Below are 281,328 nucleotides of genomic sequence, written 5' to 3' on the forward strand. Positions count from 1 at the left end.
AGCCCGTGGGCATGTGTGCTGAGGGTACAGGAGAGAGGAGAGAGGGGATCCCTGCAGCGGGGCCCGAAGCACGCAACACTCCTTTGTCACCCAGCTTTGAGGAAGGGAAGGCCAGTCTAGATCAGGAGAATGGTCACAAGGGCAGGGTCTAGGAGGTGGTCAGTTAGTGAGGAGGAGGGAAAGCAACAGTGGCGTGGGACAGGCTGGGTCCCTGTGGGAACGGGCGTGATGTGAGACACAGCACAGAGGGCTGGAACAGCAAGGGGACAAAGCACATTCAGGACGCAGGGACTTTGTGGGCGCCAGGGCTTTCCCGTGAAACCTGGGAAGTTGAGGGGGTGTCATCAAGGATCACCAGGACCCTTCTCCAACTTTAATTACTGAGGACTTTCCCACGGTTAGCAAGAAAGCTAGGTGATGCTGCTGGGGACAGCCATCTTGCTTCTCCAACAGATGCAGCGAACAGCTCTGACTTATCTCCGCTCCCGAGCAGACACATAGTGGGAGAAAGGGGGAGAACACATGGCAAAGGGAGAATTTCAGAGCAGGATGCATCCCTAAGCCCCAGCTGCCGGGACAGCGACCAGGAGTCCCCAAGGACTGCAGCCGTGACTCATCCAGGCCTCAGTACCCTCCCATCTCTGAGGTTTTCTGCTGTGGCTCTGGGGCTCTTGTGCCCAGTGTCGCTTTGGGGCTTTCTCCTGGTGGAGACTTGGGACACTCAGTGTCGGAGCCTCCCAGCAGCATGAGGAACGGGGTGCAAAAAATGCAGACGACCCAGCTCCCCAAGAGGGATCTGACTCCTGCATCCAGTGAGGGCTGAGTCAGAGCCAAGCGGAGCCTATCAGTGCACAATCCAAACACCAGCCAAGGCCCCGTGGCCAGGCCAGTCATAAACCCACGGCCACAAAAACAGGCCAGAGAGCCCAGGAATACAGCCCTGCCCGGGTAATGATTAACTGGCATCCAGGGGTCCTGGAGGTCAGAGCGATAATGAGAAAGTTTCCCTGAACTCTCTCAAGTGCAGAGGGCCTGGGGAGGGGCCCTGCTGGCGCCGATTCCTGGGCAAACACTTCCTGCCCCTCTCTTTTCAACGACCAAACAGCCTCAGCCCCTCTCACCTCCTTCCTGAGAACTGGGGAACTGACATCACAAACGCAGGGCCTCAGGGCCCTGGTAAAATCCACTGGGAATAGCCAACAAGGGCATCTTCCCAGGAGGCTGAATTTCCTCAAACACGAGGCTGATAAGCCCTTCCAAGAAGACAGGGCTTCATGCTTATCTTTATTGTCTGGCATGTCGTGAGACATGGGAGCCACTCTGTTTGAGTGAAACTAGAATATTATGTTCAGCGAGACTTTCTGCTTTCTGATTTTTCTAGTGCTTTTGTATCTTGCAGTGGAATTCTCCAGCAACTTTCTTCTGAAATTCCCAAACAACTTCCAGTGCAGAACTCCTGCCTCAGTTTAAGTTAAGGAGGTTTGCTAAGGCCCCGCTGTGTGTCTAGTTGGGGTGTTTTGCACAGAGTGAAAAATAATTCCCTCACCGGGAAGGCAAAGCTAACCTAGAGGAAAACATAATAATGGAAAAATCTTTAAGGTGAAGGGTCTCTGAAGTTTCTCTGTGTTCTAGGAAATCATAATGTCAGCTAAGGATTAAAGAGGTCTGTCCCCTCAACTTGCAGAGATAATTGAAGGAATAAATGACTGGACAGGGCTCGGTGGCTCATGCTTGTAATCTCAGCACTTTGGGAGGCCAAGGCAGGAAGATCACTCAGACCAGCCTGAGCAACATAGGTAGACCTCGTCTCTACAAAAGAAACAAATGAACAAAACATTAGCCAAGTGTGGTGGCACATGCCTGTGGTCCCAGTTACTCAGGAGGCTGAGGTGGGAGGATCACTTGAGCCCAAAAAGTCAAGGCTGCAATGAGCCATGATCACGCCACTGTACTCCTGCCTGAGTGACAGAACAAAAACCCTGTCTCAAAAAATAAAATAAAATAAATGTAAAAAAATTAAAAATAAATGATTCACTTGAGGATATGTGGTTGTCAGTGATCAAGATGGCGCCATGTTAAGGCTGGGCACAGTGGCTCACACCTGTGATCCTAGCAGTTTGGGAGGCCAAGGAGGGCGAATCGCTTGAGTCTAAGAGTTCAAGACCAGCCTTGGCAAAGTGGCTAAACCCCATTGCTACAAAAAATATATATATACAAAAAATTAGCTGGGAGCGGTTGGTGCATGCTTGTAGTCCCAACTACTCAGGAAGCCGAGGTGGGAGAATTGTTTGAGTCTGAGGAGCAGAGGTTGCAGTGAGCTGAGGTCATGCCACTGTACTCCAGCCTGACAGAGCAAGACCCTGTCCCCCCACAAAAAAAAGCATCATGAGCAACTCTCCCAAGGCCGGCTCCTGCACATGTCTTCCCATCCACCAATAGAGTCCCAGTTCATAGCCATTGTCACACCATCTGTCACTCCATTGTCCTGTCTTCCTCTCAACTGAGGGTGATGTTTAGAGGCATGATTTCTATCTAATATTGAAGCCAGAGGCTCTTCCAACACTTTCCAGAGTCTTCTTGTAGAAAAGGAGCTATGGATGTTTCCTTGAAAACAGGCCCCGATTCCTGTGACACACCCATCACATGTTGCTCAAAGCTATCCCAGGATATTACCAAATATTGACATCCTGTCCTGGGTGAGCAGGTAGCAGTGCTAAGGTAAGACAAGTTCCCAGTTCTGGAGTCTTCCTACTCCAGGAGGCCAATCCTGAGCAGTGTGATTCCTGTGTTATCTAATTCATCAACTAACTTCCATTAAGACCCCACCCCGGACTAAGCCATTTTCATTTCCAGTGTCTATTGGGTGAGTCGGCTTTCACATTGTTCAGACGTGTGTGACAACACTGATCTACTTTTAACTATGTTAAACATTAAAGTGTCCATAACATTGTGTGCTCCTGATGGAAATAACACCACCACCTGTAAAGTAAGTATTCTTGACAAGAAAAAAAAATCAAACCCAATCCAGCTTCTAGATCTAACTACTAGTTTACAGGAAATATAAGACTAGGGACAAAATGTTAAAGGACACCCAGGGCTGCAATCAGCAGAATCCAGAATGTGGAAACTGCCCATCAGCTGACACCTGTCATAGCTGGATGATAGTACATGGGGGGGGTTGTTGTATCATTTGCTCTACTTTTGTGAAATGTTTTATAATAATGGGTTAAAAATACTTACAAGTGTTTACATACACTCGGCCACAAATCCAAAATAACATCCAATCAGACACCTCTCCATAACCCACTGTGATGGGAGACAGTGACAATAGATACCTGAAAAAGGGATCAAAATCTCTGCCTAGCTCTTTATCCTGCCTCACCTCCCTGCTGACCTTAAGCTGATGCAGACCCGGGTGAACTGATCAGGGGCCATCGGCAAGCCCTTCTTTCCCCAAGGGTCATGAACTAGCACATTTCCTGGGGTGGGGGATGAGGAGTGTGCGGAGACTCTGCCATGCTCGCACAGGCCCCTTGGACTCTGAATCAAGAGTCAGTACCACTGATCCAGGGACACCATATGTGGGTGTGGAGGGTGATGCTGGCCTGAGTTCTCAGGCCTGGGCTCCAGATCTGACTCTGCTGCTCACCACCTGAGTGACTTCAGGTAAATCACTTAACCTCTCTGAGGGCCAATGTTTTCCTCTATCAAAAAAGGAGAATCAGGCCAGGCAAGGTGGCTCACACCTGTAATCCCAGCACTTTGGGAGGCCAAGGCAGGCAGATCACTTGAGCTCACGAGCTCGAGACCAGCCTGGGCAAGGTGGCAAAACCCCATCTCTACAAAAAATACAAAAATTTGCCAAGCACGGTAAGTGCGTGCCTATAGTCCCAGCTACTCTGGAGGCTGAGGTGGGAGGATGGCTTGAGCCCAGGAGGCAGAGGTTGCAGTGAGTCAAGATCGCACCACTACACTCCAGCTTGGGTAGTAGAGCCAGACTTTGTCTCAAAAAAAAAAGAGAGAGAGACTCATTCGCTCAATAAACACTTGTGCAGGATGTGTAAATGAGGTAGACAACAATCCCTGCAGTCAGGGAGCAAGGATCATGCACACAGAATACTGTTACACAGGGCTGGATGGGAGAAGGGCCATTGGGGAGGTAAACACCACTGAGGGGTCTGAGCGGAAGAGTTTCACTTCTCTCTGCATATCAGGGAAGGCTCCCTGGAGCAGGTGGCATTTGAGCTGGACCCTGACAGATGGCTCTCAGCAGGTGGATGTGGAAGAGGAGGGCATGCCGGTAGAGGGAGTGCTGAGCCCACGGCAGGTTCGGGGTTTTGCTGGAGCCCAGAGTTTAAGAAGGAAGCAGTGAAAGATCAGGCAGGTGAGGCCAGCGGCGGAGGCCCTGAATGCTGCCCAGGGTCCAGGGATTTGGAAGGCCATGGGAGGCCATTTGGAAACTTTTGAAAAGGGTGCTTTAACCAGGACTGTTCTTCAAAAGTATTATAAAGAGGATGGACTGGAGAGAAAGACTTCATCGTATTTACACTCTAGGAAGAGAAGAGGCCCACTCAGCTTCTCCATCAACTGTTTCTGATAGAATCGAGACAGACGCCTCAGACTGTGCAGCAGGGCGCCCTTCTCCAGGAGAAAGACTGCACACACACATACACACACACACACGACATACACCACACACAACACATACACCACACAAACACAACACACATACACTACACACCACACACACACAAACACACCACACACATAACACACACACCACACACACACCTCACACCACACACACACATCACACCACACACACACATCACACACACATGACACATACACAACACACAAACACAACACATATACAACACACACCACACACACACACCACACACAAACACACCACACACACCTCACACCACACATACACACCACACACACGACATACACAACATACACACCGCACACACCACACACACCACACAAACACAACACACATACACCACACACCACACACATACACCACACACCACACAATACACACAAACACACCACACACACAACACAAACACACCACACACACTGCACACCACACACACACCACACACGACACATACACAACACACACACACAACACACATGACACACACAACACAAACATACCACACACATCACACACCACAGACAACACAAACACACCACACGCACCACACACATGCCCCCACACACCACACACACGACACATATACAACACACGACACACACACAACACAAACATACCACACACATCACACACCACACATACAACATGAACACACCACACACAACACACATACACAACACACACCCCACACCCACACCACACATGACACACACACAAAACACACCACACACACAATACCAACACACCACACACACATCACATACCACAGACAACACAAACACACCACACGCACCACACACATGCCCCCACACACCACACACACGACACATATACAACACACACGACACACACACAACACAAACATACCACACACATCACACACCACACACAACATGAACACACCACACACAACACACAACACACATACACAACACACACCCCACACCCACACCACACATGACACACACAAAACACACCACACACACAATACCAACACACCACACACACATCACACACCACACACATCACACACACCACACATCACACACACACAACACATACCACACACACAACACAAACACCACACACAACACACACAGCACACACAACAGAAACACACCACACACACGACACACACACCACATGCACCTCACATACCACATACACAACACACACAACACACATGACACACACACACCACACACCACACGCACATCATACACTGCACACAACACACATGCACACCACACACACACCACACATGCATGTCACACACACCACACACCACACGCACATCAGATACCACACACACAACACATGCACACCACACTCACACCACACACAACATACACACCACCCACAACACACAACACACTCATAACACACAATACATGCACACCACATATACACCACACACATCACACACAACACACAACACACACACACCATTCCACACACACAGAACACACACAAACACAGTTTTGTGAATGAGGAGGTGTTGGGCAGGAGTCTATAGGACATAGGACAGAAAGCACAGCTGGAAAATGGAAATATGTCAACCTCTAAAATGCAGACACAGTTAAGGGTGAAACCATGAGACATGGGGAAAATGATGCCTCCTCTTTTCTCCTGTTTCGGAGAGGAGCCTCCTCTTTGCATCTTGCTTTGGTTCATTCTGGAACCAAATTCTCCAGGACTCAGAGGATGGGAGCATACAGGGGATAGGGGGCTGGCCCTTTCTATCCTCTCTACAGAAGAAGACAACACTACAAAGGCAAAATGCATGCAAGTAAAAAAAAAAGTTTCATAGAGGTGTGTTGGAGAGTTGATTCATAACCATGTTCATTTTCTATTTGTGTTATTTGTCCGCTTTCTAAAATTTGTAATTTAAAATTGTACAGGAGGATCACTTGGGATCACAAGTTCAAGATCAGCCTGGGCAACATAAGACCCTGTCTCTACAAAAGAAACCATCAAACAATACATCACACGCAACACACACAATACACATGCACACCACACACACACACGACACATGCATGCCACACACACCACACACCACACATGCATGCCACACACACCACACACCACATACTGCACACCACACGCACATCACATACCATACACACAACACATGCACACCACACTCACACCACACACAACATACACACCACACACAACACACACAACACACACTATCTGGGCATGGTGGTGCCCTCCTGCAGTCCTGCTACTCGGAAGTCTGAGGTGGGAGGATCGCTTGACCCAGAAGTTCAAGGTGCAGTGATGGTGCCACTGCACTCCAGCCTGAGTGACAGAGCAAGACCCTGTCTCAAAAAATAATAATAAAGAAATTAAATTTAAAACAATAAAAAAGAAATGACTCACTGGAGGACATGTGGTTGTCATCTATCAAATCCTATGATCCCCATTATGAGAGGCATTGTGATGAGATTTTCCTCTTCTCATTCTTGCAACAATTAACTTTAGTAACTTTTGTGTTCTTTCTCTTAAAGAGACCCCACAAATCGTATAAATTTTTGACCCCCCCACCAAATTCTGATCTCAAGACCTCAGAATAGAGAGTACCCCTGAATTCACACTTCCCTTTTGCTGGTGGGGAAGGGCTGAGTGGGGGAAATAGCCCCTTAAATGGGTAGGCGTCTGCTTCTCAGTCCTTTTGATAAAAGTGTGGATTCAGCTTATCTGACCAGCTAGGCAGGATTAGTATGTCCCTCTCATAGATGGAAAGTTAAGTGATTTGTCCACAGTCACACCCTGACAACCTAGCTAAGACCCCAGGCCCCAGGCTCCAGGCCGCTGCAGTATCAGCTGGCTCACTGTTCCAGGACACGGAGAAACCGGGAATGCACCTGCCATCCATAGCATCCTCCCTTCCTGGTTTTGATAAATCAGACTAATCCCTCTCCATTTGTCCACTTCTCACTTCACCCCCTTCATGGTCCCAGTGAGAGATCAGACAACATATTTCATTCGTTGCAAAACCTTGCAATCACTTGGGCCGGGAACTGGCAAAATCAGGTCAGGATGGCAATCCTTGCTGGGGATCCTGAGGCCAAGGAAGCAGGAAAGACCCAGGAGTGCAGGGACTCGACCCTGCGGGGATCCCGTGCCTGGAGATGCCAAATCACCATGTTCTGCCTGAGCCCGGAGGCTACCTGCTGAGCCTCCAGGGAGGCAGTAGGACTTAGGATCATGGAGGGCTTTTTTCACTTTGTTGAGAGCTAGACTTGATATTGATGGGGAGTATTTAGAAATAGCATAAAGAAGTTTGGGATTATGGCTGAATCTAATGTTCTTGAGAAGCATTTCTTTTTTTTTAATTTTAAAATTTTTTTATATTACCATACATTATTGGGGAGCAGGTGGTGTTTGGTTCCATGTGTAAGTTCTTTAGTGGTGATTTCTGAGATTTTGGTGCACCCATCACCCGAGAAGTACACACTGTACACAATTTGTGGTCTTTTATCCCTTATCCCCTTCCCTCCTTTTCCCTCTGAGTCCCCAAAGTCCACTCTGCCTTTTTTTTTTTTTTTTTTTGAGACAAAGTCTCACTCTGTTGCCCAGGCTGGAGTACAGTGGTGCAATCTCAGCTCACAACAACCTCCGCCTCCCAGGTTCAAGTGATTCTCGTGCCTCAGCCTCCTGAGAAGCTAGGATTACAGGCGCCAGCCACCACACCCAGCTAATTTTTGTATTTTAGTAGAGATGAGTTTTTACCATGTTGGCGAGGCTGGTCTCAAACGCCTGACCGCAGGTGATCCACCCTCCTCGGCCTCCCAAAGTGCTGGGATTACAGGCATGAGCCACCATGCCCGGCCCACTGTGTCATTCTTTTGCTTTTGCATCCTCATAGCTTAGCTCTGACATATGAATGAGAACATACAATGTTTGGTTTTCTATTCCTGAGTTACTTCACTTACAATAATAGTCTCCACACCCAGTTAATTTTTGTACTTTTTGTAGAGATGGGGTTTCACCATGTTGCCCAGTCTGGTCTCGAACTCCTGAGCTCAAGCGATCCGCCCACCTCGGCCTCCCAAAGTGCTGGGGTTACAGGCTCATGCCCCCGCGCCTGGCCTCACTATTTATTTAGACAAATATTCCACATCCATGATTCTCTCCAGTCAAAAGTTCTTTTTGAGGTGATGCTGTTGGCTTTGGCCAATCAGAGAATGAAATACCCCGCCCGACACCCACCCCCACACACACCTACACACACTTGCTGGCTGATACCTGAGATCCCTGCGGCAGGGACAGAGCTTTGATCCCCACCCTTAAATGGAGGCTTGAGACCAACACTCCCCACCCTACCCGCTGATAGAAGGAGCCAGTGAATCCCTACTTGGTTATGGTTGGGTCCTATCCCTCATCCTTCAAATTCATTCACCCTCAAGTTAAAAGAACCAGGTGGGATACCAAAATGCGGGGAGTTTTGAGCCACTGGAGTGAGCCTGCTTCTTCCATTGTAGGGGGTGGACAATGGGGCAGGGGCTGCAGGGTCACCCCAGGTCGGCCTTCCCCGCTCCCTGGCCATTTGCTGGAGTCTATACCCGGAGCTGGAGTCACTGCCCCTCTGCACTGCTGCATCATCTGTGACACTGAAGAGCCCCGTTCAATTGGTCAGCTGGTCACCACTCTGCCAACCAAACTGGAGGCCTCTGGCAAGAAAACGAAGCAGTTGGTACCCATGCCCATTTGCTGGGTTAAGCCTGTCTACCAGGGAGCTCAGGGAGCTACATTCTGTCACAGTACCGAAGTGACACATTGCCTTGGTCATACAGTTAAAGGAGATGATGGTAATGACTGCAGCCATGAGGATGGCAATCATAAACCACAGCCCTCGGCAGTGCTCTCTGCTCTTCCACACCCATCCCCTCATTCCATCTGTACCAGCAGGACTGAGAGCGCACATTTCACACACAGGGACATTGAGGCTCTGCAACATGAAGGTCACAGAGCTCTTCTTCCTCCTATATGATGCCATCCCTCAAATCCTGCCTCTAGGTAAGCCAGAAGAGCTCCAGCACCAGCACTTTGTCCTCCTCAGAAGCCAGACACACTTCAGAGCTTTTAATGAAATCTACAGTTTTCCAGCACACAAGGATACCACTTCTGGTTTAAGATGATAAACTCAACACATGTTTATCTCTACTCCTTCCCCAACCCTCACTAAAATGACAACAAAGGGATAAATCCAGACATGCATGTGCAGAGGAGGCCATAGAAGGGCCCAAGCACAACATGCTGGAAGACACAGAGCACAAGGTCACGGACGTCACCCAGGGAGAGTGGACACCTGACTGCCTGCAGGAAGCAGATCTACTCACAATGAACATCTCAGGAAGGCTCAGGAATGGAAGGCCCCCAGGGTCAGCGAAGGTGGGAGTACAAAACAGAGCTAAGAGCAGGACTGTTTGAATTTTGCATAAGGAGCAGCTAGATGACCCTCCTTCCAATGCCCCACACATTCCCACGCCAGGTCCTCTTCCCAAGCCCAAGCAGCCTGGCCACTCCACCTGCCCACCTCACACATGTCAGGAGGTTGCTTTCAGGGGAAATGGACCCAGAGAAGTTCTGCACTGTTTTCCTCATACCAGAGACTCCGCACTGAAAACAGCGGGTGTGTCTGAAAGTCTACTTACTGAGTGCACCTGGCTTCTGAATGCTGGAGCCACACACTCTGCCTTCCAAGTTTGGTGAGGGATGGGTTTCTCAGGATGGAAACTGATCCACTCAAAAGAAACAGATATGAAGGACAGGACTGGTGCCCACGTGATCACCCCAGGGCAGGCTTTCTCAGTCTGGCACTATGCATCTGGGGCTGGCTACTTCTTTGTTGTGGGACTGTCCTGTGCATTCTAGGATGCTGAGCAACATCCCTGGTCTCTACCACTGGATGCCAGCAGCACTTTGATTGTTGGGACAATCAAAAATGTCTCCAGACATTGCCAAATGCCTCCTGGGGGCAAAATCACCCCAGTTGAGAACAACAGTCTACAACAACGCACAGAGCTTCCAAGAAACCTTCTAGTGACTGTCTGGCCCTTAAATATAAACAGGCTGTTAGAGACCACCAACATGTGAAGAAAGTTTTAACAGTCAGAGAACAAAACAAAACAAAACAGTTTTCTCTGCTCGTGCCTAGTGTGGCCTCACTACACAGAACAATGCCAGTGAGTTTGTGGACCTGTACATCCCACGGAAATGCTCCACCAGCCATCACGTCATTGGTGCCAAAGACCACACGTCCATGCAGATGAACATGGCGAGGTTGACCAGGTTACGGGCAGGTTTAATGACCCATTTAAAACTTGTGTTATCCACAGGGCCGTTCGTGGGATGGGTGAGTCAGAGAAGCATTTCTGAGTTTGCTTGTTTCAAAATCAGGTTCATGCATTAATACCCAGGAAGCTTCGCTGGCAGCTCACTTCCTGCTGTCCCACACTTTGGCTCCCCGGCCGCTGCTATTGGGGACGACCCCTTTCTCCCCTGGCATCTCCCTGAAGGCTTCCTTCTGCTCCCTGTTTCTGGGCCTCTGGACCAGACCTGAGCCAGTAAAAGGCGGTCGGGTGGCAGAGTCCTGCCAATTGTTGAATCTGGGTGACGGGTGTAAGGGTATTCCTTGTACTCATCTCGCTACATCTGTGAGTGCTTGATTTTTTTTTTTTTTTTTTTTTACTGATAAGGTCTCACTCTGTCGCCCAAGCTGGAGTGCATTGGTGTGATCCCAGCCCACTGCAGCCTTGAACTTCTGGGCTCAAGCAATGCTCCCACCTCAGTCTCTGCAGCAGCTAAGACTACAGGCGTACACCACCATACCTGGCTAATTAAAAAATTTATTGTAGAGACAGGGGCGTGGCTGCTTTCCAACTCCTGACGTCAAGCAATCCTCACACCTCAGCTTCTAAAAGTGCTGGGATTACAGGCATGAGCCACTGTGCTCAGCCAATGCTTGAATTTTTAACGATGAAAAAAATCCAAAAGATAAAACGGGTGTTGGTGGATCCAGGAGCTGACAGGATTTGTTTGCTGGTCACATAATATGGGTGAAGATTATACCTGGCATTTTACACGCCTTATTTAATTACCACCAGGGACCCAGTGACCACGACCTCAGAGGGCTCCCTGCCCTGCACAATTACCTGGAACATTCTTTCCCTTCTCATCCTGACAGACTCTTCATTGAAGGCCCAGCTGGAGCGTGATCTAAGGTCAAAGCCTCCTCAGGAAGCCACAGTGCCTGAGCCCGGAAGGTGCGAGTGGTTTTCTGAGGAGTCTGGACTGGATGGGCCGGCCTGTCTCTCTCAGCATCTCTCTCAGCACCCAGGGAATGTGGAATTCCTGAGGGTCGGGTCTGGGAATGTGTTTTACAAGCTCTCCAGGTGATGCTTATGAGCACTAAAGTTTGCGAACCATGCCTAGTTGTTTAAATTGCATTTCTGAATGGCCTGGGAGGCCACCTCTCCCTGGTTCTTTACTTGCTGTCAAAATACAAAAGTGTGTGTGCACAGGAAAAAGACTCGGGGGGATAGACACTGAAAATATGAGCAGTGGTTATCTCTGGAAGACAAGGTGAGAGGTGACTGTTATTTATTTTCACATTATTGTCTGTTTCATCTACAGTGGTGTTTGGCGCTTGAATTAACTCCGAAAGACCCTGAGTCTTTATGGTCTTTAGCTTGCAGAGGAGGAAGGAAGCAAAAGAAGTAAAAGGAAGACCACACTGGAAGGACCTTCATTAAATAGGGCATGACAGTGGGGACAGTGACTGTTGTCACTGGACGATTTCTGGGTTCAGAGGGCCCCATGGACGTGCCAGGGAAAGAACTCTAGCCTCATTTATTCAGGACCATGCAAAACAATTTTGCAGGTGCAGAGCCAGGTTTGAGCACATTGGTGGATGCCTGAAGTTTCTAACAATAGATTTTAAAATAGAAGATTGTTGGTGGTTTCTGCTGCCTGCAGAGGGCTGGGTTCTAATCAAGAGGGACTGAGCTTTGTGACAACGTGTCCATGCTCCTTCTTCCCTTTCCCATGACCCATGCCACCAATGTGGTGGAGCCCCGAGTGTCTCCCCATGCTGCTACCGCCTTCTGCCAGTGGAAGCTCCCCACAGGTGGGCTGTTGGCTATGGGCCGGGTCAACGTCCACACTGATCAGGCTGTCATAAAGTGCAGTTGCCTGACACCGGCTCTCTGCAGAGGGCACGTCGTGGCCACTGCGCCATCCTCTGACCTGGCACTGGGAAGACTGTGCCAGTCTCCGAGCTACACTAGCACTAAGTCTCCCTTTCAGGATCCCATAACTGTGATCGAATCCCTATGACATGGGAGTGGCAGAGGCTGAAGAAACAGAGCTCTCTCCAAGACTTGGGGCTGAACTCCTGCCGACCAGAAGCAGTGGATGTTCGCTTACCGTGGGATGAGCAGAGCCAGCCCAACATCCAGGAAGGCCCTGTCCCCAGCCAGGCGACAGCCAGCAGTCCCTGCAGGGCTCTGTCACAGTTGGGAGCAGCTTTCTGAGTGTGCTCTGCAGAGGATGCCACAACCCATTCACCCATCTCCCAGACTGCCTGGCTTGCTGATTTTTCCTACCAGCAGCCACGTTCCTGTTAGGAAGGCAGCCTTCTAGAACTTTCTCCTTCTCTTCCATGTCTAGTCCCTCCCCCATGCTCACCCCAGGCACTTGGGAAAGGGGAGAAAACAAAGACAGAGGCAGGCGATTCCGGTCCCCTCATCAGCCTTCTTATTTTCTCTCTAGAAGTCATCAGTAGCATCCTTTCTTGAGAAATCAGAAGTGGGGGCAGGCGATGAACTGGGAAGAGGTGACCAGCAGGGCGGTGAGACAGGAGAGATCAGAACTCAGATGTCTGAGTCCTGGGCCCACCCCCTGCGTGTTTGGTGCTCCCTCTCTGTTGCTCTCAGCTGCTCCAGCTGCTGCTGCCAGCCATCCCCAGTGTCTGGAAGGCAGCATGCCGAGGGATGTTGCAGAGCCCTTTCCAGGAGGGAGTCCACACAGGCCACCTCTGGGACAGGAATGACAAATCCTGAAGCAGTGGTGGTCGGCACTCAATTTATAAGCGTAATGTTTTCTGCAAAGATCTCCTCCCCTCCCAGCTTATAATTTAAATTGTGTTCAAGGAAAACAAGCTGAGTGTTCTAAAACCCAAAGATAGTCATAACATTGAGCGTGATAAAAGTCTGGAGGAAAAGTGGTTTACTCTGATGTGTTTTTCACCTCACAAACTGCTAAATAAACAGAACACACACAGCCCCAGAAGTGTTTTATTGCACCTCCTGTGTGTATTTCCTGAAGATGTTTCTCTGCATATCTCAGCCTCCATAATTTAGCTAAAGCTGCAGAGGTGGAAAGCCGCTCAGCCATCTGTCCCTGCATCAACCTGGGAGTCGCGTGGCTGTGTTACCTGTGCTTCTGGGATTCGTAGCCCTTCAGGGGTGGCAAGGGGACTCTGGGGCCAGCAGGTGGTCATGTCACAAGCAGCTCTCCTCCCTGGCTGGTAGGGCGCTGCTTGGCCTTGTTCCGGCAACTTAGAGTGCGTTGTTTACATTTTATATCTGTTGGTTTGCACAAAACACACTCACACTCCATCCAGCCAGTGTTGTTGTTGTTGTTGTTGTTGTTGTTGTTGAGACAGGGTCTTGCTCTGTCACCCAGGCTGGAGTGCAGTGGTGTGATCATAGTTCACTGCAGCCTCGACCTCCTGGCCTCAAGTGATCCTCCCACCCCAGCCTCCTGAGTAGCTGGGACAACAGGCATGCACCACCATAACATGCCTGCCTAATTTTTGTATTTTTTATAGGGACAGGGTTTTGCCATGCTGCCCAGGCTGGTCTCGAACTCCTGGGCTCAAGGGATCCACCCACCTTAGCCTCCCAAAATGCTGGGATTACAAACATGAGCCACAGTGCCTGGCCCCCTCCGCCATCTTAAGTAAAATGAAGGAACCCAAAAGTGTCCAACTATGCAGACCTTCAACAATGCTTGGAAGTCTGCTGTGGAATCTGGTTTTCAGGGAGATTCCTAAAGAAGCAGAAATGCCGTCAGGAAATGGCCTAGCGGTGGAGGTACAAAGGAAGCGAGAGTAGGTAGGTTTTATCCCCCACCCCTACACTTGCTGGCTGAGGTGGTCTATGATAGGAGCCAACCAGGCTCTGTGCCTGGTATTTGATGGGGAAGGGGACAGAGGTTTTCACATAAGAAAAGGATACTGACTGTCTGCAGAGCTCTAATCAGTCCTGTTGGCGGCATCAAAAAATGTAAAGTTTCCAAAAGTCTCGTTAGTAGCCTACATTCAAAGCCCTCCCTTTGTGGTGACATCATGCATGCAGTTCACCTATGGAGGACTGAAGTTCTCTCTCCTCACAACAACAAATCTATTACCAGGTGTTAAAGTTATAGAAGTTGGCCAGGCACGGTGGCTCATGCCTGTAATCCCAGCATTTTGGGAGGCTGAGGCAGGCGGATCACCTGATGTTTGGATACTGAAAAAAAAAAATACAAAAAGTAGCCGGGTGTGGTGGCGCACACTTGTAATCCCAGCTACTCAAGAGGGGGAGGCAGGAGAATCGTTTGAATCCAGGAGGCGGAGGTTGCAGTGAGCCAAGATTATGCCACTGCATTCCGGCCTGGGCAACAGAGCAAGAACATGTCTAAAATAAATAAATAAGTTAATAAAGTTACAGAAGTTGACTCTTATAAGATGGGGAGGTCTCTACTGGCAAAAAGGGATAGTTTAGAATTCTTTGCCTCCCTCCTATGCACAACTAGAGATTGACAGTTTTCTTATATAAGGCCCCAATATCACCATACAAAATATCTTTCCATTAGAGTTCAGTGGTTCTCAATCTTACATATACAGAATCATTCTGCAGAATTGTTTACCCAAAACCATCTCACTGCGCTTTATGGGGGATTTTTTTTTTTTTTTTTTTTTTTTTTGAGACGGAGTCTCACTCTGTCGCCCAGCCTGGAGTGCAGTGGCGCGATATCGGCTCACGACAAGCTCTGCCACCCGGGTTCACGCCACTCTCCTGCCTCAGCCTCCCCAGTAGCTGGGTTTACAGGCACCCGCCACCACGCCCGGCTAAATTTTTTTGTATTTTTAGTAGAGACGGGGTTTCACTGTGTTAGCCAGGATGGTCTCGATCTTCTGACCTCGTGATCCACCAGCCTCGGCCTCCCAAAGTGCTGGTATGGGAGATTTAAGGGAATTTTAGAGGTAATTGAAATGTGGACATGATTTTTGCCTTTCACACTGATGTCAGAGCCTATCCTGTGTGTAGACGCCACGCACAGCGTCTGTGGGAAATAGATGCGCGCATGCCGACCGTACTTGGGCTGTTCTCCCAGGATTTGTCTCCCCAAAACCTGGACTGTTCCTCTTGTGACTTTTTTCTATTGTTACCACTTTGGGCCTCAAATATAGAGAAGAAAAAAGCACAAAGAAAAGAGAAAAGGGCAGCATGTCAATAGGGTTCGTTACCCTTAGATTTAGGGGATTTTTTTTTTCTGTTCCTTACATAAACATATTCAGGTCAAAAAATAATATATCATCCCACAGTTGAAAAAAAAAAAGAAAGAAAGAAAGAAAGAAAACACACAACACGTGCAATACGTCCCGGGCGCCACTCAGTCTGAAGCTGGCCCAAGTTTATCTCTGACTGTCCACTGGCAGTTTGAAACATTGCAGCTCACTGATAACCAGAAATGAGTAAGCACTATGACCGTTCAGAATGTCACACTGAAGCACCAATAAAAAGCTCATAACTTTCGCAACAGCAGAGTTATGTGGCCAGCATGCTGGGGAAGGAACGTTTACATTACCCATCTGCAGGTTACAAATGACTGTTTAATCAGCGTCCTCCTTACCTAACTTGGCCTGCTTGGCCCTCAGGCCCAGGCGGCCCGAGAGCATTCCACGGCAGCTGCAATGCTTTCCAATACCCGGAAAGCAGAACGCAGCCAACTGAAAATTCCTGGAGCCAGTTTTCTCAGAGATCCACATTAAACCAGAAGCTACGTCACTGGAGTCTGGGAGGATCTCAGGTTCTGAGCAGAGCTTTCTCGCCCCCTCCTGCTGCTAATGAGGGTCAAGGTGCTTCCTGAAAGTGAGGCCCCTCTGGAGAACTTGACTGCCATCAAGATAGAAAACCCTGGAACTGGAAGGCAGCCACATGCTGGCTGATGCGGAGATTATTGTCATTTAAAAAGTGATGACTGTGAGAAAAAAAATTATAATTGATTTAAAAGTAAAGGACTAGAATGAGATCTCTTGATAACTCTCCCCCTCCCCACCTCCCATTCACCCAAACTCGAGCCCAGCCCTCATGCATATGGGATCAGCCCAACTGGCCTTCTAATAGAGTTCAGCTTCCAGGGTGTGCCGGTCACTTTGCCCCGTGCTCCCAGCAAATGGTCAGGCAATGATGCTTTTTGGTGACGATGATAACTTTGGGTTTTGGTTTTTTCTTTTTTTAATTTTTTGGTGTAATTTATACATAATAAAGTGCATAAACCTTAAGAGAATGTTACTATCTGCACACATCAGTGTGACCAGCAACCGGGTCACAATAAAGGCATTTCCAGTACCCTAGGGGCCCCCTCATGCTCTCTCCCTGTGCCCAGTCAACCCCATCCTGCCACTTGACTGGAAGACGTAGCACCATTCTGACTCCTACCTCCATGGGTTTGTGCTGCCTGGTTTTGAACTTTATACGAATGGAATCACACACCAGTTACTCTTATGCGTCTTGCCTTTCCCACTGCACCTTTGTCGGCGACAGTCATCCATAATGGTGTGTGAAGCTATGACTTATTCTCTTCCTTGACGGCTGACGTGTTTTAATGGTGAGGGCTGGTCCTTGTGTGGCCTCAGTCTTGTCCTGTTCCCCCAACTCCTTCTCCATTCAAATCAGCATGTGAACTTGCCCTCACTCTGTGATTTGCTAAAGATGGGAATGTTGGTTCCACTCATCCACGTTGCTCTGGAGAAAATCGGTGTGCCCACCCTCCCTACGCACTGACGGTTCCTCCCACTACCCAAAGGCTCTGGTGAGGATCCCATTTAAAATAAGGCTTGGCCACCCCTCCAGGAATGTGAGACATTGCCGCAGGCTCCTGGAAGCCTTTTTGGAAATGCCCTCCCTGAAGGGGTTTCATCAATGGCAAGAAACCGAATTGGCTCTAGAGTCTGATGGAAATATTGTATTCGGGCCTTAGATGGTGTCAAGACTATGCTCTGTTCTGGGCTGGTAACCAGCATGGAGAAATGCCACCATTGGACATTGGCTAGGAAATGAGTTCAAGAGATAATAAAGTGCAAAAACAAAAAGTGAAAAGATGTATATTTTTTAAACCTTTATTTATTTATTTATCTGTAGAGATGAGGTCTCACTATATTGCCCAGGCTGGTTGCAAACTCCTGGGCCCAAGCAATCCTCCCACCTCGGCCTCCCAAAGTGCTGGGATTACAGGCATGAACCATATGCCCGGCCATATTTTTTTTTTTTTTTTTTTTTTTTTGAGATAGAGTCTGGCTCTGTCACCCAGGCTGGAATCCAGTGACTCAATCTCAGCTCACTGCAGCCTCCACTCCCAGGCTGAAGCCATCCTCCAGTAGCTGGGAGTACAGGTGTATGCCACTACACCCAGCTAATTTTTTTTTGTATTTTTCATAGTGATGGGTTTTGCCACGTTGCCCAGGCTGGTCTTGAATTCCTGAGCTCAAGCGACCCACCCACTTCAGCCTCCCAAAATGCTGGAATTACAGGCGTGAGCCACTGCACCCAACTGAAAAGATGTTTCACAGGCTGAAAAGGAAGGTCAGCGGTAAGTAAGGAGAAGAGAGGAGAGGGTGAGTCTTCCTAGTTGTCAGAAGCTAAGGAAGGGAATGCTTAGACATAAGAGTACAGTGGTAAGGTCAGGGGAGAATCCCAACTTCTAGTATTAAAAACAATTGTGGGCACTGTGGGTGTGCAAGTTAGAAAACATGTAACGAACATGTAGCTACCAGTCTGGCCAGTAGATGTCAGGCTAAGACAACCTATTCTCTGTGAGCACCACCGCCCAGCTGATGAACAGCCTCTCTGAGCCAAAATTCAATAAGAAACGTGGGACTCAGAGGAGGTGTGGCAGCATTGTCAAATTAGGCAAATCTCTGCTGTTACTCCAACAGTCTAACGAGCAAAAAGTCCTGTAGGAATCACAGCTCTTTTTCTCAACTTTTTTCTTTTTCTCTCTTAACTCCTGGCTATACTTAGATAGATAATAGAACTCAAAAAAGACAGGCTTCTTTTCTGATTTCCAGTTATTTATTTCAATATAGATACTTCTTTCTGCTAAGTTAGAAAAATTGCATAGCTTGGGATGTGATGCGTTTGAGACTTTTTAATTTTTAAAACATTTTTTCTTTTTTTTTTTAAGACAGAGTCTTGCTCTGTCACCCAGGCTGGAGTGCAGTGGTACAGTCTTGGCTCACTGCAACCTCCGCCTCCCGGGTTCAAGCGATTCTCCTGCCCCAGCCTTCCAAGTAGCTGGGATTATAGGCACCCGCCACCATGCACAGCTAATTTTTGTATTTTTAGTAGAGACAGGGTTTCGCTATGTTGACCGGGCTGGTCTCGAACCCCTGACCTCAGGTGATCCGCCCGCCTCGGCCTCCCAAAATGCTGGGATTACAGGCATGAGCCACCATGCCTGGCCACTTTTGAGGCTTTTGGCAGTGAGAGATACCCAAACTCACAGAGGCATTGTCTTCACTGTATTATCAGAAAATATTTACTGAGGTTCTATACTCAGGTCTGTGGCTTGGTGTTGGAAAGTACAAAGTGCCCCTGATTCAGGGTCTCTGCCTTCTAGCTATGAATTCCCTATTCATCTATAATTTCCTTGAGCACCAAGACCAAACCTTACAGACTCCTGCATGGATGTCTGCATATAGGTCTCCTGCATGGATGACTGTGCTTGGCACATAGAAGAATTTCAACAAATACCTGCTGCTTCTGTTGTCTTCCACATGTACCAGCAAGCTAACATGTAGGGGATACCACTCAAAATCCGACAGTACACAGTTAACTGCTAAATGGGCAGTTGAGACACCAAAGCGCTTTAGGTTTTGTTTCTCCATTTTCCCCGGCTCCTTGCACAGCCAGGACCAGGATCCTGTGATCTGTGTTTCTTTTGCTGTCATCATTGCTAGAGACCACATACTGAGCACGTCCTTGTGCCTGGCCCTGGGAGAAGTGTGGTGTGAATTCTCTCTTAATTTTCACAACTCCAAGAGGCAGGTATTACAATTATTCCCATTTTACAGATTAAAAACCTGAGGCTTAAAGAGGTTCAATTTGCTCACAGTTACAGCATATTGAGTCTGTCTAGTAACTAAGGTGATGGCAGCAGGAATTGTCGAGCAAGGCATAAGACACAGGGGTCAGTGATGGTTGGTGGCCTAAGCCCCTCACCCAGCACCATATATTTTCAATGAAGATCATGGACCTGTCTATGTTTTCAATGAAGAGCCCGTGTGGTTTCAAAGTGCACCAACTGCAAAAAGCAGACTGCATCCTGGAGGGGCAAGTCCCCACGTATAACTTGCCCAAGAGCCTGGATGTGTGGACTCACTCTTGGCATGGCCATGAAAAGCAGTCATCCACTTCTTAATTGATTGTACACTGGTTCCATCTCAAGGATTCCCAGAGAGGATTAAGAAAAAGGATGTTATTCAACCAAAACGCTGATCAAATTAAATATTCAGATCTCAGATATGTCAGTTAAGATCTCAGCTCAAGGCTGAAATATTTATAAGGAAGATCCTTTCCTCTTTTCCTCTTCAAATCTCACATGTCTGTACTCAGTCCACCTCCCGCTTCCAACCCCTTTTCCTCTCTTCCTTCACACTTTGCCTCTTCAGAGCAAATACACTTAGCAAACCCGTGGATGTCCCAAACAAGTCCAGGGACACAGCTCATCCTCAGCTTTCTAAGAACTCATGATACTGATGCCCAGGCCATGAAACCGGACCCAGAGGGCAGCAGCTTTACCCGTGCAGCTCATTCAGCACCTACCATATGCTGCGGGATAAGTCTAGGAGAACCGGCCTTCATTGTCTCTCCCTATGCATCCCGCCTGGTCCTTGAAATAAGTTTGGAGTTAGAGACTAGTTCTCGGTGGGGCTGTTGAGACCTCTAAGGCAGCAAGTTCACACTTCATTACCCGCTGCTATGACCAGGGAAACACAGATTCCAGAGATAGGCTGTCTCTCTGAGCAAAGTATTGCAGTAACGAGCAGAGACTCCAAAGCCAGAATTATGGGCTCCCTGCCCGGTTCTGTCACTTCAAGCTGTGTGGCCTTGGGCAAGTCACTCAGCCTCACTGTAGAGCTGTTTTTTCATCTGCAAAATGGGACGACAATGCTGCTACTGTTAATGATGATGAAACAGCTACTATTTGTAAATAACTTAGAACAGTGCAAAACACAATCCACTCATGATTTTTTAACCAACATCAAACATTATTAAAAACCTTATTAAAATTGTTAACCAACATCAAACCTTATTAAAACATCTCAGCCTCTGCTCTTGGTCCTGAGCTCATGAACTGTGGTTGCCACTAGAGCAACTGTTAATGGAAACACAAATTTCAGATACAGATTAAATATTGAGCTGAACCCACTTTCACTAATTCAACAAATTAGACTTTTTTTGCCTTACTCCCAAAGAAAGGTTTGATCTTCTGTCCTCTTGGGACCTTGTCAGGTCTCTGACCCTGATCCTCTCTGCTCCTCCCAACTGCTCATCAGATATCAGGGTCACTGCCTCTTTGGCCCCATTTCTGATGGCCTTTGGGTTCTAGCTGCTCTTAACTTCTGCCAGTAAACATCTTGGCTCCTATTACAACTTCAATGTAGTTCAAGTCAGTGATCATGTATTAAGCACCTATTAGCCCAAAGCACTGAAAGAGATGCGAAGATATTCCCATGCATACCCTCGGGTGAGGTGCGTGCTGGGCTCATTGAGTTATCACACAAAATGGAACAAGCCCTCTGGCTGAGACCCAAAGTGCTGCAGGCAGAGTCATGTGCAGGAGCAGAATGGGAGGCAGCCTCAGAGAAGGGGCGGCCTTTGACCTTAAAAGATGAGAGTTCAGTAAGGAGAGCATGGGTGCAGAGCTTTGAAAGCGCAAGATGTTTATTTAGTCATCCATTCATTCAACAAGCATTTACTGAGCACTTGTCATGTGCCAAGCACTGGGTTTGCATTCCTGCTCTGCCACCGTATGATCCTGGTGTATGATGTTGGATGCTGTAACCTCTCTGTGCCCCAGTTCCCTCAAGTATAAAACCATAACACTAGCTATCTCACAGATTCGAGTGCTCTTCGGACAGTGCCTGCTACATATGAAGTGCTCCATGAAGGCTTACCGATACTATTGTTGTTATAAGTCGAACAAATGGTTGCCTTAAATGCTGTATCTGCCATCGAAAAGCTCACAAACATTGCTAGAGCAGTGGATATAAAAATGAATAATAACACTTCTGTGTACTTTCCTGGGAGAGGTATCCTATGATGTTTTTGTGTGTGAACCACATCCCTTTCCAAATTCTTGCAAATGAAAATGTCTGTGTGTGTTCCTGGCTTTCTCACAAATTCCACTCATGGCATCTGTACTCTCCATTCAGAACTTCACATCAGTCTGTGCTTCATTTACTAAAACGCTCTTGCTTCCATTTCTGCCACCCTGGATTATCGTTGCCTTTGGGCTCTGCCTCTCTTGTCCTCGGTTCTCTGATATTTTTTACAAATATGGGGCGTACCGTGCTGGGAGCGGGGGCACACAGTGTGTGGAGAATGAATGAGCCAGTGGAGTAAGTGACCCAGATCTCTGAGGGGAGCACCACAGGTGGGCCACATGGCCACCCCAGAGAGCCTCCATAGGATAGTGGCCCCAACATGCCCTGAGTGGGGCTTGGTGGACTCAACGGAAGAGGAGGCGGTGCAGAGAGGAGGCGGTGCAGAGAGGAGGCGGTGCACCCGGGAGCTTGTGCTCCAGTCTGCAGACCTTGAGGAACCACAGATGATTTTGAGCGGGGGAGTAACAGGACACAAACTGTTTCCAGAAGACAGAGTGGCAGCAATAGGAGCCTGGGCGAGGAGCAGGGTCAGGAGTGGGGAAGACAGGTCATCCTCTCTCTCCACTGTATGTCAGCAGGCCTCAGCCAGGAACAATTTTCCTCCCCCTCCCCCCAAGACATTTGGCAATGTCTGGAGACATTTTTGGTTGTCACCAGTTGGGGGTGGGGGTGCTACTGGCATCAAGTGGGCCAAGGCCAGGGAGGCTGCTGAACATCCCACAGAACTCAGGACAGCCCCGCAAACAAACAATCCAGCTCCAAGAGTCAACAGTGCGAGACTGAGAGCTCTGGCCTGGAGCACCTCATCAATAACACTCCGCTCCCAGAATTGAGTCTCCAGTCTTGACAGGTGAGGCTCCTTCCACGCCCACGCTGTGAAGGGTCTGCAAACCAGGAGGACCCCGCTTTTTGCTGGGGCGGACTGTCCCCTTCCCTCTCCCTGTGCATCCCACCTTGTCTTGGAAATGAGCTTGCAATGGAAAGACTCGCTCTGTGGCAGGCTGCTGGGATCTCTAAGGCACTGGATTTACATTCATTATCAACCACTGTAACGAGGAAAGCATGGATTCGATTTGGGCAATAAGCCAGCTCAGAGGCTTCTGCACAACCCCAGAGACCCCGCCGTTACTGCTGGGAACACACATGGCAGGAGTGTCATGGCAGGGACCAGGAGAACACGGCACCGGTCCCCCACCCCAGCTGTGAGCCACCGCAGCTTCCTGCAGCCACTCCCCTCTCACCAGCCCCATGGCCACTTCTCCTCTGGAACGAATGTCAGCCCCACCTGGCTCCTCTTCTCTTGTCTTCTGCTCACCTCACCTGACCTCAACCATCCCCACATCGCTTCAATTCTCAATAACTGGAAAATTCGCATCTCCAGTCCAGACCTATCTGTTAAGCCCCTACACCCCGCAGACATCTTCGTGGGAATGTGAGGACCACCTCAGCCTCCACGCTCCCGACGAACTCACAGTGGCTCTGCGCCCAGGCTCCTGCTCTGCTGCTCCCAATTGTCCAAGCTGGAAAACCCTAAGCATCCTCCTTGTCTCCTCCAGCCCCTGCCTCTGCCAGCAGCTGACCGCCACCAATCCTCCGCACTGGCCTCCCTGTGTCCCCGTCCCTGTCCCCTCCCACCACACCCTCACACGCCCGTCACTCCACCTTCTGTGCAGGGCCATGGGCAGCACTCCTGGCCACCCTCACCACATGCCATCACATTTTCCTGCTCACATTTTCCATGACTCCAATGTTCTGTTTTGTTGTTTTTGTTTTTTTTTTTTTTTAGGACGGAGTCTCTCTCCGCCGCCCAGGCTGTAGTGCAGTGGCACAATCTCGGCTCACTGCAAGCTCCGCCTCCTGGGTTCACGCCATTCTCCTGTCTCAGCCTCCCGAGTAGCTGGGACTACAGGGGCCCGCCACCATACCCGGCTAATTTTTTTTGTGTTTTTAGTAGAGACGGGGTTTCACCGTGTTAACCAGGATGGTCTCGATCTCCTGACCTCGTGATCCACCCACCTCAGCCTCCCAAAGTGCTGGGATTACAGGCGTGAGCCACCGCGCCCGGCCAACTCCAAAGTTCTTATTTGTTTGTTTACCTTTTGGATCCTGTTTGTATTTCTGTCAGTGACTTTGGGGATGATGTAGATAAATAAATGCATCAGAGAGCACTTGTCCATTCATAATGGCCCCTGGTCTTCACCACCTGTGAGACAGTAAGACAGTTGGTAGTGGCACCATTTCACAGGTGTGGAAACTGAGGCCGGCAGGTGGAAGAACCAGACTATTGGTGCTTCAGTAACTGGGCAGAGCTCGGGGGAGAACCCAGCTACCTGGCTGGTCCCATCCTGGGGTCTCCTGGCACCCTGTCCCACTATGGTGTACCCAGCCCTTTCTGGAGAAATGTCACCTTGGAGCACAAGTTTACAATCTGTTGGGTCCAAGAGAGGAGGAGGTCACTCTGTTTTCTCCTGTAATGCAGGCAGGGCCAGAGTGGAACTGGCACAAAAGTGAATGGAAAAGGCCTGGAAACACGCCAGCCCCAGCAGCCTCCTCCCCACTCCCAGCTCCTCCACAACACTGGAGGGTTTATTTGTTCAATTACTCTCCCCAACCTTGAACCTTGTTGCTATTCTAGTTTGCACATTCCTCCAAAGTCATTCCCCTTTTTGCTAGATGACAAAGTTAGAGTGAGAGGAAAGAAACCAGGGTCAGTGGTTTTGTCAAACCAGCCTAGCTCAGCCCAGGCCATCGTCCACTGAGTTACATAAACAAGACCTCAAGCAGACGAGCAAGGGTCTCCTTCCCTTCTCCCTTACCCCAGCCCCTCTCTAGACTCCCATCCCCCAACCTCTGTCCAGTTGACCAAGATCCCTCTGGATAGCAAGGACCTAGCTCCGGAAAAGTGCTCTGAACGCAGCCATGCTGTTGAGTCAGGAGACCCGGCTGGGCTCTGGTCACGGCTCTTTGTTCATTGTGCAAGTCAAGGACAGGGCACAGGATGAGTCCCCTCCTCATCTGGTCATGGAATCTTCACTTGTACTCTGCAAGGATGGACTGATGTTTCAAGGACCAGGAGGCACGAGTGATCCTATGAAATGGGTACCCTGCCCGTAAGAGCCTGATGACACATGGGACCCCAGTTACCTCTGCACTGTGGCTCTCCTTAGGCAAGATGGGGAGCAGAGCACAGGCTAGCAGTGCCGTCCCTGGACCCTGCGTCCTTGGATGGGGCAGCAGGAACAAATGCCAGTCCTATTTCCAGTTCTCTGAGAAATCTCCATACTGTTTTCCATAAATATGGGGCCTCCGTTATTGCTCTTTCTCTGTTATATTATAATGGTTCCACAATATCTTTAAGTCCTTGTGTTTTAAGAACAGCCCAGGGTTTATCTCAGAATGCCAAAGGGGGTGCGGTGGTAACCCACACCTGCCCAGGAAAGGGTAAGTCCCTGGGTGGTGCTAGTTCATCCACTGAGGCCAGAGAGACAGGAGAGGGCCAGGCACAGCTACCTGCTTTACCCAGCATGAGGTTTCTCTCTCCTGATGGCCTCTGCTTTCGGGTCAATGGCCCAGGTAAAAAGACAGGTGGAGGTATTAACTTCGCTCTGCTCCAACCAGCCTCAGCATACTCTTTGAAAGCAACAACCAGGCCGGGTGCGGTGGAGCACCCCAAAGTGCTCATCCCAGCACTTTGGGAGGCTGAGGCGAGCGGATCACCTGAGGTCAGGAGTTTAAGACCAGCCTGACCAACATGGTGAAACCCCATCTCTACTAAAAATACAAAAATTAGCTGGGCATGGTGGCACTTGCCCGTAGTCCCAGCTACTCGGGAGGCTGGGGCAGAAGAATCACTTGAACCTGGAAGGCAGTGGTTGCAGTGAGCCAAGATCGCGCCACTGCACTCCAGCCTGGGAAAAAAAAAGAGAGAGAGAGAGAAAGCAACAACCAGTCAGAAATGTTTTCTGTCTATATTTAGACACATGACTGGCTGTCTTTAAAAAAATCAAATAGGCAAGGCAGGCTTCCTTTGGCAGAGCAAACATGTCCACAATCCCACAGACCATCCTTCAGTTGTGGAAAAACCTCCCGAGGCCAGGGCTGCCTAATGCAGCTCTTGCTAGGAGCCCTCCCAGCCACAGAGCCCTGTTGGTGATCCCAAAATGCAGGGAGGGATTGGGGGTGCAAACAACTCACATGGAGACTTCTCTGTTCCAAAGCAGCACCTACATGCTTGGGCAAGTGCCTGGGATAAGTCATTGGTCCCTTGGCAGGGACATTTTTTCCTCAGCAGACAGGGGTTCTGATGACCAGGTATGTGGGAGCAGGTGCAGGTGTGTGATTGGGGCAGGGCAGGGCAGGGACCAGGAAGGTAGGAGATCAAAATCCACCCCAGGGCTTTCCAGCCAAGACTGTCTTTAAGCTAATGGTTTTCAAAATGAGATATTCATTTTGAATCCTACTTCTTTCAAAAGCCTGCATCACCAAGCCCTGTGCCAGTGCTTGTGATTTAATAACCCAGAATGAGAGTCTCCTCTTGGGGCTGAAGGGGCAGGGCTGATTGTTAATGTTCTGAGCATGCCAGGGGATGAAGGCCTCTGTCGGAGAAGCTCAGGTAACCATTTCCCTAGTGGTCCTCTTGCACCTGCACCCCCTGGCTAAAGCTGTACCTGCAGGCCTGTTCAGTCGCCAACCTCACCTCTCTGCCCAGCTCCTCCTTCTTTTTTCCACTTAGACCAGGGGCGATGTTTGCCCACCTGCCCACCAGGTGAGGTGCCCTTACCCACCTAACACAGCACCTGGGGAGGCAGCATGGCCAAGGGGGATGACTTTGGTGCCAAAAAGACCCTGGGGCCAAATTCTGGTGCCATCATTTGCTAACTTTGGAAATATCATTTAATTTTTCCAAACCTCAGTTTCATCATCTGTAAAATGGGTACAACCAATTCAGTCACAGACTCTTGGTTAAAAGTAACAGAAACCCAGCTGGGCACAGTGGCTTATGCCTGTAATCCCAGCCCTTTGGGAGGTCAGTATGGGAAGGTCACTTGAGTTCAGGAGTTCAGGAACAGCCTGGGCAATATGACGAGACCTCATCTCTACAATTTTTTAAAAAATTAGCTGAGTGTGGTGGCGCACACCTGTTGTCCCAACTATTCAGGAGGCAGAGGCAGGAGGATCACTTGGGTCCAGGAGGTCGAGGCTGCAGTGAGCTGTGACTGCACCACTGCACTCCAGACTGGGTGGCAGAGTGAGAAGTGAGACCCTGTCTCAAAACAAACAAACAAAAGTAACAGAAACCCATTTGAACTGGCTTAAGAAAAAAAAAAAAGTGATTTATCAAGGGGAATCTGCGGTATGTCATGAAATCCAAGGAGGAGCTCAGCTGAAGAAGGCTCAGCAATCCACGACACTACCTCCTCAGAATGAGGGAAGGTAGGGGTGCTACACAGAACAGGCTTATCTCAGTGCCTGGCACACAGTCGGTCCTTACATGTTGGCTGGTATGATTTCTAAGTGACTGGCACCCTACCCCAGTGTCTCTATCTGAAAAGCAAGGTTTCAGATCTAGATACAAAGAGATTTCACCACATTTGTGAACTTTATGTCTGCTCTGTTAGCATCCTTAGCATTTCTAATTAGCCAGCGGAATTTTCCAGGCATACTTAGGGATTTGTTCTATCTCATTTGCTTAATTTTTCCAGCCAGAGCCTAATTTCTTTCTGCCTTGCTCTGCAGCAGAAGCAGAGGCACTGGGGCTGGGCTGCAGACAGGAGCCTAGGGCCGGGGGGGTCCCCTTCCGCTCCCCTCTGCGGTCATGGAGCAATGCAGATGTGAGCCCATGCTCATCATTATCACCATCTCCGTGCTCACCTCACATCTCATCATCCCCATGGTTTCTGTCAAGTTCCTCAGGCTCTTCCTGGAGGTCCCCTGCTCTCTTTCTGCATGTAGCATCACCCGTATCTGTAGGTGGCTGCTTTCCAGGGACCTCAGGGCCATGTGCCACACACACAGCCACCTCGGTGGCAAAATGTTCAATCAAGCCACCTGTGAGTCACACAAACAGACACAATGCACCGCGTGTCCAGCATAGCTTTGGAATCGGAAAAACCTGACTTTAAATCCTAACTCCATTGTTAACTAGTCCATGACAAAGCAAATCATGTACTATCCGTATTTTACCCCAACTTCTTATTTTGAAAAAAAAATTACATAAAAGTTACCGTCTTACCCACTGTTAAGTGGACAGTTCTGTGGCATTAAGTACACTCGCATTATTGTGCAACCATCAGTACCACCCATCTCCAGAACTCTCTCCACCTTGCAAAACTAAAACTCTACAGCCATTAAACCACTCCTCAGCTTCTCCTCCCTCCAGCCCCTGGCAGCCTCCATTCTATTCTCTCTTCTATGAATCTGACTACTCTAGGTTCTTCATACAAGTGGAATCATTTAGTCTTTGTCCTTTCTTGACTGGCTTATTTCACTTACCATAATGTCCTCAGGGTTCATGATGTTGTAACCCATGCCAGAATTTCTTTCCTTTTTAAGTCTGAGTAATATTTCATTGTGTGCATACACCACATTTTGAATTTTGAATGAATTTTATCCATTCATTCATTGTTGAGCACTTGGATTGTTTGCTTCCATGTTTTAGGTATTGTGAATAATGCTACTCTGAACATGGGTGTACAAATATCTCTTTAAGACCCTGCTTTGAGAATATACCCAGAAGTAGGATTTTTGAATCATATAGTGGTTCTATTTTTCATTGTTTGAGAAACCTCCATACCGTTTTCCACAGCAGCTGCACCATTTTCCATTCCCACCAACACTGTACAAAGGTTCCAAGTTCTCCAAATGATCACCAACACTTGTTATTTTCTGTTTTTTGTTTTGTTAGTAGTCATCCCAACAGGTGTGTGGTTTTATCTCATTATCATTTTTATTTGCATTCTTCTTATGATTAGAGGTATTGAACACTTTTCATGTGCTTATTGGCCATCTATATATCTTCTTTAGTGAAATATCTATTCAAGCCCTTTACACGTTTTTACATTGAGTTGTTGAATTTTTTGTTGTTGAGTTTTAGAAGTTCTCTATATATTTTGGATATTAATCCCTTATCAGGTATGTAATTTGCAAATATTTTCTCCCACTCTGTAAGTTGTCACTTTACAGTATTTATAGTATCTTTTGATGCACAAAAGTATTTAATGGTCATGAAGTCCAGTTTATTTATTTTTTTAACCTGTGCCTTTGGTGTTATACAAAGGAAATCATTAGCAAATCCAATATCATGAAGTTTTCCCTATGTTTTCTTATAAGAGTTTTATAGTAATAGCTCTTACGTTTAGGTCTTTGATTGATTTTGAGTTAATTTTTGTATATGATGTTAAGTAAGGCCGCAACATTATTCTTTTGCATGTGAATATCCAGTTTCCCTAGCACAGTTTGTTGAAAAGGCTGCCCTTTCCCCATTGAATGGTCTTGACACTCTTGTTGAAATCATTCGACCATATATGACAAATCAACCAAAAATGGTTTATTGGGCTCTCTATTTCATTCCATCTGTCTATATGTCTCTCTTTATGCCAGTGCCACACAGTTTTGATTAGTGTAGCTCTGTAATAAGTTTTGAAATCAGGGAGCATGTGTCCTCCAACTTTGTTCTTTTTCAAGATTTTCTTGGCTGTGGTATTTTTAGCTTTAATTTCACCATCTGCAAAATGGGGATGATATTTGCACCTGCCTCACTGGATCATGCGTGTGTGTGTGTGTGTGTGTGTGTGTGTATTAAATGAGGTAAGATGTGCAAAGCACTTAGCATTTTGTCTGGAATATAGTAAGTTATATATTTAAAATATTTAAAATTTCTATTAACATAAAATGATACAAAAATTCTTTAAGGATTTATTGCCTCTTCCAAACTGTGGAATTCCCACAACTGTGATGTATCTTTTGTGACACGTACATCTCTGAGAAGACTCATTTAGAATCTATTACTAAATACTAGGGTACACGTCAGCTTCCCTGTGTTTACTGGTCCCATCTCAGCATGAACAACTCTAGACTAGGGAAGTCACACCAGTGTTCAAACCAAGCTTTGCCACATCATAACCAAACCCCAGGATGAGACAGTCTCTCTGTGCTTTTGGTTTTTTAATATTTTTTAAATGGGCATAATAATACTTTCTTCAGAGTCTTTTAGGGTGGGGGCAGGTGAGGGTGAGTTTATGTAATGTGTATGGAAAGCCCTAGCTCTGCACCTTGCACAGTCAGCACAAAATAAATTCCTCCTGCCTGCCCATCTCTCCCTGTCCCCTTTCAATTCTGCTTCAGACAGCTTGTTTCATAGCTTTTCTGCATCTCCCATGAAAGAGGCACATGCCACGGTCTCTGACATGAGAGAATTCACTATCTCTTTAAGGAAACAAGAATAACCTCCTAAAACAGAAGCAAAACAACCCCACATCCTGCCCTTGAGGAAGCGCCACGTCCCTAAGGGTTTGAGGAGTTGACCACTGGTTCAGCAGTCACTAGGCCCTGCTCAGCCGGGCATCTGAAGACCATGGTGTTCTATGTTCTAAAACACGTCCCAAGGGCTCATTTACATATGCATCAGGAAGTAGCAATTGAGGGTCTGCCACCCAGATTTGGACCCACCTGTCCCCCTGTCTCATACGAAGGCAGATCAGCACAAAAATACAACCCAGAATGATGAGTGCAGTGGGGTTAGAGCTGGATCTAACACCAGCCTCCATCTGCTTCTGTTTCCTGAGCTTCTTCAAGGAAAAAAAAAAAAAAAGCTAGAAACACAGAATTTTCTCTCTCTCTCTCCTTTTTTTTTTTAGGCATCTGGTCCTGGCTGGAGTGCAGTGGCAAGATCTCGGCTCACTGCAACCTCCATCTCCTGGGTTCGAGCAATTCTCCTGCCTCAGCCTCCCTAGTAGCAGGGACTACAGGCATGCGCCACTATGCCCGGCTAATTTTTGTATTCTTGCAGAGACAGGGTTTCACCATGTTGGCGAGGCTGGTCTCAAACTCCTGACCTCAAGTGATCCACTCATCTCGGCCTCTCAAAGTGCTGGGATAACAGGCATGAGCCACCACGCCCAGCCGAAACACAGAATTTTCCTAGTGAGTTAGATCCAAGTGACAGAGCAACCCACAAGTTTTCCAGGTACCGTGTTATTATTGTGTGGATGCCCCCAGCTTGAGGTGCAGATTGTCTGGGAAAGCCCTGAACCCTCTCCCCTCAGGCACGAGCATGAGGCTACCTGAGGAGGGACCCGAGAAGTGGGTCAGCAGTTCCCTCCTCTCTGCTGCCCAGAAGTTCGACAGGAAAAACAACATCCTAAGGCACCAGCAGTCGTGCAAGAACAAAGCTTCCAGCCCAAGGTTCTTCGCACTTCCTCTTCCCTTGCTCCACCTAAGTCTTCGTCTCTGTGAAGTGATGTGCAGTTGCTGTGCTGGGAAACAAATCTCCTGACTCTGACATAAAAGGACATGTTTTGTGCCTTGCTTAGTTTCAAAGGTGAAGTCAATAAAACATCAATGATGCTGGCACCATGGACAGGAATAATGCCCCCCAGGGCCCCTTCTGATTATTGGCTGTAAAATTTTGTATTCCGCCTTGAAAGAATGTGAACAGTTACTCTGTTAAATTAATGGGAAAACTGTCCAAAGTACGAGATAATTAGTAGTTTATCTTCTATAATATTCTATAACACAAGACAATGAGATGATTTAAAAAAAACTTCAAATTTTAAAAAATAACAGCAAATGTCCTCACCATGGAGGTTCATGAACCGGGCGTCCTTGTTCACCTCCACGGCGGTGAGATTCATTATTCCCTGGGACTGTGACACAAGGTCCTCCCAAGACATGCTGGTACCAGAGAGGAAGCCAAGAAAACAGAAAGAGCAGGGAAGAGTTCATTTCGGGAGGAAAAAATACAGCCTGGAAGCATTTATTAAAACCTGGGCTTTATGTTATTCAAAATTTGAGAGGAGAAAAGATATTTACAGACTCTGCAGCAACTACTATTTTTCATCAGACACCTCAAAGTATTATTCAGATGTTTCAGATGTACTGAGGTATCAAAATTCTCAGATATAATTTTTTTACTCACCAAACATGAAACAATGTCTATTGATCATTCAGAAATTTTGAGGACACACAAGGACTATGGGTTTACAACAAAATATGGAGACTACAACTTACTAAATTGCTAGTAAAACACAGTCTCTCTGTCTCTCTCTCTCACACACACACACATATGCACAAACACACAGAACCCACAACCCATACCAACACCACTGCCCCTTAAAAGATGTTTAATCCGTGTTCTTAACCATGTTATACAGTTTCACAAACTTGGTCACAGCTCTGAATAATGGAAATAACTCCAATAACCTTTGGAAGCTTTAGATAATTCTGCAAAACATGGCGGGACTTTAACTCTAGTAAGCGCAGGACAGCTCTGGCTCTGTTCTTTTGCTACTTACATGGCAGCTTCCCCCCAACCAGGATGCCACACATGGCCCATCCAATCACCCCAGCACACGTGGTGGTGAACTCGGTCTTCCTGACAAAGAGAGGCAGCCAGCTCACAGAGCAGCAGAGAGTGTGACCCAGTCGGGGACCCAGGGCCTGCTCATTCTGCCCTTGGGAAGATGGCCAGGCCCCTTCCTGTATCTCAGCTGCTTCTCTCAGACCCTAGGTTGATGATTCTGCATCTGAGTTGCTGCTTGGGTAAAAAGAGTAGGATTGTGGGGGCATACGGACCACACCATCAGATATGGGCAACAAATATCTTAAAATGAAAAAGCAGTTTGTGACCTCATGGAGTGTGGATTCATTTCTGCATAATGCTTGTGTGTGTGTGTGTATTATACTCTAGTATATCTGTATATTTCGAATAAATATACATATCTGTACATTTCGAATAAATATACATATCTGTACATTTCGAATAAATATACATATCTGTACATTTCGAATACATATACATATCTGTACATTTCGAATACATATACATATCTTATATTTCGAATACATATACAGATCTGTATATTTCGAATACATATACAGATCTGTATATTTCGAATACATATACAGATCTGTATATTTCGAATACATATACAGATCTGTATATTTCGAATACATATACAGATCTGTATATTTCGAATACATATACAGATCTGTATATTTCGAATACATATACAGATCTGTATATTTCGAATACATATACAGATCTGTATATTTCGAATACATATACAGATCTGTATATTTCGAATACATATACAGATCTGTATATTTAGAATAAATTCTGGAGGAATATTACCAAAATGTAATTAATGGTTATGGCTTTGAGGCACAATTTTAGGATGCTTTAAGTTTTTGTTTTACTTTGATATTTAATTTTTTAATGAGCATGCATTAGTTCTGAAGAAAAAATGTTTTTAAGAAATTTTAAAGAGCAAGTATGCAACATAAGAAGTTCAAACACATCATTTTTGTATATGATCAGACGTGGTTTTATTAATGGCAAAGTGAGTTACTAAAAATAAGATTTGCCCAAAGAAGCAGAAATGAGGCCCTGTGTATTTCCTGCCATCCCATCTTTTACTCCAAAATGAATAAAGGATAGTTCATAGGATCCCAATGTTTAAGGATGCTAATTTTTCTTTAGCTTTGACATGAAGTTATTTATTTAATGAATGAGAAGAACTAATACATTTAATGTGGAAAATCTGATCACAATTTATACATGATTTTTTGTTTTTGTGAGTTCAACACTGGACTCTCATTTTTCTGTTCTTTTTTCGTGTAATATTCCATAAACGGTTGTATTCTACCATGTCATTCAATGTCAGATCATAAGCATTTTCCCACATTGTCACAAAGTCTTCAGAGACATTTTAACAGCTGTGTAATAAACAACTGTGTCTTGGGTGATTTGGCCACTTGCTTATCATTGGCCTTTTAGGTCTTTCATCAGCTATTAGAAATAATCATTTATTCCTCAACTCATTCATCCACAAATCCAATGAATACCTCTTCAGCACTCGCTCTGCCCGAGGCCCTGTGCTAAGCACTGGGGGATCATCCAACACAGTCTCCTAGCTGAGGACAAATGTTAACCAACCAGCAGCTGCACCGTCACACACCGAATTGACAGCTTTGACGAAGAAGCAGAGTTTGAGGAGAAGTTAGACCTTGAGAACCTGGCTGTTAGAGGATAAACTGTGTGCATCCTCCCAAACTCATAGGGTGAAGTCCTAACCCCCAGCACCTGACAGTGGAATTGGAATTGTAAGTAGGGTCATGGCAGATTGACTCAGTTAAATGAGGCCCTAATCCAATAAGACTGGTGTCCTTATAAAAGGGGGAAATTTGGACACACACAGATGCACACACAGAAAGAAAGCCGTGTGGACGTGAAGTTGGCCTTCTAAAAGCCCAGGAGAGTAGCTGGGAATAGATCCTCAGAGCCTCAGAAGGAACCACCACTGCTGACACCTTGACCTTGGACTTTCAGCCTCTGGAACTGGGAGAAAACTCATACCTGTTGTTGGTGCCACCCAGTCTGTGGGGCTTGGTTTTGGCAATCGTAGAATGAGGCTTCTCTGGGGAAGTGACATTAGGCTGTGATCTGGATGATGAGGGGGAGTCACTAGAAGAGAAAAGGGAGTGATGTGTGCCCAAAGGAGGCAAGAGTCTAAGTCATCGAGGGACAGTAGGCACATGAAGGATGTTGGGTATCATTCTATGGTCAATGAGCTAGAAAGTGACTTGATCAGCGTGGCCTTTTGTATTCAGAGTTCAACAAAACATGAAAGAAATCACTCTTGCTGTTTTGAGAAGAAAAGCACCTAATACAGAGAATTATCTGCTCACAAGTCATTAGATGGGCTGGAGGAGCAAGCAGGCCATGGCCTGGGTCTTGAGGAGGAATTCGCAGAGTGTCACTGCAGAGCTCACTCACCAGGGGAGCCGTTACCTCTACTTCAGTGAGGAAGCTGGGGAATCAGAAGATGAGCTGCACCTGCTGGCCTCAGAACACAACGTACAGGCAGCAGTCCAGTGTCCACAGGCCACAGCTGCAACTACAACTGCAGAGCTACACTGCACCTGCTAAACACATACCTGCTGGAGCCACACCTGTTAGACCCACACCTGCTGGAGCTACATCTGCCAGACCCACACCTGCTGAAGCCACACCTCCTAGACCCACGTCTACTGGAGCCAAACTCGTTAGACCAACACCTGCTGGAGCCACGACCCCTAGACCCACACCTGCTGGACCCAGCTGCAGACGTGAACACCTGCCCCCTGCCACCACTCTCCCTGCCTCACTCTGCACTAGCTCAGGTCACCTACATTTGACTTAAGCAGAGCCTAAGTTGGAATCTACATTTCATGGAGTCTAGGAAATACAGTCCTCACCTTTCCAGCTTCTGCAGGAGAGAAAGGCACACTGGGAGGAGGTTGGAAAAGATGTTGAATACACCAAAGTACTGCATCCTCTTCAAAAGATCACTTTGGTTTTTCTATGGAAACTGTGTCAGAGGAAGCAAAGGTGGAGCAGGGAGTCTGGGTAGAAGACAGCTGCAATAGTCCAAGTGAGAGATGGTGGTTGGTCAGGCTGAAAGGGCAGAAGGGAGATGGAGATGAGAGATTAAAGCTTACATCCTGAAAGTAACATCCAAAGTCCTTGCTCGGGTCTCCCAGGCCCTAGGAGACTCCTCTCCTACTTCCTCTGGCCTCATCTCACTCTTCCCTGTGAGCTCCAGCCACATTCACCCTCTTCCTGTTATTTGAAACACACACGCTTATTCCTATTTTAGAGCTTTTGCCCAAGCTGTTTCCCCAACCTTGGCTGCACTGCCTGGAAACTTTTGCATGACTGATTCCTTCTTATCAAATCCCAGATAAAATGTTACATCCTCAAAGAGACCTCCCCTGACCACACAATTTAAAGTAACCTCCAGCAAGTCTATACATCACACTGCCTGTTTTTTTAAGAGCACTGCATACTAAGTGATATTATCTTATTTGCCCTCCAAGCAGAGACCCCATATGTCTGTTCATCTCTTTGTCTTCTGAGCCTAGATGAGTGCCTGGCACACAGTAGACACTCAGCAAACATTCACAGATGGCTACAGGCTGTGGGAGGTGAGAGACGAGGTGCTGAAGATGACACTCAAGTTGCTGGGCTAGACAACTGTGTGGATGATGAGGCCACAGAAATTCCATGGAAAAATGGGGACAAATAGTGTTTGGAGAGGACAGGAATAAGGGATTTAAGTTTTTGACAAGTTAAGTTTGAAATACCTGTGCGATATTCAGAGAAGGACTGTGTGGTAGATAGAGCTCCCTCTCCCCTCTCCCCTCTCCCCTCTTTCTACGGTCTCCCTCTGATGCCCAGCCGAAGCTGGACGGTACTGCTGCCATCTCAGCTCACTGCAACCTCCCTGCCCGATTCTCCTACCTCAGCCTGCCGAGTGCCTGCGATTGCAGGCGTGCGCCGCCACGCCTGACTGGTTTTCGTATTTTTTTGGTGGGGACGGGGTTTCGATGTGTCGGCTGGGCTGGTCTCCAGCTCCTAACCGCGAGTGATCCGCCAGCCTCGGCCTCCCGAGGTGCCGGGATTGCAGACGGAGTCTCGTTAACTCAGTGCTCAATGGCGCCCAGGCTGGAGTGCAGTGGCGTGATCTCGGCTCGCTACAACCACCTCCCAGCCGCCTGCCTTGGCCTCCCTAAGTGCCGAGATTGCAGCCTCTGCCTGGCAGCCACCCCGTCTGGGAAGTGAGGAGCGTCTCCGCCTGACTGCCCATCGTCTGGGATGTGAGGAGCCCCTCTGCCTGGCCGCCCAGTCTGGAAAGTGAGGAGCGTCTCTGCCCGGCCGCCATCCCATCTAGGAAGTGAGGAGCGCCTCTTCCCGGCCGCCATCACATCTGGGAAGTGAGGAGCGTCTCTGCCCGGCCGCCCATCGTCTGAGATGTGGGGAGCACCTCTGCCCTGCCGCCCCGTCCGGGATGTGAGGAGTGTCTCTGCCCGGCCGCCCTGTCTGAGAAGTGAGGAGACCCTCTGCCTGGCAACCGCCCTGTCTGAGAAGTGAGGAGCCCCTCCGCCCGGCAGCCACCCCGTCTGAGAAGTGAGGAGCGTCCTCCCTCCTCGTCTGGGAGGGAGGTGGGGGGGTCAGCCCCCCGCCCGGCCAGCCGCCCCGTCCGGGAGGTGAGGGGCACCTCTGCCCGGCCGCCCCTACCGGGAAGTGAGGAGCCCCTCTGCCCGGCCAGCCGCCTCGTCCGGGAGGGAGGTGGGGGGGTCAGCCCCCCTCCCGGCCAGCCGCCCCATCCGGGAGGGAGGTGGGGGGGTCAGCCCCCCGCCCGGCCAGCCGCCCCGTCCGGGAGGGAGGTGGGGGGATCAGCCCCCCGCCTGGCCAGCCGCCCCATCCGGGAGGGAGGTGGGGGGATCAGCCCCCTGCCCGGCCAGCCGCCCTGTCCAGGAGGTGGGGGGGGCGCCTCTGCCCGGCCGCCCCTACTGGGAAGTGAGGAGCCCCTCTGCCCGGCCAGCCGCTCTGTCTGGGAGGGAGGTGGGGGGGTCAGCCCCCGGCCCGGCCAGCCGCCCCGTCCGGGAGGGAGGTGGGGGGGTTAGCCCCCCGCCTGGCCAGCCGCCCCATCCGGGAGGTGAGGGGCACCTCTGCCCGGCCGCCCATTCTGGGAAGTGAGGAGCCCCTCTGCCCGGCCAGCCGCCCCGTCCGGGAGGGAGGTGGGGGGGTCAGCCCCCCGCCCGGGCAGCCGCCCCATCCGGGAGGGAGGTGGGGGGTCAGCCCCCCGCCCGGCCAGCCGCCCCGTCCGGGAGGGAGGTGGGGGGTCAGCCCCCCGCCCGGCCAGCCGCCCCGTCCGGGAGGGAGGTGGGGGGTCAGCCCCCCGCCCGGCCAGCCGCCCCGTCCGGGAGGGAGGTGGGGGGTCAGCCCCCCGCCCGGCCAGCCGCCCCGTCCGGGAGGGAGGTGGGGGGGTCAGCCCCCCGCCCGGCCAGCCGCCCCGTCCGGGAGGGAGGTGGGGGGATCAGTCCCCCGCCCGGCCAGCCGCCCTGTCCGGGAGGTGAGGGGCGCCTCTGCCTGGCCGCCCCTACCGGGAAGTGAGGAGCCCCTCTGCCCAGCCAGCCGCCCCCTCTGGGAGGGAGGTGGGGGGGTCAGCCCCCCGCCGGGCCAGCCGCCCCGTCGGGGAAGTGAGGGGCGCCTCTGCCCGGCCGCCCCTACTGGGAAGTGAGGAGCCCCTCTGCCCGGCCAGCCGCCCTGTCCGGGAGGGAGGTGGGGGGTCAGCCCCCCGCCCGGCCAGCCGCCCCGTCCGGGAGGGAGGTGGGGGGGGTCAGCCCCCTGCCCGGCCAGCCGCCCCGTCCGGGAGGTGAGGGGCGCCTCTGCCCGGCCGCCCCTACTGGGAAGTGAGGAGCTCCTCTGCCCGGCCACCACCCCATCTGGGAGGTGTACTCAACAGCTCATTGAGAACGGGCCATGAAGACAATGGCGGTTTTGTGGAATAGAAAGGGGGGAAAGGTGGGGAAAAGATTGAGAAATCGGATGGTTGCTGTGTCTGTGTAGAAAGAGGTAGACATGGGAGACTTTTCATTTTGTTCTGTACTAAGAAAAATTCTTCTGCCTTGGGATCCTGTTGATCTGTGACCTTACCCCCAACCCTGTGCTCTCTGAAACATGTGCTGTATCCACTCAGGGTTGAATGGATTAAGGGCGGTGCAAGATGTGCTTTGTTAAACAGATGCTTGAAGGCAGCGTGTTCGTTAAGAGTCATCACCACTCCTTAATCTCAAGTACCCAGGGACACAAACACTGCGGAAGGCCGCAGGGTCCTCTGCCTAGGAAAACCAGAGAACTTTGTTCACTTGTTTATCTGCTGACCTTCCCTCCACTATTGTCCTGTGACCCTGCCAAATCCCCCTCTGCGAGAAACACCCAAGAATGATCAATAAAAAAGAAAAAAAAAAAAAAGACTACTTTAAAAAAAAAAAAAAAAAAGAAATACCTGTGCGGTAGTTGGAATAACGGCCCCCAAAGATGTCCCCGTCCTACTCTCCGGAACCTGTGAATATGTCACCTTACATGGCAAAGGGGATTCTGCAGATGTGATTGAGTTTAGGTCCTTGACATGGGGCATTATCCAGGTGAGCCCAATGTAATCACAGAGTCCTTATATGAGGAGGCAGGAAACTCAGAAATAGAGAAAAGAGACGTGATGGAAGCAGGGTTGGGAGTGATGAGAGGAAGGGGCCACAAGCCAACAAATGTGGGCAGCTGCTGTCTCCTGTGTCTTTCCCAAAGCCTCAGAATCCTCCTCAACTTAGTTGTGTCCCGGGACATGTGCCCAGGGATGCATGTCTATATCATAGCTGCAAGGGAAGCTCCATGACTTCCTGGCATTTCTCTGCCTCTATTTTGGGAGCAGCCTCTATTTTGAGAGCAGCCTCTCCCAGCCTGGAAGAGGCGTTCCCATACATCCTGTGCGCAGGTCCTGCTGTAGCCTCAGTATTTTTCTTACCTGTTCACATGAGCTTTATAGAGTAAGGATACTAACTCTTCATCTGTCATCGTGTGGCAAGTATTGTTTCATTTTTTGCTTTTTCATTTTCTTTATGCCTTTTCTGCTTTTCTGGTTTTTGCCTTTTCTGCTTTTAAGGTGTTGAATGGACTCAGTGATTCCTTAGGAGATGAAAAAAAGCTCGTCTGCTCCTCCTCCTCTCAGAAAACCCTGAGAAAAATCCACCTCAGGACAGGATGGGCACCTGTGCTGCGCTATACGGTACCATCCCATACTAGCGCACGACTCTACAGGATCCGTTACTATTCTGCAAGGTCTTAATGGCTTGAGCCCATCTGGGGCAGGAGACTTAACCTCAGCTCTTGAGACGCTACTCAGGGGGAGAAACGTGGTGTTGAGAAGGACAGGAGCTCATCAGAAGGCAGAGTACTCTGCTCTGGGGCTCAGCCCTTTCCAGTTGCCTTCTCCACACCACCCAAGGGGATCTGCCCTCACTTCACATAGCTTTGACTTTTATGGCTATGGCTTGAATCCTTCATACAGTGTTTATTCTGCCTCAGAAGTATCTGAAGGACCTTTGCATATGCCTGGTCACCTCCACAGTCTGGAAGCTCTAGGGAATAAGGATCACATCTTCTCCCTTGGGATTTCTCAACCACCTAACATCTATGAGGCTCTCCTGCAGCAGCCCTTTCGCTACTGCAGTAAAATCTCATGATCACCTCCCCTGCAACACATGCACACACACACGCACATGCAAACACACACATGCACACACACACGCGCACACACACACACACGCACATATGCATGCATGTTCTTTAATCTTTCTGTTGTCAGGACCTGGATGTGGGATCCAAGGGCTCTCCCTACACCTAACTCCCTTTCAGGGCCAGACAATTCCCACGGCCCTTTCAGAACTGGCTCAGAACATAAACCCCGCCTTTCGGGCCCACTTCTGTTCCCTGGTCCTCAACCAGCACAAGATGCTTTCTTCTGTTCATCTGTCATTTTTGGCCTGTCTGAACTTTGAATGTTTGTGATTCCAGAATATTGGATGCCTGCCCGATCAATCTCAGATTTCAAATCAAAACCCATTTTTAAATGCTTCATCACAGTTATTCCACTTCTAAACCCAAGATTTCCCAGGTCCTTTGACATGGGAGGTGGTAACTTTTCTTAAGGGACACCGAAAAACAGCATCTTTGAATTCCCTAAGGGGAGATCTTGACATATAAAAGGTGCTTGTTCTTTATCACGTGGTTGTTTGCAGTTAGGCCTTTGGTTAAATTTTTGAGGGTTGTTTAACAATAACCAATTACAAAAGATAAATGAGGTTAGCACTGTTATATAAAAGGACAAGTCTCACACAGAACTGGAATCCTCTACTGTAATCTGCTTTTCTGAGCCCTGGATTGTGGCTCCCATCATGAGAATGGGGTGTTCCAAGGCAGTCAGCCCAGCTGGTCCCATCTCAGTGAGCCGCCACCACCAATGCACTGGCTCACCAAACTCCGCCTCCTCCCCGTCACCCCACCTCCTCATTAAACCAGCATCTCACCTGCACCATCGTGTCTCCTCAAGGCAGACCTGTCTCCTCTGCCCCATTTCCACCAATCATGCCTCAGTTCCATCTCTTCTTGTCCCACTGAGATTACGATAAAGGGGCCCTGTCTCTCTTTGTCTCCCTGTCTCTGTCAATCTGTCTCTCTCTCTCTCATCTGTGTGTGTTGTTCCTGGTGGATTGCTCCATAACACAAACCTGCTTCACATCCTCAGCAGCCCCCTAAGCACCTTCAGGATGCAAGGCTGATCCGGGGACCCCACTGGCCTCTGCCCACCCTCCCAGGTCCCCACCTCACAAACAGCTCACAGGATGTACACGACTCGCTCCTGTTGCAGCCACACCAGCAACTCCCTCTGCCTGTGTTTTAAAACATAGGTCATATTATTTTTCAGGTATGGTGAAGCCAATAGATCAGGAGACAACTGCTACTGAAAAGATAGCTGTGACAGATCCCGGCGGGGTGGGGATTGGGCACGCCACGCCACACAGGAAGCACCAGGGTTGCCTGGTGGCAGAGGCAGCAGGGAATACGTGGGCCAAGAGCCTTTCCTGTGGTTTCCATGGGAAGGAATGGGTGAGGGGGAGTGAGCAGGCTCAGGATTGGCTGGCTTGAGTGATTGCAGTGAGCTCTAGGGCACAGGCGCTGTCCCCAGCTGCTCGGTGCCTGGCTCTGGGGTGATCAGGGCAGGGGACTAAGGCCCTGGAATGGGAAAGCTCACACTAGCTCCTGGCCGCATCATTTGCTTTCTCTAGGAATCAGCTAACCCTGGTAGGAGCAGTCCCTTCCAGGTCAGCAAGTCCCCAGATGTCAACGCATCCAATACAGAGATTAGAAAACATAGTTCACACAGCCTAGAGCATCTTTCCTTCGGCCCTGGCAAAAGGTGGGCAGAGTGGCACAGCGGAGGCTCGGGCGGCTCCCATGGCAGGCCAGCTAGGTACCCTCTCTGAACCTTGGTTCCCCTTCTATAGAGGAGGTCGTGAGACAAGAGGAGGGGGAAGTGCCCAGCACAGTGCTTGGCACATGGCACTGAGTGAGTGCCAGTGTCCCCCCTTCCACCTGCGTCCTTCTGAGAAACAGCTGAGCTGCTCCTTCCCTGGGGATGTGCTTCTGCCCCTCGGTCTGGGTTCTTTGCTCCCCTCAGGCCCGGCGCTTGCCTCTGTTGCAGATTGAATGTGGCTGTGTGTCTGTCTATCTCCCCTACTGGACACGGAGAGGGCAGGAACAGGTCATTCAGATCTGAATCCCAAGGGCCCATCACAGAGCCTGGCTCCTGGTTAAAGAGGCTTGCTCAGCTAACATTTGCAAATTTTCACTGTCTCCCAAAAGAATGTTACCTGTGGGCCCCCCTGGGGACAGGCCTCCTGTTTCCCCCCACCCCCACCCCCCCGGGGCCTCCCTACTTTCCTCTGCGGGAAGTCACACCAAGCCATTAGCACCCCAAGCCATTAGCACCGCGCCGCCTCCCGGGGCGGCACCAGCTGGAGAGGCCGCCTTTCAGCTCAGGAATTGATTTCCCAAGCACACCCCAGCATGTGTGCACACCAGAGACGCCTGGAGTGCTCCTGCTAATGAGGAAAGCCGCCGTGCCGCACCTGCTGGGAAACGAGGACCTTTCTTGTCACCTCTGCCTCCCCTAGCAGAATCCCAGGCGCAGACCTGGACAGCTGGCTCCCGCGCCTGCCCTGGGAGTGCTCCCGGCAGCAACGGCCCATGCTTTTCCAGGCTGAAGCCAACCAGGTTTCACTGAAGATCTCAGTGCATAGAAACGGATGGCATAGCACCTAGCAAGGAAGAACTACCCCATTTTTAATAACTGCTTAATGAGAAAGTGCCATTAACTGCACATAGTCTCCGTTGGTTTAACCAGCCGAGTGCTGAGTGCTGAGTGCCGCCCAGCCCCGCCCTCCTTAGGCTTGCTTACCACTCCTCCCTGCCCCTCACCCCATGGCCAGCGCCTGGGCTGCTCTGGGGGCATTCACAGGTGGGCTCCGGTTATGGAGAAGGCTGGTGCGGGGCTTCCAGCTCCAGGGACTTGTAGTTGTGGGGTCTTCTCTTTGCCACAGATTTCCTGCTCTGCTGTTGTGGGGCTTGTGACATTTATTCATGGGAAAGAGAGAGGAGATAGAAGGAGGTGGGGAGGGGACCGTGCAGCTGCTTCTGAAATGTGTGCTCTCTGGAGGGCGAGGAGCTGGGACGGAGGGAGAGACAGCTGCCGAGACAGCAGGCTTTCTAATTCCCTGATCCCACACCTGGCTTCCTGCCACATCAGTGCCTCCGATGCCTGGAGCCCTCGTGGGGGAGGCCAAGGCAGCAAGGAGCAGGTTGGCAAAGCGACATTCATTCTGTCTTCTAAAAACACTCGTTCAGCTCTTTACATGGGCCGGACAGTGATTAGGTGTGGAGGATACAAAGAGCAAAAATAGATTTTCCTCACTGCACTTGGGTGCTAGCTGAAGAGTCAAATAAGTAATGATGCAAATAAAATGTGACACAGCATGCCTGATTCAACCTGGAGGGGACAGGGAGGCTTCCTGATGGAGGTGATGCCTTACCTGAGTCTTGAAGGAGACATGTGTTAGCCACACGGAAAAGAGAGGAAGGAGAGAACTGACCATCCAAAGGAACAAGAAAAAAGGATACTGCATAACAAGAAAACTACTATACCTACGCCAAATATTTACAAAGCTTAGTCTGCAGATCCAAAGCAAGTCACATCAATTATATTAAGGTGCTCCCCAATGCAAAAAAACAGAACGCCCAGCTAAATGTCACTCAAACTGGTGCTTTTCAAACTTCAGTGTGCACGCGAATCACCAGGAATCTTGATGAAGTAAAGACTCCGATTGGGAAGACCAGGGGTGCGGCCTGAGATTTTGCACGAGCTTGTTAGAAATGCAGAATCTAATTAATAACATAATTGGCCAATACAACTGATGATACGACTGATGTGAGCTGTGGACCACACTTTGCGAAGCAAGGATCAAACATCAAGAAGTCTGATCTCTGGCCTGGCATGGTGGCTCACACCTGTAATCCCAGCATTTTGGGAAGCCTAGATGGGTGGATCACCTTAGATCAGGAGTTTGAGACCACCCTGGCCAACGTGGTGAAACCCCATCTCTACTAAAATACAAAAATTAGCCAGGTATGGTGGCGTGCACCTGTGATCCCAGCTACTCAGGAGGCTGAGGCAAGACAAATGCTTGAACCAGGGAAGAGGACATTGCAGTGAGCTGAGATCACACCACTGCACTCCAGCCTGGGTGACAGAGTAAGAATTTGTCTCCAAAATAAATAAATAAAGTCTGTTCGAGACCAGCCTGGCCAACATGGTGAAACCCTGTCTTGAACCCCTGACCTCAGGTGATCTGCCCACCTCGGCCTCCCAAAGTGCTGGGATTGCAGGCGTGAGCCACCACACCTGGTCTCAATAATATTATTTAAAATCTTCAGGTTAAACATGTTTAGCAAGAGTACTTCAGAGGTGATACACGGCCTCGCATCAGCAGGTACATAATATCAGGTTGCCCCTGTTTCAGTGATGCTATGTTTTGATAACTTGGTAAAGTGGTGACTGCCAAAACTTTCCATTATAAAAATGCATTTTTCCTTTTGCAATTAGTGAGCAATTTACAGGGTGATACATTGGCATCATACAAATATCCTCTCCTTTTCACCACGTGGTTTATAGCGGGGTCAGTAAAGTATTTTTGTAAAGTTCCAGATACTAGATAATTTAGGCTTTGTGGCCCATTGTCATCTCTAGCTCAGTCGCTCAAAGCTGCCATTGTAGCACAAACACAGTCATGGACAATTCATAAATGAGTGAGCATGGCTGTGTTCCAGTAAAACCTATTTATGACACTGAAATCTGAATTTTATACAAATATCACACGTCATGAAATATTGTGCTCCTTTTGATTTTTTCAAGTATTTGAAAATATTTTTAAAAATTTAGCGTATGGAATATACAAAAACAGGCAATGGGCTAGATTTGACTAGTGGGCTATAGTTTGTAACCTCCTGGTTTATAGAATCATTTATGATACTAGCCTGAATCAACTGTTTTATTGAGGTTTGCAAAATGGTAATTTTCTAATTCTACCAATCTCTCCATATATATTAGCTGACATTCTTCTGTAAAGAGTTGTTCTCATCAATTAGGAAAAAGCTGCACTTTCTCCTTAAAAGGCAAGGTAAATGTCTGATTTTTTCTCTTTAATTGCAAAATTTCAGAGACAAATTAGCATAACTCATATCTCGTTATGGTAGATGATATTTTCTGTCTTTCTCTCTCAATAAAACTATGGATCCATGGATTTTTATTTAATTATTTGTAGTCAATTATAGTCACTTTAATGCTTGAATTGTCCCAAGTATGGCCAGTAGGAGACCCGTCAAGTTGGCTCTGTGTCTTTTATTTTATTTTATTTTTTTTTGAGACAGTCACCCAGGCTGGAGTGCAGTGGCGCAATCTCAGCTCACCGCAACTTCCACCTCCCAAGTTCAAGCGATCCTCCACCTCAGCCTCCCGAGTAGCTGGAATTACAGGCATGTGCCACCAGGCCTGACTAATTTTTGTATTTTTGGTAGAGATGGGGTTTCACCATGTAGGCCAGGCTGGTCTCAAACTCCTGGCCCGTCTCAGCCTCCCAAAGTGCTGGGATTATAGGCATAAGCCACTACACTGGCTGGCTCTGTCTTTTTCATGTAGCCCATTGATCTCTGATAGCTTCCTTGCTTTTTGGCCCATGAAACCAGAATCATTTTATACTTTCTCTGGCTAGATCTGGAGACAGTCATTTCTCCAAAAGCCCTGGTTCCTAGGTGAGGAACAATATTACACTTAACTATACAAAATCGCTGACATTCAGCCATCTTTGACATACAAAAATAGTAATCTTTGTAGTAATGTTTCAACCTAAAACAAGAAACCAAGGCCCAGATTCTAAGCATGCTCCTTACCACAGTCATGTCACTATGTCTAGCTCTTTCAGTGGACAGAGCTAGGAAATACAAGTTTTCTATTTTTATTTATTTTTGAGATAGAGTCTCACTCTGTTGCGCAGGCTGGAGTGCAGTGGTGTGATCTCAGCTCACTTCAACCTCCACCTCCTGGGTTTGAGTGATTCTCATGCCTCAGTCTCCCAAGTAGCTGAGACTATAGGCCACTACACCTGGCTAATTTTTTAATTTTTTGTAGAGCCAGGATCTCACTGTGTTGTCCAGGCTGGGCTTGAACTCCTGAACTCAAGTGATCCACCAGCCTTGGTCTCCCAAAGTGCTGGGATTATAGGTATGAGCCACTGCGACCAGCTGGAAATACGTTTGTTTTTTTTTTTTTAAATCATGCTTGACATCAGTATTATCAACTCAACATGAGAGGTTTGTTTTCTTCTTTAATGTTATATTTATATCTCGCTTTTCTTACCTTGAAAATCCTGGTTCATATTATATCAACAAATTTACCTATTTATTTTATCTTACAATATACGTTCATCTCAAAATTACTATAATATTACTACAATTAATAAAACTGAACAGGCCAGGCGCGGTGGCTCACACCTGTAATGGTAATCCTAGCACTTTGGGAGGCTGAGGCGGGTGGATCATGAGGTCAGGAGATCGAGACCATCCCGGCTAACATGGTGAAACACCATCTCTACTAAAAATACAAAAAATTATCCAGGCGTGGTGGCGGACGCCTGTAGTCCCAGCTACTCGGGAGGCTGAGGCAGGAGAATGGCATGAACCCGGGAGGCAGAGCTTGCAGTAAGCCAAGATCGCGCCTCTGCACCCCAGCCTGGGCGACAGAGCAAGACTCCATCTCAAAAAAAAAAAAAAAAAAAAAAACTGAACAAGATTAAAAATTTCTTTGCTGTTATTTTTGATCTTAGGATATATCCCACAGTCGCGGTTTTTGTTTTGTTTTGTTTTGCTCAAAGTCACTTGAAATAAATCTTTTTATCTGCGCAGTTATGTTTGTAGCTGGATTTGGAGGTGGGAGAGGAATTCTACATACTCACTCTGAAATTTATATGAAAGAATAAGGGTGTGCAAGTAGCAAGTTACATTTGAAAACGAAGAGAGAGACAGAGAGCATATTAATATATCAGATTTTCCAGTTACCGTTACTGTGTAAAGAATTACCTAAAGGCTTTCCTGTGTGAAATACAAGGTGGAAAAGTTCAGTTTTATTCATCAATGGCTTATGATAAAGACACGTCTGATAGGCAGACAAGTCAGCTTGTTTGTTTCAAAGGGTAGATAGGAGATAATTATTTTATCATATGAAATGTTGGAGGGGAAGTGATAGGAAAGTTTGCCTTATCACACAATCCTCCTAACAATTTGATGAGGTAGGTACATTTATCTCTAGTTTACAGAAGGAGAAACTGGGAGAGATTAAGGACCTTGATCACAATTCAGACTCTTGGCCTGGCTGATTCCAGTGCCAAATAATGTATATTTTACCCCAAACAAGGCAATCTACATACCTGCATTGACCGTTCAACGCATTGACCTTTCAACCGGCCCCACTCTGCTGTCAGGTGCACTGGGCTGTGAGCTGAACTAGGCATGCTCAGGGGCTAGGCTGTTACCCCTCAGGGCTTCTGTGTCTCTCTAGTCATGCTGTGTACTGGGGTCCACCAGCTTGACAAGCAGCAAGCAGAAATGAATGCACCACGCAGCAAACCCACATTGGTCTCTCTGTAGTTAAAGGACCCAGGAACCCAGAGAACAACCACCTGCACTTGTGCCTGGGAGGAACGTGGCTGATGAGTGACAAGGTACAGCTGAGCCAGTTTCCCCGGTGGAGAGGAGGACAGGAGTAATCACTGCCCCATCTGGGGGAAATGCAGCATTTCCAGCCATGAGGTACCAGCCTCACTCAGACTTTAAGGCTGAAGGAGAGTGAAGTGAATGGAGGTGGAAACACACTAGAGGAAATTTTGCTTTCTGTCTTCTCTTAGCTGAGAAGGTACTAGCTGCTGGCTTTCCTACTGCAATTGATGTATGACTATACAATGCTTTGACTGAATTTTTTTAATGCACACACCAAACATGTGTTCACTCAATACACATGTATTGTGAGTCTACTCCCTGTTAGTCAAAAGAGAAAAAAACATTACCCGAAACATAGTGGTGATGAACTCCCATGTTCATTGCAACCATATTCACAATAGCCAAGATATGGAATCGGCCTGTGTTCATGAATGAGTAGGTAAAGGAATTTTTATATACATATAATAGAATACTACTCAGCCATGAAAAAGAATGGAATCCTATCATTTGTGACAAAAAAGATGAACCCAAAGGACACTATGCTAAGTGAAATAAGCCAGACATGGAAAGACAAATACTGCATAATCTCACTTATATGTGGAATCTTTTTTTTAAAAAAAAATCAAATACATAGAAGCAGAGAGTAGAATGGCGGTTACCAGGAATGGGGGAATCGGCAAGAAGTAGGTCAAAGAATCCTAAGTTATAGCTATGTAGGATGAGTCAGTCTAGAGGTCTAAAGCACAGCGTGAGGACTATGGTTAATTTGCGTTGTAGACTGAAAATTTGCAGAGAGAAGATTTTAGGTACTCTTACTACCAACAAAAAAAGGCAACTGTGATAGATATGTTAATTGCTTGACTGTAATCACTTCAATGTGCATATTAAACATCATATTGTACAACTTAAATTTATACAATAAAAAGATAGAGGGCAAAAATGGTAAATAAATAGGTGAAAGGCTCCTCAAAATCTTGAAACAGGCTCAAACTCCCCTGTTCCCATCCCTTCCCCACACCTCATGAGTCACTCAGGGCCATGTGGCAAGATTACTAAGCCTAATTAAGTAATGCAGCTGACAAACCATTTCCAAATACAAATGTGATGTATGTGTTCCTCAAAATTCCACACACCACAAAATCACTCAGTAAGCAGCATGGGGCTTCTGGGAGTAAATGGGGTTGGGGGAAAAACTCTAACCATCACCAGCAACATATTAAAAATGAATAAAGACAGTAGCACAGTTTTGCGCATGTTACGTGGTTAAGAAATACAAAAATACTACAATGCATATGGCACTGTACCTTGAAAAAGGCTGCAGTTTGCTTGTAGAGGTGGGCTGGGAAGCACTGGGGATGGTGTCCCATTGTAAACGGTGGGAGGAGCATGATCTGAAATCATACAGAAAGTTGTAATACCTGCATGGATGGATGGGGCTTATTGCTGTTGGTTTGCGTTGGTGCCGAACATCACAGGGGAGCAATCTTTTACACCCTTAAATCCTAGAGCATGCTTTCCTGCCTTTGAGATGTAGGTCCTTTGAGACATGTGTTTATTAAAAAGCTTAAAACGGCCGGGTGTGGTGGTTCACACCTGTAATCTCAGCACTTTGGGAGGCCGAGGCGGGCAGATCACTTGAGGTCAGGAGTTCAAGAGTAGCCTGGCCAACATGGTGAAACCCCATCTCTACTAAAAATACAAAAATTAGCCAGGTGTTGTGGCAGGCGCCTGTAATCCCAGCTGCTCAGGAGGCTGAGGCAGGAAAATCGCTTGAACCAGGGAGGCGGAGGTTGCAGTGAGCTGAGATTGTGCCACTGCACTCCAGCCTGGACAAGAGTGAAACTCTGTCTCAAAGAAAAAAAAAAAAAACAAAAGGAAAAGGAAAAGTTGAAAATGTGATCAAATATATAGACATCTTAATTAACTTCTGCATCACTTCTAGAAATTCATTTGGACTTTCTCATCTACACTTATGGCTTTGGAAATTGCAGCAATGCTTAGAACCACTAAACCAGTCATTCCCAGTACTGAGAGGAGTCGGTTCTGTAGGATTTGGCAGCTTCCATTTCAGGTCTTCACATAGAGATAATGCTTTCTTCATTAAACTCATCGTTTGGCATTTTGAACTAGGAGGATTAGATGTGTTTGGGATATTGAATGACTGGGTTTTTAATATAGAAAAGCTCATATTTGCAAAGGCATAGCAAAACATAGCCTTCTGGGATAATGCACGAGGTGAACCGAGGTAGCTGGTAAATGTTTGAGGTGTGCATTGTGTGCGTGTCTTAGCACATCAGAGCCTAATGCAAGGGAGTTGACAGGAGCTTGAAAAATGCTCCTTAATATAAAAAGAACACGATAAAAATATTGAAGACTGCATTACTGGTATCTGGATTCCATTCTTTTCCATGAAACTAAAGATTCTTCTAAAGTCATATTCAATTGCAGCCCTAATAGTTACCACCTCAACAATGCTAGGATGTCAAGACAAAATCGCAGTGGCTCCAGATAAAAACCACCCGCCCAGGATGGAATACAGCATTTGGGAAATGCTGTCTGGTTTGTGCGGTAGCCACACGTAGAGGCTGAGAGCTCCATCATCCACCACCACACCGCGGGCGCACAGATGGCGGCCGCGCTCCCAGCTTTTCTCTCACAGCTTTCTTGCGCCAAGGACAGCACCTGCTGCCCTCAGAGTGCACCAGGCCAGAGTGCAAGGCTGCCGACCTCTTCTTCCATGAGGAGCCTTCCTCGCTGACTCACTTCCCATAACCAGCCCCTCTCATAAGAAAGCACTTCCAAACGGCCATTTGAATTAGGGCAGTTCTACACACTGCCCATTTGAGGATAGAGAAAAAAGTCAGTGTGGATGGATTGGTCTCCAGAGTCCCATGATGGTCACAGCAGCAAGGAGGGCAACAGAGAGGAAGACAGAGCAAGAGGGAGAGTAGCACTGCCCTAGGGAGAGAGTCGGAGACATCGGGAGAGGGCAGAGAGGGAGAACCCACGTGCACCCAGTGCCCTCTGCATGCTGGCCCGCTCCCCTCCCAGCACTGGGAGCCTCCCCCACCGGCCCTGCGCCCTGGCCGGGAAAGCCTGGGAAACACAAGTGAGGGGATTGGGCAGATGAGGGACGGATTCCAGGACCTCAGCAAAGTGGGCTAGGCCCGAACTGTGTGTGGGAGTCTCCTTCCTACCCCAGGCCCCCCAGCGAGGCTCCACAGAGAGGGGACTTGAGGAGGTGGAAACAAGGTGGGCCCTTCCTCACCTCCGCCACTCTGCTCCCCATTTTCAGAATTCACAGATCTGCCGCTTTGGGCGGCCTGGGGGCCGTCACTACGAAATCCCCCTGGGTGCCCCCGCCAGCTCCAGGACCTGCTGGAAGGAGCCAGGGGGAGCCTGCGGGAAGAGGCCCAAACAGAGCAAAATCACTTGGCAATACAAGCGCCTGATGACCAGATAGGGCTGGCCACTCACCTCCACACCATGCCGCGGGGCACTAAACGGTCCTTACAGACATTATGGAGCAGGGGGAGGGTTTTGTTTTGTTTTGTTTGTTTTTGTGCTTGTTTTTTGAGACACAGTCTGCTCTGTTGGCCAGGCTGGTGTGCAGTGGCAAGATCTCAGCGCACTGCAACCTCTGTCTCCTGGGCTCAAGCAATTCTCCTGCCTCAGCCTCCCGAGTAGCTGGGATTACAGGCATGTGCCCCCACACCCAGCTAATTTTTGTATTTTTAGTAGAGACGGGTTTTCACCATGTTGGCCAGGCCAGTCTCAAACTCCTGACCTCAGGTGATTCGCCCCCCTCGGCCTCCCAAATTGCTGGGATTACAGGCGTGAGCCACCAATCCCGGCTGGGAGGTTTTATGATGTAACATTTAGAAGTCAAGATATAAAATCATATTATAGTCACATTCGCACATAAATATAAACAAGAAAAGTAGTTTTCTTTGTGTAGTGACTTTTTAAAAATGTGTATTCTATAATTTACATGTGATCTGTATGATAAATAATAAAAATTTTAATATCTATATATTACTATTAAAATATATACCTCAAAATGATTAGAAAAAAATATAAAATGTAAACAATGGCTGCCTCTGGATAGGAGAGTTAAAGGTATTTTTTATTTCTTGCTGTATAATCATTTTTCAAATTTTCTAAAGTAATATTAATAACAACAATAATATTAATAGCAACCTCCCATTCAACATTTGCTATGTGCCAACCACTATCTAAACACTTAAAATACAGTAATTAATTCTAACCAAACAATCACCCTAAAAAGTGTTCACTAAAAAAAAAAATCACAAGATTGGGGCCAGTCTCGGTGGCTCACGCTTGTAATCCCAGCACTTTAGGAGGCCGAGGCGGGCAGATTGCCTGAGTTCAGGAGTTCAAGACCAGCGTGGGCAACACAGTGAAATCCTATCTCTATTAAAATACAAAAAAGTAGCCGGGTGTGGTGGCATGCACCTGTATTCCCAGCTACTCGGGAGGCCGAGGCAGGAGAATTGCTTGAACCTGGGAGGCAGAGGTTGCAGCAAAGTCTTGTGCTCTCACAAAGTCAGCACACAAAAATCAGCTGTATTTCTATACACCATCAGTGAAAAATCAAAAAAAATTAGGAAAGCAAGTTGAATCCCATCAGCATCTAAAAGAATTAAATGGGGGCCAGGTGCAGTGGTTCATGCCTGTAATCACAGCACTTTGGGAGGCTGAGGCAGGCTGATCACTTGAGGCCAGGAGTTTGAGACCAGCCTGGCCAACATGGTGAAACCCTGTCTCTACTGAAAATACAAAAATTAGCTGGGTATGGTGGTGTGCGCCTGTAGTCCCAGCTACTTGGGTGGCTGAGGCACAAGAATCGCTTGAACCCAGGAGGTGGAGGTTGCAGTGCGCAGCCTCCCTGAACTGGCCAGAATCAGTCCACAGTCAGTGATCTTCTCAGGAGAAAGTTACAGAAGTTAGTCTCTTGTCCAATCAAAGCTGTAGTTATGGCTGGTGGCACAGGGGCTGAGGGTCAGTTTGTCAGCATCTGATGACTGGTAGGCTGAAAATTGTTTTATTATTGCTTATCTCAAGACCAGCACTTGCTTAGCTGCTAGAGAAAAATAAAACCCTTGTGGCAGCAAGGGCATAGTTTATTCCTGAAGTGCAGGCGTGTGTGACTTAACCCTTGCCTGGCATGGCTTTAGGTCTTATTTATAGTCTGGTATCTTATTGCCACCATCTGTTCTGTCAGCCTTATGATCTCTACTTTAACATGAATGCCCGTCAGTTGTGTCTAAACTGCAAAAGGGAGCAGGTATAATGAGGCATGTCTGACCTCTCATCCCATCATGACTGGGAACTCAGTTTTCAAGCTTTTTCTGGGGTCCCCTTGGCTAAGACAGGGGGTCTGTTCAGCCAGTGCGGGGGGTGATAGGGCTTAGGATTTTATGTTTGGTTTACAAAGGTAAGGATGCTCAGATCCCCATTTCAGAGTTGAGGAAACAAGAGTATGGAAAAGTGAAGTAACTTGCCCAGTGTCACAGACCAGTAAAGTGGCTGAGTCTATTCTTTTTTAAAAAACTAGTAACCAATTTATTAAAATAGTTGACTTAAGCATCTGCAATGATGGCATCCACCTCAACTCCTGGCTCAATATTAATGGAAGTAATCTGCTTAACAATCTCAGAAAGGCTCTGCAAGTCAATGAGTCGCTTGTGGATTCTCATCCGAAAACAATCCCACGTCTTAGAACCTTCATCACAAGGAGTTTTTCTTATAGTGATTCTCAAAGTCTTGGTAGGCATCCGAACCAGTCCTTTCACTTTGGGATTCTTTTCCTTTGCTCCTCTGACCAAGTCAGCACACATCTTCTCCAGGGATTTTATGTGGCGGCCCATTAGAGTGATTAGAATTCAGTGAATCACCACCTCCAGCTCCATGGGTGATTTTCTGGGTCTTTAAAAGCCATGGCTGCAGCGTGGCCCCTGATGGACTCGTTCCTTGGTGAGAGCCAACAGTGGTGAATTGGGAGCAGAAGCGGGCGGACCACAGCTCCACAGCACCTGCCACCGTGTCTTCCTCAAAAAGCTATTCTTAAGATTTTTTAGGGCTGGGTGCAGTGGCTCACGCCTGTAATCCCAGCACTTTGGGAGGCAGAGGCGGGTGGATCACGAGGTCAGGAGATCGAGAGCATCCTGGCTAACATGGTGAAACCCCGCCTCTACTAAAAATACAAAAAATTAGCTAGGCGTGGTGGCAGGCGCCTGTAGTCCCAGCTACTCGGGAGGCTGAGGCAGGAGAATGGCATGAACCCAAGAGGCAGCACTTGCAGTGAGCCGAGATCGTGCCACTGCACTCTAGCCTGGGCGACAGAGCGAAAATCTGTCTCAAAAAAAAAAAGATTTAAAAACAAATATTTAAAACAAGATGTGGGTATGAGGGTTGGTCATGATGATTAACTGTGAAGGTCAAGTCTCTGCCCACTAGGCTGTTTCCATCAACCACGCTCAGATGAGTGGCCTTGGGCAAGTTATTTAACCTCTCTGAGACCTGTTTCATAATCTGTAAAAATCACAAGAAAACCAACATTGGGTTGTTGAGGAGATTAAACGAAGTAAAGCTCTTCTCCCAGTGCCTGTTTCAAAGTGAACTCCGGGTGAATGGCAGCTACGGGGTATTACTGTTGCCCTTGTCATGCTGTGACCTCTGCTGCAGTGGTGAGGTTTGGGGAGCGTGTGGCATTCACCGGGTGAGTTGGGAACACCATTGCCTGAGCAGAAGTTGGCAAACTACTAGGTGAAACTTAGCTGTGGCTTGTTTTGCAAATAAAGTTTTCCTGGAACACAGCCAGGCCCATTGGTTTATGTATGGTCGGTCGATGGCTGCTTTTGCACCAAACAGCAGTGGAGTGGTTGTGACAGAGGCCGTATGGCCCGCAAAGCCTAAAATATTTACTATCTGTCCCTTTACTGAAAATATCTGCCAACCCTGCAAATACAGTGGCCAGACCAGGCTTCACCTGAAACACGAAGGAGACCAGGGTGGTGAGCACTCCGCAGACCATTCCAAAGAAGCACCGGTTTCCCTAGGTCCTGGAAAATTCCCCTCCCCCACGATCTCCTCCAGGATTCCTCTGGCTGCCTGGGGTACAGCAAGGCCTTTCTTTCTTTTTCTTTTCTTTTCTCCTTCTTTCTCCTTCCTTCCTTCCTTCCTTCTTTCTTTCTTTCTTCCTTTCTTTCTTTCTTTTTTGACAGAGTTCTGCTCTTGTTGCCCAGGCTGGAGAGCAATGGCGCAATCTTGGCTCACCACAACCCCTGCCTCCTGGATTAAAGCGATTCTCCTGCCTCAGCCTCCTGAGTAGCTGGGATTACAGGCATGCACCACCACGCCTGGCTAATTTTTTGTATTTTTTTTTAGTAGAGATGGGGTTTCTCCATGTTGGTCAGGCTGGTCTCGACCCCCTGACCCCAGGTGATCTGCCCACCTTGGCCTCCCAAAGTGCTGGGATTACAGGCGTGAGCCACCGCGTCCGGCCAGCAGGGCCTTCCTTTCTAACAGACTCTGGCTCAAGATTCTCTTCCTCACCAAGGTTTTCCAAACACCCCTCAAATCCCGCTACCTTCCACCTGTCCCATTCCCCAAATTCTGTAGGCACCACTTCCACCCGCACACCCAGTATCTCAAAAATACCTATAAACCTGAAAGCACAGAAGAAAACCTTCCCAGGTAAGCAGTCATGTTGCACCTGTATACACCTGTGCACAGCTGAAGGCTGAGGGAAGCGTGAGAATGTGGGTCAATTTGCCAAGCAGGAAACAACCAGAAAGCTACTATTGACAGAGTATGGCTGTCCGGGCCAAGCTTTTCTAACACAAAAGCCATCAAGCATAGCAGCAGTAAGGAAAAAAAGGCAGAGAGAAAAGAGGAAAGCTGGCCAGCCACGGTGGTTCATGCTTGTAATTCCAGCAGTTTGGGAGGCCAAGGCGGGCAGATCACCTAAGGTCAGGAGTTCGAGACCAGCCTGGCCAACATGGTGAAACCCTGTCCGTCTCTACTAAAAATACAAAAAAATTAGCAGGGCATGGGACAGGTGCCTGTAATCCCAGCTACTTGGGAGGCTGAGGCAGGAGAATCGCTCGTACCCGGGAGGCGGAGGTTGCAGTGAGCTGAGACTATGCCATAGCAAAACTCCATTAAAAAAAAGAAAGAAAGAAAAGAGGAAAGCAATAATTAAGCATGTCACGGAGAGAGGTGCCTGGCAGGTGTGGCCAGCAAGGTCAGAAGCAATGGGAGCAGCAGTGGGGGGCAGAGAGCAGGGCTGTGACAGTGCTGAGCGCGCTGAGTGAGGCCAGAGTGGAGGGAAGTGATGCAAGGGAAAGTGAGGTGGCGGAGAGGAAGGAGGGCAGCCACGGCTCAGTGCAGGGCAAGCAGCCCTCCTGAGGCCTGAAGGAATTCATGGAGAAGATGTGAGGGCACGAGGCAAAGTTGCTTTTTGTATTCTAGAATAATTCAAAGGAAATCTGAAATCTGAAATCAGTTTTAGAAAGGTGTTCATAAAAATGTTTAATGTCATCTAAAACAGGGGTCCCAGCCCCAGGGCCACAGACTGGAGCATGGCCTGTTAGGAACCGGGCTACCCAGAAAGACATGAGGGGCCTGTGAGCTAGCGAGCTAGGGAAGCTTCTTCTGTATTTACAGCGGCTCCCCATCGCTTGCATCACTGCCTGAACTCCGCCTCCTGTCAGATCAGCCACATCATTAGATTCTCACAGGAGCGTGAACCCTATTGTGGACTACACATGTGAGGGATCTAGGTTGCAAGGGATCTAGGTGTGCACTCCTTATGAGAATCTAATGCCCGATGATCTGAGGTGGAACAGTTTCATCCCCAAACCGTCTCCCACCCCTGTTCCCCAGACCCTGGAAAAAATGTCTTTCATGAAACCAGTCCCTGCTTCCAAAAAGGTTGGGGACTGCTGATCTAAAGTGAATCCAGCCGGGTGCAGTGGCTCAGGCTTATAATCCCAGCTACTAGGGAGGCTGAGGTAGGAGAATCGCTTGAACCCAGGGGGTGGAGGTTTCAGTGAGCAAATATCACGCCACTGCACTCCAGCCTGGGTGACAGAGTGAGACTCCGTCTAAAACAAAAAACAAAAACAAAAACAAAAAACAAAAGTAAACTCAATCCAGGACAGGCATTTCCTCTCCTGGGAATGATTTTTCCTTTCCTGGATCTGCCTGATGACGCTTGCGTTAAGCTCCCTCTGGAAACTTCCCTGACTCTTCTAGCGAGTGGAGTTTAACTCCATTCTAGCATGGACCACACTAGTTACAATGATGAGTTTTTGTGTTTTTCTCCTTAACTAGATCAATGCTCCCTAGCTGGAAACCAAGGGGCTGCATCCTACTCCTCATGGCCTCGCTAGGTAAGACTGTGTTGGCTGCGTGACCTGTGATGAAGCTGAGGCTCAGAGAGGTGCTTAGGTTCCCAAGAGCACCCTGCTGGGAACTAAAGGGGCCTGGAGGCAAACCCAGGATGATCCCAGGACTTGAGCTCATTCCACTCCTTTGTGCTGCTACCAAAATATGTTTAAAGAAAGTGCTTAGTATATTAAATGCTGGTGAATAAATAAATGAAGGGATGGGTGGGTGAGTGGATAAAGCCATGTCTTTGTAAAGCCATTCTTTGTTCATTGTCATCGGGCTTTATGGTTTAGTGGAAGGGACCCCACCCATTCCACCACCAATTATCTAACTAAATTTATTAATATGGCCTCTGGGCCTCAGTGCCTTCATCTTTGAGAAGAGCAATAACACCGACCTCACAGGTCAGGGGTGAAGGTCAAGTGTGATAATTTAATTGAAAGCATTCTGTAAATTGTAAGGCCAGGTGAGGTGGCTCACTCCCGTAATCCCAACACTTTGCGGGGCCGAGGTGAGCGGATCACTTGAAGTCAGGAGTTTGAGACCAGCCTGGCCAACATGGTGAAACCCCATCTCTACTAATAATACAAAAATTAGCCAGGCATGGTGGCGGGCACCTGTAATCCCAGCTACTCGGGAGGCTGAGGCAGGAGAATCGCTTGAACGTGGGAGGCAGAGGTTGCAGTGAGCCGAGATCGCAGCACTGCGCTCCAGCCTGGGTGACAGAGTGAGACTCTGTCTCCAAAAAATAAAATAAAATAATAAAATAAAATAAAATAAATAAGAACATGATCTATAAATCGTAAACTATAAAGTGCAAAATAAATACACAGTCATATTAAGGCCAATGATTATTGTGAATTCTTTTCATGACATCTGAGCCATTCATCCATTTACTCATTCTTAAACGTCTATTAGGCTTTTGGCATCAGGGACACAAGAGTGTAGTTTCTGCCCTCAAGGAGCTCGCACTCTGATGAGAGAGACAGGAAAGCTAACAGGCAATTATAACACAGCTGGCATGTGCTAACAGGAATCAGATAAGAATGAGTTCTTGCATTTTAGATGTGTGGAAACCTAAGTTCTCCCTTTTGCCAACCATAGTTCCCGGCTTTGTACTCAGTAGGTGCTCTACCCAATGGCTCTGGTCACCTCAGGCCGGGCTAAAGGTTCAGGGCATTTGGACATCTAGGAGCTGTGAGGAGGCAGCCCCCGGCCAGCTCTACAGATAGCACCTGCAGTGGTGAGTCAGTAGCTGCCACGTAGGCCTGGCCTGGCTCTATGCACAGTGCCATGGGCTCTGCCTGTCACAGCAGCATTGCTTAGGGAGGATTCATTTTGTCAGCCAGAGACACAGTTGGTGAGGGGTCTGCACGGGAAAGCAGTGAACACATCTTCTTACACCGAGGTCCTGTTTACACTTCAATCTCCACTCTCCCTTGCTGCTCTGAGCTGAGCTCTCTTGCCCTGGGCCCTGACCAGCACTTGTCAGGAGGGGAGGGAGTGTGTTTGAACATCCACAGATGTGTTTACATTTTGGAGACATTTACCAGCAGAAACAAGCCTCTGTACTCTGCCCAAGTTCCATGCGTTGACAGTAGCAACCACACAAATGTTGCTTTCAAAGGGCTTATTATTCCTGGTGATTATAATACTAACAGTGGCAGCCCTCTTGTTTGAGGCACATCCTACATGTTAGGGCCAAAGATAAGGCCACAACCCCATGAACCAAGTGTTACTATCATCCTGACTCAACAGATAAACAAACAGACTTGGAATGATTAATTACATTACTTCCCTGAAGACACACAGTAGGAGGTAGAGCTGAGGTTTTTTTAGTTTGTTTTCTTGAGACAGAGTCTTGTTCTGTCACCAGGCTAGAGTGCAGTGGCACGATCATAGCTCACTGAAGCCTCCAACTCTGGGCTCAAGCAATCCTCCCTCATTTTTAAAATTTATGTCTATTTTTTTGTAGAGATGAGGTCTTGCTCTGTTGCCCAGGCTGGTCTCTAACTCCTGGCCTCAAGTGATTCTCCCGCCTCAGCCTCCCAAAGTATTGGGATTATAGGCGAGAGCTACTCTGCCTGGCCAAAACTGGGCTTTGATGCCATAGCTGGTGGGTTTAATCCACCTTCTATGTCAACGCCAGACCTTGTCCTTTATAAGCTAATTAGTCACAGTGATGCACCTGTTGTGTGCTGCACCCTCTGTCTAGAATGCTCTCCCTCCAATATCTGCATAGCTCCCTCTGGTGCCCTACCTGAAACAGCACCTCTCGTCTAGCCTCCTTTGTCCCTTTTCATGCTTTACTTTTATTCACAGAACTTACCCTTAGCTGACATCACATTATGTATCTATTATTTGTTTATTTTCAGTCTCCCCGTTAGACTATAAAGTCCTTGGGGGTGAGGGCTTTGTTTTGTTCACTGCTGAATCTCCAGCACCTACAAAATAGGGTCTGGGGCCCAGAAGGTGCTGCAAAAAGATTGGATGACTAAAAGGATACATTTCATGCTAATGTGAATCATGCAAAGTTGAGATGGTGCCACATAAAATATGAATAAAGCCTCACTTGGTTTGCAAAATCTGATAATTCAATGTTTCCAGGTTGTAAGAATTCATCAAAATCACACCATTTCAAAGCTGGTGGGAAGGTGATTATAAGTAGTGCATATGCTGTTATCCAAGGTGGCCCCGTTTTAGCTGAAATCCCTGGGCTTATCTCACCCTGAGCCAGGCTGTGCTTGAACCTCAGAAGCCCTTAGAGCGATCTGGATGATGAGTGTGCTATTATTTTATCATTCACTAACATTATAATTTAAAGTATTTTCAGAACCTATAAAAATGTCATCCAAGTATTCACTATGTGCAAGTGGTATAAACTTTGCTTGGAATCATTAACTTTGGAGCAGAAATTAGATGTGACCAAATATGCTATAAAAGAAGAACTTGAAACCTCACCCTGTTAATTTTGGAAAGAGGACTCTGCAAACTCTAAGGCAAAATATGCAATAATGGTTAAAGATGTATGTGTTTTAAGAAATCATTGCCTTGATACTTTGTGCTTATTTCTATGTTTTAATTTACTTCGTATATAATATGAATTCTGAGAGTCAAACATCACCTCTAGAACATGACCACCTTGTACTACAGGGTTCGAGGCCCTCCCTTGTTTGCAGTTTCTGACTCTCCCCATAGCAGGTTTGCTGCTGGAGGGTAAACCCAGCCCAGACAGTCATAAGGAAGGTTCTCTGGCCAGTCAGCCCAGAGATCCAGAGGGCTGCTCCCCAATCATCCATTGCCAGCCCCTCGCCTTGTGTTTATTCTCACCTTGGCTACTGGGGCTCCCATCAGCTACCCAGGCTAAGCTCAGCAGACCTCTTGGGCAAAGACCTGCCCTTATGCAAATAAATGTCTATCCTACACAACAGAACCATACATCAGGCTGGAAGTGCTGAATAGACCACATCTTCTTCCTTTGTTCTGAAACTGCCTGCCATGGGCTTGTGCTAACCTTTAGCTACCTCTTTTAACATAGAACAAACTGCCGCCCGATATGGAACAGCAGCTGACACAAATGCTAACTTCCCCTACCATCTGGGGCCTCAGCAGAGGTCTGCATTGAAGAAACCAAAGTTAGGTTTGAAACCTCGAGACGGGTCTGTTCTGTGTTCACCAGAAGGCCACGGGTCCTGATGCCTGTTCTCCCTCCTTCTGTAAGTCCTGCGGTGGTCCTGGAAGATTTCATCTACCACTTGGGTGGCCCATCTCACAGGCTGCCCCAGAGCTCTTTACCCCCTTTCTTCTCAGCTGCAGACATCACAAGCAGACCCAGGCCCCTGGCTCATCACCCCGAGCTCTGGTAATTCTGGAACTTTAACTCTGTCATTCCAGCAACAGCCACTATACTTGCTCTTTGACAGCTCCGAGATGGCCAGTCCTTTAGTCAGTCTGGACTCCTCCCTGTATTTCCTACCGTCCTGTGCAGCCTAAACCATTGCTGTGCCATCATTTAAACCATACTTGCTCCAGCACCCTCGATCCTGCTGTATCCTCCCTGCAAACCTGCCCTGCTAAACCGGGACTCAGAATAGAGTCAGCTCTCTGCCTTATGTTCACATACACATGCACACCCAGGTTGCTTAAACTATCAGAGAATGTCTCCCTAGCATGGGTTTGGTGCCACCACCAATCCATGGCCTCCAGCTACAAGTGGCCCTCGCACTGCCTGGAAGTTCTCCTCCCCATCAACAGTCACTTCTAATTCTCTCAGAAGTTATTTCATGGCCGGGCACGGTGGCTCACGCCTGTAATCCTAGCACTTTGGGAGGCCGAGGCGGACAGATCACCTGAGGTCAGGAGTTCAAGACCAGCCTGGCCAACTTGGTGAAACCCCCATCTCTACTAAAAAAATACAAAATGTATCCGGGCACAGTGGTGCGTGCCTGTAATCCCAGCTACTCGGGAGGCTGAGGCTGGAGAATCGCTTGGACCCGGGAGGCGGAGGTTGCAGTGAGCCAAGATCTTGCCACTGCACTCCAGCCTGGGTGACAGAGCGAGACTCTGTCCAAAAAAAAAGTGATTTCGCACAGTCTTAAATCTTCTTCTGAGCCCTTTCCTACCAGTTCTCCCCACCAACTCTGCACCCCCAGCTCCTGTTCTGAACTTGTCTGCATTTCCACCCATCCTTGCAACTCCTCTTCTAACAGTGGACAGGGTCCCTCCTCCTGCCCAGCTCCACGCTTCCACCCACACGGAGGATCCCACCCCTCGCCTCCTTTCTTCACAGTGGTAACAGACCGAATAACAGCCCCCAGGACTGCAGGTCCGAATCGCGGGAAACTTTAAATGTTACCTTAGTTGGAGAAAAGTTCTTTGCAGGTGTGTGATCAAGTTAAGGACCTTGCAATAAGGAGATCATCCTGGGTTATCCAGTGGGCCCTAAATGTCATCACAAGCGTCCTTATAAGAAGGAGGTTACCAGATGTAGTGGTGCGTACCTGTAGTCCTCAGGTACCTCCACTCAGGAGGCTGCGGCAGGAGAATCGCTTGAGTCCAGGAGTTCGAGACCAGCCTGGGCAACGCAGCAAAATCCTGTCTCTAAAAAAAGAAAAAGTGAGGTACAGGGAGCGTTAACAGGAAGAGGAGAAGGTGATGTGGCCACAGAGGCAGCCCTTCAGAGGCAGTGCAGCCAACCAACACCTCGATTGCAGACTTCTGGCCTCCAGAACTGCAAGCAAAGACGTTTCTGCTGTTTTGTGGTCATTTGTTACAACAGCCACAAGAAACTAATGCAGCACATTCATTTCACCAAGAATCCACCCTCCTCTACACTTCAGTCTCCCCTACGATATCTTTTCTCTGCCACCTTTTAAATGTGGTCAAATCTCCCATTGTTAATAACAATGAAAGCAGTAACAGCTTTAATAGATCACTGCTTTTACTTCCCCTGCCTCTGGCTCCCCCGACAAGCTCTCCAATCCCTGCCTCAGTGCCAAGCTCATCAACAGCTATGCCCACCTTCACTGCCTTCATGCCCGTCTGCCCATGACTCCTGGTCCTCTGCAAGACCACCCATCCTCACCTGCCACCGGTGACCATGGTACTGCTGAAACAAGGGACACTTTCCATCCTTTTCATACTGTTTGTCTTGGCAACAAAAGAATCAAGTTTTAATCAACTCTAATCTAACAGCCCAGGAGCTCCTGAAGACAAGAATTACTTCCCATTCACAGTTGCATTCCCAGGGCCTTGCCTACTGCTGGGCATGGGGTACTTTCTGAGTGCTCACTGTCCTCAGGGTCATGGTTCTAGTAGTGGGAAATGCAGAGAAGAAATGTGGTGTTGTCTGAGCACAGTCTGCATCAGGGCACTGGAGCACAGAGGCCTTACAACCCAAATGTGTGGGACGGAGGGCAGGAGAGGCTTCAGGTGCCTTCAAAGACCTGGCAGTCAGAGACAGTGCGGAGTACTGAAGAAAGCCAGGTAGGGTACTATGAAGCATGGTCAGGAGCTGAGAGGTGGGCAGAAGGACTGTCGGGAATAGTGGGAGCTGAGGAAGGAGGGAGGCTCTGTCCATACTGAGCACTTACAGTATCCCAGCTGGGGCCCAACCCTGAATTCAAAGACAATGACATGCAGACTCTGCCAACCAGCAGAGCACAGACTAGGCCATGATGCAGGTGCAGACAGGAGGTGAGGGAGAGGTCAAAGGCACCTAAGGGGACCTTAAAGTGCAGGAATATTTGGCAGGTGTTCCAGGACTTCCAAGAAAGCAAAGTCTCCAAGCAAACGAGAGTCTCCTCTTGATAGTTTGTCTGAGAGTAACAGAGTGAAAAAGACGAAAACAGTCATGAAAAAGATGTTGGGTGGAGTTGTGGAGCAATCACCTGCCTTGAGCCAGAAATACCAGGGCTAACTGTGTAGCATGGAGCCTTGGCAGAATTCTTTAGGCTCAGATTTCCTTAGCCATAAAAAGGATCTGCTTGATTAGGAGTAAGCCTCATGTGCAAAGAGCCTGATTCTGAAAAGAAACACATTGAGGGGAGCTGTTACAAGAGTCGTGGAGACACTAGAGTTCTGCTTCTGCGTAGCTCAAAAGGGATGATGAACACTCCACGAACTCATCAACTTCAAACTTAAAAAGTATCCAATGTCAATGCCTCCTTGGCATTATTTCCAACAAAGACGTGCTCAACTTGCTTAGTCACATAGGTAAGAACTCAGAAGAAATCCCAAGCAGACAGTAGACGTTTGGACTGTGGGCATTTTCCCTTTTATCCCTAGAGTTCCTCTCAAAATTAAAGAAAGAATTTCAGTCTTATATATGCCTCATGGAGTTGTGTCACTCTGATTAGCACCAATATGCATCACAGCCATTTTTAATGTGATAATTTAGCTGTGGGCAGTGTCTTGCACTTAATAATGCTTAATAAGGGTTTTTGGGGAAAGGAGGGTATGCTCCACACACTACATTTTGGAAGTAGATGCCTACTAGAGCTGGTGCTCCTGCATTTCTGAAAAAGCAGGAACTGCTGCTGCTGATGCAGGGTTATGCCACAGACAGCCATCCTGGAGGTGAGCACTGGCACCTCCCTGGGGTCCTTCCACACCTGCCTTGTGTCCCAGGTGAAGCCCATGGCCCGTGGAGGAAAACCTAGTTCTATGTCCCTGGGAAAACAACATAAGGAATGAGAAGAAATGTTCTGCTTAATTGGCCTATGAACTCTCACAACCTGTTTTTCTGTTCTTTTCTTTTTTATAAGCGTCTGTCAAAACTGTCTCCGGCTGTCACCACCAGCAGCCGTCAGGCCTGGACATGCCTTCCAACACTCCCACTACCCTGTTTATAAACGTTCCTGCAAACTGGTCTCGGGTCACCCTAAAAGCTAAAACAGGTTGTTGTTTTATGTCAGCCTGAAGGAATTTAGAGACTTTATCTACAAATTCAAGACAGAATAAAGCCTAGGGCTAACTGTTAACCTGTCACATAAAAAGAGACATCCAGGTTTATTCTCTTCCCTAATAATTCTACCCTTCAAATATCAGTCAGTGACAGTAAGGGGAAGGATGGAGAGAGAGGGAATAAAGACACAGTGGACACAGTGAAAGGGAATCCAGGTCCTTGGATGGAGATGTGGTTTTGAAGTTGGGTCTGTAAGCTTAGGAGGAGTATCTGTTTACTCCCTTCTTTCTCAAAGTTAGTTTACTGAACCTACAAGAATTGGGACCTGAGTACAGATGACCTACTTGAAGTAGTGCATTTGAGGGGTTTAGGCTCCATACTAGATTTAAGATATGTGATGATTAAAAGCAGCCAATAACAGTAAGACAGTATTGGCTGATCTCACACTGAGCAAACATATTACCTAAGGGGCAACAATGATTCAATTGACCGGGTTTCTCACTAAAAAACCACGAGAGCAAAAAGGGGATGTGTATATCTTCAAAGCGCTGAAAGAAAAAACAGTGTCAACCTACGATTCTATATTTACTGAAAATGTCCATCAGTAAGACATTAAAATAAAGACATTCTCAGATAAAGAAAAAACAAGAGAATTCATTGCCAGCAGACATGTTCTAGAACAATTGCTAAAGGGAGTTCAGCAGACAGAAGGGAAGTGATTCCACAAGGAAGCCTGAAACATCAGGAATGAAGGGAGCAACAGAAATGGTACTATCGAGGTCAATATCAGAGACTTTGCTTTTCCTGTTGAGTTATTTAACCCATATTTGACAGTTAAAAGACAAAATTATAACATTGTCTGATGGAATTTTCAATGCATATAGATGTAAGACAAGAGTAATAAGAGGCGTGGGGTGGTAAAGATTCCAATATGGTGGTAAGATTTCCACACTCCACTTAAGTGGTAAAATACTGATTTTAAGTAAACTGTGAGAAGTTAAGCCTCTACATTGTAATCCCTAGAGCAATAAGTAAAAACTGCACAAGGAGATAAATAATAATTAAAAGGACTAAAAATAATTAAATAACCTAGCAAAAGGCAGGAATGAGGAAACAGAAGAATGAAACAAGAACGAGAAAAGAAATAGAATACAAATAATAAAATGGTAGGACTAAATCTAAAATACCACTAATTACATTAAATATAAATATTCTATATTATGATATTAGTAAAAATAAAAAGATGAAAAGAGATATGTTCTACAAACACAAACCAAAGAAAGCTAAGTGTCAATATCAGAGTAGACTTCACAGCAAAGAAAATAGTCAGAAATAAAGAAAAACTATGTAATGATAAAAGGGTCAGTTAATCAAGAAGCCAAAACAATCCTATATGTGTATGCACCTAAAAATAGAGCTTCAAAATACAAGAAGCATGCCAGGTGGGAGGACCGCTTGAGCCCAGGAGTTACAGACCAGCCTAGGCAATACAGCAAGACCCCTTCTCTGCAAAAAATTAAAAAATTAGCCAGGTATGGTGGTACACGCCTATAGCCCTCGCTACTTGGGAGGCTGAGGGAGGAGGATCCCTTGAGTCCAGCAGCTCAGGCTGCAGTGAGCTATGATTGTACCACACTGTACTCCAGCCTGGGCAACAGAGCAAGACCTCATCTCTTTAAAAAAATAAAATAAAATAAAATAATAATAAAAGCAAAAACTGGCAAAACTAAATGGAAAAATAAACCAATCTGCAAATCTAGTTAGATTTTCCACAGTCATCTCTTGTTCATAAATAGAATTAGTAGAAAACCAGCTGGGATGTAGATGAACTAAACAATCCATACATCAACTGTATCCAATTGACATTTATAAAATAGTATACAAAACGACAGCAAATTATAACTACTTTTAAAGTGCAAATGTAACATTCACCAAGATAGACTATGTACTAGATCATAAAACAAACCTTAACAAAAGTAAAAGAATTAAAATCATACCAAGTATGGAATATAATGGAATTAAACTATAAATAACAGAAAGATAAAAGAACAATCTCCAAATTCATGAAAATGAAGCAACACATTTCTAAATAATGGTTCAAAAAAGAAGTTTCAGGGGGAATTAGAAAGTATTTTGAAATGAAACAACATGAAAACACAGCATATCAAAATGGGTGGGGAGGCCAGGCGTGGTGGCTCATGCCTGTAATCCCAGTACTTTGGGAGGCCGAGGCAGGCTGATCACCTGATGTCAGGAGTTCGAGACCACCTTGGCCAACATGGTGAAACCCTGTCTCTACTAAAAATACAAAAATTAGCTGGGCATGGTGGCATGCACCTGTAATCCCAGCTACTTGGGAGGCTGAGACAGGAGGATTGCTTGAACCCAGGAGGCGGAGGTTGCAGTGAGGTGAGATCACACCACTGCACCCCAGCCTAGGTGACAGAGCAAGACTCCATCTCAAAAAAAAAAAAAAAAAAAAAAGTGTGGGATGCAGCTAAAGCAGTGTTGAGCATTGAAATGCTTAGACTAGAAGAGAAGAAAGTTCTCAACAAAATAATCTAAGCTGAACCCTTAAGAAACTAGAAAAAGAGAGGAAAATAAACCCAAAGCAAGAAGAAGGGAGGAAACAGAAAAACAATATGATTATAAATGTAGAAGAAAATCAACAATATTCAACATCCATTCATGATAACAACTCTCAACAAACTAGGAACAGAAAGAAACTAGCTCAGCCTTATACAGAGTATCTACAAAAATCCTACAACTAACATCATCTAAAGGAAAAACTGAATGCTTGCCTCCTAAGGTGGCAAATAGGCAAGGATGTCACCTTCCCCGCTCCTATTTAATATCACACTAGAAATCCTAGTCAGTGCAATAACGCAAGAACAAAAAACAGAAAGGAAGAAACAAAACAGTCATCCTTCAAAGACAACATGGAAATCCCAAGGAATTTTTAAAATAAAATAAAAAATTTAAAGCCTCCTAGAACCAATAAGTAAATTCAGAAATATCAGAGGCTACATGGTCAACACACAGAAATCAAGCATATTTCCCTATACCAATAATGGACAATGAAAAACCAAAATTATAAAAAACACCATTTGTCATAGCTTCCCCCAAAATGAAATAATTAATATTACCATATTTAGTAAATAAAAGTGTAAGATATCCCATTAAATTCAAAATTCAGATAAAGAATGACTAATTTTTTAGTGTAAGCATGTCCCAAGTATTGCATGGGACATACTTATTCTAAAAAAAATTACTCATTTTTTTTTCTTTTTAATTGAGATTGAGTCTCACCATTTTGTCCAGGCTGGGCTCAAAGAAGATCTAAGGAGATGAAAGAAAAACAGTCATGCTTATGAACTAGAAGACACAGCATAGTAGAGTTGTCATTCTCCCAAAATTGATGTATAAATTTTATACAATTCCAGTAGCTACATTCCAGCAGACTTTTAAAAATAGATATAGACAAGCTGATTTTAAAATATATCTGGGAAAGCAAGGGAACTAAAATAGCTAAAGCAATGTTGAAAAAGAAGAATGAAGTTGGAGGAATCACACTGCCTGATTCAAAGACTTATAAACCTACAGTAAACACACAATCCAGTAATGGTGAAGGGACAGACACATAGATCAATGGAACAGAAGAGAGCATTCAGAAACAGACCCACATAAATGGCCAACTGACTTTTTTAAAAGGTGCAAAAGCAATTCAGTGGAGAAGGCAATCTTTTCAGCAAACAGAACAGTAGACCATCCATATGCAAAATAAATGAACCTTGACCTACACTTCATACTTTACACAAAAATTAACTCAAAAATGATGAGGATCATTCCATGGGAACCATTCCATGGTGACTATTATGGCCTACCAATTATAACTTTATATATTCTGGTTCTTGAATTATATACATCCTAAAAGTCAACCATCAAGAAAATGGCCGAGTAACGTGAATGAAAAGATATTTACTCTGTGTGTTCAAGTTTGTAGTTTGTTCATTCATTTGTTAAAACACTTTCTGAATGCCTATTATGGGTTAGGTAGAAGAATAAGACACAATCTGTACCCCCAAATTTTCCTACAGATGTCTTGCCATGAGGCATTGCCCATCTGAACACTCAGAGAGCACAGAGGGTTTTCAAGACCAGAGGGATCACCAAGACCTTAGAGTCAGACAACCTAGAGAAATAACACAGCTCTGTCTTGTCCAGGTCAGAATATTAAATCCAGTAACAACAACAACAAATACAGAAATATTCATTTGGTGATATTTATTCAATAAATATGTATTGGGCCAAGCTGTGTCCTAGGTGCTATGGATACAGTTATGAGCAAAACAAAGTACATATCTTAAGGGTTTACATTTTGGGGCAGGGGCAGGTGGGGCAATCCAGAGAGAGACAAACATTGGCCCATAATTAATAAAGAAAACAAACGGGGAAGATAGGGAGGGACTGGGGCAGGAGACTGGAAGGAAACTAAGCAGTGTGGTAAGGTAAGGCACCTCTTATCTTACCAGTGTGTGATGGTAAAGTCCTGAGGCTCAAGGCCTGGGGTGGCCAAATGGAAAAAATGCCAAATGCAAAAAAATGATGAAAAACAAAACAAAAACCAGGCACAGATAGAAGAAATGCCAGTTCAGCCAGCTTGGAGTCAGTATAGCACGGTGGACTAAGCCCATTTCCTGCAGTGTAATGGGTAAGAAAAATTGAGCACTTGCCTTTCTGACCAGAGAGAAGAGACTCCATTTTAGCAGTGTGATGCAATGCAGAGACAAAAATGGTTGAAAGATTTTTTAAAATAACCACAGCAGTGGAGGTAAAAGCCTTAACTTTAGGGTCAGAGGAAGTCCGAGGTGCCCAGGGCACATCCCTGCTGTGATGACCCTAGGATGTGAGTAGGACTCATGGTGCTGGGTGCGGAGGACCAGAAAGGGGATCTTATTTCATTCTTATTTATTTTTTATTTTTATCTTCATTTTTTTTTAAGAGACAGGTGTTTTGCTCTGTCACCCAGGCTAGAATGCAATGGCACGATCGTAGCTCACTGGAGCCCCAAACTCTTGGGCTCAAGTAAATTATTCTGCTTCAGCCTCCCAAGTAGCTGGGACCACAGATGTGCGCCATCACAGATGGCTAATGTTTTAAAATTTTTTTGTAAAGACGAGGTCTCGCTATGTTGCCCAGGCTTGTCTTGAACTTGTGGCCTCAAATGATGCTCCCACCTCCGCCTTCCAAAGTGCTGAGATTACAGGTGTAAGCCACTGTGTCTAGCCTTCAGGGAGGGAATCTTTAGCTTTCTGCATCTGGATGGCAGTCCCCATCGATGGCATCCCCATCAGCAGGGGCTGAATGGACGGTGGATGAGAATCACTCATGCTCATATGTATTATGCTTGGTTCTCTGTGTCTTCAAGTTTGTAGTTTGTTCATTCATTTGTTCAAACGCTTGCTGAGCACCTATTATGGCTTAGGTAGATGAATAAGATGCAATCTGTGCCCTCAAGGATGTTATTAGGCTTATGACAATGTGACACAAATTCTGTTATCACAGACATGGGGTTACAGGAACAAGGAGAAGTGAAGAGTGCTCCGAGACACCAGCACTGTGGAAGGGTGCATTATTCAGGGTTATCCAGAGAAATAACCCATAGATTATATATATAAATACATATATAAAGAGATTTATTATAAGGAATTGGCTCACACAGTCGTGAAGACTGAAGTCCCAAGATCTGCCATCAGGAAGCGGGAGACCCAGTTCCAGTCTGAGTCCAAAGGCCTGAAAAGCAAGAGAGCTGATGGTGTAAGTTCTAGTCCAAGTTCGACAGCGGGAGACTGCGGTTCCAGCTCCAGAAGAGTCCGGCAGAGAGGGTGAATTGTCCCTTCCCTCGCCTTGTGTTCTATTCAGGCCGGCAGCAGATAGGCCGGCAGCAGATTGGCCGAGGCCCACACACCCACTGGGGAGGGCCATCTGCCTTGCTCCACCCACCCATTCAAATGCTCCTGGTCCAAAAGCACCCTCATAGACAAACCTAGGATATGTGGGCACTCCGCGCCCCAGTCAAGCTGACACCTAAAATTCCGCCTCACGAGTGGGCAGGAAGAGGAGCATCTGTAAAGCAAACTGGGAAGGAGCGGCTGGGGGAAGAGAGGGAGAATCAGGAGGAGGTGTCGTGAGGAAAGGGAGAGAGAGGGAGCGCTGCAGCCAGGAAGGAATGGCCGCTCTCGAATCCTCCGAGAAGGCGAGCGGGACAGGGACAGAGGCGGACGCTGGGTTCAGTTATGAGCTGATGGGTGACCGGGCCGTGCTGATGGGGGCAGAATGCAGATGGCAGCGGGCTGTGAAGTGGACGCACCCAAGTTCTTGCTAGAAATTGAGTGGCACAGGAAGGAAGCACAGAGAAGAGGGAGGAAGCCCCCCAGGAAGAGAGCTTTTGTCTGTTTCTTTCTCACGGGAGACGTGAGACAGTAAGTGCTGATGGGAGGACCCAATGGGGAATAAGAAAAGCTGGAGCAGAGAGAGGAGAAGGGCCCCTCAGTATGCCCAAGCCTGGGACAGGCAGGGCCACCTCTGCCTTCCTCACGATTTAGAAAGGGGAAAGGACAGAGAGAAACACAGGGGAAGCTGTGGGATTTGATAGTGGGAGCCCAAGGACATTCTTGTCTGGCCAATTGTCATTGTCCCTGTGTCCCACATGAACCAGGGCAGCTCCCACACTGGCGCCACTTCCCAGCAGTGCGATGTCAGGCAAGCAAGCAATTCAGCCTCTCTCTGCCTCTGTTTCTCCAGCTCAAATATGGAGCTAATGATACCAACCTCAGCAGGTCCTTGTGAGGATTGGTTGAAATGCTGAATTTAAGAATGTTTGCTACTGCATCTAGTAATTATTATCGTTAGCACTATTATTAGTTTAATTATCCTTCCTTGTTAAGAATCAATTATAAACCATTCTTTCAGTCTTCCTGTTTTTTTTCTTTTGTAGAACCAAAAAAGGCATGGAAAATCTTTCCTGGTTGTCATCGCCTCAGCCTGGAGGGTCAGCTAGTGCCTGTCCATCTCTGCAGGGCAGCTGCCTCTCACTAGGAGGAGAATGCTGGGTTTTGCACCTGGGAAGTCTCAGAAAGTGGGACATTCGTTGGCTAAGTAGAAAGCTGAGCAGATCCCAGCTCTCTCTCTGTTAAGTGCCCAAGCACACATAGAACTACACACGTGGTATCTCAGCAGTAAGGCCTGACAGCAAGGCAAGGGGGGACAGGCGGGAGGTGAGTCATGATCCTGCGTGTGCTTTGGTGCTCATTCTGACCCGCGCACAGAGATGGAAGCTGTGATACAGGAGGCTGTGTCAGCGCCATCCCAGCTCTGCAAGTACATCCAAATTCCAGGTTCCCGCCTCACCTCTCTGGTCTACCTAAGAGTTCACAGCGCAGTTGCAGTGCTCTGGGTTCCTGCCTGCTTCATGGTACCAGCCCATGCCCTTCTGTGATCCACACGCGTCCGGGACCTCATGCCCAGCCCCCAAGACATCCAGTGCAGAGGCAAAGCCAATGAATCACCCTGCTGTCATACCTGCCTTCCCATTTTCAAAGATCCTTTTCTAAAAATACTATCAATGAATGCACTGTGGCATGGAAACAGAAGACAGCCGACTTAAAAACTGAATCTCCGGGCTTGGAACTTCCCCTAAATCATATTCTGGCAAAACATCTACAAAGCCCAAACACATTCTTGACCTTTGAAGAAAATGTCAGTGTGGAGCAAAGGCCTGTGTTCTGACCCCACCCAGCTACAAGAATTTCCTCCCTCCTGCCCGCACATCTTCAAAGAGTCCCTGAGATTCCAGGCTGGTTGCTACTTCCCCAGGGGAGCATTGCATGCATCTTTTCCATGTCCTGGAGGTCCAGAGGGGCTCTATAAAGTGGCCCCAACCCAGCAGCATCTGGGGCTGTGCTCCTGTTCTGTGCTCTAGGGGAAATGGAAGCAGGAGTCAGATTTGTCTTGGAGGATTCCTATTCATCAGCAGGAGTTCTGAGTTACATGCCGAAAAGCAGACTACATTTTTTGCATTGCAGATTGCTTCTGAAAAACACCATTCTAGAAAGGGGGATCATACATCCCAGTTTGCCTAAGACAGTTCTGGTTTACAGCTATTATTCCTGTATACGTATTAATAGCACCTCTTTTACTCTCAAAAGCATCCCACTTTGGCAATAAAATTCCACTTCCCAGTCCTAGTCTTCCCATGACTGGATGGTGGCTGTTAAAGCCTTGGCCTCTAGAAGCGCCCCGGCAACTGGCACTTAGCTTATCCCTGAATTGTCTGCTGGAGTGAAGCTTAATTAAGATCTTGTTAATTTGGGGAGAAAGAATCAAGGACATTTGGCAGCACACCCCTCACTTTATGTCACCCCTAAGTGAGATCCCCAGCCAGCTTCAGGGGGGCATTTTCCTGTCACCAGCCTTCTTGGTTCTCAGGAGCAGAGTTATCCTGTAGCAAGAAATGTTCACATCAGAGGTTTCCAACTTGCAAAGAGCAGAGTCCGAGGAAGTGGGGAGACCCCCCTTGCTCACCCTCCCCTACTAACTGGCCAAAGCCTTCCTGGCCACCACAGGACCTCAGAGTGCATCTCTGGCCTTTCAAAGACAGTGTTATCTACTGTCCATAAACAGCGACCAAGAAACTCAAAAAGAAGAACCAGAACAGCCCAATGCCTGCACAGAGCAGTGCTCAATTAATACTTGTTGACTGATTGACTAATACATACATGAATGAAAGAACAACAAAATTGACAAATATCTGGCCCTCTGTGTGAGCTGAGAGGAAGCACATCATTCTAACACAGCACCTGAGAGCATTCTCACACCCAGAGCTCAAGGAAAATCAACACGCAAGGAAAAAATTCAGGGAGGGAGGCACCAGCCACCAACTCCCCTGGGGTGGCGGGTGAGCATGTGGAGAGGCCACAGCTGTGCACAGCTGGGTCTCTGTTGCTCAGCTTCTGGGAACCGGCAGGTGCACGTGGCTGTCCTCAAGGTTTTGCTCCACCTCCTGTGCCTCATTCCAGTTCCCTTGAGGGAGAGAACTGAGGACACTTCTGTATCCCTGAGCCTGGAGGAATTATAATAAGATGCCATCTCCGAAGAGAAGGGAGAGGGGCCAAGACCCTCACTGGGGAGCAACCTTGCTCCTCTCTCCAACCTTCTATGGCTCACACTTACCAACTTTGCTCTTCTGTGGTCTCTTTTTCCCAAGATCCTGTTACAAATACAACATAGGCTTAAAAGCAAAAGGCATTAGCAGAGATCATTTGGGTCACTTCTTAATGATACGAAGATACCATTTGGTGAGTTTTCTACACGGGGCTGTTGCTCAGTGTTGGCAGTGCACAGTGCTCTTAGGGACATTTTTGAATGTAAGCCAAAAGTGTTTTTGAATATGCTCAATTCACCAAAAGATATAATTTTATGTATTAATAACATAGCTTCAAATATATAAAGCAAAAAAATGACAAAACTAAAATGATAAATAGACAAACCCATGAAGATTTGGACAACCCAATTTATCCCTTTGGAAAAGAGTGGCATTATGTTTAAAATTATGGATATGGAAATCCAGAACTTCCAATTCTAGGTGCAGACTATAGAGAAACTTGAGCACGTGTGCACAGTGACTCACCCTCAGAAATATTCATCACAGCCTTGTCCACTGCTAACAACCCATTCCACAGCCAATTTTCCATTTACAGGGAAGTGAATAAGTAGTTGTGGCAGATTCATACAAGAAAATGCTATACCGCAATGAAAACTCAGTGAACTTAAGCCACACATATAGATGCATCTCAAAAAGCAATGCTGAAGGAAAGAAGCAAGATAAAAGCATCCAGGCCGGGCACGGTGGCTCACGCTTGTAATCCCAACACTTTGGGAGGCCAAGGTGGGTGGATTATTTGAGGTCAGGAGTTCGAGATCAGCCTGGCCAACATGGTGAAACCCCACCTCTACTAAAAATACAAAAATTAGCCAGGCATGGTGGCGGGCGTCTATAATCCCAGCTTCTCGGGAGTCTGAGGCAGGAGAATTGCTTGAACCCAGGAGGTGGACGTTATAATGAGCCAAGATCGCGCCACTGCACTCCAGCCTGGGAGATAGAGTGAGACTCCATCTCAAAAAAAAAAAAAAAAAAAAAAAAAAAAAGAATCCATAGAGTATGATTCCGTTTCTATAGAGCTGAAAAACAGCCAAAGCTAAAGTGCATTGTTTAAGAATACATACATAAGCGATCAGACTATAAAGGAAAGAAAAGAGATGACCATCCTAAAAGCTAGGAGGATGATGACTCTGCAAGGAGGAAGGGTTTGGCCGGGGAGACACACCCAGGGGCTTCCAGGGTGCAAGTTCTAGTCTAGTTCCTGACCTAAGGAGTATTACCCAGGTGTCCACATCATAATTCTTCATTCAACTGGACACACACTTTTACGCAAGTTTATGTATGTGAGGCGTATTTACCAATAAAAACAAAGTTATCAAAAATGTGGGAAAGGCTGGGGCTGATGGGGTCGAGTGCCCCTGGCTGGGACTGTCCTACCCAGAGAAGCTCTGCCTCTCTTCTCTCCCTCCACCTGCTGAGAGGCAAGGGAGCCTCCGGTCTCCCCATCTATGGGGGTCTCCCCTACCCCCGGGTGTTCTGGGTAGCAGCTGGTCCAGACCTGCCATGTCTCAGGTCCTGGGGTGAAGGCTCCCAGCCCCTGGCTCTTCCTGGTGGGCAGCTCCTTCCCAGATAGGCTTTTCCTCCCACGGAAAGATGTATGTGTGGGCTTGGGGGAACAGCCACGTGACTTGGTCCTGGGCCCCCAACCTGCCCAGTAAAGAGGCATTCTCAACACGGTCCACATTAGCTTATCAGGATCCAGAGCAGACATTTGCCTTGACCTCCATGTCTTGAGGACATCAAGGGGAGAGAGGGCTGTATCAGGGCAAGATTCAGACACTCAGGCTCTTCAAACCTGTGGCATCGTCTGTTCCCAAAGCCCAGTCCCAAAGGTGGAGGCAAACAGGGCAAAATATTAGAGCCAGGCCTTTGGGGTAAAATCCCCCGACCATGCTCCTTCCATTCCTCAGCCAGAACTATTTGGTCCCTAAAAGTGAGCTGGAGCTGAGGCATTTCCCGTCCACCCGGGGGTCCCAGCCATGTTCCTAGGCTTCCAGGAAACACTTTTTCTCCAGATAGATTGCTGACACCTGTACATAAAATAGACTCCCATAAACAGGCATTTTCCAAAAGCTTTTAAACCGCAGAGCGTTTACTTAAAGCCTGAGAAAATAAGCCTTAGGCTCATTTTCCTCCAACAAGGAGCTCAGCTGCTGCATTCCCCAACAGTGACTGCCAAAATTGGGCAGGAGAGCCCCAGGGCGCAGGCCCGTGCTCTCTGACGCTCTGCAGGCCCGGCCACAGGCTCCCCAGAGCTCCCTGGCCCGAGTCAGGTCTGCCCCGGAGACTAACAAAAAGCAGGCTTCGGCCAGGCGCGGTGGCTAATGCCTGTAACCCTAGCACTTTGGGAGCTACTCAGGAGGCTGAGGCAGAAAAATTGCTTGAACCCGGGAGGCGGAGCTTGCAGTGAGCCAAGATCGCACCACCGCACTCCAGCCTGGGCGACAGAGCGAGACGCCGTCTCCAAAAAAAAAAAAAAAAAAAAAAAGCAGGCTTCGCATCTCCTTACTCTGCTCTCCTCACTAGAGGGAAAAGAAAGCCACAGGGCAGAAGACAGGAAGGAGACAGCGCCCAACACTTCTCAAGTCGGGAAAATGGCTTTTAACAGTGAAATCAAGCTCTGCTTTCTCTTGTGGAAGTAAATGGAGCTAACTCCACCTTCAACTTCCGTGTAGGAGAGGTGGCCAGGCCTGTGTCCAGCGGGGTGCAGCTAGCTGGGCCCAACAGTGGGGAGGCGGGTCCCTCTCCCCAGTCACCACTAGGGCCTCCCTCCTCCCTGATAACATCCTCCCTGCGCCCCATTTCGTCCCTCCTGCCTTTCCATTCCAGCTACTGCAAAGGGCGAGGACTGTGGGTCTCACCTCCTTTCCTTCCCGCCTCCTCCAGCCCTGCAGCCCCCTTCTGTCTGCATGGTCCTTGGAAGCTTCTGTCTCCAGGGCACCTTTTGGGGTTGGATGCTCCCACCCACACTCCGCACCTGGACAGTCTCCCACTGTCCTTTCCAGGAGGTCCTGGACCCTACACTGGTCCTTCTCTGTTCCCTTTGTGACTTTTTGCTTCCACTCTTGCCCCGCTCCAGTCAGTTCTCCATACTGCATCCTGGGTGACCTTTGAAAATAAAACAGACCTGACCTGGCCAGTCTCCTCCGCAGAACACCCCAGGGTTCTCCATGGCTTTCAGGATGACAGCCAAAGTCCTCGCCAGGATCCCCAAGGCCTGAGCCATCTGCCCTGCAGTCTCCTTGCTCTCAACCCTGCTCTTGACCTCCCATCGGCCCCTCCAGGCAGGCTAACCCCTGGCTCTTCCTGAAATGCATCAGCCCAGGCCCAACTCGGGGCTTCCCCTCAGAGGTCCTTCTGCCCCATATCTCGGCCTAGCTCCCCAGCCCTCACTTGATTTCCATCTCTGCTCCAATGCTTCCTCGTTAGAGAGATGGTCACCACATCAGCCTCTTCACCCGTCACCGTCTCTCCACCTACCTGCACAGGGCATCCACGTGCATGATGCAGTGTATCACATATGACGGAGTACACATTTGTCTGCTGCGGGCTCCTTCCCTAGAATGGAAATCCTAAGAGGGCAGGGGCCTTGTTGATTTCATTCATTTCTGCATTCCCAGAACGTAGAATACCAACACATAGCAGACACCCAATAAAATAGGCATCGGATGAATGAATCAATCATAAAAAAATTATATAAATAGTTTAAACATTTTATTTTAACTTAAAACACACATATGGAAATTCACTTGCCAGTATTTTGAGTGGGGCCAAAGCCTTTCTTTGAGTGTGGTGCCTCCACTAGGGAGCTTGCCTCCTTTTTTGCATAAATTCCACCTAGAAATCATTCGCCACAATTTCAAATGTTAATGTCTTTTTTTTTTTTTTTTTTTTGAGATGGAGTCTCACTCTGTCGACCAGGCTGGAGCGCAGTGGCATGATCTTGGCTCACTGCAACTTCCACCTCCTGGGTTCAAGCGATTCTCCTGCCTCAGCCTCCCGAGTAGTTGGGATCACAGGTATGCGCCACCACACCCGGCTAATTTTTGTATTTTTAGTAGAGATGGGGTTTCACCATATTGGCCAGGCTGGTTTCGAACTCCTGATCTTGTGATCCGTCTGCCTTAGTCTCCCAAAGTGCTGGGATTACAGGCGTGAGCCACTGTGCCCAGCCCAAATGTTAATTTCTTTAAAGAAGCATCATAAGATCTTAAAGACTCATGAAAAGCAATTTCAGCACAGAGGCCTTCCTTATTTTTATTATATTCCCCTAATCTTCCGTACACTTAATTGAAAGCAAATGTTTAAGTCAATTTGCCCTTAGTGAGTCTTTCTAAATCATTCAACTTAGTTTTCAAGAAACAACTTTCTTTTTGTGCTCATTATATTGGTTTATATAATTTGCTTACATAATCTGTAATTAAATGACTGAATCACAATAACATGTATTACAGGCATAAGCTGATGTAGGGACAAACACCACTCAACTCAAAAGCGTGCAGCTGAGCAGGAAAACTGCCTGTGGTCACTGGGCCATGGGGATCTGCTGGCACATTTGCTCCATGAGTCAGCTTAGAAGAGGTTGGATGACAGAGCTGGTTCTGTAGTATGCAAATCCTGGATACAGGCACACGCTCATTCTGATGCGGACTGGTATGCCACCCACAGAAAAGAATAGGAAAAGCAAAATTAGAGCGCGAAATGCGACAAGGATCCAAACAAGAAATTTCCCTCAGCCTTTCCCAGCCAAGGAAAATTCCTGCATGAGAAGGAACTGAAGTAAATATAAGGAAGGAAGGAACTGAAGTAAATATAAGGAAGGAACTGAAGTAAATATAAGGAGGGAAGGAACTGAAGTAAATATAAGGAGGGAAGGAACTGAAGTAAATATAAGGAAGGGACTGAAGTAAATATAAGGAAGGAAGGAACTGAAGTAAATATAAGGAAGGAAGGAACTGAAGTAAATATAAGAGCCACAGTGAATGTCGGGTTTCTAGACATAGAATTGGCCTGTATCATTAGTAAGCTGAACTTGGTTTTCATTTTTTTTTTTTTTTCTGTCCCCCAGGCTGGAGTGCAGTGGCATGATCTCGGCTCACTGCAACCTCCGCCTCCTGGGTTCAAGCAATTTTCCTGCCTCAGCCTCCCAAGTAGCTGAGATTACAGGCATGCACCACCACACCCGGGTAATTTTTGTATTTTTAGTAGAGATGGGGTTTCGCCATGTTGCCGAGGCTGGGCTGGAACTGCTGACCTCAGGTGATCCGCCCACCTCGGCCTCCCAAAGTGCTGGGATTACAGGTGTGAGCCACCTCACCTGGCCTGGTTTTCATTCTTGAGTAAGAATGACTGTAATGTCATTCTCAATTTCTTTGTGGTCCTTTCAATCCTGCACAAATTAATACCTCCAGGTATTTTTACAAACAGGCTTCTGAACCCAGAGTGAGTCCTCACTTTTAATTCTTGTTTTCCTGACTTAGTAACTTTATCCAGCCCAGGTGTCACCATCATGGGTTCTTCTGTTCATTTGTCCATCAGACCCCCATGGAAAACACTGGCCCACCTGTGGATCTCAACAACGCTCCCTCCTGTCTCTCAAGGACACCCTCTTCTAAGGTCTTCACTGCTGGGGTCCTGACCTTCACACACACATTTGCCACAGGGCATTGTCATTGTCATCATCATCCTCCCTCCGTCCCTCCCAGATGCACGGGCTCCAGAAGCCCGGCAACTCCTCCCTGCTGCACCCTGGTCAGACAGGCAAGGGCGGGATCAGGTCGCAGGTGCTAAAGGCAAAGCCAAATGTTCATGATCCTGCAGACATTTTAGTTACAGCCTTCAAGGCCACAATGCCCCCTGGAACGAAACAGGTGACGGTCAAGGCCAAGTCCCTTCCTCTTGGGCATGCACATGAAAACTTGTGACACCTGCCTTTCATCCAAGCCCAGCTAAGGCTCACAGCACCCCGCTTTCTGGCACACTAGCAAGTTGTTTTGTAAGATGCAGATTTGGGCGGGGCCTATTGTTTGGACTCACAGTATGGGATCCATTTCTAAATGGCCTGATGATAGCAGAACCACAAAACCAAGAGTGAAGGGATCACTGGAAAGCGTCAATCACTCTAAGGGGGAAAAGGTTTTCCAGGCCTGAGAGTTGTGACTAACTTGAATGAAGCTCCTGACATGACATAACGTGACCGTGGTGGGCAGAAAGGGGGACGGACAGGGAGACCCGGAGCACATGGAAAGTGTTGCCCTAGCAGCAAACCCCGGATCTGCCCATGTGGACTCCGTTCGTGGGTGAGAAAGGACCCCCATGGGAGCAAAGGAGCACCCAGCCTGCCTGAAGGGCACACCCCCTTTATGGGCCGTCAAACCAGATGCCAGATAACATGCAAACCATACAACCACTTCCTCTGCTCTGTCATTGTGATCATCTTCCTTTGGAGTCTGCTTTAAGAGAATATGCTGTTCAGGCCAATGCAAATACTTAGTCTGTGGGACAGCTATATTTTTCATGATAAATTACCAAGATGACATTCACTCTCAGCATGAATTACCTCGAGGGCTCTGATGAGATGCTTTCTGGACTAGGCAGTGCAAAAGCCAGACCCCAGACCTTTGTAACCCCCACCCCCAGGGTAAATACCTCTGCGAGACTTCATGAAGGCTGGCCAGCTAGTCCCAGCTGAGGATCCGCGGCAGTGCTGCTCAGCCCTGGCTGTGCACAACATCCGTGCGTAAGAGGATGTGGACACCCAGCCTCACCCCAGCCCAGTTAAAATCAGAGTCTTTAAGAAGTGAGCCGGAACAACAGCTTTTCTTAAAAGCTTCCCAGAAGATTCTAGTGAGCAGCAAAAGTCGAGAACCATGGGCTTAGTGTACCTAACGGATGGAGCCCTCAGATGCTGGAACCTATGTGAACAGTCTTCGGTTTTGTATTAGGCTAATAAGCACTTGTAACATTATTAGTTACCATATACTGAGGGCCTAATATGTGCTAAGCACTGTTATATACTTCCACATTCAGTATGTGAAGACATAAAAACAACTCTGTACAGTGGCTATTGTTACCCCATTTCAAAATGTTTTATTTTAAGAAAACAGGCTCAGAAAGATTAAGTAACTTGAAACAAAATTTGCACAGCTGATTAAGCAGAGAAACTAGTATCTAAATCCAGCCTCCGATTCCAAAAGTCTAAACTTTTCCACTATGTGTGTTGTCTTTTAGCCTTTAATAATTGCAGAAACTATGAGTGAGATGTTGCGATCAGTACTACATCTTCCTAAACTTTCATCCGTAGGAAATCCGGATTGGGAAGCCTGCTCCTCCAGAGGCTATCAGCGTGTGGACACCTGCCTGTGCTTAAGAGGTCCAATCATTTATTATCGTAATCTAATTTTGTAGAACATCAAACTAGAGAATAATTTCGGGCTAAATTGCATTTGTGTTTTAATCAAGAGGCCGACGTTATTGATTATGTAATAAGCCATTCTCTCTGTTTGTTTTCATCCTTAAGAAAACAATAACTTCTTCATTAAACTCACTCTGACCCTATTTTGGAGACTTATTGCTGTGCCTGAATCCGACAAGACTCATGCATAGAAAAGCAGAATTAGATGCATAAAATACCAAGAGAGAGAGAGAACCTCTAATTGCAAAAGTAATTCCTGAGGTACAAAGAATCTACGGCATCACCCCGAAAGCACTTGCGGGGAGAAGCCTCCCTTCTCTCCTCACACCCCCAAGTGGATGACCCTGTGACTGAGTCATTAGAGGGCTGGCCAAGTGAGCTCCTGATTCCATCACTGCTGGAGACTGAAGAGCTTGGCTGAATTATCCAGACACGCTTCGTGTGGAACCCTGTGAAAGTCCTACATTGCTTATGAAGTTACCATCCTGTTATAAACTGAAGAAGGAGCCCTCAGCAGTCAATGACGAACAGTGTTGAGGGAAGGTGTCATCTGTCATATCAGTGCAGTGAGAGTCCTCATAAAAACACAGCTGGACATTTTCCTCAGCTTTACAAATCATCTTTCCATCTTGGTGCTCCTGGGGTTCTCCTCCACTGAACCTTGAAATGCTATTCCCTAGGAGCAATTGAGAAATCCAATGTTTAGCACTGTTTTTCAAGTGTCATAGGAGGTTCATAAAGATGTGCTGAGTTAAAGAGATGGGGGAAGGAAGTGCTATAACCTCAGCACCTCGGTAGGGATTTTTTATACCTTCAGTGCATTCATCTTACATAAATCTCACAATTCCCAAACAAGGAAATTGAGTTCCAGAGAGTACACAGCTAATAAGTGATGTGGCCAATTTTCAATTCAGCTCTAACCTCAGCCTCATATGATTTCTCTGTACCACTTAAGAGTATCCCAAGAGAGGACCTCTTGTCTCTCCATAATGACAGGCCCAACCTTCGACCACTCCTCTCCCCGTGTAAGGTCTTGGGTTTGGCCCCTCCAGAGTCAATTTGACATTCAGCAAATATCCGTTCTGTTTTAGGGCACTGTGCCACATATCTCTGGGGCTGCCAGAGATATGCCCCAGTGTGGCCTGCCCTCAAGGAGGCTGAGCTCCATAGAGCAGCCCGGCTAGCCAAGCGCCAAGCCCAGCAGATCATGGGCGAGGGAAGAAAGCAACAGCTGCATCTCTGGCATGACAGAGAGGCCTCGAAGTATGCATAGAACCTGAATACATGGAAACGAGGGCAGGGAAATGGCACGCTCTAAGGCTCGGCAAGCAGAAGAGCTTGGGCAGTCTGTGCAGGCTCTACACTCCGAGCCTGGGTTCTCCTGGGTCCAGATCCTAGCTTCACCACTTTGTTAACAAGTAAGTTAACCCCTCCACACCTCTATGGACTCATCTATGAAATAAGAACCGATTCTGTCTAACTGCAAGGTGCAGGCCCTTTCCTCTATACCACTTACGAAAGCCTGGAGTTAAGGTGTACCCGCAAGAGTGCGCACTGTTGTTGTGAGGGTAAGACGAGATCATTCACATTCAGTGACAAGCCTGATTCCTGGCACTCAGAAAGCTCTCCATCAATATGCTATTATTTTGACTATTTGGGGGTACATCAAGCAGTCCAATTTGACCGGAGGATAGAACATGTGTAGAAGTAACTGCCCATCTCCAGCATGTAGCATGTCACTTGGTACATGTTGGGTGCTCGCTGTAACACAGTCTCTTAACCTCTGGAGGAAGGGTTAAGTGAGACGATGCACTCGAAAGCATCTGGTATGATGCCTGGCACGTGGCGGGTGGTCAGTAAATGCTCTGTGAATCTGAGTTCCTCTAGGGTCAACCCCAAGCCTTCTAGTCTTTTGGAAGCAAGATGGTACAAGTTTAGTGTTTCCCAATCTGGAATCTAACAAACATGTATGTTCCCTGGGATGCTACTAGTGTTCCATAGCAATAACAACAAAAATCAGTGCCTAAATATACTCCCTTCCGAAACATAATACCAGTAATCCAAGAAAACACTCAACATGCCTACATAGTCATCCTTATTACTTTTCAATAAGGTGAGTTAAGACATGAAAGATCATAGTGGATAAAACAGTATGGTCCCAAGAACAGAATCAGACAGACCGATAAAACTGAAGAGAGGGCTGGGTGCGGTGGCTCACCCCTGTAATCCCAGCACTTTGGGAGGCCGAGGCGGGCAGATCACCTGAGGTTGGGAGTTCAAGACCAGCCTGACCAACATGGAGAAACCCCTTCTCTACTAAAAAAAAATACAAAATTAGCCGGGCGTGGTGGCACGTGCCTGTAATCAGCTACTCAGGAGGCTGAGGCAGGAGAATCACTTGAACCCGGGAGGCAAAGGTTGCGGTGAGCTGAGATCACACCATTGCACTCCAGCCTGAGCAACAAGAGCAAAACTCCATCTAAAAAAAAAATAAACAAAACAAACAAACTGAAGAGAGGGCCCCGTCGTTACAAATCATATGGGATTTCAGTACATGACAGAGATAGCATTTCACACCAGTGGGGGAGAGGTTTTATTTGATGAATAACATTGGAACAACTGGCTAGCTGTTTGATTTCCTCTTTCACTTCTTTCATCAAATTTTCTGTGATGTGCACACAAAACAGACATAATAATTTTTAAGTCACTTAAAAAACAAACCCAATGACTATTCAATTTTGCATTCAACAAAAAACTCGCGATGTTGAAGTCATAGAAGTAAAGCGACTGGTGTTTGGGATTTCCACTGAAGCAGCCCCCGCCTCATTCTCCACCTCCAACTCATTCCCACTTCAGGACTTCTCCACCTCCAACTCATTCCCACTTCAGGGCTTGTGCATTTGCACCCCTGTGCCCAGGACAATCCCCGCCTAGCTCCTGCACGCTCACGCTTTCTCATTCTTCAAGTCCCACCCAAGGATTGCCTCTTCAGAGAGGCCTTCCCTGGTCACCCAATCTATAGCAGGCCTCCCCAGCATGGCCATCCTAGCACGTGGCCTTGTTCATTCCCTTCATACCTACCACGCCACCTAGTAAATTTGTCATTTGCCCCAGTAGGTCAGTTCCACGAGGGCAGGTGTCTCATTCCCTTCCTTATTGTCTGCAATTATGCTGAGCACAAATTAGGTGCCCAATAAATATTTATTCAATGAATCAATGAATGAATGGCCTTCTTATTTTAAATATCTGCCCTGAATATGACACTCTTTTTCAAGGAAGCTGACATTTTTTTTCTTTTAACCACAATAGAAGGCTCACAGATAATTCTGTTTTATTTTCAAATATCTACCCACCTGTGCTTGGTTTCTCTCTACCTTTTTTTTTTTTTTTTTTTTTTTTTTTTTTTTTGAGACGAAGTCTAGCTCTGTCGCCCAGGCTGGAGTGCAGTGGTGCGATCTTGGCTCACTGCAACCTCCGCCTCCCGGGTTCAAGCAATTCTCCTGCTTCAGCCTCCCAAGTAGCTGGGATTACAGGCACCCGCCACTATGCCTGGCTAATTTTTGTATTTTTCATAGAGATGGGGTTTCACTGTGTTGTCCAGGCTGGTCTCAAACTCCTGACCTCGCGATCTGCCCACCTCAGCCTCCCAAAGTGCTGAGATTACAAGCGTGAGCCACCACACCCGGCCGTTTATATCTTAAGTTAAAAAAATTTTGCTGGAGCACTACATTCATGTCTCTTTGGAAATGCACTGATTTGTAACTTCAGCAACTAATATGTTGGCTGATTCTATTTAATACTTCGACACCAAGAGATGACAGAGATTGCTTCCAAACCGCACTTTCTTTACTGACTCTCATGCATCCCTAACCTGCCAGTCCCACATTCAGGAGTTCATGGTGAAAGCCACAGGCAAGGGAGCCTCCCAACCAGTGTTCTGTCTAGAAAAGTTGCAGTGCTCATGTGTGCATGCGTGCACGTGTGTGTGTGTATTGCTTACTATATGCAAGGTAAGCACCCTCTCCCTGCTTCTATTTTCTGTGCCCATTGCAGCATCAGACCCAGAGACACTTACCTGCAGGGAGAATAATGGCATATGACCGTGAAACATCCTTACACAATGTGACCAAGGCCAGCATCTAAACCTGCTCCCAACACCTTTGACTGGTGGCACCTCCACAGCCTGGAATCCCTTCCCTGGTCTTTATTTCTTTCCTCAGTGCATTCTGTCCTGGCCCTTTTTATAACAGATATGCCCGAAAAGCTTTTACTAAATAAATATCCTCACGTGCTCTTTAGATGACAGGTCTCCTCCACGAGGTCCACTAGAGAAGAAATATGGCACTGAGTGTGGCGGCAGCAATCTTTCTTCCAGGCCACCTGTTCTTGCAGTGACCCTGACATCCCTTCCACCATGTCATGGCATACTTGTCCTTGGGTCTGGGCAGACCTTTGGGGCTGCCTTGACCAACCTACTGTGACAGATGTACTGCTATGTGACTTTGGAGGGGAGATCATAAAAGCGCCTTGCGCTTCTGCCTTGCTCATGCAGGATTCCAGCCACCATACTGTGAGGAAGCCCAAGTTATCCCATGTGGACAGATCACATGGAGAGGTATGTGTGAGACCACAGGCATAGGTAGTCTAGCCAACAGCTCAGACCAGATCCCAGCTGACAACCCACATCAACCTTCAGATGACCTGGACCCTGGCTATCGGGCTGTTCCCAGCCTTCGAGTCTTCTTACTTGGGGCCATGGATATTAAGGAGCAGAGACAAGCTGTTCCTGCTGTGTCCTGAACCAGAAAATTTATGAACGTAGTAAAATGGTTATCATACACCATTAAATTTTAGTTTTTTAGGCAGCAATATTATGTGGAAAAATGATTTCAGTTCACAATCCCAGTTCCTGATTTCAAGATGCAGTCTAGATGTCCTATGAAACATCATGCTTTTATTTTTTTCTTTTAAATATTTATTTTTATTTTTCCATAAGTTATTGGGGTACAGGTGGTATTTGGTTATATAAGTTCTTCAGTGGTGATTTGTGAGATTTTGGTGTACCCATCACCCAAGCAGTATACACTGCATCATATTTGTAGTCTTTTATCCCTTGGCTTCTCCCACTCTTCCCCACAAGTCCCCAAAGTCCATTGTATCATTCTTATGCCTTTGTGTCCTCATAGCTTAGCTCCCACATATCGGTGAGAACATAGGACATTTGGTTTTCCATTCCTGAGTTACTTCACTTAGAATAATAGTCTCCAATCTCATCCAGGTCACTGCAAATGCTGTTAATTCATTCCTTTTTATGGCTGAGTACTATTCCATCATATATATGGATATATATGGATGAGATTGGAGACTATTATTCTAAGTGAAGTAACTCAGGAATGGAAAACCAAATGTCCTATATTCTCACCGATATATGGGAGCTAAGCTATGAGGACACAAAGGCATAAGAATGATACAATGGACTTTGGGGACTTGTGGGGAAGAGTGAGAGGGGGGCAAGGGATAAAAGACTACAAATATGGTGCTGTGTATACTGCTTGGGTGATGGGTACACATATATATATATATATGATGGAGATATATATATGTGTGTGTGTGTATATGATGGATATATATGTGTGTATATATGATGGATTATATATATGTATATATATGATGGATTATATATATGGAGATATATATACACACACATATATATGGATATATATACACACACACACATATATGGATATATATACACACACACATATATATATGGATATATATATACACACACATATATATATGGATATATGGAATAAACCATAGCCACGGGCTATTATACATTTTCCCCTCCAAAATTAAGGTAGCAAGTTAATCCCCAATGTGGCAGTATCGAGAGGTGGGGCCTTTTAAGAGGTGATCAGATCATAAGAGCTCTGCCCTCATGAAAGGGTTAATCCATTCATGGGTTAATGGGTTATCACAGGAGTGGGACTGGTGGCTTAATAAGAAGAGGAAGAGCGACCTGAGCTAGCATGTGAGCACCCACAGCCCCCCACCAACTAAGTGCCCCTCACTAGGTGGTGCCCTTTGCTGCCTCAGGACCTGAGTCCCTGCCAGCAAGAAGGCTCTCACCAGAGGTACCCCCTTGACCTTGGACTTCCCAGCCTCCAGCCCCGCAAGAAACAAATTTCATTTCTTACAAATTACCCCTTTCAGATATTCTATTCTAAGGAATAGAAAATGGACTCATATGTCCACCAAATAAATAACCAATGTATGGAAAATTATACATCCATTAAGATGGATTCTAATGACATGGGGATGTAGTCATGCATTTACTTAATGTATTTTCCCCGAGCAACCCTCCATGTATGAGGAAAAAAAGCACAGTGGCTTTGGGAGTCAGAGGGCTTCCTGGGGCTGATTAGGAGGGAGCAGCTCACTGCTACATGGCTGGAACACACAGGACAGATGGAGGGAATGCAAATAAGAAGGCTTGCATTTCCTCCACACAAAAGTGATTTTTAAAAGGCAGCAAATTTAGAAAATCCAAAAAAGAAAAAAAAAATGATTAGGAGGAAACCTCATCACCTCCCCAACCAGCAAGAATCCCCAGAGATAATGTGTGTGGAAGAAGGAGGTGCTGGCAGTGGGGCCAGACTTCCCACCCGAGTGGGGTGGGTTTGAGCCCTTTCTATGCATATGTCACAGGCCTGGTGCTTTCATCAGGACGGAGGGCTGGGGACACCCGGACACACACAATCGAGGGAAATTTACCAGCATGTCAGCACTGGCTGTCTGAGTTAATTACAGTTGCATTTTTTTCTTTATATCTTGTGTGTTCTAAATTATCTCTAATGAGATGCTTCTACCACACCAGGGAGAAAAAAGCAATGACAGGGACTGTAAAATAAAATTTAAATACCAGACCCTACAAACATGGAACGTGCAAAGGGCTGCAACTCCCTGCCTTCCCTCCCTTCACTTGCTCCCTGCTCCCCTTCCCAGGCAGCTCCTGGAAGGAGTGGTCAGCCCAGCTCTCCATTTCCTCTTGCCCACGCAGTCACATCTCTGCAATCTAGCTTGCGCTTCACACCCCCACCCCCAGATCAACTGTGACCTCATTGTCAAATCCAAGGGACCTGTTTTTATCGTTATCCTGCGTGGCTGTCCAGCATCTGACCCTGTGGGCCACTCTCTTCCGGGTCTCTCCCTGCTGCCTTTTCTGTCTGCCTTGTGGGTTTCCTACTTGCACCTCCTCCGTGTTCCCCAGGACACCATCAGGGCCCCCTGTACACCTTAATCTACACACACTTCCTCTTCTAAATTAATGGTTTCAAATAGCAATGCCACACTAATGACTCCCAAGCCCATGGTTAGCGCTGCCCTCCCTGAACTCTTGCTCCACGTGTCCAACCACCTGCTGGGCATCTCCAGCAGGAGATAAGCTGAAGCTTGAGACATAAGCTGAAACCTGAAGGATGGCTGGGTTTTGAAACTAAGAAGTTGGGGTGGGGTGGGAGTGCTCCAGGCAGGAGAAATGACACGTGCACATGTTCAGTGGGGAGAGGGCTCACGCACATTGCCTTCCAGGGACTCAATCCAGCAGGAGCTCACCAAGTTCAAGATCAAACATTACCATTCCCCAACAGGAATTCACCCTCCCCTGTTCTCTAGGTGTAGGTGCTATTAACTAGTCACCCAAGCCAGAAATGAGAAGTCCAGTTACCCACTCGTTCATGTATTCATTTGCTATTCCTTAGGCACATGCAGACAAGATGCACACATTGCTCACAGCCCTGCCCTCACGATGCAGAATCCACTGAGGTAGGGAGGCTGCTGCTGGTGGTGGTGTGAGGTCATGAGCTGGCAGCCGGGTCAACAGGCAGTCACATCTCAGTGTGGAGGTGCTGGGACGGAGGAAGTGCTGGGGCTGTGGAAACACTCAGGAGGGAATCAGGAAAGACTTTCTGAGGTGGTGACATAAGCTGAAACCTGAAGGATGGCTGGGTTTTCAAAGTAAGAAGTTGGGGTGGGGTGGGAGCTTTCCAGGCAGGAGAAATGACACATGCACATGGTTTAGCAGGGAGAGGGCTCATGCACAATGCATTCCAGGGACTGAGTCAGTATGGCAGACGCCCAGATTGTAGACAGGGTGAGGGTGTGTGTGCCTGAGAGAGACGAGACAGAGAGACCGAGAGACTGAGTGACAGAGGTGTTTAGGAGCTGAGCTCTCAGGGACCTGGTTAAAGAAAATGGATTTTGCTCAGAGGAACATGGAGTCACTGCAGTGTCTTAAGCCAGAGAGTTCTTTCAGCATCTATTCAATAAATGTGTACACTTTAAAAAGAGCCCTCAAATTTCACTGTGAGAATGTGTTTGTACAGGCCAAGCCTGCAGGCAGAAAGGCTGAGCAGGAGGCCCAGGTGACTAGCCTCACCAGGGCAATGGACGAGAGGTAAGACAGGTTCAGGAGAGTTTGCAGAGCCAGTCCTACTAACAGAACTTGCTCAATGTCTGAATGTCTGTGCAGGAGGAAGATGAAGGACTGAAGGAAGCTTTCCAGCCAATGACAGGTGCAATTGGGTGGATGATGGCACCGTGCAGGGTGAGGGAAGCTGCAGGAAGGTCAGTGTTGGGGCACGAAGTAGGTAGAGCAAGTTGAGTCTGGGGTGTCTGTGTCATAACTGGGTAAAACTGCACAGGAGACACAGCTGGAGACACAGGCCTGGGACCTGGGAGATCTGGGCTAGAGATAAAGGTTTGGTAGGCATTGTCATCTGATGATAACTGAAGCCATGGGAGCGGACATGGTTGTTTCAGAAGAGTCTAAACAAAGCAAACTGCCTAGAACAGAGCCCTGCAGAACATCAACTTTTGTGGTTAAGAGCAGACTCCCTCCTGCTTACTTCCATGGCAAACTCTCCACCACGCCCTAGACTGCCCTCAGTACCTGGAGTCCCGAGCCCCCACCTCCAACCCCAGTGCCTTCACCTTGTCCAGGTTCCTGTCCCTTCTCAATGGGATTCCTACTACCTTCTCAGGGGTCTTTCTCTTCCAGTCAGGCTCTCCTCTCCAATCTACCTCCTCTGCTGCCACTGAAATGACCTTACCAAAATGTCATCGTGAGAAATCAGTCATTAACATCCCTCAGAAGTTCCCTATGTCCATTTTAGGAAAATCCAGACTCCTTACCTGGATAAAAAGGGCCCTTGGGGATTAGAATCCTCCTTTTCTCGCCAAATATTGCCAAGTGTACTGTAGCCACATGAAACCTGTACTTCCCAGACGTGTGATGCTTGTGTGTGCCACCATGCCTTCTCATGGACTGTTTTCTTGAAACCCAGAATGCCACCCGCCTCCACCCTCTCTTTGATCTAAATAACCCTGACTTCTTGGAAGCTCAGTTCACGTGCTATTTCCCCTGAGGCCTTTTCTGCTCAGCAATATGATTTAGATGCCTTTTCCCGGCGTTCCTGCATCATCTTATTTATGCTCCCATTATGGCTCTCAACACTTTGTATCCCTGCAACTCATTACTGATTTGTGTTTCCTTCACCAAACTGCATATACAAAATCTCACTCAACTTGCTGTTCTTGGTAATTGAATGCAGTAGGCACTCAATAAATATGTGCTGAATAAACAGATAATTACTAACATTTACAGAGCACTTTCAACTAAATGCTCACTCATGGAATCCTCCTAACACTGAGCTAAGCAGGCATCCATAACGCTCTCTGATTCATAGATAAGGACACTGAGGCGCGGGTGCCCAGGATAACACCCGGAGTGGGGCTGGGGCATGAAGGTGGTCAGCCTCTAGAACCTGCACTCCTAACCACAGCAGGCTTCCTCTGGTAACTCCTTTCTCTGAACCCAAAGGACATTTTACATAGATTTTGTCTAGCCTTTAACAACAAAAACTCCTCTTCTACATTGGAAAGCTCCATGAGAATGGAAATTGCCTTAGGCATCTTTACATTCCTTGCAACAACTGATAACGATACTCTTCACATAATGCATGTTCAATAAATATCTGGGTAATTAGAGTTGGGTTTTAGCATATTTCTAGATGACACTATTTGGGGAATTATTGCCACGAACTGTGTGAGGTTAAGTTTCTCAGTTGAGTTTCACATCTTTCAAGATGGTATTACTTTAGCCATTTTACAAATGGGAAATGTGGGCTTAGGAGGGCTATGCAACTTGTTCAAGGTCATGAGGCTGTGAAGAGCTGGCTCACTGCCTACTTAAAGTGTGTATGCTTAGCTCAACATACAAAGGAGAAGGCATGGCCCGGCACAGTGGCTCACACCTGTAATCCCAGCGCTTTGGGAGGCTGAGGCCGAAGGATCACTTGAGGCCAGGAGTTTGAGACCCATCTGGGCAACATAGCGAGACCGCATCTCTACAAAAAATTTAAAAATTAGCCAGGCATCGTGGCATGTCTGTAGTTCCAGCTACTCAGGAGGCTGAGAGGCAGGACGATCACTTGAGCTTAGGAATTTTGAGGTTGCAGTGAACCATGATCACACCACTGCACTGCAGCCTGGGCGACAGAGCAAGTCCCTGTCTCTAAGGGAAAAAAAAAAAAATTAAAAAATTAAATCAAATATAACAAAAGGAATGGCAGTATACATGATCACCCAGGTGCAGTAGCTCAATGCCTGTAGTCCCAGCACTTTGGGAGGCCAAGGCAGGCGAATCGCTTGAGCCCGGGAGTTCAAGACCAGCCTGGGCAACAAAGTGAGACCCCATCTCTACAAAAAATAAAATAATTAGCCAGGTATGGTGGCAGTTGCCTGTAGTCCTAGCTACTCAGGAGGCTAAGGTGGGAGAATTGCTTAAGCCCCGAAGGTCAAGGCTGCAGTAAGCCATGATTGCACCACTGCAGTCCAGCCTGGGCGACAGAGTGAGACTCTGCCTCAAAAACAGAACAGTAATAATAATAATAATAAACACCTTATGGTCAACAAGTGATCACCAGTCCAGATCTAGATTGGTGCTGGGAAGGATGCCAATAGACCTGTGTCAGAGAAAGTGACACTGCCACAGATAACTCTGACGACAGAATTTCCTTAGAGAGCCTGGTAGCAAACCTAAACCCAAGGGGCTATCGCACCAGATGAGGCTGAAAGGCTGCACTTGAGTCATCTTACCTCCTGTTTGCCTGAAACACCTGCATCTATCACAGAGAGCAACATCCAGGTCAATTCCATTTGCTATTAGGCTGGCTTTAACCTATCTAGCAGTCAGTTCACTTCACAAAACTCTCCAAACATGTGCAAATTGCCCAGCAAATGAATTTTTTTTCTTGTCCTAAACCCTTTCAAGGGTTTTTAAGATGTGTCTTTCCATAAGTGAAAAGGAAATGTTTTATGCTAGATCAAATGATACAGATGCAACTAGTTTCTGGCAGAAATTTTCAATAGCCACTCACCAGCACTCTTCAACATGAGGCTGTTAGTTTGGTTTTACCAGTGTGTCCTCAATTATCAAATGCCTCAGAATCACTATAGACTTTATAACACAGTTTGTGAGCACACCAAAAACAGAGTCTAATTAAGAATCCTAATAGCCATGTCAACTCCACCTAATCTCAAATCCTAATAACTAAGTTTTGCACATGTGGGATGTGGGATAGGCTAATAGGTATACCCTGGGCATGTGAATTCCAATTATTCTCATTCCATTACAGCTCCCAGAACTGCTGAGCAAGGTCAATTTATTAAAAGCGAATGCTGGTAAACTGTGGTACATCCATACCATGAAACACTCATGCCCCCAAAGCTGGTTCTCTTCCTAGATTCTCAGCGAAAGCCTCCTCCATTGACCTAGCTGTGCAAGCTAGGGAAGCACAGGCATCCTCCCCTAGGAGTCCCTCCCATGGCTAAGGCTTGTCACCTTCTAAACTCTGCTCCACACCCAGCAGTATCTTCTACAAGGACTCGTCTCCCAACCCCTGCACACTGTGGCACAGGATCCTAAACCTCATCTCGATTTGTAACTTCACATGCGGAAAGGTAAATTAATGGAATTTCAAATCAGTTCTAATCAATAGTTTAATAGGTAGTAAAATACAGAGTACAAATAATGTGTAGAAATCCAGATACTGCGATGCCCCTACTTTGTGTTCATGATAGGAATTTGTTTTTTGCAGAAAATTTAAAAATACATGTGTTCAACAAACCAATTTAATCAAAATGCAACAACTGATGATTTTGGGGATGATAAACATATGTAGTATTGGGAAAATAAGTCAGATGCTTATTTGCAGCTGTTTTCTGAGGTTTCCATTACATCTAATGGAATAATAATCTATTATATCTAATGGAATAATAATCTATTCCATTGACATGAAATTTTATGTCTACTTTCCTCCTCATTCTATCATTTTTCCTTCTTAAATGTAAAACTTCAATAGGTTATAAATAACTAGCATCCAGTAAAAGTCCACCCACAAAAACATTCATTTTTGTAGCCTAAGAATATTGTTTGGAAAATGGTTTCTAACTGAAGGAAAAAGCTACCAGAAAAAAAAAAAAAAGTTCCAGCAACTAGTTTAAAAACAACACAATCATTGCATTTCTCATCTCAAAATGTGCAGACAGTATATTACTGTCTTGTTTCTGGGCCTGACAGTGGATACAGACTTTGTAATGACATGGCCAATACAGTGGTATCAAAATTCTATTTTATTCTCTATAATCTTGCTTACCTATGACCCAGTGTGCACTTCAAAGATTGATGATTAAAGATAGCACAGTCATGCAAGGTGAATAGACCATCTCTCAGTTACTTTTTAATGTAAGTCTTCTATCAAGCTAGTCACGATTCAGAGGTTCCTCAATCTGAAGAACCTGAATCTTCAAAGGAAGGTGTTTTGAGAGATGGTGGGAAGTGTTTTATTAATGCAGCATAGACTTACCCAACACCAGTACTGTCACTTTGATACCACCCCGCCTGCTCAAACTGAAGGTGATATAAACTTGACTGCCACTCTAAAATCTTCAGACTGGTGTTTTGTTCAACCCACCTCTGTTCTAGTCAGGAACTGGTGATGGGATAGTTGCCATCCTAATGACCAGTGGCAATGTAAATTCTCCCTATAGTGTGTTACAGCACTCTAGGTCCAGCTATTTTAAAGGACAAAGGACAGCATCATGCAGAACTAAATATGAGCCCTGGAATAGAAAATATGGGCCCAGGTCGGGCACGGTGGCTCACGCCAGCATTTTGGGAGGCCCAGGCAGGTGGATCACGTGGTCAGGAGTTCGAGACCAGCCTGGCCAACATGGTGAAACCCTGTCTCTACTAAAAATGCAAAAATGAGCCAGGCGCCTGTAATCCCAGCTACTCGGGAGGCTGAGACAGAACTGCTTGAATCCGGGAGGCAGAGGTTGCAGTGAGCCAAGATCATGCCACTGTAGCCCAATCTAGGTGACACAGAGCAAGACTCCATCTCGAAAAAAAAAAAAATATATATATATATATATATATATAGGCTCAGGCACTAGCTTGGCCATTTACCAGTGACCTTGGGTAAGTTCCCCAGTCTTAGCTGCCTCACCTGGGAAGAAGCTTAAGGTTATCCTGCGCAACCTTCTAGCCCAGGGGTGTCCAATATTTTGGCGTCCCTGAGCCACACTGGAAGGACTGTCTTGGGCCACACATAAAATACACTAACAATAGCTGATGAGCTAAAATTTTTTTTAAAAGGTTCATGTATAAATCTCATAATGTTTTCAGAAAGTTGATGAATTTGTGTTGGGCCACATGTGGCCTACAGTCCATGGGCCACGGGTTGCACAAGCTTGTTCCAGCCAGTGTTAAGAACCCCACCTACGAACAGTCTAATGACGTACGTTTGACACTTTATTTCTTAGTATGTCAGCTCCTCTCCCTGCTGAACAACCAGAAAGCTCTTACTTGTACTCAGTATGTGGCTCTCTGTCCTTTTCAATGCAGTCCCAATTCAACCCTAGAAGCAAAACATCCCCTAGACAGCAGCTCTTCAAACGCTGTATGAGAAGACAGGTGCTACACCCCGTCTAAGTTTTCCCTGAGCAATCCTGAAATGATTTGGTTTTCTGACAACTCTCCCCATGTCAGATCAACTCTGGCTTGGCAGAGACCTTACAGAAACACGCTAGAGAACTCCAGACGAATTGCATCCCAGGGAATTCTAATCACCAAAACCCAGCTGATCAGAATCACCGGGGAACTTCTGAAAACTAGTTTTCTCATCTGCAGTGGATCAAAATCTTCAGGGATCAATCTCAGGAATCAAAACATTCTACTAATCATCCAGATTTGATCAAATCAATATAGCGGCACTACTTAAGACAGTTTGGCTAATGGAAAGCAAGCAGGAGGTATGAGCTTTCCTCAGTTATGTTTTATACCACAGTTTAATTATATGGCAAATTGTTGAGAACAGGTTTTTGTTTTTCTTTTTTGAAATATGGTCTCACTCTGTCACCCAAGCTGGGTTGCAGTGGTGTGATAATAGCTCACTACAGTCTCAACCTCCTGGGCTCAAGCCTCCAAGTAGCTGAGACTACTGGTGCACACCACCACACCTGGCTAATTTTTTGTATTTTTGTAGAGACAAGGTCTCCCTGTGTTGCCCAGGCTGGTCTCGAACTCCTGGGCTTAAGCAATCCTCTTGCCTTGGCCTCCCAAAGTGCTGGGAATACAGGCATGGGCCACCACGCCTGGCCAGAACAGATGATTTTTAAAGGATCCAGTTATTTAGATGCATTATAACAGATGTATATGATACAAAATAGAGTAAAATCTTTTTCTCAGGAGTTGGGGCTCTACAGTGGCTGCCTCAGTGAGAATTCCTCAAGAGTAATTTAGGGCCTTTCCTTAGGGAAAGGAAAGGGGAAAATTTAGTTTGATGCAGTCTTAGAAATTCTATTACCCAACAGTATCATAAGTTAATATTCTTAAATTCCTATTATACTTAGTATTTCCAGTCCCTTTGACTGCTGTTGATTTCCAGATTCCCATTTTGGGCTGGACAATCTGACTGCATCCCTGCGATTTCACCAATACTTTCCTACTCTGCATTCCTCCCCCTACCCTGTAGAGTTGTATAAATATGTCCATTTATACAGCTGATTTTTCTAGGTTTCCTTTGATTCATTCTCATATGACAAATTCCTCAAGAGCAAAAACTAGGCCTTCAACTTTCCTAATAATGACTTACAGTAAGGATGGAAGTACTGGTTATTGCTAAAAAATCTTTTGATAGTCTCAAACTCTTTCAAAAAGTTGAAGAGGGTGGAACATTTCCTAACTCATTCTATGACAGCAGCATCACCCACACCAAAGCCTGACAAAGACACCACAAGAAATAAAAATTACAGACCAAGGTCTCTGATCAATATTGATGGAAAAATTGTCAACAAAATACTAGCAAGCTGAATTCAGCAGTGTACTAAAAGTATTATGCACAATAACCGAGTGGATTTATCCCTGGAATACAAGGATAGTTTCACATATGAAAAACACTATAATATATCACACTGATACAATAAAAAAACATGTCATCTACTGGGCGCAGTGGCTCACGCCTGTAATCCCAGCACTTTGGGAGGCCGAGGTGGGTGGATCACGAGGTCAGGATATCGAGACCATCCTGGCTAACATGGTGAAACCCCGTCTCTATTGAAAATACAAAAAATTAGCCAGGCGTGGTGGCGGGTGCCTGTAGTCCCAGCTACTCGGGAGGCTGAGGCAGGAGAATGGCGTGAACCCGGGAGGTGGAGCTTGCAGTGAGCCGAGATCACGCCACTGCACTCCAGCCTGGGCGACAGAGCAAGACTCTGTCTCAAAAAAAAAAAAAGGGGGATCATCTCAATTGATACGGAAAATTTGACAAAATTCAATACGCTTGATTTTAAAAAAAAGCCACACCCAAATTGAAATAGAAACATGATAAAGGCCATATATTAAATACCCACAGATAGTATCGTACTATGATAAAATACTAAAAGCTTCTCCTCTAAAACAAGAACAAGACAAGAATGCCTACTTCCACCACTTTTATTCAATGTAGTATTGAAAGTTCTAGCTAGAGCAATTAGGCAAAACAAGTAAATAAAGGTCATCCAAATTTGAAAACAGGCCAGGCGCGATGGCTCACGTCTGTAATCCCAGCACCTTGGGAGGCTGAGGCGGGTGGATCACCTGAGGTCAGGAGTTCGAGACCAGCCTGGGCAACATGGTCAAACCCCGTCTCTACTAAAAATACAAAAATCAGACAGGCATGGGGGCGGGCATCTGTAGTCCCAGCTACTAGGGAGGCTGAGGCAGGAGAATCGCTTGAACCTGGGAGGTGGAGGTTGCAGTGAGCTGAGATCATGCCACTGCACTCCAGCCTGGGCAACAGAGTGAGACTCCGTCTCAAAAAAAAAAAAAATTAAAAAAAATTTTTGAAAACAAAGAATTATCTGTTAGCAAATGGCATGATCTTATATGTAGAAAACCTTAAAGATTCCACACCAAAAAAAAAAAAACTAATAAAGCTAATAATTCAGCAAAGTTGCAGGACACAAAACCAACAAGCATCAGTTGCATTTCTATATACAATGAACAATCCTAAAAGGATTAAGAAAATAATCCCATTTATAATAGATCAATAATAAAATACTTAAAAAGACCTGTATGATAAAAACAACAAAACGTTGTTCAAAGAACTTAAAAACCTAAATAAATGGAAGGACATCAGTGTTCATAGATTAGACTTAAAATTGTTAAGTCAATTTAATCTTTGAAAATCCCACTGACAATTTTTGCATAAACAGAAAAACCTAAGATTCACATGAAACTTTGAGGGGCCTTAAGTAGCCAAAACGACCTTGAAAAAGAACAAAGTTGGAAGACTCATACTTCCTTACTTCAAAACTTACTACAAAGCTACATTAATCAAAACAGTGTGGTACTGGCTAAGCTCAGATATACAGACAAATGGGACAAAAGAGAGTCCTAAAATAAACCCTAGCACACATGGCCAACTGATTTTGGCACCTCATTCAGTGGGAAAAGGACAGTCTTTTCAGTAAGTGGTGCTGGGAACACTGGGTATCTACATGCAAAAGAATGAACTTGACCCTTACATCACATACTAAAATTAACTCAAAATGGATCAAAGACCTAAATGTAAGAGCTAAAATAATACTCTTAGAAGAAAACACAAGGCAAAAGTTTCATGACATTGGATTTGGTGATGCTTTCTTAGATATACCAAAAGCAAAGACAACAAAAGAAAAATTAGGCCAGGTGAGGAGGCTCACACCTGTAATCCCAGCACTTTGGGAGGCTGAAGTGGGAGGACTGCTTGAGCCCAGGAGGTGAGAGCAGCCTGGGTAACATAGTGACAGCCCCACCTCTACAAAATATTTAAAAATTAGCTAGGTGTGGTGGCCTATAATCCCAGGTACTTGAGAGGCTGAGGCAGAAGGAGCACCTGAGTCCAGAAATTTGAGATTGTAGTGAGCCACTGTGATTGTGCTACTGCAGCCTGGGTGGGAGTGGGACCCTGGGAGGAAGGGAGGGAGGAAGGGAGGAAGGGAGGAAAGGGGGGAGGGAGGAAAGAAGGGAGGGAGAGGAAGGAAGGGAGAGAGGGAAGGGAGGGGATGGGAGGGGATGGAGGAAGGGAGTAAAGGAGAAAGGAAGGGAGGGTGAAAGAGACAGGGAGGGAGGGAGGGAGGAAGGAGGGAGGAGAGGGAGGCAGAAAGAGAGGTAGGGAGGGAGGAAGGAGGGAGGGGAGGGAAGGAAGGGAGGAAGGGAGGGAGAGGAGGAAGGGAAGAAAGGGAAGGAAGGGAAGGAAGGGAAGGAGAAAGAAAAAAGACAGACTGGACTGCACCAAAATTTAAAATTTAAAGCTGTGTATCAAAGGATACTACCTACAAGACAGTGAAAAAACAAACCACAGAAAGGGAGAAAATATTTGTGAACTGTACATATAAGGGGATATCCAGAATTTATAAAGAACTCCTACTACTCAACAGAAAAAAACCAAACAACTGGACAAAGAACTTGAACAGCCATTTCCTCAAAGATACACAAATGGCCAATAAGCACATGAAAATATACTTAACATGACAAGGCATTAGGGAAATGCAAATCAAATCACAAAGAGATACCACTTACATACTTATTAGCATAGCTATTATAAAAAAAACTCAGAAAATAATAAGCATTGGCAAGAATGTAAAAAAACTGGAAGACTGGTACATTGCTAGTGGGAACGCATAACGGTACAGCCGCTGTGGAGAACAATATAGCTGTTCCTCAAAAAGTTCAACATAGAATTCCACGATTCAGCAATTCCTAGATCTATACCCAGAAAACCTGAAATCTGGGGCTCAAACAGATACTTGCACACCAATGTTCACAGCAGCGTTAGTCACAACTGCCAAAAGGTGGAAAAAACCCAAATGTCCGTTAATGGATGAATGTATAAACAAAATGTTGTATATACATAAATGAAGTCTTATTCAGCCTTACAAAGAAAGGAAATTATGGCACATGCCACAACATGGATGCACCTTGAAAATAAGTGAAATGACACAAGAGGACAAATAGTGATTATTCCACCTCTATGAGGCACCTAGAGCAAGTTCATCAAGATAAAAAGCAGAATGCAGGTTCACAGGCCGCGGGGAAGGAAAGTATGGGGAGTGACTATTTAATGGGTACAGAGTTCTTGTTTGGGACAATGAAAAGAATTCTGGAAACGGACGGCAGTGGTATCTGCACATTGAGAATGTACTCAGTGTCACTTAACTGGACACTTAAAAATGGCTAAAATAGTAATTTTTAGTTTTTTGGTTTTTTTTTTAACCACAACAACAAAAATCTTTTGGTAAGGATAGCCACGGTTAGGAGCCTGGACACTGGAGATATACCTACTTGAAACCTGGACCTGCTACTTTCCAGCTGACTGGCTCTAAGAAAGTTACTTAACCTCTAAAGAACCTTAGATTCTTCTTTTGTAAAATGAGGATGTCACTGTCTCACAGATGTGGTTAAGATTAACATTAAAAGAAGTAAAATATCGAGTACAGGGGCGATCACATAGCAGGCTATCACCCAAAAGCGATGGGTTGTTAATTCAGTAGCTCTGCAGACAGAAAACAGATGCAGTTATTATAGAAAACACATGAATGAAGAGAGATGGGGAAAGCCTTGACATGTTAACAGGCATGGGTACCGCTAACAGGGAATCATGAAAAAAGGTGTGTGGCAAGGGACTCTCAGCTTTTCAATAGTTCACGAAAAACTTTTAGGTATAGAGGATTTCATTTACTACAAGTTCAATATGAAGTGTGTGATACAGATGCTTAGAAAAGAGAACGTGATCGTAGGTCCCAACTGACAGTATAGTTCACCTGTCACTGTGCTTGTTCTAGGAACACTCTTTCAGAGACATGAATGAAAAAGAGTGCTTCCAGAATAGGGCTCCCAGGAAGGATGACGTCTCTGAAAGCCATCTAATACAAAGATCAGCCTCGAGATCAGAAGCACACTGGGAGAATGAAGGATGGGCTGAACATAATGGCAACATAAATAACAACTCAAGTTACTCAATAATGGAACAGGCTTCCAGCACTCAAGTGCAGGTTGACTGACCACTTGTGAAAACAGATTTTACAGGAGCAATTACTACACAGGAAAGGAGGAGGAGCAGGAGAAACAGTGACCTTTAAGGTATTTTACCTATTTTACCCTCTAAGATTCTATGACTCTCAATTTTCAAATTTAAACTTGGAACTTTTCAGACATGCTATCGCAGAAAGGTGACACAAGCTACTATGTGCTAAATAAATGCAGGCACATGTAGAATGTTGTTTAACACACATGCAATTCTGTTCTAGGGAAAATCTCTTTGGTTACAGAAGTAGGAGCTTGGGCAAAAGCAGTAACACAATTTCCAAAGTGTCTACTTCTAATCTGTAAATACATTTTAGGCAAAAAGGAAAAAACACACTTGAAACCCACAGGCACAAATAAACCAACTTTAATAGATATTATTTTGTATTTATATAGTGCCTTCTTCAAGAACCTTAAATGCTTTACAGACATTATCTCTAATTAATCCCCACAACAACCCTGTGAGGTAGGTATTACTCCCATTTTACAAGACAGGGAGACTGAAGCACAGAGAGGTTAAGTGACTTGCCCAAGGTCACACAGTTAAATTCACTGAAGAGCCAGGACATGAGCGCTTTAGCCTCCCAGCTCCCAGCCAAATACCTCATGATAGAATCTTTAATAAAAAGTGTTTTTAAAGAAAGTATCAAGAGTAGTTATGTTATGAAAATGAGGTCTTTCTACTGCCATCAAGGAAAGAAAAAACCCTATACTGATGGTTAGAGGCCCCAAGACCCACATAATACAACATTTCCCTCTTTCCCTGTTCCCAAGCCTCCTGGTTCCTGTCTTAAATAATCTTTTAAAGGTAAAATTTCCAAGACAGAAGCCATGTGACTTAAGAAGTGGGACTTAATTTAGAATATTTACTTTTAGTTACAATAATTTATAGAAATTTTTATTCCAATATACAAAATATGGGACAGCCATCCCAACAATCATGTACATAGTTACACGGCAATCAGCCACCACTTACAACTTACACCAGCCCCGCATTTTAATCACAGTCAACCAACATACAACCTCACAATGCTTTCTTCATGGGTCACTTTTCTTACTTACTGTACCTGTATTTTTCCCCCAACCCTGACCCTATACGTTTTAAAAGTATATTTAGCTTCTGATAAACTTCAAAACGTTTTACTTAGATCCAGCTGCATTAAGAAGAAAAAGTAAATGTAAAACTGTCACCCCACAATCCCTCCCCTGACAAATCATACTATGAAGTATGGTGTAGATGTGAACAAGTATGTGATTACCAGGAACTCAACACATATACTAGAACTTGCTTTAATATGAAATTTAACTTGGCTTTTACGGCATGTTTTTTTTTTAATGCAAAAATGTAAAAACAAACACAACATAGTATTTCAATGCTGTACCTTTATGCAAATGACTTCATCTATCGTTCTTAAACATGCTGTGATATAGCTAATGTTAAAACTGACACAGCTTCACTTTCCTCTTTTTCTCTGTACCGAAAGCTGCAGAAATACAGCTTTAATTCCAAGACAATTTGGTTTAAGCCTTCAAAATAAAAAGAGTGCATCCACTTCCACTGCCCTGACTTTCCCCACACTGTTGATTGTGATTCTCTGTGGCATGTTGGTAGATCAGGCTGGCTTATATATAATTTGTACAAAACACCTCTAGCCAGGGTAAGGCTTTAGGAACTATCTTAAAAAGAAACTTGTCAAAATACTTTTGATATTTTGTACAAATACTAAATATTATAATTTTCTCCCAGAACATCTGTTTAAGCAGCCCAATTAAGTGACTCTGTTAAAGGTCTGCTTATGGAAAAAATAGGTGAAGTCATTTCCTGAGCCAAAAGATACAGATAATAAATGTTAATAATAGCAGCAGACTAAAAAATTCCTTTTTGTTGTTTTCCATAGTCAACAGTTTTAGCAAAAGAACTTTAGAAAATGACAATTTTTTTTAAAATTTACTGCCTGAAAAGAGTTTAATAAAGAACATCCAAGGCCTGATTGCTATTATTCTGAATATAATTTTCAATAATTTTCTGCAAGTTACATTTGGCTACTGTCAGACAACTTACTGATGCATGGAAAAACGTCCGAAAAAACTGCAATCGTTTACATACATTTTATGTTACATATATTACTTCTTAAAACCCCCAACAGAATGAAGTCTTAGCAAACACAAATTTTAATTTCTGAACACCCTTCCAGTAAGATTTGTAAAGGTGGGGGGAAGGGAAGGAAGGACTTGTCTTTTGTATTCCCGGTCTACTTGATTAAAATTTAATCTTTGAAGGGTTTGTTTAGCTCACTATCCAGGCTGCTAGGGTTATGATGAACATTATGACTTCTTTCCAGGGTAAAAAATGGCATCTGAAAATAACATAAATGCTATGACATGATTTTCCCAAGCATGATCTCAACTTGAAACATTAGAATACTTGCGAATTCTAAAGATTGGTATACCACCACTGCACCAGAATTTTTAATTATTCCAACAACTACAGGAATTTTTTAAATAGTTTTTTAATTTTATGAAATTAAAGCTGAAGAAAATAACTGATTTAGAAACCATAATAAAAGGACAAATATTTAGCCAGAGATATCAGTTCCTCCTGAAAAAGGATATTTACCTCCTCTCACTGCAGTTTTTCTCAAGGTATCTTAACTGATTTCAGAAAGAATTTAAAATTCACCTTAAAAATAGAAACAAACAAAAGGACTACTTAAACTGACATTAACTAATAAAAATATGTTCAAATTTACTGACAGAATCATGGGCACTTCATATAATACTTAGACTCTACCAGTTTTAAGTAAAATAAATAAGGAAAAAATTATAATTACAAAGCCAGTCTTTCCCCTTGGGGAAACAAAAAGCCACTTTTGACCAATTGCTCCCTACATATACATATACTGTATATTATTATAAGCTTCTTCAGAGAAGCAAAACATCTTTGTCTTCCCGACACTGGATTATCTAGCATGTTAGTTTTTACATCAGGAAGGCAACTGCAAGTGTTGGGCCCAAAAGTATTTCTGGTTTACTCTTGAAAAGACCACTGAATATGCTTCTATACATACTGAACCAGGCAAATTTATGCAGTGTGTTCAACATCATCTCCTTATCAATACGGCACAGATTCCGATTCTTTCTACTGCACCCCCAAGGAATTCAAAGCATTATTGGTGCAATTAATAAAGAGAAAATGCGTGCCAATGACTGGAAGGCTGTTTTAAAAGAGGAGCTGGTATCTCTGATTTCACCTCCTTGTTGTATGGAACTGTACAGACAGCATGATACCTGAGCAAATAAATCAACTACCATGATCGGAAGGGCTTGTCAATCCATCGTCTTTGCTTTATCGTGTGCAAAGTGTGCTACTGCCCCCTGAGCTTCCTGCATTTCTCTTTTCTTGAAAAATCAGTGCTTGATCCTTTCCAAAATAACCAGAGAAGAAATGAGGCAGAAAGTATCTCTTCATCACGGTTCCCCCTCAGTCCCGAGACTGATAGAAAAGGATGTAACCAGACTCAGAGTTCTTTGAGATATCTGATGTCAACCCGTAGAATTCTTCAATAGCTTGTGCATCTATTTTCTGTGAGGTAAAATGTAAACATTAGTACATAAATGAGCTCTGTACAGCCAGAATGGCTTAAATTTAAAAGACTGACAATACCAAGTATTTGGTGAAAATGTGGGGAAAATGGAACTCTCACACACAGCTGGCAGGGCACACCGAAAAAATGTTTATAAATACCTATCTTCTAAAGCTGAACATACAACTACCCTTTGATCCAGCAATTCTACTTCTAGGTACAGGATGAATTATATGAAACCACTAATAACTATTTTGGACCTACAAAATGGTAACTTCTAGGCTGGGCACACTGACTCACGCCTGTAATCCCAGTACTGTGGGAGGCCAAGGCGGGCAGATCACCTGGGGTCAGAAGTTCGAGACCAGCCTGACCAACGTGGAGAAACCCCATCTCTGTTAAAAATACAAAATTAGCTAGGCGTGTTGGCGCATGCCTGTAATCCCAGCTACTCGGGAGGCTGAGGCAGGAGAATCGCTTGAACCCAGGAGGTGGAGGTGGTGGTGAGCCGAGATCGCACCCTTGCACTCCAGCCTAGGTAACAAGACTGTCTCCCAAAACAACAAAAAGGCAACTTCTAGTGGTCCAACCTAACATATATCCAAGAAAAATAAGTGTATACGTCCAGCAAAAGGCTTATAAAAGATGACCAATGCATTTTAATTCACAATAGTCATTAACTGACAAAAAGCCAAATTTCTAACTTGGTATATTCATACAGTAGAAAATGACAAAGCAGTGAAAAAGAACTACTATTACCGCAGGCAACAAGAATGCATCTCACAAATATATTAATGAGTGAATAAAGTCTGACACAAAAGAAATCATGCTATGTGAGTCCATTTATATTCAAGCCTAGGCAAAATTAATCATAATGATAGAAGTCCAAATAGCAGGCTCCAGGAGGGTAGAGGTGAGGAAAGCTGTAAGTTCTGACCATAAGGAGGAACAAGGGGGCCTGCTGCGGTGTTGAAAATGAATTGTATCTTGACCTGCATGGTAGTTACAAATGTGAGTGTGTGAGTATGGCTATGTGTGTGTGACATGGGGGGACACATGTATAAAAATTCATCAAATTCAGATTTGTATACTTTACTGTATGTATGTTACATGGCTTAATTTTTTTTTTAAAGCCAGGTCTGTTGTTGAAAGCTTTCCCTTGTTTTATTCTTTTTTTTTTTTTTTGAGACGGAGTTCACTCTTATTGCCCAGGCTGGAGTGCAATGGCACGATCTCGGCTCACCGCAACCTCTGCCTCCCGGGTTCAAGCGCTTCTCCTGCCTCAGCCTCCCGAGTAGCTGGGATTACAGGCATGCGCCACCATGCCCGGCTAATTTTGTATTTTTAGTAGAGACAGGGTTTCTCCATATTGGTCAGGCTGGTCTCAAACTCCCGACCTCAGGTGATCCGCCCGCCTCGGCCTCCCCAAGTGCTGGGATTACAGGCGTGAGCCACCGCACCTGGCCTCCCTTGTTTTATTCTAGGTGTGTAAAGGTTAGGTGACCACTCAACTGCTGGGCTTGGGCATTGCAGAGTAAGAAGTAGGAATTAGACTACAATCTATAGACCCAGACATTTGTCTCATATCATCACCAGTCATATATAAATGAAAAACTATGAGAAAAAAGTGAAAAGCAACATATGCATACAACTTTCAAAAATAAGAAATTAAGAAACTACTTACTTCTACAATGTCGTCATCAAACAACAACCAAAAATCATGACTCTTAACTATTGCAATATAATGGCCTCGATTGGGACCACTAAAACAAACGAAGAAGAAGTTAATTCAATATATTTATTAATATTACTCTTTCATGCTCTAAATTTTGTTTTATAAAGAAACAGAAACAGATAAATAGCAGTAAAAAAGAACTGCTTCTTTTTTATACCCCTTACCTATTCTTGCCAAAAGAGATAAAGCTACACTGAGTTGAACTGGTAATCAACTTTAAAATCAAATAATTAGTACTCTAAGAGATATATCAGTATTCTTTTCACATACAGCTATATTATTGAAATTTTTTACTGTCTTTGTAATAATTTTCAATTTTGCTTCTATAATAAAAGACATATTTTTCTATCATTTTATAAGGGAGGGGATCACAGCAGAACATGCTGAGTTGGACTATAAACAATGCATATAGAATTATTTCTAAGTCCCACTCCCTTGGTAATGGTTTTTTTCTTGAGGAAAGATCCAACATGATGCTTGAAACAGGCAAGGATATCAAATCCTTGGTTCCAAAATCAAGCCTGAACTTCATAAAATGTCTTTAAAAGCAAATGACCTTTGCTCAACGGTAAGTCATTATTAAGTACCTAATTCTTAATACCATTATAACTATGACTATGATTGCCCCTGCATCTCATTTCAAACAAATCCGGAATATATAAATGTAGATATACATAAAAATAAAAGAGGCATAATTCCTTTTCTTTATAAAAGGATATGACAAAGGTTTTAACCTCTTCCAGTTTAAGTATGGTTCATTATAAAGGCTTATATAATTATATTTATTAAATTATAATTCTATAATTAATACAGAAGTTAAAATCCTTTTCAACACAAATTATTCTTTATGGTGAACACTATTTTAAAAGTAGTGACCAGATATTAGAATAAGCCACCTACTATAATATCTTATGTTTCTCAGATCATTTGATCCTGTAGGTGAGATAAATATCTTTGACAGAATGACACCAACAAAAATACTTTTTTTTTTTAACTATGGAGGATGACACATCAAAACTTTTTCTTAAAAAAGCATTTAATGCTTTAAGTCTATTTCTGTATTTATTTAGGCTCATCTAAAGGGTCTTGTGTGTTATGGGGAGAGGGTCAGAAATGAAAACAAAATTATAAAAGGTGAAATAAAGAAAAATCAAAGAAAGGTTGCAGAACACAGGGTGGAAGGAAAGGAGGTGGGTGGGGTAAGGACTAGTAAATTGAAAAAAGTTAGGCGGCTTTTTCCTTTGGCAAAGAACTAGTTTGAGGAACAGTAGACAAAAGTTAATTTCATAAACTAAAAATGAAATGAGAGATGAAGGGCTGAACTTCCACCTAAGGAAGTTGTTTCTTAGGCATCTGATTTCTGGACATTAAACACACTCAGTTGAGTAGATACAAATGTGTAAGGTATGCAAATAACTATTGATTGCTGTGGAGATTAAAGAGATACCAACAACTGCTTGCCCAAATACCCCTTCAGTACAATAGATAACTACTCCAAAAACATAATCCAAGGAAGAATATGATATAAAAGTAGAGCCACAGGAGAGACCTCATCCAGCAAGACAGGAGGTAGAAGGGAGAGAGGGATGGGAAATCACGAAATGGTGCCCAGTTTTGACATGGGCTTGAAGGGTAATACTTAAGTCAACAACCATTTGCTAGAAGTCTCTTCTAGGCTGGGCACCGGGGATAGAGAAGGAGCAAGCTGAACTGGAACTGACATGCTGATAATGAGGCTGCGCACACCCTCCACGCTTTCATATGAAGCAAATCTACAAATAAGTCTGATAAATAAAATACACAATGGAAAAAGATTCTAAAATATGATTAGTCTTTTATTAGTGAGCAAATTATTTTCTGTTTTAAAAAGCACCTGTTCTCATAAGGGAAGCAGACATACATCCTAAGAGAGTACATAAAGCACTAAGACAGGGCTAGCAATGCACGTCTAGTATTTATGTGAAGACAATGGAGCAGCACCACATGGAGACTGAGGCTGGGCAGAAGAGCATCAAGGAAGACTTCCAGAGCGGAGGGGCAGGAAGGCATGAGGCAATGAGAGTGAGACAGGAGAAAGAGTAAGACCCTGGGGTGGGGGCGGGATACCAAAGACCTGCTGTGCAGAACTCCACCAGGAGAGAGTTCCCAGTGAAGGCAGACCATGAGGGCTGTGAGGAAAGTCAATAAACATCTCTCTGCAATTTTCTGCAACAATTCTGACAGTAGGGATTCAGACAGCTGGCAAGAGGATTTTACAGTGCTTGTGAGAACATGCTTTAAATAACTGACTGTGGAGTTCAAGTTGGGAGAAGCAAGTGAGGCCAAAGAAAAGGTTAAAAAGGGAAAGGGTCAAGAGACTCAAGGATTTAAGGGTGGGGAAAGGGTTGGGTTAATTTTAAAAGGGGAGAGTGGGGAGGGGACCCCTCCCCAATGAGTCAGGCATCTCAGCTCAGTATATTGTGAGTAGAGCAATTCTAAAAATCTAGCATGATTTAAGTAGAGTAGGACTGTCACTAAATTTGAAGAGGCTAATCGGTGTGAGAAAGTAAATATTATAAAGCTAAGATGTGAGAAGGTAATATTATATTTTTGTTAATAGAACAGTAGCAGTAGCTAAGCGATTTACAACTCCCTTTGAATCCTAACAAAGCAATGTGGTAATTAGTATTATTTACATTTTCTAGAAGAGAAAACTGAAGGCTTTTCAGGAAGCTATGCATAACGTTACACTGCCCACAACTGGCAGAAATGGTACTGAGATCCAAGTTTCTCTCACTCTGAAAACCCGGTCTGAATCACTACACCAAGGTTCTTTAAGTAATCTTGACACTGCTTCACTCCTTTAAGATGTGATCACTCTTAATTTAGAAGTAGAAGAAAGATTCTTGCTGAGGATAAAAGACGGGACCCAAGGCTGACCCAGGCAATGAACGAAGAAGACGATTATTAAGGAGCATTTGCTCCCTCCAGATTGTCCTTAAAAATTCTCATCAGAGGCCGGGCGCAGTGGCTCACGCCTGTAATCCCAGCACTTTGGGAGGCCGAGGCGGGCAGATCACGAGGTCAGGAGATTAAGACCATCCTGGCTAACATGGTGAAACCCCGTCTCTACTAAAAATACAAAAAATTAGCTGGGCATGGTGGTGGGTGCCTGTAGTCTCAGCTACTCGGGAGGCAGAGGCAGGAGAATGGCGTGAACCCGGGAGGCGGAGCTTGCACTGAGCCGAGATGGCGCCACTGCACTCCAGCCTGGGCCACAGAGCAAGACTCCATCTCAAAAAGAAAAAAAAAAAATTCTAATCAGAGAGCTGGGAGGAGGGCTGAAGATGAGAAAGCTGTAACTTTTTTTATTTGGATAAAACATGCTGTTAGTACAAGTTTCCCAAAACCAAGGGGAAAATGATGAGTGCCTGCTTTAAAATTATTAAAGGAAATTCTAAGCAGTCAATGAAGACAGTTATGTTCCAAATACAAGTTTTGATTATGTGATGCTCTTGCAGTTTGAGAATTTTCTGAGGTATTTAATAAGGTCAATTATAGGTATGTATGTTCATACAGAGAAGATGTGTATACCATGTTGGAAAAGAAGATGAGAAGAAGACAGAAAGCAAAATTGGCTAATAAGAAATGATAAATACACACACAGGTAAAATCAAAAAATAAATTTTTGAAGATTATTTCCAATGCCATTTTAAAATGCTTTTTACAACCATTGATATGCTGAACATATGCAATTAAACTCAGAAGTGATTTATTTTAACCAACAACCCTCTATACACACCCCAAAAAAGGAAAAGAAAAACTAACAGATCTCAAAGTTCTAGGAAATCAGATATAGTACTTGTAGAGTAATAAATAATAAAAATAAAAACAATATATTTTAACATATAAAATTTTTAAGAAATGATAAAACATAAAGCTAAAACTCCATTTTGAAATAAAATTATCTTGAGAGAATACAGAATTTCTAAAAGTTCTATATATGAATAATTCATGAACATCTTGAATGTACACTGCTCTTCTAACCTAGAAATTCCACTACTATGTCCCCGGAGTTGCAATTACCTTCCACAGTGAACCACAACAGCAACAAGGTCGTACATTCTGTCTGGATTGGTGGCATCACCTGAAGTGTTAAACAGACGAAGTTCTAAAGGAAAAACTACCCGGTAAGAGAGTTTTGTATATCGATGAAGTTGATCCATATATTTAAATCTCTTCAGGTGTAGAGCTAGAATCATGGGCAGTTTTTTAACTTTCATCCTATTAAAAATAAAAATGAAAACAAAATTTCATAAAAGATATCCACCATGTCCTTGAATTATCAAACTTTACGATATCCAATGAACAGATAGACAATGGTCAGTTTTAATAGCCCAGCAATGCCCAGTTTTGCACATTTCTATCAATTATTTTTATACTGATAAAACAATATTCTGAACATCTTAATATGACCCCACCCTACCCATCATTGTCACACCACATAATTTGACACAGCACTCAATATGGCTCCAAAACAGATGGAATGGCATTAGTCCTTGGTTAAGGAATCTGTATTTTTCAAACACACGTCTCTTATAATAAGGCTAAATGCACGGGGTGCTCAAGAGTGGTAGAGGGAAGGCCGGGCGCGGTGGCTCACGCCTGTAATCCCAGCACTTTGGGAGGCCGAGGCAGGTGGATCACCTGAGGTCATGAGTTCAAGACCAGCCTGGCTAACATGGTGAAACCCTGTCTCTACTAAAAATACAAAAAATAGCCGGGCATAGTGGCAGGCGCCCATAGTCCCAGCTACTCCGGAAGCTGGGGCAGGAGAATCGCTTGAACCCAGGAGGCGGAGGTTGCAGTGAGCTGAGATCACGCCACTGCACTCCAGCCTGGGTGACAGAGCGAGGCTCCGTCTCAAAAAAAAAAAAAAAGAGTGGTAGAGGGAAAACAAGTTTCTTGAAACTGACAATTCCTTTGGACTTGGGTAGACTGAAATCTATTTTTTCTATCAATCTATATGATGCAGGTACAGACTGACAATAGGAGACTAAAACAATAAAAGCACTAAAGACCAATCAAGGTGCTTGTCAGAGACAAGAAATAACTCCATATTAAGAAAAATGACAATGTATATCCTAGAAAGGGAGTAAAATAACCTGGAAACTTAGGAGTTAAGTTTTTAATTGTGAAACACAGGCTGTTCTTCATGTTCTAAACAACCTTTATTATGCCTTTAAATGCCATTTCTCCCTGAGAGTGCCTTTGTACTCCTACTTCACCTAAAAATCTATTCTTCTTTTAATGGCTCAGCTCAAATGTCACACCCTCTGGCACAAATACACCTGCTCTCTTCAATCCTCCATCAGCACCTTACAGGTTCACTTTATATATGTCAAGCTTATTACATGGTAACAATTTTAGGTGATTATGGTTCTTTTCTTCTAGGCCCTGAACTCTTGGTAGCTAGAAAGCATTCCCTTCATTTTTATTTCCCCACTATCTAGCAACATGCCTGACATATGATAGATGCCAAATGCTGCAGAACTGAATTTTAAATGGGTCTGGTGAAGCAAAATACTCCTCACAATTTAAAGAAGTGATATATGGTAAGCCACTGCCTCTAATAAGTGAAAAAAAAAAATCATTTTATAACATTATACTAAATCTGCATTCTACACATCTTAAATATGGTGGATAGCTTATTATTCCTAAATTACTTACTAGTGAATGAACTTGTCCTTTTGGAAACATTAGCCAAAGTAAAGGTAAATACCTAGTCACTCCTAGAAAGCAATCCACCAATATAAATTAGGAGCCTTTATGGCCTTTGTCTCAGTAATCCTATTTCTGGAAATACAATTAAATATATAATCTCAAAAACATCCCTTATGAGAATAATCTCCTCTTAGAGTTCTTTTACATTGTAAAAAATCCCAACTATTCAGCAACAGGAAATGTGGAAATAAATTAGAATTCAAACATAACAGAGTGTTGTACAACTTAAATAAAACAATGCTGATGAAAGTTTCTAGGTGACATAAGAAAATACTTAAGAAGTCAGGATATAAAATTATACATAAAATATAATTCAACTATGAAACATCAGACCTTTGATTAAACCCACATAGAGTTACTGAAAAGAAATCTTTACAAAACAACAAGGTATCCTTTGAGAATTTCCAATGGATGGTAGATGCAAAAGAAGAATTTTCTCAGCATAAAATGAATGTCAGTGCACTATTAATAAATGGCAGTCAGGTAAGATTAGGAGGAGGAAAGAGAATGAACATGGCCCGATGGTTAGGGAAAATGTGCTTTTAGAAATTACACAAGGGGAGGAGTCCAAATGCAGAAAAGAGAAAATATCTCAATAATAGCAGATACAATATGTTTAATAAGATAACACATGAAGAATATGAATCCTATTTGCCAAAGATCCTCCCAGAGAAGTGCTGGCCACCACAAAGAAACCAACTACCCATGGAATTGTCAAGCAAAAATATGTGTGGAGCCATATTTTAAAGATGATGAGAGACTAGCTTACAAAATTTCCCTCATATTGAAATGGCTCCAGAAAAAAAGCAGAAAACTGCTTGAACATACGTGTAAGGAGTATGAAACTCATTATGTAGATTTTGCAGCAGAAGGAAGAAAAAAGAAGTTGATTTCCTGCTCAAAACACTAAGGTCACCAAAACACCAAAGAATTTATAGGATTCTGGCTTTCCTTCCATTCAAACTTGTGGGGAGGGAGGTTACATTACGGAGGTCTTGATCACTGTCATTGTTTAAAAAAAAAAAAGTGGTCTTAGAACATAATGTTTTCTACAAAAGACAAACATTTTGAAGGAAAAACAGGAGGACAGAGAACTTTTTTTTCCTTTTAAGTTTGAATAAACACTGATTTTTAAAAATCTTCTGTAAACAGATATAAATTAATTTTCTATTTAAATTTATTTTTTTAATGACATTTACTGACCACATAACCAACTACTTAAAATTTGGATGAATTTCTATTATTCACTTGGCCCTCCATATTGGGAGTTCCACATCCACAGATTCAACCAGCCATGAATTGAAAATATTCAAAAAATAAATAAGTAAAAAAAATTTTAAAAAAGACAAAAATAATACCATTTAAAAAAATACAGTGTAACAACTACTTATATACCATTTACATTGTATTAGGTACCAAAGTACATAGGAGGATGTGCATAGGTCATATGCAAATGCTATGCCATTTTATATCAGGGACTTGAGCAACCATGCATTTTGCTCTATGTGAGGGTCCTGGAACCAACTGATACGGAGGCATTAACTGTATGCATTTTCTTGCTTTTACATCTTTAAAATGACAAACTGCATCCATGTTGTATTCTAACATAACAGGGGGTTGCCTTTCTTGATAATGTCTAGTTATAATTTAAAACTATTCAAAAAAGAAAGAAGGATGGGAAAAGACATACCATGTAAACACTAATCCTAAGTAAACTGGCTATACTAACGTCAGACAAAGCATACAAGATAAGGAGCCTTACCAGAAATAAAGAATACTTCATAATAATGAAGGTCAATTAACTAAGAGAACATAACAATCTTAAAAGCATGTGCTCCAAAATTTGAAAGAATTATAGAAATAGACGAGTGCATAATCAGAATTGGAATCTTTAACAGACTTCTCTCACTAACAAAAAAAATCAGTAAGGATAGGAAAATATGAACACCCTAACTATGGACTTAATTGACATTTATGGAATACTCAACCTCAAACTGCACTATACACATTCTTCTCAAGTTCAACCGAAACATTCACTAATGTACTGGACAATAAAGAAGTCTCGATACATTTCAAAGATGAAATCAGAGTATGTCCTCTGATAAAAAAAAAACTAGAAAATCCCCCCAGATATGGAAACTAAGCAACACATTTCCAAATAAGCCATAGAACAAACAGAACATCACAAGGGAAATTAGAATATATTTTTAGATGGATGATTATTATGAGACTACAACATCCTCTCATTTTAGGTCCTGTTCCCTAGAGCAGACCCTGAGACAGAAAGTCCCAGGCCTGTGATTTAATGTCGTGCTCCCTGTGTGTGGGGCGGGGGGGAGTGGGGGGAGAGGGAAGGAAACCAGGTAAGGATTCAATCTCAAGCAAAATCCCAGAAAGAGTGGCTTCAGCTCAGTGTCAGAGAAACCCCAGAGTCTAAATTTCACCTCAGATTTCTCTTGACCACAAGGTAGCTGGGGTTTCATATGCTCTTTAGCACCTATCAGTGACTGGTCAAAGACTTGGAATTTGAACCAAACTCCAGAAACTCCCTTCTCCAGTAGCCCAAGGGGGAGTCCTTCCCAGAGCCATCAGGTGCTAAGTATTCCAAAGGACTAGGGGAGGAGCTGGAGGAAGGGCTGACATTGCCTGCAACCACCCTCAACCGGAATACCAACTACCCTGCCGTAGGCAAGCAACACCACTACGGGATGGAATGCAGACCCTGGAATCCAGTGGAATCTGAGCTGTTTTTCTCAATAGTCAGAAACGCTTTTTAAAGTAAATTTCCTATTTTTATAAATTGTGTGAGCCAGAGTTCTTTAGATGGAATCTGATCCAGAGGACACTATTTGCAAGCTCTGCCACAGATGAATGCAATACCCCAGCCACAGGCACTTAAGAACTTACCAACATCCTGTCAGCAGAGAAGTCCTGACCACACAGAAAAGCTTAATAATTGTACAGACATTCAGTTCCAAGGACTGAATTCCATGCCCTTTTAAAATGTACCATCAACAAGGATTAATTGTGACACATTACAATGAGGGGGTCAGGGCAAATAGAATGCTTTATGTGAGAAAGACACTAAGGTGACTCAGTGAGATATAAGCAATGAGAGGACATTTAGGCAGCAGAACCTGAACTCCAGCATGTGTTAAAATGGGGGATGGGTCACGGGCACAAATGAGGCTCATGACATACCCCAACATGTATATAAAACATAGTACTGAGTGACGGACATCTGGAGATCCAGGTAGGCATGCAGGCAGGGAGCCAGGAGGCACCAACTTCTCAACAGATGGAAGGACCCACCCAACTCAGATTCCAGAAGACTTGCATGGGGGTGTGTGTGCCAACAGGTGGTTGCAGATGCTGACTACAGCAAAGCAAATCCCTATTGCTGATATGATTTTGACATGATACTACACAAGTTACCATTACTGGAACTGGCTACAGGGGAATAAGATATGGATCTAGTTAGGAAAAAGAAGCAAAAGGTAGGGCCTTCATCTCACAAACAGGAAGCCATTCAATCATTAAATCTAGGGCAGATACTCAGAGATGGACTGTGGCCATGACAATGTGATGCTGAGTCACCTGGCCATGCATGGATCTTCTTCAATACCTGGTAAGAACAGGACTGGTCCCAGAAGTGGGGTCAGGCACACACGGAATAAAGGGAGAGTAAAGAGACTTGAGAGAGGAAAGATGAGAAGGCAAGGAGCTTAGCTCCCAGCGCACTGTCACTAATCATTGGATCCCACAGAGTAGTGACAGAAATACAGGCATACCTTGGAGACGCAGCAAGTTCAGTTCCAGGCCACCGCAATAAAGTGAGGACCGCAATAAAGTGAAGACCACAATAAAGCAAGTCATACACATTTTTGGTTTCCCAGTGCATATAAAGGTTATGCTTATACTATACTGTAGTGTATTATGTAACAGCATTATGTCTGAAAAAAGTCCATATCTTAATTTAAAAATAGTTTATTGCTTAAAAAATGACCATCTGAGCCTTCAGTGAATCATAATCTTTCTGCTGGTGGAGGGTCTTGCCTCAAGGATGATGACTGCTGACTGATCAGGATGGTGGTTGCTCAAGGTCGCGGTGGCTGAGGCAATTTTTTTTTTTTTTTTTTTTTTTTTTGAGACGGAGTCTTGCTCTGTCGCCCAGGCTGGAGTGCAGTGGCACGATCTTGGCTCACTGCAAGATCCAGGCTGAGGCAATTTCTCAAAATAAGACAAGAATGTCTGCCACATCAACTGGCTTTTCCTTTCACAGATTTCTCTGTAGCATGTGATGCTGTTTGACAGCATTTTATCCACAGAACTTCTTTCAAAATTGAGTCAATCCTCTCAAACCCTGACGCTGCTATCAACGAAGGTTATGTAATATTCTAAATCCTTTGTTGCCATTTCAACAATGTTCACAGCATGTTAACCAGGAGTAGATTCCATCTCAACAAACCACATTCTTTGATCATCCATAAGAAGCAACTTCTCATTCATTCAAGTTTGATCATGAGATTGCAGCAATTCAGTCAGATCGTCAGGATCCTCTTCTAATTCTTGTTCTCTTGCTGTTTCCACCACATCTACAGTGACTTCCTCCACTGAAGTTCGAATCCCTCAAAGTCATCAATGAGGGTTGGAATGAACTTCTTCCAAACTGTTTTTAATGTTAATATTTAACCTCCTCCCATGAATCACAAATATTCTAATGGCACCCAGAATGGTGAATCCTTTCCAGAGGGGTTTCAATTTACTTTGCTCAGATCCATCAGAGGAATCTCAATCTATGGCAGTTGTAGACTTAAAAAATATTAAATAATAACAATTGAAAGTCAAAATAACTCATTGATTCATGGGCTGCAGAATGGATCTTATGTTAGCAGGCATGAAAACAACATTAATCTCTTTGTGCGTCTCCATCAGAGCTCTTGGGTGATCACATGTATTGTCAATAAGCAGTAATATTTTGAAAGAAATCTTTGTTTCTGAGTGATAGGTCTCAACAGTGAGCTTAAAATATTCAGTAAATTATGCTATAAACAGGTGTGCTGTCATCCAGGCTTTGTTTCTTTTCTACAGCACAGGCAGGGTAGACTCAGCGTAATTCTTAAGAACTCAAGGATTTTAGGGACGGTAAATGAATACTGGCTTCAACTTAAAAGTCACCAGCTGCATTAACCGCTAACCAGAGAATCAGCCTGTCCTTTGAAGCTGGGCGCTCACTTCTCTCTAGCTATGACAGTCCTAAACACCCTCTTTTTCCAATAGAAGACTGTTTCCTCTATATTGAAAATCTGTTGTTTAGTGTAGCCACCATCAGCAACTATTTTAGCTAGACAATCTAGATAACTTACTGCTGCTTCACCTTGTACTTTTATCTCATGGAGACAGCTTCTTTCCTTAAAACCTCATGAACCCACCCCTGCTAGCTTCAAAATTTTCTTCTGCAGCTTCCTTACCTCTCTCAGCCTTCATAGAATTGAAGACAGGCCCTGGTTTTAGATTAGGCTTTGGCTTAAGGGAATGTTGTGGCTAGTTTGATCTTCTAACCAGGCCACTCAAACTTCTCCATATTGGCAATAAGGCTGTTTTGCTTTCTTATCATTTGTGGGTTCACTAGAGTAGCTCTTTTAATTCTCTTCAAATACTTTTTCTTTGCACTCCTAACTTGGCTGTTTGGTGCAAGAGGCCTAGCTTTCAGCCTATCTTGGCTTTCAACGTGCCCTATTCATTAAGCTTAATCATTTCTAGCTTTTCACTTAAAAGTGAGAGACATGTAAATATTTCTTTTCACTTGAACCCTTAGAAGCCATTGTAAGGTTATTAATTGGCCTAATTTCAATATTGTTGTGTCTTGGGGAATAAAGAGGCCTGAGAGAGAGGTAGGAGGGGGAAAACGTCAGGTGGGTGGAGCAGTCAGAACACACAACATTTAAGTTCATCATCTTTTTCTTTTTGAGACAGAGTTTCACTCTTGTTGCCCAGGCTGGAGTGCAATGGCGTGATCTCGGCTCACCGCAACCTCCGCCTCCCAGGTTCAAGTGATGCTCCTGCCTCAGCCTCCCGAGTTGCTGGGATTATAAGCATGCGCCACCACGCCCAGCTAATTTTGTATTTTTAGTAGAGATGGGGTTTCACCATGTTGGTCAGGCTGGTCTCAAACTCCTGACCTCAGGTGATCTGCCCACCTTGGCCTCCCAAAGTGCTGGGATTACAGGTGTGAGTCACTGCACCTGGCTAAGTTCATCATCTTAAATGGGTGCAGTTCATGGTGCTCCCAAGACAGTTACCATAGCAACATCAACGATAACTGATCATGTATCACCGTAACAATATAATAATGAAAAAGTTTGAAATACCAAAGATGCAAGAATTACCAAAAATGTGACAGAGACAGGAAATGTGCGCACATGCTGTTGGAAAAATGGCACTGATAGACTTGCTCAACACAGGGTTGCCACAAACCTTCAATCTGTAAAAACCACAGGGTCTGCAAGGTGCTGTGAAGTGAAATGCAATGTTCTGTTCTCTAAGACCTCAGCCTCAGCCTCCCCCTTGCCTCCATGCCAGCAGCCAGGGACAGGAAAACAACAACTGAAACAGCCATCAATCCTTTCTCATTACAGTTCCCCAGGGTGATCACTCTCCTCTCACCTATATGCTTTAACCTCCCATGGGATAAACGTATATGACCATTAGAGTGACATTTCCCACACTGCTATCTTTCCTGAACTGCACTATTTACAGAGTTCAATAGGCATGCTATATAAATGGAGTCTATGTGCAAGTAAATTCTGGAAAAAGCTGGATAAAGTTTCCTTTATTTTGTGAGTCTTCAGGAGCATGAATATTTAGGTAAAATATTATACAGCAAATTCATTTGATCATAAAATACTAATTTTGTGGCACATCATTAACATTCCCAAAAATTATTCTTCAGTGTTCTTGGGATGAACCTTTTTGGGAGAATTTTTTTTTTTTTTTTTTTTGAGATGAAGTCTCACTCTTGTCACCCAGGCTGGAGTGCAATGGCGCAATCTCGGCTCACTGCAACCTCTGCCTCCCAGGTTCAAGTGATTCTCCTGCCTCAGCCTCCCAAGTAGCTGGGATTACAGGCGCCTGCCACCATGCCTGGCTAAATTTTGTATTTTTAGTAGAGACAGGGTTTCACCATGTTGGCCAGGCTGGTCTCAAACTAGGTTATACATTTTGTTATCTTTTTAACTACAAAAAAAATATGCACTTGAAGTCTGTCACTCATAAATCCATGTTTGCATACACACACACACACACACACACACACACACACACACACACACACACACAAATTCTTGTCTGGGTGTGGTGGCTCATACCTGTAATCCCAGCACTTTGGGAGACCAAGGCAGGCAGATCACAAGGTCAAAAGATTGAGACCATCCTGGCCAACATGGTGTAACCCCGTCTCTACTAAAAATACAAAAATTAGCTGGGCATGGTGGCGCACACCTGTAGTCCCAGCTACTCAGGAGGCTGAGGCAGGAGAATCGCTTGAACCCGGGAGCTGGAGGTTGCAGTGAGCCAAGATCATGCCACTGCACTCCAGCCTGGAGACACAGTGAGATGAAAAAAAAAAAAAAAAAAAAGAGTTCTATAGTTTTAGGTCTTAAATCCATTTTGAGCTAATTTTTTGTAGATGACATAAGGTAAGGGTTCAACTTTATTCTTTTTCGTGTGGATATTCAGTTTTCCCAATACCATTTGCTAAAGACATTATCCTTTTCCCACTATGTATTCATTCTTAGCACCCTTGATGAAGATCAGTTGCCTGTATATGTATGGTTTTATTTCTGGGTCATTTTGTTCCACTGGTCTATATATGTCTTTAGGCCAGTACCATACTATTTTAATTACTTTAGCTTTGTAATATACTTTGAAATCAGAAGTTTAATGCCTCCAGCTTTGTTCTTTTCTCTCAAGATTATTCAACTATTTAGGGTCTTCTGTGATTCCATGTGGATTTTTGGATTTTTTTTTCTATTTCTGCAGAAAATGCCATAGGAATTTTGATAGGGACTGCACTGAATCTCTAGGTTGCTTTGGGTAGTATGGACATTTTAACAATATTAAGTCTTCCATCCATGAATACAGGATGTGTTTCTATTTATTTGTGTCTTAATTTCTTTCAGTAACATCTTATAATTTTCAATATACAAGTCTTCTGCCATGTAAGTTTATTCCTAAGTATTTTATTGTTTCTAATACTATTATAAATGGAATGTTTTCTTTTTTCTTTCTTTCTTTCTTTTTTTTTGAGATGGAGTCTCGCTCTGTTGCCCAGGCTGGAGTGCAGTGGCGCCATCTCAGCTCACTGCAACCTCTGCCTCCCTGCCTCCCAGGTTCAAGCAATTCTCTTGCCTTAGCCTCCAGAGTAGCTGGGATTACAGATGTGTGCCACCACGCCTGGCTAATTTTTGTATTTTCAGTAGAGACAGGGTTTTAGCATATTGGCCGGGCTGGTCTTGAACTCCTGACCTCAGGTGATCTACCCACCTTGGCCTCCCAAAGTGCTGGGATTACAGGCGTGAGCCACCGCATCTGGCCATCAAATTGATTTTTGGTTTTTTACTAAGAACTATGGTCTGTATACTCAACACAAGCTTATCCTATTATTCCAAGACTGAGAACTATAAACTTTCAGAAGTGAATTCATCCAAGTAAAGGTCAAAAATATTAAATGAATTGCTCAATATCACATCATAAATTAACAGGTTGATACTAGATCCTAATGAGAAATATGTAACTTCTGTAAAGTTGTCTTTCCAGAAACTTATGCATAATTTATCCTACAAAGTGTCCAAAAACATGTGGGGAATATGTGTATATACACACAAAACTGTTCATCAAATCACTGTTTATAACAGTGTAAAAAATCTAAATTGTTGGATTTAGACAACTGGTAGATACATGGTACTATGGTATGTTCATACAAAAAAAAAATACTATGCAGCAGGCGTGGTATCTAGCTCCTGTAATTCCAGCTACACCAGAGGCTGAGGCAGGAGGACTGCTTGAGGCCAGGAGATCAAGATGAGCCTAGGCGACATAGCAAGAGCCCGTCAATAAAAAATAAAATTCAATAAATTATTCAGCACGGTGGCACACATCTGTAGTCCCAGCTACACAGAAGGCTGAGGTAGGAGGATCATTTAAGCCCAGGAGTCTGAGGCTACAGTGAGCTAAGATCACATCACTGGACTCCAGCCTGGGTGACAGAGAGAGATCTTTTGTCTCTTTAAAAAAAAAAAAAAATATATATATATATATATATATGCGCACATATACATATATTTTTTATATATGCACATATACATATACATACACATATATATATAATTACACACACACACACACACACACAATGCAGCACCTCCTAAGAAGGATATAAAAATATTTCTTCATTAACATGGTTGCAATTTTTTAAGTGAAAAAGTTTCGAACTTGTACATAAAGTTTGATAGCATTTTAGGGACTATGTGTGTATATACATACACACTTTAAAAATCTAAGATATACAGAAAAATGTTAACATTTTATAGCTTTTATAGTGATTCTCGATTTACATTTATCCGTATTTTCTAATTTAATTACAAAGAATATACATTCTTCATGTATTTTCTAATACATTAAAATTTCATGTCTTTAAAACAAAGAGCTCGATTTTACAGACAATTCTCAATTACTCACATGTGATTACTTGTATAACCATCATTCTAGGGAAAGGGTGGCTTTTGCTCACAGATGGGCCTTCCTCCATATAGTCAGTAAAGTCTGAAAGTTGTATTTCTCTTAGCTACATTTAGTCCCTGACTCTTACTTATCCAACGGTCTTAGGTACTTTCTAAGGCATTTTCAGGATGAATGTAATGCTTTAGCCCCTATCCCTCTGACTAAACTTCTTTGAGGTGCTCCCCGTCACATGCACTAATGGACAGAAACAGTGAGTAATCTGTTTTGATTCCGTGGTCCATTACCGAAAACACTTTCCTTCCTAGGAAATGTCTGTGTCCAAAACAAAAATATAATCACTTAAAAATCTGAGCTCTTCCCCTCCCTTAATGAACAACTCAATTCAACTATCTGATGGGGCCAAATAACACAGACATCTGTACAGGCAGGAGAGGGGGAAGTCAAAGCAGAGGGGAAGGGGCTGTGTGTGTGTGTGTGTGTGTGTGCGCGCGCGCGTGTGTGAGAGACAGTGTGTGTGTGTTTATGCATGTGTGTGCATACAGGGAGCGGGGGCAGGAAGGCAGAGAGAATACGCTGGGTTAACAAAAGGTGCACCGACCGAATAAGTAAATATAGTGGGGAAGGATGTGTGTTTGTGTGTGTGTGTGTGTGTGTGCACGCTCATGTGCATGCAGGGAGCGGGGGCAGGAAGGCAGAGAGAATAAGCTGGGTTACCTAAAGGTGCAATGACCAAATAAGTAAATCTAGTAAGGATAATAGCAGCCAACTGTACTGTCAGAGAAAGGAATTACAAATACTGTGGTGGTGGCTACAAGATTATCACTGTGTATTCATGGTTTTCAGTACAGATAAAGAGATCAATAGACGTAGAAGAGAAATAAATGCAGATGTGAAAAGTGTGTGCGTATTTATAAATACTCATCTATCCTCTAGCTCTGCTCACTAAGTGGGCTCAGGAACAATGACATCCCAATAGCAACGAGCACAACTGTACAAGGTCCTAGTTTATTGTTTTCCCCTAAGAGAAACCAGGGCTCCTTGGAGAAATGGCTTGTTCCAGAGTAGGGGCAAAGAAAGAGCAAAATGAGCCTGAACAGCTTGAGTCAGAAAGGAAAGAAATACTGGAGAATGATTGGGCACATCAAGAAGAGAGGAGCCAGCTTGCAGGAACTCCCCCTGGCCAGACTGGAGATAATGTGAGCATGGAAGTAAGAATGCTAATGGATAACAATCCACTGAATAAAACAGGAACCTTTGGGTCCACTGTAAGATTTTAAAAGTGAATAAAATGAAAGTTCAATGAAGAATGAAATATTCACAATCTCAAAATACTTCCACATAAAATACTTCTAAATTACAATGAGATAAAGTAAAGATTAAGTGAAGAACTCTGTAAAACATCTGGGGAACATTCACTCAAATGTTCATTAACAGCCAAGAACAGTAATGGGAGGTTCAGAAAAGGATTCACATGGCCTCAAACTATCCTTAGAAAGGCCTGCTTGCGGCCGGGCGCAGTGGCTCACGCCTGTAACCCCAACACTTTGGGAGGCCGAGGCAGGCGGATCACGATGTCCGGAGATCAAGACCATCCTAACACAGTGAAACCCCGTCTCTACTAAAAATACAAAAAATTAGCCGGGCGTGGTGGCGGGCGCCTGTAGTCCCAGCTACTCGGGAGGCTGAGGCAGGAGAATGGCGTGAATCCGGGAGGGCGGAGCTTGCAGTGAGCCGAGATCGCACCACTGCACTCCAGCCTGGGCGACAGAGCGAGACTCCGTCTCAAAAAAAACAAAAAACAAAAAAAAAATGGCGTGCTTGCATGGATGGTCCTTTTTAGCATCTGGAAACTTGGATTTTGGACATGTTCCTACCATTTGCCAAATAATAAGTGTCTCGCTGTGCCTAAATTGTTTGAACAAACAAGAAGTTTATGCTGAACTCTTGCTTTCTTTCTGGGAGTCTGGAATTTGGGGGCATGGTAGGCAGAGGGTACCTACATGACTAGCCCCAAATAAAAACTCAGGGCACTCAGTCTGTAATGAGCTTCCTGTGTTGTCACAATTCAATGTGGGAAGAATTAATAGTCTTTTGTGACTCCACTGGGGCACTGACTTCTGGGTGCTTGCCTGGCTTTCTCTTTGCTGACTGTGTTTTGTATCCCGTCCCTGTAATAAATCTTAGCTGTGAGCACGCTTGGATGTTGAGCATTGTGAGTCCTTCTAGGAAATCACCTGTCCTAGAAGTGATCTTGGGGATACTCCAACACATGGCACAAATCAAGTCACATATGCTACTTAACAGGACATGATGAGAAAAACACTGTAAGATTCCTGTCCAAGATACATAACCTGAATCTAATCACAGGAAAACGAGACAAACTCCAATGAGGGACATTCTACAAAATAACTAACTTATGATTATCAAAAGTCAAGTATCATTAATGTCAAGAAAGGACTGAGAATCTTTTCCAAATTGAAAAAGACTAAAGAGACCGAATGCTAAATGTAATGTGGGATTCTGGACAGAATCCTTCTTCTATAAAGGACATTACCGGTACATCCTGTGATACCAAAATAAGGTTTGCAGTAACAGTAGCATGTCAATGTTACTTTCTGGATTTGGATGGATGTGCACACATAGGAAAACGTCCCTGTTGCTGGGAAATACCTATTAAAGTGCCAGGGCCATGAGGTACATATCAGTAACTTATTTTCAAATGGTTTAGGGTAAAAAAGCTTTCTTGGTCTATTCATGCAACTTTTCTGAGTTTGAGACTGTTTCAAAATAAGAAGTAACGATGATGATGATGTTTATTATTCCATTTATTGATACCAAACCAGTCTTACAATAACATGCTAAGAGAATGTACAACATCCTATGTAGGAAAAGCAGAAACTGGGGGTGTGGGGGATGGGCAATGGGGAGTGCTATCTCCCTCAACCCTCTTCACCAAGAAAAAAGTTTACATCATCAGGAAAGCCTCAAAGCCAAATATTTTAACTGTACTGGTTTATGCTGATTAAATAATTGCTAGACATAGGAAATCACTTCAGGGTACACAGTTTTTGTAAAAGAAACATTGAGTAGAATATCATTTACCTAGTAATACTTAATGAACATTAACTGTTAGTGATAGAATTAAGAATTTTTACTCAATGTAAATTTTCCTAGATTGTTTTTCTAAGCCCACCTCCAACATCAATTACAAAAAAAAAAATCACTTAAAAATCCATAAAGCACTAAATTACCGTTTGTGTGCTTCCTGTTTGCTGCGACACTCTTCACAGTAATACTTGTATTCACTGCACAGAGTTTCTGTGTTGCTGAAACCTCTGTGTGAAATTCAAAACAAATTTATTTTGTAGATACCAGGAAATCATGTATCTTAAAAAATATTCCAGACTAAAAATAATTATTAAATTTCAAACTAAATAATTCTACATATACCTTAAGCAGTGAGTAATTGATGTATTTTGTTCCACGTCAACAGAAAGGTCTAAAAAATCTTCATCTTTGCTGCTTATCTGTAAAAACAGTGAATTGTCTTTGATTTTTTCAAATACTAGTAAACCACAGTTCCCAATTAACAGAATGAAATGCATTCTATTATTATCAGTAAGTAAACAAGTCTTTTCCCTCAAGTTCAAAAGAAAACTACTTAATTTGGATTATCCAAAAGGACACTGAATAAATAACCCCTACCAGATGTATAAATAAAACACCAAAGTACACTTTTGACTGACTCTCACTGGCAAAGGCTAGTATGATGTGAGAGTTCATGACTTTCCAAAGTCTTTGTGTTATTTTAAAGCATGAAATAAACTGTACCATATACACTGATTCTTAAAAAAACATAGGCCAAGACTGAATAAAAATGCTTCACACAGGACAGGATATCTGTATTGTCATTAAAAAAAAATTTAGCCCAAAATGTTAAATTACATTCTTCATTTGTGACTGACTTTATTTCTCCTAAAAATTTAATATAAAGTTTTGTTTGATTTATGGGTAAATAATCTTATAAAGTTATCACTTGCTCATGTGAACTGGAATAGAACAGAACTTTAGACATAAATCTTCCTAGCTATTTCCTTCAGCAAGTCCATCCTGAAGGTACGTGTGCAACAGGAGATATGTCTGACTCAGCAACCTGTGCCTCTCCACTCAGTTAAGCAAATGCTTTCCCATTTTAATACTACATCAAGATTATTATTAGCACATAGAGTTGTTCATAGAACAACTCAGTAAGTTGTCATACAACATGTGACTATACAAAGTATGTATTTATGCAAATATAAGTAAACCAAGGTACTGTGCATAGCGTATTTTATAGACAGTTGAAGGGAGTTCCAATGGTGATTTTGACTTTCCCTGACTTCAACATTAAGCTAACCATAGGACCGAAACCCCTTCTCTAAGATGCCATTCCACTGTACGATGGAAGATACAGCAACACTACAAGATAACTGACCTGAGTCTCAAAAAGTCTGGTGAAAAAGAAGAGGGAACACAGACAACTCAGAGAGAAAAAAAGAGGACATGATATGTTTAAGGAAAACACATCAATTTTGTAGAAAAGTGGGTAGGGTGACAAGAGATAGTATGGCAGAGGTAGGCTAGCCAGATCAGGCCGGAATTTACATGTAAGCTACAGAGAAGTAAAAGTTACACAGTCTGGTGTTTCTCAAAATCAATTTTGTATTCCTCAAAATGAAGTCCTCAGACACTGCCTCAGGGGTCTTCATTTGAAATGTTCCTTTTATGATCATGTAAAAACCTAGACACAAGGATGCTCTAGATCACCTGGGTGCATGAGTTACTACGTTTATATTTGCGATTGAGTTGGTGCCAAGTGGTCACCAAGTAGGACAGTATTCCACTTTTCAAAGTGGTTGTAAAGACATCTGGCTGCTATTGGACTAATATGTCCTAATGTCATGTCATGCACAATATGGGGAGATCCCAGTCTAAAACTCAGGGAAGAAGTCTAGGGTGGAGATCTGGAGTTGAGACTCATCAGCACATGTGATAATAAAATGGAACATGATCATGATCCTCCCAATTCAGAGTGAGAAGCAACCGACAATGAAACCCTGGGGAACACCCACATTTAAAGAATGGAAAAAGAGAAGCCAAGGAATGAGACTGAAAAGGAACCCTCATAGAGAACACCAGAAAAGGGTGTTATAGACACCAGCTTCCTACCACCTGAGACATTACCAATTGCATTTCTAAAATACAAGCATGAGCTCCTCCAGGAAGCTGGTCCTTTACCTGTCCAAATCCTTCCCACTCCCACCTGGATTAGGTCTACTATTCTCTGGCTGGCATGGCATCCTGTGCATACACATACGATAACACACTGTACTGGAACTGCCTGAACACTGCTTTGCCAGTCTTCATTACCATAGGAGTATCTTGTGATCAGAGGCTTATGTCTTACTCATCTTCTACCATCTTCTACCTGGCATAGTTGGTGCTTAGCACCCCCCAAAATGAATACTTAAATATAAATCTAACAAAACACGCATGGTATTGATATGAGGAAGAACTAGCAAAAAAAGTGGTAAATAAGGGGAGACAGTGCATGTACTTGGATAAGAAGACTCAACTTTGTCAAGATATCATTTTTTTCCCAACTTCATCTATAGGTTCAGCAAAATCCTTATCAAAATCCCAGCAAGTTATTTTGTGGATATTGACGAACTTGATTCTAAAGTTTACATGGAGAGGCAAAAGACCCAGAATAGCCAACAAAATATTGAAGAAGAACAAAGTCAGAGGACTGAGACTACCTGACTTTAAGACTTACTCTAAAGCTACGGTAATCGAGACAGTGTGGTAGTGGGGAAAGAACAGATATACGGACCAACAGGACAGAAGACAGTGACCAGAAATACACTCACACAAATAAGAGTCAACTCATCTTTGACAAAGGAGCAAAGGCAATTCAACAGAGAAAGAATTGTCTTTTCAACAAATGATGCTGGAGCAGATGGACATCCACATGCAAAAAAATTAACCCAGAATAAACTTTCTAATACCTTATACAGAAATTAACTCAAAAAGGATCATAGACTTAAATATAAAATGAAAAACTATATAATTCCTAGATAACATAGGAGAAATTCTAAGGGACCTTTAGTTTATTGATGACTTTTTAGATACAACACCAAAAGTATAATGCATGAAAGAAAAAGTTGGACTTTATTAAAATTAAAAACTGATAATTAAAACATTAAAAACTTCTGCTCTGCCAGCCAGGCCCGGTGGCTCACGCCTGTAATTCCAGCACTTTGGGAGGCCAAGGTGGGTGGATCACTTGAGGTCGGGAGTTCAAGACCAGCCTGACCAACATGGAGAAACCCCGTCTCTATTAAAATTACAAAATTAGCCGGGCGTGGTGGCGCATGCCTGTAATCCCAGCTACTAGGGAGGCTGACGCAAGAGAACCACTTGAACCCGGGAGGCAGAGGTTGCGGTGAGCCACTGCGCTCCAGCCTGGGCAACAAGAGCGAAACTCCATCTCAAAAAAAAAAAACTTCCACTCTGCCAAAAACAGTGTTAAAAGAATGAAAAACAAGTCACGGACTGGGAGAAAATATTTGCCAAAGACCCACCTGATTATGAACTAGTATCCAAAATTATACCCGAAAAAAAAAAAACCCACTTAAAACTCGACAATACTCAAAGAAAAACAGCCTGATTTAAAAATGGACAAAAGATCTGGACACATCACTAAAGAGATATAGATGATAAATAAGCAGACAAAAAGATGATCAACATCATATGTCATTAGGGCCTTGCAAATTAACATGAGATAACACTACACACTTATTAGAATGGCCAAAATCCAACTGACAACACCAAATGTCAGCAAGGATGTGGAGAAACAAGAACTCTCATTCACTGCTGGTAAGAAGGAAAAATGGTACAGCCACTGTGGAAGACAGAATGTTGGTTTCTTATCAAACTAAGTATACTCTTACCATACAATCCAGTGATCCTGCTCCTTGATATTTACACAAAGGAAGTAAAAACTCACATCCACACAAAAACCTGCACACAAATGTTTATAGCAGCTTTATTCATAATTGGCAAAACTTGGAAGCAACCAAGACGTCCTTCAGTAAGTGAATGAACTTTAAAAACTGCAGCACATCCATACAGTGGAAATGTTGCTCAGCCAAAAATAAAGGAAATAAGTTATCAAGCCTTAAAAAGACATGGAAGAACCTTAAATGCATACTGCTAAGTGGAAGAAGCTAATCCAAACAGGCTGCATACTATATGATTTCAACTACACCATACTCTGGAAAAGGCAAAACTATGGAGACTTTACAGGACTCTTAGCTTTCTTGCTTGTGGACCCTCTTTTCCAATGTTATTAAAAACTAGCAGCACAACTGTCACAGTAAAGATGAGATCAGGCAAAATCATAAATGCATGCTAAATCTTGGGTGAGATTTTGATGAGGAGGGAGGTATTTGTGTCTCCCCACAGACTGCCTACTAATTGCAAGGGGATTTAAAAAAAAAAAAAAAAAAAAGTCATCATAAAGTGGAGAAACTGGCCCAGCACGGTGGATCATGTCTGTAATCCCAACACTCTGGGAGGCTGAGGCAGGCAGGAGTTCAAGACCAGCCTGGGTAACACAGCAAGACTCTGTCTCAAAAAAGTTTAAAAACTAGCTGGGGGTGATGGCATGCACTGTAGTCCTAGTTACTCAGAAGGCTGAGGCAGGAGGATCACTTGAGCCCAGGAGTCTTGGGGCTATAATGATCTATAACAGTGTCACTGCACTAAAGCCTGGGCGACAGAGCAAGAACCTGTCTCCACATAAATAAATAAAATGGAGAAACACCACCACCTTGACTGGGTGATCAAAAATTAATTTCACCAATGAGAGGCAGATGGATATTGTGTGCCTACAGACCTGATGCCCCGAGAAAAACACAACATGAATGATATATTATTATTAGCCATGAATGCATAACCTGCATCTAGCTAGGAAGAAACATCAGAGAAACTAAATATGAGAACATCTGATTTTAAAAAGGTGAGGGAGGCATATTCTCAAAAAAAAAAAAAAAAAAAAAAAGACCATGTAAATGTTTCAGGTTAAAGAAGGCTAAAGAAACAACTAAATGCAATGTCCCCCTCTAAATTGGATTCTGTACTGAATAGGGAAAATGCTATAAAGAACATGACTGGCCAGGCATAATGGCTCACACCTGTAATCCCAGAACTTTGAGAGGCCAAGGTGGAAAGACTGCTTGAGCCCAGGAGTTCAAGACCAGCCTGAGCAACACAGTAAGACCCCTGTCTCTACAAAAAATAAAAATTTAAAAATTAGCTGGGTGTGGTGGCACGTGCTCGTGGTCCTTGCTACTTATGAGGCTTAGATGGAAGGATTGCTTGAGCCCAGGAAGTCGAGGCTACAGTGAGCTGAGATTGGGCCACTGCGCTCCAGCCTGGGTGTAACAATTTTCAAGCTTCATCTTTACAAAGTGTCCAGCAAGTGGGATTTTTTTCCCCTCCTGAAGGGTACACTGTATGCTTTAGTTTTTATCCCAACAATGGATACTAAAGGTAATCGTAGAAAAAGGAAAAATGAATTAATATGCCTCCCTGATCTGTATGATCCTATGAGATTATGTCATAAGACATAATTTCCACAACATGGTTCTATGGCCTCCTAAACTGAAAGAAAATCAAACAGTTCAAGCTACAGTAATTATCTTTCTATCACCTCAGGTATTCATTGTCAATAAGCAACATTACATTAAGAATACAGACAGATTCCTTTTAACTGAAAAATACATCTTTAACTCCTATACCTAAGAATTACAACTTTCAAGTTCATCTTCCATTCTCAAAGAACAACCTTTAACATAGTAATTCAATTTTTCTCTATACAAAATTGTATGATATACTTACAGTTTCACAAGTAAGACATCTGGTTTCATTAGTTAATGTTCCCTGAAAAATCTCATGAACCCACGTTGGGTCTGGTGTGCTGTTATTATTTTCATTATCAATATTACCATTAGGTAAGCGACCATTTTGTTTTTCCTGCTTTCTCTCTTCTTGTAAAATATCAGCAATTGTATTTAGTAGGTAATTTAAGAATTCATGGGCATCTTGTTGCATGTAGTTGTCAAAAAGCTCTGAAAATAAAAACATTATATTAGAGAATTATTTCAGAATTCATAACTTCATAAAAAACCAATTTATAAAAGAATATCTAGTATTGGATCAGAACTAAAATATAAATGCACAATGTTTTTGTAATGTATAACAAATAACTTTCGCATCTAAAACTTTTATCTGTATTTGGGGAAAATGTAAAATTAATTAAAATCTTGTTTAAAAATACTACTAATTTATCCTGAGAAAAGGGCAAAACCTATCCTTATATATTAGCATAACAGATACTGAGAATTTAAGAAGAAATTCCTTATTAGCTTACCTGACTTATTATTCCACAAATATTTCAACTTGGCAAGCTTTAAAGCAGAAGTTGGACAACCATTTGCCAATGCCAAGCCAACTGCTTTAGACCCACAAAGTTTATCAAAAATAAATTACTGAACCATACATCCCAGGGATTCTGATTTAGTTGATAAGGGGTAAGGCCAGAACGTGGGGCTTTTCAAAGCTCCTCCAACTAACTCTGATGTAGAGTCAGGTTTAAGAATCATGTTATCAAGAATTATCTATATAATCCAGATAATCTCAAGTCCCTTCCAAATGTGAGACTTTATAATTCCACAAAACGTTCCCTGCAGTTACACAAATGAGTAAATATAACTGAAATATTGGTGGTGCTAACATCAAGCGTGCTTTGCCCTGTGCTTGGCAATATACAACTCTACCATAGAACAGTAAGGACTTTAGAGGCAGTATCTCATTTGATCCCCAAAAACCATGTAATATTGTTATTAACTTTATTTGTAAACATGAAAATGGGATGAGACAGAGTACAGTCACACTGCCAAGAAATGGCAGAGCCAGGATTCAAACTGGGCAGCCTGACTCCACCATGCCACACACAAAGTAATGCCCAGTATAAGCCCACACACAAGAACATACATGAATTGGTCAATAAAATGCATTGAGAAAAATTACCTATTTAGGACATTTTATTTTTAGATCCTCAATGTACATTTAATAAGTTCCAGAAAGATTTTACATTTTAAAAATGAATGCATACAAATTTAGAAAAAAATTTAGGGAAAGTCTAAGATAAAATGAATTAACAATTACATTTTAGAAGAGATACAGATATGACTACATAAAATTAAGTTCTATGTATTAGAAATCTTTTAAAAAGTTTAAAAAAAAGTGAAACCTGAAAATTATTAACATTTTCAACATATAAAAGCAAATCTCATATAAAAGAAAACCAAACTGGGCAATCTTATAAATGGCAATCAATTTATAAGAAAAAAACAATCAAAAGGCTAAGAAACATGAGAAAATGTTCAATCCAATAGTAAGTTTAAAAAAAAAAAAAAGCAGGCCAAGCGCAGTGGCTCATGCCTATAATCCAGCACTCTGGGAGGCCAAGGCAGGTGGATCACCTGAGGTAAAGAGTTTGAGACCAGCCTGGACAACATGGTGAAAGTCCATCTCTACTAAATACAAAAAATTCACTAGGCATGGTGGCACACGCCTGTAATCCCAGCTACTTGGGAAGCTGAGGCAGAAGAATCGCTTGAACCCGGGAGGTAGAGGTTGCAGTGAGCCGAGATTGCGCCATTGCACTCCAGCCTGGGCAGCAAGAGCAAAACTCCATCTCAAAAACAACAACAACAAAACAGAATACCATCTTTCTTTGCAAAGTTATTGTAAAAACAGAAAGGGAATGAGTGAAGCTTTTTATGGGGGTAGGGGGGCACAGCTGCTAGAGCAAGGCTGTCTGGGTTGGTGCTATGGTTCTACTTCTAACTGCACGCGTGGCATAGGCAACTTATTCAAGCTCCCTGTTCCATAATTCCTCATCTGAAAAATGGGGCTCACAGCAGTACCTGTACCTCACAAGGCTGGAAGGAAGATTAAAAGTGCTTAGAATACAACAATAGGTTTTGTATTCTGTTCAACAACCACAGTAACAATATTGGCAATATCACTACATGTTGAATATCCTTTATCTAAAATGCTTGGGACCAGCAGTGGTTGGGACTTCAGACTGCTTCAGATTTGAGAATATTTTCATACACATAATGAGATATTTTGGGGATGTGACTCAAATCTAAACATGAAATTCATTTGTTTCATATACACCTTATAGCCTGGAGGTAACTTTATATAGTACTTTTTTTTTTTTTTTTTGAGATGGAGTTTTGCTCTTGTTGCCCAGGATGGAGTGCAACTTCACATAGTATTTTTAAAAACTTTGTGCAGGGAACTAAATTTGTGTACACTGAACCATCAGAAAGTAAAGTTGTTACTACCTCAGCCACCCATGTGGCATCATGCAGCTCAAAAAGTTTCAGATTTCTGGATTACGGATGCTCAACCTATATAATTGTTGTTGCTACTGAACAGAATACAAAACACATCAAAGACTGACTATGTAAAAATTATGAACTTCTGTATGGCAAAGTCAACATAAATGAAGACAAGTGACAAACAAGGATAATTATTTGCATATTAATATCCAGACTATGTAAAGGTTTAATATACAGAATATTTTAAAAAAACCCTTTATAAAACAAGAAAAAAAATTTTTTAAACTGGCAAAGGAAAATAGCCAATTCAGAGTAGAAATACAAATGCCTAAATAATACATGACAAGGGACTGGGAAATAACAATTAAAACAATGACAAAATATCATTTTGCCCATCACTTTGGCAAAATAAAAATTGACTTAGTTTCCATCCAGTGTTAGCTTGAGTATGGAGAAATGGACATTCTCAACTGTTGCTGCTGGGAGTATAAACTGGCATGGCACGTTGTAAAGGCAATTTTGGTAACAGATTTAAAATAATGCAACCTAGTTCTCCCAGGTATCAATGCCAGGTAAGTATCTGTGCATGTACCAAAACAAGCATAAATACGGCTGCTTATTTATAACAGCAGAAGTCTGAAAATATCCTAAATGTTTATCAACAGGAGAATGATTTATTTAAATTATGCTATAATTTTGTTAGGGAATGCTGGGCAACGGTTAAAATGGAAACAGTTCCATTGAATTAACATGGCAAAACTTCCAAAACAGAAAGTGAAACAAGGATGCTGAACACATGTGGATCCCACTCATGAAAAACAAACAACTGGCTGGGAGCAGTGGCTCATGTCTGTAATCCCAGCACTTTGTGAGTCTGAGGGGGGCAGATCACCTGAGGTCAGGAGTTCAAGACCAGCCTGACCAACATGGTGAAACCCCATCTCCACTAAAAATACAAAAATTAGCCAGGCATGGTGGCGGGCGCCCATAATCCCAGCTACTCAGGAAGCTGAGGCACAAAAATCACTTGAGCCCAGGAGGCGGAGGTTGCAGTGAGCCAAGATCGCACCACTGCACTATAGCCTGGGTGACAGAGTGAGACTCTGTCTCGCAAAAAAAAAAAAAAAAAAAAAAAAAAGAAAAAGAAAAAAAGAAAAAGAAACCACCACTGTAAGTTCCCATAAAATGTAACTGTGGCTTCCTATTTGGACATATATATTTAAATGTATAGAAAAGGGTTTTTGGTAGCATCAAGGTATTTCAAAGGAAGACGAGATTGAGGAGCTGGGGAGGAAGCAGAGAGCACTCAGGGAAACTTCTAGGTTTGTTTGGTACTGAAATGTTATTGTAAGAATGTATGCATGTATTATTTGCATGCTTAAAAATAACATAGAGCTTTCCATACAAAAAGTCCACTTCCTCGCTCCCTGTCACTGCCTGTTACACATTCCTTTATTTTTTTAAGAGATGGGGGTCTCGCTATGTTGTCCAGGCTGATCTTGAACTCCTAGGCTCAAGCAATCTGCCTGTCTATTGCATATTCTTCATATACAATTACTTCCCAAACCCTTTCAATTTTTAAAGTTCATTTCCTGCATGTCTAGTCTGTTCCATTTCCATTTAAATCTACCTAGTTCAAGTCAGCTCCCTTCACTTAACCCACTAAGTCTCCTTTCCTTCAGTTTCACACTGCAAATAGACAAGTTTAATTTATAGACCCTGAATCTTTCTCCCTAGGAATTTTCCCTGATATCTCTTGCATTACATGGTAAAATTCACAATAATTTTTTTCACGTTCATTATTTAGTTATTTTCATACATCCAAATCCATTCCACAAATTTGGGTCTCAAATCAAATACAATAATATTAAGAATGCAACTGAAGCCACAGTTCACTTCTCTGCTGTAAGTTTAGCCTGAGGGACCCATTAGCCTTTAGCAAAATCCCCATGTTATGTTTAAAAACAATAAAAGTCATGAGTTCTAAGAGCTCCGTACTAGCCTACATGGACTTAACAACTAATCTTGAATTTGGTACACTGTGTGTGGGTTTTTGTCCACAAGAGATAGTAGATCTAAAGCACTGGGACACCATTCCCCTCTCCCTGCTCAGAGCAGAAGTCTATGCAACCTCTTTCAACACTGAGACAGCCTGCAACTCAAAAATCTTCTCAGCAGTCCACTCCATCCCTCCGAGGCCGGGCCAAGTCATGCATAGAACCTTGCGTGGTTCCACCAATTGGAAAAGTCTAGACCACAGCTGAGCTAACTGAAGCAAATTATCTAACCTTGCCCTTCAATGCAATAATCCTCCGTCCCTGAAAATAATAACCATTTCCCCTCTCAACCTCAATCTCCTATCCTCTACTACTCTCATTTGCTTATTGCACCTTATTTCCTTTCTCATCCTTGGGATTTTCTTTGTTCCCAACCCTTTCTAAGTTGCTCATTCTAGGTCCTCCATTCTGTTCTAAACAAACTCCCTCGCCTTATCAACCTTTGGCATTTTCTAGTTTCCTACTGCTACTTGCTCTCAATCACAAAAGTGCCCAAGATACAGCCATACTATGACCCTCAACCCTCCTCTCTCTGAGGTCATCTCCCTCCTCCTCATCCACTGATGGCCTGATTCACAGTTTCTCTCTCCACTTTGCCTCCTGCACCAACCTTGACATGTCAGTGTCTAGGCAGCTTCCTGACGTGCATGCACCTCAATCCCTTACAATTCAAGAACCTTTATCTCTCACTCACCCACCCATTTCCGGGTCACAAATCTGGAACCACCCACCTCAAACAGGTCCACTAAGTACAAGGAGTGGAAGATAATTATGCTAAAGTTGAGTTGAGGGGCTGAAGAAAAGTTGGAAACCAACTGGAAAAGTCCTAGAGGAATCTAAAAAGAAGAATAATCAGGGAGAACTAGTAAAAAGATTTTATAAACACTGCTGAGGACCTAGTTAAGGTTAGAGATGAATAATTCCCTACAGTGGCTAACTACATATTGGCTTGATGCCACAATCTGAAGTAGCCTAATTTCTCCCTGTTGAAAAGAATTTTAGCATATACATGTTTTTCAAAATAATTACTTTTTAAGCAAAAATGTGCAAATGTTTTTGCTTTTTAAAAATGTACATCTTTTTCTGGATGCTCTTTTAACACAGAGCAATGATTTCATATTCACAAAAATACCTCCAATGACTTGAATGCTCTGGAAATGAGACGCAAAGTAAACCAAAAAAATAATCTTTAAACTTTTGTTGAAATATTTCTAAGATTATTTGTAGTCCATTTTCCTTAGAGTATACTGAATATGCCAGAATTTTGCTGTATGTGAAAGCAGCCATTATAGTTTTAAAAGCGTCAACCAGGACTGTATAAACATCAAAATAACACTGATGAATGACCTCAGGACAATCCCTGTGAACTGTATTATATTTAATTTTTAAAACCCTGGTTTTCTTATGGTTTGCTTTCTTCTTTGCTAAGTAGCATAATGGGAAAGGTGGACTTCAAACTTGCTTTGGAAGTTAAACAATTTCATTCATTCATTCACTCATTCAATAAATATTTAGTAAGCACCTACTATGTGCCAGGAACTGGATTATGTGCTGGGAATACAATGGTGAGCAAAAACAAATGGGTTCCCTCCGTCATGGAACTGACAGTCTAGTGGGAGAGACAGACAATTTCATTATTAAATAAATGTATGATTATAAACTACTATAGTCCTGATATAGCTGCAACAATAATGCAAAAAAAATGAAAAACACTGCTTAAAAATAGGTTATGTTCTCCTCATAATTCAGAATTAGCTATAAGCTCTCATTACACAAAATACCATTTATGCTCTTTTGGAGAAAAAGAATTGTTTGAAATAAACATAAGAAATTATTTACTCAAATATATTTAACAGGTATTATTTGTGAACAACTAAAATTTCCTCACTTGAGGGAGACCAAGACTTAAATTTATCTGTTTTTGTATCTCTCCACGGCACATGAAACGCTGCTTGTCCATGCAGGTTCCTTAAGAACAAGGACCCTTTCTATCTCATCCCTAGGACTGACAACCGTGCCTGCCACATAATGAGATGTATTTCCCATTTTTTAATGAATGAATGAATGAATGGATGGATGGATGGACAATAGGGATTGAAACAACTAAGATGATGACAGAAAAGTAGATCTGCCCCCAAACAATAACTGAAATGACTGACACTGCTAAGGTTCAGTGAGTCAGAGCACACAACTACAGATGCCAGCTGATGTGGCCCTCAGGCCCACCTAAAATGATCCCAAACAGTCCAGTTGAGGGTCAACTCTAGCTAACACAATCAGATCACCATCCTATGTTGTATTTCTTCCAAAATAATAGTAGATCACCCACAGGCAGTACCTGTAAAGAGAGGACTCCATTTCCTACCTGGGTACTGCAACAGCCTCCAGGCTGGTCTCCTGCCTCTACTCTCATGCTGCCCAGGCCCACCCAGCAGCCAAAGGGTCTTCTCAAACAAATCAGAACGTATCACCCACCTGCTCAGAACCCTCTCGTGGTTTCCCATGGCTTTCCAAATAAAACCCAAGCTTTAGGCCCCTGTTCTTCTGACTTTATCTTCATCTTATTCCACTCTTGCCATGCTAATTTTCTTGCCATCCTTCAAGCACTCAGGCAACCTGCACTTTCTTCCTACTGATGGTAACATTTTTGCCTCAGATCTTCAAATGATGTCTTCAAATTTCTGATCTAACATTACCTAATCAGGGACATTTCCCAATGACTGACATATGAACTAGCAACTCCCTCATCCTCTGTCCCCTTTCCCAGTCTTCTTTTTTCGTGACAGTGACACATTACATCACACAATTGATGGCTGTCTGCTTCCCCACGAGGGTGTCAGGTACCTGAAGGCGTATTTCTGTATCATCAGTTCCTAAACAGTGTCTGGCACACAACAGGAAATATATCTATCATGATTAGTCTACTCAAACACTCAGCTAGCATCCATCCCATCAGCAGGTAACATGCATGGAGCCAGTGTTGCTGTACTCTATGCAGGAGCACTGTGCAACAGTCCTCTTATGCTATGATTAGGTAACATGAGTTAAAACTGTAAAAACAAAAATTCATTAATAAATAGAAATTAAAATCAGTTCCTTTCAGGAACATCAAAAAGATTAGTAACATAAAGCAATGGTGGTTAAAACAATATGGGGCTAATATCTATTGAGAATAAAATTTTTAACATAGTATGGCAGGAAATTAATTTAGTAAGAACCATCTACCAGTGAAAGTCAGTGGAAATACTGAAATGAGTAACATACTTTCCAAAGATTTAAAACAAACAAAATCTCAGAAGGAAAGATATGCAATGAATAATATATTAAATCCTCTTTGATTTGTATATTCTTCTCTACACAATTCTCAAGGGAAAATTCAAAAGCCAAAAATATATTTCAAAATATATTTGCAAATGTCAGCAACATCAAATAATAAAAATGCTTTTCTATTAAAAAGATGGCTTTTCTATTAAGCATTATTTCTGAAGTTTAGAAAAATGAAGCAAAACTTATGAGAAGATGGGCTTAGAATATTTATTCTAGAATCAGTCTCTTTCAAAGAAGTATTTAAGAACTCTATTGTGTTACCAATTCAATCTGCCTAAATACAAAAAGAATTAGTAACTATTGAACTATCAAAAAATAATAATAATAATAATGATAATAATAATAATAAGGCCAGACACAGTGGCTCATGCCTGTAATCCAACACTTTGGGAGACTGAGGTGGGTCATTTGAGGCCAGGAGTTCAAGACTAGTCTGAGCAACATAATGAGACCCCATCTCTACCAAAAAAAAAAAAAGAGAGAGAGACAGAGAGAGAAAGAGATGAAAAAAGAAAAAAAGCCCATTTGGAAAAAATAACGAACACTGTAAAAATACCCCAGGTTTGACAAATAAACATATAAAGCCATAAGTATGTAACTGTATTTTACCTCTGTTCAGCATGAGGGTCAACCTAACTAAGATAACATCATTGTATAAAGAGCCCATGTGATAGGTTAGTAAGGCCAAGAGAAATGTACTATTAAATGAAAAGGGAAATAATGTATGCTCTGTATGAGCTGCATACTTCTGAACTTTTTTTTTTTAGAGACAGGGTCTTGCTCTGTTACCCAAGCTGGAGAGTGGCACAATCAGGGCTCACTGCAGCTTCAACCTCCTGGGCTCAAGCGATCCTGCCACCTTAGCCTTCCAAGTAGCTGGGACTACAGATGTGCACCACCACATCCGATTAATTTTTAAAATTTTTTGTGAGACAAGGTCTTGCTTTGCTGCTGAGGCTAGTCTCAAACTCTTGGGCTCAAGCAGTCCACCTACCTTGGCCTCCCAAAGTGCTGGGATTATAGGTGTGAGCCACCGTGTCCAGTCACTGAACATTTTAAAAATACTAATAAAGTCACTGAGAAAGGGTGCCATGTTCAATTACCAAATACATAAATCTTCCACAAGGACAAAACTTTTAAAGTTTTGTACAGACACACACAAAAAGACTGAGAAGACTTAACTGCTCAATCCACATTTGAGCATTAAGGTTATATTTGATTTTCTAAAAAAAACAAGATAAACAGATCTATAATCTAATAAAGGACATACGTTTAGCTTTCATTAGGGGAAACAAGATGTATTTTTATGAGCAATTAATCAATTATTCTACATGTGTATGTGGGGAAAATGAACAAATCTTCAACAAATATATCAAATTCAAGAATAATAGCCTATAGCCTGTTTCTGGGTCATCTTATATTTCAGGGAACTAGATATGATCCAGGCTTACCTCAATTCACTGTGTACAGTGTCAACTGACTAATTTAAAGGCGGGATTACGCATTAGGGTATTTAATAATCCATCTTAAAGACTTCCCAAATCCTGCTTGTGAGCGTCTACTTAATAGGTAACAAATCAACTAAAAATGCCATTCAATTTTGTTTCTACAATGATTAAAATGCCTGCATTAAACAAAAGCCAGAATTCTACATGTTATCTAAATTCCATTTGAATTTTTGAGGCAGTGTCCCACGTTAGATAGAACACTGGGCTTACATATCAGGGAGAAGTAAGTTTGTATACCAGCTCCACCACTTACTAACTCTGTGGGACCTTGGACGAATTAACCTCTCTGAGCCTCAGTTATTTCATAGGGTGATAATGTCCAACTTATTGGCATGTGAAAATTAAATGAACAATATTTCAAAAGAGAAAAGGAAGGCGGGGCTTACTCAGTAAGTATTTTAAAAAGGGGTTGGGGGATTAAAACTTATCTACCCTAAGCCAAAAGGTCTTTTCTAGCTCCTTCCCCGGAGTGTGGCTCCTGGCAAGCCTTTTTTAGGTTTTGATTTTTCACGGCTCTCTATCTAAGGCTACTGCAAGGATCCAATGAGTTAACACACATGAAAGCATTATGAAAACAAATGCATAAGCATGCAAAAAAAAAGAAACAAAAACCCTTCATTCTTGACAGAAAAGCCAAGCAAGCAAAAAGAGAAACTGTGATTTCTCATTTGCTGCCACACAGAATTTTATCACTGTATAACGCAATGCAAACATTAACCATATCTTGCATTAATTACTGTAAGACTATCTCCTTCACTAAACGAGTGCCTCTTTGAAGAAAGGCGTGTCATCCTTGTTTCTTCAACAGCTAACATGTTATCAGGCATACAGATGATGCTCAGTAAGTGCTGGAATTATGGCACACTATATTTAACCTTCCTAGTATGTCATTAATACAGTGGGAAGTAGAATTACCGTTTTCTTTCCGTAATCTTGTGATGAACTTCTTAGGGGGTATTACTCCAACCTTTTTCTTCTGAGTGGCTATGCTATGGAAGAGATCTGCTAAGCATGTAAGAAGGCTCTCCTTTTTCCTAGGTTGACTCTTATACGCAAGAACTTTTTCCCGAAATGGACGACAAAAATAAAGTGCTTGAAGAACTGAATTGCAGTAGCAGGTATTCCCAAACTGCAACAGAAAAAAAAAAGTTTTGTTAAATTTAGGGCAACACATTTTCAAGAGAGAAATTCCCGGTATATGGTTGAGAACAGAAAGAGATGACAATCGCTTACTACTGTTACTATAACACTGACTGCATTATATTATACATTTTAAAATACAACTCTCAAAAATTCTTTGGAAATCACAAAAGTAAAGTTTTCTATCAGGTTCTTAGGTACATCCAAATTAAAACACACAAAAACAAAAAATAAAAAAAACAAGATCCCCTGAAACGTTACATGAAAAAGTCACCAGTATGACAGTCTAGCAACCACTGAAATGCCAAGTCACAGTATTCATGATGTATTGGAAAGACATCAAATCCTTAACTATGAATTTCTCTCTTACCAGCCATGTCATTGGGGTATGTCACTACATCTTACTGAACTCTACTCCTCTCCACTCTAGTAATTGGGACGAGACGGGGGAGGGGGCGGGCGGGGAAATAACCCTACTTTATAAAGTAAATGACACACGGTTTCATAAATATGTATTGCCTTCTTTTTCCCTTCCATTAATAAACACTGGCTCTAAAAGCTATAAAACAGCTAAAAGTCAGTCATGAAGATTTGGGGAGCACTATGAAACTATAAAAAAGGAATGAGGATAATTCTCATATTTCTACTATGGGGTGAGATCAAGTATATACAGTATTAGGTTAAAAAGGCTAGGCAGAGAAAAATGTTTAAGATTGGGTGATATCAAATGTATGTCCATAGACCATTTGTTTATATATTTTTTTAAAAAATGAGGAAGGATAAACAAAAAGCTAACAAAAATGTTTATAGGAGAAGAGGAAAAATGGAGAGATGGATGAAAATGAGACTTCTCTGAAAGAATGTTGTTATAAAACATTTACTTTGTACCCCCTGTCTTTTCTAAAATAAAAAAGAAATTTCTAAAATTAAAAACAAAAATAAAACCTAAATGTATATGGATTCAATGGTAGAAATAAAGAGAAATGAATTACTTCAGGTGACTTAAAGAATGTTTACCATACATGCCTAATGAGATATAGTCTAATCATTTTAAAAAACAAAAACAACAACAACAACAACAAATCTACTGGCCAGACGCAGTGGCTCACACCTGTAATCCCAGCACTTTGGGAGGCCGAGGTGGGCAGATCACTTGAGGTTAGAAGTTTGAGACCAACTTGGTTAACATGGTGAAACCCCAACTCTACTAAAAATACAAAAATTAGCCAGGCATGATGACACATGCCTGTGATTCCAACTACTCAGGAGGCTGAGGTATGAGAATCGCTTGAACCTGGGAGGCGGAGGTTGCAGTGAGCCAAGATCGCACCACTGCACTCCGGCTTGGAAAACAAAGTGAGACTCTGTCTCAAAAACAAACTAACAAAAAAACAAATGTATTGATATTGTTATTTTGAAACTATTGTAGCTATATCATAGGACAAAGCAAACAAGGAATTATGTTAATACCCTAAGGAACCAAAATTTTTAATGTAAAGGAAAAAAAGATGCTATAATAAAAATCAGAAAAATAAAAGCCTTGTAAACTTCAGTTAGAAATATCAACATAAACTTATGTCTTTTTATAACTCTGAAAGTGTATGTCTGTGTGCATGCATGCATGTTTGTGTGTACGTGTTTTCAAACTCTGTCCACTGAAAAGGTGTGGCAGCAACAAGTTTCTCCTATACCCAGATTGTGTTCTCTAAACACCCTTTTCCCATCCAAAGGAACTCGGACACCTTGAAGATATGGCTGATACAAGATCTGCGATAAGAAATGTACAATGTGCCTTCTCAAAAGAAGACATTTATGCAGCCAAAAGACACATGAAAAAATGCTCACCATCACTGGCCATCAGAGAAATGCAAATCAAAACCACAATGAGATACCATCTCACACCAGTTAGAATGGCAATCATTAAAAAGTCAGGAAACAACAGGTGCTGGAGAGGATGTGGAGAAATAGGAACACTTTTACACTGTTGGTGGGACTGTAAACTAGTTCAACCATTGTGGAAGTCAGTGTGGTGATTCCTCAGGGATCTAGAACTAGAAATGCCATTTGACCCAGCCATCCCATTACTGGGTATATACCTAAAGGACTACAAATCATGCTGCTATAAAGACACATGCACACGTATGTTTATTGCGGCACTATTCACAATAGCAAAGACTTGGAACCAACCCAAATGTCCAACAATGATAGACTGGATTAAGAAAATGTGGCACATATACACCATGGAATACTATGCAGCCATAAAAAATGATGAGTTCATATCCTTTGTAGGGACATGGATGAAACTGGAAATCATCATTCTCAGTAAACTATCCCAAGGACAAAAAACCAAACATCGCATGTTCTCACTCATAGATGGGAATTGAACAATGAGAACACATGGACACAGGAAGGGGAACATCACACTCTGAGGACTGTTGTGGGGTGGGTGGAGGGGGGAGGGATAGCATTAGGAGATATACCTAATGCTAAATGACGAGTTAATGGGTGCAGCACACCAGCATGGCACATGTATACATATGTAACTAACCTGCACATTGTGCACATGTACCCTAAAACTTAAAGCATAAAAAAAAAAAAAGGAAATGTACAATGTGCAAGATTAGCCTGGGATATCTTAAATATAAGTGTCAACTTTAATACAAAAGGATTACTGCAATGGATCAAAACACACCAACTATACAAAAATTCATAAATTTAAAATGACATTTTAGGCCGGGCACAATGGCTCATGCCTGTAATCTCAGCACTTTGGGAGGCCAAGGCAGGTGGATCAGTTGCGGTCAGGAGTTTGAGACTAGCCTGGCCAACATGGTGAAACCCCGTCTCTAACTGAAATTACAAAAATTAGCCGGGTGTGGTGGCGCGCACCTATAATCCCAGCTACTCAGGAAGCTGAGGTGGTAGAATCACTTGAACCTGGAGGCAGAGGTTGCAGTGAGCCAAGATGGTACCACTGTACTCGGGCTTGGGCGACAGAATGAGACTTTCTCCACAAAAAAAGATATATATGTGTGTGTGTGTGTGTGTGTGTATACACATAATGACATTTTTTTAAAAAGCAGCCCTCTTTAGTCTCCATTGACAATTACAAACTAACATATAAAAGGAAAAACATTAAAGATTCATCTTGCCTTTCTTATAAGAACCATATTTCAGGGGCACTAAACAGTTGATGAAGGAAGTTTCTGTTTATAAAATAAGTCCAGTGAATAAAATCAGAAGAAATGGTTGTAAATAATGGATTAAGCAATAATTATCAATGGATGCTCAAAGCATTAGGTTAAAAGTTGATGGGGATGTTTAAAACAGAGTGAACAGACCTAAACACCCCAGCGATTTCAGCATTGCTCAAGTGAACAACTGAATATTGTGTGTCTTTTAATATATCTTACCTCCTATGAAGTATTCTTGCCTTAAGCAAAACCACTAAACTTTAATCATGTCTCTACGTGTAACTACTAATTTACAAGACAGTCAACAGTCAGGCAATGAAAGAGACAATACCACAAAGAAGGAAAAGGCCAAGTTTGAAATGGGAATAGTCTCTAGGACACATGACCTAGTTTCTCCACAAATTGATGACTTGAAAAAAGGTTGAAAAGGACTCAAGAGACACAACAATCAAATTGCAAATGTAAATGCTGGAGTTTACTTAGATCCTGATTTACAAACCAACTATAAAAAGTCATCTTTGGCTGGACGCAGTGGCTCAAGCCTGTAATCCCAGGACTTTGGGAAGCCGAAGTGGGTGGATTAAGGTCAGGAGTTTGAGACCAGCCTGGCCAACATGGTGAAACCACGTCTCTACTAAAAATACAAAAACTAGCCCGGCGTTTTACTCCTGTAATCCCAGCTACTCGGGAGGCTGAGACAGGAGAATCGCTGGAACACGGGAGGCTGAGGTTGCAGTGAGCCGAGATGGTGCCGCCATTGCACTCCAGCCTGGGCGACAGAGTGAGACTCTGTCTCCAAAAAAAAAAAAAAAAGTCATCTTTGAGACAAAAGAAGATACTTGAATCAATCCAATACCACTGCATTGGATGATATTAAGAAATTGTTGACTTTGTTAGGTGTGATCATTAGGTGATCATATTTTTTAAAACGTCCCTGCCACTTTGAGACATGTAATTAAACGTGTCCCATTTATGGCCAAAATGCCATGATGACTAGGATTTCCTTTTCCAGGTAAAAAAAAAAAAAAAAAAAAAAAAAAGAAGGATAAGTGGAAGAGAAGGAAAATATTGGTAATTGTTCAAGCTAGGTTGATGGGTTCATAGTGATTCATTATATTTACCTCTCCTACTCTAGCTTTTCAAAGGAGGCGTTTAATCTTTGAGGTAAATTGTATAATCATGTCATTATGTGTCACAATCATTGCAAATAAAGGACCTAACCAGATAAGTTCATAGGGAAGACAGACACTAGGCAGAGCCAATAATTTGAGGGGATAAAACTTAAAAGCTCTGCTATGTTCAATCTCCTAATTGTCTGAATATGTTTCTTTTTTTCCACAGAGATTAAACAAATAAGATCCCTCTGCCCCACTGAAACAGGAGTTACCAACTTTTTGAAGAGGCTTGTGAGATCCAACCCCTCTCCAGCTGAGGACCTGAGACCTAGTGAGGACAATGACTTCTCATATCTACACTGCTAGTAGGAGACAAGCACTGGTTTCAGAAAAAGAGGCGCTTAAGCTTAAGAGGTATGTGATTAAAGCGTACAGACATCAATGATCATAAATGTAACTACAGATACACTTCAATGAACCCTACCCAGGGGTTAAGTACAACTGAATGTTACTAAGATTAATTTACCCAGTATCCAGTATAAATCTGTCTTTAAAATTGTATTTGTACTACAATCTAATCAAGCTAACGACCAACAAATCTGGTTATATCAACTGAAGAGAAGATACAATCTCCATATTTTGGAATAGGCAACAGGGGAATTGAACAACTTCCACCGAGCAGGGAGATGAAAGCAAAAGAGATCATCTCCAAGTATACCAGAAATATTATGATAATGAGGATTGACCTATCTATAAAAAATATGAGAAGCAAATAGGATAGGCTAAAAAACTAGAGGGAGTCTCTATTTTGTAGACTACTGGAAGTCAGGCTCACACTTCTGTCCAACATGACTTGCTCATCTTCTGAATATAAAGCAACAGTAATATTATAATCAATTCTCTGAGGCCTGCTATTAGTCTTCTTTTATTTACTTTCATCAATCCCATTAAAGAAAAATTAAAAGGTTGAAAATACTACTCTTTCTCCAGAATAAGCTGACTTTCAATCTTTTTAATAATTTTGAAACTTTTCCTTCAATTTTCTTGATTTTTAATATTAACTTTCATTCAAGGTCCTAAGACCTAAAAATTATCTTTCAAGAGTAGAGCCTTCGTGCAAAAGGTTTTCTGGGATGATTTTCTCTATGTTCTTGTTTGTGAATGTTCAATTTCTTAAAAAACAAAAAAAATTGCTTTTAGTGCTGAAATCTATGCTGTGTTATCTCAGCTGGTTTTGAAGATCAAAGGTAGGTTTAAATTAGGGAGAAGAAATTTTAAAAGTTGCCACCCTACTCGAGGTCTGATCATTGATTTTTTGATTGCTTAGTGAATACAATCTCATTCTTGCTTTCAAAGAGCTTTCTCTAATGCCTTCTTCTCCAAACCTTAACAAACATCCCACCGCAAATATTTTTTATATACCTACTACTAAGACCATTTTGAGCGCACATCCCTTACACATTTATAAATTATACATACTATGTATATTAAAAATGTAAAGGAATGCAATTAAGAAAATGCACATTTTAGATGTTTGTCTTATTTATTACACACTATTATTTTCATGAAAAATTATTAGTCTTAAGTGAGAGCGATGAGATTGAGTATTTTTGTAAAGGCTTTAGATTTTAAAACAGCAATTTGATAGTCTGTGATGTTCAGTTATTTGTATATGTGGTTTTAATGGCTATCAAAACTGAAAAAGATACCTTCCTAAAGACACATAGGTGCAAGGGAATGAGAGTCTCACTACGTACCTTTACTTTTTAAATCATGGTATCCAACTAGTAGTCTTATCTACTATCAAATTAGTTTGAATACATTTAGGAAATGCCTGCCTTGAGAACCCCACAGCACAGTAATGAAGCACATAGGATCTGAAACCAAACTCTCTAGGTTCAAGTCTGGTTCCACTATCTGACCTTGGGAAATTACTAAACTGTTGTTTACCAGTTTCTTCATCTGCAAAAAGGGGGTAATACAGCACCTACCTCTTAGAATTTCTTAAATAATTAAATGAATCATCACATACAACACTCAGAACAGTTACTGGCCCTTCATCATTTCATAGCTACTTCTTTTTTTTTTTTTTTTCCTGAGACAGTGTCTTACTGTCACCCAGGCTGGGGTGCAGTGGTATGATCATGGCTCACTGCAGCCTCAACCTCCTGGACTCAAGATCCTCCCACCTCAGTCTGTGGAGTAACTGGGACCTCAGGCACTCAGGCATGCAAAATGCTCCCAGCATTTTTTTTTTTTTTTTTAAGAGACAGGGTCTCACTCTGTTGCCCAGGCTGGTCTCAGATTTCTGGGCTCAAAGCAATCCTCTCGTCTTGGCCTCCCAAAGTGCTAGGATTAAAAGCATGAGCCACTGTGGCCAGCCAATAATAACTTTTAAAACAACCTTTTAAGTTAACTAAAATTCAATCATATAATTCTCTAAAACTACATTTAAATTATAATAGATCTGCCACAGCAGAAACAAATGAGAGAGATGATGCCATCAACCCTTTGACATCATGGAACTTGAAATAACATACAACCATATCATATACAGATAGAGTATAGGCACCAGTCTCATCCATATGTTAGGAATAATGCTTAGTCTACCATTTTTAGATAAAAATAAACATCAGAAATGCTAATATTTTCTTCCTATTCCCAATGGATCATCTTACACACTTCTTTTGGAGACTACTAGTTTTAACACCATAATGTCAATAGCATTACTTTGTTTAAATACTGAGGCTAGGCACAATGGCTCATGCCTGTAATCCCAGCACTTTGGGAGGCTGAGGCAGGAGGATCGCTTGAGACCAGGGATTCAACACCAGCATGGGCGATATAGTAAGACCCCATCTCTACAAAAACCTTAAAAAATTAGCTGAGCATGGTGGTGTGCACCTGTAGTCCCAGCTACTCAGGAGGTAAAGGCAGGAGGACGGCTTGAGCCAGGAAGGTGAAGCTGCAGTGAGCCAGGGAGGCGAAACTGCAGTGAGCCATGATCACTCACTGCACTCCAGCCTGGGTGACAGAGCAAGACCCTTTCTCAAAACAAAAACAAACAAACAAACAAGCAAAAAACCCAAATAAAAAATAAAAATGTTGAAAAGGAACCGTTTTTGAAGAAGCACAACTTCTTCCCTGCCCCCCATGCTGGGCCTGGGTGATGGTGCCTGTTCTGTGAACATGCTAAGATGTTCTAAGGGAATGCCCTCTTGCACCAACCAGTTCTTGTTTAGGTGACCACATTTTAGAACATTGTATTTCCACATCCCCCTACCCACCACGCTTCTTACTCCAGCAGAGTAGACCAGACATTGAGTACCTCACCCAGAAGTCATCTTTTCATACTCCAATGGACGTCAGGTTCCTCACCCTATGTTCTTACTCCACTGCCCCATGCTTCCTTGTAGGAACTGCTTTCTCTTCTCTATGCAAATTACTGTCGTGTTATCAATCAAAGCCCTTTTACAGCCCCTAAAACAGGGTTGGACGCTTGGTACAGTCTAGGCAGAGGACCTGGGCCAGAGCTCTTTTCCCAGGTTTGATATGGATATTTTCTGGACTCTCCAACAACGTAAACCTCAAGTAACCTATGGCCATCAGATGAGGAGAAACTGAATGAGAATGAAATCAATACAAAAGAAAAGAGAACCAAGAGACATTTGCCTAATGAACTTTATAACCCAAAAATGGAAAGTTTCATTTTTATTTATTTCTATAATGGACCCTGCTCCAACTAATGACTAGTAGCAATTCAGGTTAAATAGCTTTTTATATGACAGATTAGAAATGCAATCATAATTTTATAATAAAGATTCTGAAGGGAAAGCACATTTCTTTTTTTATTATTTTTAAAACAAACAACCTAAAACCTTAGAAGACAGGAAAAGCATATTTCACAGTACCCTCACAAATGGACTTACTGAGGCCAGGCTACTTGTGTGTTGAGGCCTACCTGTATTAGAAAATTAATAAAGAACCATACAATAAAACAATGAAAAAAAAAGCTATTCAAAAAAATGCACAGACTATATTACAAGTAAGAAAGATACACTAAATTGTGGTTTAAATCACTCTCTATCAGCTCTACTAAAATAAGTACTAACCAGCTACAATATAAAAGGAAAAAAGGCAATTTATCAGGTTAAAACAACTTGTTATCTAAGAATTTTGCTGACTATGTAAACAGCTGGCCTGTAAGTGGGATACTTTACAGCAAAAGAAAGCTTCCAAAGGCTCCTTTCCCCATCCAAAGGTCCTCAAGCTACACTAGTATTTCTCCTCTCTACTTCCAATATCAGGAATAGCATTGTATCTACAGGAGATAAGCTGAGAGGAAATCCTCATTCTATGTATTATACAAATTATAATGACAGGTAATTAAGAGTAAGCTGCCATAAGAGCCATTATCTGTGACAATATTCTTCTGAGACAAAAATATCTGCAACTGAAAGTAACAGAAAACAGGTTGTCATTAAAGCACTAAGAGCAACTACTCTGTTTAATTTTCTGCTAGGTTAATCTGTGGGTATTTTCCTCCTCTCCATTTAAAAAAAAAAAAAACAAACTTGAGCAATATAGCAAGATCCCATCTCTACAAATAAATTTTTTAAAAATTAGACAGGCATGGTGGTGTGTGCCTGTGGTCCCAGCTACTCGGGAGGCTAAGGCAGGATTGCCTGAGCCCAGAGGTGAAGGCTGCAGTGAGCTGTGATCGCACCACCACACTCCAGCCTGCTGCATGGAATTAACCACTCTACTAGCTCTGCTGCATCTACTCTGACCACAGTTTTATTTCTGAGCATAATTCACAATGTTCACCAACCTTTAATAGTTGGAGCTGTGGCCCCTGTAGATATGTTAATTTTATATATAATAACAAGACACAGAGACCAGAAGCTTATATTTCTACTCATCAAATGAATCTCTCCAGGGGATAAAGACAAAGCGTCCTCTGATGGTCTCTTAGTAAGTTTATTCTCTCCTGCTTGTCTTAATTTTATTGTTGAGAATTCTAACTGAAATGCTGTTTTTTAAATTAGAATATAAGGCTAAATTCCAGAAAAAAATAAGTGAGAGGAGTAATGAGTAGCCTGTTCTGGAGAGAGAGAAAGGTAAGGGAGTGCTGATTCTTTGTTATAGGTTTTATGCATAGTGCACAGAGACATTCCCAAAGCACAGGGAATCACACACATCACTTCAACCGCTTTCCTCAAATCCATGAGAAACCCATCTAATATGTCCTATGTAGGGACTAATATTTAGAATCCACCAATCTGTTCAATATAACTTACTGTGTTACCTATTTTATCAATATATGCGTTTTAAAACACCTGCCATGGATTCACCTAATAGTACAGTACAACAGTATAAAATAAACTACCACAACAATTATATAGCACAAGTTTGTGATACTCCCCAGTGACTCAGAACAGATAACATTCAGGTAAAACTTCTCAAATTTTCCCAAAGTTTTAAAAACGTGTAATTACTAGAATTACCTCCATAAGAACTGGGATGTGCTTTTTCCCCACATTTCACACTTTTATATCTCTAGCACTGGTACAATGAGAGAAGTAAATTGTCAAATACCCCACAGATACATGGAGGCATTTGCACAGCTAAATGTATACTTGTACATTTGTACCATTTAATCAAGTAAATCATTCTCAAAGAATCAAGAGATCACTTAGACTAGGCTATATATTAATACTAAATTTTGGCTATGAGAAATTTCTGACAAAATAGGGATGATCAGATTGACAAGTTAGAAACTATGTATCTCCAAGATTTTAAGATGTCAGGCAACTGGCTGGGTGTGGTGGCTCACGCCTCTAATCCCAGCACTTTAGGAGGCTGAGGTGGGCGGATCATGAGGTCAGGAGATCGAGACCATCCTGGCTAACACGGTGAAACCCTGTCTCTACTAAAAATACAAAAAATTAGTCAGGCATGGTGTCAGGCGCCTGTAGTCCCAGCTACTCGGGAGGCTGAGGCAGGAGAATGGCGTGAACCCGGGAGGCAGACGTTGCAGTGAGCCGAGATCGCGCCACTGCACTCCAGCCTGGGCGACAGAGCAAGACGCTGTCTCAAAAAAAAAAAAAAAAAAAGATGTCAGGCAACTTTGTTTCCCTTCCCTTAAAGATCATTTCAAAATTCCCAATCAAGTCTCTTAGCATTTAATTCTATTAATAGAAAAGAACAATTTTCCTTTAATAACTTATGGAATGCATTCATCGTTTTTAAAACTGCTTCCGAACATGATTCTAAAAGCATATCAATGGATACTTACATTGACTAATCCAAAATAGTGCTCATTGACCGGAAACTGTTCTGGACCAATCTCTTTCTCTAATGCCGAAGCATTGGCGCCCTATAAAATGAAAAACAAAAATCTTAGTATTTATAGTAGTCATGCACCACATAATGACACTTCAGTCAATGACAGGCCGCAACATGATGGTCCTATCACATTACGATGGAGCTGCCCTACACAGGTGCGTCTTTATCCTTTACACCGTATTTTTAGCTGTACCTTTCTTACGTTTAGATATGTTCAGATGCACACTTATTCCTGTGTTACGATTGCCTAGAAAATACAGGAACATGCTGTATAGGTTTGTGGCCTTCGAGCAACAGGCTCTACCATCTAGCCTAGGTGTGCAGTAGGCTCTACCACCTAGGTTTATGTAAGAACGCTCTGATGTTCGCATGCACAATGACGAAATGGCCTAACGATACATTTCTCACACCATATCCCCATCGTTACACATGATCGTATTTTCATAATATTGTCACAATTACACAGGTGTTACAGAGACACCCTGTAAAAAAAACTCTCTGTGATCCCTATTGCTACCTAACACAAAGAAAAGAAAAAGGAGAAATGAATGAATGATATTGAAGAGTAAAGGCTTTTGATAATGACTAAAAATTGGTTTATAGGAACTTTCTTCTCACAGAACCAAAGCCTGGATCAAGGAATTACATTCATAACATATTCTTTTTTTCTAAGTAATGAATGAAATTTCCTGCTGTATCATGTACTCTAATAGGAGTGTAATCTGATAGCACACATCTCTGAGAGCTGAAGTTCTGTGAAACTAAATATAAATATGCACATGCTCAGTGGCCTAGGAATTCTGAAGTATAAACCTGAAATTCTTACACAGAACTGAAGTTGACAAGAATGTTTACTGCAGTATCATTTATGATTGCAGCTGACAGCAGTCTAGCTGCAGCTGACAGCAGTCTAGATGGTCCATTGTTAGGGAAATAGATACATAAAATGTGACAGCATACTACATAGTAGAGCCAGAATAAATAAACTAGGTTTACACACAGAAACATGAGTATCTCAAAAACACAATGTTAAATGAAAAAAAGAAAAATTAGATTAACATAAAACACCAACGTGTGTGTGTGTGTGTTTAATAGCACATGGAAAGCAGACTGAAGAATGTATATTAAATATACTATATACCTGAGTGAGTGCTGGAAGAGGGATGGACCATGGAATTGGGAATGGGGCAAAGGAGAAAAAACAAAATTCAAGAAACAAGGACCTCGCACAGACAATCATAGCGTGTCACAGTTTCAAGAATGTGATCAACTCAATTCTGTGCACCTGTGGTCCCCGACGACCATGTGAAAGGGAGGGGGAGAAATGTGGCCCTGAGCACCATGGTGGGTGATGACACACAAGCAGATACAACTAAATAGATTCTAAAATGTAGTTTGAAAGGGAAATAAAAGCAATTCTGTTAATATAACTCTGAATATGTTTACCTTGAAAATTCCCAGGAAAACATACTAGATAAATATAACTGCCGGGACATTGCTCAAAAAATACCAAAATGTCACAGTGAAGAGCTGCAGAGACAACATGCCTCTTCAGCTACACTGGGCATATGGTCAACAACGCACCAGTACTCAGAATCCCACACCTGCTGCTTCCTTTCCACATGAGACTCCTAAATCTGGGAAGCCCAGAACCTTTGTTAGACATGCGTCTTCAATTTCCTGACAGCTCTAGGCTGAAAAGGGGACTGATAAAGGCACATGGTGAGTTGGCAGTCAAGTTCCACCAAAACAAGACGTTTCTTCTATTATCTTCCAGCCAACCAGCACTTCTATATACATGATACTGTCTTTATTTTTTTGACTTGGGAATCAATTTTAAGTTTTATATAAAACCTTAATACCATCACTAGTTAATAGATATCATTTATTTCTAAATTTGGATAGCAATATGTCATAACAATACCAAATTCAATTATTACAGCAACTTCACAATCCACTAAAAATTGATGGGAATATTGCAAGCCCTACTACCCCTCACCCTGCCAGCTCAAGTACTTTGTCACAAAAGTCCCTGACATATGTTGAAAATAACCAACAAACCCAGGTTTTTACCACCTGTTGTAAAAATTCAAACTGATACTGGCTTATTCAAATGAGTATAATCCTTTCCCCCGACCAAAACAGAAGAAAAGGTGCCATCAACCAAAATACAACCTCAAATACTTACCCATCTAGAACAATAAAATACCAGTGCATACACCTTAGGAAGGCATTTCTGGCCTTTAAGACACACTAAGAACAAGGTAACAGGTGAAGGTTATCTCTCTACTGTTAGCCGAATCACATGCCACTCGCCTTGTATTCTAACCACCCCACATGTCCACCTGTCATCACATGTACCACGTACTTTCATGCCTGCTTAGTAAGCTCTTCTCCCACTCCCTTGTCCTCACAGTAGTTTCAACTATGGGTCAGGTATTGTCTCTCTCTGCCTCAGTTTCCCAACTGTTAAAGAAAAATGTTAGCAACTACTTTATAGGGTGACTATAACAGAATTTTAACTTTTCTAAGGCAGCTGGTGGCGCCTGGCACACAAGCAGGTGTCCAATAAATGTTGGTCCTCTTCTTACCCTTCCCTTCAAACAAAAAGAAAATAAACTAGTCACAGTAATACATCTTTTCTGCTCCGTGCAAAAGCTAAGAAATGACAAGAGAAAAATCAGAAGACAAAACAAGACAGCTATAATACAAAAAAATAGATACTCTCCTTAGTTTGGCAGACAAGAGCCAATTCCATGAAGCGGCCCCCAGAGGTATCATCACTGTACTCCCCCACACGGCCTAACAACAAAGCAGAACCATAATCCAATTCAGAAGTCTGAGGACAGCAGGCCAAGAGGAGTAAGGTGGAAAGAGCTGTAGATCATCATCGTTTAACCTTTCTGGATTTAAGAATCTTCACTTGCAAAATAAAAGGGTCAGAATCCTCAGTGATTTTCAAAACTCCCGGTTCCAAATTTATCTGTTGGGTTTTCAAGTAAGGCTTTACATGAACTAAGATTTTCATGGCTAAAACTATTCAGAAAATCAAAAGATTATGTGATTTCTAAAATCCCTTCTCACTCAACATTCTATCGTTTCCGATCACTTTCATGAATGCTTCTGAAGACATTACTGTTTTAACACAAAACTCCAGGGAAGTCTAAGACAACCAATATATGCCAAGCCCACAATTCAACAGCTTGAAGAATGATGGCTAGGACAGACTGACGGTAGCAGATCGAAATAAGAAGTACAAAGAAAGAAGAGCACTCACCTTATTACAGTTCTAAAGTAAGGCATAGCACCATAAACTATGCCTTCCTGTGGTAACGACACTGCGCAGCAGATTCTGCAGATGCAGGAGAAGCACACTTATTGCATGCATTCAAGGTTTTCCTCAACAGAAATGATCAGGGTACACTCCTCTCTCTAGCCTAACGCTAACTAAAAAGGCAAAAGATTATACTAAGCAACTGGTTTCTGCTAAGTTGTTTTTAAATTTAACAGTGTTTTCAACACCAAAGTTAGATATAACTGGTGAAAAACCAACTGGAAAGTCAAAATTTTACTGTACGATTGTTACCATCTTTAAGACATTCCTGAAGGATTTTGTTGAAGGCTGACAAATTCTATTACATCACATAATGGTCACATAATCACCCAAAAATTTAAAGTGAGCCTAGAAAAAGTAAACATTCAATAATAATAGCTCCATTCCCACATTTGAGAAGTACGACCCTATCAAAACTAACAATAGCTTTTATGAAATCAGTGATTCTTTACTGGGATAAAGAGAAGGCGTGATGGTGAGTTAAGTTCTGCTCCAGGCCAGGCACAGTAGCTCACGCCTGTAATCCCAACACTTTGAGACGATGAGGCAGGTGGATCTCCTAAGATCAGGAGTTCGAGACCAGCCTGGCCAACATGGTGAAACTCCATCTCTATTAAAAATACAAAAAATTAGTCAGGGGTGGTCGTGGGCGCCTGTAATTCCAGCTATTCAGGAGGCTGAGGCTGCAGTGAGTCAAGATTGCACCACTGCACTCCAGCCTAGGCAACAAGAGCAAAACTCCATCTTAAAAAGAAAAAAAAAAAAAAAAAAAAGTTCTGCTCTGGAGCCTTCATAGGTATCAGAATTAATTTATTTTTGTCTGAGCACATGACATACACAAATGGAAGAAGACATTTTTTTCTGACTTCTGTCCCCATTTTTGTAACTTAGGCAAAAGATTAGACTTAGTACCCTTACTATAGAATTCATCATGAAGAAGTAATGAGATACTCAGGCCCTTCTGATGAAAACAACCAAAAGATGGGTGAAATTTTAAAAATAATAATTAACTGAGCTAGTGATAAAATAATCTGCAGAAATCAAAAAACAAAAGTGATGCGGGAACTACGAGAGATAAGCAAACACCAAAGACTTCCCACTGCTGGTATTTCCTGACCCTAGTGACCTTTAAATTCTCTTCTAACAGCTGAATGGAATGGTATGCAGGAAACAGATGCTAAAACTTAGGGTCCACTCAAGACAGGGAGGACAACAGGAGAGATGAGCATGAAGCCGAGATCTCTAAAGGGTTTCTCTTCAATGCATAAGGGAACCAGTAATAATCCCATACCACAAGAAACAGCAAGATAACTTGCTTGACTTGTCCTTGGCACTTAGGAGTAGAGACAGGAAGAAAGGAGAAACATCTTCCCAAAATTCATAACCATAACTAGGCCCTCGTAAAAGTCTGTGACCCAAATTTCCACTGACTATGTGATCTTAAAAAAAAAAAAAACCTCAGTAGAGAATTCAAAGAAATCCTAAATTGAGAGTGCCCTCCTTCCACCTCTTCCACTCCACAAAAGGCAGAATTACAAATTCACTCTGGAATGAGACAAATTCAATCCACCCACGAAGAATTCCTACAAATACAAGCCAAGAGATTTGAGTTCATAAGTCAAAAATTACAAAAACACACAGGAAAAGAAAGCCCCATGAATAAGAGCCCCATGAAGAAATGCAGACAGCAGAATGAAACTCAAGAAGATATTAAGCCAGGCGTGGTGGCTCATGATTGTAATCCCAGCACTTTGGGAGGCCGAGGCAGGTGGATCACGAGGTCAGGAGATCGAGACCATCCTGGCTAACATGGTGAAACCCCGTCTCTACTAAAAATACAAAAAATTAGGTGGGCATGGTGGCAGGCACCTGTAGTCCCAGCTACTCAGGAGGCTGAAGCAGGAGAATGGCGCGAACCTGGGAGGCAGAGCTTGCAGTGAGCCGAGATCATGCCACTGCAGTCCAGCCTGGGAGATAGAGCGAGACTCCGTCTCAAAAAAAAAAATTAAATACCAGAATTAACAGACACAGGATGTAAAACAAATGTCTCATATGTGTCAAGAAATGGCAATGAATTGATTATAAGAACAAAGATGAGACTCTAAGCAGACTTTTAAAAAGAACTAAATACAACTTCAAAATATAAAAGTTGCAAAAGCTGAAGTAAAAACTCAATGGTGTGGCCAGGCATGGTGGCTCGTGCCTGTAATCCCAGCACTTTGGGGAGGCTAAGGCAGGTGGACTCAGGAGTTCAAGACCAACCTGGGCAACATGGCGAAACCCCGTGATATGGTTTGGCTCTGTGTCTCCACACAAATCTCATCTTGAACTGTACTTCCATAGGAACCTGGTAAGAAATAATTTGAATCATCGGGGTGGTTCCCCCATACTGTTCTCGTGGTAGTGAATACGTTTCATGAGATCTGGTTTTAACCGGGGTTTCTGTTTTTGCATCTTTCTCTTGCCACCGCCCTGTAAGAAGTGCCTTTCACCTCCTCCCATGATTCTGAGCCCTCCCCAGCCATGCGGAACTGTAAGTGCAACTAAAACTCTTTTTCTTCACGGTCTTGGGTACATCTTTATTGGCAGTGTGGAAACGGACTAATACACCCCATCTTTACCGAAAATACAAAAAACTAGCCAGGCATGGTGGCACGCACCTGTAGTCCCAACTACTTGGGAGACTGAGATGCAAGGTTCACATGAGCCTGGGAAGTGGAAGCTGCAGTGAGCCGGGAGTGTGCCACTACACCCCAGCTTGGATGACAGAGTGAGACCCCATCTCAAAATAAATAAATAAATAAATATTTAAATAAAAAAATTTTAATGGGTGTGCTTAAGAACTAAACAAGGTTAATATCAGATAGTACTTTTTAGCCAATATTCCTGTCAATGTAAGGTTATTAATGAAAACTCAAGTTTCGTTAAAAACAGGAAACGTGGCCAGGCGCGGTGGCTCATGTCTGTAATCCCAGCACTTCGGGAGGCCGAGGCAGGCAGATCAAGAGGTCAAGAGATTGAGACCATCCTGGCTAACATGGTGAAACCCCGTCTCTACTAAAAATACAAAAAAATTAGCCAGGCCTGGTGGCAGGCGCCTAGTCCCAGCTACTTGGGAGGCTGAGGCAGGAGAATGGCGTGAACCTGGGAGGCGGAGCTTGCAGTGAGCCGAGATCGCACCACTGCACTCCAGCCTGGATGACAGAGTGAGAGTCCATCTCAAAAAAAAAAAAAATTTTTTTACAGAGAAGATTTCATGGAAGAATGGATTCATTACAGAACTGCTGTAGAGAGACCATGGTATACTACAAGCATCACTGAACTAGCAAAGCTACAGACTTGAGTCTGGTCTTGGCCATGACATTAAATTATAAATGACCTGTAACAAATCATTCTCTCCAGACCTCAGTTTCCTCAGATGTAAAACTTCTGTCTATAGTACCTTCCATCCCCACATTTTTAGCAACATATGAATTTATCAGCTCTTCCAATTTCATTAAAACATTAAATATACAATGTTGGATAGTCTATTAAAAGTCAAACATTAACAAAGTCCTGAATGAGTTAGGAAATAGCATCATATCCTCAACAATAGCCATCCAATACTAAGAATTTGTAGGCTGATATAGTTTGGCTGTGTCCCCACCCAAATCTCATCTTGAATTGTAGCTCTCATAATTCCCACGTGTCGTGGCAGAGACCCAGTAGGAGGTAACTGAATCACAGGCATGGGTCTTCCCATGCTCTTCTTGTGATAGTGAATAAGTCTCATGAGATCTGATGATTTTACAAAGGGCAGTTCCCCTGCACACGCTCTCTTGCCTGCCGCCATGTAAGACATGCCTTTGCTGATCTTCTGCATTCCACTATGATTTTCAGGCCTCCCCAGCCATGTGGAAATGAGAGTCCATTAAACCTCTTTTTCTTTATAAATTACCCAGTCTCAGGTATTTCTTCACAACAGTATGAAAATGGACTAATACATAGGCAATGGGGCAAGTATCTCCTTTAACTTACCTAGTATGAATTCTTGAAAAGATGAGGGCTTGTCCTTTTCACACCCAGAAATCACCATCCAAGTGAAATAATAATAGGTTGAAATTACAAAGATACCTTTGACCTATTATTTTGATAATATAAAAGTAACTATATATTAAATGTGTGAGCAACCCAAAAATATCTGCAAATAGGAAAAAAATAATCTGGGAGATGGCTATCCTGCAATTAAATAATTTTTACATAGTCAAACATGGAAAACATACAACTAACTACCTTTCACTCCTTTCACTCTGCCATTATGAAAAAGATAAAAATCACACAAAAGTAAACTGACAACCAGGAATGTTTTCAAGAAAACAATTCAATCTGGAATTAATGTAATTCCTTAACTTAAAAATCTCCTGGCCCACAACATCTACATCTAAAACCAGATTATGGCTAAAAAATGGTGTCTATGAGGATATGTCATTTTGAAAAGTTATATTCAGTATATACTGTTTTATAAAGTAGAGAACAATACACCTTACCAAGAAATTAAAAATGATGAAAACATAAAAGAATGTGCATCTATCATTTGGAAAATGTATTTAAATAGCCAAACTATTAGTTTCCACACAACTTTAATATAAATAAAGAGAAAATTCAATACACTGTTCCAGTTTCATGTTTCAAGTCATATTTTAGAATGCAGCGTGTATCATTTTAAGTTAGATCAGGTCAGTACACAAAGGAGAACCGCCAAATCGGCAGGAAAAGCTTCCCGGAGGTGGGACAAGCACGTGACCTGGTAAAATAGGAAAAGTTCTGGAGGCACAGGAAGCAGCCCATGTGACGGTGTGAAGGTATAAACACAACAAAGAAGTGAATGTGAGCTGTAAAAAGATGAATCCAAAGTATAAAGGTGAAACAAGTTTATCTCATAAATGAGAAAGGGCGAAGAGTCAAAGAGAAGGCTTAACCCTCATACCTGTTCTAGAAAACACCACGTGCCCGGAAACTGAATCAAAGGCAATGAAAATATTTATGACAAAACACATTATACAATGAGTTTGAGGAATCATAAAAAGAGTATCAAAGCAGTAGGCCTCGGGTTATGTGAAATTCAGTATCTGGCTACCTGTGTTCTCTCTAGCCCTATGCTAGTAACTGGAGAACATGACTTTTAAAGTGTGACACCCATTAGTGAGTGGTGAGGTCTTTGCAGTGGACCACTACCATCTTCTTTTTCAGTAAAACAGATCAGACACACATCTTTATTAGGAGTAAACAAAGTCTTCTGAAACTTTTGTTTCAATATGTAAGTATGTATGTATGTATTGGATTTCATATTATTTATCACTCTAAGCTGAAATTTTTTAAATTTTATATACAAAAGCATAAGAAAAATTTCAAAATCATAATTCAACTGGGGAGTAGAGAGTGAATAAAAATTAGCTTTTCATGATTACATATAAATAAAAATCCATTTAAAAATCAATTTAAAGATGTAGAGATAAGAGAATAAGTGTCAAAACTATGTCACAACACAGGATGTACTATAGCAAGTCTGGACAGGAACAACACTGAGTGCTGGAGAACTTGGAAAAGCTTCACAAACAGATGGAACTGAGAGTTGCTTCCAAGATGGCCGAATAGGAACAGCTCCGGTCTACAGCTCCCTGCGAGATCGATGCAGAAGGCGGGTGATTTCTGCATTTCCAACTGAGGTACCTGGTTCATCTCATTGGGACTGGCTGGACAGTGGGTACAGTCCACGGAGGGTGAGCGGAAGCAGGGCGGGGCGTCCTCTCACCCGGGAAGCGCAAGGGGTCAGGGGATTTCCCTTTCCTAGCCAAGTGAAGCTGTGAGTGACTGTACCTGGAGGAAGGGTACACTACTGCCCAAATACTGTGCTTTTCTGACGGTCTTTGCAACCGGCAGACCAGGAGACTCCCTCCAGTGCCTGGCTTATGGGTCCCACGCCCAGGGAGCCTTGCTCGCTGCTAGCACAGCAGTCTGAGATTGACCTGGGACGCTGGAGCTTGGCAGGGGGAGGGGCGTCCGCCATTGCTGAGGCTTGAGTAGGTGGTTCTGTGCTTACAGCATAAAGCAGCAGGGAAGCTTGAACTGGGCGGAGCCCACCACAGCTCAGCAAGGCCTACTGCCTCTCTAGATTCCACCTCTGGGGGCAGGGCATATCTGAACAAAAGGCAGCAGACAGCTTCTGCAGACGTAAACATCCCTGCCTGACAGGTCTAAGAGACCAGTGGTTCTCCCAGCATGGTGTTTCGAGCTCTGATAACAGACAGACTGCCTCTTCAAGTGGGTCCCTGACTGGGAGTGCAGCCTGACTGGGAGACACCTCCCAGTAGGGGCTGACAGACACCTCATACAGGCTGGTGCCCCTCTGGGACAAAGCTTCCAGAGGAAGGATCAGGCAGCAATATTTGCTGTTCTGCAGCCTCTGCTGGTGATACCCAGGTAAACAGGGTCTGGAGTGGACCTCCAGCAAACTCCAACAGACCTGCAGCTGAGGGGCCTGTGAGAAGGAAAACGAACAAACAGGAATAGCACAAACAGATGGAACTAAACAAGCCAGGCTTTGACTCTTTCTTTAGGGGTATTTTCATTATAGCTTTTCATGTTGGTACAATGAAAACCCTGAACTACAAAGAGTAGGCATTTAAACGTTCCAACTGCAGGCTGGGCAGGGGACTGGGTGACAGCCTTCAAACCAGGAGGCTGCATTCGTGTCCCCATTCTAATATAAACTAAACTACTGAGCCACTGCAATAAAACACTGCCTCAGTTTTCTCATCAGCAAGACGGGAGACCAGATTTGTAGCACCTACTGCAAACCCAAAACGCTACAATTCTAAAATAGCAGCACTACTGTAGAGTTACCAAAGTTTAAATTTAGAACAAATATTTGTTCTAAACATTTGAGCTCCAAATTACTAATCTGCAAAAAAGGGCAAACAAGACTTGCAACATGGCCTGTTTCTGTGAAAAATGTATAGAAGATGTTCAGAACAATGCCTGGCACAACAGGCACAAAGCAAACTTCCTTTGCCCATCTTCCTCCATCCCAACTACAATGCCATCTATTACTCCTTCCTTCAGATGAGTCTTTCAAAAACCACAGTCCTGACACAATTTCTGTGGCTGGGAGGGAAAGTATCTGGGGGTTCTGCCCTGATCTGCAGTCATCCTAAGAATCTTGGTCTATACTTCCTCCTCTAGTGGCCTCCTCTATGTTAAAACAAAAAACAAGCTTTTGATCTGTAAATGTTCACAATGAGACAATGAGCTACTGAAAGAAATCTCATAGTTTTTAACTATCCCATCAAAGTTAAAATGTGCACCATAAAAAGTAGAAGGGTCTAGACCTAAAACTGGCATTGCACCATTGTGGTACACATGGCAGAAGCTTGCAAAAGGCTTAAAATCAGAAATCGGCACAAAGCAAAGTGACCCTCAGTAAGATATATGGTACCAATGACATAAAAGGGAACAGAGAGGTTCAGCTGCCAACACTAATGGAGAAGTCAGAACATGTTGCTAAGTCTGAGAGAAATGAAATATTGTACAACCAGTTATCAAGCTCTAATAATCACATGATCAAAGGGCCTTTGCCTCTATTCCTATCACAGGTCTTCTGAAAACCATTTGTTCCATTGCAGGAAGAAAGAGAAACAATATAATTTTGTCGTCCAGTAGTGTTTATGTTTGTGTGTACATCCCATTCTCCCACCTACCCTCCATATCACTCCTAAAAATCTTCAACCTGATAGGGAAGATTTCTGGCAAGTTTTCAAAAACTGAATTTCTTCCCAGAAGAAATTAAAAGTAGTTTACTTTCTCCTTCAACTGCCACCACAGAAGCACATATGTAACATATTAAACATCTAAATTTCTCATCTCTTCAGAAAAAATCCAATTCTATGATTAATCACTGCGCAAATAACTGCAAATTTAAATTTACTCAGAGGACTCCACTTATGTAATAAAAAACAAGTTACATATCTGAATCAATATTATAATTCACTGCTAAATAACTAAGCCAAAACCAACAGGCATGTAATTTTAACTTTCAAAAGTTCAAATGTCCACTAGAAACTCAATGTTCCTATTAGACATGTCAAAAAGCACAGTATTCCGATTATTTTATTCAGTATTTTCAATTAAAAGTTTCACCACATAATTCATGGCTAAATGTGTTATAGAGAATATTTAGAGAGAACAAAAGAAGATTCGGATTTACCTTAAGTCTTTTAACTCAGTCAAGATATGGAAATATAAGATCACTGGATGCCAAAAAAATAAACGAACGAAAAACAAGCTTTTGATCTGTAAATGTTCACAATGAGACAATGAGCTACTGAAAGAAATCTCATATACTTCATCTCTGTTAGAAGTAACAGTAGTAATAATACTGGCTTTTCCAAGAACCACTCTGTCAAGCCTTCACATTTGGCTTAACAATAACATCAAAAGGAAAATTCTCAAATATGACCAAACTCAGCATAAGAACATACTTGAGTGCACGATGAAACTTTACAGATCCTACTTTCCTAACAATACAAAAAACTTTCAAAAAATTAATAAAATACTCTCATGGATAGCTAACATTTAAAACATAACTATATCTGAACTCCGTAACTGGCACCTTACCTAAGGCAAAAAGGGTGGGCAAGATGTGTTTTTTCAGCATCTTCATATTGTCTTCAATGCAGGGATTCACCCACTTTGGTGAACAAATTACAAGAATGTTTCATCAAGCTCTTTCTACCATATTCTTGATAATTTCTGTATCTATTCCACCAAATAATGTTTCAGCTCTATAAAAAGCAAGGATCCCTGGATTGCCACCCTGCGTACCCTTCAGACACCTGACTTGGATAACAGATTTCTGTGATTATGCTCAGTGAGAAAACCTGTGTTGATGCTTTTCCACTTATAAAAACATGAACGCTTCTATTTTTCCCAGCACCTATGTTACAGTATAATAAAGTATCTGTAAAGTACCTACCACTCCTGAGAAGAAAATCACTATATAAATACAAGGTATTATTAAGTTCAAGTGAAACCAAAATCAACAAATTACATTATGGACTGACTTAGTTTAATAGTAACGGAGTTCATACTCCAGATTCCATATGCGGACTCCGACTCACCCTAATAAAAAGCAAATTATCATCAAACTTACATAGTTTTATCAAATACTCGGAATATTCCATACACTTCAAATAAAAAAAAGTAATCATATTGTGAACTGTCTAGAAAGAGTTCTTCATTCTTACCACAATAAGAAAGTGACCTGTAGCTCTTTCTGTGTCACTGAGACAACAGGAATATTATATTAAACCACAGTTAAGTGGAAAGAACAAAGCAGCATCTCTGCCAGTCCTGTTTCCTAGATCTCGATTCCCCTGACCTATAAAATGTGGTTCTCTCTTACCATTTTCCAGCTATAAAACTGTGGAAGAACTGAAAACAACTCTTAAGTTCTGCAAAAATAAAAACCATTCTTAGTAACCACACCATCAACAGCTCATAAAATGACAGTGTCACTCTAAAGCTATGCATAGGCCAGGTGCAGTGGTTCATGCCCATAATACCAGCACTTTGGGAAGTCAGAGCAGGAGGACTGCTTAAGGCCCGGAGTTCTAGAGAAGGCTGGGCAACATAGCAAGACTCTGTCTCTACAGAGGATGTTGTGGAGCACGCCTGTAGTCCCAGCTGCTCGGGAGGCTGAGGCAGGAGGATCATTAAGCCCAGGAGTTCGAGGCTGCAGTGAACTATGACCTGGGCGACAGAGTGAGACCCTATCTCTTAATAATAATAATAGCAAATAAAAATAAATGTATGCATAATTTTTGTGAAGGATGTTAGAGAAATGCTGCAAAGAACTTTATTCCATTAATGTAGTTTCGGTCTTTTCAACAACAAGAAAGCACCACTCTTTGATAAATGGTGGGGAAGTAGAAAAGAACTGGCTGCAACTGGCATGAAGCATGGTCACATCCAAAACATACGAGTGGAGTGACCAACATGAAAAATGGCAGAGTAGAAAGCTCCCAGGGTTAGTCCTTCCACCAAAACCATTAAGCTGAAAAATACATCAGAATCAACTATTCTGAACCTTAGAACCTAATCAGACATTAAACACCCAGGGCAGTAGTTGATGAAGGGAGAAGAGAGCACAGCATGCAAACCAGCTACTATTCCCTACTCCTCAGCATCCCCAGAGGCGGGCACAGGACCACCTCCTAGAGCAGCTGCCTAGTAACAGGGCTGGCAGCGGGAACCTTGCCCTCAACAATTTAGGATTGTGCATTTTGTTCAGTTCTGGCAGTAGCCTGGGGAAACAGCACAGATTCTTGCTTTTGTTTCTATCCCCTTAGGCTGCAACCTTTCTTGTTTTTTTCCCTTTATTGAGGGGGATGGGGATCCAGACATTATACTAAATCTCTATCAAGTCATAGCTGTCCAGAGATAGTAAGACAGAAACTTCAGTGACCACACACAACAAGGAATACGGACTTTGCAAAACTGGTTTAGAAAAGTCATTATACAAATGGATGACTGCAAGCCTCAAAAAAGCAATCACTGAGGAGGTGGAGAATCTGATTTTCAGAGTCACCACATTACAACATTCAAACTGTTCAGTTCTCACAAAAAAAAAAAAATCACAAAACATGCCAAAAAAAAAAAAAAAAGGAAAATACGGTGTATTTGCAGGAAAAAAGAATTTGACAGAAACCATCCCTGAGGAATTCCAGACACTGGAATGACTAGTCAAAGGTATTAGTAAATCAATCGTATCAACGGTATCACACTGGGGTCCCAAAACAAGAGCTGAGCACACTTACTTCCCCACGACTAACGTGGTTTTTTCAGTGAGTCACTTGTTGAAATCTCAAATTTCCTGGATGAGAACCATTTCTGCAGGGATCAAATGAGGTCAAATCACAAGTCCAAAAAGATTACACAAGTATCACAAGTCCAAAAGATTAGCTAATTCTTGAAGGCAACAACATTTAAATTCCACCACTTTGCTTCAGCAAGCCATGACGCTTAAAAACAAGGGTGTCAGAAAAATTCTGGATGAAAAGATCAGTTCATGAAAGTAAGGAAGGAATAGTGTTGTGCAGCTATAGAAATAACAAGAGCTGAATGACACTCAAAGTTTATGTGTGGCATTTTCAAAATGCAGTAAAATTCATTTTTTAAAATAAGCACAGATTTACATATGTTAAACACAATTTGAATACAAATTCAGAATGCAGGAAGCAGTCAATATGGGAACTTGAGTGTGGGTACATTACAAAGAAGAAAGGTAAGAACTGGTAAGAGACACTTTAGCCATAGCAGGCCAGAAGGCTGCACAGGTGTGAAACTCTCCTGGTGAGAGGGTGAGCAGTGAGCTCCACCACCACTTCTCAAACCACGTGACTCTGGGTGAGTCACTTTCTCAGTCTTAGTTTCCTCACCATATCATACAGGAAAATACCTACTCTGCCTACCTCGGGGTTACGGAAATCAAATAGTGAATGTGAAAGTGCTGTAAAACGTAAAGCATTATGTAAAGGTATGACTAGAAACATGAGTCATTTGGATTTTTCTAAGTAATCATTTTACCAAAGTGAGCAACGTGATGGAAACTTGCCCCAGTAGAGTGAAGTACCTTGTTCAAGTACACTTGGTTTTGAAAGCTACTATGTAAATGGAAAAGAGACCACTCTTTAACCTATGTAAAAGTCTGAGGTTAGCTTCCTATGGACAGTTAAAATATCCCTTTCATATGCTTTGTATAAAACCTTTTATTTTATAAGTACTCTAAGTTCACAATCTAAAAATAATTCAAACTGTAAAGAGGGTGTAAAACTCAAAGTATTATTCACCACTCCCTCTCTTAAGGTTCATTTCCCTGGAGACAATACCCATTAACAGTTTTAGTTCTTAATAATGATTATCATAACTTTAAATAATATATTGCATGCCTCAGTCAACAGCTCTTAATTCTGTGCTTTTGCAAGAAGAGAAACTGACACACACACACTGCCTCCCAACTCTCCTTCCACAGGCCACCTCCTAATTTTTATTACGTGTCACTGGGTAGAGTATTGTTCTAGTGCTTCTACTGGTTCTACATCTAAATCTTTAGCTAGATTTACCAATTCTCATATAGCACGTAAGAAATCCGGGCTATGAAACAAAAGGAAATAAGCACATTCACCTTCTCTGCTATGCCTCATTTCCTCCACCTCCCAGCCACTTACTCATATATTCAGGGATTATAACATTTACATTTGCTTCTATAATTATATCTTCCATGCTTTATCTTTGGTGTATTCAAAAAGCAATTAACTAGAAAGAGTAGATACTTGAAGGGTAGCTAATGTGTGCAAAGGAGATTGGCTTGTGAAGTAGAGAGGGGCCGGTAGAAATGTTAGTAACTTCAAACAAGAAAATTTTAGTTACACATGTTAAAAAATGTATAGGTTACTAGCAAAACATAAACAAAATATCATTCCAATAAAAAGCAGTACAGGAAGGTAAAAAAAAAAAGAAAAGAAAAAGAAAAAGCAAAGGAACAGAAATATAGCCCTCACTCATTAAATTACTGCCCCTCGAAGGAGACTCTTCCATGTTCCAATCTCTTGGTTGTCCTCAAGTGTCTGGAAATCCCTGGTTGGCTGTACGGCTTTGTGAATGAAAGATGGTTAGTGTAAGTATCTCAAGAGGGTTTCCTCTGCATTTGCGTAGGTCTGGCTGTCCTAAAAGATCGTTGGTTTCAAGTTCTATGTGTGTGAGGAGCTGGCGGGCACGTTAACAAGAAGAGCAGTACTCAGAATAGGAATGTCCTTGTCCTGTGTCTGCTGTAAAAACCAAAGTGCTATGAGCTCTTCTCTGCTCTCTCCACTCTCACGCACTCCTCAGACAAAAGATCACCCACTTTCTGGCAAGACCATGACTCTAGCCTTATCCTAAAGGTGAAAGCCTGGCATACCAGCCACTCTGAAGGGGACAGAAAGGAGGCTCCATTGAGCCAGCTATTCTGAATGAACTTCTTTAATTACCATGGTGATGGCAACACAGCCATGCTCCTACTATGAACTGTTGATTCCAAACTCAAGCTTCCACCAGGGCTCTCTCAAGAAGCCCAGGGTCAGCTGTTAACTAACACTTATTATTCTCTCTCCTGCTGTAACTTTTTCTACTAGCTGTTGTCTCTCTAATCCTATTTATTATCTTGCAATCCTCTAGAAATCCTCAAAAATATCTGATCCATTAATAACACAGTCTATCCTCTAGCTCTATTCCAGTTCAATAAACTTAACGCAAACACCACACTCACCACACTCACCACACTCACATGACATATTTCTGTTATTTCTATAAAACTTTTAGAATGGGTGTGCACATGCTTAGACTGATCTCAGGATCCTTTATAACATAGTTTAACAAGAATAGTATTACTTCAAAGTAGTCTACTCTTCCCAGAATATAAATTATCATCTAAATTACGTAAAAAGCTTTGCTAGTAAACATCTACAATACCATCCTGGCTAACATGGTGAAACCCCGTCTCCACTAAAAAATACAAAAATTAGCCAGGTGTGGTGGCGGGCACCTGCAGTCCCAGCTACCGGTGGGGCTGAGGTAGGAGAATGGCATGAACCCGGGAGGGCGGAGCTTGCAGTGAGCCAATATCGCGCCACTGCACTCCAGCCTGGGCGACAGACCAAGACTCTGTCTCAAAAAAAAAAAAAAAAATTCTACAATAATGGGAGAAATACCTGGAGCTAAATCAATCTGATCAGAAACTCTCAGCCCATACCAAAGCAGGTTTCATTCAGACCACTATTTCACTAATAATCACCAACAGTTTTCTTAAATACTACATATAGAAATGTAAAAAAAAATTATATTCAGAAAAATGTCCTAATTTTATTCTAATTTATAAAGCAATATTTGGGGCTGGGAGTGGTGGCTCGTGCCTGTAATCCCAACGCTTTGGGAGGTCAAGGCAATAGGATCACGTGAGCCCAGGAACTTGAGACCAGCCTGGGCAACACAGTGAAATCCCATCTCTAAATAAATAAAATAAAAACATCAGCTCGGCATGCCCATTAGGTGGTACATGCCTGTAGTCCTAGCTACTTGAGAGCCTGAGGCAGGAGGATGGCTTCAGCCCAGGAGTTCAAGGCTGCAGTGAGCTATGATCAGGCCACTGCACTCCAGCCTGGGTCACAGAGCCAGACCCTGTGAAAAATAAATGTTTAATTAGTCACACATTATGACTGAAATGTGTGACTGCCCTATAAATGAAAAAGACTAAAGAAGCTCTCTCTATAGGGTTACTAACAACTTATAGGACAGAATTTGGAGAAAGGTAGCATAAAAGAAAGCGTTTTGATCAAAAGCAGTTCAATTTCTAAAATTTCTCTATCACATTTGGCTTGCCATATAAGCTCATTCTCTATTATATTCTGAAAAGAGACACAGAAAAAAAGGGGAGAATAAGTCAGCAACTGAGAGGGTGGAAAAATAAAATTTCAATGAGTTTCAAGGTGAGAAAACATACTTTGCCATGCCCACATAAAAGGTAAGCTGTCTCCCAAATCTGTCAGAAAAGAGAAGAGTTACTTTCTAATGAGGTCCCCTAAAGTCTTCCATATTACAAAATATACTCTCTCAATTACTTCATTTTGAACAACAAAGGGTTGTCCAAGGAACTCTCATGAGCCTAAAAAAACCTCAAATAAACAATTATGAGTGCCATTAAAGAAGAACTTGAACACTTTATTAATTATGCCTAGAGATTTGATGTCATGATTGTACAAGATAGACGTCATAATAGATAAGCCATCTTCAATCAGTTTTATAAAAAGACTAGGTCAGTAATTAATGATCTATTAAGTGGGGATATTAGCTAACAAAAAAAAATTGTCAATATTATAGAAATGGAAATGCTATCCCAAGCCATACTCACTGACACCATCAAAAATGAATTTTAAAGTGCCGTAAACAGACGTACACTTAAATGAAAGTAGACATGTTCTAACTAAATGTTTCACAGATGCTGAAGATATCTATGAACAGTTCAAATAAAAATATATCCTAAAACGAGGCCAGGTGCTGTGGCTCATGACTGCGATCCCAGCACTTTGGGAGGACGAGGTGGGCAAATCCCTTGAGCCCAGAAGTTTGAGACCAGCCTGGGCAACATGGTGAAAGCCCATTTCTACTAAGAAAAATACAAAAATTAGCTGGCATGGTGGAGTGCGTCTGTAGTCCCAGCTACTCAGGAAGCTGAGGTGGAAAAATCAATACCTGAAGGCAGAGGTTGCAGTGAGCCGAGACCACAAAACCTGGGCAATAAAGCAAGCCTGTCTCAGATAAATAATCATAAAATGAAAACATTTAAAATTTATTTTGTTTGATCTCAAATCTCTATCGTAACAACATTTATAAATTTTTTAAGTAAACTTTTAATTATATCTAAATCCCTAAACACTTATATACTCAAACGTTTAAGTATTGGGTCTATGGAGGCAGGGCATGCTGGCTCACGCCTATAATCCCAGCACTTTCGGAGGCCGAGGCAGATGGATTACTTGAGGCCAGGAGTTCGAGACCAGCCTGGCCAACATGGTGAAACTCCATCTCTGCAAAAAATCCAAAAAACTTAGCCGGGCATGGCAGCACACGCCTGTAATCCCAGCTACTAGGGAGGCTGAGACATGAAAATTGTTTGAACCAGGGTGGCAAAGGTTGCAGTATGCCGAGATTGCGCCACTGCACTCCAGCCTGGGTGACAGAGTGAGACTCTGTCTCAAAAAAATAAATTAAATAAATATTAGTCTAAAGAATATATAAATTACAAATCTGCTGCTATTATACATATGGGTATATAACCACATGTAAACATTTACTGCCAGAAGCTAGCTAGGGAGGGGAGAAGGCAGCAAAGAAGGAAAACATGCTTTTCTTTACTTTCCAAGTTGAAGTTTAAAATATCCCATCCCAAAACATATGAACTTTGTTTTAACAGGGCTCATTTTACATAAAATTCAGGCAGCACCATGGGTTCTGCTGTAGGATTCTCAAATGATTCCTGCCCTGAGATCAAAATATTATTTTAAACAGACCCCAATTTTCTGTCACACTGCTGAGAGTGGGAGAGTTAGGTGATTACAATAAAGTAAACCGCTTTCCATGTTCTGTTTAACCCACTGCCTTCCTTTCAAAACAAACTGTGACCGTTAGAGAAGCACCAAAACTTCAAGGCTCCTAAGTCCAAGTCTACAACAAGAAGAAAACAGACCTTAATAAAGACCCTTGGCGGGGTGCGGTGCTCACGCCTGTAATTACCCAGCACTTTGGGAGGCAGGTGGATCACCTGAGGTCAGGAATTCGAGACCAGCCTGGCCAACATGGCGAAACCCCATCTCTACTAAAAATACAAAAATCAGCCGGGCATGGTGGCGCATGCCTGTAATCCCAGCTACTCAGGAGGCTGAAGCAGGAGAATCGCTTGAACCGGGGAGGCGGAGGTTGCAGGGAACCAAGATCACGCCACTGCACTCCAGTCTGGGCAACAAGAATGAAACTCCGCCTCAAATAAACAAATACATACATACATACCCTTTAGGTAATTCAAAAAAGTGAAATTCTTCTTCAATGGAGAGAATAGATAGGTAATTATCCTAGGTTAGTTTGTAGAGTCAATTCACGTTAAATTAGAGAAGACAGACTTTTCTGACTTCTAAGTGTATACCTATGTTTAGCTTTCCAAATATGTACTGACTACCCACAAGGCACCACTAGGCTAAAACTTGATATATGCATTATATGGTCCATATGCTCAGGGAGCATTCAGTATAAAAAAAGGAGAACCTAGATCAAACATATTAAAAAGGTAAAAATACAATATTTAAGTAATAAAATGATATTTGGGATTTGCCCCTAAAGAATCTGGGAAGGTTTAAGTTAGAGGGAGTAAAAAAGACACAACATTGGTCAAGAGATGTTTTTTGCGTTAACTAAAGCATGATAGGTGCTTGGGGGTACATAATACTATTTTGTCTACTTCAATATACATTTAAGTTTTCCCATAATAAAAAAACACTAGATATGGTTAAAGCAAAATACATGATTAACTGCCAAATAAGTGACAAAGATATTGAACAAAGATAGTGAACAAACTGCATTTGTTCAGAAAGAGACACCCCTTCACATTAGGTGATGTGTGCCAGTAGTCTTCCATATTACAAAATATATTCCCTCAATTCCTTCATTTTGAACAAAGGGTTGTCCAAGGAAGCCTCATGAGCCTAAAACAACCTCAAGTAAACAATAATTCTAGGTGTCATTAAAGAAGAACCTGAACACTTTAATTATGTTTAGAGATAGGTCATGATTATACATGATAGATGTCATAATAAATCAGCCATCTTCAATCCGCTTTATAAAAAGACTCAGTTATCAATGATCTATTAAGTGGGGATATTAGCAAACAAAAAAAATCAATTGTCAATATTATAGAAATGGATATGCTATCCCAAGCCACAGTACTCACTGTGCTCACCATCAAAAATGAATTTTAAAGTGCTGTAAATAGATAGATGTATACTTAAATGAAAGTAGACATGTTCTAACAAACTATACTAGATTTCACAAAAATAATCATAAGTAAGATACCACACTGATTAAACCTCAGTCAGAGACTTCTCACTAATAAGCTATTGTGAATGCAGTGCTGTGGTGGGCAGAAATTAAAGTGTTCCCCCGATCTCAGCCTGCTAGTATCCATGCCTTTGTATAATTGCCTCCCCTGGAATATGGGCAGGACCTGTGAATTGCTTCTAACCAGTAGAAAATGACGGAAGAGATGGGATGTCACTTCTGTGACTATGTGACATAATATAAGACTCCATACTGCTAGCAGACTTGCTCCCTGACTCCCTCATTAGCTTGGAAGGAGCAAGCTGCCGTGCTGAGAGGACTTATGGAGAGGGCCACATGGCAAGGAACCGTAGGTGGCCTCTCAGCACTGAGGGCAGCTGCCAACTAGCAACCGGAAAAAGCCTAGAGCCTTCACTTAGTCTTAACAGCTGCAAAAAAACATTCAGCCAGCACCCTAAGTGAGCTTGAAAGCAGATCCATTACCAATTGCAACTGCAGATGTGACCTGAGCCCTGGCCAGCACACTGAGTACAGCCTTGCAGAGGGCACGGCTTACCTACAACAGAAACTGTTATATAACATGAGTTCACTTCAGCTGCTCAATTTGTGATAATTTGTTACACAGCACAGAAGAATACTGCTACCATCCATTTAACTATAAACTTTTGCTCCTATATGGCAAACATACTCCGAAAGGCTCAGGGAGCTGAGAGGCCGAAGAAAGAGGCTAACAAATCCAGTTTCTCAGAAAGAAAAATTTAAGAGACTTATGAACAAGTCTATTAAAGGCCTGAAAATTCCAGGAAAGGCTCAGATGGTAAATTTATGAACAGAAGCAATGTCTTGGGCAGCTGAGAGATGGTGTATCCCCTGTATCGCCCTCCAGAAAACACCTTTTATAGAGCAAGCTTTTAGGGCAAACACATGTGCAGCTTGACATGCCTCAGACTTTCTTAGGAAACCTGTGACCACTGGAGAGGTTAGATAAGCACCTCCATGAGGCATTATCAATGCTACAGGCATTGTTTTTGACTTTGCTGCGGGAAAGCCTTGGTATGCAGGAGTCAAACACTGGTCATTATGACTGGTTTCACTTCAAGATGGTGTCACTCTTGCCATGTGACAGGCTGTTTACCTACAATTTTTTTCATATTTTCAGTTTGAAAGTGCCACATTTGCTATGTTTCGGATAGTGTTTGCCTTTTCAGTTATTCTACTATTACTCCCTTTGAGTTTAAAGAAATGTTAATTCTAGAATTCCAGGATACAACAGAGAAACCCATATTCACCCTGTAACAGAGTGACCATATGTCCCACTTTGCCAGAAAGTTTGCACCAGTTGTCATGGCATAATTAATAGCATGCCTTTCCATTCCCAAGGTGTCACAGTTTCAACGGTAAGGTGTATGATCATTCGGCCTTACAATCGCATCCTATGTATTAACCAGTATCTTTCCAAGGAAGATTCTTATTCTTTTTAGTTTGTTACTCTTGCATCCATTTCTAATATCAGTAACATTTTGCTGGACTTTTCCCAGATTTATGATTTCTTTGGGAAACCAGTTCCACATACAGATCAAGATACCATACCTAACATGCAGACACACTTAACAGAGCTTTCTATGTATCGATTCATACCTTACCCTTCATCTGAGTAATTAATTTCTATAATGCTGATATACCCTATATTCCTACAACTGTAATTTTCCTACAGCTTACGCTACAAACTAGCATCAAATTGTTTTTTAAAATAGTCACTCTTGGCTGGGTGTGGTGGCTTACGCCTGTAATCCCAGCACTTTGGAAGGCGGAGGCGGGAGGATCACCTGAGGTCAGGAGTTTGAGACCAGCCTGGGCAACATGGTGAAACCCCATCTCTACTAAAAATACAAAAATCAGCTGGGCATGGGGCTGTGCGCCTGTGGTCCCGGCTACTCAGGAGGCTAAGGCAGGAGAATCGCTTGAACCTGGGAGGCGGAGGCTGCAATGAGCCGAGATCACGCCACTGCACTCCAGCCTGGGAGAAAGAGCAAGACTCCATCCCCCAAAAATAAAAATATAGTCACTCTTGTATAAACTGATAATGAAAATAGAGCTCTCCTATAGCAATTTCATACATGCAAGTCCCACCCTAAATTCTTTCATGTACAAATAAATGCAGGTGAAGTCACATACAAGTGCTAACATGTACTTGCCTAGACTGATTCACATATTTATTTTAAAAACATTTTCTTATATGGCTTATGTGTGCCAGGAACTATGCTAAGGACAGGTGATACAAAGTTATGACTTATCCTTACAGAAAAGGAAACAGAGGTTCTGCCTTTGTTGTTCACAGACAATAAACAAGTGATATGTTGTTCACAGACAATAAACAAGTGATAGTAAAAAAGATGTTCTAACATACTTGTTTCTCAAAAAGGTTCTACTAATTACCCTCTAACAGAGTAAAATAAAAATTAAAACTGTACTCCCTACCTGCAAAATACATTTCTATTGTACTTACATTAAAAATTACACTATGCAATATAAAAAGCTATTGACAAAGCTCATTTCAAGTTTCTCATCTAATGCAATTCTAATCCCCAAAATAGTTTTTTTTCCCTACGTGTTTTGAGTAGGGCAGAATAAACAAAAAGACATAAAACTCATGCAATGTCCCCTGAAAGCAAAGATGTTGTGTAGTGACTGGAGGGAGCGGAACAGTGGTTTCAGAAGTACTGATGACATTCTATTTCTTAATATTGGAGCTAGTTGCATAGTACACGTGTAGTTTGTCTGAAAACTCATTGAAGTTTACATTTATGTGAAATTTTCATTTTCAATTCAGCACAGTTATGAAAACACACAGTCAAAACTTTTAGAATATGAAATCTTAAATCTACATCAATAAGGAATATTAAGCAAAGAAGTATTTTTTCATGCTTCTATGCCTACAGACACTATAGGGCACAATAACAATAGTGTAATAGTCTAGGTACCATTTATTAAGTGCCTAGGTTAGGCCAAGGACTCTATTAGGAACTTTATATACATCATGTACCCTCAAAATAACCTTAGAAGATACTATCCTAATTTTATAAGTAACAAAACTGAAGTCTTCTCTGTAAGTCAGCACTTCAAATCCTAAACAGAGCAGAAATTTGATTAATGCTATTCTTTCTTCATATATAAAGCAATTTTAGATATAATAAATTCAAAGATTTTAACTTAAAATTCCAGTTTTTCAAATTGCAAAATATTCATTTGCTCTAACAAGAGATTAGAGTTGACAATTATGTCCAAGTCAGCTGACAATGATTCTCCAGCCAAAATGACACACTAAAACCACAGTATTACTGAACTTCAGAAACATCACACAAGAATCTCTCTAAAGCCTTTTGTAGCTATTCCAATTAAAAAGATAGAAGATTCAAAGAAAAAAAAAAACAGGTTAATGTGATTTGAAATTTTCAGTGTGAAGTCACTTTTTTTTTTTTTTTTTTTTGAGATGGAGTCTTGCTCTGTCACCAGGCTGGAGTGCAGTGGCACAACCTCAGCTCATTGCAACAACCTCCTCCAGGGTTCAAGCAATTCTTCTGCCCCAGCCTCCCAAGTAGCTGGGACTACAGGTGTGCACCATCATGCCTGGCTAATTTTTGTATTTTTAGTGGAGACAGGTTTCACCATATTGGCCAGGTTGGTCTCAAACTCCTGACCTCAGGTGATCCGCCCACCTCAGCCTCCCAAAGTGTTGGGATTACAGGCGTGAGCCACCACGTCTGGCCGTGAAGTCACTTTTTAAAACATTTCCTTGCTATGTCCACTAAGAGGAATGTATGATTAAAAACCATGACACCTCTGTAGTAATGAGCACACACAGAATCAGCATCTTGGTTTCTAAATACCATTCTCCACTAAAAGAAATCAAGACACTTTAGAGTGTAAGGCTGGAGAAAGGAAGATACAAGATGATTCTATCTTATACCAAGAAGTTAGAAAGTGCTCAAAGAATGATAAAAAACATGACAAACAAACACAGGAGCCAGCTTGAAGCTACTGGTCCCATCAGGAACAATCTGGGTATCAAAATCAATAATAATAATGAGTCACATGAACAAAACAAAAGTCCATGCTACTCTAAAAAATACATGAATAGACAGAAAGGAAGTATTTTTCTTGCAGTAGAATGCCAACTAAAACACAGAGAAGGAATGACAGTCCTACTACTAGTAGAGGTTGAGCATCCCTAATTTGAAAATCTGAACTCCAAAATGTTCCAAAATCTGACTTTTTGAGTGCTAACATAACACCACAAATGGAAAATTCCACACCTGATCTCAACTGATGAGTTGAAGTCAAAACACAATGAAAGAGGCTGGGCGTGGTAGCTCACGCCTGTAATCATGCACTTTGGGAGGCCAAAAAAAAATACAAAAATTAGTTGGGCGTGGTACATGATGGCGTGTGCCTGTAGTCCCAGCCACTTGCGAGGCTGAAGCAGGAGAATTGCTTGAACTCAGGAGGCAGAGGGTGCACTGAGCTGAGATCGTGCCACTACACTCCAGCCTGGGTGACAGAGCGAGACTCTGTCTCAAAAACACACACACAGACACACACACACGCAATGACAGTGAAGACAGTGAAAAGCCTGGCAGGCCAGTAAAAATGGTCTGCTAAAAAATGTATAACCTGAATCTAATCATGAAGGAACAGCAGCCAAACCCAAACTGAGGAACAGTATACCAAACAATTGACTTGTACTTCTCAAAAATGTCCAAGTCGATAAAGACGAAAAAAGGCGGAAGAATAATGATGAAAAGACACTAAAAATGTATGACAAATATAATGCATGATAATCTTTGATACTGGGCATTACTGAGATAACTGATTAAGTTTTAAAAATATGCTGTGCATTAGATGACAGCATTGATTTTTTAAATTATACCATGTTTATGAAAGAGAATGTCCGTTACTGGGAAATGTGCACTTAAGTTTTTACGAATGTACACACAAATATACATTTGTCAAGCAAATTTAGCAAAATATAGGCAATCACTGGATTTGGGTAAAAGGTATTTGGGAACTTCTTGCATTATTCTTGCAATTTTTCTGTAAATTCAAGATTTATCAAAAAAATTACAGCAGTCAGTTTGGAGGGGCTTCCACTGGCAAAATCGAGACTAATTTGAACATCACCAAAAAGAATGATTGTAATTTATTATCAAAAAACTGTAACACTGAATAAATAAAAATCTATCGTGACACAAAAAAGAAGTGGAAGAGGCCGGGTGCGGTGGCTCTTGCCTGTAATCCAAGCACTTTGGGAGGCCGAGGCAGGCTGATCACGAGGTCAGGAGATCGAGACCATCCTGGCTGACATGGTGAAACCCCATCTCTACTAAAAACACAAAAATTAACTGGGCGTGGTGCCACACACCTGTAATCCCAGCTACTTGGGAGGCTGAGGCAGGAGAATCGCTTGAACTGGGGAGGCGGAGGTTGCAGTGAGCCAAGATCACGCCACTGCACTCTAGCCTGGCAACAGAGTGAGACTCTGTCTCAAAAAAAAAAAAAAAAAGAGTGGAAGAACAATAAAGTAGTAGTCAGCTTGGAAGGTTTCCAGTGGCAAAATCGAGAATAATTTTAACATCATCAAAAAGAATGATTGTAATTGATTACTATCAAACAACTAAAACACTGAATAAATAAAAATCTATCATGACACAAAAAAGAAGTAGGAGAACAATAAAGGGGAAAAACTCATTCGCAGCCTGGGTAGGGAGTATCACATTGATTCCTTATTCTGAAAACTGGCAACTAAAGACTTCATTTGTCTTTTCTGAAGAAACAACAGTTCAACACCAGTTAATGAGAAAAAGTTCTTCTTTACAGAGGAATGCCTACTAATAAACATGAAAAAAACAACAGAATTAGAAAAATACCATTTTGCAAGGCCCAATAAAATAAGTGCCCTAATCATCAATGGGTGTGCTGGAGAAAAAGCTATTGGTCAACTGCCAAATCCCTCAGATTACATGGTAATTGCAAAGTGAAATATTTCCCTTATGATGAAGACATTGGTGGTCTCCACTTGAATCAAATCATCAAATTCAGCATCACAGAGTGATACAACTGCCATCATGTTCCACATGATAATCTGCAATACGAAGAACACAGTATCACTTACAAATTATTCTTCCCCAAAAATGTTTACTCGCAGTCTAATCAAGCCTTTAGACCTAATTCCCACTTTATAGAAAATATAACGGATAGAAGAGCAAATTAAAAGACACCATAAGGAAATGTTCAGACAAATCCAGATAGTGTCATTCTGTGAGACAATCAGTCTTATCTGTTCAAAAAGTCAGAGGCAGTCCAGGTGCGGTAGCTCATGCCTATAATCCCAGCACTTTGGGAGGCCAAGTTGGGCGGATCACTTGAGGTCAGGAGTTCGAGACCAGCCTGGGCAACATGGGGAAACCCTGTCTCTACTAAGACTATGAAACTTAGCCAGGTGTGGTGGCACATGCCTATAGTCCCAGCCTCTCGGGAGGCTGAGGTGGGAGGATCACTTCAGCCCGGGAGCTGAAGTTGGAGCCGAGACTGCACCACTGCACTCCAGCCTGGGTGACAGAGTAAGACTCTGACTCCCAAAAAAAAAAAAGTGTCAGCCAAGTGTGTGGCTCACACCTGTAACCCCAGTGCTTTGGGAGACCAAGGTGGAAGCATCACTTCAGCCCAGTTTGAGACCACCTGGGCAACACAGTGAGACCCCTACCTCTACAGAAAAATGAAGTATTAGCCAGGCATGGTGGTGCATACCTGTAATATTAGCTACTCAAGAGGCTGAGGCAGGATGATCGCTTGAGCCCAGGAGGTCAAGACTGCAGTGAGCTATTAATATTATCATACCACTGCACTCTAACCTAGGCAACAGGGCAAGACTCTCTTTAAAAAAAAAAAAAAAAAAAAAGGTGGTAGGTCAACTTGAGACTGCTATATATTAAAAGAGACTAAAGATTAAGTATGAGAAATGTAAATACATTTAGCAAAGTAGATAAATTAAAATTTAAAAAGTAATAAAAGAGACTAAAGAGACGTAACAATCAAAAGCATGAACCTAGATGGAATGACTGTGGTTCAAAAAAACAAAACAGAAAGACCACAGAAAACTTTTTTTGGAAGTTTTGTTTTTTGTTGTTTTTTTTTCCCCCCCCAGAAATCGGGAGGAGCTGGACACAGTGGTTCCTGCCTGTAATCCCAGCACTTTGGGAGGTCGAAACAGGCAGATCCCTTAAGCCCAGGAGTTCGAGACCAGCCCGGGTAATAGGGCCAAATCCTGTCTCTACCAAAAAAAGAAAAAAAAAAAAAAATCAGCCAGGCATGGCGGCATATGCCTGTAATCCCAGCTACTCAGGAGGCAGAGGTGGGAGAATCACCTAAGCCCAGGATGTCGAGGCTGCAGTGAGCCAGGATCGCACCACTGCATTCCAGCCTGGGCTGGACCCTGCAGCAGAGTGAGACCCTGCAGCAGAGGGGACTTGAACACAAGTCTTGGGCTCTGTATCAAATGTAGCCATCCCACTCTTCACTGAACCTCCTCCTTTCCTTCCAAATCGCAGGTCTCCTCAACTATAGAAGTGTAAGGTATTTCCCAGTGAGTTTCCTTCTTGAAGAATGACAGGTGGCCAAAAACATGAAATTCTGGACCACGTTTTTCTCCATATGGCAATGGTAGCTCCTAAGAATCAACTTTTCTCCATAATGTTGAACTATAGTAACAATAGTGCTAAAACACACCTTACCCATTTGGCCAAGAAATTAAACATTGTTTCCATGGAACATGAATAACAAGCTCCCAACAATTGACTTTAAAAAATCATCTTTAGAAATCAATCAGTTAGGCTTCCTGCATAACCATTTTCTTCCAATGCCTGTTATTCCAGGTTAGTAGCTTTTCAGTTATAAAGATATTTAATAATAACCTAAACTCAAACTAGCTCCCACATTAACTTCAATCTAAATTACTATGCTGAAGGAGTTCATTTAGAATCTGCTCATCACTGTGAAATATCATGATCTCAGACTTAGTTCCCCTGCAATACTCATTTGTCACTTTTATAAAGTTGTTTATCTAGTTGTTTAATAAAGTTGTTTATCTAGTTGTCCTAAAGTCCCTTCTTTATCAACAAAAATCTGTAACTCTATACCACAAAATTTTGTTATCAATAGAGAAAATGAGAAACAATGAAAAGAAATGTGTCTTGGTCCCCAAGAGATTACAAAATGGAAGAAAAGCAAAAAAATCTTGAGAGTACTAGCCCTTATAATTAATGAAATTGTCTACAGAATAATGTTAAGAAAATATTTAATGATCCAGATTTTGTTTTAAAAATCATGTTTGCCATAAACAAACTGAGGGCACACTCACAACAATACCAGTTACAGGTAATTATTAATGGGTTATAGGTGACTTTCAGTTTCTTTACACCTTTTTACACATCACATTACACACGGACTATACTTCTTTTATAATCAATAAAACAGTAAAATTTCTTTAAAAGTACCTATGTAACTAGGCCATGGCTTACCCCTGTAATCCCAGCACTTTGGGAGGACAAGGTAGGTGGATCACTTAAGGTCAGGAGTTCGAGACCAGCCCAGCCAACATGGTGAAACCCTGTGTCTACTAAAATTACAAAAATTAGCCAGGTGTGGTGGTGGGCACCTATAGTCCCAGCTACTCGGGAGGCTGAGGCAGGAGAATTACTTGAACCCGTGAGGCAGAGGTTGCAGTGAGCCAAGATCATGCCACTGCACTACAGTCTGGGCAATAAAGCCAGACTCCGTCTCAAAAAAAAGCACCTATGTAATAATGCACAGGGTTAAAGGCTAGGGGTGTAAGGTAGGGAGAGGAGTGAGCAGTTATGGAGAGGATAGAATCAAGCAATTAGTAAACTACACCCACTTCTAGGAAATGTCAGCCATTATAAGATTAATGCAAAATAAACTTGTAAGTTCCACCACTGCAGAGCTCCGATGTTGGCTTATAAGTAGGTTCAGAGTCAGTTAAAAAGATACCTAAAATGAACCAATTGCTACTCCCCTTGAAAAAGTATGATTCCCTAATTTCCTACCTTGTTTCAGAAGGCACTTAAGATGGCAATATTCCTTTAATTCATCAGTTATGCATTGAACTATGCACCCCCTCCTCTAAATAAAGATAAATTGAACTCCTAATCTTCAGTACTTCATAATGTAACCTTATTTAGAGATAGTCTTTACAAAGCTAATCAAGTTAAAATGAGGTCATGAAGGTGAGTCCTAATCCAGTATGACTGGCATCCTGCTATTATAAAAAGGGGAAATTTGGACACAGACACAGGGAAGATGTGAAGAGACACAGGGAAAAGAGGGCCATCTACAAGCCAAGGAATGCCTGAGGCTGCCGGAAGCAAGTAGAGAAGCCTGGGGCAGATCCTTCTCCAGCACCTTCAGAGAGGGCATGGTCCTGGTGAGATGCTGATTTTGGACTTCTGGAATCCAGAATTGTAAGATGACCAATTTCTGCTGTTTAAGCCATTCAATTTATGGTATCTGTTAGGAAAGACCCTAGGAAACGAATACACCATGGTATAAACTCCACGCAGCCTACACCCTCAGAGCCACTGCCTTTTTAAAGAGCTAGCACTGCACAATTTTACATGTAGAATGATACCTAATCTAAGCAAAACACAACTCAGGAAAGGAATGCATATCGCCATTTTATTTTAGTTTGTTTCCAATTTAGTTACGAATGTCTTCTATGAGAATGCTTGTAATATTTAACTATAGTAATATATTATCAGCTGAGACATAACAATTCTGGATAATCTAAAAATTCTAGCTAACAAAGTTGATACATTATAACTGAGGTGTCCAATTTTTAAAAAAAATACTTAACTGAAAAATATAGGCATTTAGCATAAACTAGAATTTAAGAATATATGTCATGTAAAAAAGAAAAACAAAGTGTATGTCATAAACACAAAAACATCAACAAATAAGACACTTGATAATAAAAATGCTGAAAGTCAAAGACAGAAAGACACAGCAAGAAAAGAGGATGCATCACTTTTAAGGGAAACTCCAGTTGAGACGAAAGGCTGACTTCTAAGCAGAAACCCTGGTAGCTATGAGTCAGTGGGGTAATATATTCAAAGTGCTCAAAGAAAGGAAAAAAAAAATTTTAAAAACCGTCAACCAAGAATGCTAAATCTGCCAATGCTTCCATCTAAATGTGAAATAAAGACTTTCCCATGAGGGCATGGTGGTTCACAACTGTAATCCCAGCACTTTGGGAGGCTGAGGACGGAGGGTCACTGGAGCCCAGTAGTTCAAGACCAACTTAGGCAACACAGGGGGACACCATCTCTACAAAAAATTTAAAAATTAGCCAGGCGTGGTGGTGTGCACCTGTAGTCCCAAGCTGCTCAGGAGACTGAGGTGGGAGAACCACTTGGGCCCAAGAGGTTGAGGCTGCAGTGAGCTGTGACCGCACTACTGCACTCCAGACTGGGCAACAGAGCGAGACCTATCTCAAAAAAAAAAAAAGACTTTTCTAAAACGAAAACCTAACAGAAGTTGTTCCTATGCTAACAGACATACCTTACAAGAAATACTAAAGAAAGTTGTTCAGGCTAGAAGCAAGTGTTCTCAAACAGCAAGTAAAGTCCACATGAAAAAACATACAAGAGTACCTGTAACAGCAATTGTTAATTATAAAGGACACTATAAATGTGTATTTTTTCTTTCTTCTATTAATTGATTTAAAAAGCAACTGTATAAAACTATATATATATTATAGGCCAGGCATGGTGACTCACGCCTGTAATGCCAGCACTTTGGGAGGCCGAGGCGGGCAGATCACGAGGTCAGGAGTTCGAGACCAGCCTGACCAACACAGCGAAACCCCGTCTCTACTAAAGGTACAAAAACTAGCCAGGTGTGGTGGCAGGCGCCTGTAATCCCAGCTAGTCAGGAGGCTGAGGCAGGAGAATTGCTTGAACCCGGGAGGCGGAGGTTGCAGTGAGCCCAGATCACACCACTGCACTCCAGCCAGGGTGACAGAGACTCAAAAAAAAAAAAAATCATATATATATGTATAATATAAATAATAATTAATAACAGCACAAAAGAGGTAGGTTGAAACGGGCTAACATAAAATAGCATATCAATTGAATTAAAAAACCAGAATCACAGAATCATCTTAATATACACACACACACACACACACACAAATCAGGTGACAAAAATCCAACACCTTGTCATGATAAAAACATAGAAAAGAATTCCTCTCTGAATACAATAAAATTTGTATTTACGGGCCAGATACAATGGCTCATGTCTGTAATCCCAATGCTTTGGGACACTGAGGGGCGGATCATTTGAGCTCAGGAGTTCAAGACCAGCCTGGGCAACATGGTGAGAACCCATCTCCACCAAAAATACAAAACATTAGCCAAGCGTGGTGGCACACGCCTGTAGTCCCACCTACTCAGGGGACTGAAATGGAAGAATCACTTTCACCCAGAAGGCAGGGGTGTGGTAAGACAAGATCACAGCACTGCACTTCAGCCTGGGCAACAGAGCAATACCCTGTCTTAACAAAAGAAAAGATTGATTTACGGAATTAATAAAATAAAAGAGGAAAAGAGCTCCTCAATCTGACAAAACGCATCTATAAAAAACTCACAGCTAATATCTTACTTAATAGCGAAAACACTGGATGCTTTTCCTCTAAGATTAGGAAAAAGACAAGAAAATTCCCTCTTGTTAACTTCTACTCAATACTGTACCATAGGTTCTAGCCAGCAGTTAGAAAAACAGGCATCCAAATTTGAAAGGAAGAAGTAAACCTATCTTTATTTGTATGTAACATGATTTTATATATAGAAAACCCTAAAGAATCCACTGAAAAATTACTACTAGAATAAACGAGTTCAGCAAGGTTGCGGGTTCTAAAATTAATACATAGCCATCAATTGTATTGATCTCATAAAACTATGGAGTAGAATAGTGGTTACTAGAGTAGAGGCTGCAGATGTGGGGGGTGGGAGGAGTAGCCAAGGGGTGGTTAATGAATACAAAATTACAGCTCGATAGGAGGAATAAGTTCTAGTGTTCTACAGCAACAGTCCCCAACCTTTTCGGCATCAGGAACCAGTTTTGTGGAAGACAATTTTTCCATGGACTAGTGGGGGATGGTTTCAGGATGAAACTGTTCTCAGATCACCAGGCATTAGATTCTCATAAGGAATGTGAACCTAGATCCCTCGCATGCGCGGTTCATAACAGGGTTCACACTCCTGAGAATCTAACGCCTTCTACTGATCTGACAAGAGGTGAAGCTCAGGCAGTAATGCTGCTCGCTGGACACTCACCTTCTGCTGTACAGCCCGGTTCCTAACAGGCCACAGATCAGGGGTTGGAGATCCCTGTTCTACAGCACTGCAGGGTGACTATAATTAACAACAATTTATTGTATACTTTCAAATAGATAGAGGAGCAGATTTTGAATATTCCCAACACAAAGAAATGATAAATGTTTGAAGTGATGGATATGCTAATTCCCCAATTTGATCATTACACATTGTATACCTGTATCAAAATATCACACTGTACCCCACAAATACGTACAATTATGTCAATTAAAAATAATAAAGCAAAAAATTGTATTTATATATGCTTGTCCTGAACAATCTGAAAATGAAAATAAGACAACTCCATTCACAGTGGCATTCAAAATGATTTAAATAAGTAGGAATCAATTTAACAAAAAAAGAGAATGACATATAAAAGAAAAAACATTTCAGAGTTTCAAAACTCTGAAAACTACAAAATATTACTGAAAGAAATTAAAGGAAATCTAAACACAGAGAAAAACATACCATGTTCACAGACTGGAAGACTTTAACACTTAAAATGGCAATACTCCACAAACTGATCTACAGGCTCCATGAGATCTCCATCAGAATCCCAGCTAATTTTATGGAAACTGACAAGCTGATTCTAAATTCATACGGAGGTCGGACCCAGTGGCTTACCTGTGTAATGATCACTTGAGTCCAGGAGAACGAGACTGCAATGAGCTATAACTGCAGTCATGACAGTGGTACTGGCAGACAGGCAAACATACAAATCAATGAATTAAAATTGAGGATCCAGAAACTCATACATCTCTGATCAACTGATTTTCAACAAGAGTGCCAACTCCAAAAGACAGAGAAAGAATAGTCTTTTTAACAACTGGCGCTGGGACAAATGGATAGTCACGTGCAAAAGAATGAAGTTACCTTTACCTCAAACCATGTACAAAAAACTAACTCCAAACAGATCAAAGAAGTACATAAAAGAGCAACACCCAGAAAACTCTTAAACACTGGATTTGGCAAAGGATTGACACGGGATTTGGCAAAGGATTATAAAATATGACACCAAAAGCATGAACGACAAAAGAAAAAAATCAGGCCAGACGCTGTGGCTCACACCTGTAATCCCAGCACTTTGGGAGGCCGAGGTGGGCAGATCACTTGAGGCCAAGAGTTCAAGACCAGCCTGGACAACATGGCAAAACCCCATCTCTACTAAAAATACAAAAAAATTAGCTGGGCATGGTAGCACGCAACTGTAATCCCAGCTACTCGGGAGTCTGAGGCACAAGAATCATTTGAACACGGGAGGTGGAGGTTGCCGTGAGCCAAGATCCAGCGACAAAGCAAGATTCTGTCTCCCAAAAAAAAGGAAAAGAGAAAAAAAATTAGATAAATTAGACTTCATCAAAATCAAAATTAAATTTTGTGCTTCAAATGGCACCATCAAGAAAATGAATAGACAACCCATAGAATGGGAGGAAATATTAGCAAATAAGGTAACTAACAAGAAACTTGTATCCAGAATATACAAAGAACTCTTACACCAGGGCCAGGCAGGGTGGCTAATGCCTGTAATCCCAGTGCTTTGGGAGGACTAGGCAAGAGGATCCCGAGGGCCAGGAGTTCAAGACCAGCCTGGGCAAAACACAGCAAGAACCCATCTCTACAAAAAGTAAAAAATTAGCCAGGCATAGAGGCATGCACCTGTACTCCTAGCTACTCCAGAGGCTGAGGTGGGAGAATGACTTGAGACCAGGAGTTGCAAGGGATGATCATGTCACTACACTCCAGCCTGAGTAACACAGCAAGATCCTGTCTTGAAAAAACAAAAACAAAACAACAACAAAAAACTCACAACAATTAAAAGACAACTCAAAGAACAGCCAAAGAATGCGAATAGTTATTTTTCCACAGAAGATACACGAATGGCCAATAAGTACCTAAAGAGGTGCTCAACATCATTACTCATTAGAGAAATGCAAATCAAAACCACAATGAAATGAGATACCACCTCACACCCAAAATGGAATGGCTACAGTCAGAAAGTCAGATAACAAGTACCAATGGGGATGCAGAGAAATGGGAACAGCCATACACTGTTGGCAGGAACATAAAATGGTACGTCTCTGGAAAACAGTCTGGTAGATCCTCAAATGATTAAACCACAATTCCACTCCAAAGTACAGACACATGAGAAAACAAAACATATGTCCATAAAAAGCTTGCACCCCCAATGTTTACAATAGTATTATTCATAATACCCATAAGGTAGAAATGGCCCAAATGTCCATCAACAAACAAATAAACAAAATGTAGTATATCCACACAATGGAACAATATTTGTCCATTAAAAGCAATGCAGTACTGATACATGTTACAACATAAATGAACCTTGAAAACATGCAAAGTAAAAGCAGCCAGTCCCAAAGACCATATACTCTATGATTCCACATACCAAAGTCCAAAGCAGATAATTATATAAACACATAAAGTAAATCAGTGGTTGCCTAGGGCTGGAAGGGGGAGGGAAAGGAAAGGAGGAGGAGAAAAATAATAGCTAAAGGGTGTAAAGTATCGTTCAAGATGATTAAAACTGACTGTGGTGATAAATGCAAAACTCTAAAAGCCACTAAATTGTACACTTTAAATGAGTGAATTGCATGGTATGTGAATTATATCTCAATAAAGCTGTTTTAAGAAAAAAGAATATGTGCCGGGCGTGGTGGCTCCCGCTTGTAATCCCAGCACTTTGGGAGGCCGAGGCGGGTGGATCACGAGGTCAGGAGATAGAGACCATCCTGGTTAACACGGTGAAACCCCGTCTCTACTAAAAATACAAAAAATTAGCCGGGCGTGGTGGCGGGCGCCTGTAGTCCCAGCTACTCAGGAGGCTGAGGCAGGACAATGGCGTGAACCCGGGAGGCGGAGCTTGCAGTGAGTGGATATCGCACCACTGCACTCCAGCCTGGGTGACAGAGCGAGACTCCGTCTCAAAAAAAAAAAAAAGAAAGAAAAAAAGAAAAGAAAATAGAATATGTATGTCAACTTGGAGTCTTTTTTGATTAATTGTTTACATTCAACATTTAAAGCTTAGTGTCCTGGCCGGGCATGGTGGCTCACACCTGTAATCCCAGTACTCTGAGAGGCTGAGGCAGGCTGATCACCTAAGGTCAGGAGTTCAAGACTAGCCTGGCCAACATGGCGAAACCCTGTCACTACTAAAAAATACAAAAATTAGCCAGGCGTGGTGGCAGGCACCTGTAATCCCAGCTACTTGGGAGGCTGAGGCAGAGGTTGCAGTGAGCCAAGATCGTGCCACTGCACTCCAGCCTGGGCAACAGAGTGAGACTCTGTCTCAAAAAAAAATAAGTAAATAAATAAAGCTTAGTGTCCAAAACTCAAATTCACTTTTAAAGTCTTCAATTTTGTTTTTTAGATAAAACATATATACATATGCATACAAAAACATATAAAGTAATGAAATAGAAATATTTTCTAGTTTCAAATAGGTTCTATGAAATCTAGTAACAATAAACTCCAAAAATGGGAATGACAAGAGTGGAAACATCACTTCCATAACAATAAAAAGCTGTGCTATCATCCATTAATCGGTACATTAGAGTTACAGATCCTTTTAGTACTTGAGAATGAAATGTTCAACCTTTCCCCTTCCACAAGTCACCCTCATGGAGCTCACACACCCACTTTTCTGATACTGTTCTGTTGGATGTGAATTTAAGTCTCATTTCCCCAAAAAGACGTATCTTCCTTAAAAGTAAGAACCACTCATACCTAACAGTTCACCTAGCATAGCCCATACACCAATATTTACTGGGTATTCTTTCCTGTCTTCCTTATCATGTCTCTTTTCTTAGCCTCTCTTGCTCTGTTGGTTTTCTTCAGACTTACAAGCAAAATGAGAAAAACGAAGTCTCTAGAAGTCCAGGCTCTACGTTTCATCCTATTTCTCATAAGTTTACTGAGGTATCAAATCTAATTATGGCAGTCGTTTAATAACTGCAAAACAAAAATATTTAGAGATCTGGCAATCCTCAAATTAGAGCTTCTTCTGATACTATCTTTAACCACTAAAAATCTATTTCACATCCCACAGAAATATCCACATCTTTCCACTTTGCCTAAGAAAATGTGAGAGTTGCCCTTTTCTGCCCTTTCTTCCTTAGGAAGCACACAGCCTGAGGCCTTCTCTCTAAACCTCCAAGATTATCTTTTAATGAAGCCGAACCATCATTTAAATTACTATGCTGTAAATATAAAAGGTTCTGATGTAATCTTAACATCCTAAAATATATTTTACATATGCTCTGTTGAGCAAGGGCATATAGCATAGGTTTTATTCATTTCATCCATTTTTGTAACCTCTCATGCTACCAAGCCTATATTTACTTACTTATCAAAAGTTGTAAAAGTATTGGTAGCTAATTTTCCTGAATGTTCCACTGCATCTTTACTTTTCTCCTGCTGAGACTGGTAGTGTGCTAACAGTACCTGAAGTAAAAATTCTCCTTCCGTTACTTCCAAAACTAGAACAGATAACCACGTCTTAATGTTCACTTAGTACAAAAGGTGTATGTTTACAAATCCACTCAACTTCTTTCCAATATTTCACCATAACCCAAAATTCATTAAAGGCATATCAGGAATTGATTTTCACCTCTAATACATTTTTTAAAGTTAAAAAAAAACGTGGACGCATTGTGGTAGTAGAAAAATAACTGCCTCCCTCAAAATGTCCACATCCTAATCCCCAGAACCTGTGAATTCAAGTTGCAGAAGGAATTAAGGTTGCTAAAATCAAACGACCTTGAGAGAGTATCCCAGATTACCCAGGTGAGCCCTATGTGTAATCACAAGGGTCTGGTAAGTGAAAGGGGGAAGCAGGACAGTCCCCATCCGAGGGAGGTAATGAAAGAAAGACTGGCCAGTCATGGCTGGCTTTGAAGATGCTGCAGGGGCCAGGAGCCAAAAGGCAAGGGCAGCATCCAGGTGGCAAAGGCAAAGAAACAGTCCCTCCTGCAGCTCCAGGAAAGAACACAGCCCAGCCAGACCCACGTAAACCTCTGACCTCCACAACTTTTTTTTTTTTTCTGATGTCCACAACTTTTTCTTTTTTTTGAGACGGAGCCTCGCTCTGTCACCCAGACTGGAGTGCAGTGGCGTGATCTCGGCTCATTGCAACCTCTGCCTCCAAGGTTCAAGCAATTCTCCTGCCTCAGCCTCCCGAGTAGCTGGGACTACAGGCGCGTGCCACCATGCCCGGCTAATTTTTTGTATTTTTAGTAGAGACAGGGTTTCACCATGTTGGCCAAGATGGTCTTGTTCTCCTGACCTCGTGATCCGCCCACCCTGGCCTCCCAAGGTGCTGGGATTACAGGTGTGAGCCACTGCACCCGGCGACCTCCATAACTTTAGAATAATAAATTTGTGTGATTTTAAGCCACTAAACTTGTGGTAATATGTTACAGCCCCATTGGAAACTAATGCACACACAAATTGGTCCATTTTAAATATTACAAATAGAAATACAAATAAATGCACTCTAATATCCCTAAAATCTGAAAATTAAAGTAACTGTACCTGGTTAGTTTATCTAATTTTCAGAATCCTGTGCCTAAGAATTTGAAGTTGCTTTTTTTAAAGCACAGGAGTAGTAAATATATAACTCTGAGGCGTAACATATTAAAAAATGGAAAATAAAAGAAAAACTACTTTGTCAAGTTTTAGTGTATAATCAGTTAAATCTTATTAATTATAGATCAGATGCAAAAATCTGTTAGAACTTCATGTGCTCATTCACTTGTAATATCACAAAATTAAGTCTAGATGCGGAAAAGGTTCAACTTAATTTGTAAACTTTAGCCTGCCTAAATGTATGACTTTCGGAATACAACTATGAAAATATTCTGAAAATGTAAAAAGTTTATTTCTATGTAGCTTCAAATATAACATAGATGTACATTCTCTTTCAATGTTTTTAAAAATATTTCTTAAAAAAAACCTATAGAAGCAGTTAAAACTGTATTCTGAAGCCCTAATGAAACACTGGATCTAGGCAATGATTATCAACAGTTGCTAAAAACCATGAGGTAAAAAGCTGCCAGCAGCTCCGTTAACAGAAGAGTCATTCTGACAATGCCAGCCTCATCATTATAAAGAGACACGACATTCCACTGCAAACCAGAAGTACACATCACCTAAGTTTTTCCACCACCACTTGTACCTCAACTCCTGCAAGGAAAAAAAAAAAAAAAAAAATCAAGGAATCTGGTTCAGGCCTCTTAATCTACCAGATTACAGAAAACACAAAGGATGGAAGAACATGTTAAACATCACAAAGGGGATGCAATCAGCAAAGTACAGAAAATGAAAAAAGCTATGTGACAATCTGATTTCCTCAAAAGACAAACTATAATAAAAAAGAAACAGGGATCCACATTTAAGAGATATAGTGACGAAACGCAACGATGATGATTGTGGATCCAACTATAATCATTTGAGACAATCAGGTAATTTCAACAACGATTGGATATTTATGAGTATTAAGAAAGAAAGAGGCTGGGGGGGCAGTGGCTCACGCCTGTAATCCCAGCACTTTGGGAAGCCAAGACAGGCGGATCACCTGAGGTCAGAAGTTTGAGACCAGCCTGGCCAACATGGTGAAACCCCATCTCTACTAAAAAAAATACAAAAATTAGCTGGGCATGGTGGCAGGCACCTGTAATCCCAGGTACTCAGGAGGCTAAGGCAGGAAGAATTGCTTGAACCTGGGAGGTGGAGGTTGCAGTGAGCCGAAATCACACCACTGCACTCCAGCCTGGGCGACAGAGCAAGATTCCGTCTCAAAAAAACAAAAGAGAGAGAGAAAAAAAATGATTTTGTGGTTGTCTTTAGGGGGAAGAAGCATCTACACCTACATTAGTAACAGCATGATCTGGCGGCAAAAGCACTAGACTAAATATGGAGAGGTCTCAGGCAGAATCCTAAAATCAAATCACTGGAGTCTGAAATAATCTATTTGTTAATTTCCTTACCTGTAAAACAGACTACTCCTCCCTATGGTTCCATCTCATAGATTTCACAGTTTTTGTTTGGAAAAAATGAACTAATAATAACAAAGTAATCTGAAATGTAAATACTGACATTGGTGAAGTTTCTTCACAGCAGGTATGTTACAAAAATATATTCTGCGTAATAGTTATTTTCACTAATGTGGTAATCATGTTTTGTTGGTTTTTTATTTTCAATAAATTTTCTAGAAAACCACTTCTGATCCCTTTTTGCTTGATAAGTTTTACATACATTAAGCTAAAAAACAGAATGCTGTAGCTGAAATGGACCTAAGATCACAAAGAGGTGTATATAATCCCGTCATTATATAGAGGTGTACATAATTCCCCGTCATTACTTTGGGAAAAAGTGGATGTTCTAGGTATGATCTCTCCCACTTTCCTTTACCTGCTGTATCAGAAGTACTTTTCATTAGCTCATTTTTAGCAAAAATGAGTTCTGTAAGCTACAAATGTGATTTTTAACAACATATACATGCCTTTTTTTAAAAAAATACAAGTTTATAGAAGATTTTTCCCTAAACCAATATGAACCCAATCAATTTAACAAGTTTGAGGACAAAATTACTGAAACATTAAATCATGTGAGTAATTTTAATCACTTAACCTTATTTCTCTCTTGTTATTTTAATTCACTTCTCACTTCCTCACCAGGACCTTTGTCCTCTTCATTTTTCTCCAAGTTACCTTTCAAATTCCACCAAGCTTCCCTCCCCACCACTCCCAAAAGCCTTCCTTCTCCAACTGATGCAGGCCTCACTCCAAATACCAGTCTGTCTTCCCTGTACACATCAAAATACAGCTTATCAAGTTTGTATCAGTTTACATTATTATACACAAAGCTGGTCTCCCCAACTAGACTGCAAGCCCTTTGGAACTTAAACAGCTTTGAATCTCTAGGGTCTAGCACATAACCCAACTTAATGAATATTCCTTGACATTAATTGCAATGGACCTGATTGCGCCATTAGTTTTACTGGGTGAACTGTGTTCCCTAATAAAGGTACGTTTAAGTCTTAAGCCCCAATATCTCAGAATATGACCTTATTTTGAAATAGGGTCTTTACAGAAGTAATCAAGTTACAATGAAGTCATTAGGGTGGACCCTAATCCAGTGTGACTGGTGTCCGTGTAGAAAGGGAAAATTCGGACACAGGCATAGAAGGAAGACAAAGTGGAGACAGAGACACAGGGAGAATGCCATGTGAAAAGATTGGAATGATGCATCCACTGCCAGAAAACCACCAGTAGCTAGGATAGAAAATGGAAGAGAGTCTCCTCATAGCCCTCAGAAGGAACCAACCCTGTCGACATCCTGATTCTGGACTTCTAGCCTACAGAATTGTTAGGACGATAAATTTCTGTTACAGGCATGCATCACTTAATGACAGGGATACATTCTGAGAAATTGACTGTTAGGCAATTTCATCATGGTGCGTATGTCATAGAGTGTACTCACGCAAACCTAGATGGTACAGCCCACTACACACTTAGGCTATGTGGTCTAGCCTCTTGCTCCTAGGCCACAAACCTGTACAGCATATGACTGTACTGGATCCTGTAGGTAACTGTAACACAATGGTAAGTATTCATGTCTCTAAACACATCTAAACATAGAAAAGGTACAGTAACAATACAGTATTATAATCCACACACAGTTTCTGGCACTTTGTTATGGCAGCCCTAGGAAACTAATAAAATTATTGTTTAATAAAATGAAAATGTGCAAACAGTATTATATAACCAAACCTTTCAATATGATAGACATTGAAGATCATGGGAAATTAAAATGCACACAAGAGTTTTGACATGGAATGAAACATGATGACAACCAAAAATATACACTGTTAGGTGAAAAAGCAAATAAACCTGCAGTTTTAAATTTTGGGGGGACTGGGGGTGACACACACACAATACCTCATGTTTGTATATGCACAGGTAATGTCTGGCAATAAACACACACATATCCCAACTCTTTCTAGCAATTACTTCTTGGGAAAGGGCGGCCCCTCTTCCTTGTAAGAAATGAATTTTTTAAACTCACACAATCTTGCAGTTTTAAAAATAGTAAGTGGTTTGGTTTTTCTTAAACTTCTAAAATTGCAAAATTAAAAGAAACTACCATTTCTAAGGTAGTCAGATATCACATTTTCCTTTAAGAGTATATACAGTTAAACCTGAATAATTTAATTCTTTTAAAATCCTCACTCTGGTAGTTCAAAAAACAATGTATCAATTACTAAATTACAAGGGCGTATCTACCACCCCATTTCTAAAAGTTACCATGACATTATATTTCAAAGTCCATATTAAACACAGGCTGTTCCCAAAAATGTCAGGAAGAAAATAAGATTTTTCAAACACCATTCCATTTGCATTAGGCATATAATTCTGGTGTTTTACAAGTGTTCTATCATTAAATTTCATTTCTCAACTAGGCCACACCTATTCAATCCAGCCTTCTCTATCAATATCCAGTAACATTTGCAGAGGGCCTTGTTAACTTGGATGTCAACCAAAAATGTACCCAAATATCCTAACTCTCTTTAACAGTCTGTTCTAGATTTATCATCTATACATTTATCTAAACTCAAACTTTCCTACACCTTTATTTTTTATCATTGTGAGATCTGAATCTGTGAAATGCCTAGCAATAGTATCACCAAGTAGCCACTCAATAAATGTCAGACTCCTATATAAGTTCCTTGGGAAAGCTAAAATTACAGAAGTCACATTCAACTTTACAAGTCAGGGAAGATGACCTAAGTCATCATTAACATAAAATGGCAAGAACATCACGGTAGGCTATTAGCACTGAAATGGTATAATAACTACAACCCAGTTTCAGAGATGAAAAGGAAAGATAGTAGACTATTAAAGCAACTAACATCTGGGATGAAAATGTGTAACAGAAGAGAAGCTTTAAGGACACAAGGAAGTAAAAACCTGAAAGAGCGGAATTGCGAACACTTGGCAGGAGGAGTAACCTGAGCAAAGGCAACTGTGCAGTCTTTAAAGAACAAAAATACCACCTTAAATACATACCATGTGTCAATTATACCTCAGCAAAGCTGGAAAAACTCAATAAAGAAAGAAACTAAACAGAGAACAAAAAAAGGTGACAGATTTCACTTGTATCTTTTTAGTTAAAAAGGGCAACATAATGTCTCCAACTAAGACAATGATACAAATATCCAAGCATTTTTATCTGGCTAAGGCTTGATGTGTATAGTGAGAAAACAACCAGAAGTAAAAGTTGCTTCCTTTTAGTTTTTCATTTGCCAAGTTAAGTGAAGGCCTCTGCTTTAACCAGTCACATGACAATGGCAGGTCCTTGTTCAGCAGGGTCCCCCGTGGAGGAGATATAAGCCTCCTCAAATTGAAAAAAAAAAATGCAATAAAAACAAATGAAACTAACCAGTAAACTTTAAAAAAGTGAACTGTCTTTAAAAAAAAAAAATGCAACACCAGACAATGAAAAGATTCTAATTTGCCTAGCAGAACCAAAAGCACAATATTTTTGGTTTTGTTTTTGGTCCGTTATATCTAGTTTTTGAGCCTTTGATGTTTCAAATTTGTTCCAAATTTTGTCCACCTTTACAGAAAAACCCTGAGCACATCAGTCTGAAGAAATTATCAGCTTTAAACCTCTAGGTCCATCAAACAACAAACAGTGAAACCACTTGATTCCTATTCCTCACCTGTTCTTAAAAGAACCAAAGCATCATGTTTCTTTTTTTTTTTTTCCCCCTTCAACCTTAAGTTACAGGGTACATGTGCAGGATGTGCAGGTTTGTGACACAGGTAAACGTGTGTCATGGTGGTTTGCTGCACAGCTCAACCCATCTCCCCGGGTTAAGCCCAGCATCCATCAGCTCTTCTTCCTGATGCTCTCCCTCCCGCCATCCTCCCCACAGGCCCCAGTGTGTGGCGTTCCCCTCCACAAAGCATCATCTTTCAAGGCCGTTAAGTCTGAAACCTTCTAAACATTATATCCCGTTTTGTGGAAAAGAGAATCCCCCTGCTCTATTAAGATATACCTCCTAACGCAAACTTCAAAGTCCCAGCTACTACCCCCAAGGTACCACCTTAACCATCCTGCATATGAGTCTCTTCATTAAGCAAATTAAACAAACAGGGAACCTTTGCAACATCAGCAAAGAAAAACTGTGAAACAATATGCCAGAGAAACAGCAGAAATAATTTCTTCAAAGTTATAACGGCTAGATTTTTGGACTAAGATAATCACATACAAAGCAGAATAAATGTTCATCTACAGAATCTCAAATTATAAATGCATTTTCCATTCCAAAGAACAAAAGCCTTGTATTTTATTGTCTCCTTACCCCTACAACTTAAGTACTTTATGACTTATTTTACTTGTGCCCAGATGGGCTCTAATTTTGAAAGTCTCTTTTCAGGGATCCCTGAAAAACCCAGGTAGACCAATACTGTAGAAATAAGGGCAATTTACTCACTATAATTTTATACCTTTAAAAAAAAATAGGGAATACTAATAGGGAATTACAGTGTTTACTGCCATCAGAAGTTAACTACAGGCCAGGTGCAGTGGTTCACGCGTGTAATTGCAGCATTTTGGGAGGCCAGCTACATCACTTGAGTTTGAGACCAGCCTGGGCAACATGGTGAAACCCTGTCTCTACAAAAAAAATTAATTAAAAAGAAAAAATAGCTGGGCATGGTAGTGTGTGCCTGTAGTCCCAGATACTTGGGAGGCTCAGGCAGGAGGACAGCTTGAGCCCGGGGGGCAGAGGTTTCAATGAGGCGAGACTGCACCACTGCACTCCAGCCTGGGCAACAGAGCAAGGCTCTGTCTCAAAAAAAAAAAAAAAAAAAAAAAAAAAGCCACTCATTAACTGTACATTCTTAACATAGTAAAGATTTTAAGGGTAATCTAAAACTTTGCTTCATGGATCATTAAAATACTCATTTTCAAACTTTGAAATGACTACGCTTTGTCAAAGGTAACTTGTGAGCTCCATTACAACTCCTACAGTCCACAGTATCTTAATGTGCTTTCCATCCTTTCCTTAAGAGGGCATGGAGTCTTACCAACAATGACCATGTAAGGGTGATGTTGATATGTATTTATAGTACAAAGGACGTTCACATGTGTCATCTCATCTGATCTAATGGGGAAATTATTATTCCATTTCATAACTGAAACCAGTTAAACGGCCTACCCAAGTGAAAATAATTAGTGAGGACTCAAAGTCACACACACAGAGATACGCAGCCGAAAAGTCAGGAATAAAAATTCCCCAATCTCTTGTTTGAAAAGGAATAATTTTGTCTCAACCATCAAACCTGCAACACATTGCCCTGTAGATGTCATAACAAGTTTGCATGTCTAGAAATTTGGACCCCATCCCTAGCTGCTGCAGGGTTGACTTTAAGCTTCCTTTTCCATTTTGTGAAAATGGGGCTAATACTACCTAACCTTTCCTAATTCTGAATGGATCTTCAAGATGACAGATAGAGAAAGACTAACAACAACAACAAAATAAAATTAATGCTTTTGAAATACCTCAAAAAAAATCTATTGTTAATTTTCTTAGTTGTGACAATACTATCGTGTTACTGTTAAAGAGACTGCCCTTTCATTTTAGGTAGGTTTCTTATTGAGCAATATTTTGTTTTTTATCCATTCTGATAGTTCCTTTAATACAATGAAGGTAAGTTTGAACCATTTGGATTATTATGATTAATGAACTAGAAGAGCTTATTTCTTCCACCTGTGTTTTCTATCATTCTTTTTCATTTTGTTTTTCCTATTTTCCTTCCCTCAGAGTTTGAATGGTAACGTTTAAATGTCTGCTGCTATGGAAGCAAGAAAATTCACTCCCTGTGTGGGTGTGTATTTATCCTTAATTTTTTAACATGTATATACAATCCAAAATTTTCCAATAGTGGTTGTTTAGTTGGCTCTTAAACAAGGAGGCCCTTAACAAGTTTTAACAACCCATGGAATTGTCCTTGTACCCCACCCATCTTGTTTTGTTGTCATTTTATCTTCTTAAAAAAAATACAAGCAAATTTTGAAAAATCAATGTAATTCAATTTACCAGCATATTTTTACCAACTCCATTGTTTCTTATATCCTCATGACTGTCCTCTGGACTTACATTTCCTCAGGCTAAACACACACTTTAATAATCATTTTAATATGAATCAATACTTGGTAAACTCCTGGTACTTCTTTAAATATGCCCCCTTCCTACTCTCCAGCCTTACTGTTCACAAGACCGGCTTTCACGCCAAACCACCTACAGAGCCTAAGAGTAACACATTATCTATTTACATCTGGTATCCTATCCCTCCATGTCCACATAATAAAGGCCATTCATTTTGCAAAGTTCAACTCTCTTCTAAGAAGCTTTTTCCTGAAGCCCTCTTCTCTCTCCCAAAACCACCTTCTCTTTCACATATAATTACCATTACTTATACCAATAAGAAAAACATCTCATTGCATGCATTTGTTTTATACGTCCATCCTCTTCTACAATACTGCAAGTAGAGCTGGTTTTCAATCTTGTTCTCATCAGGACACGCAGAGAAAATAGTATATGTAGAGCCCACAAGAATACAGACATAGCCAGGTGCAGTGGCTCACACCTGTCATCCCAGCACCTTGGGAGGCCAAGACAGGAGGATGGTTTAAATGTAGGAGACAGCCTGAGCAATAGAGCAAGACCTGTCTTTAAAAAAAAGAAAAAAAAAAAGAAAAGAAGCTACAGGTAAGACAGGTATGTCTGCTCTCACCAGAAAGGGACTGGCTAAGGGTCTCCTATCAACCCAGATACCTCCAGGCTTCCCAGGGGTCAAGAGGACTACTTCCTCAGCACAACTATAACCCACTCAAGACACACTGAATGGGAAGTTCCATAAGACCAGTTTATCACAGTCGTCTTCATGTTCTCAGAACCTACATGCAGCACGATATAACGTAGGTCTCCATGAATCCTTCTTCAAAATACTTTAGAAAAAGCACTCTTTACCCCCACGAAAAGGAAAAAAAAAAAATCACTAGCATCAGGTAGAGGCTTAGTAGGTCACTAAAATAAAAAGCACTAAAATAAAATCAAAGGCAACAGTACTCTAACTCTACTGAAAGATATTATCATTTAAACCACCCTTTACAAGTAGAGAATGTGTGGATGCTTCCTCTACCCATGAAGCATTTCAGTTAAGAACATCTGTCCATTATCACCAAAATAAACATCTACTTCTTGTTTTCAGTTGGAAATAAATTTTTATTGGTACGTAGCTTTGGACATGTGGCTCACTACAGATAAATAAAGCAAGCTTACACATCTCTTCTTTAGACATAACATACTGTTTAGAAGAAGCTAATGGTCCTTCTGAAACAGAAGCAGCAGCAAAGCATAAGCCAAGGAACAGAGAGGGCTACAGCACCTCACACAGTGGCGCTCTACATTAAATTTCTTATAGTTTACACTATCACAAAAGTCTTCAAGTTTTGCTGTGAGAAAGCGAAGACTTACTAGTTTTTCTTCCTAAATAAATGTATATAAACTGCCACTCTAACCTCCTAAAGCAAATTCTGCACATAAGATAGCAAATGGTCAAATGTTATATGTAAGTTTTTCAACAATACTGGGACTCCAATTGAGAGTTTTCGGTTCAGCAAGCATAACTCTTCATAATACAACTCTTCACTTCCTACTTTCTCCCAACACCTTTAAAGTATGGTGTAGATATGTAAATATCCCTCTTCTAGACTAGGAGATCGGGACTGTAGGTTTTAGACAAGATATCTAAGAGCAAGGTGGGTAAGTTCAATGTAAGCCAACAAGAGATGTTATTCCCTTGTTATGCTTCCTAAAGGATAGAGCATAAGGAAATTAAATATAATAATACGGCCTCGGTAAACAGAAAAATCTGAAAGGAAATAACTTGAATGCACACACCTTGTTCTAGTAATGACAAAAAGCTGGTGTGCTTTTTTGTTTTTTTAGTATAAAATAAGGTAAGATAGATTTTTCTTCTAAAAGTATTAGATTGGTGCAAAAGTTATTGTGGTTTTTGCCATTCTCAACTTATCTAAACTTGTAAAATATGTTTGAGAATGTCACAAATTAGACCAGTTATTTTTGTTCCCAGATAAAAGAAATAAATTATTCTATGAACTATTCAAAATAGAGAAAGAAGACAATCTACATTCTCAGCTTTCATATTATGAATTAATCCACTCAATTTCAAAATAAATTAGTGCTTTCCCAGGGGTATATACTACTAATAAACTAACATTTCTTATAATGAAAAGGAACTGACAATTGTATTTCACAAAACAAATTTCCATTTTGGTTAGTATATGTTGAGCTAACAGATTAATTAGTAGTGCCAATGAATACTTTTTACCACAGGGAGGGGAGCAAATCATGTTAAAGGGTAGTAACAGCCAACATGATACAGTGATTACCATGGGCCAGGTACTAGTCAACAACCCTATGAACTAGATGTTATTTTACTCTCACTTTACAGGTACAGAGAAGTAACTTGTCCAAGGTCATACTCATAACTAAAGAAATAAACATGGAACCTCAAAAAAATTCAAATCCCTTAATGGTACTGGCAAAGAAAAAAGTGTCAAAAATTAGCAAATAGCTTTGTGAATTATTAGGCTGTTGGTGACGAAAATGGTGGTATCAGTAACCTCCAGTTTTAAAGAAAGAAAAATGTATTTAGACTGTAAAAACTAGGAAACTAAGTGAAATACATGCTTAACTATGTCTGATTCTATGCTTTTTATGTTATCTAAAACATAATTAGAACTCCCAAGATGTTCTAGAAATGGGCTACAGAGCAAAAAAAAAAAAAAAAATAGTTTTTTAAAAAAGAGCTCCTAAAATGATGAAAATGATACCAATAATCATTTATAAACTACTAAAGGATCAGAATTTTAGACCTAGAAGGAGACAAGCATATAAGGAATATCTATTAAAGAGTGTCTAGTCCAATCCCTTTATTTCACAGATGAGAAAAATTAACTCGAAGTTTTAAGAAACTTTCCCATATATACACATCTAAATGTCAAAATCTGGACTAGAATTTACCTTCTGGTCCAACTGCTCTTTTCATTATACCATGCTGTCAAATACATAACAAAATACCATATTAAGTTTCTGGAATAGGGCTGCTAAAAGAGAAACCAAAACAAAATTAGATTATTTAAATCTAAAAAGGTTTCTGGAAAGGAATTATACAAAGTATACAAATGCTTAAAAGATACTTCCTGAGACAATAAAAGTTTCAGAAGAGCTAGAATAAATATGAGTTTAAAGGCAGGAAGAAAGGAATTTGGTAAATGACAAAAAGGAGGCAGACTCAATTTGGGGAGACTTGGTCAAAAGTCTAGAATCAAATAAGGCAACAAGAAATGTGACATCATCTCGCTGCAACTGGCCAACATGGATCATGGTAGGGCAGATAATTAACCTACTTTGAGACCTATTAGCCACTTATTAGCAAAAGGTGGAAAGAGTCACCAGAAGGTAAGCAAAGCCATACGATATAAAATAAGACCATAATATTTATACACATGCCACATAATTGAATATGGTATTTAAAACTAGAGTTTTCAAGCATATTAAAAATTTCAGATTGTAAAAAGTCTTATCTTTGTGATAACTAAGTGCCTAAGATTAGAATAAACCACCTCTTATAAAATTCCATTTCTGCTAACTATATCACTTTACCCTCTAATAATCATTAAACATATAACCTGTCAACGCCCTAGTACCCTACCACTATGCTTTATTGGGCTCATCTCACCACCTCATCATTTTATAACATTAAACTCATGTTCATCCTAAAATTGGGCAAATTTTAGGATGGGCATGAATGATGATAATGATAACATGATAATCATTCATGGGAAAACAGTGTAAAATTATATCCAGGGAATACAACTCAAGTTTTTTAAAAAGTTAAAGAAAATATGCTCTGGCCAGCCTGACCAACATGGAGAAACCCCATCTCTACTAAAGATACAAAAATTAGCTGGGCGTGGTGGCACATGCCTGTAATCCCAGATACTCGGGAGGCTGAGGCAGGAGAATCACTTGAACCTGGGAGGTGGAGGTTGCAGTGAGCCGAGATTGCACCATTGCACTCCAGCCTGGGCAACAAGAGTGAAACTCCGTCTCAAAAAAAATAAATAAATAAATAACATATCCTCTGGGAGGTAAAAATTGACCTTCCTTTTGCTTTCTTGGAGTTTTTATATTTTCCAGATTTTCTATGAGAATGTATCATTTTTAATGTCCAAAATGTATTTTAGACAAATTCAAAAGATGAGTGGGCTTAAATAAAACTTCTATTAATACTTCTTCTAAATGTTCTCTCTCCACCAAGCTCAAACATTCCTTTGACCAAACATTTATGTAATAGAAGATTCCTTATTTTTGAGGTTTTCTTATTTTTTTAAAGGCTTAAGAAGTTTAAGTTTTGTTCCCTTCTTAAATTAACACAGCAAAATTAGATAAGTAAAACAATGGCAACTCACATTTGAATGCTCCTATCATAGAAGCACTATTTTACTAATAAAATACTAATTTACAAATAAATATTTTATTAATAAAAGAACTACATCCACCCTATTTCTTGAGAAGGAAAAAGAAATTTCATTATTTAATATAATATTCTTGTTATATGAAGAGGAGACTTTCACACACACACATTCCCAACAACGCATGGGCTCTGAGGCTTGCCCCAGCTTTCCTTTTTTTCAGTAGTAAGGATAAATTGCACTGACCACACATACCCTTACCTGGATCCCAGTGAGACTGAGCAGTAAGAAAAGGCATTTTCCATGTATGTCCTTTCTAATTTATGTTTTTAAAAATCGTGTTATTAAAACAGAGCAAACAAAAAAGAAAAGACAGCCAGTTTCACCTGTGCCTTTCTTCAGCAAGTAAAGTTTACCATGCTCAGGGTGCTGTGCTAGGCACAGGCTTTCTCAGAAGAAAAGCCCGTCGGACTCTCCTAGCACCTACCTTTACCAGCTTTGGCCTCATTACCACCATGTTCTAATGGATCTAATCTCATGCCCTTGTAACCGAGGGTGGGCAAGCAGCCAGGCCAGTGCCACCCCATGATCTAACTCTACCCACCTCCTGCACCAACAACTTCTCCGTTGTCCGGTCCCCCTCCCAACAACGCCTTCCTAACCATGACTCCTACAACCCAAATAGGAAGAGACAATAATGATCAGAGGCAGAGCTAACATTTATGGAGCTAACAGTAAGTAGTGCCAGCTCCAAAGCAGGGGCTGTCCTGACCACTACTGCATGCCCATGACGGACCACCCGGATTAGCCACCTCAACTGCAAAACAGAGCCCCTCTACATGTATTCTGTCACTTTTCCCGTTATTTCACACTTATTAAGTATAATATTAAATATCAGGTAGGCAGGTACTCCGTGCCAGGCCCTGAAGTCTGAAACTACTTCAAAGGCAAAATAAACACTATGTGATACTGAAAATGTATTATTTCACAGACAAATTAAAAACAGGTATTTCAAGAGGTACCCTTGAAAATGTACTCATTGCAATCTAAACATAATCACTCATTTGGTTCAGGCTATAATACTAACTTATGAAAAACAAGTTTTACTAATTTTCACATGTAAGCAGAACACTAGTGATCTAAAATAAGACACAGCTGAAGAGAATTGTTTTTAACAGTTACTTAACCCAATTAAGGTATTGCAGATTTGCCCAGGTACGTTATTTTGACAAATGAAAAAATTATGTACACTTCAGTACTTATAGAATAAAATTTCAACTCATCCTAAATGTTTTCACAGCTGCTGATTCTGGGAAGTGTTCTGTTTAAGTCCAGACCATCTTCTCTCCACCATTCCACACACACACAGCCACATCATCCCTGCTTCACCCGGCATACCAGGAGGAGACAGGAAGGACTTTGGAAAACTTTTATACTGAATGCAGAACTTGGTACTCCAGATCAAACTGCAGAAGTAAATGATAATCCCTCCCCTTCAAGGCCCTCACAATTGAGTAAGAGTTCAAAGAAAAATTTACTACACAGTAAGTATGATAAGTGCTACTGAGATTACAAAAATGCCATGAAACTGTATGAAGGGGATGGAGGGTCAGGTTGGACAGGGGTAGGATTATTCAAGTAAGGCTGCCTGCTTAAGAGACAGGTACACACACTCGCCAGACAAGAAGGATACGGGGTGTGGCAGGGAGAAGCGTTCCAAGCCTAGCAAAACAGCACCTACAAAGCCAAAGAGGTATCTGCTTTTCAATTTTGTGATTCTCAGAGGACAGATGGCAATTTTCTTTAAAGAATAAGACTGCAAATTACTTTGAGATATTCAGCACTATTTGGGGGTACATTCGAATGTATTCAAATATGAATACAGACACACCCAATTTTAATAGTACCTTTAGAACAATCTCATTTGGCCAGGCATTTTCTGTATTTGCCAACAATACACACGCCCCACATGTAATTAATGTATCTGGATGGAAGCCCTAGAAAGAGCTTCTGATTTCACATCCTTGGGATCAGAATCCCACTTACTAAGTGTGTGACCCTGGCAAATCCCTGTGTCTCACTGTCCTAATCTGATTACAGCATACATTTATTGTTTACCTGAATACTGTTTGTGTCCATGAGCAAGAATGTAAACACCAAGAAAACAAGGGCTGCCCTGACCAATACTGCATCCCCAGTACTCAGCGTCGCCTCTAGCACTTAGTGGCTGCCAAGTGTATACTTGATATACAGTACTTGAGTGAATGAATAGTCCGCAAAGAGTATCACACCACTCCTGAAATCTAGTCCTTGACAATGAACTATGACCCATACAATGTGTGTAGCTGAGCCATGTGGCAAAATTGTCACTGTAAAAGACCTAATTATCGCATTCCTTTTGAAATTGACTAAGATAATAATTGGCGTATCTAAAAATAATTAGCCCAAACAATTCTCCAAAATCATTTTAATATAGTCCATTTAATACCAATGCTTTCCTAAAATGTAAACTGTGAGAAAGAACAATCATCCAGTTGGGAAATGGAGTCTTCAGTGATTCATCCTTCAATATGATTTATTTAATACTGTCGATTTTATGTCCACCTGATTTCAGTCATTTTTTGTACTGTTCCTCAGCGTGTAGTAGAGAATCTGCTTTTTAAGGCATCTTTCAGATCTGATTCACCACTCCTTAAAGAAAAATATATACAATGTACCACCCTTAGATGGAAAATTTCTTAGGGATCTCCTATATGAAATCAGTTGCATAAATAGGGCCAGTGAGGCATGAAACACAAGATTTCAGAAGTCTCTAATAACAACCACTAGGCCCACGTTGCAAAGAACAACTTTTTTCGGTGATGACTCATAAATTATGATCCCTACATATAAGCTCATGAGAAGCTAATGAAACGAATTTGTCTCATCATGTGGAAAACTGTGGTCCTTCTGGCCACGCACAAAACACCAAGTTTTAAACGCGCCCACGTTTTGCTTAATTCGGGACTTCCAGCGGGCATTAGCACTTTTCCCTTACAGTCTATTTAAACGCCCTAGGAAAACAAATACCATCGCCTTGGCAGGCGGTCCCCGCACAGACAGACCTAGCTCCAGCCACATACAGATGTATCTGGTGGGCTGAAGTAAACAAATGACAGGAAAGCTAATGCTGCTTTTCAAGATTAACGTGCATTCCCAGAGACAAGACTGCCACCTGGACACACGGCTGGAAACGGGAGAGCTCGTGCCTCTCAGAGGAGAAAATGGAGAGAATTTCAACAGTACTTATTTAAAGTTTCCACCTTCACACACGCCCCTTTCCCCCAGCGCGGGGTCGGGGACTCGGCCCAGCCAGCGGCGCGAGGAAATCTGCACTTGACTTCCGTCCTCTCCCAGGCGGGAATGAGCGCTGCCCGCCCCGGCCGAGACCCTTCCTTCCTGCCCGCCGACTCCCACCCCTCCCGGGGACCCCTCCCGCTCGGCGCGCGACCAGAAGGAAATGGAGCCCGCGCGGCTCCGCGCCCCCTCCCCGACGACCCCGGCCCGGGGCCGCGCTCTGGCTCGCGCGCTCCCACCCCTCACCCCGGCACAGGCCGGGCGCGCCTCGGCCCTCTTCCCCGCGTCCCGAGCGGACCCCAGCAGTTCAGCCGGGGACTCCCGGAGGCCGGTGCCCGCCCGACGCCGCGTCTGGCACGGTCGCCCACTCACCGCTACCCTCGCGCCGCCCTGGCCCACCAGGCGGCGCCCCCTCCCCAGCCGCCTGGGCCGCTCACCCCCGCGCTCCCCGCCTGCGCGCCGTCCAACCGCCCCCGCCCGGGCCGCCCAGCCCGCCCGCCCGCCCCGGCGCTAGGCCCCGCGAGCGGCCACTGGGAGAGGCGGGTCCAGCGCCGCCCGCCCGCCCGAGAGGTCCTGGCAGCCCCGGCCGCCCGCTCGCCGCCACCTACCATGGTACAGATGGAGGCGAATTTGGAGACTGTCATTAGGATTTCCATCCGGCCAGCGCCATCTTCCACCCAATCACAGCGGCGGCGGCGGCGGGCGGGGGAGGAGGGGAGCCGGGCCGCCCGCTCGCACCGCAGCCCGCGGGCGGACCCCGAGCCGCCGCGGACCCAACCACCGAGCCCGCTGGGCCGCCGCTGCCGTCGTCGCCGCCGGCGCTCAGGCACTCCCGGCCTCGGGCCCCAGCCCCCGCCTGCCGGCCGCTGGCCCGCCCCCGGCTCCGCCCCGGCGCAGGGCGCAGCCGCTGCCTCCGGGCCCGCGCCTGCACGCGAAGCCGCCCTCCGCCCACCCCGCCCAGCGCACAGGGGAGCGGGCTCCGCCGAGGCCCTAATGCCCGGCCTGCCAGGCAGCGGCGCGGCCAGGCGGCGCAGCCCCGCCCACCCCTCGGCAACCCCTCCGCGGCCCTTGTGCGCGAGCCGGGGAACTCCGGTCCGGCCCCACCCCGCGCGCGGCAGAGGGCAGGACCGAAGGCGGGGCCGCCTCCTGCCCGCGTCCCTGCGGTCCTAGAGCCGGGGACCCAGAGACCCCCGCGTAGGAAGGGGCGCGGCGGGGAGGCGCGGGGGTGGCGGCGGCGATCTGGGAGAACCCTGGAGGGGACCAGCTGCGACACCCACCGCGGGCGAGGGGACGGCGAGCCCCCGCTGCCCTAACAGAAAACGGAGGCGATGATCTGGGTAACTACGGGCAGAGTGGGAGGAAACCTGCTCTGCACAGTTAAGATAACCCGGGTATGCGTCCCAAGCACTTGGTTTGTTTCTTTTTACGTATATTGGATGAATCACTGGAGTCAAACACAACTTAGAAAAAGACAAAATAATTAAACAAAAATGAAGAGGCAAAGAACAAATTACACATGTTTAACTCTTTGAATTAAGAAGAAAGATAAGTAATGGGGGAAGGAGAGGAGCGAATCCTGTTGGCCTGTTGGCGATAAATTTATAATAGGCTTCTAAATATCTGCACATTGAGCTGCAAAATAGGGAGGATCTCAAGCCAGCAGTGATGATGATATTACCAGAGACAGGAAGCCCGCAAGCAAGAAAAATGCCCTGTGAGAAATCCTTAGGCAGTGCTGGCTACTGGCATGGGTAGTTCCTCTTTTCTCCTTTTATAAAATTCATATTTGCACCCTGTTCTTCATGCGTGGCAGCTCAGCTTTATTTTTTCCTATTTGAGAAAGTAGTTCAAGTAAGTAGAATAACTTCATAAATTATTATGTTAGAAAGCTTGTGATATTTTCTGATTGAACTCGTGATGGGGTACTTTTCTGGGTTCCCCTAATTCAGTGGGGTTGAGGATCTGAATTCAGGCAGAGCTGTAAAATCAGAAATGTCTCAACTCAAGGGTTCAAAGCACTCAAAAACAAAAAGCATTCAAACAAAATTTAAGTGAAAAATAGACTTCTGGTACATGAATACTGTTTCCATAGTGATTCCATTATAAGCTTGCTTGGGAGGGGAATGCAGATTGAATATAGCCAAGCCCCATGGTAGCCGGACTGGATCTCCAAGCGCCTGCCTCCATGGAAGCCAAGAGCCCGCCTCCATGGAAGCCAAGAGCCCTGATACCCCAGCCAGGGGCTTTCCTCTCTAGACTTGTAAGCATCACCCACCTGAATTCTGTCTTGCTCTTTTCTACCCCGTGTTTGGACAAGGGTTTCTACATCTTAGACCTCTAGGGCCTACCTGGGCCTTGTCTGAGTGTCACCATGCCCATCTGTGTGCCCGTCCTGATAAATAGCTGTGGTCATCCTGTCCTTCCCACTTGCTGTTCTATTCCAGCAAACAGGTCTGATGTGCCAGAATTTTAGACCTGCCTCCATCCCGCTAACCACCCATATGCCTCCTTGTCCATTAATCCGAACATGTCACAGGAACAAAAGCCACTGGCTTTACATATAAGTTTATATAAGAACAAGGCCTTTCTAAAATGAATTTCTAGGCTGAATATGGTGGCTCACACCTGTAATTCCAGCACTTTGGGAGGCCGAGGCAGGTGGATCACTTGAGGTCAGGAGTTGGAGATCAGCCTGGCCAACGTGGTGAAATCTCGTCTCTACTAAAATACAAAAATTAGCCAGGCGTAGCAGTGCACGCCTGTAATCCCAGCTACTCAGGAGGCTGAGGTATAAGAATAGATTGGATCCTGGAGGTGGAGATTGCAGTGAACTGGGATTGTGCCACTGCACCCCAGCCTGGGTGACAGAGTGAGACTCTCTCAAAAATAAATAAATAAATAAATTTCTAGGCTGGGCACAGTGGATCAGGCCTGTAATCCCAGCACTTTGGGAGGCTGAGGCAGGAGGATGGCTTCCAACTTCCTTGAGACCAGGGAGTTCAAGACCAGCCTGGGCAACATAGTGAGACCTTGTCTCTACTAAAAATAAAAATAAATAAGTGGTGCATGGTGGCGCATACCTATAGTCCCAGCTACTTGTGAGGCGAAGTAAGAGGATCACTTAAGCCCGAGATATCCAGGTTGCAGTGAGCCATGATTGAACCACTGCACTGTAGCCTGAGCAACAGACGGAAACCGTGTCTCAAAAATACAGCACAGTGGCTCTCGCCTGTTGTAATCCCAGCACTTTGGGAGGCCAAGGCGGGCGGATCACTTGAGGTCAGGAGTTTGAGACCAGCCTGGCCAACATGGAGAAAGCCCATCTCTACTATAACTACAAAAATTAGTTGGGCATGGTGGCGAGCACCTGTAATCCAAGCTACTAGGGAGGCTGAGGCAGGAGAGTCGCATGAACCTGGGAAAAACCAGTGAGCCGAGATCATGCTACTGCACTCCAGCTTGGGCGACAGAGCAAGATTCTGTCTCAAAAATTAAATTAAATTAAATTTTAAAAAGTAAAATGGATTTCTGATAGAATTATCTGGAGTCATGTCTAGTTGATGTTGGAGCCATCTAAATTCACAGGTAAAGTCATGAAACCTAATCACAGAGCCTCACAATGGCTTGTCTCCACAGCCTATGGTCGATTGGAGAGACACAAACATAAAAGAGACATTCTTGAATCTATGTGCTAGGTGTTGTACTGAGTGTTCTTTACCATATGTAATGCAGTTGGAGAATAAGTTTGGCTGAAACTCCACACTTTTGCACCCTGAGCTTGGAAAGGGTAATCTGGCTTTAGAACACAGCTTTACACAGCTGTGTAATCAGCTTTACAAAGAGCTTCCCTGTGCCTAGCAAAAGATGAGTTTGTGTACAACTGACTCCTTTTCGGCCTTCTTGAATATGCAAACTACAAAATATGCCCAGATGCCTCAGGGACCAGGCAAGTAAATGAACTATGTCCAACCTTAATCCATTTAGTCAGCACAGCATTTTATAATGTTTTCATTTGCATACTGTTACACAATCCTACACTCTCCAGTTCCTTACAGTCTGCCTCAAATTTTCCTTTACTCATTCTGTTCAACAGTTTAACACAAGTCACTTTATTATATAGTTCTGCTACCTCTTTTCTCCCTGAAGGCATGTGGGTTTATACCAGCTCACATAAATGAGTGAAGCTTTGCATGTGATGGGTTGGGAAAGAAAGTGGTGGGGAGTGGTCCAAGAAGGGGTGTAAACATTTTATCTAATCCTCACAACAACCTAATGAAGCAGGTGTTACGATTATCCCCACGTTTAGATAAGGAAACCAAGGCACAGAGATAACTTTTCCAGGGTTGCACAACTAACTAGTAAGCAATGGAACCAAGGTTTGAACCTAGCTCCAGGAGCCATAACTGTGTCCACTCTACTACACTAGCTTTGTAAAAGTATTTTATTTTGATTCTGACAGGATGAGGTTGAGAGGCACGACTCCTTTCGGACTTGCATGAAGGTTTAAGCTACAAAAAAAAAAAATACTCAAATCGATATTTCTTTGTTTCACTTTCCTCCTCTGGAAAATAAGGGTAATAATTATGTTACAACGATAAAACATGTTTCAAATAGTGCCTGGCGCTCAACACAAAATGGAAAGTTTAGAATGGACATTCAAAGTCAACATTTTAAAAGTTGGGGGGCCGTGCGCAGTGGCTCATGCCTGTAATCCCAGCACTTTGGGAGGCCGAGGCAGGCAGATCACGAGGTCAGGAGATCAAGACCATCCTGGCTAACCCGGTGAAACCCCTTCTCTACTAAAAAATACAAAAAATTAGCCGGGCATGGTGGCGGGCGCCTGTAGTCCCAGCTACTCGGGAGGCTGAGGCAGGAGAATGGCGTGAACCTGGATGGCGGAGCTTGCAGTGAGCCAAGGTCGCGCCACTGCACTCCAGCCTGGGCGACAGAGCGAGACTCCGTCTCAAAAAAAAAAAAATTAAAAAAAAAAAAAGTTGGGGTGGGCAAATACAGCCCTCGGTCTGCCAGCTTGCTCCTCCAGATTTAATGAGCCTCTGCTATGTGCCAGCCACCTGCTTAGTACTTCAGATACATATTCCAATGTAACCCTTACGATGACCTTACAGATCCATCATTTCATACTTATTTTACACACAGGGGAATATGACATTCATCATTGCACTAACCAGCACATACAGGGCCAGGATCCACACAAAGGCTCTGACTCTAAAACCTGTGGTCTCTCCGCTTCTTTACCCAACCTCTTAATAGTTGAAGGAATCAGTCGTCTTGGTGGCATTCATTAATATCACCCAGTCATCAAGCAGTAAATGTCAATCAAAACAGTAAATTTTTTATTGGCTTGAATCAACAAATCAGCAACTTTTCAGGCCTTTCTTTTCTTTTCTTTTTCTTTTTTTCTTTTCTTTCTTTTTTTTTTTTTTTTTTTGAGACGGATTAATTTTGGGATTACAGGCATGAGCCACCACACCTGGCTAATTTTGTATTTTTAGTAGAGACAGGGTTTCACCATGTTGGCCAGGCTGGTCTCGAACTGCTGACCTCCAAGCAACACGATACATTTCAAGGCTCCTCAAGCACTAACAGATATTCTGCCTGCTTCTCTGAATCTCTTCTTTGGGTTGGAGTTTACCATTTTCTTTTCAGCATTTGCTCAGCTCTAATGAGAAAGTTTATCAGGGGAAAAAAAAATAGCACAAGAAAAGGAAACATCCTCTGGACTCCAAGAAGCCTCCGGCATCTAGGTCTAACTTCCCCATTCCCAACTCTGATTTTCTTGATTTGTGCCCTTAGAGTTTTTCCTATGGATACATCTTCCTTCATCTTGCCTTCTCTCTACTACCTACTTCTCAAATTTTTCAGAGTAGTTTTTCTATATGTTTTACCAGGGTTTAACCATTTGTTGGAGTTTGTATGGGAAACCTTTGGCTCTACCTTGTCATTTTGCTGTCACTTTCACATTCAGATTTGCATTTTAGCACCCACGGGGCCTCCTTGCCACTTGACCTTCATCAGCCTACCTAGGGTAGCTAGGGAGAGGTAATGTGCCACGTTGGGGTTTCCTGAAATGTTCAAGCTGAATCCTCAGCTGATGAAATACACACAGTTTCTACTTCTTCTTTAAAAAAAAAAAAAAAAAAACTCTATTAAAATAGCTAAGCACAGCAATGTTAAACCAAATAAAAAATTCCAAAATATATTTAGCATGAAGAAACTCCTGTCATATACACAAGAAACTGTTAACGGTGATTTCCTGGAATGAGGAAGTAGGAACTAGGGGAGAAGGTGGAGGAGGGAATTTTTACTGTATACTTTTTTAGTTACACATGCGAATGTACAACTATTTCAAAATTTCAGTAAATGGAGTATTTTTAAGACTTAAAAGACATATTTATGTGACATTATTTTTAAATTACTAGGGCACAGTTAACATTTTTTTTTCTTTTTAAAAGTAATGTATTGGCCAGGCCCACTGGTTCACACCTGTAATCCCAGCACTTTGGGAGGTCGAGGCTGGCAGATCACGAGGTCAGGAGTTCAAGACCAGCATGACCGATATGGTGAAACCCCATCTCTACTAAAAAATACAAAAATTAGCCGGGCATGGTGGCACGCGCCTGTAATCCCAGCTACTCAGAAGGCTGAGGCAGGAGAATCACTTGAACCCGGAAGGCAGAGGTTGCAGTGAGCCAAGATCACACCATTGCACTCCAGCCTGAGCAACAGAGCAAGGCTGTCTCAAAATAAAAATGTATTTTGAGCCTAGTTTAACTCTGATTCCTCTCTGCCTAAGTAGACCATACACTTGAACCCCCATGCTCCCTCCTTAGGGCTCTCTCAAGGTACTTATCTTCCACTTTCATTGGCTCTGACTGTCTTAGTAAAGAAAGAAAACAATTTCTTTATACATGAAGTAAAGGACAAGCATCTATTTGCCTGCTTCAAGAGAGCTGGCCTTGGGTTGTTTTTCCAGCACTATCAAAAGGAAGAGGTTATGGGGGAAGTGAGAGGTGGAAGAAGGGAAGTGAACCTCAAAATTTCTCACTGTTTTCATGTTCCTGCCTCTCCATCCTCAAGACCCAAAGAGAAAAGAGATGCAGTGGGCCCCAGTCCATCACGTGATCAGTGCCCTCACCTGCCCGCTAGGCGGTTCTGTCGCTGCCTTTTTCCCAGCATGGGAAGAGCACTTGCTCCTCTAAGCTCCTCTCCATCTTAACCTTTTCTGGTTTGCTTGCTTATTTTTTAGAATAATTTACTTTGGCCTTTCCCAATTCCCTCTGGTCAAGTCTGCTAGGTATGTTGTGCACTTTTATTTCCTTTTTGTGTTTTTTAACAACAATTACACACAGGTGCAAATATATCTGCTTTCTGCCACAAACCTTGAGGATACACAAATGACAGATTTACGAGAATTTTTTTTAATAGGTCTTCCAGGTAACAAGTAAATGCACATGTGTCTCTCCAAAGCTCCAACCAGGGCTGCTTCTCCAGCCAACCTGCCGCAGACTGGCACGCAATTCCCCCAGAGCCACTTCTTCCTCTCTTCTGTTGCTGGTAAACAGCAAGGAGTTTTGCATCTTAAGGATTCTATTGTTAATTGTTCCTGGGAAACAGGAAATAGACAATAAAATAATGAATATGGGAAAGTCAAAGTTTATAAAGCTCTATAGTAGGAATAGTTGACCCTGAAATACTACAGGGTTTCAAGTTAAGACTTAGGGTGTCCGAAGGCTTGATTGACTCCCCCTGTACACACACACAAACACACATGCAAGATGTTCAGTTTGTGATTCTTTTTTCTTTTCTTTCTTTCTTTCTTTTTTTTTTTTTTTTTTTTTTTTTTTTTTTGAGACTTAGTCTCACTCTGTCACCCAGGCTGGAGTGCACTGGTGCGATCTTTGCTAACTGCAAACTTCACCTCCCGGGTTCAAGCAATTCTCCTGCCTTAGCCTCCCAAGTAGCTGGGATTACAGGAGGGTACCACCACAGCCAGCTAATTTTTGTGTTTTTAGTAGAGATGGGGTTTCACCATGTTGGCCAGGCTGGTCTCGAACTCCAGACCTCAGGTGATCTGCCCGCCTCGGCCTCCCAAAGTGCTGGGATTACAGGCGTGAGCCACCATGCCCAGCCAGTTTGTGATTCTGAACAAGCTCTTAACTTTCTCAACTCCAGTTTCCTTATTATACAATGGTGAAGACCCCTATCTCATCATGTTGTTGAAAGGATTAAATATGATATTGTACATAAGTTCTCAGCACCAGACCAAGCCCACAAGGAGATAAAAGGAATGCACGGTTGTTCACCTGGAATCTTTACCTGTTCTTAACAGGACACTTCAGTCAAAATAGCTTGTGATTCCTTGACTCAAGAGGTAATGAATTTCCAAAAGCCAAAAGGTGGAAACAACCCGCATGTCCATTGACAGAAGAATAGATAAACAAAATGTAATATAAACGTACAATGGATTATTATTCAGCCTTAACAATAAATGGTATTTCAACACATGCTACAACACGAATAAACCTTGAGGATGTTATGCTAAGTGAAATAAACCAGTCACAAAATGACAAATATTATATGATTCCATACAGTGTTCCATGTGTATGAGGTACCTAGAGTAGTCAAATTCATAGAGCCAGAAAGGACAATGGCAGTTGCCAGGGACTTGGGAAGAAGGGCAGGGAGAGTTATGGTTTAATGGGCAGTTTCAGTTTTCCAAGATGAAAAGAATTCTGGAGATGGATGGATGGTTGCACAACAGTGTAACTGTCCTTAATGCGGCCAGGCATGATGGCTCACGCCTGTAATCCCAGCACTTTGGGAGGACAAGGCAGGCGGATCACCTGAGGTCGGGAGTTCAAGACCAGCCTGACCAACATGAAGAAACCCCATCTCTACTAAAAACACAAAATTAGCTGGGTGTGGTGGCACATGCCTGTAATCCCAGCTACTCAGGAGGCTGAGGCAGGAGACTCACTTGAACCCAAGAGGTGGAGGTTGCAGTGATCCGAGATCATGCCACTGCGCTCCAGCCTGGGCAACAAGAGCGAAACTTCGTCTCAAAAAAAAAAAAAAAATTCCTTAATGCTACTTAACTGTGCACTTAAAATGGTTACATAATAATAAAGCCTATTATATGAGTCTTCAGAGGAAGATAAGAGGCAGTTTGGTACAGGGGTTAGGAAGTTAAACTTGGGAAAGACCCTGACCCTTTCAGTTTGTCAGTTACTTCTTAAATCAGAGGTCAGTGTCTTGTAACAGTGTTGCATAAACACCAAAGCACAGTCAAAATTCAGGCTGACTACCCCTTATCCGAAATGCTTGGGACCAGGAGTGTCCTGGGTTTACGATTTTTTTCAGATTTGGGAATATTTGCATTATACTCACCGGTTGAGCATCCTAAACCTGAAAATCCCAAACCTGACATGCTCTGTGATCAGTTCCTTTGAATGTCATGTCAATACTCAGAAAGTTTTGGATTTTGGATCACTTTAATTTTCAGATTTTCTGATTAGGGACACTCAACCTGCAGTAAGCATCTTTAATAGATTTTTTGCAGAGTGTTTCCTAAATCACGTTGCTAAGTGTTGTTATTCTTTTAAAATCTAAGCCCATCACACAAGAGCATGAAGTTAATATGTCCAAGCATGCTCCCTGGAAGCACTGATTGTCATAGTGAATGGTTAAATAAATGTCGATGCATCCACACAACTGAACATTATTCAAGCCTTCAAAAGATTAAGACAGGGCCAGGCTCGGTGGCTCACACCTATAATCCTAACACTTTGGGAGGCCTAGGCAGGAGGATCACTTGAGCCCAGGAGTTCCAGACCAGCTGGGTAACATAGTGAGAAACCCATCTCTAAGAAAAATAAAAATTACCCAGTCATGGTGGCACACACCTGTAGTCCCAGCTACTTGGGAAGCTGAGGAAGGAGGTTCACTTGAGCCCAGAAGGTCAAGTGAACAGTGATCACACCACTGCACTCTAGGTGGGGTGACTGGCAAGTCTCTATCTCAAAAAAAAAAAAAAAAATTAAGACAAGGGTGTATGTGTCCTTGCCCAAAAACATATCCACAATCTATTATTAAGTTAAAAAGAAAGAGCAAATTTCAAGATAAGATGTAAGAGAACAGGTATAATTTTATACCTAATATTTAGAAGATTATAAATTTAACTTGTGATTAATTCTGGGAAGTAGAGTTATAGAGGCTTTCCCTTTCTTCTTTGTGTACTTCATTTTTGTTTAACATTTCATATTGAAAATATATTACTTTCATAATAAAAATAAAATAAAAAGAGTGTTTCAAGGTTATAAGCCCGGTAGCTTCTTGCTCTCTTTTCACATTGATAGAGTTGCCATTGATCTGATGGGAACTGGATGACATGGAAGCATTGTGAGGTTCTGTCTTTGCTCTTTAAGCCATCCACTGTGTTACAGGCATAACCAGGCCTTTGGAAATCATGTTGGCACCTCCCTGAGGTCCATTCATAACATTGCCATGAGCCCCCTCGCAAAATGATGAAGTATTGTCTAAATGAAGTGTCTCTTCGGAGGAATCTAGTCTTGGTTCTCCCACTTACCATCACTAGTGCCCTACTTAAAAATTTTCCAAGATATAGTGTGTAAAGAGTGTTGTAAGACTGTTACATAAATTAGTGAAAACTCCCACATAAATTTCTTTGCTGGTGTATGTACCCAAAGCCTTAGAGAAAGGACAGCTGAGATAGGACAGCACAGAGTGGGTCCGGAGACAAGTCCTCAGTCATCAGACCTGAAGCTCAGTTTTTCTATCAAGGAACACATTTGGTGCAAGGGAGACAGACTTACTCAAACAAAAACAAACAAAACAACAACAACAAAAACCTCACAAGGACCTATTAGGATGTCTATATATATATATATATATATGAAACTAACAAGCATTAGGAAAGATGTAGATAAATGCAGAGAAATTGCAACCATTTTCTCTACAATGTGGGGAAATTGCTGGTAGGAATATACAATGGTGCAGCCAATGGTAAAAAAAAAACAGTATGGCAGTTCTTAAGAAAGCATAAAATTACCATATGATTCTGCAATTCCACGTCTGGGTATATATCCAAAAGCAGTGAATGCAGGCAATCCAACAGATATTTGCACACTCATGTTCATAGTAGCATTATTCACAATAGTCAAAAGGTGGAAGCACCCAAGTGTCCAATGATGCATGAATGAATAAACCTAAAATGTGGTACACACATATATATGGAATATTACTCAGCCATAAAAAGGAATAAAGGCTGGGTGCAGTGGCCTATGCCTGTAGTCCTAGCTACTCAGGAGGCTGCTTGAGGTCAGGAAGTTGAGGCCAGCCTGGGCAACATAACAAGACCTATCTTTGAAAAAAAACAAAAGACGAAAAAAAAAAGAAGTAAAATTGTGATACATGCTATGACGTGGATGAACATGGAGAACATTTTGTTAAGTGAAATAAACCAGACACAAAAGGACTAATGTATGATTTCACTTATATTAATATGAGATAGCTGGAATCGTCAAATTCATAAAAATAAAAAGTAATATAGAGATTATCAGAGAGGGAATAAGGGGGGGATAAGGGGAAGTTACTGTTTAATGGGTACAGCGTTTCTGTTGGGGATGATGAAAAAGTTGGGGTATAAATAATGGTGATAGATGCACCGCCTTGTGGATGTATTTAAAGCCGCTGAATTATATGTTGACAGATGGCTAAAATGATAAATATGTGATTTTATCACAATCAAAAACTAAGAATCTAAAAAAAAAAAAACCCCTCACAAGGGACTTGAGGACAAAACAGAATGCCAATTTGTTAATTTACACTGATTTCCTTCCTCCTCCAGGTCCCCAGAGCACCATCACTTCTAAGACTGTGACCTGCTTACAGATCCACTCCTCTGCCCCCACAGTCCACATGTCCACCCTGGGGGCCATGGCTTATTGATTCTTCCATGTATCAGCCCAGGAATCCCCTGCTGCCTTCTGAATAAAGGGTGCAAATACACGAAGCCTGCTCGCGAATCAACATAAAACCTGGCTTCCGATACCGCTTCCCTGCCCATCTGCTTCCACACTTTTCACTCACGGACCTTCCTGCTCCCCCGGGCACCTTGTCTCCTTTTCCATCTGTGCTGACCCTTTGGCTTAGTGACTCAGCTTTTGGATTGGCCACTTGGCTGGGCCCTTGGTCCCTGCAAAACTGAGTTTCCTGTATCTGTGCTCTGTCAACTCTGAGTCAGCCAAACAGCTGAGGTCATTCTCTACTTGTCACCACCGATGGGAACGGAGAGCCAACACCACCAGTCAGTCACCCAAGCTGGAAATTTAAGCATCATCATTTCTTCTTTTCCTTCCCAGCCCTCCCATCGCTGCTTGCAGGCCAGTGAGTTCCACCCCAGGAATGTTCCACCCCAGTGTATATATTTCCTTCTGAAGTCCCATCCCCATACTGCTTGAGATCGGGGCTCATAATTCCCCCAATAAACCACTGTCCAGCCTCCTGCCTCACCTCTAGCCTCTAGTCTGTGCCTCCAGTTCTTTACACCCTGCCACAGTGACTGCAAGTCTGGTCCCAGTGCTGCCCTGCGGAGAAACCTCCACAGGTTCCCACTGCCAGGGGACCAAGTTGAAGCTCTTTGCGAGAACTGCGCCCTCTCGCTATGGCCAGCCCACCACTCCAGCTCAGCCCTTCTCCCACAGGCCACACTTGTTCAACACGCTGAACCTTTGCCTTTCCCAAGGGCTTCCACCATCCTTTAAATCTGCCCACATTGCTCCTTCTGCCAAGAGTGACCATGTGGTCTGGTTTGCCCAGAACAATCTGTTTACGCCTATTTTCTGGTGTAATTATTAATTAACCACCCTCCCCCTCCACCCGCCCAAGTGTCCTGGTTTGAACAAGTTACATGGTCAGATTACATTTGCCTTAATTCTTCACCTGGCAAATCTCTGCTCATCCTCCAAGATCCGCTTCAATGTCAGAAGCTCTGGGAAGCTTGGCCCAAGTGCTGACCTCTCCTTCAGGACTACCTCAGCCTGTTATGTATGACTTCATGATGGTGTTTACCAGCATGCACTGTTATGCAATCGTTTACATGTCTAGTCATCCCTACTAGACTTTTGGAGTCTTACATATGCTCAATTAATGTTTGCTGAGGAGGAATGAAAAATGAATCCATTAAATAGTTACTAAGTAAGGGCCAGGTGCAGTGGCTCACGCCTATAATCCCAGAATTTTGGGAGGCCGAGGCAGGCAGGTCACTTGAGCTCAGGAGTTCGAGACCAGCCTGGCCAACATGGCAAAACTTCACCTCTACTAAAAATACAAACATTAGCTGGGTGTGGTGGCTTGTGCCTGTAGTCCCAGCTACTAGGGAGGCTGAGTCAGGAGAATCACTTGAGCCCAGGAAGCAGAGGTTGCAGTGAGCCAAGCTCGTGCCACTGCACTCCAGCCTGCGTGACAGAGCAAAACTGTCTCCAAAAAAAAAAAAAAATTACTAAGTAAAAACTATGGCTAGGCATGGTAGCTCACACCTGCAATCCCAGCACTTTGGGAGGCCGAGGTGGGCAGATCGCCTGAGATCAGGAATTCAAGACCAGCCTGACCAGTATGGTGAAACCCTATCTCTACTAAAAATACAAAAATTAGCCAGGTGTGGTGGCTTGTGCCTGTAGTCCCAGTTATTTGGGAGGCTGAGACAAGAGAATCGCTTGAACCCAGGAGATGGAGGTTGCAGTGAGCCGAGATTGTGCCACTACACTCCAGCCTGAGCAACAGAACAAGACTCCATCTCAAAAAAAAAAAAAAAAAGGACTATGTGCCAGGCACTGTTCTAGGTTCTTGGCAAAACAGATAGACATCCACTCCCTCTTGGAGTTTCCATTTAAGTAGGGGAAAGAGAGAGAAGTTAATTTCTGAACGATTCACTGTTGAGAGTACAGGTCGAGGATTTCCTTTGATTAAGCAGTCTTGCTCCTGGAGCTGGGGCTAGGACTCAGCTCCCCATAAGCCACAAGGCTATGTGAGGGAAGAGGGCCCCATCCTGGCCAAACAAGCATTCTGAGAGTAGGGAAGAAGCATGGGGCCAGGCAAGGTGGCTCGTGCCTGTAATCCCACAGCTTTGGGAGGCAAAGCTGGAGGATCCCTGGAGTCCAGGAGTTCGAGACCGGCCTGGGCAATGTAGCAAGACTCCATCCCTAGAAGGAATTTTAAAAATTAGCCAGGTGTGGTGGCGTGCCTGGAGTCCCAGCTACTCCAGAGGCTGAGGCAATAGGATCACTTGTTTACAGTTGTATATGCTCAACACTAGTGAACCTTGTCATGAAAACCCCTCCACCATTGCTGCTACCTAACTTTTGCTTTAAGCAACACAGATTTTTAGCTATCATGAAATCAAATCAGTAGAAAGTATACCCAGAGAGATTGCTATCCTTTAAATATTAAAAATTAAAACAAAAATCAGGCCAGGCATTGTGACTCACGCCTGTAATCCCAGCAGTTTGGGACACCAAGGCGGGCAGATCACCTGAGGTCAGGAGTTTGAAACTAGACTGGCCAACATGGCAAAACCCCATCTCTACTAAAAATACCAAAAAAAAAAAAAAAAATTAGCTGGGGCTGGGCGCAGTGGTTCATGCCTGGCCTGTAATCCCAGCACTTTGGGAGGTCAAGGTGGATGGATATAGTGAAACCCCATCTCTACTAAAAATACAAAAATTAGCTGGGCGTGGTGGTGCACGCCTGTAATCCCAGCTCCTTGGGAGGCTGAGGCAGAGAATCGCTTGAACCTGGGAGGCAGAGGTTGCAGTGAGCTGAGATCACGTCACTGGACTCCAGACTGGGCAACAGAGCGAGACTCCATCTCGAAAAAAAATTAGCTGGGCGTGGTGGTGCACGCCTGTAATCCCTGCTACTCGGGGGGCTGAGGCAGGAGAATTGCTTGAACCTGGGAGGCAGAGGTTGCAGTGAGCCAAGATTGTGCCACTGCACTCCAGCCTGGGCAACAGAATGAGACTATGCCTCAAAAGAATTAAAAAAATAAAAAATAAAAACAGAAATCTAGAGAAAGGAGAATGGCAGTAGGGTCTATTCTTTGGAGATAGTTTTGACAGAAACAAGACATCCAGGAACACTAATCTCATTGCTAGATTGCTTTAGGATTAAACCCTGCCCTGGAAAGCCCTAAATACCTTCCTCCTGGGTATATTATTAAGTCATCTGAGAAAGTCTCAATCCTATAACCAAAAGCACATCAAAGAAAATTTCTTCTTCTCACCGTTTTTACCTTGAGAGATGATAGAGTAGCAAGTTTATGGATGAGAATATCAACTGGGCATTTTAATGGAAACTGGGCCAGAAAAAGATGGACTAATTCTTTTGTGCTCTTTCCTTTTAATGCTTGAGTCAAAGTAACCCATCTGGTTTTCTTCAATACTGGGTTCTGCGTTAGTGCTCCAGGGAGGCAGAACCCGTTCCATGGAAGTGATTCATTACCTGTGTTAACTTGAAGGGTGTCACTCTTCATCTGCCTTCTCTTGTTCCATGGCACCACTGTAATTTAAATAATCTGCCTGCTTCCAGTACTGCAGCAGAGTTCTTCCTTCTGCTTCTTTCCTTTTTTCTTTCTCTTCTTTTCCTTTTTTTAACCTTTTATTATGGAAATTATCGAACATAAAAAAAATTCGAATTGTAAAATGAACCTAATCTATACATCATCCAGCTTTTCTACATAAAATTTATATATAGTAAAATGCATGCAAATAAATAAATAAATAGGCTGGGTGCAGTGACTCACACCTGTAATCCCAGCACTTTGGAAGGCCAAAGCAGGTAGATCACTTGAGGTCAGGAGTTTGAGACCAGCCTGGCCAATATGGTGAAACCCTGTCTTTACTAAAAACATAAAAATTAGCCAGTGTGGTGGTGTGCACCTGTAGTCCCTGCTACTTGGGAGGCTGAGACAGGAGAATCGCTTGAACCAGGGAGGCGGAGGTTGCAGTGAGCCGAAATTGCACCACTGCACTCCAGCCTGGGCGACAGAGCGAGATTATGTCTCAAAAGAATTAAATAATAAAATAAATAAAAAGGTCGGGCATGGTGGCTCACGCCTGTAATCCCAGCACTTTGGGAGGCCAAGGTGGGCAGATCACTTGAGGCCAGGAGTTCGAGACCAGCCTGGCCAACATAGAAACCCCATCTCTACTAAAAGTACAAAAATTAGCCAGGTGTGCTAGCAAGCGCCTGTAGTCCTAGCTACTCAGGAAGCTGAGGCAGAAGAATTGCTTGAACCCTGGAGGCAGAAGCTGCAGTGAGCCAAGATTGCGCCACTGTACTCCAGCCTGAGTAACAAAGCAAGACTTTGCCTCAAAAAAAAAAAAAAGCAAAAAGCATGGATTTTTTGATAAATCTATATACCTGTTTAACTGTCACCCCCAATCAACACACAGAACATTTCCATCACCCCAGAAAGTTCCTTTGCCATCCCCCAGGTTTATCAGTTTTCAATACCTAGTCATGCTTGTTTCATCTAGACCAATACCCCACAATCCCCAGAATGATTTAGAAGCAAATTTACACATCAGATCATTTTCTCTGTAAATATTTTATTATGTTTCTCTGAAAGATAACCAAAATATTTTTATCACACTGAAATGAACAATATTTTTTCCACATTATTAAATATCCAGTCCCTGTGCACATTTCCCCAATTCTCTTTTAATAGATTTGTAATTGATTTATTCACCTTTGATCTATCTATTGATTTTGAAATCACTCCAGATTAACATTTCCATCCACCAACATGATCATGATTATCTTTTTTCTTTCTTTCATTTTTTTAGATGGTGTCTTTTTTTTTTTTTTTTTTTTTTGAGATGGAGTCTCACTTTGTCACCCAGGCTGGAGTGCAGTGGTGTGATTTCAGCTCACTACAGTCTCTGCCTCCCGGGTTCAAGCAATTCGTGTGCCTCAGCCTCCTCAGTAGGTGGGGTTATAGGTGTGTGCCACCATGCCTAGCTAATTTTTTTTGTATTTTTAGTAGAGATGGGGTTTCACCACATTGGCCAGGATGGTCTCAAACTCCTGAGCTCAGGTGATCCACCCGCCTCAGCCTCCCAAAGTGCTAGGATTACAGGCGTGAGCCACCGCGCCCAGCCACCACCATCATGATTATCTATTAATTGAGTACTTTTTAGTCTAGCCCAACTATAACTCAATATAGCTGTCCAGTTTAAATTTCCAATATTGCTATTCATATGGCTTATCCTTCCACAAGAGTTAACTAGCTTTTGTATGAATAAACCTTGTTTCTCTGCCCCTGAGAATTTGATTATGCTGTCTCTTATCTCTACCCCGCCCTCAAACATTCATTAAATAAATATTTGTGCAACACCTACTAGGTGTCAGGGCCAACGCTACTTTCTGGGCAATCAGTAGTGAACAAGATACACATAGTTCTTGCCCCGGGAAGGTTATGATACCCTCCCCTCTCTACCTGGTGGAATCCATTTACTTTAAGGTAAAGTTCAAATGTCACCTCCTCTGCCAAGTCAGCCTGATCTCTTCAGGCAGAAATCAGGCTTCCATAGTATTCTCTCATTCTTTTAAGATTCCTGCTTCACTTCATTTGCACTACTCCTAGAAAACATACCACATGGCCTGGCACGGTGGCTCATACCTATAATCCCAGCACTTTTGGAGGCCAAGGCGTGTGGATTGCTTGAGCCCAGGAGTTAAAAACCAGCCCTGGCAGCATAGTGAGACCCTTCTCTACAAACAAACAGAAAAAAAAAAAAAAGAAAGAAAGAAAACATACCACAGAAAGAATTTGAACATAAGATCTGTAAAGAGACTTACTTCAACTTTGTGGTACCCTCACCAGCTAATGGAAACAGTGAATGAATGAATGAATGAATATATAACAGCAGTTATTAAAGAAAAAAACTACCCATCAGCTGCCAAACTTGACACAACAGTTTGAAAAAACATGTATTTGAAAATTCTCCAGTTGGTATAGGTGATTGCAATGCCCTGAGGAGATCTGGGGAGAAAAGCCCATTTATAAAGCAATTGGGAATTGGGCTGTAGATTAAAAAGGACATACCTTGAGGTAGTTTTCTTCTTTTAGTTATCTTGTTCCATTATGGCATATTTCTGAACTTGGCACAGGGAATTAAAAAAACAATTTTTTGTAGTCAGAAATTCTTAAAAGTATTTCTGTGCTCTTATAAAAATTTGAAAATATAAAAAGAACAAAGAATCAGCCATAATTCACCACTCAGACAAAATCACTGTGACTATTTTGGCATATTTCCTTCCTGTCTTTTTTCTCTGCATATAGAAAACTGTAGAGCTGGATTTTTCAGTGGCACTGAGCATGAGTGGACCTACACAAGAATGTTTTGTTTTCCATATTAAGGTCATGTGGTCTTTGCCTGCTCTCTGGCCTACCTTTCCCCACTAATGACCTCTCTCTTTTCTTTTTTTCCTATTTTGTTCTAGCCTTCCCTCACTAAACCTAGAGTTCTGGTCTTGTTACCATAATGTGAGTCTTCACTCAGATCTCTGGTTCCAATGTCATGTCCCTGACTGGGATACTGACCCTGTCACCTTAAATCCCTTCACCTCACCTACTTGGCTCTGAAACCAAGTTCATAGACCAGGCCAGACCTGATCTGTAATCTTTATTATATTTTTTCTTTGTTCCCCATAGCATTAAAAAGCTTTTGTAAATAGAATTAATATTATTATTATTATTATTATTATTATTTTGAGATGGAACCTTGCTCTGTCGCCCAGGCTGGAGTGCAATGGCGTGATCTCAGCTCACTGCAAGCTTCATCTCCTGGGTTGACGCCATTCTCCTGCCTCAGCCTCCGGAGTAGCTGGGACTACATGTGCCCACCACCACGCCCAGCTAATTTTTTTGTATTTTTAGTAGAGATGGGGTTTCACCGCGTTAGCTAGGACGGTCTTGATCTCCTGACCTCGTGATCCGCCCGCCTCGGCCTCCCAAAGTGCTGGGATTACAGGCATGAGCCACTGCGCCCGGCCTTTTTTTTTTTTTTTTTCAAACGGAGTCTCCCTCTGTCGCCAAGCCTGGAGTGCAGTGGTATGATCAAGATCACTGAAACCTCTGCCTCCCAGGTTCAAGTGATTCTCCTACCTGAGCTTCCCGAGTAGTTAGGATTAAAGGCATGCGCCACCAAGCCCAGCTAATTTTTGTATTTTTAGTAGAGATGGAGTTTCACCATGTTGGCCAGGCTGGTCTCAAACTCCTGACCTCAGATGATCTACCCGCCTCAGCCTCCCAAAGTGCTGGGATGATAGGTGTGAGCCACCGCACCCAGCCTGTAAATAGAAATTGAATGGCTGCGTATTATTCTTTTATGTTTGACCATAATTATCTTATCCATTCTAATATTGACCTTATGTTACTTTTGTCATTATTATAAATAGCATTGTGATGAATATGTTTGCAATTAAATCTTTAACTGTATATCAGATTATTTTCTTAAGTCAGATAACTACAAATAAAAGCATTGACATAAAATATGGCATTAAAATATGTAATACATATTGTTAAATTGACTTCTGGAGAGAGCATACAAACTTATACTCCCGCTGGAGAGTAGAGTGTGTCCGTTTTGTTGCATTGTTGCCAATATTGTGTATTACTGTAAAAAAAGGGAACAAAAGGGAATTTAGGAATAGAAAGGAGCTTTCTTAATGTGATCAACAGTATCTATGAAAAATGTACAACTAGCAACATACTTCATGGTGACAGACCAATGCTCTTCCCCAAGATCAAGAGCAAAGAAGGATGTCCACTAATATCACCTCTATCAGACGGTGTATTATTTTTAAATATTTGCTCATATGAGCTATTTAAAACCACTCTGCATTTCAAATTGTATTTCTTTGCTTGGTTGCAACAGGAACCTTTCTTATGTTTATTAGCAATTGCCTTTCCTTTTTTGTGAATTATGTATCTGTCATCTTTGCCCAGGCTTCTGTTTTGCTTTTTTTTTTTTTTTTCCGAAATGGAGTCTTGCTCTGTCGCCAGGCTGGAGTGCAGTGGTGCTATCTCATCTCACTGCAAACTCCACCTCCTGGGTTCAAGCGATTCTCCTGCCTCAGCCTCCCGAGTAGCTGGGACTACAGGCACCTGCCACCACACCCAGCTAATTTTTGTATTTTTCATAGAGATGGGGTTTCACCATGTTGGCCAGGATGGTCTTGATCTCTTGACCTCATGATCTGCCTGCCTCGGCCTCCCAAAGTGCTGGGATTGCAGGTGTAGCCACTGCACCTGGCCCAGGCTTCTGTTTTTGTCCCAGGGCTTTTTAAGTTATTTCTGTTGAGTTCTCTATATTTTCATCTTAACTATTTCCATGAATTTGTAGTATGTTTTTTCTTTTTTGTATGCCATATTTTTGTCATAGAGTTTTTTGTGTGTATGTGATCAAAATCAGTTTGTTTCTTTTTAAGTTGTTTTTATGCTTAACTATGTCTTCTTATAGTACTTCAAAGTACTGCAGAAACTATACTGCTTCCATATTCAAGAACTAGTTGAGTAGTTCATAGCCTATTATTTGGATAACCAATTTTCCTAGGAAAAGCAGTTCTTATATCCTGCAACTGGTGTTGTTTGTATTATTATAATGCATCAACAAGAAAAAAAAGTGTCAGAGAATCTAATTTAGAATACTGGTTCAAAATCGTAACATGTAGGATTCATTCTAGGTTCTGAGTCATGTTTTCATCTGCAAGACTCAGAAGAAAGGTGAGGTTGATATTCAAGAATTATACAGAGGCAACCTACAGAATGGCCTTTGTCCGATTTATGACAGAATTTTACAGGAAAGGGTAGCCTAATTTGCATCAGATGTTCACCATGCTTTCATAATTGTTTGATATGGAAATGGAAACTTGTCTTCTCCCGTTCAAGAATAGCTAAAAAGTAGGGAGGACAAATAAGAACTGCTGTTTTCATGTGTCATTAATCAACTGTTTATTAAATATATGTTGTTTTTTGTATTTTTAGTAGAGACGGGGTTTCTCCATGTTAGCCAGGCTGGTCTCCAACTCCTGAGCTCAGGCAATCTGCCCACCTTGGCCTCCCAAAGTGCTAGGATTACAGTCATGAGCCACTGTGCCCAGTCCTGTTTATTAATTATATTGAGTATTGAATTTTCTAAAGGCTTTAGTCTAGAAAGGAATATATATATATATATATTTTTTTTTTTTGAGACAGGGTCTCTCTCTGTTACCCACGCTAGAATGCAGTGGCGCAGCCTCGACTCACTGCAGCTTCAACTTCTGGGGCTGGAACAGTCCTCCTATCTTAGCCTCTCAAGTAGCTGGGACCACTAGCATGTGCCACCATGCTCAGCTAATTTTTGTTTATTTTTGTAGAGAGGGAGTCTGATATGGTTTGGCTGTGTCCCCACCCAACTCTCATCTTGAATTCCCTCATGTTGTGGGAGGGACCCTGTGGGAGGTAATTGAATCATGGGAGCAGGTCTTTCCCATGCTGTTCTTGTGACAGTGAATAAGTCCCATGAGATCTGATGGTTTTATAAAGGGGAGTTTCCCTGCACAAGCCATCTCTTTGCCTGCCACATAAGATGTGACTTCCTCCTCCTTGCCTTCAGCCATGATTGTGAGGCTTCCCCAGCCACATGGAACTGTGAGTTCTCCATTAAACCACTTTCCTTGGTAAATTTCCAGTCTCCAGTATGTCTTTATCAGCAGCATGAAAACAGACTAATACAGGGTCTCACTACGCTGCCCAAGCTGGTCTCGAACTCCTGGGCTCAAGAGATGTGCCCGCCTCGGCCTCCCAAAGTGCTTGGATTACAGGTGTGAGCCACTTCACCTGGCCTGTGATACATTTTTAAAAAATTTTAGTCTGTTAGTTTATAAAAGTAACAGTTAAAAAAATCTTTTAATTATTTGACTTTACTTGTAGCTTAGCTCATCTCTAATTATTTCCAAGTACTAGCCTGGAGCTGAGAGATGACCTTATTTTTATACCTCATATTCTTTTGTCTCATAATGAGTTTGAATATGAGTCAATAAGACAAGATGTACCTCAGTGTCACCACTTTCCAGAAGTAGTATCATTTATATACAATGAGTAAGATTTTTATGATACCAAAAAATTCTCAACATAAAACAACAGGAAAGTCCATATGAAACAATTTAGGAAAAATATTTAGACAAAAGTACAAAAAAGAGTCTTGGATTACTGAATTTCAAAAGGAAGTCATCTGGCCTGGCATGGTGGCTCATGCCTGTAACACCAGCACTTCGGGAGGCCAAGATGGGTGGATCAGTTGAGGTCAGGAGTTTGAGACCAGCCTGACCAACATGATGAAACCCCATCTCTACTAAAAATACAAAAATTAGCCAGGCGTGGTGGCATGTGCCTGTAATCCAGGTACTTGGGAGGCTGAGGCAGGAGAGTTGTTTGAACCTGGGAGGCGGAGGTTGAGCCCGGGAGCTGAAGGCAGGAGGGAACCCAGGAGGCGGTGAGCCGAGATCACACCACTGCACTCCAGCCTGGGCAAAAGAGTGAGACTGTCAAAAAAAAAAAAAAAAATAGAAGTCCCCTATCAATCACCATTTCAAAATCAATGAAGAGAAAAGGGAACTGCAGAAGCCAGCAGCACTGAAAGGTGCCCGGGACAAGGCAAGGCTGCAGCACGATTCAAGCCCTTCGCCACTTCACCGACGTCACTCTCCCTACACTCAGGACTGGGCAGCCTTTCTAGAATCTGCTTTCTGTACAATGCAGTACCTGCACATAGCAGGGACTCAAGAGAGGTTCTATTATTAACACCTTTTCGGTAGGTTCTTGGGGAATAGAGTCAGTTTTCAAAGAGTTCCACGGTGTGGCACTCAAGACAGGGGGCTCTGGAGCCAGGCCACCCAGATGCAAATCCTGGGTCTGCTATTTACCATCTCTGTGACCTCGAACATGTTACTTAACCTCTGAGTGTTGGTATACGCTCATTTAAAATGGAAATAATAATAGTTTCATAGGTTTATGTCAAGATTGAATGAGACAAGACATAAAAAGTACCTGGTATAGAATAAGCATCTGGTATACCTGAGCTAGTCACACACAGAGGAAAGTAAATTACCACCAGCTAGACATTTTCAATCTATAATAGCCTGTGCAAGTAAAACAAAGCAAAAAATAGAAACACTCTCTAAGGGCCATTGAATCAGTTAGGATTAGGTTTAGCTACATGAAATAAACAAATAACCATCCCACCCCATGCCCACACACTCAGACATACACACACAAAAACCCCAGCAGTTTAGAAATACAGAAATTAGTTTCTCTCACACATAAAATAAGCCGGAAAGTAGGCAGCCCAGGATTGCACAATCACCTGGATTCAGGCTCCTTTCTCCCTCCTGCTCTGTCGGCTTCCTGGTCCTGGAAGGCTGCTTGGCTCCTACCATCTCATCTCCTTTTCCAAGCAGTGAGGAGGAGGAAGGTGCAAAAATGAACCTACACCTTACCATTTAAAAACACTTCACAGACTGGCCTTTGTGGCTCACCCCTATAATTCCAGCACTTTGGGAGGCTGAGGCAGGAGAACTGATTGAGCCCGGGAGTTACTGAGACCAGGATGGGCAATGTAGGGAGACTCTGTGTCTACGAAAATTTTAAAAATTAGTTGGGCATGATGGCTGACAACTGTGGTCCCAGCTACTCAGGAGGCTGAGGCAGGAGGCTGAGGCAGGAGGATCACTTGATCCCAGGAGGTTGAGGCTGCAGTGAGCTTTGATGGCACCACTGCACTCCAGCTTGAGCAGTAAAAGCAAGATTCTGTCTCCAAAATAAAGAAATAAATAAAAATATTTATCAGCTATTACATCCAACATTTCCATTAACATCCCATTGGCCAAAATTTGGTCTCATAGTCTTGTCTAGCAATCAGGAGGCTAGGAAATAGTCTTTATTCTGGGTGGGCGTGTGCCTAGCTAATAACTGGGGGTTCTAGCACAAACAAAGGAGAGAATGGATATTAGAGAGGAAAGGAGCATTCCATTCCCCAGCCGGGTGGATAACAAACTGGCTCTGAGCAAGAAACATAATGAAAATATTCAAACACAGGGAAGGCTGCCCCAAGATTGACTTATTTGTTTATTTATTTGTTAGGGCATAATTGTCAATGGTTTACTTATTGTGTCTTATAGAATCATAAGCTAGATTATGTCCTCAGCCCTCCTGGAAATGCTTGGCAGAGTGTGCGTCCCATTCAACCTCCACAGCGTAAAGGAAAGGGAAGGCACTTGGGGAGATTTCAAAGAAAAGCCACCAGGATGACTAATAGCTCAAAACAATAAGACCTAGGACGCACTGTTAAGGAATGAGTCAGCCAGGGAAAGAGATGGCTAGAGGGTGACTAAATAATGATCCCTTGCTATACAAAGGTCTCTGCACAGAGGAGGAGGGAGTGGGAGCAGGAGAAGAAGGAGGAAGATGACCAGGAGTATGGTCATCTCCACTAGGGGTTGAATGGAAGGAAACGGGAGCAGGAGTGACTTAAAGATACCTGAAAGGACAAATGTGCTGAAGGGGATGCTTGTCAAAATACAGGAGATGGTATAAACATATAGCACATGGGGATTATACATTGGCATCTCTGACCACCGTGGTATTTGAATGTGCTCTTCCCTGAAGCAAAGCTTGAGAGTTTGCGGGGGGGGGGGGGCATTCACAGGTGGAGGGAGGGTGAACGACCAGAACTCCTATGATTTCCTTCTCTGTGCCTCAGTTTCCCTCATGGAATAACCATGTGTTGGAGTTCAGAAAAGAGATCCTATATTGATTTGAAAGATACACTCTGGTTTTGCAGATGTACAGAAAATAATAACTAAACAATATCAGTATGTGGCAGAAGAGATCCTACCAGTAGAAAGGAATGCCCTTTCTGCATTTTAAGATCTCATTTTTTAAATTATAAAAGGAATATAATGGCTTTCCAGTCAAGATGGCCCCATAAGATGCATGCCATCTGCTGCACACATTCAACAATGTCAAACTAATACACAAAGAGAAAACCAAAAAAGATATAGCATGGCTCAGAAACAAGACAATTATTTACATGGACCAGAAACAAGAGAGAGCTGAATGAGGCAGAAACTAGGACCAGGGGCCGTGGGGCTCAAACAGGCAGTGGTAGTTGAGAATCTGGCTTCTCTAGAGACCAAAGCCAGGAGCCTGTAGAAGCCAGGGGCTGCAGTAGAGCTCTCCTTCCTCCTCTCCCCCAGCGCCTGCTCCTCTCCCACTCCCCAGGGGTAACCACTCTCCCTTTTCAGCCCTCCTGAGAGCCACTCTGTAAGATGAGGACATGTGGCATCTACAGGGCTTCCCACCTCGCTTCTCCTTCCCTGATTTCTATTCAATTCTGCCACTGTCCTTACCTCTTCATTCTGTTAACTATGATTCTTTTGTGTTTTGTATATAGGTGCACTGCAGCAACGAGTAATATGACTAAACCCATAGAAAAGGGAACATATTCTATGTTATTAAATCTGCCATGATTTAATGGAATATTTTTCCAAATTCAATACATAGCTCAAAATCATGTCATATTTTAGTTAGCTTCGGTTTTTTCGTTTGTTTTTTGGTTTTTGGGTTTTTGTTTTAAAGACAGAGTCTCACTCTATCACCCAAGCTGGAATGCACTGGTGTGATCATGGCTTACTGCAGCCTCATCCTCCCGTGCTCAGGTGATCCTCTCACCTCAGCTTCCCGAGTAGCTGGGACTACAGGCATGCACCGCCATGCCCAGCTAGTTTTTGTATTTTCAGTAGAGACGGGGTTTCACCATGTTGCTCAGGCTGGTGTCAAATTCCTGAGCTCAAGCTATCTGCCCACCTCTGTAATCCCAGAACTTTTGGAGGCCGAGGTGAGCAGATGCCTTGAGACCAGGAGTTTGAGACCAGCCTGGGCAACACAGTGAGACCCCATCGCTACAAAAATTAAAATTAAAAAATTAGCTGAGCATGGTGGCACATGCCTGTAGTCCTAGCTACTCAGGAGGGTGAGGTAAGAGGATCACTTGAGCCCAGGACATCAAGGCTACCTTGAGCTATGATGGCACCAGAGCACTCCAGCCTGGGTGACAGAGCAAGACCCTGCCTCAAAAAAAAAAAAAAAAAAAAAAAAAAGATATTATTATTGCAGGCCCTTGACTTCCTGCTATAATATGAACTGATGACTTTCTTTCTTTCTTTTTTTTCTTTTTTTGAGATGGAGTCTTGTGCTGTTGCCCAGGCTGGAGTGCAGTGGTGTCTCAACCTCCGCCTCCAGGGTTCAAGTGATCCTCCTGCCTCAGCCTTGCGAGTAGCTAGGAATACAGATGCCTGCCACCACCACATGCAGCTAATTTTTTTGTACTTTTAGTAGAGACAGGGTTTTGCCATGTTGGCCAGGCTGGTCTTGAACTCCTGACCTCAGGTGATCCACCCACCTCAGCCTCCCAAAGTGCTGGGATGACAGGTGTGAGCCACCGCGTCTGGCCTTGAACTGATGACTTTCTAAGCCTGTTACACAAATTACAACTGAGCTTCCTTCTCAATGATTTCCTAGGTGACTGCCCTTGTTCTTGGGCTTCATGTCTCCCTCTTGGATTCCTGTTCCGATTGGAAGGAGCACATCCTCAGTTAATTTTTTCAGAAAAGGTATATGTAGAGATAAACTTTGTGAGTGCTTTTTATTTTATTCTCACAGCTGTCTGTTTGACTGGATGTCAGTTTCTAGGTTGAAATCAGTTTTCCTTATGAATTTGGGGTCACTGTTTCGTTGTCTTTTAGCCATGTTGCTTTACATATATCTGATGCCAATTTGTTCTTCATTTCCACCTAAGAAACTTTTATTTCTTCTCTGCAAAACTTTAGGGTTTTCTTTTTTAAACTTGACATTCTGAAATCTCACCATAATATGTCTAAGTGTGATCCTCTTTTTTTCATTCATTGTCTTTGGTACTATTGTCTTTTTCAATATGAACACTTGAATTTTTCTTCAGTTCAGGGAAATTATCTTTCATTTCTCTAAATGCTTTCTCTTCATTCACCATTCTCTCCTCCTGGAACTTCTATTAGATTGATAGTGAGTTCTCTCTGTTTTTTCACTTTCCCTCATTATGGCTCTGTATTTTGGGATATCTCTTTGTCCATATCTTTTAGATCACTACACAATCTTCTACTTCATTCAGTCCTTCTATTTTAAGTTTTCGTTTTGGCAATCATGATTCTAATTTTTGAGAATTTTTTTCATATTTTTTGAGTGTTCTTTTTTCGTGGCCATCTGTTTCTGTTCTTTTTTTCAGTAGATAAATCGCATGTCTTCTGGGGCTTAGCTTAGGAAGGTCTTTTTTTTTTAGTTCTATTTCTTGCATTATATGTCTCCCATTCTCTGAAGTAATGTATTCTATTGGCTCAAATTGGTCTTTCACAACATCAGCTTTTTAAAAAATGTCTTAAAGGCTGGGCATGATGGCTCACACCTGGTAATCCCAGCACTATGGAAGGCCAGGACGGGTAGATAGCTTTGAGCCCAGGAGTTCAAAACTAGACTGGGCAACATGGTAAAACCCTGTCTCTATAAAAAATACAAAAGAATTAGCTGGGTGTGGTGTTACGTGCCTGTAGTCCCAGCAACTTGGGAGGCTGGGGTGGGAGAATCTCTCGGGCATGCTGCATTCCAGCCAGGGTGACAGAGAGAGACCCTGTCTCAAAAAAAAAAAAAAAAAAAAAAAAAGAATCTTTTTAAAGGTATCGACTTGACTGGATTAAAGAATATCTAGAGGACAGGTGCAGTGGCTCACACCTGTAATCCCAGCACTTTGGGAGGCCAAGGTGGGCGGATCACTGAGGTCGGGGGTTTGAGACCAGCCTGGCCAACATGGCAAAACACCATCTCTACTAAAAATACAAAAAAATTAGCTGGCGTGGTGGTGCACACCTGTAATCCCACCTACTCGGGAGGCTGAGGCAGGAGAATCACTTGAACACAGGAGGCAGAGGTTGTAGTGAGCCAAGATCGCGCCACTGTATCCCAGCCTGGGTGACAGAGGGAGACTCAGTCTCGAAAAGAAAAAAATAATAATAAAGGAATTGTGAAGGTGTTTCCAGAAGAGATTAGCATGTGAGTCTGAGTGGACTCAGTGGGCAAGACCAGCCTCAATAATGCAGGTGGGCACCATCCAATCAGCTGAGGTCCCAGATAGAACACAAACAGAAAAGCTGTATCGGTCTCTTTCTTTGGGAGCTGGGATATACTCTTCTTTTCCTGCCTTGAGCATCAGAACCCCAGGCCCTCTGGCCTTTGGACTCCAGGATGTACACCGATGGCCATCCAGGTTCTCAGGTTTACAGCCTCAGACTGGGAGTTACACTATCTGCTTCCCTGATTCTGAGGCTTTTGGACTTGGACTGAGCCATGCTACTGGAATCCCAGGGTGTCCAGCTTGCACATGGCCTGTTTTGGGACCTCTCAGCCTCCATAAATCAAGTGGGCCGATTCTTCTAGTAAATCTCCTCTCATGTATCTATTTAATACATATATATTATATGTACATATAGATATATTAGATACATATATATCTATTGGTTCTGTCTCTCTGGAGAACCCTAATACAGGAGCCAAGTGAGGTTGACATATTTATCACCCTGCCTCCTCTCGGCAGGGTTGCTGTGGGTTGGCTGCTCCAAAGGCAACACTTTCCAGCACCTCATTTACAGCTAATGACCTAGAAAATTCTTTCACTACCCCCCTTCTATATGAGGAAAAATAACTAAAAGCAGTTTGCCTTCGTGTGTCAAGGACAGCAATATATCTTAACTGTCCTGCCTCAGGGCTAAGTCAACCCCTGCTGTCATAATATAATATAGAGGAACCCTGTTTGTCTTGCTGTTCTACAGAAAGTCACATGGGTTCATTACATGGATGATATTACGCTAATTGGATCTAGTGAGCAGAAAGGAGCTTAGATCCACTGGTAAAACACATGCTTGCCAACAAGCTGGGAAATAATTCCCTGGGAAGTCCAGGGTCCTGATATACTGATGAAGTTCCTGAGAGTCCAGTGGTTTCTTGGAATATCTCCTTCTAAAGGGGAAGATCGGCCAGGCACAGTGGCTCATGCCTGTAATCCCAGCACTTTGGGAGGCCGAGGCAGGAGGATTGCTTGAGCCCAGGAGTTCTGAGACCAGCCTGGGCGACATAGTGAGACTCTATCTCTATGAAAAAAAAAAAAAAAAAAATCCAGGCACAGTGGCATGCACCCGTAGTCCCAGCTACTCCTCAGGAGTCTGAGGTGAGAGGATTGCTTGAGCCTGGGGGTCAAGGCTGCAGTGAGCTGTGATTGTGCCACTGCACTCCAACCTGGGTGACAGAGAGAGATCCCTGACTAAAAAAGAAAACAAACAAACAAACATTAAAAGAAAAAGGGAGAGATCATGCTTACCCCTTGCCCCACCTGTCATGTAGGAGGCACAATGCTTAGTGAGTTTCTTTGGATTTTAAAGACAACATGAATCATACTTTGGTGTGTTCCTCTAATCTCATTACTGGATTATTCACCTGATAAGACTGACAGTTTTGAGTGGGCACAGAGTAGAAAGAGGTTCTGACAAGTCCAGGCTGCATCACAAGCAGACCCAATGGAGTGGAAGAATCTGTGGCAGACAGAGCTGCTATATGGGGACCCTAGCAAGACCCAGTGCAACCCGAATAAAGCTGTGACCTCTTCTACTGACAACTGTTTTTCACCTGAAAAGCAGTTCCTGGACTTACAGGGCCCAAATACAGACTGGGCATCTGACTCTGGGTCACAAATGACTGTGTGATGTGAACTGCACCTGATGACCTGGGCCCACTCAGCAGTGTTCATTGTAAAATGTAAATGTACTCTAGTATCTTTTCCTCACCCAGGACAAAGCTCATGACTGAGATCCTATAACAGAAGACAGATTAACAAGAGAAAAGCATACACATTTGTTTAACATATATTTTACATGACATGGGAATCTTCAGAAATGAAGATCAAAAAAAAGCAAACAAAAGAAAAAACGGGAAAATGTGTATTTTCAGGAACACATAAGTATAATTGGAGGACAAAAGGTCTAATCTAATGTCAATAAACTGGGGGGAACTTAGCAAGGCCTGTTTGTTCAGATTCTTCAAGGCATCTCTGTGTCTTCATTCTTTTCCTCCAGGCACAGGGCAGGACCCCTCTGGAATAAGGATCTTATAACTTATTTTCAGAAGAAACTCGGCCCGGGTTTTATGGCTCCTTTGGGGGACAAAGAGCAAGGAGGAATTCTTTCTAGTTTCTATGACCTCCTTCTACTGTTTCCTCAAATGCCAAGGTACCATATTTTCAGGTGGCATTTCCTGTACCACATCAGTGTGTATGAGATCAGGCTCTGGCAGATCTGGAAATGACACAGAAACTTCAGGAACACATGGTGGTCCAGGCTCCCGTGGTACCTTTCCCACTGTCTTATTGTTCCTCTCTCAACACATACCCATGGCCTTATGGGGAGTTCCCTGCCCCCACTAAATAGAGGAGGGAAAGGTGTGGGTCAGCTTTATTAATGGATCTTCATGGTAAGATGGAACCAGCCAGAAATGATGAGGTGTTGAACTATACCCCACCCAGGAATGGCCTGAAAGAGAGGGGTGAAAGACAATCTTTCCAGCGGGCTTCAGGCATTAGGTCTGGTTTATTTGCACGGAAGGGAAGATAGTCTGAGCAATGACCCTCTAATCCATGGGTAGTCATTGACAGATTCATCAGATTAGTCAGCAACTTGGGAAAGAGTAAATTGCATAGTTGGTGACATGGAGGGCTGGGGGAGAGGTGTGTGGACTATGCACAGAATGTGAGGATGTTTTTATACCATGTAAATGTCCCCCACAGCATCCAATGTGAAGGAGCCTCTCATTAATCCTTTTGGTCATTGGGCTGCCCTAACAAAGTGCCACAGCCTGGATGGCATAAACAACAGACATGTATTTTCTTACAGATCCAGAGGCTGGAAGTCCAAGATCAGGTGCCATCAGTGCTGGTTTCTTCTGAAGTCTCTCTTCCAGATTTGTAGACAGTTGCCCTCTCTTGTCCCCATGTAGCCTTTCCTCTGTGTGTGTGGAGAGGGAGAGCTCTCTGATGTTTCTTCCACTTCTTATAAGGACAGCGATCCTATGAGATTAGGCCTCAACCCTTATGATCTCAATTATCTCCTGTCTCCAAATACAGTCACATGGGGGAATTAGGGCTTCACTATATGAATTTGGGGGCCACAATTCTGTTTCTAACAATAATCATGTGGTCAAGATGATCCAATCTGTGGATATCTATCAGTCTCTTTCCCTCACTTCCCACGTACTTGCTTAATTGGCCCATGAACAAAGCACACATATGGCAGGGATGGACGCTATGCATGGGCTCAGTAGCACACTCTCACCAAGACTGATCTGGCCTCTGTCAGAACTCAATGTCCAATCGGCCACAGCAGATCAACACTAAGACCCTAAAATGACACCGCTCCTTAAAGAGACCCAGCAAAGACATCTGATTGCAGGTAGATAACTTTGGATCCCTTTCATCAGGTAGGAGGCAGAATTAGCCTCACAGAGACAAATATTTGCTCCAAGTATGGATTTGCCTTTCCTGTCCCCAGTATGTCTGCCAGCACCAAAGTTCATGGACTTAAAGAATGTCTTGTCTATCCCAAATGGTGTCAAAACTCAAACATCTCCCTGCAGGGATACACTTTTCAGAGGTGGCAATGTGACAGTGGGCTCATAACCATGGAATTCACAGGTTTTATCATGATTTATTCCCTAGAAAAATATGGATTAATTGGGCAAGGCGCGGTGGCTCACGCCTGTAATCCCAGCACTTTGGGAGGCCGAGGTGGGCAGATCACAAGGTCAGGAGTTTGAGACCAGCCTGGCCAATATGGTGAAACCCCATCTCTACTAAAAATACAAAAATTAGCTAGGCATGGTGGCATGCACTGTAGTCCCAGCTACCTGAGAGGCTGAGGCAGAAGAATCACTTGAACCTGGGAGACGGAGGTTGCAGTGAAACAAGATCGAGCCACTGCACTCCAGCCTGGGTGACAGAGTGAGACGCCATCTAAATAAATAAATATATAAATGGATTAATTGGATGGCGGAATGGCCTGCTGAAGACACAGACACAGTGACAGCTGAGGGGCAATGCCTGGCAGGGTGGGGTGCTTTCCTATAAGATGCAGTAACTGCCTCAAACCAGCAGCAGCCCAGGATGCCACCTCCCCCGTAATCAGATTGCATCAGCCTGGGAACCGAGGGGTGGAGGCAGGAGTGGTTCTTCGCACTATTACACTAATTCACCATGGAAAGAATTCTTGCTTTTTGTTTGACCTTGGGCTCAGTGGCTGACCTAGAAGAAATACTTCCATCAAGGAACACAAAGTAACATCCCATTGGAAGTTGAAACTGAGTGTGACCCTAAGCCATCTGAGCCTCCTCATGCTGCTAAACCAAAAGGCAGAGAAAGCAGTCACTGTATTGGCTGTCTCCATTGACTAGAAGGAAATTCCTTTGCAGCTACCCGACAGGAGAGACTCATCCAAGAGATTCACTGAGGCATCTCTTATTCTAGCAGTCGGTGGAAAGTGGTGCAACCCAGAGAGGCAGGTTCACCGAGGACTCAGATCACAGATGAAGGTATGGATCACCCTGCCAAGTAACAAACCCCACTCAGCCAGAAGGAGGTAATGGGTGGTGGAAGAAGGAAGCTATGATTATCAGCGTGGCCTTCATGACTTGTTCCAGAAATGTGCTCAGTCAGAGTTACATTTCATTGTAATTATTTTAATTGCCCCCTCACTCCAGTCTCCTTGAATCTCCCCCTCATTCATACCTTCAATGATGGGCACTGGCAATGGCTACCATTTTAGACTCGAGGTTAGACTATGACTGAATTGAAGTCATCATGCAATGGTACAGCAGTTAATAGGAATTTTGTGGGTGCCCTCTGCTGGGAACATAAGTATTTCACCTGGCAAAAGGATAAGGGTGAATGCTTGAGGGGATCCCATACTGGATAACTTCCATTTGCCCCATCTAGCTGTCTTCAGACCAGGGAGGCAGACCTGTATGGACCGCAGCAATGGGCTCTCTTGCCCTCTGCATTCTGGTTAGATTCAGCCAATAGAAAACATGGGCAGGAGAACAAAGGATGGAGAAAAACGAAGTTGAGGTCACTATTTCCAATTCCTCCCTTGCTGGGTCACTACGGATTGACTGTGCCCTCTACTAAAAGCTTTTCCCTGGGTTTTGGTGACCATTCTCTCCATTTGCCCCTCCACCATTCTGTTATTAACTTGGGTATACCACACCATTCCCTGTTACTTTCACAGAACCCTGCCTACACTTTTGTAATAGTACCTTTGGGGTTTTCTGTTTTTCTTTTTTTTGAGACAGGGTCTCACTCTGTCACCCAGGCTGGAGTGCAGTGGCATGATCACAGCTCACTGCAGCCTGGAACTCCTGGGCTCAAGTGATCCTCCTGCCTCAGCCTCCGAAAGTGCCAGGATTACAGGCATAAGCCACTGCACATGGCCTATAATATCGTTAAACTGCCCTTGATTACCCAGTTTGAAGGCATCATCTGCTTCCTGCCAGGAACGTGCCAGATACAACCAGGGCCTGTGCATGGCCCTGGGGTTAAAAAAATAAAGAAGACCTGGTTCTCAACCTCAAGGAATTTGTGCATCTTATAGTTGAAACAATTATGTAGAGAGATACATAATTCAAACGACACGTAACAAAATGCATAACAGGGGTATATGTGAGGCATGCTGTTCTACGAAGGAGAAAGTGATCAGCTGTGCTTCCAGATGGGGGTGGGCACGGGGGAACAGGATCACTGTCCCCCGCTCCAAGATGAAAGATTTCAACTGGGTCTTAACAGATAAGTGGAAAGTTAGGAATGCCTCCTCTTCACATCCTCACAAATTAGTTTGTTCTTTGATTCACCCAGGTGGCAGAAATGCCTCCAGCAATGTCTTCAGTGTGACAGGACTAAAGGAGAGGGAGTTCAGAGAAGAGACATGTTCCACACCACTCTAAGAGAGAGGCAGATGTCAAGAACAGAGGCTGTGAGGAGGTGAGGCAAAGAGCAGCTTCCCTGCCATTTTCTACACTATCCTGCCCCACAATGATGATCTCAACTCCCATTGTGTATCCTAGTTGCACTCAGACCTGGGCAACCTCAACATGCAGACCCCTTCCTGAATAATTCTTAACCCCTACTAAGGAGGAATGACACAATGGGCTAACATTTAATAAGTTTATTATATCCTTACCAGACGAACAATCTATGGGGAATAGAGGGGACAAAGGAACATGTTAAATAACACCATAAAGTTATAATCAGCAAAATCTAAACTGTGGGAAGCCCTACAGTATCAACTGGTTTATCCCAAAAATAAATTGCAAGGGAAGCAAATGGTTTTGAAGAAACCCAAAGATTAAAAGAGGTCTAAAAGAGCCATGTGCAGTGGCTCATGCCTGTAATCTCTGCCCTTTGGGAGGCAGAGGCAGGTGGATCACTTGAGCTCAGGAGTTCGAGACCAGCCTGTGCAACATGGTGAAACCTCATCTCTACAACAAATACAAAAATTAGCCAGGTACGGTGGCATGCGCCTATAACCCTAGCTACTCGGGAGGCTGAGGCAGAAGAATCACTTAAACCTGGGAGGTGGAGGTTGCAGTGAACTGAGATCGCACCATTGCACTCAAGCCTGGGCAACAAGAGTGAAACTCCATCTCAGAAAAAAAAAAATAATAATAATACTAATGGCTAAGCCCTTCCTCCAGAGATTCTGATTCAATTAAACTGGGCTTTGGGTATCACTTTTTAAAGTTTTCCAGATAATGCTAATGATTTCTTAGAGGAATATTTTTAGGACCAAGTGACACAGTCAATTATTTCCAATTAATTAATGATGCATTTGAATCAACCATTCAATCATGTATTCATTTATTCAGTTTTCAACTCTATTGACTGAATGTTCTATTTCAGAAAAATTATGTCTATGAACTTTCCACTTTTTAAATAGTTTTTACCATCTCCTAAAAATGTTTACCTTTTTTTTCTGCTGGATTTTCATTGGTTAACTACATAATGAAATTAAACTCTGAACAGCATCTTTCCCACAAATTTCACACTAAGCTGCTTTTTCTAGAACTAGACAATAGCAAAGAAGAACAAAATTAAATAGTCTAGACAAGGAAGCAAAAAATCTATTTTCAGTTTATATTTTCTTAGCAGTAGCTTGTCAGTCAGATGATATGTTAAAATTACCCAGAATAAAAAAGGAATGAGGCCAGGTGCGGTGGCTCTCGCCTTTGGGAGGCCAAGGTGGGAGGATCACTTGAGGTCAGGAGTTCAAGACTAGCCTGGCCAACATGGTGAAACCCCGTCTCTACTAAAGATACAAAAATTAGCCAGGCGTGGTGGCAGACACCTGTAATCCCAGCTACTCAGGAGGCTGAGGCAGGAAAATCACTTGAACCCGGAAGGTGGAGGTTGCAGTGAGCCAAGATCGTGCCACTGCACTCTAGCCTGGGTGACAGAGCAAGATTTCTCTTAAAAAAAAAATCAGTAGTTTTTTGAAACCCTTTTTTATTTCTCCTTAAGCACTCTGCCAAATAATTATCCATATAATTAAAATTCTAGGTGACTTCAGCAGTGGGCCAGAGACGCAGACCTTTGTATCCAATGCTTTCAGAAAAGAAGGTAGAATACAAAGTTTCAATCTTGCTATGAATGCCTTTATGAATTTCTTTTATGCACATGTGCAAAAGTTGTTGTAGGATATATATTAGTGAAATTTCTGGGTTACAGAGTATGTGAATGTTTAATTATCCTAGACTCCCAGCCAAATCTAATGGGATCTGGACTAGAGGCTGCACTTTTATGGAGTGATATAAGATCCATCTCTCCCACTCTCTCCTTTGGACAGATATCAGTGAAAATCGCAGAGTAGAGAGCTCCAAAACATTATGTCTCCACAAAAGCAATGAAAAGCTTGCAAAAATTATCACAATGAACTTTTTCAGAAGTTTAGAATCCAATAAAAAAGTTACAACAACCAGGGGAAAGCTTAATGATAAAAAAAAAAAAAAAAAAGCTGAGTGTCAGTAACAGAGCTTTGTGAATTTTAACTTACCTGGTTACTGTCCGCAACTTCCCAACTCAGCTGCAGACTTGAAAACTGAAGCCCATTTTCCTGCTGCAGGTTGCTGGTAACAGAGGGAACAATACAGACCTTATTCTCAAAGAATTAAAGAATTGTGGTTCTGTGTTTTGACCCACATGGTAGCTTCCTGAAGGATCTGCTCAAGGGCTTACCTGTATTTTACCTGTCTTGGAGCTTCCCCAGAGTTGAGGCTACTTCCAGGGTGGTGTTTGTCAAACAAATTTAAAGGCAAATGTATTAGCTATTGCCACCTGTAGCAAAGGATAACAGCTGCACAAGCAATAGAAAAAACAAAAAGCCTGGGAAAAAAGAGGCTGGAGAAGGACATACTTCAACAAAGAAGGGCTTTGAAAAGCTCTCATGTTACTATGGATTGAATGTTTGTCCCTTTCAAAACTCATGTTGAAACTGAGTCCCCAGTATGGCAATATTGACAGGTCAGGCCTTTAAGAGGTGATTGGGTCCTGAGGGCAGAGGCCTCATGGGTTAATCTATTCATGGATTAATGGGTTGATGGATTAAAGAGTTACTAGCACAGGAGTGGGACTGGTGGCTTTATAAGAAGAGGAAGAGACACCTGAGCTAGCACGCTCATTTCCTTCGCCATGTGATGCCGTGCACCACCTTGGAACTCTGAAGAAAATCTTACCAGCATGAAGGCTGTCATCGGAATGAAGGCTCTCACCAGATGTGGTGCCTTGAAGTCGGACTTCTCAACCTCCATCACTGTAAGAAATAAATTTCTTTTCCTTATAAATTACCCAGTTTCAGGTATTCTGTTACTAGCAACAGAAAATGAATTAAAACACATGTATCCCAGGGAACTGGGCCGGGTGCAGTGGCTCACGCCTATAATCCCAACACTTTGGAAGGTCAAGGAGGGCTGGTCAGGAGTTTGAGACCAGCCTGGCCAACATGGCAAAACCCTGTGTCTACAAAAAATACAAAAATTAGCCTGGCATGGTGGCATATGCCTATAATCCCAGCTACTTGGGAGGCTGAGAGAATTGCTTGAACCTGGGAGGTGGAGGTTGCAGTGAGCCAAGATTGTGCCACTGTACTCCAGCCTAGGCAACAGAATGAGACTTCATCTCAAAATAAATAAATAAATATATAAACAAAATTTAAAAAAATACAAAATACAAAAATTAGGTGGGTATGGTGGCACACGCCTGTAATCCCAGCTACTCAGAAGGCTGAGGCATGAGAATCACTTGAACCTGGGAGGCAGAGGTTGCAGTGAGCTGAGATCACACCACTGCACTCCAGCCTGGGTGACAGAGTGACACTTTGTCTCAAAAACAAAAACAAAAAAAAAAAAAAAGAGAGAGAGAGTTTTAAAAGAGGAGGAGAAAGAGAAAGGGGCAGAGACAATATTTGAAGAATTAATGGCCAAAACTTCTCAAATGTAATGAAAGACATGACTCTTCACACCCAAGAAGCTCAACAAATTTCAAGTATAGAGAATCAGACAGAGACGCATTATAACCAAGCTGTCAAAAGCCAAAGAGAGCATCTTGAAAGCAGCAAGAGAGAGGCAACTCATTATTTACAAGAAATTCTAAATAAAATTAACAATTGATTCCTCATTAGAAACTATGAAAGCCACAGTTAGTGGATGACACATTTAAAGTACTGAAAGAGAAAAAATGTCAACCAAAAAAAAAAATTCTTTCTTTTGAGACAGGGGAGTATAGACTGGAGTGCAGTGGCATGATTTCAACTCACTGCAACCTCCGCTTCCAAGGCTCAAGTGACTCTCCAGCCTCAGCCTCGTGAGTAGCAGGGACTACAGGCACAAGCCACCAATGCCGGGCTAATTTTTGTATTTTTTGTAGAGTTGGGATTTTGTCATGCTGCCCAGGTTGGTCTTGAACTCCTGAGCTCAAAACAATCCTCCCCCCTCAGCCTCCCAAAGTGCTGGGATTACAAGCATGAGCCAGCAAGCCTGGCCAAAAAATTTTATCTGGCAAAACTATATTCAGTAATGAAGTAGAAATTAAGACACTCCCAGATTAACAAAAACTGCAGAAATTAGTACTAGTAGACCAGCCCTACAGGAAATGCTAAAAGGAGTCCTTCAGGCTGACATGAAAGGCAATATACAGTAACTTGCAGCCATGTGAAGAAAGAACTTCAGTAAAGGTATTACAACTACATAGGTAAAGGTATTATAACTACAAAAAACAGTATTACTATATTTTTGCTTCATAACTCCTTGTTTTTTATATGATTTAAAAGACAAGTGCATAAACAATAGTTATAAATATATGTTAATCAGCACACAATGCATGAAGATGTAGTTTGCAGCAATAGCAACATAAAGGAGGGATGGAGCTATGTAAGAGCAAAGTTCTGTATGCTATTTAAACTAACCTGGTATAAATTCAAACTTGATTGTTATAAATTATAATGTTAACTGTAATCCTCAGGGTAATCACTAAGAAAATAACTAAAAAATATAAAGTAGAGCCAGGCAGCAGTGCCTGTAGTCCCAGTTACTTGGGAGGCTGAGGCGGGAGGATCCTTTGAGGCCAGGATTTGAGCAGTTAGCTTTGATCACACCTGTGAATAGCCACTTCACTCTGGCTGGGCAAGAAAGTGAACCCCCACCTCTAAAACATAGAGATAAAGCTACATGACCTTGGATCTGGCAACAGTTTTTTAGTTTGACATAAAAACCGCAAGCAACAAAAGAAAAAATAGATAAAATTGTCTGGGAATGGTGGCTCATGCCTGTAATCCCAGCAATTTAGGAGGCCAACTTAGGGCGATCACTTGAGGTCAGGTGTTCTAGACCAGCCTGGCCAACACGGTGAAACCCCGTCTCTACTAAAAATACAAAAATTAGCCAGGAGTGGTGGTGCACGCTTGTATCCCAGCTACTCAGGAGGCTGAGGCAGGAGAATTGCTTGAACTCGGGAGGCGGAGGTTGCAGTGAGCCAAGCTTGTGCCACTGCACTCCAGCCTGGGTGATAGAGCAAAACTTCGTCTCAAAATAAAAAAAAAAAAAAAAGAAAGGAAGGAAGAAAAAGTAGATAAATTGAGCTTCATCAAAATAAAAACTTTTGTGCATCTAAAGACCCTATCAAGAAAGTGAAAAGACAACCTACGGAATAGGAGAAATTATTGGCAAATCATGTATCTGATAAGTCTAGTATCTATAATACATGAAGAACCCTTATAATTCAACAAGAAAAAAGACAAGCAAGCCAAATAAAAAATAGGCAAGGGATATGAATAGTTCTTCAAATAAGATATTCTAATGGCCAATAAACACATAAAAATATGCTCATCATTCATCACAAGGGAGATGCAAATCAAAATCACAAGATATCACTTTATACCTATTAGGATGGTTATAATTTTCTGCTGTTGTTTTTTGTGTTTTTGTTTTTGACGATGGTTTTAATTTTTTTTTTTTTTTTGAGACAGAATCTTGCTCTATCGCCCAGGCTGGAGTGCAGTGGCGTGATCTCGGTTCACTGCAACCTCTGCCTCCCGGGTTCTAGAGATTCTCCTGCCTCAGTCTCCCGAGTAGTTGGGACTACAGGCATGTGCCACCATGCCCAGCTAATTTTTTGAATTTTTAGTAGAGACAGGGTGTTAGCCAAGATGGTTTCGGTCTCCTGACCTCATGATCCACCTGCCTCTGCCTCCCAAAGTGCTGGGATTATAGGCATGAACTACCATGCCCAGTCAAAAACATTTTTTTTTTGAGACAGGGTCTTGCTCTGTTGCCCAGGCTGGAGTGCAGTGCCATGATCACAGCTCACTGCAGCCTTGACCTCCTGGGCTCAGGAGGGTGATCCTGCCATCTCAGACACCCAGGTATCTGGAACTACAGGTATGCACTACGATGCCTAGATATTTTGGATTTTTGGTACAGATGGGGTTTCTCCATATTGCCCAGGCTGGTCTTGAACTCCTAGGTTCAAGTGATCCACCTGCCTCAGCCTCCCAAAGCTCTGGGATTACAGGCATGAGCCATGAGCCATTGTGCCCAGACTAAAACATTTTTTAAACCAGAAAATAAATGTTGGCAAGGATGGAGAAAACTGCAACTCTTGTACATTGCTGATGAGAATGTAAAATGGTGCAGCTGCTGTGGAAAACAGTTTGGTGGTTCCTCAAAAAGTTAAACAAAGAATTACACACAAGAGTTAGCAATTCCGCTCCTAGGTGTTTACCCAAAAGAATTGAAAATAGGAACTCAAACTCAAAAATACTGCTAAGAATATTGTCATATTCTGTCATAATACTAAGAATATTGTCATATTCTTAGCAGTATTATTCACAATAGCCAAAATGTAGAAATAACCCAAATGCCCATTAACTGATAAGTGGATAAACAAAAGTAGTATGTCCATATAATGGAATATTATTCAGCCATAACAAGAGTTAAAATTCAGCTGGGTGAAGTGTCTCATGTCTGTAATCCTGGAAGGCTGAGGCAGGTAGATCACTTGAGCCCAGGAGTTCGAGACCAGGCTGGGCAACATGGCGAAACCCTGTCTCTACAAAAATATACGAAAATTAGCCAGGCCTGGTGGTGCATGTCTGTAGTCCCAGCTACTCGGGAAGCTGATGTGGAAGGATTGCTTGAACCTGGGAGGCAGAGGCTGCAGTGAGTCAGAAGCTGCAGTGAGTCAGAAGCTGCAGTGAGCTGAGATTGCACTGAGAGGTGACAACGTGCTGGCAGCCCTTGCTCACTCTTGGCACCTCCTTGGCCTCGGCGTCCGCTCTGGCCACGCTCGAGGAGCCCATCAGCCCACCGCTGCACTGTGAGGGCCCCCCTTGGAGTCTGGCCAAAGCCAGAGCTGGCTCCCTCTGCTCCTGGGGAGATTTCAGGGAGAGGCGTGGGTGGGAGCCAGGGCTGCAGGCGCAGGTTCCGGGTGGGCATGGGCTCGGCGGGCCCTGCACTCCTAGCGGCCGGTGCCTACTGGGCTTGATCTGGGATGAGCTCCCTCTGGGCTGCTGGAATGCCCGGGCTAGGTGCTGCAAAGTCCCATGGGAAGTGCCACTGAGAGGTGAACCCGGCTGGGCTTCTGGGTTGGGTGGGGACCTGGAGAACTTTTCTGTCTAGCTAAAGGTTTGTAAAAACACACCAATCAGCACTGTGTCTAGCTAAAGGTTTGTAAATGCACCACTCAGCACTCTGCGTCTAGCTAATTGGGTAGGGGACTTGGAGAACTTTTGTGTCTAGCTAAAGGTTTGTAAATGCAGCAATCAGCCTTCTGTCAAAACGGACCAATCAGCTCTCTGTAAAACAGACCAATCAGCTCTCTGTAAAATGGACCAATCAGCTCTCTGTAAAATGAACCAATCAGTAGGATGTGGGTGGGACCAGATAAGGGAATAAAAAGCAGGCTACCCAAGCCAGCAGCGGCAAGCCGCTTGGGTCCCCTTCCGTGTTGTGGAAGCTTTGTTCTTTCACTCTTCACAATAAATCTTGCTGCTGCTCACTCTTTGGCTCTGCACCACCTTTATGAGCTGTAACACTCACCACGAAGGTCTGCAGCTTCACTCCTGAGGCCAGCAAGACCACAAACTCACCGGAAGGAACAAACAACTCCAGATGCACCACCTTTAAGAGCTGTAACACTCACCGCAAAGGTCTGCAGCTTAATTCCTGAAGTCAGCGAGACCACGAACCCACCAGAAGGAAGAAACTCTGGACACATCTGAACATATGAAGGAACAAACTCTGGACACACCATCTTTAAGAACTGTAACACTCACTGCGAGGGTCCACGGCTTCATTCTTGAAGTCAGCAAGACCAAGAACCCAGTAATTCCGGACACATTTTGGTGACCATGAAGGGACTATCGCCTATCACCAAGCAGTAAGACTATCACCAAGCAGTGAGACCACTGCCTATCGCCAAGCGGTGAGTACTATTGAACCCCTTTCACTTGCTATTCTGTCCTATTATTCCTTAGAATTCGGGGGCTAAATAACGGGCACCTGTTGGCTAGTTAATAGCGACGAGCGCGACCGCCGGACTAAAGACACGGGTGTCAGGCTTTCTGGGAAAGGGCTCTCTAACAACCCCTGACTCTTCGGAGTTGGGAGCATTGGTTTGCCTGGAACCAGCTTCCACTTTTCCTGTACTTCTGGGCTGAGCTGAGGGTTGACAGAGAGGAAAGCCATTCAGCTCTGGGGTCCCAACAGCAAGCTGGTTGACCCTGTAGCCATGAGTGGAACTCTCAAAGTCATGTCGCCCAAGCGAGACTCGCCCATCTATTCTATCTACCCTGACCCTTGCCTCCTGGGTCCTAATGCCTGCCAGACAAACTTCCTCTCGCCTCTCTTCTCTGAAGCTAGTCCCGCTTCTAAAAGTCACTCCCTGTCTCTGGTGCTTTTCTAGTTTCTCTTATAAGAATGATTTCTAGTATAAACTCCAGGACTCTGTTACCTTCTTTCGGCACCTGGGGTCACCAATCAGAAAGACATAATTTTTGCCCAAAGCCCCATCATGGGGGGACTACCTGGAATTTTAGGATCCCTCCTCAGACTAGCAGGCCTAACAAAAGCTATTCCTGAAGCTAGGATATGGGAAGCCTCAGAAATTGTATCCTTCCTATTCATATAAATGAGGACAAAAGGTGTCACTCTTCCAACTCTGGAGATCCCTCCCCTCCCTCAGGGTATGGGCCTCCACTTCATTTTTGGGGCATGACATCTCTATAGGACATGGGTAAGGTCCCAATACTAACATGAGAATGCTTAGGACTCTAACAAGTTTTGAAGAATGCATCGGTAAGGGCCATTAAATCCGATTTTTCTCGGTCCTCCTTGTGGTCTAGGAGGACAGGCAAGGGTGCAGGTTTTTGAGAATGCATCAGTAAGGGCCACTAAATCCGACCTTTCTCAGTCCTCCTTGTGGTCTGGGAGGAAAACTAGTGTTTCTGCTGCTGCGTTGGTGAGCACAACTATTCTGATCAGCAGGGTCCAGGGACTGTTGTGGGTTCTTGGGCAGGGGTTGTTTTTGCTGCTGCATTGGTGAGCGCAACTATTCCAGTCAGCAGGGTCCAAAGACCATTGCGGGTTCTTGGGCAGGGGGAGAAACAGAACAGAACAGAACAAAACAAAACAAAACAAAACCATGGGCAGTTTTGTCTTTCAGATGAGAAACACTCAGGTATCAACAGGCTCACCCTTGAAATGCATCCTAAATCATTGGGACCAATTTGACCCACAAACCCTGAAAAAGAGGCGGCTAATTTTTTTCTGCACTATGGCCTGGCCCCAATATTCTCTCTCTGATGGGGAAAAATGGCCACCTGAGGGAAGTACAAATTACAATACTATCCTGCAGCTTGACCTTTTCTCTAAAAGGGAAGGCAAATGGAGTGAAATGCCTATGTCCAAGCTTTCTTTTCACTGAAGGAGAATACACAACTATGCAAAGCCTGCAATTTACATTCCACAGGAGGACCTCTCAGCTTACCCCCATATCCTAGCCTCCCTATAGCTTCCCTTCCTATTAATGATAATCCTCCTCTAATCTCCCCTACCAAGAAGGAAATAAGCAAAGAAATCTCCAAAGGACCACAAAAACCCCTAGGCTATTGGTTATGTCCCCTTCAAGCTGTAGGGGGAGGGGAATTTGGCCCAACCTAGGTACATGTCCCCTTCTCCCTCTCTGATTTAAAGCAGATCAAGGCAGACCTTGGGAAGTTTTCAGAAGATCCTGATAGGTACATAGATGTCCTACAGGGTCTAGGGCAAACCTTCAACCTTGCTTGGAGAGATGTCATGCTACTATTAGATCAAACCCTGGCCTTTAATGAAAAGAATGCGGCTTTAGCTGCAGCCCGAGAGTTTGGAGACACCTGGTGTCTTAGTCAAGTAAATGATAGAATGATAGCCAAAGAGAGGGATAAATTCCCTACTGGTCAGCAAGCCGTCCCCCGTATGGATTCCCACTGGGGCCTTGACTCAGATCATGGGGACTGGAGTCATAAACATCTGTTGACCTGTGTTCTAGAAGGACTAAGGAGAATTAGGAAAAAGGCCCATGAATTGTTCAATGATGTCCACCATAACTCAGGGAAAGGAAGAAAATCCTTCTGCCTTCCTCGAGCAGCTACGGGAGGCCTTAAGGAAATATACTCCCTGTCACTTGAATCACTCGAGGGTCAATTGATTCTAAAAGATAAGTTTATTACCCAATCAGCCACAGATATGAGGAGAAAGCTCCAAAAGCAAGCCCTGGGCCCTGAGCAAAATTTGGAGGCATTATTAAACCTGGCAACCTCAGTGTTCTATAATAGGGACCAAGAGGAACAGGCCCAAAAGGAAAAGCAAGATCAAGGAAAGGCCACAGCCTTAGTCATGGCCCTCAGACAGACAAACCTTGGTAGTTCAGAGAGGACAGAAAATGGAGCAGGCCAATCACCCTGTAGGGCCTGTTACCAGTGTGGTTTGCAAGGACACTTTAAAAAAGATTGTCCAATGAGAAACAAGCTGCCCCCTCGTCCATGTCCACTATGCCCAGGCAATCGCTGGAAGGTGCACTGCCCCAGAGGACAAAGATTCTCTGGGTCAGAAGCCCCCAACCAAATGATCCAACAACAGGCCTGAGGGTGCCTGGGGCAAGCGCCAGCTCATGTCATCACCCTAATTGAGCCCTGGGTATGTTTAACCATTGAGGGTCAGGAAATTGACTTCCTCCCGGATATTGGTGCGACCTTCTCAGTGTTAATCTCCTGTCCTGGACGACTGTCCTCAAGGTCCATTACCATCCAAGGAATCCTGGGACAGCCTGTAACCAGGTATTTCTCCCACCTCCTCAGTTGTAATTGGGAGACTTTGCTCTTTTCACATGCCTTTCTTGTTATGCCTGAAAGTCCCACACCCTTATTAGGGAGGGATATATTAGCCAAGGCTGGAGCTATTATCTACATGAATATGGGGAAGAAGTTACCCATTTGTTGTCCCCTACTTGAGGAGGGAATCAACCCTGAAGTCTGGGCATTGGAAGGACAATTTGGAAAGGCAAAAAATGCCCACCCAGTCCAAATCAGGCTAAAAGACCCACCACTTTCCTTATCAAAGGCAATATCCCTTAAGGCCTGAAGTTCATAAAGGATTACAGGATATTGTTAAACATTTAAAAGCTCAAGGCTTAGTAAGGAAATGCAGCAGTCCCTGCAACACCCCAATTCTAGGAGTACAAAAGCCGAACGGTCAGTGGAGACTAATGCAAGATCTTAGACTCATCAATGAGGCAGTAATTCCTCTATATCCAGTTGTACCCAACCCCTATACATTGCTCTCTCAAATACCAGAGGAAGCAGAATGGTTCACTGTTTTGGACCTCAAGGATGCCTTCTTCTGTATTCCCCTGCACTCTGACTCCCAGTTTCTCTTTGCCTTTGAGGATCCCACAGACCACATGTCCAACTTACGTGGAGGGTCTTTCCCCAACGGTTTAGGGATAGCCCTCACCTGTTTGGTCAGGCCCTGGCCCAAGATCTAGGTCACTTCTCAAGTCCAGGCACTCTGGTCCTTCAGTATGTGGATGACTTACTTTTGGCTACCAGTTCGGAAGCCTTGTGCCAGCAGGCTACTGTAGATCACTTGAACTTTTTAGCTGATCAAGGGTACAAGGTGTCTAGGTCAAAGGCCAAGCTTTGCCTACATCAGATCAAATATCTAGGACTAATCTTTGCCAAAGGGACCAGGGCCCTCAGCAAGGAACGAATACAGCCTATACTGGCTTATCCTCACCCTAAGACATTAAAACAGTTGCGGGGGTTCCTTGGAATCACTGGCTTTTGCCAACTATGGATCCCCAGATACAGCGAGATAGCCAGGCCCCTCTATACTCTAATCAAGGAGACCCAGAGAGCAAATACTCATCTAGTAGAATGGGAACCAGAGGCAGAAACAGCCTTCAAAACCTTAAAGCAGGCCCTAATACAAGCTCCAGGTTTAAGCTTTCCCACAGGAAAAAACTTCTCTTTAAACATCACAGAGAGAGCAGGGATAGCTCTTGGAGTCCTTACTCAGACTCGTGGGACAACCTCACAACCAGTGGCATACCTAAGTAAGGAAACTGATGTAGTAGCAAAAGGCTGGCCTCACTGTTTACAGACAGTTGCGGCAGTGGCTGTCTTAGTGTCGAGGCTATCAAAATAATACAAGGAAAGGATCTCACTGTCTGGACTACTCATGATGTAAATGGCACACTAGGTGCCAAAGGAAGTTTATGGCTATCAGACATCACTTACTTAGATATCAGGCGCTACTCCTTGAGGGACTGGTGCTTCAAATATGTACATGCATGGCCCTCAACCCTGCCACTTTTCTCCCAGAGGATGGGGAACCAATCGAGCATGACTGCCAACAAATTATAGTCGAGACTTATGCCACCCGAGATGATCTCTGAGACATCCCCTTAGCTAATCCTGACCTTAACCTATATACCGATGGAAGTTCATTTGTGGAGAATGGGATATGAAGGGAAGGTTATGCCATAGTTAGTGATGTGTACTTGAAAGTAAGCCTCTTCCCCCAGGGACCAGCACCGAGTTAGCAGAACTAGTGGCACTTACCCGAGCCTTAGAACTGGGAAAGGGAAAAAGAAAAAATGTGTATACAGATAGCAAGTATGCTTATCTAATCCTACATGCCCATGCTGCAATATGGAAAGAAAGGGAGTTCCTAATCTCTGGGGGAACCCCTGTTAAATACCACGAGGAAATTATGGAGTCATTGCACACAGTGCAAAAACCCAAGGAGGTGGCGGTCTTACATTGCTGAAGCCATCAAAAAGGGGAAGGAGAGGGGAGAACAGTAGCATAAGCAGCTAGCAGAGACAGGGAAAGACCAGCAGAAAGGAAAGAGAGAAAGAGATAGGAAGTTAGAGAAAAAGAAAGAGAGGAAGAAACAGACAAAAAGAAGGAGACAGAGAGGAAGAGACAGAGAGACAGAAACAGAGAGACAAAAGTCAAAGAAAGAAGGAGAAAGAGAGGAAGAGACAGACAAAGAGGGAGTCAGAAAGAGAGAGACAAAGGAGTCAAAGAGAAAGAGAGATGGAAGTAGTAAAGAAAAAACAGTGTACCCTATTCCTTTAAAAGCCAGGATAAATTTAAAACCTATAATTGATAATTGAAGGTCTTCTCCATGACCCTATAACACTCCAATACCACCTTGTTGTCAGCGCAAACAAGGGCACAGCCGAAAAGCACTGAGGCCACTGACAACCCGTAGCCTTCCTATCAAATATCCTTAACCCAGCAGGTTTCCTAACAGGGGATCTAAATTTGAAGGTCTGACCAGACATAGTAGGAACTCCCTTCAGGACAGGATGATAGATGGTTCCTCCTGAGCGATTAAGGAAAAAGACACAATGGGTATTCAGTAAGTGATAAGGAAATTCTTATAGAAGCAGAGTTAGGAAAATTGCCTAATAATTGGTCTGCTCAAATGTGCGAGTTGTTTGCACTCAGCCAAATCTTAAAGTACTTACAGAATCAGGAGGGAGACATCTATACCAATTCTAAGTTAATATGGACTGAACAAGGTTTTATTAATAGCAAAGAAAAATTAAAATCCCAAACTTACAAGGTTTTCAACTAAAGTAAAGTTTGCTAAAAGTTAACAGTGTAACATGCATTATCTTACTGCCACACACTCTCAAAGGATTTCTCAGACAGTTTGCAGGAAGTGATGAAATCTATCCTTACTCTACAATCCCAAATAGACTCTTTAGCAGCAGTGACTCTCCAAAACCACTGAGGCCTAGACCTCCTCACTGCTGAGAAAGGAGAACTCTGCAGCTTCTTAGGGGAAGAGTGTTGTTTTTACACTAGCCAGTCAGGGATAGTACGAGATGCCATCCAGTGTTTACAGGAAAAGGCTTCTGAAATCAGACAATGCCTTTCAAACTCTTATACCAACCTCTGGAGTTGAGCAACATGGCTTCTCCCCTTTCTAGGTCCCGTGGCAGCCATCTTGCTGTTACTCACCTTTGGACTCTTTATTTTTAACCTACTTGTCAAATTTGTTTCCTCTAGAATCGAGGCCATCAAGCTACAGATGGTCTTACAAATGGAACCCCAAATGAGCTCAATTAACAACTTCTACCAAGGACCCCTGGACTGACCTGCTGGGCCCTTCCACTAGCCTAAAGAGTTCCCTTCTGGAGGAGACTACAACTGCAGGGCCGCTTCTTCGCCCCTATCCAGCAGGAAGTAGCTACAGTGGTCATCAGCCAAATTCCCAACAGCAGTTGGGGTGTCCTGTTTAGAGGGGGGATTGAGAGGTGACAACGTGCTAGCAGCCCTTGCTCGCTCTCGGTGCCTCCTCGGCCTCAGCATCTGCTCTGGCCACACTTGAGGAACCCTTCACCCTGCCGCTGCGCTGTGGGGGCCCCTCTCTGGGGCTGGCTGAGGCCGGAGCCAGCTCTCTCTGCTTGTGGGGAGGTGTGGAGGGAGAGGTGTGGGCAAGAGCCGGGGCTGCGTGCAGCACTCGCAGGTGGCATGGGTTCCAGGTGGGCGCAGGCTCGGAGGGCCTCACACTCTGCACGGCCCGCCGGCGCTTGCTGGGCTTGATTGGGGTATGAGCTCCCTCTGGGCTGCCAGAGTGCCCGGGCTAGGTGCTGCAAAGTCCCGTGGCAAGTGCCATTGAGAGGTGAAGCCGGCTGGGCTTCTGGGTCGGGTGGGGACCTGGAGAACTTTTCTGTCAAGCTAAAGGTTTGTAAACACACTGATCAGTACTCTTTGTCTAGCTAAAGGTTTGTAAATGCACCAATCAGCATTCTGTGTCTAGCTAAAGGTTTGTAAATGCACCACTCAGTGCACTGTGTCTAGCTAATCGGGTAGGGGACTTGGAGAACTTTTGTGTCTAGCTAAAGGATTGTAAATGCACCAATCAGTGCTCTGTGTCTAGCTAAAGGTTTGTAAATGCACCAATCAGCACTCTGTCATAACGGACCAATCAGCTCTCTGTAAAACGGGCCAATCACCTCTCTGTAAAATGAACCAATCAGTAGGATGTGGGTGGAGCCAGATAAGGGAATAAAAGCAGGCCACCCGAGCCAGCAGTGGCAACCCGCTTGGGTGCCCTTCCATGCTATGGAAGCTTTGTTCTGTCGCTCTTTGCAATAAATCTTGCTGCTGCTCACTCTTTGGGTCCATGCCACCTTTATGAGCTGTAACACTCACTGTGAAGGTCTGCAGCTTCACTCCTGAAGCCAGTGAGACCATAAACCCCCCAGGGGGGACGAACAACTCTGGACGGGAGGAACGAACAACTCTGGACCGCCACCTTTATGAACTGTAACACTCACCGTGAAGGTCTGCAGCTTCACTCCTGAAGTCAGCAAGACCACGAACCCACCAGAAGGAAAAAACTCCAGACACATCTGAACATCTGAAGGAACAAACTCCAGACACACCATCTTTAAGAACAGTAACACTCATGGCAAGGGTCCGCGGCTTCATTCTTGAAGTCAGCGAGACCAAGAACCCACCAATTCCGGACACAGCACCACTGCTCTCCAGCCTGGGTGACAGAGCCAGATCCTGTCTCAAAAAAAAAAAAAAAAAGAAAAGGATTAAAATTCAAAAATACCTAGATACCTAGGAATACAGCTAACCAGGGAGGTGAAAGATCTCTACAATGAGAATTACAAAACAGTGCTCAACAAAATCAGAAATGACATGAACAAATGGAAAAATATTCCATGCTCATGGATAGTATAGCATGAAAATGGCTATACTATCCAAAGCAACTTACAGATTCAATGCTATTCCTATCAAACTACTAATGACATTCTTCACAGAATTAGAAAAAAAAACTACTTTAAAATTCATATGGAACCAAAAAAGAGCCCACGTAGCCAAGACAATCTTAAGCAAAAAGAACAAAGCCAGAGGCATCACACTACCCAACTTCAGACTATACTACAAGGCTACAGTAACCAAAACAGCACAGTACTAGTACAAAAACAGACACATAAACCAATGGAACAGAAGAGAGCCCAGAAATAATGCCATACACCTACAACAATTGACCTTTGACAAAGCTGACAAAACAAACAATAGTGAACAGACTTTCATTCAATAAATGGTGCTGGGATAACCGCCTAGTTATACGCAGAGGATTGAAACTGGACCCCTACCTTACACCACATTAAAAAAATCAACTCAAGAGGAATTAAAGTCTTAAATGTAAAACCTAAAACTATAAAAACCCTGGAAGATAATTTAGGAAGTACCATTCTGGACATAGGACTTGGCAAAGATTTCACAACAAAAATGCCAAAAGCAATTGCAACAAAAACAAAAATTGACAAATGGGACCTATTAATAATTAAACTAGGCCAGGTGCGGTGGCTCATGCCTGTAATCCCAGCAATTTGGGAGGCCAAGGCAGGTGGATCACCTGATGTCAGGAATTCTAGATCAGCCTGGCCAACGTGGTGAAACCCCATCTCTACTAAAAATTAAAAAAAAAAACAAATTAGCTGGGCATGGTGGGCGCTTGTAATCCCAGCTACTTGGGAGGCTGAGGCAGAAGAATAGCTTGAACTCGGGAGGCGGAGGTTTTGATGAGCCGAGATCACGCCATTGCACTCCAGCCTGGGCAACAAGAGCGAAACTCTGTCTCAAAAATAAACTAACTAACTAAATAACTAACTAACGAACGAACTAACTAACTAAAGAGCTTCTGCACAACAAAAGAAACTATCAAAAGAGTAGACAGACAACCTATAGAATGGAAAAAAAACATTTGCAAACTATGCATCCAACAAAGGTCTAATACACAGAATCTATAAGGGACTTAAACAAATGTACAAGCAAAAAAAAACCAACCCCACTAAAAAGTCAGCAAAGGACATGAACAGACACTTTTTAAAGGAAGACATACATGTGGCCAACAAGTATATAAAGAAATGTTCCATGTCACTAATCATTAGAGAAATGCAAATCAAAACCACAATGAGAGACCATCTCACACCAGTCAGAATGGCTATCATTAAAAAGCAAAAAAAGCCAGACGCAGTGCTCATGCCTGTAATCCCAGCACTGTGGGAGGTCAAGGTGGGTGGATTGCTTGAGGTCAGGAGTTCGAGAACAGCCTGACCAACATAGTGAAACCCTGTCTCTGCTAAAAATACAAAAATTAGCCAGGCAAAGTGACACACACCTGTAATATCAGCTACTCAGCAGGCTGAGGCATGAGAATCGCTTGAACCCAGGAGGCAGAGGTTGCAGTGAGCTGCGATCACACTATTGCACTCCAGCCTGGGCAACAGAGGCAGACTCTGTCTCAAAAAAAAAGAAAAAGAAAAAGAAAAGAAAAGAAAAGAAAAAGAAAGTCTAAAAATAACAGATGCTGGCAAGGTTGCAGAGAAAAGGGAACACTTATACACTGCTGGTGGGAGTGTAAACTAGTTCAGACATTGTGGAAAGCAGTGTAGATTGCTTGAAAAATATGAAACAGAATTACCATTTGATGCAGCAATCCCATTATTGGGTATATACACAAAGGAATATGCATTGCTCTCCCATAAAGATACATGCACGTGCATTTCACTGCAGCACTATTCACAATAGCAAAGACATGGAATCAACCTACATGCCCATCAATGATAGACTGGATTTTTAAAATGTAGTACATATACACCATAGAATACTATGCAGCAATAAAAAAGAATGAGATCATGTCCTTTGCAGCAACATGGATACAGCTGGAGGTCATTATCCTAAGCTAAGTAACACAGGAACAGAAAGCCAATACTGCAAGTTCTCATTTCTAAGTGGGAGCTAAACAACGAGCACACAGATACTAGAAGGGGAACAACAGACATTGGGGCCTTTTTGAGGGTGGAGGGTAAAAGGCGGGAAAGGATCAGAAGATATACCTATCGGGTAGCTATGTTTATTACCTGGGTGATTAAATTATCTGTACACCAAGCCCCTGTGAAACACAGTGTACCTATATAGCAAACCTGCACATATACCCCTGAACCTAAAGTTAAAACAAAGAACTGAAATTCTGAGAGACACAGGTAGCCCTGAAAACATTATGCTAAGTCAAATAAGCCTGAAACAAAAGGACAAAAATTCTGTTGTTCCACTTACATAAAGTACCTAGAGTAGTTAAATGCATAGAGACGAGAAATAGAATGGTGGTTGCCAGGGGCTGGCAGGAGGGGAGTAATGGGGAAGTTAATTGCTTAAAAGTTATAATTTCAGTTTGGGAAAATGAAAAAGTTCTGGAGATGCATGGTGGTGATGGTTGCATAACAATATGAATGTACTTAATGCCATTGAGCTGTACACTAAAAAATGGTTAATATGGTAAATTTTATGTTATATAAATTTTGCCATAATTAAAAAAAATCTTTTAAATTTTTCCCAAAAAAATTAGAATTCTTTTGGAAAAAACCTCAAAAACATTTCAAGAAATGGCAATGTTATTAGAATAAGTGTATAACTTTAGAAAACAACAACTTGTAAGAATAAAATGCTTATTTAGATATTTGACTTTTTGTAAGCTTATTAAAAATGAATGTGTCTGGAAATAAGGTAAATTTACAAAAGTAAATATGCTCTTTAACTAAAAACAACCCCAAAACCCTGAAGTACTGATACACGCTATAACATGGATGAAGTTTTAAAATTTATGCTGCATGAAAGACAGACACAACAGGCTATATAAATTTCATTTATATGAAACATCCAGAATAAGCAAATCCCCCATTAGTGGTTTCCAGGGTCTGGGTCATGGGAACAATACAGAATGACTGCTTATTGGGTAAAAGATTTCCTTTTGTGATGATGCAAATGTTCTGGAACTAGATAGTGATGGTTGCACAACATTGCAAATGGACTAAAACCCACTGAATTGTACACTTAAAATGGTTTTGTTGTGGTTGTTTTAGAGACAGGGTCTTGCTCTGTTGCCCAGACTGGAGTGCACTGCTGGGTCTGGCCCAGCGATGGATGAAAGGAGTACTCAGGTGTAGGTATCCAGTGAAAGAGCGGGCTAGGGGACCGGGCCGCTCACAGACCCCGAGGAGGGTGTCCTAAAGAGTTGTAGCAGCCACAGCCCTGACAAGCCTGCGCTGCAGGCATTTATTCAGTACAGATTTAATAACAAAGGCCTTGAGTCAACACACTTTGTGGGTAATTAATATGGTCACCACCCCATCCCACCCCCACCCCGCCCCAAAAAGCAATCCTGCGGATTAAAGGCCAGGTCCTGAAGCAAACTAATTTACCTAGATTAATTTCTTTACATCCCCTTGTTATCTAAACCTTTGCTCTCAGGCTCTGGATAAGATAATTTGCCTGCCTTCAGCCAAATCCTCTTTCGAAGCTTTTGCAAAACCTCCTGGCCTTCCAAGAAGGTTTGCATCTTTTCCTATAATTTCTCCCACCACCCTGACGAATCTCCCACAGTGCACCGTAACTTTTAACTCTGGGCTCTGAAGTAGCTAAGACTACATGCAAGGGCCGCCATACCTGGCTAGATTTCTATACTAAATTTTAAGTTATGTTAATTTTACCTCAATTAAAAATGAAAAAACAAGGCAGGGAATTCACCAACTTATGTAGGACTCCAAGATTAGTACTTTTGTAAGATATACATTTATTCAATCATCACACAAAATTCTAGTTGGTACCTACTTTGTGTAGAAAGTGCCTAAGGAAGTATAGTGTGCTCTATGTTGAACAGGAAAATACATTTCCTTTAATTTGCAGTCCTGTATTTCACTCTAAACATAAACATACACACACACAATAAGAATAGGCCCACACTTAAAATTTTGTTAAACATACCAAAAATAAGGATAAAAAATGATTAACAAATTAGAAAATATTTTTATTACTAAAACTGAAAAGTCAACTTTTATTGTTTATACAGAAAATTCTGACCAGCCCGGGCAACAGGGTGAAACCCCATCTCTACTAAAAATACAAAAATTAGCCAGGCATGGTGGCGGTCACCTGTAATGCCACCTACTCAGGAGGCTGAGGCAGGAGAATCGCTTGATCCCGGGAGGTGGAGGTTGCAGTGAGCCGAGATCGCACCACTGCCCTTCAGCCTGGGTGACAGAGTGAGGCTCCCTCTCAAGAAAAAAAAATTCTTTTTAAAAATCTGCCAGTGCATTATAGAAATTTGTACATCTTTTTCCTACACCATATATCATTGGTCTGTATAAATAACTTGTTCACAATTTTGTATCTTCTGATAAAACGAGTAGTTTCCAAGGGTATGTAGTCATAATTCAGGTAATGATTCAAAATGTGTTGAATCTTATGCCCCTGTGCTGTTCTCTCACTCACTCCTATGGTTTTATGCCTCCTACCCTGGATAATTTGTCCTGATCTTTCAGATTAAAGATCATGTTGTTGATGTTCTGGTAGCCTCAGCTGGTCCTTCATACCACATATGAAATTCTTTTAAAATAATCTTCTTAGTTTAGTGTCTGTCTCCCTAGAGATTATATAATTTCCCCAAAGGCATGGACTTGTTCCCATCTTAAGAGCAGGTCCCAGTATCATAGAGGCACACAATGAATCACTTAATAAGAAATGGATGAATGAATATGTTACACACAGAACTTTTTTTATATAAGAAAAGGACCTTACAATTTTTTTTTTTTTTTTTTTTTTTTTTTTTTTTGAGACGGAGTTTCACTCTTGTGGCCCAGGCTGGAGTGCAGTGGCACGATCTCAGCTCACTGCAACCTCTGCCTCCCAGGTTCAAGCGATTCTCCTGCCTCAGCCTCCTGAGCAGCTGGGATTACAGGCATGCGCTACCACGCCCAGCTAATTTTTGTATTTTTAGTAGAGACAGGGTTTCACCATGTTGGCCGGGCTGGTCTCAAACTCCTGACCTCAGGCAATCCACCCACCTTGGCCTCCCAAACTGCTGGGATCATAGGCATAAGCCAATGTGCTCGGCCCTTTTTTCTTTTTTTTGAGACAGAGACTCGCTCTGTTGCCCAAGCTGGAGTGCAGTGGTGTGATCTCAGCTCACTGCAACCTCCACCTCCCAGATTCAAGCAATTCTCCTGCCTCAGCTTCCCAAGTAGCTGGAATTACAGGTGCCTGCCACCATGTGTGGCTACTTTTTGTATTTTTAGTAGAGACGTGGTTTCACCATGTTGGTCAGGCTGGTCTCAAACTCCTGACCTTAGGTGATCCGCCCGCCTGAAAGTGTTGGGATTACAGGCATGAGCCACCACACTTCGCCAGGACCTCACAATTTTTTAAAAAATTGTCTTATTTCTTGTTTGAATGGTGAATGATGACGGAGAAGAGGGTGCATACTACTGAGGAAGGCATGAAGGAACCTGAGGTTCTTGAACTTGAGAGCTTAATTTTCTCCCAGAAACTTGTCAACCCGAATAGCTCCTTTCTCATTCAATTAGAACAGGGTTTACCTCTCCTTTTGTAGTTAGTAGTTTCTCATTTTTGTGTCCTGGGTTCCAAGAGCATTAGTTAAAGCTTTCCTACTTTCATAAGGGTAATGCTGATAAAATAGCCCCAAAGTGTAAACAATCAAAATGTCTTTCAATGTGTAAATGGTTAAACTGGCACATCCAAACCATGGAATACTACCAAGCAATGAAAGGAAACCAAACTGTTGATAAACACAACTTAGGTGGATCTCAAGGGCATCATATGAGTAAAAAAAAAAAAAAAAAAGGAAAAAAAAGCTGATGTACTCTACAGTTCCACTTATTTAACATTCTCACTATCACACATTACAGAGATGAAAGATTAGTAGTTGCCAGGTACGGTGAAAGAAAGGGGTGGTGTAACTGAAAAGGGTAACACAAGGGAGCTGTCAGGTGATGGAATAGTTCTGTGTCATGAAGTAGTGGTGTGCACTCGTGCAGGAACCTCCGCATGTGATACAATGGCATAGAACTATCCACATATGTTGTACCAAAGTCAGTTTTCTGATTTTGATATTGTGCTATAGGTAGGTAAAAAGTAACCACAGGGAGGAAACTGGTTGAAGGGCACAAAATACCTCTTTGTTCTATTTTTGCAGCTTCCTGTGAATCTATAATTATCTCAAAATAAAAAGTCAACAGAAATTTTTAAAAATTTTAAAAAGAAGATTGCTAAGTTTGACAGAGGAAAGCCCCAAACCTTGAAAGGTTGGAGCATTTTTCCAGATGCACCCTAGGAGGGTGGATGCACCCAGGAAGGAAGAGCACCTGGAGGAAGGTTGCATGCAGGACCCCGCTCCCACCAGAAATTTACACTGGCTCTAACTTCCTTCTAGAATTAATAGCTACTTCAGCTGTTGAGAACAGAAACAATGCTACCTATTGCATATAATTGTAGATGATAAAGGAACCTTGGTGAGCCAAATCCACAAGTTCCCCTAAAAAGGCTGGAGCATAGTGGAGAAATGCAGATTTGCCCACAGCCAGCCACTTGGCTGATGACAGTCTCCAGACCTGTAAGCCAAAGTCCTTTCCCCAACACCTTGTGACCCCTTGTAACAAAATCCTGAAATTCTGCCAACAGAGGTTAAAGACAAATTCTTTGGTCATTAACATAAAATGCCACCCATTCAAAATTCTAGAATAGGACTTTTTTTTGAAATGTGGATGAGAGGTACTGCTAAAAAATTTGTAATACCTCTTCCATGCTTTTCACAAAAATGAATTAAAACATTTGAGGGAAAATAAAAAACGGCAATGCTGAAATCCACTACCCTACTATCATAACACTCTGCTTCCAAGGTCCCAGTGGGCATATTGTTACCTCACTGTTATGTCCTGCTGTCATTCAGAGCACAGCCCTCCCAGGACAAGAGCCAGTGTTTATCTGTTTTAAATAGATTTATTGAGACATAATTTACATGCCATAAAATTAACCCATTTCAGTGGTTTTTGCTATGTTCACAAAGTTGTGTATCCATCACAACAATCTAATTTTAGACCATTTCCATCATCCCCACAATAAACTTTGTGCCCAGTAGCTGTCAGTCCTTACTCCCACCTCACCTCACATTTAGGCAACCATACTTCCTGTCCTTATATGGTTACCTATTCTAGATATGTCATATAAATAGAATTATACAGTACATTTTGTTTTGTGTCTGGCTTCTTTCACTAAGCATAATGTTTTTGAGGTTCATTCATGTAGTACGTCTCAGTATTTCTTTTTACTGTCAAATAGTATTCTATTGTATAGATATATCACATTTTGTTTATCCATTCACCAACTGATGGACATGTGAGTTGTTTCCACTTTTTTACTTTTGTGAATATTGCTGCTCTGCACATTCACATAAAAATCTTTGTGTGAAAATGTTTTCATTTATATTTGATGGATACCTATGAGTAGAACAGCTGGGTCACATGGTAACTCTATGTTTAACCTTCTGAGAAACTCTCAAACTGTTTTCCAAACTGGCTGCACCATTTTACATTCTTACCAGCAACATGAGGGTTCTAGTTTCTCCACATCCTTGCTGACACTTGTTATTATGTCTTTTTTATTACAGCCACTACAGTGAGTATAAAGTGGTATCTCATTGTGGTTTTGATTTGTATATCCTTGGCAACTAAGAACATTAGGCATCTTTTCATGTGCTTATTGGCGATTTACATATCTTCTTTTTAGAAATATCTATTCAAGTCCTCTGCCCATTAAAACAATTAAGTTGTTAAGAGTTCTTTATATATTCTGGATATAAGTCTCTTAGTGGATATATGATTTATAAATATTTCTCTCATTCTGTGGGTTATCTTTCACTTTCTTGTGGTTTTTGAAATTCAAAAGTCCAATTTATTATTTTTTTTACCAATGTGCTTTTGGTATCATTTATAAGAAATCATTGCCTAACTTAAGACCACAGATTTACACGCCATGTCTTATTCTAATGTTTACAGTTATATCTCTTAAATTTAGGTGTGTGATGCATTTTGAGTTGATTTTTGTGTATGGTATGAGGCTGAAGGCCAATTTCACGTTTTTTTTTTTTTTTTTTTTGCATATGGATGTCTAACTGTCCCAGCGCCATTTTTCAAAAGACTCTCTCCGATTGATTTTTGACATCTTTGTCAAAAATCAATCGACTGTAATGAAAGGGTTTATTTCTGGGTTCTCAATTTTATTTCACTGGTCTATAGTTTATCCTTATGCCAATACTACACTGTATTGATTACCATATGTTTGCATTACATTTTGAAGTGAGGGTGTGTCTAAGTTCTCAAACTATAGTCAATTTTTCAAGATTATTTTGGGCTATTCTGGGATCTTTTCATTTCCTAAGAATTTTAGTTTATCAATTTATGCCCAGCCAGGTGTGGTGGCTCTGTAGTCCCAGCACTTTGGGAGGCTGAGGCAGGTGGATCGCTTGAGCTTGGGAGTTTGACACCACCCTGTCCAACATGGCAAAACTCCATCTCTACAAAAAATACAAAAATGAGCCAGGTGTGGTGGCGCATGCCTATAGCCCCAGCTACTTGTGGGGACTGTGGCAGGAGGATCACTTAAGCCTTGGAGGCAGAGACTGCAGTGAGCCAAGATTGGGGCACTGCACTCCAGCCTGGGTAACAAAGCCAGGTGCTGTCTCAAAAAAAAAAAATGTCCCCCAAAAAAGTCAGCAGAGATTTTGATAGGATTTGCATTAAATATGCAAACCAATTTGGGGGATTTTTGCCATCTTACCAATATTAAGTCTTTCACTCTACAAATATACTATGTTCTTTCATTTATTTAGGTCTTCTTTAATTTCTTTCAGCAATGTTTCTTAATTTTAAGAGTAGAAGCATTGCGCTTTTGCTAAATTTGTTCCTAAGTATTGCATACTTTTTTGATGCTACTGTGAATGGAATGTTTTTCTTATTGTTAGGGTTTTTTTTTTTTTTTAGATGGAAACTTGCTCTGCCGCCCAGGCTGGAGTGCAGTAGTGTGATATCGGTTCACTGCAACCTCCACCTCCTGGATTCAAGCAATTCTCCTGCCTCAGCCTTCTGAGCGGCTGGGATTACAGGCGCATGCCACCACGCCTGGCTAATTTTTTTTTGTACTTTTAGTAGAGATTGGGTTTCACCAAGTTGGCCAGGCTGGACCTGACTTCCTGACCGCATGATCTGCCTGCTTTGGCCTCCCAAAGTGCTGAGATTACAGGTGTGAGCAATTGTGACCGACCAAGTTTCAAAGTATTAAATGCTGGTATGCAGAAATACATTTGACTTTCGTATATTGATTTTGTATCCTGTGACTTGGACGGACTTATTAGTTCTTGCAGTTTTATAGTAAACTGTGCATAATTTTTTTTTCTTTTTCTTTTTTGCTGAGATGGAGTCTCACTCTGTTGCCCAGGCTGGAGTGCAGTGGCACAATCTCCGCTCACTGCAAGCTCTGCCTCCTGGATTCATGCCATTCTCCTGCCTCAGCCTCCTGAGTAGCTGGGACTACAGGCGCCCATCACCACGACTGGCTAATTTTTTTCTTTTTTTTTTTTGTATTTTTAGTAGAGACAGGGTTTCACCGTGTTAGCCAGGATTGTCTTGATCTCCTGACCTCGTGATCCACCCGCCTCAGCCTCCCAAAGTGCTGGGATTACAGGCGTGAGCCACTGCACCCAGCCGAACTGTGCATAATTTTCTACATACAAAGTTATGTCATCTGGAAATGAAGAGTTTTGTAACTGCCTCCACCCAATGGTTATTCCTGCCTGCTGCATGATAAAGACCACAGCAGTGCAGTAAAGAAAGAGTTTAACTGACACAAGGCCAGCCATACCTTGTGGGAGAAAGAGTTATTACTCAAATCAATCTCCCCCAAAATTTGGAGATTGGGGTTTTTAAGGATAATTTGGTGGGTAGGGGGTCAGAAAGTAGGAAGTGCTGATTGGGTCAAAGATGAAATCACAGGGAGTCAAAGCTGTCTTCTTGTGCTGAATCAGTTCCTGGGTGGGGACAAGACCAGGCAAACTAATTTACCGATCTGGGTGATGCACTGGAATGCAGGGTCTGCAAAATACCCCAAGCACTGATCTCAGGTTTTACAACAGTGACTCCTAAATCATAATTTCTAATCTTGTGGCCAATTTGTTAGTCCTGCAAAGGCAGTCTACTCTCCAGGCAAGAAGGGGGTTTGTTTTGGGAAGGGGCTGTTATTATCTTTGTTTCAAAGTTAAACTATAAACTAAGTTCCTTCTAAAGGTAGTTCAGCCTACATCCAGGAATGAGCAAGGACAGCTCTTGCAGGTTAGAAGCAAGATGGAGTCGGTTAAGTCAGATCTCTTTCACTGTAATAATTTTCTCAGTTACAATTTTTGCAAAGGTGGATTTCGGTTTTACTTCCTACTTTTCTAGATGCCTTTATGTTTTCTTGCCTCAACAACCTGGATAGAACCTCCAGGATAATGTCGAATAGATGCGGTAAGAGTAAGCATCTTATTTCTGATTTTAAGAGACAATCATTTAGTCTTTCACTATTAAGTAGGATGTTAGCTATAAAATTTTTCTAGATGCTCTTTATCATGTTGAAGAAATTCTTTTCTATTCCTAGTTTGTTGAGGTTTTTAAAAAATCAATAGGTATTGAATTTTTTCGAATGCTTTTTTGAAAATGAGCATGTCTAATGAGCATGTGTTTGTCTTTCATTAATAAAATGTATTATAGTAACTGATTTTCAGATATTAAACCAGCCTTGCATTCTCAAGATAAGTCTTATTTAGTCAAACTGTATAATCGTATTTATATGTTGCTGGATTTGGTTTGCTAGTATTTTCTTAAGGGTTTCTTGGCATCTTAACGTATGGGGAATATTGGTATGTAGTTTTTTTGTAATGTCTTTGTCTAGTTTTGGCATCAGGTAATACTGCCTCATAGAATCAAGTGGGAAGCTTTCTTTCCTCTATATTCTGGAAGAGTTTGTGAAAGATTTGTAAGCAATTTTTGTTAAATGTTGGGTAGAATCCTCCAGTGAAATTTTCTGGGCCTAGGTTTTGCTTTGGGGGAAGATTTTAAATTGTTGATTCAATCTCTTGCTTTAGATTTACTTAGGTTTCTATTTCTTCTTTTTCAGACAGGGTCTCACTCTATTTCTCAGACTGGAGTGCAGTGGTGTGATCACTGCAGCCTTGACCTCCTGGGCTCAAGCAGTCCTCCCACCTCAGCCTTCCAAGTAGCTGGGACAACTAGCTAGCCACCACACCTGGCTAATTTTTGTACTTTTTTCTGTAGAGACAGGTTTTCACCGTGTTGCCCAGGCTGGTCTTGAACTCCTGAGCTCAAGTGATCTGCTTGCCTCAGCCTCCCAAAATGCTGAGATTACAGATGTAAGCCACTGTGTTCGCCCTCTATTTCTTCTTGTGTCAGTTTCATTTTGTCTTTCTTGGAATTTGCTCATTTCACATGACTAATTTGTTGGCATGCAGTTATTCATAGTATTCTTTTACAATATTTGTAACTTCTGTAAAATTGGTAGTGATGTTCATGCTTTCATTCCTCATTTTAATAATTTGAGTCTTCACTTTTTTCTTGGTCAGTGTCATTAATGTCTGTCAATTTCTTGATCTTTTCAAAAAACTAACTTTTGGTTTTATTGATTTCTATTTTATTTATTTCCTTTCTATTCATTATTTCCTTCTTTATGATTGCTTTGGGTTTGTTCTTCTTTTTCTACTTTCCAAAAGTACAAAGTCAAATTATTGATTTGAGATCTTCTTTTCTAATATAGGAGCTTACAGCTATTCCCTGTACATTGCTTCCACTGTATCCCAGAAATTTCGATACTTTTTTTTCCCTTTTCTTTCTTGAGACAGTTCTCACTCTGTTGCCCAGGCTGGAGTGCAGTGGCATGACCATGGCTCACTGCAATCTTGCCCTTTCAGGCTCAAGTGAACTGCCCACCTCAGCCTCCCAAGTAGCTAGGACAATGGGCATGTGCTACCACGCTAGACTAATTTTTTTTTAGATGGGGTCTATATTTCTAGGTTGGCCTTGAACTCTTGGGCTCAAGTGGTCCTACTGTCTCAGCTTCCCAAAGTGCTGGGATTACAGGTATGAGCCACCACACCACGCTCTTGTATTTAATTTTCATTCATCTCAAATAATTTTCTAATTTCTATTATTTCTTCTTTTTTAATCCATTGGTAACACAGTGCATCATTTAATTCTCATATATTTGTATTTTCCAAAATAATTCTTATGTTTGTTTGTGGCCTGATAAAATACTTTGTATGGTTTTAATTCTTTTAAATTTTTTGAGACTTGTTTTATGGCCAAGTATATGGTCTATCCTGGAGAATGTACCATATGCACTTAAGAAGATGTCTAGTCTTCTATTGTTGTTAAAATGTTCTATAGGCGTTAGTTGGGCCAGTTATTTGATAATACAGTTCAAGTGTTCTACATTCTTAATTTTTTGTCTGGGTTTTATCTATTATAGAGAGTGGAGTGGCCTGCACGGTGGCTCACGCCTATAATCCTAGCACTTTGGGAGGCCGGGGCAAGTGGATCACCTGAAGTCAGGAGTTCAAGATCAGCCTAGCCAACATGGTCAAGCACCATCTCTATTCAAAATACAAAAATTATCCGAGCATGGTGGTGCCCACCTGTAATCCCAGCTACTCTGGAGGTTGAGGCAGTAGACTCTCTTGAACCTAGGAGGCAGAAGTTGCAGGGAGCCGAGATCATGCCACTGAACTCCAGCCTGGGTGACAGAGTGAGACTCTGACTCAAAAAAAAAAAAAAAAGAGAGAGAAAGCAGAGTATTGAAGTCTTCATTTATTATTGTTGAATTTTCTGTTTCTCCCTTCAACTACCTTCTCTTCGTTCTTAACAGCTGCTCCAGAGTCATCTTTTACAAAAATAAGGATTGCGTCACTCCTCTTCAAAACCCTCTACTGCCTTCATATCTCACCCAGAATAAAAACCAAAGTACCTGCAATACCTAAATGTCTCACAAAATGTGCTTACCTCTCCCTGCATTCCGCACTACCCTCCCTCTCCTGTTACCCAGCCATTAACCCCCCCAGGCCCCTTGCTTAAATGTATCGAACACTTTGTCCACAGGATCTTTGTGTTTGTTCTGTTGTAATGCTCTTCTCTCGGATACCTGCATGGCTCCCTTCCTCACTTTCTTCAGATCTTTGTTCAAATGTCCTGAGAGGTCTTCTCTGCTCACTCTATGTTAAATTGTAATGTCTTTCTTCATTTTTTTCTCCATAACACTTTTTTCCATCTGTCATAATGTATATATTGTAATCATGTAAATAATTTTTTATTAACTGTCTTTTTTCACTAGAATGTAAACTTCAAGTGCATAGGGATGCCTGTTTTATTCTCATGTATCTTCAGCACAGTGCCTGTCACAGAGGTGACCAATAAATGTATGCTTCATGAACAAATGAATGCCCTGAGCACTGCTTGAGGAAACCAGTTAGCTGGGAAGTAAACTAAGTCAGATTCATTGGTTAATCTCAAATGAACCCTAAACACTAATTCCTTCTGTAAGACTCTGCAACTGTGAACGATCGTTTTCTTAGAATTCTGTCACTGATATTAAAATTATCTGTAGTAATGCTGATTTGGTTGAGCTAGCTCATTGCTCCCTTCCATTTTCATCTTTTCCCAAATATTTATTGAGCATTTGCTATATGCCAAGCACTGGATACGAAGTGGTAAACCTATAGTGACAAAGCCCATGCCCTTATGAACTCTGCAGTATAATTATCTGAAACTCACCATGCCAAAGTTAATCAGACCACTGCCCCTAGACGTTCCTTATGCAGTTTACTTTCCAGTTTCAATAATCTTCTCCCAGATAGACCAAAATTAAATAGAATTCTAGCAAACAATTTACACTGAACCTTGCCAAATTCATGCACATAAGTCAGCTTTCAAACACAGTCAGCCCTCCATATCCATGGGTTCCACATCTGTGGATTCAAACAACCTCTTATGGAAAATATTTGGAAAAAAAAAACTTAGGCCTGGCACGGTGGCTCACACCTGTAATCCCTGCACTTTGGGAGGCCGAGGTGGGTGGATCACCTGAGGTCAGCAGTTTGAGACCAGTCTGGACAACATGGTGAAACCCCATCTCTACTAAAAATACAAAAATTAGCTGGGCGCAGTGGCGCGTGCCTGTAATCCCAGCTACTTGGAAGGCTGAGGTAAGAGAATTACTTGAGCCCCGGAGGCAGAGGTTGCAGTAAGCTGAGACTGCATTGCACCATTGCACTCCAGCCTGGGCAACAGAGCAAGACTGCATCTCAAAAAAAAAAAAAAAAGAGAAAAATTTTTAAAAGGCAATATAATTAAAAAAACAGAAATAATACGGTACAATTATTTATATGACATTACATTGTATTAGGTATCATATTAATAAATAATGTAGAGATTATTTAAACTGTTAGGAGGATGTGTGTAGGTTATATGCAAATACTATGCCATTTTGTATCAGGGACTTGAGCATTCATGAATTTTGGTATCTGAGTAGTTCTGGAAGCAATTCCCCCAGATATAGAGAGAGGACTGTACTACAGAAGTGAAAATTTAAGCATCATAGGTATTTTAAAAATAGTTTGAAGAAAATAATTGGTAGTAAAATTGCATCTATAGATTTTGAAATCTAAGTACAAATTAATAGCATTAAACTAATGTCTGAGAAATGTTCTTCACATTGCATTTTATGCTTCCGCTACAAATCCCAGTACTAAAACTTTTAAAGGCATTTCATATCAACTATTATGCAGAAATATTTTTATGGCATTGTGGTTCATTATAGTGGTTATATTGTCAGTTTTCAAAAAAATAAGGTCTATTTCAAATATTCCTGGCATATATGAAACTTCAGCCAGAGTAATTTTTCTAATTGTTAAAAGAGTTTTTGCCTTTTGTCAGCAAGTACTATAGTCAAAATATTTCAACCACAGATTCTTCTTATTCCATCAGAGGACAGCCAAGTATCTGAATGATACCTCAGAGGTACACAAAGGACACAATAGCAGTCAGCAGAAATATTTTAATCTACTCACCAGACATAAGCCTAATTGCTCCCCTATTTCATTTGACAACCAGAAAGACTGTTTTGAGAAAAAAATTTGTGGGTTTCTTTTTATACAAGCATAACCAAGTGCTAGTTCCCTACCTAACTTTCCCATAAAATTTAACCTGGTTGATTTGTAAGCAGTTTCATTAGAAATCTAAGGACATGACACAATATTAGTGAAGCAAAATCGGCATAATCACAGGATAAATTAAAGTAAAAATCCAATACCTCAGTTCAAGGCAATTCAGCAAAGTTGTACCATGACCTGCCCAGAAACAAAGCAAAATGAAAATAATCCCATGAGTCCGTGTTCCTGGAAAACTTAGCAGAAGCAAGATCACCATGAGAACGTGCATGTTTTGGTCTGGGACTCACCCAAATAGTGTAATAATGAAAAGTTTGCTAAAAAAGGAGATTACTTCAGGAACTTCCAGTGACAACCCTGGTTTTCCTCTGGGAGAGTCAAAGCAAAACCAGCAGCAGAACACTGGAATGGGGCAGTGCTCCTAAGCTTTTTGGTCTTGGGAAATCTTTACCTGTCAAAAAATTACTGAGGATCAGTGACAACTTTGGCTTGTGTGATTTTTATCTATCAATATTTACCATATATCAGAAGTTAAAATGAAGAATTTGTATACTCATTAACTTACATAAAAATAATTTTTAAAACCCTACATGTTAACATAAATAACATTTTATAACAATACTTTCCAGAAAAAATACATTAAGAAGTGTGGCGTTGTTTTTAATGTTTAGTGTTTTCCAATGTCTTTACTTAATGTCTAGCTTAATCAAAGATAACGAGATATTCGTGTCTGCTTTTGCACCAAATCTATTGCCATATGCCGTTTGGCTGAAGTACAGGAATATGAAGAAAATGCAGCCTCACACAGATGTTATAAAAAGGAGAATAACCTTTTTACGACCTTTTTTTTAATAACCAAAGGTATTTGAATAACCTTTCCAGAAAACTGCATCTATCCTTATTTGATCCTATTCCAGTGCTCAAGTGTCAGGTTTTTTTTTTTTTTTTTTTTTTGGAGATGGAGTTTTAGTCTTGTTGCCCAGGCTGGAGTGCAGCGGCATCATCTCAGCTCACTGCAACCTCCACCTCCCAGCTTCAAGCAATTCTCCTGCCTCAGCCTCCCGAGTAGCTGGGATTACAGGCATGTGCCACCACACCCAGCTAATTTTGTATTTTTAGTAGAGCCGGGGTTTCTCCATGTTGGTTAGGCTGGTCTCGAACTCCCGACCTCAGGTGATCTGCCCGCCTCGGCTTCCCAAAGTGCTGGGATTACAGGCGTGAGCCACAGCACCAGGCCTTAAGTGTCATATTTTTAAAGAAGATTAGTGTGAAATCTGAAACCCTAGCAATGAAGTTTTCCTACTGTGTTACATTAAAACCTATTGATCTATCTTACACTTCAAATGGATGTTTTCTCATTTATTATTTTGTAACATTACGTATTGGTCATTTGGAAAATAGGGTTCACTCAGTTATGCAGATCATCCAAATACTGACACATTTTTTATACAAAGTAAAACAAAACATATTTGTTAATATCATCACTGATCTCATCAGAAAAGTATCTAAGTTTTGGGGAGCCCTAAAGCTCACAGTTGTGGATATAAGTTTTCCAAAATACGAATTTTCACTTAAAAGCTCAAATTTTCATTGGCAACAAACATCATCAGTTGTTTTCATTGAAGTGGCAATCTGGTTTAGTTCATTTTTCAAAAATGTCTGCCAAATATCCAAATCTGAAGCACCACAGTTTGTCAATCTATCACGTAAAAACTGTTCAATGGAATAAAGTGGTGGTTAAGTTCAGCTGTCAAGTCAAACAATAGCCAAGTACTTTTCCTCCAGCCAACCATCATACTGATCGGAAAGCACAATGTTACAGCACTGTATGCATACTTCCTGCTTTGTCACATAAAATACATTAACCAGATATGGATGCTGGGCTCTATGACTCTTGCCTGTAGTTCCAGCTACCAGAGAGGCTGAGATGGGAGGGTCACATGAGCCCAAGAGTTTGAGGTCAGCCTGGTCGGCATAGCGACACCCTGGCTCTAAAATGGAAAAAGAAAAAAAAATTTTGACTCAAGGGTAAAAAAGTAAAAGTATATCATGCCTTAGCATTATTATGAAAACAGTTTTGACTCACAGATCCCTTGCAAGTCTGCGACACTCAGGACTGCACAGACCAGACTTCTGAGTTTGGCTGGGCTAGGAGGAGAGAAATGGCCAAGGACAGCAAGATACACTTTGTATCCACCAGCTGCCAGGTACCGGACAAAATAGAAACGATGTTCTACATTCATTGTCTCATGTGGTAGTATAAATCCAAACCCCTTCTAAACAATTATTTGTGCCTCCATTTTAAAGGCAAAGAAATAGGCTTACAGAAAGCTGTAGAACAGAGCTGGAAACTAGTCTGTTGGCTCCAAAACTCTTGCTTTTTTCCCACCATGGAAAAAGATATCTTCTTTCTTACTAGCTTTGGTATAGGGACCCCTCTCTTCCAGAGTACCCCCTTACAAGCCATGTCCCCCATCCAATCTCCTGGACTGTTCCCATTCCTGTGCAGGCCCTTGCCTCTTTGAGTAAAATTATTTCTACTACTAGTTATCTAAATCAGAGGTGACAAAAATACAGAATATACAGGTGCTTTTCTTCCCAGGGAGCACATCAGGTATTCATAATCTTCAATTTTCAATGAGCCTGAAATTAACCTTAGAAGCTTCTCAACTGAGGTCCAGGTAGCCATAATCAACCAATCAATCAAGGCTAGCAACAGAAGTGAAATTTGTTTGTCTGCCTTCACCTAAAATTATTAAGAAGCAATTGTGTGGGATCAGAGGGTGAACCTCTTCCTTCCTTCTTTACAAATACAAAAAGTAACTTTGCCAGGAAAATATGTGCATAGCTCCAGGTGGCGTTACCTAGAAAAACTAATATAATTATTAGGAGTGAACATTGTTGACTTCAACTGACCAGCTGGTCTCTCTGAATTCATTACAAGTCCTAACAGTCCACTAAGTACTTCCCATCTACGTCAAATGTCTAATATTGACAGTGAAGCAGTTTCCACATTCCAAATTGTGCTTTATTCTTGAAATATAACTGGCCTCTATAAACCACTGCAATGACTTCCCCAACTGCTTCACCACTTCAACACATTTCCCATCTGAATACTTCTAGTATTTGATTCAGTTCTGCCTCATGTTGTACTGGCCTTAGAGTCTAGAGCAGCTGAAGACATTTTTGAAGTCTGGAACAAAAATCAGGATTGAGACAGAAAAGTCTGGCTGCGGACAATGAGGACGTGTACTAGGGGGTTAGGATTCAATTTGAATGTCCAATTACATGGTTACAAGCCTGTTTATGCCTTACGCTTTTCAGATAAGAATCAGATTTTGGAAGGAAGAACACAATCTTTGCCTTGCTCAATTAAAAAAACAGATTTTTAGAACTTCAGGATAACTGGCAAAAAATAAAAATAAAATAAAAAATAGATTTTTGTCTTGTTCATTTTGCTGTTTTTCAGGATCTCAAATAAAAAGTTTGATGGGGCCGGGCACGGTGGCACATGCCTGTAATCCCAGCCCTTTGGGAGGCCGAGGCAGGTGGATCACTTGAGGTTAGGGGTTTGAGACCAGCCTGGCCAACATGGCAAAACCCTGTCTCTATTAAAAATACAAAAACTAACTGGGCATGGTGGTGGGTGCCACCAGCTACTCAGGAGGGCAAGGCAGGAGAATCGCTTGAACCCAACAGGCAGAGGTTGCAGTGAGCCGAGATGGCGCCATTGCACCCTAGCCTGGGTGACAGAGCAAGACTCTGTCTCAAAAAAAAAAAAAAAAAAAAAAGTTTGATGGAAAAGATTATTTTACACAATTATTCTTCATGATATGTTTTTCAATTATTCACAGTATTTCTAACCCTCATTACTTTAGCTGTCATTGCAGTGACATTTTTCTTGAGACAAGAATTCTCATTATATACTTTCTACATTAGAAACTCCTCATCAGTTCTTACTTGAAATTGTTCTCCTGTCAATCTACCAGGACAAAGGACAAAAAATAAGTGAGTGGTGAGATACTCAAAAGAGGTGACCAACTGGGCCTCTCACATAAAGGACAGAACTTTTTTTCTCCTAGCTTGGAAAATTTGTCCTCCTGGAATTAATCAGCCAATGTCTTCTGAAAACCAAAATAAAACAAAATATCTACTTTGTTAAAATCCCTTCACAAGGGAAAACACAAAAATAGAAATACATAGATGTAAATTCAGCTTAATGACCAAAAGTTGTGTTTTGTGTAGTGTTTTACTCAAGCCTAGCAGAAAATTATGTTTCCCTTATTTTAATAAGCCACATCCCTGTTCATTTGTTGCTCTTATTTTCTAAGACTATTGGACAACTTTCACTACTCCAACATCCTAAAGTTGTTATCCATCTCTATGCCTTTACATAAGCTGTTCCCTCTACTTTAAATGCCCTTACTATTCGTTCTCTGATTAAAGTGCTACTCTTATCAAGTCAAACCTCTGTGAAGCTCCCTTTTTTGTTCAGGGGTTCTTCTCTCTTCCCATCCCCTTCCTCCAATCTAGGTGCAGTAACTTCCTCCACAGAACTCCCATGTCACTCATTTTCAGTGTCCTCTATTAAATCACTTAGAATATTGTAATGAACTTGCTTTTTTCTTCTACCAGACTCTTTGTGGGTTCCTTGAGGGCAAGGATCATGTTTTATTCATTTTCATGGTCTCATCACTTAGTACAGTATCTGATTTAATCTAGAAGCTCATAAATATTGAATGAATTTTGATATTTCCTATTTTCTACATGTAATTTACTTCATATTTCTTTTAAAGCTTCAATTCTTTTCTTATTCTCTTTATATTAAAGGTCTCAAACTAGAGACACATTGACCATTAGTGAATCAGGAAGCCACTTTGTTTTTCAGATCTGTACATTGGAGCTAATGACACAAACCTATTTTAAAAGGCTATAGTAAAAATAAATTCCTTATCCTCTTGAGAGAAAAATGCTAATAAAATTGGGATTTACTTTGGGAAGCCATTTTGCAATATTTTATGAAGTTAGACATACACCTACTGATATGGTTTGGCTCCACGTTCCCCACCCAAATCTCATCTTGAACTGTACTCCCATAATTCCCACATGTTGTGGGAGGGACCTGGTGGGAGATAATTTGAATCATGGAGGTGGTTTACTCCATACTGTTCTCATGGTAGTGAATAAGTCGCATGAGATCTGTTTTTATCAGGAGTTTCCGCTTTTGCATCTTTCTCATTCTCTCTCTTGCCTGCTGTGATGTAAGACGTGCCTTTACCTCCCACCATGATTGTGGGGCCTCCCCAGCCACATGGAACTATAAGTCAAAGTAAACCTCTTTCTTTTGTAAATTACCCAGTCTCAGGTATGTCTTTATCAGCAGCGTGAAAACAGACTAATACACCTACCTTACGATCAAGGAATGTAACTCCTAAGCTGGGCTCAGTAGTGCACATCCATTGTCCCAGCTACTCTGGAGGCTGAGATAGGGGGATTGTTTGTGCTCAGGAGTTTGAGGCTGTAGTGAGCTATGATCACACCACTGAACTCCAGCATGAGCAACACAGCGAGACCCACAAAAATTATGTACAACCCAAACTGCCATCAAGAGGAGAACAGAAAAATAAATTGTGATATATTCATACAGTGGAATACTACTTTTGCAATAAAAAGAATTGAACTACTAGTACATGCAGTATGATTGATTCTCAACGACATTCAGCTAAACAAAAAGAGCCACAAGAAAAAAAAAGTACAAACTGTATGGTACCATTCATAGGAAATCCAAGATTAGGCAAAACTAACTTATGGTTATAGAAATCAGAATATTGGCCAGGCAGGCTGGCTCATGCCTGTAACCCCAGCACTTTGGGAGGTCAAGGTGGGAGGATCATTAGAGGCCAGGAGTTCAAGACCTGCCTATATAACATAGCAAGCTCCCATCTCAATCAATGAGTCAAACAGAAATCAGAATATTGTTTTTAGTCAGGGAGGGGGTTGACTGGAAGGGATGTCTACCCTGTGTTTGTTGGAGCAGGGAGAGTGCAATTCTGGTCCCCTTAGTTTTGATGTGGGTAGGGAGTACCTTCCTAAGAATATGCACATGGGACAGGAGTTAAGGCCCCCAAGTAAACAGAGGTCTAGTAGGAAGAAGGAATGAGTTTGAGTAGCTAAAAAACAATGTCCCAATGTCCACTCCGTAACCCAACTCCTCATTTAGTATTGGAATGCCTTCAACATCCAATTCAGCTAAAACAATATGAGTTATACTAATTATTAGGTATCCTGCATCTAAATAATTCATCCCTAAGGGCTCCAGATTAAAATGATAGATTAAATACCCTCATCTAATTTTGTTCCCTCCTAGAATCCCATTGGGGGTGTGTGTGTGTGTGTGTGTGTGTGTATGTGTCTAAAGACCTAAACCATATGCATGGGGAAGATAAAAAATAACAGCAACATTTTGAAAGCTGAAAAACAGATGGACAAATGCCAGCTGACGTAGGTGACTTGAGAAAGCTCTATCCCAAAACAGCAATGGAAAAACCTGAAGAGCGACTTTTTGTACACTGTAGAATCTTCTAAATGCATAGGAATAGGTACCACCCATTACCTCCTAGGAGTTTCGTAAGAATTAAGTAAGATAATATTTGTAAGTGCTTACTGGCACATAGAATGAGCCCTCAGGAAATATCAGCTATCACTACCACTGTCATGCCTTTGGTTAAAATGAGTCAGATTCTCAACTGTCTATAGAAAAAGATTAAGCATTCTTTTTTTGTAATGGGCACAGAGGATATTTATTTAAGATGGTGGTTTTCAAACTTTTAAAAAAGTAGCAGACCGCTTGTTTTGTAAATGAACCTTACTATAGGAAGCAGATAAATGTGGCACTCCTCGGGGAGCAGCAAGGGTGAGGGGCCTGGGCTCTACCCTCTCACTTTCCACCTTGTCCTTTAAAGGAGACTCTGGCATCCCTGAGGAACACAACTGGTTTAGAGGAAAAGGGAAAAGAGGTTAACATTTAGACATATAAATGAACGAATAAAATAAATGAGTAGGGAAAAATGGAAAGCCTTTCCTTAATGTGGAGGTAGAAGTGGAGCTGGAAAATCACCGCTTTGTAACCATCACAGTAAAAATTGCAAGAATCATGATGAATACTTAATCCAGGAGGGAAAGTTTGTTTAGAAGCAAGATATTTGCGTGATCTTCATGCAAACAGATGGCACATAAGGGAGAAAACACTGCTTATACCAAGGCAAATATTACTGACCTGCAGACTTGAAAAACATGAATGTCACCTAAGGCAAGAAAAGGCTGAAGTGCTTCAGATTAAAAGCTAAGAGAGACACAAAGACTATTAATAAATATAACATATGATTTCTGACTGGATCATGTAAAAAAAATGCCATAAAGGACATTATTGGGACAACTGACATTTGAAATGTGGATTGTAAATGTGATACCAGCCAGGAGCCTGTAATCCCAACACTTCAGGAGGCTGTGGCAGACAGATCACTTGAGCTCAGAAGTTCAAGACCAGCCTGGGCCACATGGTGAAACCCCCTTGCTATAAGAAATTAAAAAATTAGCTGGGTGTGGTGGCACCTGTGGTCCTAGTTACTTGGAAGGCTGAGGTGGGAGGATGGCTTGAGCCTAGGAGGTGGAGACTGTAGTGAGCTAGGATCATGCCACTGCACTCCAGCCTGGGCCATAAAGCAAGACTCTGTCCAAAAAAAAAAAAAAAAAAAAATTGATATAAGCATTGTATCAGTGTTGTTTCCTGAATTTGATAAATGTACTGTGGTTATATGAGAGAATGTCCTCATTGTTAGGAGACACAAATCAGTACAGTATATGGCCTAAAGAGGAAAAGATGTGTGACCCACTCTCAAACGATTTAGAAAAAAACATATACAGTGTGTTTACATAGATGGAGAAAACAGTGGTTCTCAAAGTGGAATCCCTGGAGGAGCAGCAGTGTCACCTGGGAACTTGTTAGCAATACGAATTCTTGGGCTCAACTCAAACCTACTAAATCACCTGTCTGGGGTGGGGGCCAGGAGTCTGTGTTTTAACCTTAGCCTTCCTGGTCGTTCAGATACATGCTAAACTTTGAAAACCACTGATACAGAGAGAATGAGAAAACAAATGTGGTGAAATGTTACAATCAGTGAATGCGGAGAAAGGGCATACAGGGGTCTTCTGTAATATTCTTGAAACTTTTCTGTAAGTTTGAAATTGTTTCAAGATAAATATTAAAAACAAAATTACCCTGGTACAATAAGTGTAGACATGTGGAAAGGAGACCTGGGAGGTAGGAAAGCAAATCACAGAGTTAACACAGGAACCATGCATGAGGTGATGTAACTTACAACTAAGACTGCTGCCACTCCAGTGCTGAGTGAGGACAGGCTATCTGCAGAGTCTTCAAATAACAAATCTCCTCCTTGCAGAACATTTGGGCACCAATCATACTAATCTGAATAGGACAGTCCGGCAATCTCTGTAGAGAGGTTTCCTTCAGAAAAGCTTTCAGGGAGCATGAGGAAAGCAGTGGTCACAGAACTCCAGAATTCTATCAAGGGCTGATCTGTGAGAGTGACATTCTCATTCACTGCTGTAATTTTCACCAGTTTTTGGAGTCCTCCAGTAATGTGTAAGTTATTCCAATTGGGGAGATCTTCAATCAGAATACTAGTGCTAAGAACTCCATATTTGATAAACTTGTGAAAACACACATCTTCACCAAAACCTTTGAGAGGTTTAGTGTCCAAGACTGATTTTACCCCTAAGGTATGTGACATGAGGTTGAAACCACCTTTACAAAGATTATGAAAGTGACAGAAGTCAGGCCAGGGGTGATGGCTCATGCTTGTAGTCCCAGCACTTTGGGAGGCCGAGGCGGGTGGATCATGAGGTCAGGATATCAAGACTATCCTGGCCAACATGGTGAAACCCTGTCTCTACTAAAAATACAACAAGATTAGAAGGACGTGACGGTGCACGCCTGTAGTCCCAGCTACTCAGGAGGCTGAGGCAGGAGAACTGCTTGAACCCAGGAGGCAGAGGCTGCAGTGAGCCAAGATTGCACCACTGCACTCCAGCCTAGGTGACAAAGTGAGACTCCATCTCAAAAAACAAAAA

The 281,328-nt window shown here is 42.7% G+C and overlaps 1 protein-coding gene, 3 long non-coding RNA genes and 1 pseudogene across 7 annotated transcripts; 2 read left to right on the forward strand and 3 right to left on the reverse strand.

Moving 5' to 3' along the window:
- Positions 1-33,867: 33,867 nt before the first annotated feature.
- On the reverse strand, positions 33,868-37,563 carry LOC134808115 (uncharacterized). The gene is made up of 3 exons (XR_010150407.1): positions 36,844-37,563; positions 35,799-35,997; positions 33,868-35,025 (listed from the first exon to the last, which is right to left on the reverse strand). It is a non-coding gene; the product is annotated as an uncharacterized LOC134808115 (long non-coding RNA).
- A 15,754-nt stretch (positions 37,564-53,317) lies between these two features.
- LOC129136771 (small ribosomal subunit protein uS10-like) lies at positions 53,318-63,282 on the reverse strand (annotated as a pseudogene).
- Positions 63,283-81,370: 18,088 nt separating this feature from the next.
- USP12 (ubiquitin specific peptidase 12) lies at positions 81,371-207,610 on the reverse strand. 4 transcript variants are annotated; one of them, XM_001135418.7, is made up of 9 exons: positions 207,350-207,610; positions 152,311-152,391; positions 141,479-141,692; positions 131,156-131,385; positions 125,663-125,739; positions 125,464-125,547; positions 110,774-110,971; positions 106,658-106,736; positions 101,741-104,972 (listed from the first exon to the last, which is right to left on the reverse strand). In XM_001135418.7, the coding sequence occupies exons 1-9, from the start codon at positions 207,395-207,397 to the stop codon at positions 104,871-104,873; spliced, it is 1,113 nt and encodes a 370-aa protein (XP_001135418.2). In that variant the 5' UTR covers positions 207,398-207,610; the 3' UTR covers positions 101,741-104,870. The 4 variants fall into 4 exon arrangements, with proteins under 4 accessions (XP_009425044.1, XP_001135418.2, XP_009425043.1 ...); XM_009426769.4 differs by lacking the exons at positions 101,741-104,972; positions 106,658-106,736 and adding an exon at positions 81,371-82,396 and having other exon boundaries at positions 207,350-207,575; XM_009426768.5 differs by lacking the exon at positions 106,658-106,736 and having other exon boundaries at positions 207,350-207,569.
- Positions 207,611-208,018: 408 nt separating this feature from the next.
- LOC129136806 (uncharacterized) lies at positions 208,019-218,789 on the forward strand. The gene is made up of 2 exons (XR_008538748.2): positions 208,019-208,132; positions 218,629-218,789. It is a non-coding gene; the product is annotated as an uncharacterized LOC129136806 (long non-coding RNA).
- A 29,616-nt stretch (positions 218,790-248,405) lies between these two features.
- Positions 248,406-256,962, forward strand: LOC129136807 (uncharacterized). The gene is made up of 2 exons (XR_008538749.2): positions 248,406-248,968; positions 255,108-256,962. It is a non-coding gene; the product is annotated as an uncharacterized LOC129136807 (long non-coding RNA).
- The last annotated feature ends 24,366 nt before the right edge of the window (positions 256,963-281,328 follow it).

The sequence above is a fragment of the Pan troglodytes genome, chromosome 14 (genome assembly GCF_028858775.2).
Source record: "Pan troglodytes isolate AG18354 chromosome 14, NHGRI_mPanTro3-v2.0_pri, whole genome shotgun sequence".
NCBI classification, from domain to species: domain Eukaryota; kingdom Metazoa; phylum Chordata; class Mammalia; order Primates; family Hominidae; genus Pan; species Pan troglodytes.

What these genes read in the sequence shown, in the direction of transcription:
- USP12 (XM_001135418.7), bottom strand. Translation starts at nt 207,397, where the DNA reads ATGGAAATCCTAATGACAGTCTCCAAATTCGCCTCCATCTGTACCATG. An exon ending in TCGCCTCCATCTGTACCATG is followed by an intron (nt 152,392 to 207,349) that starts GTAGGTGGCGGC and finishes TTCATTTTATAG; the next exon opens with GGCGCCAATGCTTCGGCATT. An exon ending in GATGTCTTACTTGTGAAACT is followed by an intron (nt 125,740 to 131,155) that starts GTAAGTATATCA and finishes CTGTTTTTACAG; the next exon opens with ATAAGCAGCAAAGATGAAGA.